Source organism: Rana temporaria, chromosome 12 (genome assembly GCF_905171775.1).
Source record: "Rana temporaria chromosome 12, aRanTem1.1, whole genome shotgun sequence".
NCBI classification, from domain to species: domain Eukaryota; kingdom Metazoa; phylum Chordata; class Amphibia; order Anura; family Ranidae; genus Rana; species Rana temporaria.
Window position 1 is genome coordinate 71627950 of NC_053500.1, and position 236598 is coordinate 71864547.

At 45.1% G+C, this 236598-nt stretch overlaps 2 protein-coding genes across 6 annotated transcripts; one reads left to right on the forward strand and one right to left on the reverse strand.

Moving 5' to 3' along the window:
• Nucleotides 1–56613: 56613 nt before the first annotated feature.
• On the reverse strand, nt 56614–85319 carry LOC120918232. Of its 3 annotated transcripts, none has more exons than XM_040329737.1 (2): nt 85055–85319; nt 56614–59383 (listed from the first exon to the last, which is right to left on the reverse strand). In XM_040329737.1, exon 2 carries the CDS (start codon nt 59380–59382, stop codon nt 56851–56853), a length of 2532 nt encoding a protein of 843 aa, XP_040185671.1. In that variant the 5' UTR covers nt 59383; nt 85055–85319; the 3' UTR covers nt 56614–56850. The 3 variants fall into 3 exon arrangements, with proteins under 3 accessions (XP_040185671.1, XP_040185669.1, XP_040185670.1); XM_040329735.1 differs by having other exon boundaries at nt 85043–85319; XM_040329736.1 differs by lacking the exon at nt 85055–85319 and adding an exon at nt 60049–60396.
• A 26-nt stretch (nt 85320–85345) lies between these two features.
• Nucleotides 85346–235680, forward strand: GHDC (GH3 domain containing). 3 transcript variants are annotated; one of them, XM_040329740.1, is made up of 9 exons: nt 85346–85567; nt 100363–100634; nt 105948–106147; nt 145504–146107; nt 146611–146800; nt 158918–158989; nt 159081–159214; nt 167700–167788; nt 235272–235680. In XM_040329740.1, the coding sequence occupies exons 2-9, from the start codon at nt 100364–100366 to the stop codon at nt 235491–235493; spliced, it is 1782 nt and encodes a 593-aa protein (XP_040185674.1). In that variant the 5' UTR covers nt 85346–85567; nt 100363; the 3' UTR covers nt 235494–235680. The 3 variants fall into 3 exon arrangements, with proteins under 3 accessions (XP_040185674.1, XP_040185673.1, XP_040185672.1); XM_040329739.1 differs by lacking the exon at nt 85346–85567 and adding an exon at nt 95643–95776; XM_040329738.1 differs by lacking the exon at nt 85346–85567 and adding an exon at nt 95765–95853.
• Nucleotides 235681–236598: the final 918 nt, after the last annotated feature.

A 236598-nucleotide genomic window follows, 5' to 3' on the forward strand; every position in this document is an offset into this window, starting at 1 on the left:
AGTAAAATTGCCCCCATCATCCAAGCCGTTCTGGCTGGGGGTTAGTCATCCAGAACAGCTTACTGAGGAGAAACAGGAAGTAAGAAATTCAGACAAAGAAAAAAACATTTAGAAGGGAAATTGAAGGAAAAGGTAAGTGACCCAACAATGCACTAGCTTAAAGATACCAATTTAGAAAATAAAAAACAAACCTTTACAACCCCTTTAAGGTGGAATTCCAGGCTAGATCTAACTGAGCTTAGAATGGCTCCCTCCCCCTTCTAACCACTAGAAGGAATACTTGCCTATTCTCAGGGTGCTCCACTGGTTGTGTAATCTCCCCAGTGACCACCTTCAGGGGAAAGGAGAGGGCAGGCAATGGATGGGCATCTGCTGTTGGCAGTCCATCCTTTCCCCTGAAGCCAGCTGCTGGGAGGTGATCATGTGACCGGAGTGCCCTCACAATGGCTATGTATAAGCATCATACTTATATGCAGGATAGTTAGAATAGGATGTGGTGGGGCTATATTTTAAGCTTGGCTAGATCTAGCCTAGAATTCCACTTTAAATCTAAACTGGTCAGAATTTTTGCTATAAGTGCCACCAGCTTCTTTGTTTTTCCATAAAATAAAAGCTGAATTTGTAGCTTTGGGGAGCATTACTATGATGCAGTTTTTTGTAAAACCACTGGTTCCTTGAGGTTGGCAGGAGGTGCAAACTTTAAGCACGGGGAGATAGAACTCCCATTTACTGCTGAGAAAATCTTTTATGTTTTGGAAAAGGGCTGCTGCTTTAAATGTCCGGTGTATAGTAAGTGTGATAAGGAATTATGTAACTACATTTGTTTTTGTTGTCTCAAAATCTCACACTATATCAGGTTGAGTACACAGCTTACACAACCATTTTTACGTTTTGTGGCTCACGCAACATTAGACAGTAACAGATAACATGCATTAGGAGAAGTATTCTCTTAGGCTTCATTTCCACTGGCGTTTTTACAGCCACTTTTCTGAGCGTTTTTTACAGCTTAAAAACGCCTGTCCATGTTATTCTATGGCATCATGCCCACATAGGCGTTTTTGAGCTGCAAATGGCATAGATGTTTTTGAGCTGTAAAAAAAACGCAGGACCAGAGCGTTCTGAAGCTCCAGAGTAGAGCTGTAAAAACGCCAGATGTTAAAAAACGCGACCGCGGCATTTTTAAAGCTGCAGCTCACAAAAATTTTTTTTTTTTTTTTTTTTACAAAATAAACATGGACAGGCGTTTTTAAGCTGTAAAAAAGGCTAACAACAGTGGCTGTAAAAACGCCAGTGGAAATGAAGCCTTATTGTCTTCAAAGCACACGAGGGAAATCATGAATTCATCTAATATGCTGAAATATAACGAAGGACTGTAGAGCTCTTCTGTCCTCACTGCTACATAGTGGGGAACGTTCTTCTGTCTTTTCTAACAGCATAGGTCTGTGTGTTCCTCTCCTGTATTTATATCATTGTGGTGTGTGACATTCCGTAAGGTCACATTGTGCTTCTTTCTGGAGTAAAGAAGAACTAGGAATGTTCTCACCAGCATGATCTAACATTAGAGGAGGAACAGTATTAAGAGGGATGGAGATCAATGCCATGGATGGTTCCTAGCTATTATTTCTTTCGTAAGAGACAATAAAGACTCTGTAAGGCTATTTACTTTGCACCTAACCACAGTGTTTAAATATTAAAGCCTCGTACACATGATTGAATTTTCCGCAAAGTGTCGGACTTATGTCCCAAGGGCATGTGCCTGGATTTTGTCTTGCATACAAAACGGCACACAATTGTCAGCCAACAAACATGAACATAGTGACTTACTACGTGTTTTTTCAGCTCTTTAGCGCCACCCTTTGGGCACCTTCTGCTAATGTTGTGTTTGTACTTTTGTCTGACGGACTTGTGTACACACACTCGGAAAATCCGACAACAGACCGTTGTCCATGGAAAATTTTAAAGCCTGCCATCCAACATTTGTCAGTGGAAAATCCAACAACAATAGTCTGATGGAGCATACCAACGGTCGGATTTTCCACCAACAGGCTGTCATCACACAAATCCCGTTGGAAAATCCGATCGTGTGTACGAGGCTTAACAGCGGGTTTTCAGATCTTGAAACGGTGATTTTTTTGGACTTCTATAGTTTTACCTGAATCAATAATCACATAATGTTTTCTCAATGGGAACAGCTATGTCGAGGTACTTGAGGACCATGGTGGAGAAATGCTTGTAAATCATTTTATTACATAATAAGGGAAGGTAGAGGACAGGGTACACAGACTTATCTGTCCCCTGAAAAGAATTGTTCATTAGTGGACATGATACACATATATAACGGCAAATCCCCCAACATCTAGTCTGCTGAACAAATAGAAGGAGAGAACTTAATCTCAGTGGGCCATGGCAGGCTACTATTAAGCCATACTATAGTCCTATTTAGATTGTGCTCAGTGTATATTTTATATAACCTACAATTAAGTGTAAATCTAAAGTAATGTAACAATCAATACATCTAAATGCTAAATTTGCATTTACTTAGGAAGGGTTTGGAAACTGCACTACAAACATATACAGGTTTAGGGGAACTCAGAGCTGAACAGGCAAGGCATGTAACCTTGTTGGCTATTACAGATAACTCGGGCTGTACACAGTCTCTGGCTCTCCCTTGGCAGATAATGAGCCAAGGTAACATTGGCTTTGCCTCAGGCATTGTTAATGAACTGAAACAGCCTTTGTCTACAAGTGCAGAGTTTGAACATATATGTTGGACAAAGCTGTTTTCTGGGGCCTAAGGTTTAAACCTGTTATGTTTTCGTAGTGCAGTGAACACTATGTATTCAGTATTGATAGAAGATTATAACAGGCCTACTATAAATTAATGTTTCTTTTGCTTTTTTTTTTATTATCTTTATGGTTGCTGCCAGCAAATATCAGGGAATTAATGCTACACCACATTTGTTCTTTAGTAAATGCTTCTTTTGCACATTGATAAACCTTAAGCCTCATCCATGTGCATGCACTTTCATTGTACTATGAAAAAGCCATGAAGACTCTCCTGAACTATTTTGATAACCTGGAACAACCATGTAGCAAGCTTGGTCAATGAGTCCCATGGGGTGGAAATCAATGCTGATAATTACTGTCCCTCAGGGTTGAAGAAATGTTCCTCCACCCTGTACATTGATGGGTACCTGTCAGCTGATGAGCATCCATAGACTTTCCACCATTTTAGCCTCAGGGCCCTTTCACACTGGTGTGTTTTCGCGGTAAAAATAGCGCTATTAAAACGCTCCCCATGCCCCTCTCCATTGAAATGGATTAAAACGCTGTAAAATCGCGGTGTTTTACCATGATTTTAACGCTCCATTTTTACAGCGGTTTTTAATTCATTTCAATGGAGGGGGCATGGGGAGCGTTTTTATGGGCATTTTAATAGCGCTATTTTTACCGCAAAAACGCACCAGTGTGAAAGGGCCCTAAAACTACTTGCCAAAATCTCAGAATTCATTTTTTTATCCCCAACAAATTATGTGTTTTTAGTGTGTGGGTCATTTTAGGAACCATGGCCTTCATATGACCAGCTACTGGAATGATATTAAAAGCTTTGTATGTTAGATTACCAAGAGATGCTGAGAGATCATGTGTGTGATTTTTTTTTTTTTTTGGGGGGGGGGGGGGGGGTGTGTAGACCGTTTTAAAAGGGTTATTTTTGTTTAGTTTAAAGGCCTTGATATTTCCATATTTGTGGTAGGTCCCTGTTCAGTTATTGAAGATTATGGGCTGCGGTCATTACATTTGATCTGTCATATACGTGCCTTTCTTTCTATACAATGACTATGTATGTATAAACCAGGGATATTTGACCCCAAGCCCCCATGTTTTTCCCCTTATGACTGGTGCATCAATTTGCACCTGTTCTACCAAAAAACAGATGCCGTCACATCATTGTAGACAAAAGGCCTGCTGGAATTCACGTCATTATTTTACAGGGCCAAACACAATAACACAACCCTGTCATTTCCTCATTAGTATTTGTGTTCCTTTGTTCCTGCTACTATGTATATATAATAATTATGGCTGTAGGTTTATGACAGGAGGGGCTTTTACGTGATTACCAGTCAAATCTATTTTTGTTCCTATATTAACCTGTTAGTACCATACTATTTAGGTGTAAAACATTATACAGTTACGTCAGTTTGTACCATTTTTAATAGGAAAAGCCAAAAAATGTTACTAGGCCACATTACACCCCCACCAAGGGCCAGTAATCAGGGAAATCTGGATTGTTCCTGGGGAAGGGGCGGGCTACGTCAACCAGTTCTCATCTCTGTGCTGTCACAAAGTCACAATCCTATCAGATTCCTCACCTTCATAACTCGCGTGTTTTGTTCCTCACGGTTTTTATTGTTGTACAGTGATTTTAAAATAAAAATATAAAAAAAAAAATGGTAAGAAAAAAGAAACAGCACTCAGGACATAGATATAAATATGTACATATATATCTTTTTACAGCTCTCAGTATACGATACAAGATGTTTTTTGAATGTTGGATTTTTATCTAAGGTTACGACAGAGACCGGGAATGCTATATTTACAAAATAAGCAAGATAATATAAGAGTAAAACAATCTCAGCGGACCTTTTAGTTTTATGGGCTACCACTGTTTTGTTAAATGTGGTTAGGTGTGCCTTAATGAAGCAGAAATTCATACCTCCTTGCCAATGCCATGTAAATGTAGAACTATCCCCGAATACATTGTTTTCCCTCTTCAATGGCAATTTCAGTGTGACTGCCACAGTGTTCAAAGATTGTGTACAAAGGGGAGAAGTATTTCTGTTTTACCAGGACACAAAGGCTTATCCAAAAATCAACGCACATTTAAAAACAACCATTTCATACAGGTTACAGACATAGCCACTTGTTAGCTATATGTTGGTCAAAATGTATTGTAGTGATGAAATGTTTTATTATTCTTATTTGTCGTCTTTTTAGTTGGTGGGGAGATGCAAGCTGTGCCTCCTGCCACTACCCTATGGAATAGTTTTCCTTGGGTTAATATTTCTTTACTAACATTTTTCAAGTTTTATTTTTCCTGCTCTGAATGTTTAAAATATATCAGCTTCCTTCTCGTTTTTTTTTCCCCATTATTTGCCTGACCTTTGCTCCTAACGCGTTTATCCCCCCCCCCCCCCCCCACCTTCTCTAGTTGCTCTTTTATTCTGCAGATTAAAATGTGTGTTTTGTGCATCTGTGACTTTTATTTTGGGAATAAATTGTATTTTCCATCATTTCGTTTCGTGAGTTTTTTTTTTTTTGGCTTACTATATTGACTGACTGACTTTTTTTTGGATACTTTGTGGATAGTTTGCAGTCCTAGGTTACTGGTAATTACATTTCCATAATAATGTATTTAAAAATAGTTGAAAAGACACAGTGCTACCTACAAAAACAAGAGACACAAATCAAAAACCTCAATGTACACCATCCTATTCCCACAGTTGATCCAGAGGAAGGCAAAAAAAACAATAAGCACCTTAGCTCCAGAAGGTTTTACCCCCTTCCAGGGGAGGACTGACAACTCATGGGGCCCAGGCAATAGAAGATCTTGGGGCCCCACCCACATACAAGCCACACCTACATAAATCATGGGACACACAGTAAGGCACATAGCAGGGCACGGGGCACATCACAGGGCATGGGGTGCACAGCAGGGCACATCAAAGGGTACACAACAGGGCACAACACAGGGCATGGAGCACACAGGAGGGCACATGGCACATCAGGGGGTACACAGGGCGCATTATTGAGTACAGCACAGGGCACATCGCACAGCATGTGGGATATAGTAGGGAACATCATTGGGAACAGGGCACATTAGCTGGGACACCGTGGATAGGTGGAAAAGACAAGGGGGACACCGTGGGGGGGGGGTGGAGACCGCAGCGGGAGACCGCAGCGGGACACCGCGGGACGGGTGAAAGGCACAGGGGGGACACCGTGGGTAGGTGGAGAAGACACAGCTCCTCCTCCTCCTTTCAGTCCCACCCGCACTATCCCGGTGTGCTGTATATGAAGAGAGGGGATGTGTGGGCAGGAAATATGAAAATCAGCAGCATTCCTGGCTGTGTGTGAATGATGCCTGAGATTCTAGCCTGGACCGTGGGTAAGTGTGTGCACTGCAGACTGAAGTACACTGTAATCACTGAACTGCATTATCTCCATCCCCTCTCTCCCCCATCTGTCTCCCTCCCCCTCTCCTGTTCTTTCAAGACATTCACAATTTACTTTCACTTTCAGTTAGGCAGGTAATATACGGTGCAAATTTCTTTCCTGCATCCACAGATTGCAGGAAAGAAACTTGCATGATTCCCCCATCAACAGACAGTGGTGACAGGGGAATATCCCTCCTGCCCAGCAATTATATTCTCCCGACAAACAGTAATTATCACTAGTGGCTATAGCAAGCACTAGTGATAATCATAAGAGAATCTGCTCATTAATGGTTCAAATGTCAGCCAGTTCCTGCTGAACCAGCTGAGATTTAAACTGTCTATGGCTGGTCTTGTGTCTTAGGCAGCCCATATATTGATCACTTTTTTTCATTCAACTATTAGGTTGAATGAAAAAAAAAAAGAAATGATCCGATTCCCCCATCTACACAGTATAATCCTCCCAGTGTGGACCAGTGCTGGAACAACCAGAGTTGCTGTCCTGTCCCGGCTATTCACAGCGCTGGTCTCTGTCTCCATGGCAGCGGCGGCAGCACATAGGAACCCAGTGCTGGTTACTTTATGGGGATGATGTACAGGAGGGCCAGCACAATTTGTTGTTAGAGATGGGCTGGGCATGTTCAAAATTCCACATGCCAGAGTCTGCCAGGAAGCCCACACTGCACAGCGCTATTCACAGGCAGTGAGACTTTTCCCGGTCCGTAGCTGCACAGATCAGGAAATGTATCACTGCCTGTGATTAGCACTGTGGAGTGTTGGCTTCCTGGTGGGATAGGGCATGTGGAATTTCAAACACACCCGAGCCCATCTCTATTGGTTGTAGACAGTTGAGCTCCCTGCAGGTTTCTTAGCAGCAGTGGAGCCTTCTCCAACATGCTGATCGGGATGCAATCCAGGTGATGCTCCTAGTCAAATCCTAGTGTTAAATATCAGAGATTTTATTGATCAAAGCCCAAACTTTGCAGGCATAGAGCCCACACTTTACAGGCATAGAGCCCACATGGCTGCTGATCATACGGTTGATTATATGTGGTTGTACTCTTGATGCTAATAAATACTGTGTTTATTAGATCTGACTGGGAGCATCACCTGGATCACATCCGGATCAGCATGTCAACAGAGAAGGTTATACAGCATTACTGCTGCTAGGTGACCAGCTGGGGGCTCAGCTCTCTATAACCAATAGTGCCAGTCTTCCCCTGCATGCACCCATAATGTCACCAGCACTAGGTCCTAATAGACTGCCGCCGCTGCCAAGGAGACAGATGCCAGACCAGCGCTGTAAATAGCAGGGACAGGACAGCTGGGGATCCCCACAGTGGCACAACACCAGGGCCCGGTGGCAAGACAACCTTTGCAACCCTGATAGTTCTCCCACTGCTTTGGACCCTTATATTTTTTTGGTGTGCTGGTGACATATATCTCTTATTTTCTGCCACCCTGGGGGGCCCCAGTATAGTAGGAAGGGAGCTCACTGCAGAACATGTGAAAGGGCTGTTGTGGGATCGTAGTAAAGGGCCCCAGGATATATATATATATATATATATATATATATAATTGCATTTTATAGTTGGCCCCCCTACATTTGTCCCTGTCCCCCCATGTGCCCCCCCCCCCAAATATGATAGCTGGAGACGCCACTGTAAAGAATCCAGGCCTTTGTTAAAAAATAAAAACAAATCTACTGAGCTGCCCAGAACCAGCTCTTGAGGGAGCCTATTGCACATTTTCCCAGCTCATATGCCCCGTATACACGATTGGTTTTCCCGTTGGAAAAATTCAGATGAGAGCTTTTGGTCGGGAATCCCGACCGTGTGTATGCTCCATCAGACTTTTTCCAACGGAAAAACTGCTGGAAAATAAAGGTAGAGAACAGGTTCTCTTTTTTTTCCCCGTCAGGAAAAAATCCAATCGGAATTTCATATCGTGTGTACAAATTCCGACACATGCTCGGAAATAAATCGACGCATGCTCGGAAGCATAGAACTTAGTCTTCTCGGCTCGTCGTAGTCTTTTAATGAAAGTCGCCTCTAAGCCGGATCCCTGTTCATAGTGAGGCAACTTTACAGGAAGTCGTCCCAGTGTGAACCAGTTCTAAGACCAACCCCTCCCTCCCACAGAGCTGGTATTTGGTATGAATCATGAGGGGGAACTTTACGCCAAATTTTAAATAAAAAAACGGCATTGGTTCCCCCTCCAAGAGCATACCAGGCCCTTAGGTCTGGTATGGATTTCAATGGGAACCCCCTACCCCGAAAAAATCCATACTAAACCCTTATCCGAGCATTCAGCCTGGCCGGTCAGGAAGGGAGGTGGGGACAAGCGAGCGGCCCCGCTCTTGAACCGTACCAGGCCGCATGCCCTGAACATGGGGGGGTAGGTGCTTTGGAGCAGGGGGGTGCCCTGCAGCCCCCCACCCCAAAGCACCGTCTCCCCATGTTGATGGGGACAAGGGCCTCTTCTCGACAACCCTAGCCGTTTGTTGTCGGGGTCTGCGAGCGGGGGGCTTCTCGGAATCCGGGAGCCCCGTTTAATCAGGGGCCCCCAAGTCCCGGCCCCCCCCACCCTATGTGAATGAGTATGGGGTAAGTAATTTATTAGGCAGCTCCGTGGGGTCTTCTTCCGACTTCTCCGCTCTCTGTTTTTTGCTGCCTTCCGCCGGGCACCTCCGCTATCTTCTTTCAGCTCTTTTACTAGCGACGGCCCCGTCTTCTGCATCGACTTCTCCCCTCTTCTCTTCTTCGATGTTGACTCGACGATCTCTCCTGCTGTAATGCCAGGTGCGCAACGATTTATATAGGCATGGGGCGTGGTCACCGGGTGATATCACAGTGACCCTGCCCCTTATGTTGTCGTCACCTCGATCATGATGGGACTGTAACATCATAAGAGGCTTATATGAATCTTTGCGCACCTTGTGCCCGGCTTTACGGCAGGAGAGGTAGCCAAGTCAACATCGAAGAAGAGAAGAGGGAAGAAGGCGACGCAGAAGACCGGGCCGTCGCTAGTAAAAGAGCTGTAAGAAGATAGCGGAGGTGCCCGGCAGAAGGCAGAAAGAACCGGAGAGCGGGAGAAGAGAGAGGAGAAGTTGGAAGAAGACCCCCGAAGTTGGAAGACCACCCCCGGAGCTGCCTAATAAATTACTTTAAAAACCTGTCTAGTGTTTTTTTTTAAGTGTAAAGAAACCTGCGCTGGGATATCAGAGGTTAGAGGCTGCTGCCTTCCTAGAAGACTGTCCCCTATAGGACAGGATGAATAAAAAATATGAAGTGGATAGGAATAATGGCGCTGCCTAAGTGTATTTCTACACCTATGTGATCCTGATGTGGGTCTACCTAGACCAGTGTGGGTAATGGATGCCCCACTGAGTACAAGTCCCACTGGACTGACTGGGGTCTATGCTGGTGAGAATCCCACAATACCAAAGGGCTGAGGGGGCATGAGCTCAAGGGCTGTCAGCTACACTTAGAGTACTATAAAATTGGTGTAACTGAATGTTGGAAACCAACAAAAATGTACTGGAAATGTGCTGCTAGACAGTGAGGTGCCTGAACTGATATATCTCTATATGTGACGGCTATCATAGTATACAGACACCAATATATAAACACTCGCAGATTGCAACAGATGCTATTAAGAAACAAATAGTGTGAACCCGGTGATGGTTCCAATAATAATCCAGCAAGAGTTATATTAAAAATAAATAAAACAAAGTGGATAGTGACCAAAAAACACAATTACATGGATATCACGTGCAGTGATAGTGCATAGTGTAACAGCAACACCAGTCCACCCTGTGATCAACACAGGAAAATGTTTTTTTGGAAAAAGATGCATATAGCTGACAGCCTGTAAGGAACAATTGTATATGGTGTCCATAAATTTCCACAAGGGGATAGTGTAAGAATATAAAACTCTTGATGAGGCAATTGGAGTCCAGTGAAAGGGTCTGGCTTGTGAAGAAGAGGTGCTCCTATATCACACTCCGACGTGGTCCCGGTGCTCCCCTCAGGGTTCCCCACTCACCAGATAAAGGTCCCCTCTTGGGGTGTCATGCGTGTATTGCCGGGTCTTATAGACATTCCTCTGCTCCAATCTTTCCTCCTTCCTTCAAATGGATTTCAGGCTTCCAATGTTTCCACGACTTTGCTGCCTTAATTCCTCAAAGGGAACAAAACCAGGGGCTCCAATGGTGTGATAAAGTATGACCAGAAGGTGTAGTCAAAAAAATCTATGGTATTTATTTAAAATTCACAATATGACATAACCTGCAGTGAAACTGGCTGCTGCAGCAGGTGTACCTATGCCAGAGTCCACATGTAACTCCGATAACGGAGTATGCAGGGAAAAAACTTTACAAAAATAAAAATAATACAGGCTAAACAAAGAAAGTATAAAACTGATAAAAATAAAAAGGGGTCCATTGTCTGCAAAGGAGCAGCACTAAGGGCTGCTAATAGCCGGCGTTGGGTACCGTCACCTGGCTAGTATGCACGACAGCGTGTGCTGTCTAGGTGTTTGGCTTGCGTTCCAGCCAAACCACCCGACGTTCACCCGGAAGTGACGTAGCACGTGACGCAGCCTGACGCACGTTTCGAATTCTGATTCGTCTTCGGAGGCTTGTCAGTGTCACGTCAGCTTATCGAATTTATGGGAGTCGCCGGGCCGCTACGATCCTCCCACCCCTGGGGGCTAAGCCAATAGTATTACCCTAAAGACGCGCCACTATTGTAGATACAAATGCTAGGTATACCCTGGGACTTATAAATCTGCGGCACGGCGTATCCCATAGAAGGAACTTGACTAAACATAACATAAAAATAATAAAATATGTATTTTAAAACCAACTAACACAGCTGATAACATCTGCTATATGCGAGAGAAATACCCTTGTTTGCAATAGGATCAGGTCTGACCCATAGGGTCATAAGTGGAGATATGTTCAAAATATGAGAGGTGATATTAAAAGATATATAATAGTAATAATAATATAGAGAAGAGGGTCATTTAGGGAAAGTTAGTGTATACCCCTCTAGTTAGTCGTAAAGTCATAAGTGACCATAGTGTACAAAAAACTCCCAGACTAATGTGGAAGAGTGATTGAGTTATACTTAGGTGTTACCAGGGCACTGGCAAAAATCCATATACACTCATGGATTCGATCTCTAAATAATAAGTGACTTGTGTGCACACCTCAAATGTGTGAAAAATATTGAGATATATAAAATGTGTATATACTCCTAGTGGTGGGTAACCACGTAGTAGGAGAACTAAATAAAATATAAGTGTAAGTTATAAGTGTGGCCGGATGAGGCTAAGTGATACCTCTATGCATCCAGCCTGAGAATCAAATGTAGTGTGCTGCTGACATGTGGAGTACATGACAGCCATATTCTGTGTGTGCACAGACCTAAAAAATAATAATAAGGACATAAAGAACCCTACGTAGATAAATCTCTAAATGGCCTGGTACCCCAGAAAGGGGAGTAAGCACTACCGTGAATATGTGAAGGTATGGCCTCTGAGGGCGCGAGCATAATTGTCATGCTACATGTGCAAACATTAATATCTATAAAAGAAGAGGGTGTAGAAACTGTTAATCATAAGAGGGAGGAAGGGAAATGACATATGTAAATGTCCCAGAAGACAGCTGATATCTGTAAAATGGTCCCAAAAGACAGCTGATATCTGTGGAAGATAAGGGAACAACTATCAAATATGGTTGGGGGAAATAACATGTATATGTATAAATGCCCCAGCAGACAGCTGAGGGTTATGGGTTGGCTAGGAAACAATTTAGATCTATGTCTACATTGAGACCATGTGGCACCAATGTCCCCAGTCGGTAAATCCAGCTTGTTTCGTTTTGCGAGACGGCTATTTCTTTATTCCCTCCCCTCCAGTTATCTTTAATGCTGTCTATGCCATAGAATATAAGGCCTGAGGGGTCCTTCTGGTGGAACTGTTCAAAGTGCCTGTACAGATGATGTTTAGAGGACCCTTTCCTAATCAGGTTGATGTGTTCTCTTATCCAGATACGCAGCTCTCTGGTGGTTCTGCCTATATACTGCAAATGGCAAGGGCATTTGATGGCATATGTAACATGGGTGGTATTACATGTGATAAGGTTTCGGATCTTGTATACTTTCTGGTCATTTCTAGATCTAAACTCGGTTTTTCTCCGGGGTTGGGGTTTACTGACTCTGCATGCTAGGCACCTTTGGCACTTAAAAAACCCCTTTAGGTCTGGACATATCTCAACTTGTTTAGGGGGGTTGATGACATTATGTACCAAGTGGTGCCTAAGGGTAAGGGCCTTCCTGTAGATGAATGAAGGTTTATTGGGAAGAATTTTTGATAGTATACAATCCTCCTTCAGGATGGGACAGTATTTTTTAAGGATATGTTCAAATTCCTTGTATTGGGAATTGAACCCTGTAATGAAAGAGCAATGGTTCCGGCCTTGGCCTGCTGGTGTTTTCTGCTTAAGAAGGTCTTTGCGATCTCTTTGTGAAATTTGAGTTTGTAATTTTTCCAGCCTTTCAGGTGCGTACCCCTTTTCTTTAAATCTGCCCACAATGGTTTGGGCTTGCCTGTTGTAATCATCATCCGAGTCACAATTCCTTCTAAGCCTAAGCAGTTGCCCTTTCGGAATATTGGCCTTCCATTTCGGATGGTGGCAGCTGTTCATAGGGATGTATCCATTTCTATCGGACTCCTTAAAGAATGTCCTGGTGTGTAATGCTGTACCACTCTTATAAATTTCTAGGTCCAAGTATTCAATCTTCTTTGTATTGAACTTTCCAGTAAAGTTAAGATTGAACCGGTTATTGTCGAGGTTCCCTAGAAATTCGTGTAAGGCCTCTACTGTTCCATCCCAGAGGATGAGGAGGTCGTCGATATAACGACGGTACATCTTGATCTCCTGATGGTTTCCATTATAGATGTATTCATCCTCCCATACATTCATCAAGAGGTTGGCAACACTGGGGGCATAACGTGCCCCCATTGCCACCCCCTTGGTCTGTACGTAGTACTCATTAGCGTACCAAAAGTGGTTGCACTCCATCGCCATTTTGAGTCCCTCCAGTATAAACTGTATCTGTTCTTGCCTGTATGTGGTCTTCTCATGCAGGGCTGTGGCTACCCCCATGATGCCATCCTCCTGCTTAATGCTTGTATACAGAGAACTAACGTCTATGGTGACTAGTATGAGGTTCTCTGCTCCCTCCACCTCTCTCAATTCCTGTATCAATTGGAGGCTATCTCTGAGGTATGATTTACCTTGTTTGACCAGTGGCTGCAAGAAAGTGTCGAGATACTCTCCGAGTCGTGAAAAAATGGAGTTAATGCCACTAATAATTGGCCTTCCAGGAGGTTTTGTCATGTTTTTGTGGACTTTTGGGGTGTAATATATAACTGGCGTTTTCGTGGAGTTGGAGATAAGGTATTCTGCCTCTTTCCCGCTAAGTATTCCTATGTCTTTCCCTTTTTTTGACCAGATTTACAAGCTTCCTTTGGTATTTGTGTTTAGGGTTGCCATTCAATTTCAGATAAGTATTGGGTACTGATAGGAGGTTCTTCATTTCCTCCTCATAGTCATATTACTCATATTACTATTATATATCTTTTAATATCACCTCTCATATTTTGAACATATCTCCACTTATGACCCTATGGGTCAGACCTGATCCTATTGCAAACAAGGGTATTTCTCTCGCATATAGCAGATGTTATCAGCTGTGTTAGTTGGTTTTAAAATACATATTTTATTATTTTTATGTTATGTTTAGTCAAGTTCCTTCTATGGGATACGCCGTGCCGCAGATTTATAAGTCCCAGGGTATACCTAGCATTTGTATCTACAATAGTGGCGCGTCTTTAGGGTAATACTATTGGCTTAGCCCCCAGGGGTGGGAGGATCGTAGCGGCCCGGCGACTCCCATAAATTCGATGAGCTGACGTGACACTGACAAGCCTCCGAAGACGAATCAGAATTCGAAACGTGCGTCAGGCTGCGTCACGTGCTACGTCACTTCCGGGTGAACGTCGGGTGGTTCGGCTGGAACGCAAGCCAAACACCTAGACAGCACACGCTGTCGTGCATACTAGCCAGGTGACGATACCCAACGCCGGCTATTAGTAGCCCTTAGTGCTGCTCCTTTGCAGACAATGGACCCCTTTTTATTTTTATAAGTTTTATACTTTCTTTGTTTAGCCTGTATTATTTTTATTTTTGTAAAGTTTTTTCCCTGCATACTCCGTTATCGGAGTTACATGTGGACTCTGGCATAGGTACACCTGCTGCAGCAGCCAGTTTCACTGCAGGTTATGTCATATTGTGAATTTTAAATAAATACCATAGATTTTTTTGACTACACCTTCTGGTCATACTTTATCACACCATTGGAGCCCCTGGTTTTGTTCCCTTTGAGGAATTAAGGCAGCAAAGTCGTGGAAACATTGGAAGCCTGAAATACATTTGAAGGAAGGAGGAAAGATTGGAGCAGGGGAATGTCTATAAGACCCGGCAATACACGCATGACACCCCAAGAGGGGACCTTCTGGTGAGTGGGGAACTCTGAGGGGAGCACCGGGACCACGTCGGAGTGTGATATAGGAGCACCTCTTTTTCACAAGCCAGACCCTTTCACTGGACTCCAATTGCCTCATCAAGAGTTTTATATTCTTACACTATCCCCTTTTGGAAATTTATGGACACCATATACAATTGTTCCTTACAGGCTGTCAGCTATATGCATCTTTTTCCAAAAAACATTTTCCTGTGTTGATCACAGGGTGGACTGGTGTTGCTGTTACACTATGCACTATCACTGCACGTGATATCCATGTAATTGTGTTTTTTGATCACTATCCACTTTGTTTTATTTATTTATTTATTTTTAATATAACTCTTGCTGGATTATTATTGGAACCATCACCGGGTTCACACTATTTGTTTCTTAATAGCATCTGTTGCAATCTGCGAGTGTTTATATATTAGTGTCTGTATACTGTGATAGCCGTCACATATAGAGATATATCAGTTCAGGCACCTCACTGTCTAGCAGCACATTTCCAGTACATTTTTGTTGGTTTCCAACATTCAGTTACACCAATTTTATAGTACTCTAAGTGTAGATGACGGCCCTTGAGCTCATGCCCCCTTAGCCCTCTGGCACTGTGGGATTCTCACCAGCATAGACCCCAGTCAGTCCAGTGGGACTTGTACTCAGTGGGGCATCCATTACCCACACTGGTCTAGGTAGACCCACATCAGGATCACATAGGTGTAGAAATACACTTAGGCAGCGCCATTATTCCTATCCACTTCATATTTAGTGTTTTTTTTTTCTTGACACTTTTTCCCCCCAGGTGAATGGGTAGGGGTACGACGTACCCAATACTCATTCACATAGGGTGGGGGGGCCGGGATTAATAAAGGGGCTCCCGGATTCCGATAAGCCCGCAGACCCTGACAATCAACGGCCAGGGTTGTCGGGAAGAGGTCCCCCCCATGTTGAGTGCATGTGGCCTGGTACGGTTCAGGGGGGCGCTTGCTCGTCCCCACCCCCCTTTCCTGACCATCCGGGCTGCAGGCTCGGATAAGGGTCTGTATGGATTTGGGGGGACCCCCACAAAGTTTTTTGGCATAGGGAGTTCCCCTTGAAATCCATACCAGACCTAAGGGACTGGTATGCTCTTGGAGGGGGAACCCATGCCGTTTTTTTATTAAAAATTTGGCCTGGAGTTCCCCCTCCCGGAGGCGACTTCAAGTTGCGTTGTGATTCATGCTCAAGTCGTGTCTAAGTTGCCTCGCAAAGTCGCGCTAAAAGTCGTGTTGCCCCTGTGTGAACCGGCTCTAAAGTGAACAACTACGCCAAGTTTACTATAGGTATCACTTACTGTATGCATTTATGCATGTTAATCAGATTCCCCCCCCCCTTTTTTTTTTCTTAGTTGGCCTTAAAGCGGAGTTCCGGACACAATTTAAATTTCACTTTTTAAATATAAATACCCCTGTAATACACAAGCTTAAAGTGGAGTTCCACCCATAAATATTTTTTTAAAACTACTGATGTAATGTTATGTCATTAGTCCTTTAAGAAAAAAAAAATGTTTTTTAGATGCCTAGTAAGAGCCACATATAGCAAATATCGTTTGTATCCCTTCTTATATAAGTCTCGTGGGCGGCATGTTAATTTCCGCAATTAAGACTCTGCCAATTAGAGTGTATAGGGCGGGCTCCCTTTCAGTTATATTGCGCTCCAGCAAAATGGCCATCGTCAAGCTTGAAGAAGAGACTTGAAAGTCTCGAACGCGTGCACCTCCCGCGCCCGGATGTGACGTCGATAGCAGCACACAGTGGAGACCAGATCCTTACCTGTCAGTTCCGAGGGCGCTTTGGTTCCTGCCGCCGCTGCAGTACGGGCTAGGACAACACTACATGTCTGCATGAGGACACCCCGTCGTCTCCGGGAACCCCGCGGATGAAATCTTTTGACTCTGTCATACCTACACCTACATCTGTTTTGTGAGTAGGTCTTTTATATGTTTTAACAATTCGCCAATATTAAATTCACTTGCTACGCTTAGAAGGCGCTGCATTGTGTCTTTTTCTTGTCCCTCTACAGATTGCTTCATCTGCTAGCTGGCTGCCACCTAAGCAAGGCATCTTTTATTTATATAGTGCTGTGGACATTTTCTGAATTGGACTATTGTATTTTCATAAGAGCACTTTATTTCTGGACACAAACTGAACTTTTTTTTAACTGTTCCTCTTTCTATTTTTTAAGTCCACCTTACACACGCCGGGCACCCGCGATTGCTCGTTACAGAGTGGGGACCGGGAGCTGTGTGTGTGTAAACACACAGCTCCCAGTCCTGTCAGGGGGGGAAATGCTGATCCTCTGTTCATACAACGTATGAACAGAAGATCAGTGTTTCCCCTAGTGAGGCCACCCCCCCCCCACAGTAAGAACACACAAAGGGAACATACTTAACCCCTTCCCCGCCCCCTAGTGTTAACCCCTTCACTGCCAGTGGCATTTTTATAGTATTATTATTATACAGGATTTATATAGCGCCAACAGTTTGTGCAGCGCTTAATCCAATGCATTTGTATAGCACTGATCGCTATAAAAATGCCAATGGTCCCAAAAATGTGTCAAAAGTGTCCGAAGTATCCGCCATAATGTCGCAGTACTGAAAAAAAGTCGCTGATCGCCGTCATTACTAGTAAAAAAAAAATATTAATAAAAAATGCTATAAAATACCCCCTATTTTGTAAACGCTATTACTTTTGCGCAAACCAATCAATAAACGCTTATTGCGATTTTTTTTTACGAAAAATATGTAGAAGAATACGTATCGGCCTAAACTGAGGAAAAAAAATGTTTTTTATATATTTTTGGGGGATATTTATTACAGCAAAAAGTAAAAAATATTAATTTTTTTCAAAATTGTCGCTCTATTTTTGTTTATAGCGCGAAAAATAAAAACCGCAGAGGTGATCAAATACCACCAAAAGAAAGCTCTATTTGTGGGAAAAAAAGGACGCCAATTTTGTTTGGGACCCACGTCGCACGACCGTGCAATTGTCAGTTAAAGCGACGCAGTCCCGAATCACAAAAAGTGCTCTGGTCTTTGGGCAGCAATATGGTCCGGGGGTTAAGTGGTTAAAAAGTGGAGTTTCACACAGAATTATATTTTTTGCACAAAAAAATCCTAAAAAAAAAAAAAAAAATTTTTTTTTATACTTACCCGAAATACCTGTTGCTATGCGGAAGTCCGTAATCTGCCTCTTCCGTAGGGGCAGTTTGTCTTCTTCTTCATCCTCTTCTAGTGAATGGGGCGCGCTGCTTACTGGGAACTGTGTGTAATCCCAGAGAGCAGCCGCCCATTCACAAGTCGGCGCAAGACTCGCGCATGCGCAGTAGGAAACAGGCAGTGAAGGCTTCACTGCCTGTTTCCCTTAGTGTGGATGGCGCCGCGGGACCTGCACCGATCGAGGGATCGGCATCGGGGGGGGGGGGCCCCATCAGCGCAGGACAGGTAAGTGTCCTTATTAAAAGTCGGCGGTGTCAGTGGGCCAGTGGACGGTGTCAGTATTTTTTATTTATTCTTCTGCATTTTTTTTTACAATTTAATTTGTTCTTAATTTTTTATCACAGTCCCTTTGGGGGGGGGGGGGCAGACGGCGAGCGGGCGGGGCTCACAGTGGCAGCATTTGATGGGGCACAGTGATTAATAGTCAGAGTTAATCACTCATGTGCTACATCCATATAACTTGTTAGAGCGATGGGCAGGAAGTCGTGTGAGGGCAAGATGGACCGGACCAACGTCTGGTGTAACTTATGCCCAACGGCCTTAAAAGGGCCAATTTTTTTGTGATTTTTTTTTTTAAAAAGACAGTGTAAAAAAAAAAAGTAAAAAAATTTAAAAGAAATAACAAAACAAAAAATAAAAAAATGTTAGCGCCCTGGCCCTCCTCTAACTCAGGTTACCTGTAAGAAATTTTAAAGTGTAGCCCTATGGAGATTTTCAAGTACCATACTTTGTTGCCATTCCATGAGTGTGCGCAATTCTACAGCATGACATGTTGGGTATCTATTTACTCTGTGTAACATCAACTTTCACATTATACAAAAACATTGTGCTATTGTTACTGATTTGTTATTTTTTTAATCAATGAAAAAGTGTTCTTTTTCTCAAAAAATTGCATTTGAAACACTGCTGCGCAAATACTGTGTGACATAAAATATCTGCCATTTTATTCTCTAGGGTCTCTGCTAAAATATAATGTTTGGGGGGGTTTTAAGTAATTTTCTACCAAAAAAATACTACTTTAAGCTTGTAAACAACAAATGGCAGAAAAAGGCCTGGTCCTTAACTACTAAGTATTAACTACAGCCAGTGATGTTTCCATATTGAATATAGTATACAGCATGGAGTACATGATGCCATTAGTTGTCATGGTAAACAATAAGTTACTAACCATTAAAGGCGCAACTAAACCCATCGTTTTAACAGTCTCCCAAAACAGTCACATTCAAGCCATGGCATGAATAACTGTCACATTTGCATGTGCCCTCAACCAAACTGTCAAACCATCAAATGGCTGGTGTCTCAACTGATCACATGTCCATCACCATGGCAACTGAAGATTAAACAGAGGCTAAGATGGCAGCTTCCTGGCTGTGAAGGAGAGGAGGGTTTAGTTCCTCAATACAGCTCATCTAAAGGGTGCCTGGCAAGGAGTAAAAACACAAAAATGAAAGCTCTGCTTTTACTATCTCTTATGATCCTGTGCGTCTGTGCTTTTCCTATAAAGCACAAAAACAACTTCAACAAACCTAAAAAAGACTTTGTCCACAGTAAGTGCATAATGATGACTATACTTTATCTTTGTGGCAGTAGGCATCAAATCCTAAACTTAAGCCCAGTGTTGCAGTATAAATGGCCAAGGTTGCGTTGGACTTGCATTGTTTGTATTCTTTGCACAAAGGTCTTATTGAGATGTGTTTGTGTTACAGGCAAAAGAGGTGAAATGCAAACTTTTGCCACTTTTTTTCTGCATTGGAACATATGTTTGAGCATTGCGGTGTTCAAATGCAAAAGACTCTACTGGACAACAATGCCTGTCTACAGAAGCCTTAATGATTGGCACACATTGGAAATCTCTGCCAAAAGGTGGTGTGGCCAACAGAATAAGAGTTTAAATGTGGACCGGATCTATGTCTTAGTCCCTGATCACATTGGTACGACTCCAGGCACGACATGCGACCTACAAATCATACCTGAAGTAGTATCTAATGGGTTTCTATGGCAGTGTCTTAATAGATACAATTTCAAGTACAGTGGAACCTTGGTTTAAGAGTAACTTGATTTGAGAGTGTTTTGATTTGCAAGCAACTTTTTTTTTTTTAATGCTGACTCGGTTTGCAAAAGTTGACTCGCAAGACGAGCAGAATTCAAGCTAAATAGGCCTGCAGTACCTCATTTGGCCTGAGGTACGGGGGTGCAGGAGCTGAGAAAAGTCGAACAATGGCCTGCAGTACCTCATTTGGCCTGAGCAGGAAATGAGCCAAAGTGTCCTCGGGCCTTTTCAGTTGTTTTCGGGGCTCTCTGGCGCCCCCCACATCTGGCCACCTTCGGTATTGCATCCCATTGAAGTCAATGCAGAACAAATTATTTTTGTTTCCATTGACTTCAATGGGAAAACTCGCTTTGATATGCGAGTACTTTGGATTACGAGCATACTCCTGGAACAGATTATGCTCGTAATCAGAGGTTCAACTGTAGTGCGATTTGAGAGGTAGTTTGTATATTACTTTTTCAGGACCTCAGCACAATTCCATTGCCATAGACTAGAATGTAAATCGTGCTGCAAATCTTACATGTGTCTATATCAGCACTAAAGCCTTACTAATCTCTAATTGCAAGGATTCATGTGTGGCGAGATCCAAGGAATAAATCTGTCCATCACTGATAGTGTTTTTTATAAGAAAAAAAAAGCTAGAAAAAAAAAATGCTGATGTTTTTTTGTGCTGGCTTGTAGCAGTGTTTTAGTAGCTTATAGGACACACACACACTTGAAAAAAGCTTTTTGGAGCATTTTCGTAGTGTTTAGAAGCATTTAGCATTCTTTTCTGCCAGGAAAACACTCCTAAAAAATCTAAAAAAAAAAATTTCTGCTCCTAAATGCTGAAGCTTGAACAATGTTTCTAGAGTAAAATAGCATGGATGGACACATAGGATAACGCTATCAGCTTCTAGAAGCAGAAAAAAAATAAGTCAATAAATAAATGCTCATAATAGCTTCTAGAGAAAAAAAAAAAAAAAAGCTAGTTTGCATGGAGTCTTATTGGGCTAAACACGTCTGAGAGTAAGGCCTCGTACACAGGATCAGTCCATCCGATGAGAACGGTCTGATGGACCGTTTTCATCGGTTAACCGATGAAGCTGACTGATGGTCCGTGGCGCCTACACACCATCGGTTAAAAAAATTATCGTGTCAGAACGCGGTGACGTGCTGAAAAAATGAAGTTCAATGCTTCCAAGCATGCGTCGACTTGATTCTGAGCATGCGTGGATTTTTAACCGATGGTTGTGCCTACTAACGATCGGTTTTGACCTATCGGTTAGGAATCCATCGGTTAAATTTAAAGCAAGTTGGCTTTTTTTTAACCAATGGTTAAATAACCTATGGGGTCCACACACAATCGGTTTTGACCGATGAAAACGGTCCATCAGACCGTTATCCTCTATTTAACCTATCGTGTGTACGGGGCCTAAGCACTCCAAGTGGGGTTAAAAGTGGACCAACCATGTGAAATTTAGAGTCGGTTCACACTGGGGCGACTTGGGATCCGACTTGAGGTCGCCTCAAGTCGCGCTGTAGAGAAAAACAATGTAAGTGAATGGGAGCGGTGTTAATACACACTACTCAAGTCGCTCCGACTTCAGAAGAGGTTCCTGTACTACTTCAATCCGACTTGTAGGCGATTTGTACCCATTGATTTCAATGGAAGTCGCCTCCAAGTCTGATCACTGTCTTAACTGAAGCGACTTTCCAGGAAGATAACATACATTTCTCAGGCCTCTCCCTCCCCTAGAGCTGATTGTTGTTTGATTGGCCACTGGAAAGTCTCCTGTCCTGGAGACGACTTCAAGTCGTGTTGTAAATCGCCCTGTGGTTCATGCTCAAGTCGTGTCGGAGTCACCTCTGAAAGTCACGCTGGAAGTCGTGTCGCCCTAGTGTGAACCGACTCTAAGTTAGTGGTTTGCTCTACATTACAGTACATGGACTGTGAACAGAGAGGAGCTTGGGACTTTGGAGTGGCATTGCTCCACTGAAGACCGCAAAAAGGGACCACGTCGGCTCTTGGTAGCTTAAAGCTGAAGTTTAAGTATAGATATTTTTGCATAGTTTGGACCAGTGTAAGTATGCATGTACTATATCTGAGGTATCCCTGTGGAAAATGATCACTGCAGTGAATGCCATTAGCTTCCGGTTCCCATGTTGAGTGGCTGCACTGCTGTCCAGTATGCACAGGGGGTTACTCACTCATATGTTCCATTTTCTCTGTGAATACAGTGAATTTTCTAATTGGATGAAGTTGAGATCGTCCCAGTCAGAGAGCTCTTTGCATTATTTGAGAAAAGGCAAAAAGGGGTTGGTTTACTAAAACTGGAGTCCAAAATCTGGTGAAGCTGTGCATAGAAACCAATGCGCTTCCAGTTTCTTTTTTGTCAAAGCGTAAAGGGTAACTCCACTTTCTTGGGGGAAAAAAAAGTAAATAAAAAAATAATGATAAAACGGGTACAATTGCAATAAAAGTCATATTGTAATTGAATGTAAATAAAAATTACCTTTCCTTTTCAATCTGCAGCTGCTGTAATTGTCTGAGAATGCAATATGGCTACCTGGAGGTGTTCTGTACACAGAATGTGTTCTGACCACTCCCCAGAAACATTTCCTGCTTGTCTGATTGGCTCACCAATTTCCCCAGAAGTCTGACTAAGATACAAGTCAGATTTCAGGCATTTCTTGTAACAAAAAAAAGGAATTTTTTTGGTGAGATATTTCCAGTAGGAACACAGGCCCTGCAGGTTTCCTCATTAGTGCTCTGCAGCTGCCACAGCTGAATGGAATTATGAAACCACTGTGAACAGAGGCACAGACAAACGCAAGGAAGGAATCTGCCACAAAGGTTCTTCTAATCCTTGCAATGTATCACCCAGAGGAATGTTTCTACAAAAATGGAGTCAAGCTGAAGTTAGAAGCTGATAAGCTACCATGTACAGCTGCACCAGATTTTGCACTCTGCAGTTTTAGTACATCGACCTCAAAGTGTTTATAGTCCCACCACCTTTGAGAGAGCCCAGTCTCTCTTCCTTTATCCACATCAAAGTGTTTATAGTCCCACCACCTTTGAGAGAGCCCAGTCTCTCTTCCTTTATCCACCTCAAAGTGTTGTCTGAATGGCGCCCGATCTGCCATGGTGATCATGGTTTTAGTTCCCAGTGAGACACTGACAAGCATGCAGCACAGGTGTTCAAAATGTTAAGACTTTTCTGGCCTCATTGTGGTTTCATTTTAGAGAACTCCTATATTTCTGTTATATCAGGTTCACTTTAAAATCCACCTGTAGTACTACAAAATACTACAACATTTGTTTATTTGTTTCCAGTAACCTGTAGTGAAACTATCACCCAGTTTGTTAGTTAGTCCCCAGGGTATCCCTTATTCCAGGCCTTAGAACCAATGAAAGCTGTGTTGTGTGGAAAAACTGGAACCAGGAAGTGTGGCACCAGCACTAGACAAGGAGTGATTTCATTCAATCAACATATGACAAGAGGGCATGGCTATGCCTTTTAGAGCTGTCCGGCTTCTTAGGCAGGTCATAGCCTCCTTTGCATTCTACTCCAAGCTCTGTAAGGATCCTAACTATACTGTTGGAATCTACCCAGGTGCCCGATCAGCAGCTGGCTCAGATTCTCAGTGCATGGTTGAGTGCCGGAGCCAACTGCTCCCGCCCCCCCATGAACCCAGCACTCATGAGCCCCGGAGGGGCAGAGCAGAGAGCAGTGACTGACCACTCTCTGCTCCTATTTGTTTCTTTTAACCCATCTTATCCTAACCTGTCTGGATATACTTTTTCATTACTCCCCAAGCCTGACGCCATTGTATCAATACACTTCACTAATGATGACCAACAGCTGTAAGCAGTTTGGAATTATTGGCTCTATGACATTAGGCTGTATTTGTGCTGTTAACCAGAAGTTCTCATTGTACAGTTAGCTCAGGGGCATAAAGCAATTATTTGCCGGCTTTGCCCACTATCCTGAAATAAAAAAAATAATGCCCTTTATTGTTGAGGGGGGATTTATACTCTGTCCCATCCAGGGGCATCTTTAATGCAGGTAAAAAGGGGCAGCTGCCCTGGGCCCTGTCATTGTTGTGCGACCCAAAGCAGCTGCCTAATACTTTATCCCAGTTTAAATTTCCTTGAAGTTTTAGTCCTGTGCTGAGTTCTAATATCTCAGTGTGAAGTGCTGCTACTAATGCTGCCCAGCTCTGCCCTATTGTTGTGTACAGATGACTTACCTGCAGACCCTGTGTTTACATGTAAATAACCGTAATTCATGTGTAAATAACAGGAGCATTCATATGTAAATAGCTGAGGCCAGCGGCATTCATATGTAAATAAAGGTGGAATTTATATGTATTTTATGCCCCTCTGCAGTGAAGAGATGATGCGCTGTAACCTCTAACAACCAATCAATGAGCAGTATTACTGTATAGTAATCTCTAGAAACCAATCAACAAGAAGAAATTATGTGCTGTAACCTCTAGCAAATAATCAGTGAGCCGTAATGTGTGCTGTAACCTCTAGCAACTAGTCAGTAAGTGGCAACCAATCACAATCACTTCCTGATCTGATAAAGTAAACAGATTTTAAGTCTAGCTGATATGGATTGTATGTCTCAGAGCAGGTGAAGAACAAAATTGCATGCCCCCCCCCCCCCCCCAAGATTTTTTTTGCCCAGGGTCCAATGAACATTAAAGACGGCCCTGGTCCCATCCCAGATTCTGAGTCCTAGTGTGACTTTATCCTTTTACCCGTTGTGGTGCCCCCACTCTCCTTTATGCTAAACTATTTTTAACATGAATTTCTTTATGTCCTAGAAATAGGGAGTTCAATTGTCAATGTGTTCACCGAAGTCTGGGAGTTCCTCAAATTCTGGTATGAGAGTCAGACAAGAACGTCCATTTGGTTGGTTCCTTTCATGTGCCTCCTTCTAGTTATTCTATGCTGTTGCACGTATGTATTATTGTATTAATGAAATGTGAATTCAAATGAGTTCCTGTATAGCAGGGGTCTCCAAACTTTTCATACAAAGGGCCACTTTATCGTCTATCAGACTCTAGGAGGGCCGGATTGTGGCCAAAATGGGCAGAAAATGTCACGAGCCCAGCATCAGTGAGAATAAATATGGCCTCAGGATTGATGGTCTAATGGAGGAGGAGTATTCCCCCTAATAATAGGAGGAATAGTATCCCATCATTGGTATCCGTGGAAGATATAGTGCCCCATTGTTGGTGTCAGTGGGAGGAATAGTGCCTCATATCATTGGAAGGAATTGTGCCCCAAGGGCCGGATTAAGGCTGGCAAAGGGCCACATCTGGCCCTCGGGCCGCAGTTTGGAGACCCCTGCTGTATAGCATATAATGACACACACCATTTTATCTTTTTATCTACATACTCCTAAGATATGGTCCTCATACAAGATACGTTGCTATACATTTATCACTATTTCGGTTATTCAAAGTGCCCAATCTACCAATGCTACCTAATGATACCCAGGGTGGTGTTTGAAAGTTATTCTGAAAATGTATAACCATAAAGGAACTGTGTACTGAGGAAATATGTAGGTGGCCATTACCATCCTCTACTTCTAGAAATGCTCAAGTTTTACTGCCACTGATGTATGTCATAGAGCAGCTGGGAAAACATGTAAATCTGACAAGCCAACTATCAGATTCCTAGTGGAAACAATCGGGCAGCTGTATAGATGCCCAATTGCTTACATGAACACTGGCACATTCGTACACACACACACATCTCCCAGGTATGTTTTCCAGGCTCTGATATCCCATCTGTGGGCCTGGAACCTGCATGGCAGTTGTTGATGGATACAGTGGAGGGAGACCAGCAAACATCCATCCATTGATCTCCCCTGGTTAGTAAAAACCTAGGAACAAGGGTCACTTTCAGTCACTGCCATTGGTAAGGAAGAAGCTAATGTAGCGTGATCTGTGCTCCATTAGTTTCAGTGGTGTTCAAGCGAGACATCAGGGGTATAATGGACCCCGGATGTCTCCATAAAGAGAAGCCAGCAGGGCATGCCATGGGAAGTCAGTCATCCTTTTATCCCCAGCTATAGCCCAGGACACAAAGTGTTACTAAACCCGCAACAGTAAAATCTGTCTGTACAGTATATGCAGCATAATATGCTGGCTATACTCACTGTGGAACTTGAGGGGGTTAAGCCTCTGCATTGTGTAAAAAGGCTGTTTTATCCTGTATGCATAGATCCTCCCCCTCCTGTCTATCTGAGGAAATTCAGCTAACGTAGGCAGAGTAGCCATCCTGCACATGCTCAGTTGTGTCTTTCATGCTGCAGAGAATAATTGTTCTCAGAGATAGCCAGGTCACATGATATTGGCATCACACATGTGGGCATGTATATAGGCTGCAGTGGAAATCTCCTCCTTCCTGAACTCTCAGCACTGGAGAAACTGTGCAGTTTATCACTGACCGTGGTTTTTCAAAAGTGTAGCTCTTTTTTTTGTTTATAGCGCAAAAAATAAAAACCACAGAGGTGATCAAATACCACCAAAAGAAAGCTCCATTACTAGGAAAAAAAAATTTGTTTGGGTGCCACGTTGTATGAAGTGGTTAACATAATATTTTTATATTATATTACATTTTAAATAAATGGCATGCTTAACCAGTGGCTAAGGTTTACCATGGTGTAGATCTGCCAGCGATTCTCTGCACGATAAGAACAATCATAGCAGCAGTTCCGCCGCTTGATCGTTCTTATAGGCGGCGGGAGGTCACCAGTCATCTCTATGACCGTTTGCAACGTTGTGACGTCACGCCCGGGTACCCGTAAGTAAACAAAGCCGCAATCGCGGCTGTCGGGATGAGATTGGTAAAAAAAAAAAAAATCACGATCTCATGCTTTTAAGCCTGAAGAGGACCTGTCACAGTGATTCCTATTACAAGGGATGTTTACATTCCTTGTAATAGGAATAAAAGTGATCCAAAAAAAAAAGTGTAAAAATCAAAAAAAATTAAAGTAAAATAATTTTTTTTTTAAATGCCCCTGTCCCCGGTAGCTTGCGCTCAGAAGCGAACACGCATGCAAGTCCCGCCCACATATTTTTAACTGCGTTCAAACCCCACATGTAAGGTATCGCCGCGTGCATTAGAGTGTGTGCAACAATTCTAGCACTAGAACTCCTCTGTAACTCGAAAATAGTAACTTGTAAAAAAAATGAAAGCGTCGCCTATGGAGATTTTTAAGTACCGAAGTTTGGCGCCATTCCATGAGTGTGCGCAATTTTAAAGCGTGACATGTTAGGTATCAATTTACTCGGCGTAACATCATCTTTCACATTTTACAACAAAATTGTGCAAACTTTACTGTTTTGTTATTTTTTAATTCATAAAACCGTTTTTTCCCCCCCAAAAAAGGCGTTTGAAAAATTATTGCGCAAATACCGTGCGAGAAAAAAAGACCGCCATTGTATTCCCTAGGGTGTCTGCTAAAAAGAGAGAAGTGCCAGAATAGGCCCGGTGGACAAGTGGTTAAAAAGTCGAACAAAAATGCATGACAAAAATTATCTCTTTAAATTCTATAGAACCCTTCACACCATTTTTAAAAGTCCTGCATTTTTGGCGCATGTTTAAAAAGCGCACCAAAACGCAACTCCCCATGGAAATGAATGCAGGATGCATCCAAACCGCACCATGGTTGCATTTTACGTGCGCTTTTTTGAGTCATATGTCCATGTTTCACAAATGCATGATTGGAGTCAGGCAACCAGAAAACACACCAAATATGTATAAAAAATGCATGTGCATTTTTACCCTGTTTTTCAATGGAGCAGTGTGAGAAGGGGAGCTCTCTTGCTGACCTAGACAATTTCACAAGCACTAGTTACACACACATCCAGTGCTGGATAAAGGCATTTCCCAGCAGAAATAAAATCCCTGTAATTGAGTAAATAGGGAGCAACCCACACGTGTTTTAATTTGTTTGCTGGCCATACATTAATCTTCTTCTTTTTTTTTTTTTTTCAACCAGTGGCTTAAATGGTAACAAAAAAAAATGGACCCGATTTCCCCATCCACATACTCATTGTGGATGGGGAAATCAATCCTGCTGTGCTATTGTGTTCTGATCTGTGTTGCTGGTGGCATCATTTGTTTGGGAAATACCTGACAGGTCGATCAGTATGTTGACTTTTATACAACCAGCCTGCCCACACATGATTGAAATTCCGCCAGTCCCTGCTGAACAGGCCAAATTTGTATGGCTGCATAGGGAATAACACTTTCCTCCAAGTTTCATGAATTAACCTTATAGAGCTCCTAAAATTGTATAGTGTGTGGCAACCATAGAACCAAGTCAGTAGCAATGTTCTTTTCTGCAAAGGTGATTGTTTAGTAAGCATATACAGCAATTCATCCTATAAATATATTGTTTTTACAGGTTGTCAGTTTACATTCCAGATATGGAATCATAACCAATTAACAAACCTCTAAGGTGGATCCTGTTCATGGGTAGGTAAGAACTACATATGGTGTGGGGAAAAAGACAACAAAAGAGTACAGTAATGCCTTGTACACACCGTTAGATTTTCTGTCGGAAAAACCGTGGATGGTTTTTCCGACGGAATTCCGCTCAAACTTGGCTTGCATACACACGGTCACACAAAAGTTCTCTGTCAAGAACACGTGACGTACAACACTACGACGAGCCGAGAAAATGCTTCTGAGCATGTTTCGAAATTTTGCGTATCGGTTTTGCACAGATGATCGGAATTGTTGCTTGTTTTGCTGTCCCCAGCACTTTTTTTCTTCCAGTTTGTTAAATTTCCTGGACAAAAGGGCATGTTCCCCTGCTTCTATTTAGCCTGAGGGAACATAGTTACATAGTTAGTCAGGTTGAAAAAAGACACAAGTCCATCCAGTTCAACCACAAAATAAATAAATAAATTAAATAAACAAACAAAATAAAAAACACAATACAATCCCATACACCCAACTCCATACCCACAGTTGATCCAGAGGAAGGCAAAAAACCCCAGCAGAGCATGATCCAATTTGCTACAGCAGGGGAAAAAATTCCTTCCTGATCCCCCGAGAGGCAATCGGATTTACCCTGGATCAACTTTACCTATAAATGTCAGTATTTAGTTATATTCTGTACATTTAGGAAAGACCTTTCTTAAAGCAATCTACTGAGCTGGCCAGAACCACCTCTGGAGGGAGTCTGTTCCACATTTTCACAGCTCTTACTGTGAAGAAACCTTTCCGTATTTGGAGATGAAATCTCTTTTCCTCTAGACGTAAAGAGTGCCCCTTTGTCTTCTGTGTTGACAGTAAAGTGAATAACTCAACACCAAGTTCACTATATGGACCCCTTATATATTTGTACATGTTGATCATATCCTTCTTATTCTCCTCTTCTCAAGAGTGAATAAATTCAGTTCCTCTAATCTTTTCTCATAGCTGAGCTCCTCCATGCCCTTACCAGTTTGGTTGCCCTTCTCTGCACTTTCTCCAGTTCTCCGATATCCTTTTTGAGAACTGGTGCCCAAAACTGAACTGCATATTCCAGATGAGGTCTTACTAATGATTTGTACAGGGGCAAAATTATATCTCTGTCTCTGGAGTCCATACCTCTCTTAATACAAGAAAGGACTTTGCTCGCTTTGGAAACCGCAGCTTGGCATTGCATGCCATTATTGAGCTTATGATCAACTAAAACCCCCAGATCCTTCTCCACTACAGATCCCCCCAGTTGTACTCCCCCTAGCATGTATGACGCATGCATATTCTTAGCCCCCAAGTGCAGAACCCCTTGTTCTTCGCTTGTCCAGGACCGTTTCTAGGTCAGGCCCAAACATCAAATCTTCCGTGAAGAGGATTTCGCAAAGCCTGTTCTTGGAGGCGATGTCCCCTTCTTATGACTTCAGACACAGGACTCTCACGAAGGCCATGGTCCTTGAAGATATTCTCACTGTTTTGGCTGAAGCATCAGCTAGGAAAGCTGCTGCTCTGGTTAGTGTGGGAATGGTTCTCACTAACTCTTTCCTTGGCGTGTCTCTTATCAGTAAGGCCCCTTTCAGACTGGGGCAGGAGCCGCGGTGGCGGTATAACGTCACTAAAAATAGCAGCGCTATACCGCCGTGATTGCCGCGGGAATCAGCTGCTAGCGGTGTGGAATTAACCCCCGCTAGCGGCCGATAAAGGGTTAATACCACCCGCAATGCACCTCTATAGAGGCGCATTGCGGGCAGTATTGCCGCGGTTTCCCATTGTTTTCAATGGGAAGGAGCGGTGAAGGAGCGGTATACATGCCGCTCCTCTCACTGCTCCAAAGATGCTGCTGACAGGAGATTTTTTTGTCTCCCGCCAGCGCATCGCCTCAGTGTGAAAGCACTCGGGCTTTCACATTGAGTCTGCAGTGAAGGAGTTTTTCAGGCGGGATAGCAGCGCTATTTTTAGCGCTGTACCGCCTGAAAAACTCCTCAATGTGAAAGGGGCCTAACTCTTGCATTTGAAATCAGCCAGACCAATAGGGTGTGGGCTGTGCAGGTGGAAGTTATTGTTTGGTTCAAATTCGTTGTCCAAACCCCCCCCCCCCCCGCCCCTACCTGCGGACGCCCATGACCACCAATGTAAAGGGAAATGTACACTGATTACCAATATAAGGGGGACCTTCACACTTGCCAGTAGTGTGAATGAAAGTATTGTACACTAAGCCCCAATGTAATGAGGAGATTTACACTGACCAACAATGTAAGTGAGACATTTAGCCTGCGTTCACATTTCTTTGTGTCGGGAATGTATGCAGAATCACTTTCCTGGAACATGCTACCCTTTAGCAGATACACAGCAGTGCCATTAATTGTTAATGACACCCTCATGCATCAGCTGAGATGTGCGTATTCACATGCACCAAAATTCAGGATGCTCTGGCACCATGTTATTTTGAAGAAGGGTTCCACCTTCAATTTGCTTACCTTTGTAGAACAAGCTGATGTTAGGCTTAATGACTATAGTTGTAGGCAGGACTTTCAAGCACGCTCCTTTACCTCCCCAGTGGGCAGCATTCAGTGGAAGTGATGGCAGATATGACCTCAGGGAACATGATATACATATGAACGCCACCTAGATTTACATATCAATGCCACCGCAAATTTTTAAGTTTTTTTTAGGGATATTTATTATAGCAAAAAGTAAAAAAAAAAAATTTTTTCAAAATTGGCGCAATTTTTTTTTGTTTATAGCGCAAAAATAAAAACCACAGAGGTGATCAAATACCACCAAACGAAAGCTCTATTTGTGGGATTTCAATTTTGTTTGGGTACAACGTTGCACGACCGCGCAATTGTCAGTTAAAGTGACAGTGCCGTATCACAAAAAAATGGCCTGGTCATTAAGGGGGAAAATCTTTCGGGCTGTAAGTGGTTAAACAGCTTATTGAATATGAATGGGCTGAATCACACAGCAAAACACATGAAATTACAGCAGGCTACTGAGCAGCGCACGTGGATTTTTAAGACACATTGAAGTGCCTTTAACAAAAAAAGTAGTACAATGCACGTAACGTGCCACCGCAGCACAATTTAAACCTAACCTTTTAAAAAATGCAATGTGACCCTTGTTAACTTGTGTAAATGCGTTATGACATGCGTTTCCCATTTATTTCAATGGACAACGTATCAGATGGAAAAATACATAGGTGTGATTCGGCCTTGAATGCTCTATAAATACACCCCTTAGAATTTCTAGGTTCTGTTCAGAGACTAAGATGCCTCATGTTTGCTCAAACTGACAGCTAACTACATTTTTCAATTATTGTTTTCTTTTACAGGCCTGCGGCAACTCCCAAAATATTGTAGCAGGACATGCGCTATGAATTTCCATTGTACAGTACAACAGAAACAGATTCATCCTGAGTACATGGGCACATTAAAATACTGGAAAATGAAGGGAATGCATAGTGGTTTTGTGTATTATTCGCCTTCATTATATATTATAGTCACGACTTGGGGAAAAAAAAAAATATATATATATATATATACACATTACATTTTTAGTTAGGTAAACAAAAGATTGCATTCTGATTTTTAGCCTAAAAAAGGTGGAGCTCTTGGCTCAATTTTCACATGTTTTCAATAAGAGCCCTTTCACACCGTGGCATCGGCGGTAAAGTGCCGATATTTTTAGCGGCATTTTATCGTCGTTTTAGCGGTGCTTTTTGGTCGCTAGCGGGGTGCTTTTAACCCCTGCTAGCGCCCGCAAAAGGGTTAAAAGTGCCCGCAAAGCACAGTTTTTTTTATGTCCTGTCAGCGTTCCACTCCAGTGTGAAAGCCCTCAGGCTGTCACATTGGAGTGACAGGAGAGGCGCTTTGCAGGCGCTCTTTTTAGCTCTATAGCGCCTCAGTGCGAAAGGGGTCCTCAGTGGGAAAGGCTAAATCAGGGGTCCTCAAACTTTTTAGACAGGGGGCCGGTTCACTGTCCCTCAGACCATTAGAGGGCCGGACTATAAAAAAAAACTATGAACAATTTCCTAAGCCCCCCTCACGATCATTGCAACCCTCCCCCTTCATCACTATAAGCCCCTAATTGCAAGCCCCCCCTCGCCATCATCATTGTAAGCCCCTCATTACAAGCCCCCCCTCACAATCATTAATTGCAAGCCGCCCCAATCATCATTACATCATCATCATCTGCCCCTCAATGCAACTCCCCCTCACCTTTGCAAGCCCCCCTCACCATCATCAGCCCCTCATTGCAACCCCCCCCTCACCATTGCAAGCCTCCCCACCTTCATCATTACATCATCAGCCCCTCATTGAAAGCCCCCCCCACCATCATCATTTCATCATCATCAGCCCCCCCCACCATTATCATTATTACATCATCATCAGCCCCCCCCCCCCCACCACCATCATCATTACATCAATATCAGCCCCCCTCACCATCGTAAGCCCCTCACAGCACTTTCTTCTTACTGTGCCACTGCTCACTCAACTGCTGTGACGGTCCCGCTGTGTCACAGTGTTGGCAACAGTTCTGGCGCGTTGTGATAAATGTCCTGCCCTCCTCCTCCTAGACCAGCTCGTCTGATAGACAGAACACTGGCTCTATCACACAAGCTAGTCTAGGAGGAGGAGGGCGGGACATTTATCATAGCGCGCCAGAACTGTTAACACTGTCATCTCCGTGACACAGCGGGATCGCTGTGTTACAACCTGCAGTGTAACCGGCGTTGCCTGTCAGGGTCGGGTGGGCCGGTTACAAGTCCTCCGCGGGCCGCATGTGGCCCACGGGCCGTAGTTTGAGGACCCCTGGGCTAAATACTGCTTGAATTTGTGCGTTAATAACTCATGCAGTATTTACTGTATCTCAGAAGCAGGCAAGTCACAAAAAAAAAAATGCATTAATTGGTGCATACATTTTTTTTTTCATTTTGCAGTTTTTATACCCCATTTCATCACAGACTGGATCTTTGGCTGCAGTGGGAAGTGAAACAAAAAGGGGGTCCCCAGATACTACCAATCACATCATCATCGATGCAGGTTCACATCATAGACACCCAAACAATCCCCCAAAAATGTCTCTCGGTCATCAGCTATATAGGAGAAGGGGTAGTGGTGTCATTATTGACCAAATATGGTCAAGGCCATATTTGGTCAATGCCCTTTGGTTATGTGGACAGGGATTCCTGATGATGTCAGTGTTTCCTAGGGACGCAGTGGGTAGAACTAGTGATTCTATATATGATTCTCAGCAACTGCCAATTGTCGGATGGAGCATACGGTTGGATGCCCCCCAACAACCTGTCATCACACAATTCCCGTCGGAAAATCCGATCATGTGTACGAGGCTTAGGAGTTCCCTTCACTGGAACTAAGGAGCCAAGCCCAACCCCTGAAAAACAACCCCACACCATAATCCCCCTCCACCAAATGATTTGGACCAGTGCACAAAGCAAGGTCCATAAAGACATGGGTGAGCGAGTTTGGGGTGGAGGAACATGACTGGCCTTCACATTAAAGTGGAGACTGCAAGTCTTGACAGGCCTTCTCATCCAACATCAATGCCTGACCTCACAGATAAGTTTCTCTAAGGCCTTGTACACACGGTCAGTCAAAACCGATGGAAACGGACTGAAGGTCCGTTTCATCAGTCCAAACCGATGGTGTGTGGGCGCCATCAGTCAGTTATCCTTTGGTCGAAAAATTTAGAACTTGCTTTAAAATTCAACCGATGGACGCCTAACCGATCAGTCAAAACCGACGGTTAGTATGCAAAAGCATCGGTTAAAAACCCGCGCATGCTCAGAATCAAGTCGACGCATGCTTGGAAGCATTGAACTTGATTTTTCTCAGCACGTCGTTGTGTTTTACGTCACTGCGTTGGACTTGATTGGTTTTTGAACTGATGGTGTGTAGGCACATCAGTCCATCAGTCAGCTTCATTGGTTAACCGATGAAACGGACCTTCAGTCCGTTTTCATCAGTTTGGACTGATCGTGTGTACAGGGCCTAAGAATGGTCAAAAATTCCCATAGACACACTCCTAAACCTTGTAGACAGCCTTCCCAGAAGAGTTGAAACTGTTATAGCTGCAAAGGGTGGGCCAACTCAATATTGGTATTTGCAATTTGATTACACATATCCGCACAGGCATTATAGTATTCTGTAGACCATTTCCTGGCGCTTTATTTTTGGGTAGAGATTTGATGACTGTAAGAATTTCACCTCGTGATATAGGTTCATTGACTTGTTCAAGAGTGGTGGTATCGATTTTTTAAATTCAGTAAACCTGACTAAAATTATTTATAATATCAGGTGTGGGCTGCCAGGTATTTTTGTCTTTAAGATTATATAGCGATTTGTAATAATCTGAGAACGAGTCTACGATCTCTTGGGGATTATAGTGTGTTTTATGACTTGCATGATGAATTATTTTCGTTATTTTATTCTTATTTTGCCTTTGGCGTAAATTGATTTGCAGACACCCCCTCCCACTGCCATCCGGTGCTTCTCCGGGCTCTCCCGTGCCATCGGGGGCCCGGAGAAAGAATCGTCCAGTGCCGGATGGGAAGCATAGAGATGACTGACGACCAGATGGTCATCAGTCATCTCTATGACTGTCGGAGGCCCGGGCGTGATGTGATGACGTCACGCCCGGGTACCCGGAAGTAAACAAAGCCGCGATTGCGGCTAGTAAGCATGAGATTGGTGAATTTTTTTTCACGATCTCATGCTTTCCAGCCTGGAGGAGAGATGCAGGGTCCTATTGAACCCGCATCTCTCTATAAAGAGGACCTGTCACACACTATTCCTATTACAAGGGATGTTTACATTCCTTGTAATAGGAATAAAAGTGATAAAAAAAAAAAAAGCGTAAAAAAAAAGTAAAATAATAAAATGTTTTATTTAAACGCCCCTGTCCCCGGTAGCTTGCACTCAGAAGCGAACGCACACGCAAGTCTCGCCCACGTATGTAAACGCCGTTCAAACCACATATGTGAGGTATCGCTGCGCGTGTTAGAGCGTGTGCAACAAGTCTAGCCCTAGACCTCCTCTGTAATGCCTCGTACACACGATCACTTTTTGTCATGAAATAAAATGACATTTTTAAAAACTTCATTTAAAATGATCGTGTGTGGGCTTCACATCGTTTTCCGTCTTCTGAAAAACGACCAAAGAAAAATTCGAACATGCTTTAATTTTTTATGTCATTTTGTTTGTTGTGTTGTAAAAAATGATCGTTTGTGAGCAAAAACAACGTTTTAAACCCGCACATGCCCAGAAGCAAGTTATGAGACGGGAGGTAAAACTACCATTCATAATGGAGTAAGCACATTCATCACGCTGTAACAGACAAAAAAGCACGAATCGTCTTTTACTAACAAGTAACCAGCTAAAAGCAGCCTCAAGGCGAATAGAACTTCCCCTTTAGAGTGCCGTCGCTTTGTTCATCATTTTTCAAAAACGATGGTGTGTGGGCAACATAATTTTTAATGATGAAGTTGGAAAAACGTCATTTTTTTCATGATAAAAAATTTCATTTTTTTTCATGCCGAAAAGTGATCGTGTGTACGGGGCATAAGGCCCAATTCACACCTGAGCGTTTTGTAGCTTGAAGCCTGAAGCTACAAAACGCTGGAGGGGAAAAAATCTATTATTCTCTATGGAGATGGTTCACATCTCCACTACAAAACGCCTGAAGCCAAAAGTTCAAAAACGCCTGAAGCTCAAGCAAGTTCTGGGACTTCTGCTTTAAACATTAGTGACCCTAGACCTGTCCAAAATCGCGGCAAAACCAATACAATTATTGAAAAATAGACAAGTATTAAATATATTGATACAATCTATCAAGGGTTTTGTACAAATAAATGCCTGTACAATAGTGTAAAGAATATACAGTATATAAGATACAATTTGAACTAAGATCTCTATTCTGTTTGCATTTTTGAACAGACCACGATTTGTAGTTTATAAGCGCACAGCGGTCACACAGCTTCATACTTGCTTGGTTGTTGCGATATATAGAAGCACGCTCTGAGTACGGTCACTATTTATACACACACACACAAATGTATTATGTGCATTTTTTTTATTTTTTGGATAATCATAGTTGATTAGTAAACATGGGATTACAAAGCACTAGCAATTTTTTGCAGATAGATGTATGTTGCAATTATGGTAATTGTACTCTGTGATTGTAAAGGATTCATAGGAAGGAGTTGCAATTAAGTATACGATACATTTTATAACATTCTTACATTTCGGGGAAATATTCATCTGCTATAAAGTAGTGATTGCTTAAAGTATGATTAAAGTGATTGGATTATTTTACAAGGTGATCGTTTTACATTCAGTTTAAAATAGAAATTAAAAGCAAAAGATTTTTGTATAGACATAAAAAAACATGGATGACATTCCCTGTGTTCTCAGCTGCATAAGGTTACTTTCCCACTGGAGTGGGGGGTGTTAGCAGTAAAGCACTGGTAGTTTTAGCGGTGCTTTATGGCTGCTAGCAACTGAATAAGGGGATAAAAGCGCCCACAAAGCGCCACTGCTGAATCGCTGCAGGCGCATTGATTTCAATGGCAGGGGCGGTTTAGGAGTGGTGTATACAGCGCTCCCACACCACCCAAAAAATGCTGCTAGTAGGACTTTTTTTTCCCCGTTCTGCAAGCACACCGCCCCGGTGTGAAATTACTCAGGCTTTCACACTGGGGTGGCTTAAGAGGTGCTTTACAGGCACTACACTTAAAGCTAAAACGCCAGAAAAGCGTGTGAAAGGGGTCTAAGCTGGGGGGAGGAGAAGCAGCAGTACACAGATCTTCCCAGTAACAGGCTGTGCAGAGGGGGCGTGGCAGGACAAGTCTGGTCATTGGAGGAGAGCAGGCTGAGTTCCCAACACAGCTAAAATACTGACCATGCTGTGCTGTTCTGCTGAGTGTGGTCAGTTTTAATAGGAAAGCAGAGGGAATGGCAGGAACACCAGTATTTTCACACAAATGAAGCAATACAAAGAGAACAGGATATTTTCTCAGGGTGCACAGGGTGGCTCTCCTGTGCAGAATCACGTGTGTATATATATATATATATATATATAAGTGATTCTGCACACAGATGATTTCCATCGCCACCGGCCGCTTCTGCTGTGTTTATTCACAATCGAAGCAGATCTGTGGGTGCTGGGCACTGGATGTCCGCCGGCACCCCCCGATCATTGGTAATACACACAGAACTGACATAATACATATTGGCCTAAATTTATGAAGAAATTTAATAAAAAAAATTGGGATAAGTTATATAGCAGAAAGTAAAAAAAAAAGTCAGACGGCCTTGTGTACACACAATCAGATAACCCGGCAACACACAATTGTTGGTGGACAATTTTAAAGCACGCTCTCCCACATTTGTCTGCGAAAAATCCGACAACACTTGTCCAATGAAGCATGCAAACAGTCTGATAATCCGATCGTGTGTACGAGGCTTAAGGCCGTCATTTTTCAGCAGCACAAGCTAACCTGCAGATGTAACAGTTAGAAGATTAAGACAAACCATTAACCACTGACAGGTATGCTTACAATGATCAGCTTTTCTTTATTTATATAAAACCTTTATCCCAAAAGGGGGAAAAAAACTGTTGCTGTAGCTGTTTATATAAAGTGCTAGCTGGAGTTTGGCTTCATGTGATGTCCAAAGGTTTCTTTGTTACTCCTTCAACCAGGCACTCTTATTACAGAAGATGTGTTAAGGCTCAGATCATCAGGTAAAAACAGAGGGGAAGAAGCATAAAAAGAGAAAACAGCCACCACATCTAATGAATAATAAGTTGTAATATATTACATTTCCGGATTTATTACCGCTATAGGGACCCATTCACAATATTGGATTGCATTAATACAAAGTGCTGCAATGTGTGTTCCATGCGTTGGTGCAATGCAGGCCCAGCACATTCATCTGCATGTATTGCAGTGCACTACCAGAAACGTACAGGCAACTTGGTGCTGTGCATTCTGGTGCATTAGGCAGCCAATTAGACTGTCTTAGAAGGAGTTGTAAACCCTCAAGGTTTTTCACCCTATAGCATTCTATGCATTAAGGTGAAAACCCGTGCCCCCCCCCCCCCTTTACGCATCTTAACCTGATCGTTCCAGCGACGGGGGACGAGCACACCAGCTCCAGCCACTGTCTCAGGTCATCGTTGGATAGATTGATAGCAGCAGGATCCATTGGCTCCCACTGATGTCAATCAAATCCAGTAACACGGGGCGGGGACGAATCCTGCTGTCTTGTGTCAATGGACGCAGCAGTAGGACTCAGGAGTGCTAGCACAAGTGCCCCCATAGAATTGAGGCTCTTAGGGGGTGCAGTCGAGAAGAGGAGGAGCCAAGAGCGCCACTGGGGGACCCCCGGAAGGAGGATTGGGGCTGCTCTGTGCAAAACCCTTGCACAAAGGAGGTAAATATAACATGTTTGCTATTTAAAAATTACTTTTACAACCTCTTTAAGGCCCCTTTCACATTGAGGAGTTTTTCAGGCGGTACAGCGCTAAAAATAGCGCTGCTATCGCGCCTGAAAAATTCCATCACTGCAGACTCAATGTGAAAGCCCGAGGGCTTTCACACTGAGGCGATGCGCTGGCGGGAGACAAAAAAATCTCCTGTCAGCAGCATCTTTGGAGCGGTGAGAGGAGCGGCATGTATACCGCTCCTTCACCGCTCCTTCCCATTGAAAACAATGGGAAACTGCGGCAATACCGCCCGCAATGCGCCTCCATAGAGGCGCATTGCGGGCGGTATTAACTCTTTATCGGCCGCTAGCGGGGGTTAATACCGCACCGCTAGCGGCTGATACCCGCGGCAATTCCGGCAGTATAGCGCCGCTATTTTTTGCGGCGTTATACCGCCACCGCAGCTCCCGCCCCAGTCTGAAAGGGGCCTAATGCAACACACGTAGCATATCGCATATCAATGCACCAAAATAGTGTGAATGGGTACTAAAAGTTGCTTTTTCTATCTAGGTGAGGTAATATAGTATGTTTTATAGAACAGCTACTTTCCAGAAAAAAACAAATATGGCATTCTTTATTAACCGCTTGCCGACCAGCTGCCGCAGTTTTACGATGGCAGGTCGGCTCTGCTGGGCGAGATGACGTAGATCTACATCATCTCGCCGAGCAGCCAATAGGGGGGCGCCCCCCCACTCGCCCTGACTCCCGCGCACGTGCCCGGCGGGGGCGATCACCGCTGGGCACCCGCGATTGCTTGTTACAGAGCGAGGACCGGGAGCTGTGTGTGTGTAAACACACACAGCTCCCGGTCCTGTCAGGGGGGAAATTACCTATCCTCTGTTCATACAATGTATGAACAGCAATTTGTCATTTCCCTCAGTCAGTTCACCGCCCCCCTTCAGTTAGAACACACCCAGGGAACATACTTAACCCCTTCCTCGCCCCCTAGTGTTAACCCCTTCCCTGCCAGTGGCATTTTTATAGTAATCAATGCATTTTTATAGCACTGAGCGCTATAAAAATGCCAATGGTCGCAAAAATGTGTCAAAAGTGTACGAAGTGTCTGCCATAATGTCGCAGTACCGATAAAAATCGCTGATCGCCGCCATTACTAGTAAATAAAAAATATTAATAAAAATGCCATAAAACTATGCCCTATTTTGTAGACGCTATAACTTTTGCGTAAACCAATCAATAAACACTTATTGCGATCTTTTTTTTACGAAAAATGTCGAAGAATACGTATCAGCCTAAACTGAGGGAAAAAAAAAATTTCTTCAAAATTGTCATTCTATTTTTGTTTATAGCGCAAAAACTAAAAACCGCAGAGGTGATCAAATACCACCAAAGCTCTATTTGTGGGAAAAAAAGGACGGCAATTTTGTTTGGGAGCCACGTCGCACGACCGCGCAATTGTCACTTAAAGTGACGCAGTGCCGAATCGCAAAAGTGCTCTGGTCTTTGACCAGCAATATGGTCCGGGGCTTAAGTGGTTAAAATTTCAACTTATTAGAGTCTGAGCTGACTGATATATATGAAAGATTTAAAAACAATAAGTCACTGATTTCTTAATGAGATAGAAAATAAAATAAATGAGCCTCTAAAATATATAAGTGTGTGTTAATAAATAAAAGTTGAATAAAAGTTGGATTTTGGTCCCCAAACCAAAAAAAAAAGGAGGGGTTTGCGGGCAAGTTGGACTATCGCGGTACGGTAGACAATTATAAGAATGTACGAGTAAAAGTAATTATAAATTTTATTGACACAGAAAGAAACAATAAGTACAAACAAAAATGAAATTAATACAATAAAAAATAGCGACAATCCAGATGTATCACCCCAATAGTCAACCCCTGAGGGGGGAGGTCACACTGGGGATGGGAGTCACTGGGGGATGTCTCGACTAGTTTCGCAGCCATTGCTGCTTCATCAGGAGAGCAATCTGCAATCAATTCACAAACAATCAAAAAATAATAAACAAATGGCAGGCATAGAGATACAGTCAAGCCTGACATGATAATGTAATGTGTGTGGGGAAAAAAAAAAGGGGCGACTAGGATTGAGCTGCGCAGTCCGCGGAGGCAGAAGTTCCAGATGAGATCTCCTGCGGCGACCAAGGGGGGCATATATGTGAATGGACTTAGTATCTAAGAGTATAAAGTAATCAAAAATGGGAGAGTAAAATACCCATAAGGAATTATGCAGCAATTATGTTATTAAAAGAGAGTGCATAATTCTGTGATAGAAACAGTGGTAAATAAAATTGTGAGAGGGGGTAAAATAATGAGAATGGTGAAAGTGCAAGGTGAGATGGTGGAGGGGAGAGGGGGAGGGGGAAAGTAGAGAAAGTTAGGACTAGGTGGGTGATGGGGAGGAAGAGGGGAAAAGTGAAGGAGGGGGAGGGGAGGAAAAAAAAAGGGGGTAGGAAGGGGGCAGGGAGGGATGAAAAAAGGAAAGGGGGGGGGGGGAGGGAGAAAGGACCAGGGTGAATGGGAGGGGAAAAAAAGGGGGGGGGGGGGGTACCTGTATTGGTGAATAACAGAAGTAAGGGGTCCCCGGGAAAGGGACTCAGCCGAGGCTGGTGCAGGGACAACATGGTGGTTAGGAAGAAGCAGGAGCACTGCTAATAGCATGAGTGGAAGGAATAATCGCACTGCAGCTTCAAATTGTGGCCAAAGATAACCTAGATCAGGTGTGGGCAATTATTTTTTCGATGGGGCCACATGAGAAACTAAAAATATTTTGGAGGGCCGGGCCAAAAGGCTAAACTCAATACTGCATAAAATCAATTGTATTTCTTTATAAAAAGGAGTAAATATAATTGTTGGACAACTGGTACGAGTACTTGTTATAGACATGGCACAGGAGGGGGACAGAGGCTGGGGACATGGCACATGGGCAGGCAGCAGGCGTCGCGAGGAGTCCTACTCCAACGAAGAGAGTGGAGACCAGGGTCCACTCCAGGTCCGGGCACCAGCATGGCGGCTGGCCGACTGCTACAGTCAGTCGGGCGGGCAGAGCAGGCAGGCAGGCGCACTGGTCGGTCTCCGTCTGCCTTCACTCAGTCCACTCCGTCACAGTGGGGGTGCGTCTGCAGTGTGTCCACTACATCTGCTGCTGTGTGCTATCCCGCCGGTGCCGCTCTCCACACATTCTACGATATTCCTCAGTTTCCCCGCGCTGCTCTTTTGAATAGGCTGGCAGCAGTGTTGTTAGCGCGAAAATGCGCTTTGATAATTGGCTGCGCGGCTGGTGGTGGTGGGCATGGGCGGTCAGAGAGGGCGAGGCTATGCATAATGTAGGAGGACTAGACGCTGCCTGCGCTGCGGCTCACATTCGGATCTTTTTACGGGCACATTTCCCCTATTACGGACTTTTACGAACAGGGAAAAAGTGCCTTTTATTTACGTACTGTCCGTAATTCTACGGACGGTTGGCAACTAGGGTTGTCCCGATACCACTTTTTTAGGACTGAGTACAAGTACAGATACTTTTTTTTATGTACTCGCCGATACCGAATACTGATACTTTTTTTTAAATGTGTCCCCAAATGCAGCCATGTCCCCCGTATAACAGCCATGTCCCCCGTATAACAGCCATGTCCCCCGTACAGCAGCCATGTCCCCCGTACAGCAGCCATTGTCCCCCGTACAGCAGCCATTGTCCCCCGTACAGCAGCCATTGTCCCCCGTACAGCAGCCATTGTCCCCCGTACCTACTGTTATCACCGCGGCGGGAACATTACAGACAGCGTTCGTTTGAACAGCTGTTTTCCCCGCTGCGCATAGACACTCCCCCTTGGACGGATCTGTCCAATCGCGAGCAAGGGGGAGTGTCTATGTGACTCCCCCTTGCTCGCGATTGGACAGATCCGTCCAAGGGGGAGTGTCTATGCGCGGCGGGGAAAACAGCTGTTCAAACGAACGCTGTCTGTAATGTTCCCCGCCGCTGTGATTAACGTGGCGACGGCGGTTTCGGCGGCGGGGGGGGGGGTTCGGGGAAGTATTCTATTTTAGTATCGGGGGTATTAGCGGGAGTACGAGTACTCCCGCTAATACTCGGTATCGGTCCCGATACCGGTATCGGGACAACCGTATTGGCAACACTGCCCGGGGGCCGGATTAAAAGGTCCGCCGGGCCGTATACGGCCCGCGGGCCGTAGTTTGCCCAGGTCTGACCTAGATGAATGGGGGAAAAGGAGATTATCCCCAGGTTCCACAGGGAACGCGAGCCAATTGAGAGGCCGACGTGTGGTGGAAGAGGTAACAAAGGTAAAAAAGAAGAATAAAATGTACTGTCCACTGGGTGAAGTGGCAGCGATCCCAGGACCCGGTGTCCATCACCTTGGAGCAGGATGAACCTGCTTAAGTATCCCCTACTCAGTGATGTCAGTGCACGGCGACCGTCGCCAGCGCACAGTGTCACCGAGTATGAACGCCCACATGATGCAAGTTTTATTCTTCTTTTTTACCTTTGTTACCTCTTTCACCACACGTCAGCCTCTCAATTGGCTCGCGTTCCCTGTGGAGCCTGGAGATAATCTTCTTTTTCCCCATTCATCTATGTTATCTTTGGCCACAATTTGAAGCTGCAGTGCGATTATTCCTCCCACTCATGCCATTCGCAGTGCTCCTGCTTCTTCCTAACCACTATGTTGTCCCTGCACCAGCCTCGGCTGGGTTCCTTTCCCGGGGACCCCTTACTTCTGTTATTCACCAATACAGGTACCCCCCCTTTTTTCCCCTCCCATTCACCCTGGTCCTTTCTAACTCCCCCCCTCTTTCCCCCCTCTCTTTACTTCCCCCCTCCCTTTACTTCCCCCCCTTCCTCCCTCCCTATCCTCTTTTCTTTCCCCTCCTCCTCCTTCACTTTTGCCCTCTTCCTCCCCATCACCTACCTACTCCTCACTTTCTCTACTTTCCCCCCTCCCCCTCTACCATCTCACCTTGCACTTTAACCATTCTCACTATTTTACCCCCTCTCACAATTTTATTTACCGTTTCTATCACGGAATTATGCACTCTCCTTTAATAACATAATTGCTGCATAATTCATTATGGGTATTTTACTCTCCCATTTTCGATTACTTTATACTCTAAGATACTAAGTCCATTCACATATATGCCCCCCTTGGTCGCCGCAGGAGATCTAATTTGGAAATTCTGCCTCCGCAAACTGCAGGGGTTGTGGGTAAGTAGCTCAATCCTTGTTCCCCCCCCCTTTTTTTTTTCACACACACAGATTACATTATCATGTCAGGTTTGACTGTATCTCTATGCCTGCCATTTGTTTATTATTTTTTGATTGTTTGTGAATTGATCGTAGATTGCTCTCCTGATGAAGCAGCAATGGCTGTGAAACTGGTCGAGACACCCCCCAGTGACTCCCATCCCCAGTGTGACCTCCCCCCTCAGGGGTTGACTATTGGGGTGATACATCTGGATTGTCACTATTTTTAATTGTATTAATTGCATTTTTGTTTGTACTTATTTCTTTCTGTGTCAATAAAATGTATAATTACTTTTACTCGTACATTCTTATAATTGTCTACCGTCCGCAATAGTCTTACCTTGCCCGCAAACCCCTCCTTTTTTGTTTTTTGGTTTGGGGACCAAAATCCAACTTTAATAAGATAGAAGTTAAATGTGTAACTCCACTTTAATCATTAATTAATACAATTATTGAAAATGCTGTTTGATGATGTTCTGTGCAGACTGATTGTGATTAGGAAAGTCTGGATCATTATAATCACCTAATGAAAAAGCTGCAGGATCTACATCCCTTCAGAAGTAGTTAACCCTTGGGGAGCATCTCGCCAAATCTAAAATTTCTATTGCAGGGGGTGCTAAAATGTGGTGTGTATCTTTTAGGCCCCATACACACGGGAGGATTTATCTCGAGGATTTCAGCAGATTTTAATGCGATGGAGTGTACTCACCATAGCATTGAAATCCGCCCCGAAATCCTCTGGCGATGACGTGTCGCGCCGTCGCCGCGATTATGACGCGGCGACGTGCGCGACGCTGTCATATAAGGAATTCCACGCATGCGTTGAATCATTGCGACGCATGCGGGGGATCCCTTCGGACGGATGGATTCGGTGAGTCTGTACAGACCAGCGGATCCATCCGTTGGGATGGATTCCAGCAGATGGATTTGTTCTGCATGTCAGCGAATATCCGATCTGCTGGAATCCATCCCAGGGGAGATATATCCGCGGATAAAGATCCGCTGGCGTGTACACACCATAGGATCTATCCGCTGAAACCCATTTGCTGGGATTTATCTGCGGATGGATTCTATGGTGTGTATGGGGCCTTAGTGTAGACTTCTGGAAAAATCAGTGAGCCAATCACACAAGCAGGAAATTACATTTCTGGGGGCATTCAACAGTGTATAGAATGCCACCAGGTAGCCATATTGCATTGTATAGAAAAAAAAGAGGGGGGGGGGGGAAACGCACTGTATACAAATAACAAACAATAGCAGCCAGCCCAACAAAGGATCAATCTGTGTGTGAATAAACACCTCCTACTCAAACATGTAATGATAGTAGAGAGTCACTGTGGTTCATACAACAAATATACAATATAAATCAAATGGTGTCATTCAATAAAATATATAGTGAACAGTGACACATTTACATATGACGAAAAAGCGCTAGTGCATCATTTTTATATAGTCCATAAAGTGTTTCCAGTGGATGAAGTGACTCTCTAAGGTGAGTAATAATACAACAGTTGTCTGTAGATATTCCACCACCAATAAAAAAAGAGAGGCCGCTTACCAGATATGTTGAACCAACTAGGCATACGCCCAATGAGACAACAGAGCTTGTGGTGTAGCACACCCAGGGGAGGAAAGTATATCAGCATACACAGCTTCCAATGTAGACATATGAGGCGGAAGAGCGTCCAGGGTTGCCAACCATCAGTAAATTTACAAACCGTTTGTAAAATCCTTAATTTTTGCATCTGTCCATAAATGTCCATTACGGACATACAGACTACACGTCCATAATGGACATGTACAGATGCAAAAATTAAGGATTTTACAAACTGTTTGTAAATTTACTGAAAGTTGGCAACCCGGAGACTGTCACATGGGACCGCAGGCCACACCTTGCACAATTACCTTAGTTCCCCCGGATACAACCTTATAGCTTTAGTAAATCACAACACACACAATAAGTTGGCAAAAATTGTCAGCCATATTTTATTGGTTTAAAATATAATCAAATGGATAAACATAATAATTCAATATTCAAATGGAAAACAAATATCCAGCAAAAACCTCTGCCCAGTTTTCAGACCACGGGCCAATAAACCTTTATTGATCCAGAAATACGTGCCCCCCCCCCCCCCCACTGTTGCCGGGGTGGCCCAACCACAATAATATACAGTGACAGGGAGGGAGCCTCTTCACTTGTAGGTCAGCTGCTGCAAAGAGGAAGTAAAGACCCTCAGCAGCCCCTTTTATCACCTCCTTGGGCACCACCACTAGAAACTTCCCTGGTTCCTAATTGGACCACCTGAAATTGAAGCACACATTTAAAGAGACAGTACACCAATCACCTTGAGGCCCCTTTCAGACGACCGGCTGTTTTGCCACAGCTAAAAGCATGTTTATGTTTTGCTGGAATTCAAGGCACAGCGAACAGCTGCATTTGTACAGTGCTTTTAGCTGCGGTTGCGTTTAGCCGCGGCACGATATTGAACGGGCATCCGACTTGGATCCCTGCCAATACCAAGCACTGCGTTTGGTATGAATCTTGGGGGGGAACTCCACGCCAAATTTCAAATAAAAAACCGTCATGGGTTCCCCCTACAGGAGCATACCATGCCCTTGGATCTGCTATGGATTTTAAGGAGACACCCCGTACGCCAAAAAAATGGCGTGAGGTTCCCCCCCAAAATCCATACCAGACCCGTATCCGAGCAGCAGCCCGGCCGGTCAGGAAAGGGGTGGGGGCGAGCGGGCCCCCCCCTCCTTAACTGTGCCAGGACGCATGCCCTCAACATGGGGGGGTAGGTGCTTTGGGGCACCCTGTGGCCCCCCCACCCCAAAGCACCTGTCCCCCATGTTGATGAGGACAGGGCCTCTTCCCGACAACCCTGGCCGTTAATTGTCGGGGTCTGCGGGAGGGGAGCTTTATCGGAATCCGAGAGCCTCCTTTAATAAGGGGGGCCCCCAGATGCCGGCCCCCCACCCTAGGTGAATGAATATGAAAATGAAAAAAGACATACTACACAGGGTTTTTAAAGTAATTAGTCAGCTCTGGGGGCCCCCCTCTCTTCTTTAGCTCTTTTACAGCGGCCCCCCTCCCGGGCTTCTGTCGCCTTCTGCATTCTTCTTCTCTAATGACGTCTCAGTCCCATCATGCTCCGTGCACCCGGAGCATGATGGGACTGTGACGTGAAGAAAGCGCCTCCCGGCGGAAGAGAACCAGACAGCGGTGAAGACCGACACATCCCCCCCCCGCAGAAGGCATCGAAGAAGAAGGCCCCCCCCTCGTAAAAGAGCTAAAGAAGAGAGGGGGGCCCCGGAGCTGACTAATAAATTACTTTAATAACCCTGTGTAGTGTGTTTTTTTACATTTTTTTTCCACCAGGTGAATTGGTAGGGGTACGATGTACCCCATATTCATTCACCTAGGGTGGGGGGCAGGCATCTGGGGGCCCCCTTATTAAAGGAGGCTCCCACCCCTTTCCTGACCGGCTGGGCTGCTGCTCGGATACGGGTCTGGTATGGATTTTGGGGGGAACCCCACACCGTTTTTTCGGCGTACGGGGTATCTCCTTAAATTCCATAGCAGATCCAAGGGCCTGGTATGCTCCTGTAGGGGAAACCCACGCCGTTTTTTTTTTAAATTTGGCGTGGAGTTCCCCCTCAAGATTCATACCAAACGCAGCTGGACGCATTGAGATCTATTTTTTCTATCCGCACAAAACCGCGAGGAACAAAACCGCTGGTAACCGTAGTGTGTGAATGATGTCATAGGAAAGCATTGTGTGCTTCTAGCTGCGGTAAAATCCGCAGCTAAAAGCACCATTCTATCCGTCCGTGTGAAAGGGGCCTGATACATACATAACTACCATTAACCCCTCACATGTCAATAGAGCTGGGTGTCCACCGTCCCAAGAAAGTGGGCTTCAATAGTGCACTCCCTTTTGTACAATATTGTTGCCAGTAGGGTTCAACCAAGGACACAAACTCAAAGGCAATTCATCCAAATAATAAATCGGCTCGCGCATTCGCGGAAGCTTTTTTTTTTTTTCTAACGGCGGACGAGAACGAGCAAATTTCTCATGTACTAATAGCCACACCCTCATTAATGTGAAAACTTCTGAGTTTACCGGCCCCCAGAGGTACTTACCTGACCCCTGAAAGTCCCAGGCTCGGCCCTGACATCCTCTTCGCCGCTTAGCCTGGCCGCTGATTGGCTAGAGCGGATGGACTGAAAGCAGCGCAGCCATTGACTTGCGCCGTTGTCAATCACGTCCAGTGAGGCGGCACGCCGAGGTGCGGGGCCGAGTGAAACAGTGAGCGCTGTGGCCGCTCGCTGTATCACGGGAGCGTGCCCGCAAGGACTACACACAATGCAAGCTCTCTCGCATGCTTGTGTGTAGTACTTGCAGGGAGGACAAGAGACAGCCGCTGTGGGAACCCAGAAGACGAGGATCGAGGCCACTCAGTGCAAAACGAGCTGCACAGTGGAGGTAAGTATAACATGTTTGTGATTTAAAAAAAAAAAATCTATATTTTTGGTTTACAAACACTTTAACGACCGTGAAGTGGCTTTGTTACCCTAAGTGGACCTTATATTATGTCCAGCAGGTTAACAGTCACTGCACACACGTGTGGGCGCCCATCACAGCGATCGTTGATGTTGTGTGTCGCTGTCTGACACACCGATCTCTGTAAATACCATTTGGCGGAGGCTCTTTACCACGTGATCACCTTTTTTAAATCACGGGTGATCACAATGTTAACAAGAAGAGTCGCTGATCGTCTTTTCCCTACTCGCTTATAAAAGACGCGAGAAGAGGACAGCCGATTGGCTGCTTTCATGACAGTGGCGGTCTATGTTGCTGGTTTAGCAGCGCAGCCTCCCCTCTGATAATGCCCAGCACCACTAGGATACTGCCCAGCACCACCAGGGATGCGCATTCACACTGGAATACCAGGTATTCCTCCTAGACCACCATGAAATGAGAATCTGTTCCAAGGCAGCTGCCAATCAATGCCAGGCAGCGCCCACACAAAATCACTGCCACTGTAAGTGCCGCCATGGATACATATCAGTGCTGAATATCAGCGCTGCATGTCAGTGATGCATATCAGTGCCCGATATTGCCCATCAGTGTCATGTATCAATGTCTAGCAGTGCTGCCTATCAGTGCCAACCATAACTACCCACCATTGCAGTTTTTTCGTGACCATTTGTTCTGCTAATCAGTGCCCAATAGTGCCACCCATGATTGCCCATCAGTGCTGCTTATCAATGCTGCATATCAGTGCCACGCATCAGTGCCACCTACTAGTGCCCTTGAGTTATGCTTAACAGTGCCCATCATGAGTGCTTGTAAGTGCAACCTCATTGGCCTCGCCTCATCAGTGCCACCTTATCAGTCCTCGTCATTTATGCCTAATCAGTGCCCGTCGCTGAAGTAGAAAAAAGACTTACTGGTATTTATTAGCATTTTGTTTGGAAATTCATGTTATCATTTTTTTTAAATTTCAATTTAGGAGGTTATTAATCTGAGAAAAAGATTGCGTGAAAAAATACAGAAAGCCTGGCACTGATGAGCCACCTGCCTTTCCAAAAAATCCATTAAAAAGAAAAAGAAGAATGGAAACTTCCAAAGAGGAAGTTGAATCTACACACAAGGTGGTGTTCCTGTGGACAATGTAGCCCAATGCCTACAAAATGAAGAATGTGTATGTTGTAAATCATTAAAATGATTATATTGGTGAGACTTTGTTATGTCCCACTATATATTAATTAACTTTTTGAATGTTTTTGGTATTTTTTTTGAAAAAGTATGCCTTTTTTATTAAAAATAGTATGCCTATTTACACATATACTGTTTGCCTATGCAGGGATGATTTATGTGCGTTGCGATCTTTTGTGACAACTTTGGGCTTGCTTGGAAGAGAGGGAGGCTTCCTGCCCTACTGGGTGCCCCTATTGTCTATTTACAGTAAAAGACATTTAGTTAATAATAAGCAGGGGGACGCTATTTCGGCGGTACATAAGAATAATGAGCAGAGGGGAATGTAAATGAAAAAGACAGACATTCAGTCAATAAGCGAGGCGGGGGGGGGGGGGGGGGGGGGGCCTGGGGGATCGTGTCGGCTACTATTTCGGCAGTTGTAGAAAGAAATGTTTGGACAGCCGCACTCTGGAAAAACCTTCTTGGTTGCCTTTTATTGATAAAAGTATTCAAACACCACACATCACAGCAAAGACAGATAGACAGATAGCTATGAGTAAGCACTGATTGTAGTGCGAAACGTCAGCTGTATGCCCCTGTCTTTGCTGTGATGTATGGTGTTTGAAAACTTTTAGCAATAAAAGGCAACAAAGAAGGTTTTTCCAGAGTGGGTGTCTTTCTACAATTGCTTCATGCATTGCCAGCACCTGGGTTTCTCTGAGAGGATACGGATTCATCCACATACCTTATTGGAGCGGTGACGATCTTCTTACTATTTCGGCAGTAATGTACATTTAACCACTTCACGCCCGGCCTATGGCCGATTTACGTCCGGGAAGTGGTTCTGAAATCCTGACAGGACGTCCTGCAGGATTTCATGGGGCGCGCAGCGCGGCGATCGGTGATGAGGGGCGTCAGTCTGACACCCTGCATCACCGATCTCGGTAAAGAGCCTCCGGCAGAGACTCTTTACCACATGATCAGCCGTGTCCGATCACGGCTGATCACGATGTAAACAGGAAGAGCCGTTGATGGCTCTTCCTCACTCGCGTCTGATAGACGCGAGTATAGGAGAGCCGATCAGCGGCTCACCGGACAGGGGGGGTTCGCGCTGTTTTTCAGCAGATCACCACACTGGACCACCAGGGAAGCCCACCCTGGACCACCAGGGTGGGCCAAACAAAAAAAAACAATGGAAAAAAAAAAAAAAAGATGCCAATCAGTGCCCAAAAATGGGCACTGACTGGCAACCTGGAAAAATCAGTGCTGCCCCAGTGTCCATCAGTGCCACCCCACAGTGCCCATCCATGCCCAGTGCCCACCTATCAGTGCCCATTTGTGCCACCCATAAGTATCCATCAGTGCCACCCATAAGTGCCGCCCATGAGTGCCCATCTGTGCCGCCTATGAGTGCCCATCAGTGCCGCATACCAGCGCCGCCAATCAGTGCCATCTCATCTGTGCCCGTCAGTACTACCTCATCGATGTCCATCAGTGCCATCTCATTGGTGCCCATTAGTGCCGCCATATCAGTGCCCGTAATTGAAAGAGAAAAACTTATTTACAAAAAAATTAACAGAAAAAAATAAAAACGTAATTTTTCTTCAAATTTTTTTTAGTTGTTGCGCAAAAAAAAAAAAAAATTGCAGAGGTGATCAAATACCACCAAAAGAAAGCTCTATTTGTGGGGAAAAAAGGACGTCAATTTTGTTTGGGTACAGTGTAGCATGACCGCGCAATTGCCATTCAAAGTGCGACAGTGCTGAAAGCTGAAAAATGGCTTGGGCGGGAAGGTGCGTGTCTGGTATGGAAGTGGTTAATAGATATTTGGTTAATAAGCGGGGGGGGGGGGGGGGGTTCACGGCAGATATTTTGGCTTAAAGAATAAAGCAAAGAGCAAAGATAAGAGGCAATGAGCACAGGAGCGGAGGGGGATCCATACCTTAATGTTCCGGGAGTCGGGACCGCACGGGCACTGAGCTGCAGTGAGTGCCGACGTCACTTCCTGTACATCGAGTGACGTCGGATCACTATAGTGTGTGCACCTGCCTGGCCATAATACAGTCCATTGCGCCGGACATTGTGGCGCGATGGACATCGCCACAAAGGCATTTTTTGCCTGCCAATGTAGCGCCTCGTCTGCAATCTTGTGATTGCACAGACGTGGCGCTACCCGTACTGCACTGCGCCCGGACACAGTGCACATAAGGACCATTTTTGGATTTTTTTTTCTTAAAAAGGTACACGTTTTAATAAAAAATTTTTGTTTTTTAGATATTTTTTTCATAATTTATTTTTTTTACTGACTGGAGGAGGGGGGGGGGGGGGTTGGCGCCTGGGCACCCCCTATGGACAGGCCGCCACTGTGTTTCTCCTCAGTAAGCCTGCCACCATCATTCAAGCGGTGGAAGGTCTGTCAGAACAGTTTACTGAGGAAGAAAAGGAAGTGAGAAATTCAGACAAAGAAATCGAATCGAAAGAAAAGGTAAGTGAACCAACAATGCACTAGCTTAACCACTTCCTTACTGGGCACATATACCCCTTCCTGACCAGGTGAAATTTCAGCTTGTGGCACTGCGTCACTTTAACTGACAATTGCGCGGTCGTGCGACGTGGCTCCCAAACAAAATTGACGTCCTTTTTTCCCCACAAATAGAGCTTTCTTTTGGTGGTATTTGATCGCCTCTGCGGTTTTTATTTTTTGCGCTATAAACAAAAATAGAGCGACAATTTTGAAAAAAAAAACAATATTTTTTACTTGTTGCTATAATAAATAGCCCATTTTTTAAAAAAAAACATTTTTTTTCTCAGTCTAGCCGATACGTATTCTTCTACATATTTTTGGGAAAAAAAAAATAAAATACAAAATCGCAAGAAGCGTCTGGTTTGCGCAAAAGTTATTGCGCTTACAAAATAGGGGACAGAATTATTATTATTTTTTATTTTACTACTAATGGCGGCGATCAGCATTTTTTTCGTGACTGCGACGTTATGGCGGACACATTTGACACATTTTTGGCGCCATTCACATTTATACAGCGATCAGTGCTATAAATATGCACTAATTACTTTATAAATGTGACTGGCATTGAAGGGGTTAACACTAGGGGGTGAGGAAGGGGTTAAATGCGTACCCTGAATTGTGTTCTAACTGTAGGTGGAGGGGGGTGACCGATCTGTGTCCCTATGTACAAGAGACACAGATCGGTCTCCTCTCTCCCCTGACAGGACGTGGAGCTCTGTGTTTACACACAGAGCTCCACGTCTTGTCCCTGTAGCCGCCGATCGCGAGTCCCTGGCGGACATCACGGCCGCCAGGCACTCGCATCGGCATCTCAGCGATGCGGCGAGCACGCGCGCCCGCGCCGCTGGATGCGCGCGCAGGCCGTGTTTTTACGGCCTGTTAGAGATTGAGAACCACCCCGCGGCCATATAAAGTCGTACGGCCGTCAGGTAGTGGTTAAAGGGACCCATTTAAAAACAAAAAAAATGAACCTCTACAACCCCTTTAACAGGACGGTAAACTTAGCCCTGCTAGTGCCATTTTTGGATGTGTTGAAGGGGCGTGGCGTTTATTACTCCTCCGCAGGTATTCTTTCATTATAATAAGCACATTGACTTTCAGCACAGTCCACTCCTATGTGTCAAACACAATTTTAAAATGTATCTTTTAGAGGACAACCAAAACAATGCAAAAATTGTCCATCATAGTGCGAATTAATGACAACCATCGTTCCTCTAATTTCACATCTCAGTGGCCTGTACTAAAACATGTCAGTACTTCAACATCAGTGACTGTCATCAGTGATACCTGTATGTTTCATTCAGTAACAACCATCTGTCAATCAGTGCCTACTGTTAGTGCTCTTCACAGACGCCTGTCAGGTAATGTGAGTGATGCCAGCAGGGATGGACTGGGACAATAAAGTGGCCCTGGACTTCAGCCAGACCGGCCCACTTTATTTTTCCCAAACACACAAAAAAAAAAAACGTAAGTAAAAACATTCCACTGTAAGTATAAACAGGTTTTTTACAAATTACATCAGTTACTATGTCCAGTAGTGGCAGACAGTACATTGCCCCCCCCCCCCCCCGCCATGCTGCGTATTAAAAAAAAAACAGAATGCTAGTCTGGGGGGGGGGGGGGGGGGGTAATGTACTGTCTGCCACCACTGGACATAGTAACTGATGTAATAATGTGATATGTCCAGTAGTGGGTGGCAGACAGTTCATTTACATCCCCCTCTCCCCCTCCCCCCGCCATGCTGCATATTAAAAAAATCAGAATGACAGTCACAGTTCATAATCTTCATACACATATCACATTATTACATCAGTTACTATGTCCAGTGGTGGCAGACAGTACATTCCCCCCACCCCCCCTCACAGACTAGCATTCTGATTTTTTTTTAATACGCAGCATGGCAGGGGGGGGGGGGGGGGGGGGGAATGTACTGTCTGCCACCACTGGTCATAGTAACTGATGTAATAAGTGTATGAAGATTATGAACTGTGAGTATCTTCATACACATATCACATCAGTAACTGTGACCAGTGGTGGCAGATTTACCCCCCCCCCCCCCCATGATGCATATTAAAAAAAAAATGGCAGTCATCACATCTCATAATCTGCATACATCCGATGCTAACTAAGGCATTAGTTAATAGCCAATAGGAAACTAAGCACTTAAAGGGGCAAAGGATGGTTCTATTTGCAACCCTCAGAGGGTTGTGTTGGGGCAGGTACAGTGTATAGAAAGAAAAAGCAGAAATGAGTAGAGTAAAAAAAAAAAGTCTACACTAAACAGTCTCACTATCCACTCAGCAATTAACATTTTTCCTGCATATAATTTACTTCCTTTGCCTCTTTCTTAACCTTACTTGCTGCCGGAATGGTGCGGTGGTGGTGGCACTGAAGCGTACTGTACTTGTACCACGTTCCTCCTCGGCGGCGCTGGCTCCACCTCGTCTTGCAGCTTGAGGCCTCTCTCCTCGGGCTCGGCTCCTCCCATCCCCTCCCGCATACGGCCGTGAGCGTGACCCCTGAGATACGTCACGCCGCTGGGAGGTGATCAGGGCCGCTCTAAACATAGGAGGAGGCGGAGCCGGAGGGAAGTGGCAGGCCAGCGCAGCTTGATGGACGCGGCCAGGACGCCGGTTATTGGCTGACGGCGCCGCCGACGCCGGGTATCTCGTAAAGCCATGTAAAGAATACTCAATCGAAAATGACAGTGATTGACAGCCGGCCGGCCCAATTATCCGATCGGCCCACCGGGATTCTCCCGGTACTCCCGATGGCCAGTCCATCGCTGGATGCCAGTCATTGTTCATCAGCGACTTCTGTCTTTGACCATTTCTTTCGCCTTTCAATGCACATCTGAGCTGCATAACATTTTTCTCTACTGGTGGGCATCAGTGTAGATTATCGTTGCTCCTGAATTGTACATATCAGCGCCACCTTATCAGTGCCAAATCATCATTGCCCTTTACTAAGGCATAATCATTAACCTTTGTTGAATGCCAAATTAAATTATATCGTCACCTTAAAAAAATGTTTATTTTTTTTGTTTTTTTTTAAGAAGCATTATTCCAATTTAAAAATGTATATTTTTAAATCCTATCCATTAAAGGTGATCAAGTAACATGAAAAAAAAAAAAAAAAAAACTAAGTATGTTGTTAAAGAAATTGATGTAATTTTTTTATTGTGTATAGTCGACCTTGAACGTGTTAATATTCAAACTTTAACAGAGTTAAACAACAAATTAGGTTGTGTGATAATGGTAAATAGTTACCGTTTTTTTTTAAATAGTCATTAACCTCTCAATATTCTTGTCCAAGACTAAATATGAATTATTTTTTTATTTTTGAAATTTAGATAAATTTTTATTTTATAGATCACTTCAAAGAGGAGCCTACAGATCTTTCACTAACATGGTGCATGGTTTTCTAGGGAAAAGTAGGAGAATACAAATACCAGCATGTGTTGTCTGGACAATCAGAAATACTTATCCTGATTCAGAAAATGAATATACTGGATTCAAATGGTCATCGGACTATAATGCCTCGGATATGGCATTTGAATAATTTTTTTTATTTTTATGTAATTTCCTAGTGTAGTCTTTGTTTGGTTTTCATTTAATTGATCTTTATTATAATATGTTATAAATGTGTTTATATATCTTTCTTCATGTAATAAATTCATTTTTTTTTTTTTAAATAAGTCCGATTGGTTTTGTTTTTACATTTTCATTATTTACACCCAGTGTCCCTCCAATAAAATCTTGCCACTACCTAAACTTGACGCAAATGTGTCATTCTATTGGACTTCACAATGTCCAGAGATTAATTGTATTCAAGGTTTAGAGATTATATATATATATATATATATATATATATATGATTTTCAAATAATCATATATTTTTATAAACAACACTATTATCTTTAAAATTAAATGCAATTCCCGTTCTTCACAATACCAGACAAAAAAAAAAAATATATCTCAAAATTCCTATTTCTACATTTGTTATAACCATTGTTCAAAAAAAATACCTATAGAAATGTCAGAATAAAAATGTTTTATTTTATTTTTTACAACTTCCATTTCAAATTTTTTATTTTTTTTTAAATAAACATACAAATACAACAGATAAAGAAAGATATTCTATTTATACAGACTAATTTTATATTCAATAAATTAACCACAAAAAAAGTATTTTTGTTTTCAGTCAAAACGAGATATTTAGAGAGCATTTTGTTTTTTTCTGGACGTGGAAATGCCGCAATGTTTTGTGAAACATTAACCGGTCTCTAATGCCAGCTAAAAAAAAATTAATCCGGCGGCATGGTCAATGACATCTCTGATGATCTCTTTCACAAATGATTGATTAGTTGGTTTATATACTTTGCCTACAACCCAGTCTTTTTTTGTCTTGCTAAAGCCATAACAATAATGCAAAGCACCCTTTTTTTCAGAATTTTTTTGGGGTTTCTGAACAACTGCATGCAAGCGGTTTATGTTGCGATTGTGGTCGAGTGCAGCAAGTTGTGTTCTGGCAACCATGCCGTCCATTGAAAAGTGGTGCCGTTTCGATCTATATTTTAAAACCATACTGTGAAAAACTTCAATCTCACCTCTATGGTAAAAACCAGAAATATGAGGAAGATCCTTTAAAAATCTCTGATCTTGAATGATGTCATTTAAGTTGTGGTGAGCTGTAGATCCTTGTCCAAGCCACTCATATTGCCTCTGTTCATCGGTAGGTATTGGCGGATGAGAACAACGATGGTATAGGCCATTTCCTTGCCATTCATGTACATTTGATGCATGAAAACTCATTGACAGCCATTTTTCTTGAAGCAGATTTGTATTATCCTGACAAGTACTTGATGCCCACCATAAATGATTTTTGGCTAAAGAAACCCAGCCAGAAAGTTCCTTGCTGTCGCTTTTTTTGCTTGCAGCTATAATTTTCCTACCAATTGATTTTGCCATATACCAAACATCAAATTCATGCCTTATTGTTGGATATTTCTCCCTTATTATTTTTCTTATGGAGACATGTCTGTCGGTTGCAATGATTTTTACCTTCACCTGATCCCTTAAAACACGCTCAAAGGCCTCGACAAATGCCAATTTTTCGAGTGAAACGGATGTACGACCAGTTTGCAGTTGTTCCACTTGAAAATCTATAATGCAATCTGTTTCTGCATCCATCAACGTATAGGTGCAGTACTTTGCATTGAAGCCAGGTGAATCACATTGGCTGTCACCAATCAATGCTACAGTATTTACACCAATTTTTTTAATAATTTTGGTTCGTTCTGTTAACCAATGATGTTCAATAGTTGGGAATATGTATTTTTTTTGATTGTTGTAATGTGTAGTTGCAGAAATGCTATACATTTTTAACATTGAAAGAAAATTTTTAATCTTCAAATAGTTTGATCCACTGCAAACTATTGCGGATGAAATCATCAAGTTTCCAGCTGGAATTCGCCCTAATAATGGCTGGCTTTGCCACAATTTGAATTTGTGGTGTTGACTACACTCTGCATGCACAATTAATGCAGAGCCTTTAATATTTTTTTTTAGAGCAATTATACTCCCCGTGCAAGTTTGATCTTGTAAGCAAGGAGATCGCATCAATAATTGATCTAAGCATCCTTCAAAAACCAAAAATGTATTCTGGATTGACACATTGGCGGGTTCCTTCTGTTCGTGAACAGCTAAAAACGATAGGTCCGGTTCAGATAGATCACATTTTAAATGTTCTTCCTCCAATTCTTCACAATACATTTCCTCCTCTTCTTCAGATGGACGATAAGATTGGTCTTTATCCTTTTTTTTTTGGGGTGTAGTGAATGAAATGTCTTCGTTATCAGCCAATGTAACATTTTCCGGTAATGTAGTTTTAATTTGTGATAATCCAAGAACAAAAACATTTGGATCATGATGTATTTTAGGAACATCAAGTTGTTTGAATTTCTCAGATTCTAAATTTGTTTGTAGGTTCACATTTTCTGAAAACGATGATTGCAGAAAATCATCATTATTTTTTTCAATATTCAAAAATTCAAACATACTAGTCTTTAATGTTGGTAAAAGAGTCAATTCAGGTAATTCAACCAATGAACACTGTATAGCAACAGAGACTGTTGGCAAAGGTATGCATACCTGTATTTTCTTTTGTTTTACTATATTTTTAAGGTGACATTGGATACCTCGATGAACGATTTTACATCTGGGTTTCTGCTTGATTTTTTGAGAAAGTGAAGAATTTGAACTGCTAATTGTTATTTCGACTTGATTCGCTAATAGATCAATCATTTCAGTAGGTTCATTATCATTTGAACTTAAAAATACATTGTCAACCAATTCAGAGTCCGCAGATTGATGCATTAGCATTTCACAGTCACTAACTTTTGATACACAATCCCTTGATTCTGTTGATGTTTGATTTGACGCAGAGCTCATATCTAATACATTTTTTGAAGTTTGTGAAGGCATAGCATTTTCTATTTTTCGACGTTTTGAATAGTTGTGTTCAAACTCAACTTGAAACCTTTTTCCTGTTTTTTCTAATAGCAGAGAAGGATAAGCAGTCCTCTTCAGAAGTTTTTTTGTGCCTCTTAGTTCATAATCATTTTCTGAAAAATGTTTTGAACAAACTTTGAATGTCCATAAATTAGATTTATAAATAGTTTCTATCAACGATTCAATTTCTTCGATTGGAATGTTTATTTTTTCAAGCCAGGTTTTGATTCTCTCTCTATTGCGTGGAAAAGCATGCAGTGTGATAGTCGCATTTTTCGTGTTTGTGGAGCACGATTTCACAAAACAACTGGGCATTCTGAAATAATTTAAAGATTGAATGAGTAATTTTGTAATACAAACATATAGTAAAAAGTAATGTACAAGCAAAAATTGACCAAGAGTGGTTCATTAACAATAAAGATCATAAATTTATGGAGAAGCGATAAATAACACAGATTGGTAATTCTAATAGCATTCTGAGGAATGCATTTAGCATAAATATATGAAACATAGTGAAGCATGATCAAGAAATATATGATGAGTGCATGCAGATTGTAGAAATTGGACAGAGATCATTGAATAAAAAAAAAAAAGCATACCAGGGGATGGGGGGCTAGAAATGGGATAAATGTTAATCTGTTTTATCCTTCACAATTCCCTCTCTAACATTTATGCCATTTCTATCCGTCCATCCCCTGGTATGCTCATCCATCCCTCAGTCTGTTATATTCTTCACAATTCCCTCTCTGAGGGATGGATGAGCATACCAGGGGATGGAGGGATAGAATTGGGAGATATGTAAATGTGGTGTGCATAGGGTGTTTTTGTTTGTATTGGACATGGGGGAACAGAATACATACAATGCATGATATTGAATAAGCACAGTAAAAAAATGGATATAAATATATTGACTCTAATATATTTTAATTTAACTAAAAGCATAATTTTTTTTTAATAAGATCTTATTTAGTTCTAGTTTACCTTTGAGTTGGAAAATAATCTTTTTTTAGTTGCTGTGTAGAAGCCGAGGATTACAAAAATCAGTTTCACTTTCCACCAGAGCAATGGGGGAGGAGTGAAGGCGGGGTTGTAAATAGTTTTGCAAATACAATGAATGGAAGGGAGGCAAAGCTACAGTGTCCTAGAGACGCCCAAGAATGTCCTGCCTCCTTTCCTGTGAAAGACAGAGAACATCTACACGCACAGCTGTAGGCAAAGAGGGGGGGCGAGCACGTTCTGGACGTTATGCTTTCCACCATGCAAAACGGCTGAGATGCTGCTGGAAATCAATAAGAGGAGGCACAGGATATGGCATTTTGAAAGCCGAATTACAATACTGGTGGGCAAAATGAAAAAAAGAAGAGGTAAGGAACATCTAAATGCTCTAGCTTAGATTAATCAATTTAGAGAATAAAAAAACAAACCTTTAGTGTTCCTTTATTAACCAGGGGACGCAAGGGGGATGAGTTCCCTGGCTAACACTGACAGGCGTCTCAGCCAATCAGGTTCACCGGTTCTGGTTACCGGTAACCTAACATGAGTGGCTGCATTTGATGGCATGGCACAGTGGCGACAATAGATGCAGCCACTGTGCCCATCAATTATCGCCACTGTGCCCAAATCATTCGATTTATCCCTGAGTGCCCAGCTATTTATGATTTGTGTGACCCAAACTACAAAGACAAGATAAACTACAAAGACAATGTCCCACTGACCACCAAAAAAGGGGACATTCTTCCCACTGACCACCAATATAAAGAGCATTCTTCTCACTGACCACCAATGTAAGGAGCATTCTTGCCACTGACCACCAATGTAAGGAGCATTCTTCCCACTGACCACCAATGTAAGGAGCATTCTTCCCACTGACCACCAATGTAAGGGACATTCTTCTCACTGATCACCAATGTAAGGGACATTCTTCCCACTGACCACCAATGTAAGGGGCATTCTTCCCACTGACCACCAATGTAAGGGACATTCTTCCCACTGACCACCAATGTAAGGGGCATTCTTCCCACTGACCACCAATGTAAGGAACATTCTTCCTACTGACCACCAATGTAAGGGACATTCTTCCCACTGACCACCAATGTAAGGGACATTCTTCCCACTGACCACCAATGTAAGGGACATTCTTCCCACTGACCACCAATGTAAGGGACATTCTTCCCACTGAAGGGGGGGGGGTTGGTCGGCCAATCAAAGTTGTTGAGGGGGGGTCGCCCAATCGATGTTGAGCGGGGGGGTGCGGCCAAAGTTGTTGGGCGGGGGGGGCCCACGATCGCGGGAGGGGGGATGATCGCGGGGGGGGGGGGGGGGGGGCGCGGTCGACGATCGCAGGGGGGTTGTCACTAACCAATGCACAGCCTGTCAGTTCTCCTTGCATGTCTCCCCTCTGAAAGTTTGCTTCTCCTCCCTGTGCGGGAGGAGTTGAAAGTTAACCATGCCGCGGGACTGCGGGAGGATGCAGTCTTTGCGTGAAGTTCCCGCAGAATCCGGGCGGATTGGGAGGTATGACCACCAATGTAAGGAGCATTCTTCCTACTGACCACCAATGTAAGGGACATCCTTCACACTGCCCACCAATGTTAGGAGCATTCTTCCCACTGACCACCAATGTTAGGAGCATTCTTCTTACTGACCACCAATGTAAGGGACATCCTTCCCACTGACCACCAATGTAAGGGACATCCTTCCCACTGACCACCAATGTTAGGAGCATTCTTCCCATTGACCACCAATGTAGGGAGCATTCTTCCCACTGACCACCAATGTTAGGAGCATTCTTCTTACTGACCACCAATGTAAGGGACATCCTTCCCATTGACCACCAATGTAGGGAGCATTCTTCCCACTGACCACCAATGTAAGGAGCATTCTTCATTATAGAGGACACAAAATTGACCCCTATCTTCATGATTAGCAATGATGGGATGTACCCAATATCAACGTCCTCTCCGCTTCTCCTCCTCTTCTTCCTCATGCACTGCTACTGCCGCCGCAGCAGCAGCAATGAAAACTGCGGTGGCAGGAAAAGGAATTGCCTCACACCATGGGGTCAATTCACAAAGCTTTATTTCCAGATTCCGGTCGTTATTTTAACGATTTTGCACGTTATTGAAGCTAGTTCAATTCACTAAACGATTTAACGCTTTGAAAAATCATCAAATAACGTTTCACTACACGGAACCGATATTTTAAGGTGTGGATCGTTATATAACGATCCAATCGTTGTTTTAACAAGTCAAATCGTTAAATATGTACAGAAATGCAATTCACAAAGATTTTTTGGACATTTATCGATCGTTAATTAATCGTTACATATCACCTCCCTCAGGGTGTCGTTATGACATTTCCCTGGCGATATTTCATTGTTAGAGGAAGCTTTTGGCGATTTTTGTAGTGTAGTGACGTTTTTAGTAATTTTGGGCAATATGGAACCATGCTCTATTTTAGGGTTGTCCCGAAACCACTTTTTTAGGACTGAGTACAAGTACCGATCCTTTTTTTTATGTACTCGCCGATACCGAATACCGATACTTTTTTTAAATGTGTCCCCAAATGCAGCCAATATCCCCCACATATTGCAGCCATGTCCCCCACATATTGCAGCCATGTCCCCCACATATTGCAGCCATGTCCCCCACATATTGCAGCCATGTCCCCCACATATTCCAGCCATATCCTCCACATTCCAGCCATGTCCCCCACATAATGCAGCCACGTCCCTCCACATTCCAGCCATGTCCCCCACATTCCAGCCATGTCCCCCACATTCCAGCCATGTCCCCCACATAATGCAGCCATGCCCTCCACATAATGCAGCCATGTCCCCCACATTCCAGCCATGTCCCCCACATTCCAGCCATGTCCCCCACATTCCAGCCATGTCCCCCACATTCCAGCCATGTCCTCCACATTCCAGCCATGTCCTCCACATTCCAGCCATGTCCCCCACATTCCAGCCATGTCCTCCACATTCCAGCCATGTCCTCCACATTCCAGCCGTGTCCCCCACATTCCAGCCGTGTCCTCCACATTCCAGCCGTGTCCCCCACATTCCAGCCGTGTCCCCCACATTCCAGCCGTGTCCCCCACATTCCAGCCGTGTCCTCCACATTCCAGCCGTGTCCTCCACATTCCAGCCGTGTCCTCCACATTCCAGCCATGTCCTCCACATTCCAGCCGTGTCCCCCACATTCCAGCCGTGTCCCCCACATTCCAGCCGTGTCCCCCACATTCCAGCCGTGTCCCCCATACCTTGATGCCGCCGTTAATCAGCGTGCGGGGAACAGCTTTCGTTTGAATAGCTGTATCCCCGCCGCGTATAGACACTCCCCCTTGCGCGGGATTGGACAGATCATCCGTCCAATCCCGCGCAAAGGGGGAGTGTCTATATGCAGCGGGGATACAGCTATTCAAACGAAAGCTGTTCCCCGCACGCTGATTAACGGCGGCGGCTTTGCTGCGACGGGTTGGCGGCGGCGGCGGGGGATAACAAGTATTCTATTTTAGTATCGGGGGTATTTGCGCAAATACTCGGTATCGGTCCCGATACCGATACTGGTATCGGTATTGGGACAACCCTACTCTATTTAAACTTAAAATTATCCAGAGGCGAAGAAGAACACATTAGAATGTTGTTCAGATTTATAAACGTGCATTCCGTTCACGTACTATTTTGGATGACTTTTCTGAAACCCAGGTGATGGCTAAATTCCGATTATAATCTCCCATGATTTATTCTCTGTATGAGGAAATACACATGGCTTTAGAAAAACGCACACAGAGAAGTTATGCACATTACATGCTCAATCTCCACGTGTGTCTTGCTTGTGTGTGTCTCTCTCTCTGCATCTGCTCTTTTCCACATGCAGCTGTTCTCCTCCCCTTCTGCTCCCAGAATGCATCTCTCAAGCGTTATATAACGATCTTAGACGTTATTATTACGATTTGGGACGTTAAAATAACTCTTGAGTAGTTAGCATAACGATTGGATAACGAGTCAGTTGAAAACCATAACGACTATGTTGAATAACGATTATAGCTTTCGTGAATACCATGTTTGCTAGCGTTAAATAAGGAGCGGTAATTTAACAACTGAAGGAAACCAATAACGTTTCTCTTTGTGAATTGACCCCCATGTATGTTTTTATTCGTTAATGCCAAAGTTGTGGCAAAGTCGAAGTTGTACTGATCCCAAATCGCGTGACTTTGAAGTCGTATAAATATGAAAGGGGCCTAACACTTTCTTTTATTCATATTACAAGGAATGTAAACATCCCTTGTAATAGACAGAAGGGGGGGGGGGGGGGGGGGGGGTGGCCTGATATTCGGCAGGCAGAAAGGAGTTACTTTGACAACAAGATTATGATCAAAACTGGAATAATCCAAATATCATTTATGTTTATTCCAATATCAAAAGTTAAATATATAGAATGATAAAAGTGCAGTTTTAATGAACCAATGAAAAAAATGGCATCAGGTTTGAACGTCCAAGACGAAGCTACGCCACTGAGCACGGCGTTGACATCACCATCCTGCGCAGTCAACCAGCCTGGACATATTCACTCACTGGCGGAGAGCCGGGACTGCCTTTCCTCTCCCCTGCACTACAACGCTGAACAAGATGAATCCAAAGTCCCAGTAAGCTATAATATTGAAAAGTAGCCAACATTACTGAGAGTGACACAGGGGAACATCTATGATCGCATGTGCCGCAACAATATCTATATAGGCTCCACACTCCCCCCGCTACCTCCCTTTACACCTGGTCCGGCCTCTTGTGAGTCACACCCATTGACTTATAGAAGGGAATACAATTGTATACCAATCAATTCAATCAGATTCCCTCCCCTATAGGGTTAAATTATTACTCCTTTTGGCGTGGGGTGTGCAATACTTGCAGCTGGACTCGTACATTCGGACTAGTGCATTTTTGTCCATGGCAATCATTTTCCACCTGATGCAATTTTTTTCATTGGTTCATTAAAACTGCACTTTTATCATTCTATATATTTAACTTTTGATATTGGAATAAATATGATATTTGGATTATTACCGTTTTGATCATAATCTTGTTGTCAAAGTAACCCCTTTCTGCCTGCCTAATCTCAGGCCACCCTTTCCCCCCCTTTTTGTCTATGCTACTTGGTTACAGCAACATCACGCCCCATGCCTATATAAAAGTCGTTGCGCAACGCGCACACGGCATTACAGCAGAAGAGGTCGTCGTTGTCGACATCCCTAGAAGAGGAGAGGGAACAAGACGGTGGAGAAGACTGGGCCCCCGCGGTGGACCCCGGCAGAAGAGAGAAGATGGCGAAGAAGACCGCCCCCCCCGCTAATAAAAGAGCTCAAAGAAGAAAGCAAGGGGCCCCGACAGAACAGAACAAGATGGCGGTGAAGACTGTGCCCCCCGCCCGGCAGAAAAGAGAAGCCGGCGAAGAAGACCGGGCCCCCCCGCTAGTAAAAGAGCTTAACAAAAAAAGCGGGGGGGGGGGGGCCCGGCAGAACAAGACGGCAGTGAAGACCAAGCCCCCGCCGGGCAGAAGCAGGAACAGAGAAGTCGGCGAAGAAGACCGGGCCCCCCCCGCTAGCAAAAGAGCTTAAACAAGAAAGCAGAATGCCCCCCGAAAGAGCGGAGAAGTCCCACGGAGCGGACTAATAAATTACCTTAACCTGTGTAGTGTTTTTTTTTTTAATTATCATTTTTCCCCCAGGTGAATGGGTAGGGGTACGATGTACCCCCTACCCATTCACATAGGGTGGGGAACCGGTATCTGGGGCCCCCTTATTAAAGGAGTCTCCCGGATTTTCTGATAAGCCCACCGCAGACCCCGACAACCAACGGCCAGGGTTGTCGGGAAGAGGCTCTTGTCCCCATCAACATGGGGACAACGGTGCTTTGGGGTGGGGGGCGCAGTGCAAAGCACCCACCCCCCCCATGTTGAGGGCATGCGGCCTGGTACGGTTCTGGAGGGGGGCGCTCGCTCGTGCCCACCCCCATTCCTGGCAGGGCGGCGTGCTCGGAAAAGGGTTTGGTATGGATTTTGGGGGAACCCACAGGTCGTTTTTTTGGCGTAGGTGTTCCCCTTTAAATCCATACCAGACCTAAGGGCCTGGTATGCTCCTAAAGGGAAACCCACGCCTGTTTTTTAATTAAAATTTGCCGCAGAGATTCCCTTCATGATCAGAGTAAAAAAAAAGAAAAAAAGGCAGGTTTACAGGTGCGCTTCTTCAACCCACGCAAATACAGCTACGCTATTTGATATTTATCAAGATTTTGCCGGCGTAGTGAAGAGGCGCACCTGACTGGCCACAAATGCTGCATGCGCAGTACACAAATAAACCTCCCGCAAGTTTAAACTTACTTGCAGGCGCAGTGGCTGGTTTATATATATGTTACAGGGACAGTTGTCACTACACTTCCCCACATCACCCCCATAATATGCTCACTTCCAGCTTCTTTTAATTACAATTTGTAGATGCTGTGTGCCATGTCCATAGTGGCGTACTGTGCGCCCCCCTCCTGGGTGCATTCGGTATAATAGTAACTTGGGATTAGCGCTGCGCATTAATATCGTAAATACCGGAACGGCCAATGCTTACGCCGATGCGCCATTAACCACTTAACGACCGCCGCATGTAGATATACGTCGGCAGAATGGCACATGTACGTACCTGCCTTGACGTGGGTCGGGGGTTCGATCGGGACCCCCCCCCCCCGGTACATGCGGCGGTTCCATTGGCTCTGGGAGAGATCCGGGATGAGGGGGCAGCTGTTCGTTTCTGGCCACCCCCTCGCGATCATCTTCCGCCTCTGCCTGTGTAACTGTAAACACAGGCAGAGGAAGTGATGTCATCTCTCCTCGTGTCGGTCTTTTCGTCCGACACAGAGGAGAGAAGACATCCAACAGTGAGTTGCACCAAGCACCTCACTGACACCAGTACATACAGGCACAGTGTCACTTATTGCAGTGATCATTTATTTTCTGATCACTGCATTTAGTGTCATTTGTGACAGAAAAAGGTGTTAGGGACATTAGCCTTAGGCCCCTTTAGGTCCAGGGTAGCCCCCTACCCCCCCAATAAAGGTTTAACCCCTTGATCACCGCCCTAGTTAACCCTTTCACCCCCTATTGCCAGCGTCACTAAGCGATCGTTTTTCTGATCGCTGTATTAGTGTCACTGGTGCCGCTAGGTAGCTAGTTATTTTTTGAGGTTCGCCGCCAGGTTTTTATAGCATTAGGTACCCCCATCATTTTTCTAAATAAAGGTTTTAACCCCCGTTAGCCCCTAGAGTCAACCCTTTCACGGGTGATCACTGTATAAGTGTCACTGGTGACGCAGATTAGCCAGTTACTTATTTAGTTATTTAGGTTCGCCGCCAGATTTTTAGAAAGCGTTACCTAATAAAGGTTTTAACCCCCTGATTGCCCCTAGTTAACCCTTTCACCAGTGATCACCGCATAAGTGTTACGGGTGACGCTGGTTAGTTAGTTTGCTGTTTATAGCATCAGGGCACCCGCCGTATATAACCCAATAAAGGTTTAACCCCCTGATCGCCCGGCGGGTGATATCAATAAAACGTTTGCGTCAGTCAGGGTCTGCGACGCCTCAGGCAGCGTTAGGTTAGTGCCTGTAACACTTACACCCACGCGCAAAGCATACACCCCCTTAGTGGTATAGTATCTGAACGGATCGATACCTGATCAGATAAGATCTATACTAGCGTACCCAGCAGTTTAGGGTACCCAAAAAACGCATTGTTAGCGGAATCAGCCCAGATACCTGCTAGCACCTGCGTTTTGCCCCTCCGCCCAGCCCAGCCAAGTGTAGTATCGATCGATCACTGTCACTTCCAAAACGCAACACACATACTGTAACTGCAGCGTTCGCAGAGACAGGCCTGATCCCTGCGATCGCTAACAGTTTTTTTTTTTTTAAGCGTTTTCTACATTTGCTGACAGATCAGGTGCTTTTTTTACCTGTGTATCATCACTAGTGTACAACTAAATTTAGAGCCCAAAATGGCAAAGCGAATGTACACTAGTGCAGAGGCCTACACGTTTCTGAGCCAGACAGATAGTGAAGAGGAGGTCACGCATCTGTCAGATTCTGGCTCAGAATACAATCCTGTATACGACAGCGGCTCCATGCCAGAGAGCTCTGACGACGAAGTTGTGGTCCCTGCTAAGGCCAGGCGTACCTGACCCCATTCTGATGTTGTTGAGGAGCAAGAACCGCAGGACTCTTGTATGGAGCAGAGAGCCAGTACTAGCGCCGCTATTCCTTCTGGTGAGCTGGCAAGCACCAGCGGCCTAGTACACCCTGGTCGTTCATCCAGCACTGCAGTATCACATGGTGACGTGGCGAGTCCCATAAGTGCAGTTCAAGCTGGCGAGGTGGCAAGCACAAGTAGTGTCCCACTGCCACAGAGAAAAAGACAAAGACAGGCCCATCCTGCAGAATTTGCCTATCCTGATGGGGTCCCCACCACTTCTGCAGAACCCGTACTTCCCCCATTCACTGGCCAACCCGGTATTCAGGTGGATACAGCTGATTTTACGTCACTTGATTTTTATTCGCTGTATTTCACGGAAGATCTCTATAGATCTATTGTGGACCAGAGTAATTTATATTCTGGTACTTACATTGCTGCTAATCCCCGTTCCGTCCTTGCCAGAGAATGGAAACCACTTACGGTTTCCGAATTTAAGACCTTTCTGGGCCTTACCCTCAACATGGGCATACACCAATTTCCGAAAATGCGGATGTATTGGTCCACACCACCATATGCCCATATTCTCTGCTTGCATCGCCAGGAAACGATACGAGGCGATCCTGCGGTTCTTGCATTTCAGTGACAATGCACTTTGTCGTCCGCGTGGAGACCCTGAATTTGACCGGCTCTACAAAATTCAGCCCCTCATAAACCATTTCAACGAACGTTATGCAGCCTTGTTTAATCCCCAGCAAGTTGTGTGCGTTGAAGAGTCCCTGATTACATTTTCTGGCCGCTTGTCTTTCAAGCAGTACCTTCCCAGCAAGCGTGCCAGATACGGGGTCAAGCTCTATAAGCTTTGTGACAGGGCAACAGGCTACACATGGAGCTTTAGGGTTTATGAGGGCAAAGATAGTGAGGTAGAGCCGGAGGGTTGCCCAGATTACATGGGGGGCGCTGGCAAGATCGTGCGGGACTTGGTGTCACCCTTATTCGGAAAGGGGTACCACTTATACGTGGACAATTATTACACCAGCGTGCCACTTTTTAGTCACTTGTTTGATCATCAGATTGGAGCATGTGGCACCGTGCGACCCAATCGCTGGGGCTTTCCCCAGCGGCTTGTAGATTCCCGTCTTAGGCTGGGGGTGAGAGCCTGCTGCAGGTGTAATAATTTGCTCGCTGTGAAGTGGCGGGACAATAAGAATGTTTTCGTTCTTACCACCCTTCACGCAGACACGACAGTACAAATTTGTACGGCGGCTGGTCTTGTGGAGAAACCCCTCCGTGTCCACGAATATAACCAAAATATGGGAGGGGTGGACCTCAACGACCAGTTGATGGCGCTGTATCATATTGCCCGTAAGACGAGACGCTGGTACAAAAAAGTGTCTCTATATTTATTTCAATTGACTTTACTGAATGCTTATGTCTTATACAAAGCTTCAGGACAGAATGGATCCTTCCTTGAATTCCAGGATGAGATCATCTTAGAACTCCTGTATCCAGGCGGTTCTGCACCTCACCATCCCCTACCAAATGCAGTAAGCCGACTGCATGAGAGACATTTTTCATATGTCCTCAGGAGTACCCCTACCCAACGAGCCCCCCAAAGAAGATGTTGAGTCTGTACCAAGCACAGATATAGGCGTGACACTCGTTATTTTTGTCCCCGCTGTCCCGACGATCCTGGTCTTTGTATTGGTGAATGTTTTGAACGCTTCCACACACTAGTGAAGTATTCGCGTAGGGTAAAACATTTCACAGGCTAGGCTCACTTACACAGGGTCTCCCAAGATGCCATCGCATTTTTTTTTTTTTTTTTTTTTTTTTAAGTGTATTTTGTGCGTGTGCTCGAGAGAGGAGCTGGACTGCAGGAGTTGGGAGTAGGCAGGCCTCCCCCAGAGGCAATCTGCCACCTTTCTCCATGCCCCGGGTGGCAATGGCGGGTGTGTGAGGGGGTCCTCCCACACAGCCCGCCCTACCTGCTCCGCTTTGAAGCCCAACGGGGCAGAGGGACTCCCTATAAGGGAGTGAGAGGATTAGCCCGCTCAACCAGCCCCATTAGTCCTTCGCCTCTCTTTAGAGACCGCGTGGTCAATGTGCGTGTTAACCCAATTTAGAGTGCGTGTGTAGGTGTGGTGGTTTTTGTGGGAGGGGGGTGGGCGTACTAAGCACAGGCTTACCTTGCATAGCACACCCACCGGGAGCTGGGCTGAGACCACCAAACTCAATTCACATGAAGCCGAGACCGGGATCCGAACCTCTAGCTGCAGAGGTGAATGGCTTGTCAGCGCAGTGCCAATCGCGTTGAGCCACCGCAGCTCCTAGATGCCATCGCATTTTGAGAGACCCAAACCTGGAACCGAAAAGTTGAACAGTTACAGTTACAAAAAAAAGTGTTAATAAAAAAAAAAAAAAAACACAAAAAAAAATATATAAAAAAAATAAATAGTTGTCGTTTTATTGTTCTCTCCCTCTCTATTCTCTCTATTGTTCTGCTCTTTTTTACTGTATTCTATTCTGCAAAGTTTTATTGTTATGTTTTTTCATGCTTGCTTTTCAGGTATGTGATTTACTTTGCGGTTTTCAGGTACGCCATTCAGCTGTTGCACGGACTTATTTATCTTGACAGCAACAGCATTTGCTCCCATGATATATAAAGCCGTGACTTCAGTGCTGTAGGAAGTGATTTCACCACCACAGTTAAAAAAATATATATATATATATGCCGAAGCATGGGGGCATTAGGAGCGGAGGAGCGATTTTGCTACTAATGGCGCGTACATACGGTCGAAATTCCAACGGAGGCTTGCCCGTGGAAAAGTCCGACCGTGTGTACGCAGCATAACTTTTTTTGCGGGAGGATGCCCCCATGCTTTGGCATATATAAATGGTGCATATATGCTAGGGTTGTCCCGATACCGATACTAGTATCGGTATCGGGACCGATACCGAGTATTTGCGGGAGTACTTGTACTCCCGCAAATACCGCCGATGCCTAAATAGAATCCTGCGCCCCCCCCGCCTATACACCGCATCCCGCCGGCCGCCTGGTTAATACGAGCAGGGAACATTACAGCTTTCATTTGAATAGCTGTAATGTTCCTGTCGCGCCGCGTATAGACACTCCCCCTTGCTCGGGTGATCTGTCCAATACCGAGCAAGGGGGAGTGTCTATACGCAGCGCGGCGCGAATCATTACAGCTATTCAAATGAAAGTGTAATGTTCCCCGCTCGTATTAGCGGCGCGGCAGCATGCAGGTAAAGGGGGGGGGGACATGGCTGCTTATATGGGGGGGACATGGCTGCTTATATGGGGGGGGGGGGACATGGCGGCATCTGTGGGGGGACATGGCGGCATCTGGGGGGGGGACATGGCGGCATCTGGGGGGGGGACATGGCGGCATCTGGGGGGGGGGGACATGGCTGCATATGGGGGGGGGGGACATGGCTGCATATGGGGGGGGGGGGGACATGGCTGCATATGGGGGGGGGGGACATGGCTGCATATGGGGGGGGGGGGACATGGCTGCATATGGGGGGGGGGGGGACATGGCTGCATATGGGGGGGGACATGGCTGCATATATGGGGGGGGACATGGCTGCATATATGGGGACACATTTAAAAAAAAGTATCGGTATTCGGTATCGGCGAGTACTTGAAAAAAAGTATCGGTACTTGTACTCAGTCCTAAAAAAGTGGTATCGGGACAACCCTAATATATGCCCATCATTAGAAGTGGGTGGATGAAGGGAGGTATTCTAATGGTGGGCATGGCATACCCACCGATCAATCTTTTTTTCATTCAGCCAACAGGCTGCATGAAAAAAAAAAAATAATAATAAAAGATTACAATACATGTCCAACAAGAAACATCAACGTACTGGTATGTTGCTGGACTTTTAATGGTTATACCAGAATGATGCCTGCAGGTTTTGGTATAATATCGGTATCATTCTTTTCAGTCAGCGGTCGGCTTTCATGTAAAAGCAGTCCTAGCGGCTAATTAATCTGTAGGGCCTTTGCTTTAAAAAATATATAATGTTTGGGGGTTCAACTTAACTTTCTTGCAAACCCCCCCCCCCCCCCCAAATGACCCCATTTCGGAAAGTAGACACCCAAAGCTATTTGCTGAGATGCATCTCGAGTCCATGGAATATTTTATATTTTGACACAAGTTGCGTTATTTTTTTTTTGCGCAAAGTTGTCACTAAATGATATATTGCTCAAACATGCCATGGGCATATGTGGAATTACACCCAAAAAATACATTCTGCTGCTTCTCCTGAGTACGGGGATACCACATGTGTGAGACTTTTTGGGAAAGGAAAGAGGGGGGGGGGGGGGGGTTTCCTCGCGCTAGGAGAATGAATATAAATGAATTTCAAATGGATAAATTAATAAATAAATAAATAGTGAGTAATTCCAGCAGCAACGCTAAACATGTGATATACACGTAAAAAGAAAAAAGAAGATGAGTTGCGCTAGGAGTCGCAACTTAATGCGAAAATAATATAAATAAATAAATGCATAAATGAATAAATAAATAAAGTGCTATTGCAAAAATTGCAAAAAAAAGGGATGATGCCCAAACAGTCATGGAAAAAACCTTTCGGAGTAAATACAACAATCTGCTATTTGGGACCAAACGCTTAGAAAACTTTGTTAGTTCATTAGAATTGCATACTAATCAATTGTTAGGCAGTCCAAAATGAGAGGGGAAATCAACAGCAGAACCCCAAAACATTTGAATGTCCAAATAGATGGGCAAAAAACAGTTCCAGAGTAATAAAATGATCCAAATATTGAACAGCCTCTGGTCTCTGGTCAGAAGAAACATATATTCCCACCGAGAGGTAAGTAAGGGTGTGCTCTTACCAGATCCACGATCATAAAAAGCGTGTCGATCCACTCAGGTCATGGAGAGAACTCGGTCACAGCTGACAGGCAGAATATCCTCTCCAATGTCCTCTCGGTGGGAATATATGTTTCTTCTGACCAGAGACCAGAGGCTGTTCAATATTTGGATCATTTTATTACTCTGGAACTGTTTTTTGCCCATCTATTTGGACATTCAAATGTTTTGGGGTTCTGCTGTTGATTTCCCCTCTCATTTTGGACTGCCTAACAATTGATTAGTATGCAATTCTAATGGACTAACAAAGTTTTCTAAGAGACTTTTTGGGAGCCTAGCCGCGTACGGGACCCCAAAAACCAATCACCGCCTTCAGGCTTTCTAAGGGTGTACATTTTTGATTTTACTCCTCACTACCTATCACAGTTTCGGAGGCCATGGAATGCCCAGATGGCACAAAACCCCCCCAAATGACCCCATTTTGGAAAGTAGACACCCCAGGCTATTTGCTGAGAGGTATGGAGAGTATTTTGCAGATCTCGCTTTTTGTCACAAAGTTTTGAAAATTAAAAAAAAAAAAAAAAAATTTCTTCCTTCATTTTCAAAAACAAATGAGAGCTGTAAAATACTCAAAATGCCTCTCAGCAAATAGCTTGGGGTGTTTACTTTCCAAAATGGGGTCATTTGCGGGGTTTAGTGCCATTTTGGCATTTTATGGCCTTCAAAACTGTAATAGGTAGTGAGGAGTGAAATCAAAAATTTGCGTCCTTAGAAATGTTTAGAAAAGCACGCAAATGTTGTTTCGGTACAACATTGCATGACCGCGCAATTACCTGTTAAAGAAGCGCAGTGCCAAATTGTAAAAACACCTTGGGTCCTTTAGCTGCATATTGGTCCGGGTCTTAAGTGGTTAAACAAGGCGCAATTGTTTCGTAAATCAGCCCCACAGGGAAGCATGGACACTTACACTGCACAAAAGTATTGTTTTCTCCTATGTGTAGTGAGGGCATGAGGAAGTTCATGTCTGCATTTACCATTCTATACACAAATGGACTATTTAAATGAGGCTAAATGGATCTGGGCCTTCATGCAGGTAAAACCAAGGACGTACTTTAATGGCCCCTCAGTAAAGATGCACACACCGTCATTCAACCTCCAAGCAAATGGGGAGAAACCCATGTAAGTACAGAATAAGTCTGAGCTCTCCGCTCAACCAATGTAACAGAACTTGTCCAATCACCAGCACTGTCACAAATAGGGTGACCACATTTCCAAACTGCCATTCAGGGACACACCCCCTCTCTCACCTTCCCCCAAAAAAGATGAGGGGGGCGGTGGGGGGTGAAATGTAGTCCCAGGGTTGATGGGGAATTTGGCGGCGGGTTATTTGTCAGTTGAACATGCCACTTGACACCAGATGCAGTGCCACTTGCCACCCATAGCCTGCCACCAGCTGCAGTGCTGCTCTCACTCCCTCTGCATGAGCCACGTGCATAGAAGGAAAGGAGTGGCGTCACTATCTGGAGATCACACCAGTCCCTGCTGCTTGCCGCTGGGTACCTGAGAAGGAGAAGGTGCCGAGGTGGGTGGGGACAGCAGTGCTGCACTAGGCGCAGGCCTCCCTCCCGGTCTCACTGTCTGATAGTAAATGGTCACTGGTTGCAAGATGCCAGGCAGCGCTGGCCCTAGCAACCAGTTCCGAAAATGTAGTTATTAGTTAGTAGGAGGTGGCTTTGTCCTCCATTTCATTCCGGGACATTGTATTGTGAGGTGCCCGGGACCCAGGACAGACGACATGTCAATTGCGGGACAGACCCGGGCAATCCGGGACACAAAAGAATGTGGAGTGAGTCACATGCTCCTCCCTACCTCAAAGAACTGAACAGAACAGAGCAGTAGGGGAGGGTAGGAAAGGAGTATATGTGCTGCTGGCAGGAGGGCTACATTCATGCAACTCTTACTTTTCCCTGCATGAACAGGTTTGCTTTAAAGTGATACTAAAGTCTTTTTTCTTTAAAAAAAATGTGTCTTGTCACATTCCGCTCCCTATCACAGATTGCTCCGGAAGTGACGTTTCATCGCCGCCATCTTGCTACACCCCACACCATTGCACATTAATGATAGAGCGTGAAGGGGGCAAGAAGACATCTTGTTACACCCACCGGAGTTTTAGATTTCACAGTAATTTTTAACACAAAACGGAGCTTATGTGCTTAAATACAGGATTTGTAAATCCGACTGACTGTTTACATGTTAAATGTGAAAATCAGAGGTGTTCTGTCACATTAGCAAGCATGCAAGGTCAGAAGGTTTGCTGCTGCTTTAAAAATGTAACATGTAAACAGTCCGTCGGATTTACAAATACTGTAATTAAGCACATAAGCTCCGTTTTGTGTTGAAAATAAACTGTGAAATCTAAAACTCCGGTGGGTGTAACAAGATGTCCGCTTGCCCCCTTCACATTCTATCATTACTGTGCAATGGTGTGGGGTGTAGAAAGATGGCGGCGACGAAACGTCACTTCCGGAGCAATCTGTGATGGGGGACCCGAATGTGACAACACACCGGCACCTCCCCCCGTCGAGTGCCCCCACAGCAAGCAGCTTGCTATGGGGGTACCCGAGCCAAGCCGCAGCTCCATCTGTCCATTCAAACACAGAGCCGTGGTTCAGCCCCACCCCCTCTCTCTCCTAATTGACTTTGAATGACAGACATGGGAGCCAATGGTGACACTGATCTGTCTCAGCCAATCAGAAGGGAGAGACTCCAAGACAGCCAAGGCACTTGTGCACATCGCCGGACAGAGATGGTGCTTGCCACACACAGTTTGCAATCTACATTTGGGGTTAACAATGTATCATCACCCGCAGCAGAACACAAAGGCAGTGCGTTTTAAACACAGAAAACACACATGGAACACGCCTTTCTGGCACCACGTTCTGGTGTAAACCAGCCCTAACAGGACACTGTGCCCGGTGATCTATGACGTCATCAGTGTTCAGGTAGAGCTCCATCTCTCCAGGGCTGCCTACACCTACATTAAAGTGTAGGTCAGGGGTCGACAAATCCTGGGCGCCAGGTCGCCATGGCGACTAGAAATAGGGTCCTGGCGACTTGGCTTGGAAGGGGGGGGCAAAAAAAAAAAAAAAGAAAAAAAAAAAAATTTTTTTGTGAGCTGGCACCATCTGGTGGTGAGCCATTGGTATTACAAGTTATTACCACCAGATGTGTGAGCTGGCGCCATCTGGTGGTGGCCGTTGGTATTACAATTTAAACAGCAATTCTAATGTAATTTTTCACTATTTTCACTGCCATCTTCTTCCCTCTAATTAGAACCCCCAAACATTATATATATTTTTTATCCTAACACCCTAGAGAATAGAATGGCGATCATTGCAATACCTTCTGTCACGCCGTATTTGCGCAGCGGTCTTGCAAGCGCACTTTTTTGGGGACAAAATTACACTTTTTTTAATTAAAAATTGGGGTTACTTACCGGTAACATCCCTTTTCCAGGAGTCTTTCAGGACAGGTACTGTAGAGAGACACAGGCTCCTCCCCTCTTAGGAAACACCGCCTTCCAATTAAGGATTTAAGCCTCATCCTCCCTCAGCTCCTCAGTTTTTCCAGAGTACCTCCGGCCAGCTGGGGAGACACAAGAACACGTCAAACAAATATCACTTTTCATCTTACCTGACGGCCTTGTATGATGAGTTTTTCAGAAATACCCCTAGAAAAAAAGGGTGGGTACCAGTGCTGTCCTGAAAGACTCCTGGAAAAGGGATGTTACCGGTAAGTAACCCCAATTTTCCCTGTTCGTCTTTCAGGACAGGTACTGTAGAGAGGATAAGCGAGCACCTTACCCTAGGGTGGGACCACTGCTTGTAGTACTTTGCGTCCAAAGGCTTGATCCTTGGTCGAAAGCAGGTCCAGTCTGTAGTGTTTCACGAAAGTCGAGAAACTAGACCATGTTGCAGCCTTACAGATCTGCTCCGGGGAAGCACCAGCACACTCTGCCTGTGAAGCTGCTACAGCCCTGGTGGAATGTGCCTTAATACCCTGTGGAGGCTCCACCCCCTTAGATACATATGCTTGAATAATGGCCGATCTTAACCATCTGGCTATCGTGCGCCTAGAGGCTCTGGACCCCTTTTTGGACCCCGAAAATAAAACAAAAAGAGAATCAGTTTTCCTGACCTGCTCTGTGCTATTTAAGTATTGTAGGACACACCTCCTTACATCTAAACTGTGAAATTTGTGTTCCTGTTCCCTCACAGGATTCGAACAAAAAGAAGGCAATGTAATTTCTTGACTTCTATGAAAATTAGAAGATACCTTCGGTAAAAAGGCCGGATCCGTCTTAAAAATAATGCGGTCCGGAAAAATCTGAAAAAAGGGCGCCCTAATTGACAGGGCTTCGAGTTCACTCACTCTTCTAGCGGTGGTGATCGCTACCAAGAACACAGTCTTGAGTGTGATCACCTCTAAAGTACTACTCTCTAGCGGCTCAAACGGTTCCTCTGTAAGAGCCTGTAGAACTAATGAAAGATCCCATACTGGGAAGTTGGGGGCTCTAACTGGTCTTCTTCTACTCAAGGCCTTAAAAAACCTAGAAACCCATGGGTCAGACGCTAACTGTCTTTCTAGGAAAACACTCAAAGCTGAGACCTGACCCTTCAGTGTGCTAATGGCCAGCCCCTTGTCTGCTCCTGCCTGCAGAAATTCCAATACTGCTATCGAGCTATGAACCTTGAAAGAGCTTTCCAAGCACCAGTTGTTAAAACGCTTCCAAACTTTAAGATAGATTGCTTGCGTCTCCTTCTTCCTGCAGCTTAGAAGGGTTGCTATTAGTCGTTCTGAAAAGCCCTTGTCTCTTAGCAGCTCCTCCTCAGAAGCCAGGCTGCTAGGTTCCACCTCTCCACCTGCGGACAGCAGACTGGACCCTGAGTAAGAAGATCTTCCCGGATTGGCAAAATCCAAGGAGGTTCTACTGATAGACTCTTCAGGATGGAAAACCATGGTCTCCTGGGCCAATGGGGTGCAATCAGAATCAGCGTTGTGTTTTCCCTTTGCAGCTTTCTCAAGACTGCTGGAATCAGAACCGGAGGGGGGAAAGCATAACACCTGACGAACTGCCAGGTCTGTGCTAAAGCATCCACCCCTAGTGCTCCGTCCCACCTGTTCAGGGAAAAAAATAGCTGTGTCTTGGTATCTCCCCTTGAGGCGAACAGATCCACCTCTGGTATTCCCCACCTTTGAGTGATCACTTCGTAAACCTCTTGGTTCAGGACCCAATCGCCCTCCCTCAGCTTTTTCCTGCTGAGGAAATCTGCGACTTGATTCTGCTCCCCCCCTCAGATGAATCGCAGAAAGAGACAGAATGTTGGTCTCTGCCCATTTGAGGATGGACTCTGTCAGCTTCCACAAGGACTGGCTCCTGGTGCCCCCCTGCCTGTTGATATAGGCAACTGCGGAGGAATTGTCCGAACGGATTCGGACATGATGACCCTGAAGATCTCTTTGAAAGGCTCTGAGGGCCAGATCTATAGCCTTCAGCTCCCTCCAATTCGAGGATCTCTTTGAGTCCTCTATTTCCCAGGTACCCTGCATCAGAGAAGAATTCAGATGTGCTCCCCATCCTGTGCCACTGGCGTCCGTTGTTACTGTCCTGGATATTGGACAAATCCACTCCAGCCCTTGTAACAGGTTCGCCCCCTTCCTCCACCACCAGAGGGCTCTCTTGACCTGAATCGGTACTGAAATTAGAGCATCCAGGGACCCCGGGTTGCGATCCCAGACACTTAAGATGTAAAGTTGTAAGGGACGAAAATGCAACCCTGCCCACTGTACCGCCGGAAGTGTGGAAGTTAGAAGACCCAAGGCTGACATGGCTTTCCTTATTGTGAGCTGAGAGCTGCCCTGAAGAAGTAGCATTGCCCTGTCTACTTTTTGTATTTTTTCTGCTGGGAGAAAGACCATCTGTCTGGTTGAGTCCAGTTCGTACCCCAGGAAGGTGACCCTTTGAGATGGCACTAGACTGGATTTCTCCAGATTCAAAAGCCATCCCAGGCTTTCCAGGACCTCTCTTGTTACCCGGAGATCCTGGGACAGCTGTTCCGGTGACCCTGCAAACAGTAACAGGTCGTCCAGGTACGCTATCACTGAGATCCCTCTGAGACGAAGGAACGCCAAGACCTCCACCATAACTTTGGTGAAGATGCGGGGGGAAGAGGAGAGCCCGAAGGGAAGGGCTTTGAACTGAAGGTGAAATGTCCCTTCCTTGGACCTTACTGCCAATCTCAGAAACTTCTGATAACCCTCTGCTATAGGGATGTGCAAATAGGCATCCTTCAGATCTATTGATGCCATAAAGCAATTGGGGGGGGAGAAGGGTCCTTACTGAGTAAATTGAATCCATCCGGAATCTTTTGTAAGTGACCGAGAGATTCAGGGGCTTCAGATTCAGTATAAGTCTGAACTTCCCTGATGGTTTGCGAACCACAAAAATGTGGGAATAGAAGCCCCTGCCTGTCTCTTCTGTCGGGACCCGAACCACTACCTCCTGATCCTCCAACTCCTGAAGGGAGGAAAGAAGAGCTAATGATTTCTCCTTGCATTTTGGTAGCTCGGTGATCAAAAGTCTTAACGGAGGAGGCTTTGAGAATTCCAATTTGTATCCTCGCCTTATGATCCCCAGCACAAATTGATTGCTGGTGATCATTTCCCATTGTGGGAGAAAGGCCCCCAATCTTCCTCCCACCTTGACTTCGTCATTGTGATTTTTGGGGCTGTTCAGGAGCACGAAAAATCGCTGCTCCGCGCCCCTTACCTTTCGCCCCCCAAAACTTCCTTTTCCCTTCTGGTTTAGGGGTTTCTACTTTCTTCTGGGACCAGAACTTCTTCTTTGCCTGTCCCCCAAACTTTTTCTTTATGGGAAAGGCTTTCTTTTTGTCGGCTGTTCGGTCAAGAACAGCCTCCAAACCTGGTCCAAACAGCAGGTCTCCTGTGAGGGGAATACCGCACAATTTAACCTTAGATGCGCTATCCCCTTGCCATGTCTTGAGCCATAAGGCTCTCCTTGCCGAATTGGACAAGGCCGCAGAGCGCGCAGACATGCGTATAGACTCTGCTGATGCGTCTGCTAGATACGCTACCCCATTCAGTAGTGTAGGAAAAGAGGCCAAAACAGTTTCTTTGGGTGTCCCCGCTTCAATGTGCGCTTTCAATTGCGTGAGCCAATGTTCCATGTTGCGAGCTACCACTGTAGCTGCCATGGCAGGCTTGAGATTCCCCTGTGAAGAATCCCACGATTTCTTCAGAAGTGAATCCATTCTTCTGTCCATGGGGTCTGAAAGCACCCCCATGTCTTCAAACGCCAAGTCAGTGTGTCTGGACACCTGTGAGAATGCCGCATCTAATTTGGGAATTTTGTTCCAAACTAGGGCTTCTTCCTCAGAAAAGGGAAATCTTCGCTTCAAGGCATTTGAAAAGGGTTTCCTTTCCGGATCCTGCCACTCTTTTTTGATGGTCTGGACCAAGACCTCATGGACCGGGAATACTCTTTTCTTTTGTTCCCCTAAGCCCATGAACATTCTGTCATGGAGCGATAGTGCTTTTTTCTCTTCAGGGATCCCCAACGTAGCGTGGATTGCCCCTAAGAGGTCATCCACTTCTTCAAGGGAAAGTTTATATCGGGAATTCCTTGAGGGTTCCCCCTCCTTCCCTTCCCCTTCAGACTCCCCTTGGGAGTCAGAAGCGGCACTATCTCGCTCTTCCTCAGCGTCCTCTCTGAAGTCCTCTGGGTTCTCTCCACTTACGGAGGGAAGTACCACAGGACTAGGTGGAATAACCTGCTGCACTGGAGAAGGGCTACTCTGTGGCAACTGAAAACCAGCAAACAGATCCTTAAAAGATTGAAAAGTGCTGGTAAGCTCTTTCACTGTAGTTGCTAGCTCAGAACCCTGCTCTGCCTCTTTCTCCCTGATTAACCCCTCAATACAGCGTCTGCACAGTGCTTTGTTCCAGGTCTCTCCTAAAGAAGTTTTACAGGAAGGACACCTCTTCTTGGAGCTATGACCCGATTTTTCTGTGGATTTCTGTAAAACACAGTAAAAAGCAAGAGCAGGTATGAGAGGCTATCAGCGTTTCTTTTAAAAGCAGCAAACCACCAGGAGTGTTTTCCCCCAGCCAACCATCACCAAGGGACACACTACCTCACCCCCCGACCACCAGGAGAATACACCAGTGAAGCTGAAAGAAGGTAAAGGAACACCACCCCAGGGTTCCTACCTTAGAGTGGCTGGTGCTGCTGTCCTCCGGAGGCGCGTGTGAAGCCTCTGCTTCCGACATCTCCGGTCTAGGCTGTGGTCGATGGACACGCTCCGAATGCCGTCCCCACGGCTGAAAAGCGTAGGCCGCACCAGCCTGGCGTGTGGTCCTTATCCCCTGCCGCGTCTGGGCCTAGAAGACGCGTATCCGGCGGAAGTGCCCGCCCCTTCCGGATCTGACGTCACCCGTCATCCGGCCGGTCTCAGCTCCTGACCTAACTGTGTGATTACACAGGGAGCCGACACGCCGCCTGCAGCGCCCCCCTGGACGAAAGGAAAAGGACCCCCTCGGTCGAATACTTCCCCAAGAACGCCGAGGCACGCAGCGCAACAGGTACCTTCGATTTTTAGAGCTCACTAGCTCAATCAGGTAGTTGCAGGACTGAGAAATAGAGAGTCCAGGACCCCCCTCCTCAGAAAACATAGCCCCAGCCTCCCCAGCTGTCTGGCTCTCGGCCCCAGCGGTGTCTCCTGCCGGAGGAAACACCATAAACTGAGGAGCTGAGGGAGGATGAGGCTTAAATCCTTAATTGGAAGGCGGTGTTTCCTAAGAGGGGAGGAGCCTGTGTCTCTCTACAGTACCTGTCCTGAAAGACGAACAGGGAAAAATAAGACAACAGTAAAGTTATCCCCCTTTTTTTTTATATTATGAAAGATAATGTTACGCCGAGTAAATTGATACCCAACATGTCACGCTTCAAAATTACGTCCGCTCGTGGAATGGCGTCAAACTTTTAACCCTTTAAACGTCGCCTATGGAGATTTTTAAAAAACTCTACAGGTTGCATGTTTTGAGTTACAGAGGAGGTCTAGGGCTAGAATTATTGCTCTCGCTCTACCAATCGCGGCGATACCTTACATGTGTGGTTTGAACACCGTTTACATATGCGGGCGCTGCTCACGTATGTGTTCGCTTCTGCACGCAAGCTCGTCGGGACGGGGCGCGTTTTCTGGCTCCTACGTTTTTTAGCTGGCTCCTAGATTCCGAGCAAATTTGTCAACCCCTGGTGTAGGTTACCCAAAAAATAAACACATCCTGTTCCCTTAACCCGTTCACACCGCGCTATAGACAAAAGACGTTTACAGCGCGGCACTCAATCGCTGGGAGGACGTCCTCCTGTTTACTTCCTCCTTGCGCGCCACCGCATTGGGGAAAATCTGTGCCCGCCCAGTCACGTGGTTGCCGATGCGCGTGCCTGGCGGCTGCGATGTCCACAATCGGCATTTACAGAGCCAGTGACGTGGAACTCGGTGTGTAAACACAGAGAGCCACGTCCTGTCAGGGAGAGGAGACCGATGGTGTATACCTTGTACATAGGGACACAGATCGGTCACCTCCCCCAGACAGTCCCCCTACAGTTAGAGGGAACACATTTAACACCTTCCTCGCCCCCTAGTGTTAATCCTTTTCCTGCCAGTCACAGGTATACAGTAACCAGTGCATATTTATAGCACTGTTCGCTGTATAATTGTGAATGGTCTCAAAAATAGTGTCAAAAGTGTCCGATCTGTCCGCCGCAATATCGCAGTCCTGACAAAAATCACAGATTGCCGCCATTGCTAGAAAAAAATAAAAAAAACTTTTGAGCAAACCAATCACTATACACTTATTGCGATTTTTTTTACCAAAAATATGTAGAAGAATACGTATTGGCCTAAACTGAGGAAAACATTTTTTCAAAATTGTGAGTTTTTTTGTTTATAGCGCAAAAAATAAAAACCGCATCATATGACGTCCTCCACTTTGTGCGTGGATATCTGAATGATGGGTACAGCTACACGCATCATTCAGAGATCGCCGTCTTCAGCCGCCGATTCTGTGCACGATAAGAATGATCAAAGCAGCGGTTCTGCTGCTTGATCGTTCTTATAGGCAGCGGGAGGGGACGTCCCTCCCCCCTCCCGCCCGCCATCCGGTGCTTCTCCGGGCTCTCCCGTGCCATCGGGGGCCCGGAGAGCGAATTGGTCGGTGCTGTCTGGAAACCATAGAGATGACTGGTGACCAGATGGTCACCAGCCATCTCTATGACCGTCGGAGGCCCGGGCGCAACGTTATGACGTCACGCCCGGTACCCGGAAGTAAACAAAGCCGCAATCGCGGCTGTCAGCATGTGATCAGTGATTTTTTTTCACCAATTTCATGCTTTCCAGCCTGAAGGAGAGATGTGGGGTCTTATTGACCCCACATCTCGCCACAAAGAGGACCTGTCACACGGATTCCTATTACAAGGGATGTTTACATTCCTTGTTATAGGAATAAAAGTGATCACAAAAAAAAAAAAAAAAAAAAAATCAAAACGCCCCTGTCCCCGTTATCTCGCACGCAAAAGCGAACACGCATGCAAGTCCCGCCCACATATGTAAACGCCGTTCAAACCCCACATGTGAGGTATCGTCACGTGCGTTAGAGCGTGTGCAACAATTCTAGCTCTAGACCTCCTCTGTAACTCGAAAATAGTAACCTGTAAAAAATGTTAAAGCATCACCTATGGCGATTTTTAAGTACCAAAGTTTGGCGCCATTCCATGAGTGTGCGCAATTTTAAAGCGTGACATGTTAGGTATCAATTTACTCGGCGTAACATCATCTTTCACATTATAACAAAAAAAAAAAAAATTGGGCTAACTTTACTGTTGTGTTATTTTTTAATTCATAAAACCGTTTTTTCCCCCCAAAAAAAGGCGTTTGAAAAATTATTGCGCAAATAACGTGCAAGAAAAAAAAGTTGCAATGACCGCCATTTTATTCCCTAGGGTGTCTGCTAAAACAAATATATATATATATATATATATATATATATATATATATATATATATATATATATATATATATATATATATATGTTTGGGGGTTCTGATTAATTTTCTAGCAAAAAAAATTGGATTTTTACATGAAGGAGAGAAGTGCCAAAATAGGCCCGGTGGTTATCTCTCCACCCCAAAATCTCTCATCCATGTCTTTATGAACCTTGCTTTGTGCACTGGACCAAATCATTTGGTGGGGGGATTATGGCGTGGGGTTGTTTTTCAGGGGTTGGACTGATCACCGCGGTCGGTAGAGCGAGAGCAATACTTCTAGCCCTAGACCGCCTCCAACTCAAAACATGCAACCTGTAGAAGTTTTTAAACGTCACCTTTGGAGGTTAACTGTCAAAGTTTGTCGCTAGTGTTGGGTATCAATTTACTTGCCATATTATCTTTCACAATAAATAAAGTTGGGCTAACTTTACTGTTGTCTTATTTAAAAAAAAAAAAAAAAAAGGTTATTTTTCCCCAAAAATAGCGCTTGCAGGACCGCTGCGCAAATTCTGTGAGACAAAATAAGCATTGCAACAAGGGCCAGTTGTTGCAATGCTTTTTTGTCCTACCATTACTTAGTACAACTAAGCCTTACACATTGCCACTATCAGTTACTCATACAACATTATTCACTATGCCAAAAAAAAATATTCGTTTCTTTCAAAGCCAGGCAGCTTCCCGCACCGGAAGTGACGTAATCGAGAAGCTGCATGGGTTGAGACTTTTGTTTTACAACACCGGCCACTGTTGGTATGGGATTACCTTCACACACACCTTCCTTACGCTTCCCGGAAATACGTCATAGGTGCGACGGGAGCGATGGCGGCGAGTAGGAAGACTGTAATGTCGTCTCTGGCCGTGTATGTGGGGGACTCGGAGCCTGACCAGGAGAGTGACGGGAAGACAGTGCCCGAATTAAGGCTGCGATCCTCGGACCCCTTTAGTCCCCGGCTTTACGGGCGGTGCTTGGGCAGCCAGACTGCTGCAGTTTTCCGGCGGACGGGGGCGTTGTCCACATGCAGAGCTGTGTAGAGGAGGAGCTGGCGCGGCTCCAGCCTATGATGTGCTAGTGAGTAGTGTAGCCGCCACTCCTCCTCAGCTGAAGTTTTCATCACATGACCCGCCCCCTCTTCCAGCATCCCGCCCCTCTCCTCCTACCTCTGCTCCCCTCGTCCAATCGCGCTCCTGGAAGCATAGGGGAAAGGACAGAGTACAGCGTTCCCACCTTCCCTCCGCTTCTGCAAGGCATTATGGGAATTGTAGTACAGAGTGAATAGCCACAAGCAGGTGATTTTTTTTATTCTAGCAGCTAACATAAGTAATTTTTCTCCTTCACGGACAGGTGGCACACATGGGCACTGACAGGCGTTACTGATGGCCACGTATGTGGCACTGACAGGCGTCACTGATGGCCACTCATGTGGCACTGACAGGCGGCACTCATGAGGCACTGACAGGCGGCACTCATGAGGCACTGACAGGCGGCACTCATGAGGCACTGACAGGCGGCACTCATGAGGCACTGACAGGCGGCACACATGTGGCACTGACAGGCGGCATACATGTGGCACTGACAGGCGGTACTCATGTGGCACTGACAGGCAGCATTTATAGGCATGCATGTGGCACTGACAGGCGGCACTCATGTGGCACTGACAGGCAGCACTTATAGGCATGCATGTGGCACTGACAGGCGGTACTCATGTGGCACTGACAGGCAGCACTTATAGGCATGCATGTGGCACTGACAGGCGGCACTCATGTGGCACTGACAGGTGGCACTCATGTGGCACTGACAGGCGGCACACATGGGCACTTGTGTGGCCCTGACAGGCGGCACACATGTGGCACTGATGGCCACTCATGTAGCACTGACAGGCGGCACTGATGGCCACTCATGTGGCACTGACAGGCGGCACTGATGGCCACTCATGTGGCACTGACAGGCGGCACTGAAGGCCACTCATGTGGCACTGACAGGCGGCACTCATGTGGCACTGACAGGCGGCACACATGGGCACTTGTGTGGCCCTGACAGGCGGCACACATGTGGCACTGATGGCCACTCATGTGGCACTGACAGGCGGCACTGATGGCCACTCATGTGGCACTGACAGGCGGCACTGATGGCCACTCATGTGGCACTGACAGGCAGCACACATGGAAACTGACAGGCGTCACTGATGGCCACTCATGTGGCACTGACAGGCGGCACTCATGTGGCAATGACAGGCGGCATACATGGGCACTCATGTGGCACTGACAGGCAGCACTCATGTGGCACTGACAGGCAGCACTCATGTGGCACTGACGGGCGGCAAGCATGTGGCACTGACAGACGGCACTGATGGGCACGCATGTGGCACTGACAGGCGGCACACATGGGCACTGACAGGCGTCACTGATGGCCACTCACGTGGCACTGACAGGCGGCACTCACGTGGCACTGACAGGCGGCATACATGGGCACTCATGTGGCACTGACAGGCGGCACTTATGTGACACTGACAGGCGGCACGCATTTGTGGCACTGACAGGCGTCACTGATGGGCACGCATGTGGCACTGACAGGCGTCACTGATGGGCACGCATGTGGCACTGACAGGGGTCACTGATGGGCATGCATGTGGCACTGACAGGTGGCACACATGGGCACTGACAGGCGTCACTGATGTCCACTCATGTGGCACTGACAGGCATCACTGATGGCCACTCGTGTGGCACTGACAGGCGGCACTCGTGTGGCACTGACAGGCGGCACTCGTGTGGCACTGGCAGGCGGCACTCGTGTGGCACTGACAGGCGGCACTCGTGTGGCACTGACAGGCGGCACTCGTGTGGCACTGACAGGCGGCACTCGTGTGGCACTGACAGGCGGCACTCGTGTGGCACTGACAGGCGGCACTCGTGTGGCACTGACGGGCAGCACTCATGCGGCACTGACAGGCAGCACACATGGGCACTCATGTGACACTGACAGGCGGCACTGATGGGCACACATGTGGCACTGACATGTGGCTCTGACAGGCAGCATGTGGCACTGACAGGCAGCACACATGGGCACTGACAGGCGTCACTGATGGCCTCTCGTGTGGCACTGAGAGGCGTCACTGATGGCCTCTCGTGTGGCACTGAGAGGCGTCGCTGATGGCCTCTCGTGTGGCACTGACAGGCGTCACTGATGGCCTCTCGTGTGGCACTGACAGGCGTCGCTGATGGCCTCTCGTGTGGCACTGACAGGCGTCACACATGTTCACTCATGTGGCACTGACAGGCGGGACTCATGTGGCACTGACAGACGGCACTCGTGTGGCACTGACAGGCGGCACTGGTGGCCACTCATGTGGCACTGACAGGCCGCACTCATGTGGCACTGACAGGCGTCACTCATGTGACACTGACAGGCAGTAGCACTGAGAGGTGTCACTGATGGGCACGCATGTGGCACGGACAGGCGTCACTGATGGGCATGCATGTGGCACTGACAGGCGGCACACATGGGCACTGACAGGCGTCACTGATGGCCACTCGTGTGTCACTGACAGGCGGCACACATGGGCACTGACAGGCGGCACACATGGGCACTGACAGGCGGCATTCATGTGGCACTGACAGGCAGCACTCATGTGGCACTGACAGGCGGCACGCATGTGGCACTGACAGGCGGCACTGATGGGCATGCATGTGGCACTGACAGGTGTCACTGATGGGCACGCATGTGTCACTGATGGGCATGCATGTGGCACTGACAGGTGGCACACATGGGCACTGACAGGCGTCACTGATGGCCACTCATGTGGCACTGACAGGCATCACTGATGGCCACTCGTGTGGCACTGACAGGCGGCACTCGTGTGGCACTGACAGGCGGCACTCGTGTGGCACTGACAGGCGGCACACATGGGCACTCATGTGACACTGACAGGCAGCACTGATGGGCACACATGTGGCACTGACAGGCGGCACTCGTGTGGCACTGACAGGCGGCACTCGTGTGGCTCTGACAGGCAGCACTCATGGACACGCATGTGGCACTGACAGGCAGCACACATGGGCACTGACAGGCGTCACTGATGGCCTCTCGTGTGGCACTGACAGGCGTCGCTGATGGCCTCTCGTGTGGCACTGACAGGCGTCGCTGATGGCCTCTCGTGTGGCACTGACAGGAGTCGCTGATGGCCTCTCGTGTGGCACTGAGAGGCGTCGCTGATGGCCTCTCGTGTGGCACTGAGAGGCGTCGCTGATGGCCTCTCGTGTGGCACTGAGAGGCGTCGCTGATGGCCTCTCGTGTGGCACTGACAGGCGTCACTGATGGCCTCTCGTGTGGCACTGACAGGCGTCACTGATGGCCTCTCGTGTGGCACTGACAGGCGTCGCTGATGGCCTCTCGTGTGGCACTGACAGGCGTCACACATGTTCACTCATGTGGCACTGACAGGCGGCACTCATGTGGCACTGACAGACGGCACTCGTGTGGCACTGACAGACAGCACTCATGTGGCACTGACAGGCGGCACTGGTGGCCACTCATGTGGCACTGACAGGCGACACTCATGTGACACTGACAGGCAGTAGCACTGAGAGGTGTCACTGATGGGCACGCATGTGGCACGGACAGACGTCACTGATGGGCATGCATGTGGCACTGACAGGCGTCACTGATGGCCACTCGTGTGGCACTGACAGGCGGCACACATGGGCACTCGTGTGGCACTGACAGGCGTCACACATGTCCACTCATGTGGCACTGACAGGCGTCGCTGATGGCCTACCGTGTGGCACTGACAGGCGTCGCTGATGGCCTACCGTGTGGCACTGACAGGCGTCGCTGATAGCCTCTCGTGTGGCACTGACAGGCGTCACTGATGGCCTCTCGTGTGGCACTGACAGGCGTCACTGATGGCCACTCGTGTGGCACTGACAGGCGGCACTCATGGGCACTCGTGTGGCACTGACAGGCGGCACTGATGGCCACTCGTGTGGCACTGATGGCCACTCGTGTGGCACTGACAGGTGGCACTGATGGCCACTCGTGTGGCACTGACAGGCGTCACTGATGGCCACTCGTGTGGCACTGACAGGCGTCACTGATGGCCACTCGTGTAGCACTGACAGGCGGCACTCGTGTAACACTGACAGGCGGCACTCGTGTGGCACTGATGGGCGGCACTCATGTGGCACTGATGGGCGGCACTCGTGTGGCACTGATGGGCAGCACTCATGTGGCACTGACTTGCAGCACTCATGTGGCACTGACAGGCAGCACACATGGGCACTCATGTGACACTGACAGGCGGCACTGATGGGCACACATGTGGCAAGCATGTGGCTCTGACAGGCAGCACTCATGGGCACGCATGTGGCACTGACAGGCGGCACACATGGGCACTTACAGGCGGCACTGATGGCCTCTCGTGTGGCACTGACAGGCGTCGCTGATGGCCTCTCGTGTGGCACTGACAGGCATCACTGATGGCCTCTCGTGTGGCACTGACAGGCGTCACTGATGGCCTCTCGTGTGGCACTGACAGGCGGCACACATGTCCACTCATAAGGCACTGACAGGCGTCACTGATGGCCTCTCGTGTGGCACTGACAGGCGTCACTGATGGCCTCTCGTGTGGCACTGACAGGCGTCACTGATGGCCTCTCGTGTGGCACTGACAGGCGTCACTGATGGCCTCTCGTGTGGCACTGACAGGCGTCACTGATGGCCTCTCGTGTGGCACTGACAGGCGGCACTCATGTGGCACTGACAGGCGGCACTCATGTGGCACTGACAGGCGGCACTGGTGGCCACTAATGTGGCACTGACAGGCGGCACTCATGTGGCACTGAGAGGCACTTATGTGGTGGCACTGACAGGCAGCACTGATGGGTACTGAGTATATAATCGCAAAATGTAGTACAGGAACTACTTTTTGATGTTTGCTGCTGCTCCCTAGTGGGGATATTGAGAAAGGTCAACTCACTGTGATAAATCCCCAACTCACTAGTCAGCTGATAATCAGCTCAGGACACTGGAAAAAAAGCCAATTCAGCTACTGTTGAGCTCCTAGACTAGGTGAATTGTGGTGAAGGGTCAGAAATATCTTAAACGGGCTTGCCTTGACAACGCGTTTCGCGTGCATGCGCTTTTTCAAAGTAGGGGTGCAACGGATCGTCATTGATCCGTGATCCGCACGGATCAATGACTTCGGATCGGCACACACGTGATCCGTGGCGTGCCGCGGGACTGCAGAGCAAAGCGGTAAAAAAACACATTGAAATTGTCTCCGCTCTGTTTGCACACAGCCCGCCTGCTCCTAACCACGCTGTGATAGACAGAATGCGTGTCCAATGCGCTGATGTGTTTTGTCTATTACAACGTGGGCTTAGGAGGAGGTGGGGCTGTGTACGAGCAGGAGTGGAGACGTTTAAACATACGGGCGGTGAGTTCAGTTCAGTTGGTTTCTAGCAGAGACAATGTGCTGCTGCCGTCCATCTGTTCCCCCCACACTTCTCCCTGCTGGCTCTGATAACCCCCCCCTCCCCCCAGCTGCTGTCAGTCCGTCCGTTCCCCCCCCCTCCCCCCAGCTGCCATCCGTCCGTTCCCCCCCCCCCCCCTCCTCCCCCCAGCTGCCGAGTCTCCTGTCCCTGCTGCAAATAGCACACAGTGAGATGGGTGAGCTGTGCTCTTCCCATCTCAACTGTGAGGACTGTTTTTGGAGCTGACAGGGTTAACAAAAAGAACCTGTCACCTTCAATTGCTATGACACAGGGAATTGTTTTCTCTTGTGTGATAGCAATAAAGTTAAATGTAAAAAAAAATAAGAAATAATAATTCAATGAATAAAAAAATAAGTAATTAAAAAGTAAAGAAGAAGAAAAATAATATTAAAAATAAGAAAATTATACAAAAATTAAAAAAGTAAAAACGACAAGCTACAAAAAAAAAAGTGATAATGTAATAAAAAAAAAAGAAGAAACAAAAAATATTTGAACTAACCGTGCCGCCACCCTGCCATCCAACTGTTATTCTCCGGGGGGGTGGTTTGGTTGGTGGGGAGGGGGTGCATTGCAAAACCTGGCCTTGGGGTGGCAGGGAAAGGAAATCCAGCCCTGCTGGCTGCCCTCTCACTTCTTCCACCCTGGCGAGGCGACAATTTGGGGCACAGTGAGGCGGCAATTTGGGGCACAGTGAGGCAGCAATTTGGGGCACAGTGAGGCAGCAATTTGGGGCACAGGGAGGCAGCAATTTGGGGCACAGGGAGGCGGCAATTTGAGGCACAGTGAGGCGGCAATTTGAGGCACAGGGAGGCAGCAATTTGGGGCACAGTGAGGCGGCAATTTGGGGCACAGTGAGGCGGCAAGTGAGCCACTTCTGGAAAGAGTTACCCAATACATCCAGCCTGTTGCCTTTCCAACCTTGACCTGCGGTGACAACAAAACCCACAGTTGAAGGGAAAATCGTGCAACCCAACTGAACTGAACCAGAACCGTCAATTTAACATAATCCTTCTGAGCCAAATTAATGCTCAGACAACTATAATTTAACACGTAGTGCCCCCTCAATGGGAGCATGGCGCTACACTTTTGATCAGAGTAATTAGGGTAGTTTTTGTTGCCATTATGATTTAAAAAGAGTAAACAGTTGATTGATAATAAATGGCTTTATACAAACACTAACCGTGAGTGAAAGAAAAGTTTTGTTTTATCATTCATATTCTTTGAAGAATGGCCAAGAAATCATAAATTCTGGCAGGGTATGTAAACTTATAAGCACAACTGTATATACAGGAGAGGAGTGTGGAGGGTATGGCAGTGGGTAGTATGTACAAGAGAGGAGTGTGGAGGGTATGAGAGTGGCAGTATGTAGAGGAGAGGAATGTGGAGGGAATGACAGTGGGCGGTATGGGGGGGGGGGGGGGGTGGAGAAATGTATATATGGATGGTATATGGGGGGGTGAGAACTGTATATATGGGGGTGGGGCTGAATATATGGATGGTATATGGGGGATAAGAACTGTATATATGGATGGTGTATAGGGGTTGGAGAGCTGTATATATGTATGGTGTATGGGGGGGTTCTCCCACTTCCCCCCCCCCGCTGCCTTCTGGGACTCACAGAGGTCCCAGGAGACGGTAGGACCAGTCAGAAAGCACAGAACAACTCACACAAGAGCAGTAGGGAACAGTCTGTGAAGCTGCAAGACTTCACTTCCTGTTTTCCTTACTACAGATGCCAGCTCCTGCACCCAAAGTCGATTGACAAATCAGCTAACGGTGCAGACATAGTAGGATCTTTGGACAGGTAAGTGTCCTTATATTAAAAGGCTAGCTGCTGACTTTTATTTATTTTTACAGACTGGCACTCCTCTCCTCTCCTCTCCTGCCAATACACTACTGGTTACTAATGGAAATTGCCTTTAGATCAGTGGTTCTCAACCTGGGGGTCAAATGATGATTTGCCAGGGGTCACCGAATCCTGGGCTGTTCCTGAAACCCACACCGCTCTTCCTGCCTTTTGCGGCCCCCCAGCAGGGCTGTCCATGTACCATAAGTGTTTTAAGGGGTTGTATGAGTGGAAGGTACTCTGTGAGTGCTAAATGTCTTGTCTTGCCACGCAAATAATTTTACTGTTAGGGATCCCCACAACTTGGGAAATAGAGCGAAAATTTTGAAAAAAAAATGAATATTTTTAACTTTTTGCTGTAATAAACATCCCCCAAAAATATATAAAAAAATATTTTTTTAGCTCAGTTTAGGCCGATACGTATTCGTCTACATATTTTTTGTGAAAAAAAAAATCGCAATAAGCGTTTATTGATTTGTTTGCGCAAAAGTTATAGCGTTTACAAAATAGGGCATAGTTTTTTATGGCATTTTTATTAATATTTATTTTTTACTAGTAATGGCGGCGATCGGCGATTTTTATTGGTACTGCGACATTATGGCGGACACATCGGACAATTTTGACACATTTTTGGGACCATTGTCATTTTCACAGCAAAAAATTCTATAAAAATTAATTGTTTACGGTGAAAATTACAATTGCAGTTTGGGAGTTAACCACTAGGGGGCGCTGAAGGGGTTAAGTGTGACCTCATAAGTGTTTCTAACAGTAGGGGGGCGGGGCTGGCCGTGTGACGTCATTGATCGTGTTTCCCTATATCAGGGAACACACGATCAATAAAGCTGCCACTGTCAAGAACGGGGAAGCTGTGTTTACACACAGCTCTCCCCGTTCTTTAGCTCCGGGGATCGATCACGGGACTCCGGCGGCGATCGGGTACGCGGGTCCCGCGGCCGCGGTCACGGAGCTATAAAAATGCATTTATTACTATAAAAATGCCACTGGCAGGGAAGGGGTTAACACTAGGGGGCGAGGAAGGGGTTAATCATGTTCCCTGGGTGTGTTCTAACTGAAGGGGGGGTGGACTGACATGGGGAAATGACAGATCGCTGTTTATACATTATATGTACAGACGATAAGTAATTTCTCCCCCTGACAGGACCGGGAGCTGTGTGTTTACACACACAGCCCGTCGGGCTATTGGCTGAAATGCGAGATGACGTATAGCTACGTGATCTCGCACAGCCGAGCCGCCCTGCCGCCATATAACTACGGCGGCTGGTCGGCTAGTGGTCGGCTAGTGGTTAAGAGACTTCAGACCAGGCACTTATGCCGCGTACACACGATCAGAAATTCCAAAAAGATAACCGTGGATTTTTTCTGACGGATGTTGACTCAAACTTGTGTTGCATACACACGGTCACACAAATCTTGACGGAAATTCCAAATGTCAAATAATAGCAGTGAGATGTTACACATACAATTAGTATAACAATGTCACACACAGTAACAAAAGAAAGTAAACTTTATTCTACACCCCCAACACTTGTAAGCACTTACAGTACATGTGTGGGTAGGTGCAGCATGGTGTGGTGGCAGTAAACTCAGAGTACAGAAATCAGAACTTTATTGAAATGGAAGTTCAGTAATACACAACAAGAGGGAAGGCAACCCATCCGGACGCACTCACAGAATGCACAGCGATGAGACGTGGCAGTACAGCGTATGACTTTACCACACTGATACACTGCTTTTTTTCTACCCAGTCCAGAGCCCATTTACACAGGGGCGACTCATCAGGGGCGACAGCCGCCTGACAAGTCGCGTCCCACTCTGTTCTATAGAACAGTTCTAATAGGAGCGACGCAAGTATGACTTTGGGGTAGGGTGACCAGACATCCCGGTTTCAGGGGACAGTCCCCGGATTGAGGACCCTGTTCCCAGACCAAGTCTGTCCCTGGTTTTGTCCCCGGATTGGATTTGAACAGGGGCTGGGGCAATTTCAGAGACAGTCAGTGCAGAATAAGAAAAAAAAAAATCAGAATTAACACTCTCCCCGCTCCGCCGCTTCTACTAGCTTGGGGGGGTATTTTTTTCCATTACCTGTGCCCCTTTCTGATGATCGTGTGCTGGTCGGAGCGGAGGGAATATTTCTTCAGTTTCGGGCGCATGCCCATTCAGCTCCACTCGCATGTTATTCTGCCTTGGCTCAAGTCCCGGCCAGCAGCCTGCCTGCTTATCTTCTTGCATTCTGGCGGAGTGATCTTCCTCCGCACCCCACTCAGTAGTAGCCTTGAGAGTAAGACTTGACAGGCTGTGAGGCGGGCGGCTGCGGCGATGGGCAGAGAATCACTGATTGCCGCCACTAGTAAAAAAATAAATATGTCCCTGGATTTAATTTAAAAAATCTGGTCACCTTACTTTGGGGGCGACTATTTTGCAAGTCGTCTTCAGGTCACCTTGCTGAGTCGCCCCCAAAGTCATGCCACCCCTGTGTGAATGGGCTATCGGTTCACACTGGGGCAGCTACAAAGTCAGATGACTCTGAAGCCGTCCCATACAGCACGACTTCCAAAACAACTTCTGTATAGAAGTCAATGCAAGCCGCCCTGAAGTCGCCCCCAAGTAGTACAGGAACCCGTTTCTAAGTCGGAGCGACTTGAGTTGCACCTATTAGAACGGTTCTGTTGTACAGAATGGAGCGCGAATTGTCAAGCGGCTAAGTCGCCCCTGTGTGAACCGGTCTCATCAATATTTTGTACATTCCAAAAGTACCATGAGACAAATAACAAGTATGTGTTGTTTTTTTTTTTTTTACCACAAATATTTATCAAATTTGCAGTATTTACTGCAAATTTGATCATTTACTTTGATGAACTGACTCATTATTGCATGCGATGATTAAAAAACAAAAAAACCCACAGATACTGCATACGATAACCGCTAGCAAATTGACCCCAAAGTTGCCTATCGCAACCCTGATCTCTACAGCACCATCAACACAGATCACAAAACGAGCACTAGCAGTGCACTTGCCAGGAACAAAGATGGCTTCCTCTGTTCTGTGTTTCCAGTCAGACATTCTTCCTGGTCAGGTGGTATGCAGGGGGAGTGACAGCTGCACAGGGAAGTGAAGAGTTGTGCCTGAGCTTCGGGGTTAGGTACTGATAATAAAACAACAAAGCCAGGGACTACAAGGCTACCATTTACCTTGGAACTGTATTTATCTACTTTAAATGTATTTTTCATTTCTTCTGTTTTAGAATATTGTATAGTGATGAGCTTATATGTGCAAGTTGGCTGTGTAAATGCAATTTGTAATTCTAAATGAGGCTTTAATGATTGATTTTTATATATATATATATATATATATATATATATATATATATAAATATGGAAATCTGTACTGTCCAAGCATGCATGCTAATTTAATCTAAGAAGGCGACAGGAGAGAGTGCAGGCATTCATGGCATTGGACGTATCCCCTACCAATAGAAATATAAAGGCTGCCATTGCTGATCTTTTTCTATAAAAATGCTAGTTGCCTGGCTGTCTTTACTTACCAGAACAAATCTGCAGATTAGAACGTCAGAGAGAAGTCACAGCTCCTAATCAGCATACAGTGACATAGAGCGTATTGAAGCCAGGCAATGAGCACTTTCAGGGACAGCAATGAGCACTTTCAGGGACAGCAATGACCCTTTCACAATGCACAGGTTTTCAGCAAAGTAGATCAGTCGAGAGAAATGTGGGGCGTTTAAAAGAGTAGGGGCCAGATCCACGTAGATCGGCGTAATTTTATATGGGCGTAGCGTATCGTAGTAACGCTACGCCGCCGCAACTTTGAGAGGCAAGTGCTGAATTCACAAAGCACTTGCCTCTAAAGTTACGGCGGCGTAGCGGAAATCTGTCGGCGTAAGGGCGCGGAATTCAAATGACAAAGATGTGGACGTGTTTTATGCTAATTCTACTTGACCCCACGTAAATTACGTTTTTTTTTTAATGGCACATGCGCCGTCCGTGGGGGTATCCCAGTGCGCATGCTCAAAATCACGTCGCAAATAGTCAATGCTTTCGACGTGAACGTAATTTACGCAAAGCCCTATTCGCGAACGTTTTACGCAAACGATGTACACGACGGAAAATTTGACGCTGGCCCGACGTCCATACTTAACATTGACTGCGCCTCATAAAGCAGGGGTAATGTTATGCCCGGAAAAAGGCTAACGTAAACGGCGTATCTGTACTGCGACGGCCGGGCGAACGTTCGTGAATTGGCATATCTAGCTGATTTACATATTCTAGGCGTAAATCAGCGTACGCGTCCCTAGCGGCCAGTGTAAATATGCAGTTAAGATACGACGGCGTAGGCGACTTACGCTGGTCGTATCTTAGCAAAATTCTGGCGTATCTTTTCTGAATACAGAAAAAAGATACGCCGGAGCATCCTAGAAGTTACGCGGCGTATCAATAGATTTCTTGACGAGAAAAATGGGCATTAAACATTTAGAACCTGCTCTATTGTTTCTCGTCGTTTTTCACGTCGTGTGTACGTGCTCTGCTTGTCGTTTATAGCCGCTCCGTCGCGATCGCTCCCCGGAGCTGAAGAACGGGGAGAGCCGTGTGTAAACACGGCTTCCCCGTGCTTCACTATGGCGGCGCATCGATCGAGTGATCCCTTTTATAAGGGAGACTCAATCGATGATGTCAGTCCTACAGCCACACCCCCCTGAAGTAGTAAACACACACTAAGTGAACACTAAATGTTACAGCGCCCCCTGTGTTTAACTCCCAAACTGCAACTGTCATTTTCACAATAAAGAATGCAATTTAAATGCATTTTTTGCTGTGAAAATGACAATTGTCCCAAAAATGTGTCAAAATTGTCCGAAGTGTCCGCCATAATGTCGCAGTCACGAAAAAAAATCGCTGATCGCCGCCATTAGTAGTAAAAAAAAAAAAAAATGCAATAAAACTATCCCCTATTTTGTAAACGCTATAAATTTTGCGCAAACCAACCGATAAACGATTATTGCGATTTTTTTTTACCAAAAATAGGTAGAAGAATACGTATCGGCCTAAACTGAGGAAAAAAAAAATTTTATATATGTTTTTGGGGGATATTTATTACAGCAAAAAGTAAAAAATATTGAATTTTTTTCAAAATTGTCGCCCTATTTTTGTTTATAGCGCAAAAAATAAAAACCGCAGAGGTGATCAAATACCACCAAAAGAAAGCTCTATTTGTGGGTAAAAAAGGACGGCAATTTTGTTTGGGAGCCACGTCGCACGACCGCGCAATTGTCTGTTAAAGCGACGCAGTCCCGAACTGTAAAAACCCCTTGGGTCTTTAGGCAGCATTTTGGTCCGGGGCTTAAGTGGTTAAGCGGTGCTTTTGAAACCTCTTTTCGGCTGCTAGCAAGATGCTTTTGCACCGCTTTTCAGCTGCTAGCGGGGTGCTTTTAATCCCAAAAAAGGGTTGAAACTCCAGTTTTGCAGCACTTTTCCCAGCCTGCCCCAAAGATGCTGCTTGCAGGACTTTTCGGAACGTCCCACAAGCGCACCGACCCAGAGTGAAAAGACACTGCAATGAATAGGAGGCGCTTTTCAGCCACTTATCAGAGGCCATTTCCAGTGCTAAAGGGGTCTTGGAAAAGCGCCCCAGTGTGAAAGGGGTCTAATCTGAATGGTATGGTGCACTCTCAGTGTTCTAATAAGGGAAGCTGCAGAGTCTTCATCCCTTTAGAAGTAATTAACTCCTAAGGGAATATCTCCCCAAAACTGAAATTCCTATTGCAAGGGCTGCCTAAAATGTGACTTCCATCTTGGAACATACATCTGGGAAAATCAGTCAGCCAATCACTCTAGCAGGAAATGACATTTCTTGGGGTGTTACACATACCAGCAATGTATAGAATACCTCTAGGTTGCCTTATTGCATTGAATATTACAGAAAATGAGATGTGTGGAGGTCTGTGCATCCTTGAGTGCACCAGAGCATAACTACAATAGGTCCCCATTCCCTCTAGCGCAATCTAGCATGTGTCTGCTATATGTGACAATAGAAATAATATTATTCTTTAGGTGCCCATTCAAATTAATGCAACAGGGTACAGTGTGATTTCTGAAAAGGTGTATGTGCTTCTTTTGGTGGTACACGGTGCGCTTTTGGCCCCATGGATATCAAAGGTGTACTCTGCCAGCCCAACCACTGTATGCACTAGTTGTGCAAGTTCCATCTCAGTATAAAGATCCACACTTTGACATCTTTGCTCCCTCATTCTGTACACTGCACTGTGCACTTCCTTGTTCCTCATCTCCTCATTCTGTACACTGCACTGTGCACTTCCTTGTTCCTCATCTTCTCATTCTGTACACTGCACTGTGCACTTCCTTGTTCCTCATCTTCTCATTCTGTACACTGCACTGTACACTTCCTTGTTCCTCATTCTGTACACTGCACTGGGCACTTCCTTGTTCCTCATCTCCTCATTCTGTACACTGCACTGGGCACTTCCTTGTTCCTCATCACCTCATTCTGTACACTGCACTGTGCACTTCCTTGTTCCTCATCTCCTCATTCTGTACACTGCACTGGGCACTTCCTTGTTCCTCATCACCTCATTCTGTACACTGCACTATGCACTTCCTTGTCCCTCATCTCCTCATTCTGTACACTGCACTGTGCATTTCCTTGTTCCTCATCACCTCATTCTGTACACGGCACTGTGCATTTCCTTGTTCCTCATCTCCTTATTCTGTACACTGCACTGGGCACTTCCTTGTTCCTCATCTTCTCATTCTGTACACTGCACTGTGCATTTCCTTGTTCCTCATTCTGTACACTGCACTGTGCATTTCCTTGTTCCTCATCTCCTCATTCTGTACACTGCACTGTACATTTCCTAATTCCACGCCACCTCATTCTGTACATTTCCCCATTGTCTCATTCTGTACATTGTGCTGTACATTTCTGCATTCCACACCACCTCATTCTTTAGGCCTCATGCACACTGGACGTTTTTACAGCCGCTGTTTTTGGCTTCAGGCGTGTTATTTTATGTGTGTACACATAGGCTGCTATTTGCATTTTTTGGAAGCAGCGTTTTCTGTCTGGAAAAAAAACCAGAACTAGTGTTTCTTCAATGCGGAGTTCCACCCATTTAAAAGTCGGCAACTACAAAAAGTGTAGCTGCTGACTTTTAATTATCGGACATTCACCTGTCCCACGGTCCAGTGATGCGGGCGAATGAAGCCCCGCTCCTCTCTGCAGCACCGGCATTGTAACTGTGGGCGCCTGGCTGTGGCTTCACACGCTCTGCGCATGCGCGAGCCGCACTGCGTGCTGTGAATGGCCAGGCAATCTTCTGGGCCCTGCAACGTGGCCCCGGGAGGAAGTGGTAGCTGGATGCCTCACAAAAGAGGGTATTCGCTCCCCTGCCCAAAAAAATGACATGCCAGATGTGGCATGTCAGGGGGTCACCATCACTTAAAGCGGAAGTTAAATTTTTGGGTGGAACTCCGCTTTAAGAGGTGTTTTTCAGCTGTAAAACAACTAATCACCCATGCAGGTAAGTTCAGCAGAAACCAGGGGGTGGGGAGGGTGTAGGGTTTCATTTTTTCTGAAAAAGTGAACTAACCCTTTAAATAATGGGAGCTTCGCAGACAAACATTCTACTTGCACAAAAGTGGTCTCTCTTCTAAAAAAAAATCACTAATGTTTTCTTTTATGCTTATGTTTCTGCAGGATGATTTCTCTGGTTATTTTTACCCTGCTTCTTGGTGCCGGTGTGATCTTCCTTCTTTTCACCCTATGGAAGAGTGGCAGAGTGAGACAGTGGACTGCTGGGCTGGGATGCAGGCGGTTTCTCAATGGCCTATCCAGGAAGAATCAGGGGAAGATGTTACATTATGACACAAGCAATGCCCAGGCTGCACAGGAGTCATTACTTATGGAAATACTGAAAAAACATCAAAATACTGAATATGGTCAGAAACACAACTTCAAAGACCTAATAGGTAAAAAAAAAAAAAAAATTATAATTTTTCTTAACGTCAATTATAAGATTAGAAGTAATTCTGGCAATATTCCCCAACCCCTATGTTGAATACTGTGTTTCCCTGAAAATATGACCTACACTGAAAATAAAACCTAGCGTTATTTTCCAGGAGGGCTGCAATATAAAATCTACTCCGAAAAAAAGCCCTAGTTTACAATGCTTGTAAAATCCTATAATCCACTCTATTACAGTATTATATAATCTACAATATGTGTGTTTCTGTAATATAATTGCAGGGAAGAGAGCTCCGGTGGGTCACAGAAGCTCAGAGTGGCGCTATAACGAAGGTGTTTGGCACAATTATATTACAGAAACACACACATTGTACATTATATAAAACTGTAATATAGTAAGATATAGGATTTTACAAGCATTTTAACTCTTTGCTGTCAGGCAGGGAGAGAGAGGGGGAGAGAAGACGGCACATTACACGGTAAGACCTACACCGAAAATAAACCCTACTGTGTCTTTTGTTGCCAAAATGAATGTAAGACTCTGGCTTTTTTTCGGGGAAACACGGTAGACTTATAAATAACTAGTTCTGGCCAGTAGGTTGGGAAACTGATGGGTATCAGATATCCTTTTTACTGAACTCACTAATGCGTCCTGAGATTTCAACTAAGTCTCCATTCACATCTAGGCGACAAAACGCCCGACGCCGGACGCTTGTGCCACTAGAGGGGGAAATTCCCATTGCTGTCTATGGAGATGGTTCACATCTCATAGACGCCGTACGCCTGTCGCCTGAAAAAAAGTCCCGGACCCTTTTTTTCAGGCGACATTGGCGTTCGCCCATTGACAGCAATGGGAAGAATTTGAAAAAAAAAAAAAAAGATACACTATCCGCGGCAAAATACGCCGCGTACGTGGCGTTGCTTGTCGCGGAGATGTGAATGGAGCCTAAATGTTGGGAACCCGTGAGCCCTAGCCATGCCCTGGTGAAAAGGCTTATTCCAGCATCAGGCAGAAGTGATGTGTTGCCTCCAGTAATACCTTCCCACAGATTATCTATTGCTATAGATGGTCCAACATGGAGGCTTTTATAGACTAGAGTTAGGACAACACTTGGGGCTTGATGAGGCAGTGTGGTCTCCACATATATTTGCCATGTTTTGCCACTTAAATCTAATTTTTCTAATGCAATTAATAGACAGGGTCATTTGTTGCATAGTAAGTCAGTAAGTTGGGGCACTGCTTATATAAATAACCCCATTGACACCAGAGTTTATTTTTCTTCATTCACATTATACCAATGTGTTATGTTTTATCCACTGACACCAATTATTTTGTATTTACCTGACACCAACACTAGGGCATTCTTTCTGCAGCTAACAAATGCCAGAGAATTTTTTTTCCCCCATAAACACTGATGCCAGGCATTTCTACATCACAGGAACGCCCAATGCTATCTGGTACAAAATGCTGCCGGTTGGTCAATGTTTTTTAGAAACAATTGTTGATGGGATAGAAGGATCCAAGAAAGCAGAATCCTTTCTTATTAATATCCTTCATATTAAAAGAGGTATAGACTCCGGAGAGAAGAGACATCATTAGCAAGACCTCATCTGGAAGTTCAGTTCGATTTGGTTTTGGGCACCAGTTCACACAAAAAATATCAGGGAACTGGAGAAAGTCAGAGAAGGGCAACCAAACTGATAAGAGGCATGGAGGAGCTCAGCTATGAGGAAAGATTAGAGGAACTAAATGTATCCTCTTGAGAAGAGGAGATTAAAGCGGAGTTCCAGGCTTTTTTTTTTGTTTATTAAAAGTCAGCAGCTACAAAAAGTCTAGGTGCTGACTTTTAATAAACAGACACTCACCTGTCCCACGGTCCAGCGATGTGGTTGCACGGAGCCCCGCTCCTCTCCCCCTCCTCTCCGCGATGCGTCCTGCTGCACTCACACACAGGCAATCTTCTGGGACCTGTGACGTGTCCCATAAGATTGCAGAGAGGGAGAGGTCGCCTAGGCTGCCCATACTCGGAATCACAAAGAAGGACAGGAAGTCCCACTGAAAACGAAGCACCCACTCCCCCCCCCCAAAAAAATGACATGCCAAATGTGGCATGTAAGGGGGTGAGGAGTGCTTAAAGCAGAAGTTCCACTTTTGGGTGGAACTCCGCTTTAAGGGGAGATATGATCAACATGTATAAGTACATAAGGGGTCCATATAGTGAACTTTGTTTTGAGTTATTCACTTTAAGGTCATTACAGTGAACAACGGGACACTCTTTACGTTTAGAGGAAAAGACTTAACCTACACATACGGAAATGGTTCTTCTCAGTAAGATCTGTAAAAAAAGTGGAATAGACTTGCACAATAACTAGTTATGGCCAGCTCAGTAGATTTTTTTTTGTTTTAAAACAAAGGACTGGATGTGTTCCTAAATATACAGATTATAGCTGTGTATTAAAGTGGAGGTTCACCCTAAAAAAAAATTCTAACATTACATCCAGCATACTAACGACATGTAAAGTATGCTGGTATTTTTCTTTTTTTCTCCGTACATACCGTTTAATTGTTATTTTCGCCCAGGCTTCCGTGTTCTGATTCCCGCGGGACTGGGCGTTCCTATTAAAAGCTTAGCTGATCGACGTCTGGTGAAAATCTTCCCATAGCGCATAAAGCGCGTCACCAGTTTTCCGTAAATAGCCGACATGCGAGTCGGCGCTATACCGCGCCTGCGCCCGCCGTGTAGAGCTGACTGCGCAGGCGCCATATAGAGCCGACTCGCAGGTCGGCTATTTACGGAAAACTGGTGACGCGCTTTATGCGACATGGGAAGATTTTCACCAGACGTCAATCAGCTAAGCTTTTAATAGGAACGCCCAGTACCGCGGGAATCAGAACCCCGAAGCCTGGGCGAAAATAACAATTAAACGGTATGTATGGAGAAAAAAAAAATACCACCATACTTTACATGTCGTTAGTATGCTGGATGTAATGTTAGAATTTTTTTTTAGGGTGAACACCCGCTTTAACATTCATTTATAATTAATAACAATATCAATATTGTTGATCCAGGGAATATCTGATTGCCTCCTGGGGGAGGAATTATTTTTTTTCCCTGCTGGAGCAAATTGGGCAATGCTTTTTTGCATTCCTCTGGATCAACTGTGTTAATAGGGTAATGTAATTGGAGGTTTTCTACTTATTTATTCTATTTTCTTCTATTGGTTGAACTAGATGGACTTGTGTCTTTTTTAAACCTGACTAACTAAGGTCATATTGCCCTGAGATGTGCAGTTTTTGTTAGTGGTAGAGGGGAGGGAGCACAAATGCCATATTCCAGATGTTGGATTGGAATAAATGCTTATAGAGCGCCGAATGCGAGTTGTGAAACTCGCGTCTAAGTACGTAGCATACTAAGGGCCATCGCACGTCATCAATGCACTGTACATCATATTCTATATATGCTGTGCTGCATCTGCATGTTATATCCTGTGGATAGCCATACTCAATGCAGAATGTTGTGTATTTCATAGTCCGGACCAACATACTCTGCTGCATTGTACATTGCATAGTCTAGAGCTAGACTAATCTACATTATAATCCATATGTTATGTAGCACCCTTGTCCTAAACAGGGCTTCTAGTAAATTTAGTGGTGCTAGGTGGTAACTAGCCTGGCTAATTTTGTAGTCTTGATCAAATGGGTTTTCTTCCAAGCTTGATTTTAACTGATTTCTCTCTTCTGTGAATAGGTGGCACTGTTGCCTTTGGCATTAGAATGATAGATTACAGTCAACTCCGGGTATGAGCCAATACGCCTTTCTCAGCCAATCAGCAGGAGTTTCTTTGGCTTCTGAGGCTGCTGGTATAGTTATTTATTTGGAGAGAGTCAGGTGATCGGGTTTTTTTTCCACCTGAGTTGTGGCCTGGGTGGAGCAGCAGCAGAGGTGTAGGCCTGAAGCCTGAGGCCTAGCCACGTGCAAAGAGGCTCGGCCCGATGGGAGCCCGATCATTGCCAGAGGCAAAGGAGAAACCATTGCCAGAGGGACAACCACTTTTGTTGCCGGAGGCAAGTGTTGAAGGGATGGAGTTTTGAAGGAGTACCAGAGCAGATGCTTCACTAGCTGGGGATGGTGAAGTGAGTGGGAAAGCTACAGGTGAGAACTCATCCAAGATGTATAGTGGGTAGCTGTAAGTAAAGCTTGAAGGGGTACAGCAGATAGCTGTAAGTAAATCTTGAAGAGGAGTACAGTGGGTAGCCAAGCTTGAGGATCTACAGTGGGATACTGTGAATGAAGTTGTTGCTATAGGAGACAGCAGTTGCTGCAAAATACAGATTGCTACATTCAGCTTAAAGGCCCATTTTCTGTATTGCTGTCTGCCTAGTTCTATTTCTGGTCCTTCGGGGTCTGCCAAGTTGCTATTGCATTTGCCTAACGGTGTCCTGCGCACCCTAACCCTCTCTCCTCCTGTTCTTGTTAACAGAAATAAAACTCTGTTCATTTAAAAGTGACTGGCGCCCATTTTTCCATCTTGCACTACACCCACCATGCCTATTAACCTGTACCCTGAAGAGGATTGTCAGCTCTCCCTGACTCTGGGGGTCATCACCAGGCCTTTGGAGGTCGGGGAGCCACTACAGTTAATTGGACTGCCACACTCTATATTCTGTACTATATACATAACATAATATGCACTCTATATGCTGCATTGTATGTTCATACACTAGACTGCAAGAATCCATATGTTGGGCTATGCATTATATATTTTACACCACTCCATATTGTAAGCTATGAACCAATACTACTCCAGTGTATAAACTGTGCTGTATGTAATATACTACATACAAATAATCATCAGGTGATTGCTGTATTAATATGAGTAGGATTTTTTTTTTATACTGTGGAATATCAGCCTAAGGAATAGCCATGCTATTGCTCATATATATTTGCGTATATATAAAAAAAAAAAGCAGATGTGAAGCTTCAGTTTAAAACCGTTAAAAACTTAAAAATGTAGAAATAAAGTAAAATCAACATCGTTATCTTTTTTCTTTAAAAAGGCTGTTGATTGAACACTTTAATATTGTCTACTAAGATTGATGTAGTGATTTAGAAGAATATACAGTATAACCCTATCAGAGGCAGCAGTATTAAAAAACATTGTTGCTGTGAATGGGAGCAAAATTATACCCCAGCATTAGTGATCACTGGCTACTTACCTGATATTGTGCTCTTACACTGCTGTTCTGTCTCTCTGGTTGGACAACTGTGTGATGTGTCCCTAAGAGTCTAACACAATGATTGTTTTCTACCCCACAGATGTGCCCTCATTTCAGAAGCTCCATCCCCTTACTCAGTACAGTGACTATAAGGACTATATCCAGCGCACCAAAGAGGGGGAAGAGAACATACTACTACAGGGAAGACCACATGCTCTGATAACCACCTCAGCAGGAACTTTGACAAACCCCTCAATGATCCCAATAAGTACTAAGAGCACAAAAGAACTCTTCCTTCAGGTATCTGAACCTAAAATTGTACACTGAAATCATATTATGTCACTGGCTCTTTCCAGTGACTAGAGCGACAGGCCGTGGAAGGGGCTGGAATGGCTGGCTCAGGTTCTCAGCGGTGCTCTTAGAGGCTGAGCTAGCTGCCACTCAGGCATCTGGATGATTCCAACATTAAAGTTGGGACCCCTCCAGAGTCTGGACTGGCTGAGTGACATCAGCTGACCATAGGCATTAGCTTACTGTTGGCTAATACGGGTCACAGGCGTGCAGAAATAAGTGCACTCCTGTGACTTACAGAAGTAGGGGGAGAATTTACTGAGGATGCAGTTTGTTCAGTATGTATCAGTCAGGTACATGAATTGTACTAATTCATATTCCCATCGCACAAGTTCCTGGATAAGCTCTCAAAGTTTGGGTTCTGCAGCACTCACAGCTGGATACTGGGTCAAGTCACAAAGTAGATATTTGCCAGCACACTATGGATTGACACAAAGTGGCGTCCAAACGGATTATTTATTGCATGATCACAACACAAGGAGAGTGCAACCTTTCAGAGTCATGCAGGACCCCTTCGTCATCACATGTCCGACGAAGGGGTCCTGCATGACTCCTAAACGTTGCACTCTCCTTGTGTTGTGATCATGCAATAAATGATCCGTTTGGACGCTACTTTGTGTCGATCCATAGTGTGCTGGCAAATATCTACTTTGTGACACAGCGGGGGGACGTCGCAGGATCCAGGAGACAAGGTGAGTAACTTTCCCTGGATACTGCGTTGCAGCCCCGAGTGTGGCTCGGGGTTACCGCTCTTGGTATGGAAATTTCCCCCCGAGCCACACTAGGGAATACTGTTAAGAAGGTTAAAGGACTATATAAAAAAAAAAAAGACTGGGTAATGCAATTTCTACATGGCAGGACTGTAAGTGAATGCCTCTTCCACTGAGTTTTTAAAGCAAATAACAGTTTGCTGTTAGAATACCCACACACCACTAACCGTACTACTTGGTCTACTTCACCTAATCCTCATGGGGCTGGTACTCATAGTAACTTGTACATGGTGTTCCAGTAAAGTTATCTCTGTAGTGCTCAATGTGCTGGCCAGAAGTACCAGCACTGTTGTCCAGAAGGACCGGTAAGCAGGAACAGTGCTGCCAATGACTTTTGAAGTTGGGGGGCATTTACTTACCCATGTTAAAAAAGCAGTTGCACAAAAGTCCAGTTATGCATACCCAAGTAGCATTGCTTGAAATCTCTCTGCTTCCACTATAATGGAGGTCAAGGCAAAATGGGCTTTCATTAGCGTAACTTACTTTTACATTATTGTTCTACAACCAATATTCTAGATAAAGCAGGCACTACATTTGAGTGTAAAGAACTGTTACCATTGGCTTTAGTAGCAGCAATGGAATGAAGTGGTGGCACGTTTGCCATTTCAGGCTCAGAGTGTGCACGGAAAATCACTCCAGTGACATCAGCACATCTCAGCCTCCCTCTGTACCCATGCAGGCATGACTGCATCATATACAGTATCCCACAGGATTATATAACCAGATTTTGAAGACAATGGGCCGGATTCAGAAAAACTTACAACGGGCGTATCAGTAGATACGCCGTCTTAAGTCCGAATCCGCGCCGTCGCAACTTTAAGCGTATGCTCAAACTGAGATACGCTTAAATGTTGCTAAGATACGACCGGCGTAAGTCTCCTATGCCGTCGTATCTTAACTGCATATTTACGCTGGCTGCTAGGGGCGTGTGCGCTCAGGGGAGGGCTGGCAGCCTTAGGCCTGGGGGGCAAGTCCAGTCAAGTGGCCCATAGAGCGTGGGAAAGTGATGGATTGAGGAAAACAGTCTTAGATTTTTCATGATCACAAGAGTCCGCACAGAGGCCCCCTTACATCAGAGTCCGCACAGAGGCCCCCCTTACATCAGAGTCCACACAGTGGCCCCCCTTACATCAGTGTCCACACAGTGGCCCCCCTTACATCAGAGTCCGCACAGAGGCCCCCCTTACATCAGAGTCCGCACAGAGGCCCCCCTTACATCAGAGTCCGCACAGAGGCCCCCCTTACATCAGAGTCCGCACAGAGGCCCCCCTTACATCAGAGTCCGCACAGAGGCCCCCCTTACATCAGAGTCCGCACAGAGGCCCCCCTTACATCAGAGTCCGCACAGAGGCCCCCCTTACATCAGAGTCCGCACAGAGGCCCCCCTTACATCAGAGTCCGCACAGAGGCCCCCCTTACATCAGAGTCCGCACAGAGGCCCCCCTTACATCAGAGTCCGCACAGAGGCCCCCCTTACATCAGAGTCCGCACAGAGGCCCCCCTTACATCAGAGTCCGCACAGAGGCCCCCCTTACATCAGAGTCCGCACAGAGGCCCCCCTTACATCAGAGTCCGCACAGAGGCCCCCCCCCTTACATCAGAATCCCACAGAGGCCCCCCCCCCTTACATCAGAATCCCACAGAGGCCCCCCCCCTTACATCAGAGTCCGCACAGAGGCCCCCCTTACATCAGAGTCCGCACAGAGGCCCCCCTTACATCAGAGTCCGCACAGTGGCCCCCCTTACATCAGAGTCCGCACAGAGGCCCCCCTTACATCAGAGTCCGCACAGAGGCCCGCCCCTTACATCAGAGTCCGCACAGAGGCTCCCCCTTACATCAGAGTCCGCACAGAGGCCCCCCCTTACATCAGAGTCCGCACAGAGGCCCCCCCTTACATCAGAGTCCGCACAGAGGCCCCCCCTTACATCAGAGTCCGCACAGAGGCCCCCCCTTACATCAGAGTCCGCACAGAGGCCCCCCCTTACATCAGAGTCCGCACAGAGGCCCCCCTTACATCAGAGTCTGCACAGAGGCCCCCCTTACATCAGAGTCCGCACAAAGGCCCCCCTTACATCAGAGTCTACCAGTGGGAGGTGAGCAGCGGCCGTGAACTGTGTTAACAGAGCTCCGGCCGGTGGCTGTGCATAGTGTCACCAGCCCGGGGGGAGATTTCCACCCTGCCCCCTGCCATCCCTCCCCTGTATACGCTGATTTACGCCTAGAATATGTAAATCCGCTAGATACGCCTATTCACAAACGTACGCCCGGCCGTCGCAGTACAGATACGCCGTTTACGTAAGGCTTTTTCCGGCGAAAAGTTACCCCTGCTATATGAGGCGCAGCCAATGTTAAGTATGGAGGTTGGGACCGCGTCGAATTTTACGTCGTTTGCGTAAGTCGTTCGCGAATAGGGCTGTGTGTAATTTACGTTCACGTCGAAAGCATTGAATTTTTGCGGGTTAATTTGGAGCATGCGCACTGGGATACTTTCACGGACGGCGCATGCGCCGTTCGTAAAAAGCGTAATTTACGTGGGGTCACAATGATTTTGCATAAAACACGCCCACATCTTACAGATTTGAATTAGGCGGGCTTACGCCGGCCAATTTACGCTACGCCGCCGCAACTTACGGAGCAAGTGCTTTGTGAATAATGCACTTGCCTGTCAAAGTTGGGTGGCGTAGCGTAAATAGGATACGTTACGCCCGCACACAAATACACGCTCCCTACCTGAATCTACCCCAATCTCTATAAGAAAAGGATTTTGAAGCATGTCTTGGAGCACAGGTGTGCACAGCCTATAGCATTAGGGTGTGCACCCCAAAGATCAAACACACATGCCATTCTCTGCAGCCTCAGCTGCACTGGACAGTGAATGAATTGGAAGTGCTCTGTGCTGAGCAGCTTCCTGTTCATTCACAACTAAGTCATAGTAAACACAGTTCACCGTGTTCATTTAGAAAAGGAAGGGGCCTGTAAATGTCATACACTCTCACTTCCCCCACTCTCCATCCTGAAACATCCCCTGCAGCAGCTGAGGGGAGAGGAGAGAATAGGAGGGAAGCCAGCAGCACTGCGTGGGGGAGCAACACGGGAGGGAAGCCTGGGCAGTAGGGGAAGTCGGCACTGCAAAGAATGATATGGGTGTGCCCGGGCACACCTGGCACACACCCCTGCGCACGCCTATGTCTTGGAGTTTCTTTATGGAACTGTGTCTTTGTTCTGATGTCTTTTTCAAAACCAGGAGAAAGCACAACTAAGGCTGGGTTCACACTACGGTTTTCCCGTCCGTCAGCCGCATACGATTTATATGAAAAAACGTATGCGGCTGAAACGGACGGGAACGTATGGAACCGCACATATGTACGTTTTCCATTGACATTAATGTTAAAGGAAAACGTATGCGGTTGCCATACTGTTTTAAAAACGACCGCAAAACCGTGGTTGAACACGGTTTTGCGTACGTTTAAAAAACGTTTTGCCAGCAAATCGTACGCACCCGGATGCATCTGAGTGCATACGATTTGCAATGCATTCTCTATCTATACGTTTTCCCGTCCGTGCCCGTACGTTTTCAATACTGAAATCGTATGCGGCTGACGGACGGGAAAACCGTAGTGTGAACCCAGCCTTATCTAAAAAAAGACACCATGTCCATCACTCCTACCCCTCAGGCACTTCCAGGGTACATCAGTATAGTCTGCATTAAAGAGGAGTTCCAGCCATAAAATTAACTTTACATTATTCAGCAGAAATAAACATAACCAACGACATTTGGAAATTATATATTTTTTTTTTACTTTTTCATGCCTGTTGCTATGTGGTCCCTTGTAATCTGCCCCTTCCTCTCCGCAGGGCCTGAAGTCCTTTCCCTTGGCGACTGTGCTCCTGGGAGATGCGTGTCATCATTTCCCAGGAGTCAGTGGGCAGCGCAGAGGGCTAGAATCGGGTTATTTTCAAAACGGGAAGTGACTTGGGCAAGGGTGGCTTATCTTCATTGCCATCACAGCAGAGCGGGCACTTCCGACGCTGCCTGTTGTGAGTGCAACCTGTGAAGTTTCCTGCGCCGCTATGTGCTTTTACTGTGCATGCGCAAAAACGAGCAGTGAATTTTGGGAATACAGCAGCACTGTATCCCGGAAGTTTATGCTTCTGGGCTTCACCTGCCCACAAGTAAGATGGAAGTGCCGGAACAGGATGGATCAAAGGTAACTTTGTAAATAAAATATTAATAAATGCTGCGCTAATGACAAGACTAACCAATGGTAAATATACTTTATCTAATAGTAAGAGATAGATATAAAAAAATAAAAATAAATCATATATGTGGTTGGAACTCCGCTTGTCGGTTTATCAGCACTAAGAAAGGTGAAATCGTATCCCTTTGCATATAAAACAAGCAGTTTCAGAGCTAAATGTTAAAGCCAAAATGTTTTTGTATGAGATATTGGGGTTCTGTTAAATGTATATAGCGCTGACATATTGGGTAGTGCTGTACATAGAACCATTAATATCAGTCTCTTCTGCTAAATGAGCTCACAATCTGATATCTGCACCCAGGGTCACATTTACTGTTAGACACACTGGGCCAGATTCACAAAGAGATACGACGGCGTATCTCCGAGATCCGACGGTCGGATCTATGCGACTGATTCATAAGAATCAGTTCCGCATAGATCTCCCTTAGATCCGACAGGTGTAAGTGACTTACACCGTCGGATCTTAGGCTGCAATCTCCCGCCGGCCGCTAGGTGTCGCCTCGGTTTTTTACGCGTCGGATATGCAAATGAGGAGAACCGCTGATTCAGTAACGAACGCCTGCCCGTCGCTTTTTTTTCACGTCGTTTGCGTTCGGCTTTTTCCGGCGGATAGTTACCCCTGCTATAGCAGGGGTAACTGTGGCGTATCCTATGTTTAGTATGGCCGTCGTTCCCACGCCGAGTTTTAAATTTTAACGTCGTTTGTGCGATTCAAGAATTCTGCCCGACGCAAGTTACGCTCACGCCGAAACCACTGACGTCCTAGCGACGTCAGTGTGAGCAATGCACGCCGGGAAATTTAGCCGGCGGCGCATGCGCATTTAAATCGGCGCGGGGACGCGCCTGATTTAAATACTACACTCCCCCTAGCCGCAGAATTTGAATTCCGCCGGGGGAGTTACGATCCGCCGGTGCAAGTTTCGAGGTAAGTGCTTTGTGAATAATGCACTAGCCTCGCAAAATTGTGCCGGCGGATCGTAAATCAGATAGATTACGCAGATCTAAAGATCCGCTAATCTATCTGAATCTGGCCCAGTGCGTCTGTTTATAGGGAAAGTAACAATTTAGAATCATGTCCACAATTGGGAACTTTGCACATATATAGCTCCTCGCAATGACTACACCTTGAAGTTTTAACTTTTGGGAATCACTTATTTTCTTGGTAGGCTAAAGTTGGCCTAGACTAGCGTCTGTATCAACACTCCAAAAATTTGTAGGAAAAGTCACATTCAATTGCTTGACATATGTTGTTTGAAAGTACTTCATAATTGTTTGCTTTTAACCTTTAGATTTTGGAACAGATGGACTTTACTGGGCAAAAACCACATACTCTGTTAGAAATTTGTTTGTTTGAGAAAAATATTTCCATCCTGCTCCTTCTAATTTTCTCATCTCTGTGGTTAAAAAATGTATGTCGTTTTTACCCAACTAATATTTAGAAAATCAAATGAACATTTCTAAAACAACAAAAAATTATGAACAAAATTCCACTATTGTATAGTCAGCTTTAGAGACGAAGGTCTTATAGTTGATTGGCATTTAGCCTTAAAGTGGAAGTTCATGCCAAAACTAAAATCCCTCTTTCATTTTCGTACATCACGGACACAGAGCGGCATAGTAATAACTATGTGGGTTATAGGCCTACCTTCAGGTGATGGACACTGGCACACCCAAGACAGGAAGTCCTCTCCCCTATATAACCCCTCCCATACCGGGAGTACCTCGTTTTTTTGCCAGTGTCAAAGGTGTTGGTCACAGTTAAAGATGTACTATGAAGAGCTCCGCTGGATTAAGCAAGCTTTATTCCTGATCCATCCAAAGTGCCACTGCGGCCAAAGTGGATGGTACCCGGGCCTCGGTTGAGAAGAGTGAGGTGTTGCCTGTAAATACCTCTCCTAAGAGAGTGGATCCTGGGTTCCAGTACTTTGGTTATGTCCAATACCAAAAGTTACTGCCAGGATGCACTAGAGGTCCAGGGGAGTGGATATCCTAAAGGAACCCAGTCCCTGAAGGTCTATTGACAGGCCCCCCATGATTGGTTAAGATTGGGCTGTCTGTCTTCTTAGCAGCAGTCCTGCGGCGGGAAAGGTAAGTGAAGGTTCCTGATGAAATTGGTTCAGTCAGGAAAACCTTCCCTGTGGCATAGGGTGCCATGTCTGTGTCAGCCTCTAGATGGCAGTAACATACCTGTCTTCATCATGCTGGTCTCTGTATGGGGAGATTTAGATGTGATACGCTGCCCGATCTGTGGGGTTCCTCTGTGTCAGGTAACAGTAAACAGGAACGTTCTGGTGTGCTGCTGACGAGCAGGGGACATCCGCTGGTGGATTCCGCTTGTCGGGCAGTGTTTGTGTCCTGCAGCGAGCTTTGGGCTCTCTCCCTCCTCCCCCTTCCATGCTTGTTCCATATCGGCGGCGCATGTGCAGGAATTTCGAGTTTAGGAAGGAGAGCAAGGGGCGGGCTTGCGCGGCGCCTTGATATGCCCAGCGTTGGCTGGTGGATGGCGCAGGCGCAGCCAGCCCTAGCTCATAAAGCCTGTATGATTACAGGCATTTTGGCTGATGGGGGGAGGGGGGACACAGAAGCATTGGTAAGGCTCACAGGTACAGGTGGGTACAGGCATCCCCTTTGACACATTGTGCTCTGCATCAGACTGATTTTGGGTAGCAGCATTGTACTGGACTATAACTCAGCAGTGGATGCAATTTTGGGTAGAAGTACCTCTGCTTTGTGCTTAGGACAATGCTTTCCAAGAACACTGGGGCTAAGCTTTGTAAGAAGCCAAGGGTTTCTTCATCGGGCTCTGAGGATCCTGGTCAGACCTCTAAAGTACCATGCTCCCCTGATAAGTCATCTGCCCTCAGTTCACCTGCTCCTGTATTTGTTACAGAAGAGGCTATAGGTTCAGTATTGAGACGTTTGGAAGAGAGGTTGACAGCCTTGTTCGCATCTTCCCTCCCTGGTAAGAAGCATAGCAGATCCCCCTCTCCCCCCTTGGGCTCCCTAGTAGCTGAGCAGCATTACCTGGAGGCGGTTGATTTACCCTCAGGGGATCAAGAGGAAGCGCATTCTGATGTGTCTGCCTCTGAGGAGTCCACGGTAGAAGAACCTTTTTCAGACTCGCAATCTGAAAGGTTGATGGTGCAGTCCCTTATGGAAATGGTTCGTGCGGCATTCAAATTGTCCCTAACAGAGCCAGTAGAGAGGCCTGTCTCTTCCTTGGGTTCATTGAAAGCTCCACAGGCTAGTTGTACCTTCCCTGCCCATCCTTTACTAGAGAAGCTTATCTATGAGGATTGGGATCATCCAGATGAGCATTTCCTTACGCCTAAAAAAAATTCTGCTCTTTATGCCATGGAGGAGAAATTCACAAAAAAATGGAGTGTGCCAGCGGTGGATGCAGCTAGCTCCTGTGTGAATAAAAGTCTAACGTGTCCGGTGGACAATGTTAAGATGTTCCAGCAGAAAAGGTTGGAAACTTTATTTAAGTCCTCCTTCTCCGTAGCAGGTGCTGTGACTCAGCCGGCGGTAGCAGCTATTATCGTGTGCCAGGCCCTGAAGGATTAGATGAAGCAGGTTCTTAAAGATATCCCTGCTCAGCAAGCACGGGACTTAGCCGACTTGCCGAGAGCATTATGTTTTGCGGTTGATGCCATTAAGGATTCAATTAATCAGGTCTCACGCCTGACGCTCCTGTTAGTGCATATGCGTAGGCTCTTATGGTTAAAGAAGGTTAAAGGGAACCTGCAAAATGCTTTTGGCTGGGTTTCCCTTTCACGGTGAATGGTTGTTTGGGGATGATTTGGACAAGTATATTCAAAGAATTGCCAGTTAAAAGAAGGGGTAGGCGTCTTTTTAAACTCTCTACCTCTCCGGTTCCTGGAACTTCTGCCTCTGGACAGTCACAACGGCCTCTGCGGTCAGTGCTTGGAGGGAAAACTCAGGGTCAAACCCAGGGCCATTAGAAACCCTGGGTACATAAACCAACTAACAGAGCTCCAAGTCCACCTTATGAAGGGACGCCCCCCACTCGACTGGGTGGGGGGAAGGCTTCAATTGTTCTCAGGGATTTGGCAGGAGGAGGTTCAGGACAGATGGATCCTCTCCACAGTGCCTCTAGGTTACAAGCTGGAGTTGCGAGAGTTCCCTCCACCTCATTTTCTGAGATCAAGTGTCCCAAAAGATGATCGCTATTTTTGTCACTGGACCGGTTATCCCAAGGGGTAATCACAAAGGTTCCGGCAGAGGAGCACAGTTTAGATTTTTATTCAAACCTTTTTATAATACCAAAACCAAACAGGGACTTCAGACCTGTAACGGAATGGCCCGTGATACCCATAGACTTTTGAAGGATGCGGGGTACTCCTGTGCCAGCTTCACCAATGACTCTTGTGTCTAGGGTCATCCTATATGGGCATAGGATGACTGAGAAATTATATCTCGGATTGCATTAGATGGGACAGTAATGATAATTCATGTATTGCAGGATATCTTGAAATATTACAAGTGGTTTATTCTGACCCCCAACAGTTTAATTGAGTGTCTCCTTCAATGTGAAACATAGACTGTTGAGGTGCTTATTAAGTCTACCTGGCTCCTAAGATAATTAGCACAATAGACAATAAACTAAGTTTGGCTTCTGAAGGACCTCTCATTGTGTGATGCTAGTGACACTGTATTGTGTGAAAGTTCTATTGATGATAGATATGTGTTGGCAGTCTGAAAGGTCAGATGTCTGATCTTTCAGGTGTAGTGGATTAGCATGTCAATTATGTTTACTAAAGGAATGTGTTTTATGTAGCAGGTGAGAATAACTCCTATCTATAACTAAATCGCCGAGTCAGAACGTCAGGTTAATGAGTAGTAATTAGCTCATCTGAATGTCATTATCTAACGGAATGTGTATTGAGCACCCATTGTGTCATGTTGTGGGTGGAGTTGAGTCATTGTCCATATATGGCTTCTAACTGTATAAAAACCTGAGAGTTTACCATTAAAGTGTTCATTTGTTTGGAACCAGAGAACAGAGCTTGTGTCTCGTTATTCTGGGGGGGGGGGGAATCCATATGGATTGTGTCTGCTGGATTGTTGGAGTGTTGGATAAGCTGTCTTGGGTTGGTGGAATGGAATATCGTAAACGGTGTTAACCCCTGACTGTTACAATTGTTGGCTAGCAGTGGGATGATTCCATCGCCAGAAGAACAGCTACAAGGACACAGGACAATGGAGACACAGTATGAACGGCTGAAGCTCTCTTCCCTCAAGGACTTACTGGAGAGCCGGGGCAGACTTGCCAGCAACCGTAAGAAAAGGGACATTATCGCAGAACTTGTAGAAATGGATAGAGCTGAAAGGCCCAGCGTAACAGACAGGACACCCAAGATAGAACGTTTTGATCGGGCTGTTAAACGAGGACTGGCACAGTATGGTCCTAACCCTCCACCGGAGATTATAGACCTGGTTATGGCGGCTGTGGATGCAACTTGGCTACATCAAAGAGGTGCTGCAGCAGCAGAAGTCACAGCAGCACCAACTGAAGAGAGAGGAGAGGTACAGATACCAGTCTCCATGGAAGAGGAATTCAGAAGGAGGTTACAAGAGATGCAGATACAGCACAGAGGACCAGTATCAGAGGAGGCCCTGCTGGGATGGTCGGATTTGATTCGTTGCCAACTCTGGAAGGAAGCGCTAGCTCTTGAGCAGCAACACCAGGGAAAGGTCCTCCCCTCCATCCATGTAAGGTACTGGCCGCAGTATGACGTACGAATGCCGTTGTTGGGGGAACAACCGAAGCAGGAGTGGACAGCCGAGTTAAGCAGGCTGAATCCGGGCAGAGATGCGGTTGGACGAAAGCTACAGAGCCCTCCGGTGGTATGTAGCCCAAGAGTGCCCGTGGTCAGCGGATGACAGCCCCACGGAAGGCTTTGACTATGATGGCCTGGGATTGTTGTATTGGAGGATGTCCAGTGACCCTGACTTCGAGGATGATCGGGAGTGGCGCTTGGAGGAAATAATGGAGCACAGAAAGCAAAAATGTAATGTCTCGGAAGGGCACTGGTTACAGGAAGATTTGGAGTTTCTGGCCGTTCAGGAATGGGAGCTGGAGATCGCCTACAGACAGCTGCTAGACTCTGCTCAGCAGCAGGGTGGGGCTCCCGTTGCCTGGGACTATGAGGAAATTTCAGATGACAACTCTGAAATCCTGGCTGATGAATTTTGAAGGATGCAGGGTACTCCTGTGCCAGCTTACCAATGACTCTTGTGTCTAGAGTCATCCTATGTCCAATAGGGGCATAGGATGACTGAGAAATGATATCTCGGATTACATGAGATGGAACAGTAATGATAATTCATGTATTGCAGGCTATCTTGAAATATTATTACAGGTGGTTTATTCTGACCCCAACAGGTTAATTGAGTGTCTCCTTCAATGTGGAACATAGACTGTTGAGGTGCTAATTAAGTCTACCTGGCTCCTAAGATAGTTTATTGTCTATTGTGCTAATTAATCTGAAGGACCTCTCATTGTGTGATGCTAATGACACTGTATTGTGTGAAATTTCTATTGATGATAGATATGTGTTGGCAGTCTGAAAGGTCAGATGTCTGATCTTTCAGGTGTAGTGGATTAGCATGTCCATTATGTTTACTAAAGGAATGTGTTTTATGTAGCAAGTGAGAATAACTTATCGCAGAGTCAGAACGTCTGGGTAATGAGTAGTAATTAGCTCATCTGGATGTCATTATCTAATGGAATGTGTATTGAGCACCCATTGTGTCATGTTGTGGGTGGAGTTGAGTCATTGTCCATATTTTGGCTTCTAACTGTATAAAAACCTGAGAGTTTACCATTAAAGTGTTCATTCGTTTGGAACCAGAGAACAGAGCTTGTGTCTCATTATTCTGGGGGGGGGGGGGAATCCATATGGATTGTGTCCACTGGATTGTTGGAGTGTCGGATAAGCTGTCTTGGGTTTTTGGAATGGAATATCGTAAACGGTGTTAACCCCTGACCGTTACAAGACCTATCCTGTAGCTCAAGGGTCTTAACCAGTTACTAAATATCCGCTCCTTTTGCATGGAATCAATCCGGTCGGTAGTCTCCACCCTACGGGGAGGGGGGGGGGAGCTGCTAGCATTAATCGGCATCAAAGACACATATCTGCACGTACCTATTTTTCCCGCTCACCAGAGACTCTCAAGGTTCGAGGTGGAACAGCATCACTATCAGTTCGTGGCCTTGCCCTTCAGGCTGGCCACGGCACCTTGGGTGTTTACAATTTTTGCTGATATATGCATTTTCCCCAATTCAGCTATTACCTCAGCTCCTTCGCAAGATCAGGATGGAGTGGAAGCTGGTGATTCTTGTAGCCCCGGTGTGGCCCGGTGTGGCCCAGAAGCTTCTGGTACGCAGAGATCATAAGATGATCCTTCCACCTCATCCAGACCTACTCTCACAAGGACCCATATTCCATCCTTCCTTACTAATTCTAAATTTGAACACAATCTGAAAGGTTGATGGTGCAGTCCCTTATGGAAATGGTTCGTGCGGCATTCAAATTGTCCCTAACAGAGCCAGTAGAGAGGCCTGTCTCTTCCTTGGGTTCATTGAAAGCTCCACAGGCTAGTTGTACCTTCCCTGCCCATCCTTTACTAGAGAAGCTTATCTATGAGGATTGGGATCATCCAGATGAGCATTTCCTTACGCCTAAAAAAAAATCTGCTCTTTATGCCATGGAGGAGAAATTCACAAAAAAATGGAGTGTGCCAGCGGTGGATGCAGCTAGCTCCTGTGTGAATAAAAGTCTAACGTGTCCGGTGGACAATGTTAAGATGTTCCAGCAGAAAAGGTTGGAAACTTTATTTAAGTCCTCCTTCTCCGTAGCAGGTGCTGTGACTCAGCCGGCGGTAGCAGCTATTATCGTGTGCCAGGCCCTGAAGGATTAGATGAAGCAGGTTCTTAAAGATATCCCTGCTCAGCAAGCACGGGACTTAGCCGACTTGCCGAGAGCATTATGTTTTGCGGTTGATGCCATTAAGGATTCAATTAATCAGGTCTCACGCCTGACGCTCCTGTTAGTGCATATGCGTAGGCTCTTATGGTTAAAGAAGGTTAAAGGGAACCTGCAAAATGCTTTTGGCTGGGTTTCCCTTTCACGGTGAATGGTTGTTTGGGGATGATTTGGACAAGTATATTCAAAGAATTGCCAGTTAAAAGAAGGGGTAGGCGTCTTTTTAAACTCTCTACCTCTCCGGTTCCTGGAACTTCTGCCTCTGGACAGTCACGACGGCCTCTGCGGTCAGTGCTTGGAGGGAAAACTCAGGGTCAAACCCAGGGCCATTAGAAACCCTGGGTACATAAACCAACTAACAGAGCTCCAAGTCCACCTTATGAAGGGACGCCCCCCACTCGACTGGGTGGGGGGAAGGCTTCAATTGTTCTCAGGGATTTGGCAGGAGGAGGTTCAGGACAGATGGATCCTCTCCACAGTGCCTCTAGGTTACAAGCTGGAGTTGCGAGAGTTCCCTCCACCTCATTTTCTGAGATCAAGTGTCCCAAAAGATGATCGCTATTTTTGTCACTGGACCGGTTATCCCAAGGGGTAATCACAAAGGTTCCGGCAGAGGAGCACAGTTTAGATTTTTATTCAAACCTTTTTATAATACCAAAACCAAACAGGGACTTCAGACCTGTAACGGAATGGCCCGTGATACCCATAGACTTTTGAAGGATGCGGGGTACTCCTGTGCCAGCTTCACCAATGACTCTTGTGTCTAGGGTCATCCTATATGGGCATAGGATGACTGAGAAATTATATCTCGGATTGCATTAGATGGGACAGTAATGATAATTCATGTATTGCAGGATATCTTGAAATATTACAAGTGGTTTATTCTGACCCCCAACAGTTTAATTGAGTGTCTCCTTCAATGTGAAACATAGACTGTTGAGGTGCTTATTAAGTCTACCTGGCTCCTAAGATAATTAGCACAATAGACAATAAACTAAGTTTGGCTTCTGAAGGACCTCTCATTGTGTGATGCTAGTGACACTGTATTGTGTGAAAGTTCTATTGATGATAGATATGTGTTGGCAGTCTGAAAGGTCAGATGTCTGATCTTTCAGGTGTAGTGGATTAGCATGTCAATTATGTTTACTAAAGGAATGTGTTTTATGTAGCAGGTGAGAATAACTCCTATCTATAACTAAATCGCTGAGTCAGAACGTCAGGTTAATGAGTAGTAATTAGCTCATCTGAATGTCATTATCTAACGGAATGTGTATTGAGCACCCATTGTGTCATGTTGTGGGTGGAGTTGAGTCATTGTCCATATATGGCTTCTAACTGTATAAAAACCTGAGAGTTTACCATTAAAGTGTTCATTTGTTTGGAACCAGAGAACAGAGCTTGTGTCTCGTTATTCTGGGGGGGGGGGAATCCATATGGATTGTGTCTGCTGGATTGTTGGAGTGTTGGATAAGCTGTCTTGGGTTGGTGGAATGGAATATCGTAAACGGTGTTAACCCCTGACTGTTACAATTGTTGGCTAGCAGTGGGATGATTCCATCGCCAGAAGAACAGCTACAAGGACACAGGACAATGGAGACACAGTATGAACGGCTGAAGCTCTCTTCCCTCAAGGACTTACTGGAGAGCCGGGGCAGACTTGCCAGCAACCGTAAGAAAAGGGACATTATCGCAGAACTTGTCGAAATGGATAGAGCTGAAAGGCCCAGCGTAACAGACAGGACACCCAAGATAGAAAGTTTTGATCGGGCTGTTAAACGAGGACTGGCACAGTATGGTCCTAACCCTCCACCGGAGATTATAGACCTGGTTATGGCGGCTGTGGATGCAACTTGGCTACATCAAAGAGGTGCTGCAGCAGCAGAAGTCACAGCAGCACCAACTGAAGAGAGAGGAGAGGTACAGATACCAGTCTCCATGGAAGAGGAATTCAGAAGGAGGTTACAAGAGATGCAGATACAGCACAGAGGACCAGTATCAGAGGAGGCCCTGCTGGGATGGTCGGATTTGATTCGTTGCCAACTCTGGAAGGAAGCGCTAGCTCTTGAGCAGCAACACCAGGGAAAGGTCCTCCCCTCCATCCATGTAAGGTACTGGCCGCAGTATGACGTACGAATGCCGTTGTTGGGGGAACAACCGAAGCAGGAGTGGACAGCCGAGTTAAGCAGGCTGAATCCGGGCAGAGATGCGGTTGGACGAAAGCTACAGAGCCCTCCGGTGGTATGTAGCCCAAGAGTGCCCGTGGTCAGCGGATGACAGCCCCACGGAAGGCTTTGACTATGATGGCCTGGGATTGTTGTATTGGAGGATGTCCAGTGACCCTGACTTCGAGGATGATCGGGAGTGGCGCTTGGAGGAAATAATGGAGCACAGAAAGCAAAAATGTAATGTCTCGGAAGGGCACTGGTTACAGGAAGATTTGGAGTTTCTGGCCGTTCAGGAATGGGAGCTGGAGATCGCCTACAGACAGCTGCTAGACTCTGCTCAGCAGCAGGGTGGGGCTCCCGTTGCCTGGGACTATGAGGAAATTTCAGATGACAACTCTGAAATCCTGGCTGATGAATTTTGAAGGATGCAGGGTACTCCTGTGCCAGCTTACCAATGACTCTTGTGTCTAGAGTCATCCTATGTCCAATAGGGGCATAGGATGACTGAGAAATGATATCTCGGATTACATGAGATGGAACAGTAATGATAATTCATGTATTGCAGGCTATCTTGAAATATTATTACAGGTGGTTTATTCTGACCCCAACAGGTTAATTGAGTGTCTCCTTCAATGTGGAACATAGACTGTTGAGGTGCTAATTAAGTCTACCTGGCTCCTAAGATAGTTTATTGTCTATTGTGCTAATTAATCTGAAGGACCTCTCATTGTGTGATGCTAATGACACTGTATTGTGTGAAATTTCTATTGATGATAGATATGTGTTGGCAGTCTGAAAGGTCAGATGTCTGATCTTTCAGGTGTAGTGGATTAGCATGTCCATTATGTTTACTAAAGGAATGTGTTTTATGTAGCAAGTGAGAATAACTTATCGCAGAGTCAGAACGTCTGGGTAATGAGTAGTAATTAGCTCATCTGGATGTCATTATCTAATGGAATGTGTATTGAGCACCCATTGTGTCATGTTGTGGGTGGAGTTGAGTCATTGTCCATATTTTGGCTTCTAACTGTATAAAAACCTGAGAGTTTACCATTAAAGTGTTCATTCGTTTGGAACCAGAGAACAGAGCTTGTGTCTCATTATTCTGGGGGGGGGGGGAATCCATATGGATTGTGTCCGCTGGATTGTTGGAGTGTCGGATAAGCTGTCTTGGGTTTTTGGAATGGAATATCGTAAACGGTGTTAACCCCTGACCGTTACAAGACCTATCCTGTAGCTCAAGGGTCTTAACCAGTTACTAAATATCCGCTCCTTTTGCATGGAATCAATCCGGTCGGTAGTCTCCACCCTACGGGGAGGGGGGGGAGCTGCTAGCATTAATCGGCATCAAAGACACATATCTGCACGTACCTATTTTTCCCGCTCACCAGAGACTCTCAAGGTTCGAGGTGGAACAGCATCACTATCAGTTCGTGGCCTTGCCCTTCAGGCTGGCCACGGCACCTTGGGTGTTTACAATTTTTGCTGATATATGCATTTTCCCCAATTCAGCTATTACCTCAGCTCCTTCGCAAGATCAGGATGGAGTGGAAGCTGGTGATTCTTGTAGCCCCGGTGTGGCCCGGTGTGGCCCAGAAGCTTCTGGTACGCAGAGATCATAAGATGATCCTTCCACCTCATCCAGACCTACTCTCACAAGGACCCATATTCCATCCTTCCTTACTAATTCTAAATTTGAACACAATCTGAAAGGTTGATGGTGCAGTCCCTTATGGAAATGGTTCGTGCGGCATTCAAATTGTCCCTAACAGAGCCAGTAGAGAGGCCTGTCTCTTCCTTGGGTTCATTGAAAGCTCCACAGGCTAGTTGTACCTTCCCTGCCCATCCTTTACTAGAGAAGCTTATCTATGAGGATTGGGATCATCCAGATGAGCATTTCCTTACGCCTAAAAAAAATTCTGCTCTTTATGCCATGGAGGAGAAATTCACAAAAAAATGGAGTGTGCCAGCGGTGGATGCAGCTAGCTCCTGTGTGAATAAAAGTCTAACGTGTCCGGTGGACAATGTTAAGATGTTCCAGCAGAAAAGGTTGGAAACTTTATTTAAGTCCTCCTTCTCCGTAGCAGGTGCTGTGACTCAGCCGGCGGTAGCAGCTATTATCGTGTGCCAGGCCCTGAAGGATTAGATGAAGCAGGTTCTTAAAGATATCCCTGCTCAGCAAGCACGGGACTTAGCCGACTTGCCGAGAGCATTATGTTTTGCGGTTGATGCCATTAAGGATTCAATTAATCAGGTCTCACGCCTGACGCTCCTGTTAGTGCATATGCGTAGGCTCTTATGGTTAAAGAAGGTTAAAGGGAACCTGCAAAATGCTTTTGGCTGGGTTTCCCTTTCACGGTGAATGGTTGTTTGGGGATGATTTGGACAAGTATATTCAAAGAATTGCCAGTTAAAAGAAGGGGTAGGCGTCTTTTTAAACTCTCTACCTCTCCGGTTCCTGGAACTTCTGCCTCTGGACAGTCACGACGGCCTCTGCGGTCAGTGCTTGGAGGGAAAACTCAGGGTCAAACCCAGGGCCATTAGAAACCCTGGGTACATAAACCAACTAACAGAGCTCCAAGTCCACCTTATGAAGGGACGCCCCCCACTCGACTGGGTGGGGGGAAGGCTTCAATTGTTCTCAGGGATTTGGCAGGAGGAGGTTCAGGACAGATGGATCCTCTCCACAGTGCCTCTAGGTTACAAGCTGGAGTTGCGAGAGTTCCCTCCACCTCATTTTCTGAGATCAAGTGTCCCAAAAGATGATCGCTATTTTTGTCACTGGACCGGTTATCCCAAGGGGTAATCACAAAGGTTCCGGCAGAGGAGCACAGTTTAGATTTTTATTCAAACCTTTTTATAATACCAAAACCAAACAGGGACTTCAGACCTGTAACGGAATGGCCCGTGATACCCATAGACTTTTGAAGGATGCGGGGTACTCCTGTGCCAGCTTCACCAATGACTCTTGTGTCTAGGGTCATCCTATATGGGCATAGGATGACTGAGAAATTATATCTCGGATTGCATTAGATGGGACAGTAATGATAATTCATGTATTGCAGGATATCTTGAAATATTACAAGTGGTTTATTCTGACCCCCAACAGTTTAATTGAGTGTCTCCTTCAATGTGAAACATAGACTGTTGAGGTGCTTATTAAGTCTACCTGGCTCCTAAGATAATTAGCACAATAGACAATAAACTAAGTTTGGCTTCTGAAGGACCTCTCATTGTGTGATGCTAGTGACACTGTATTGTGTGAAAGTTCTATTGATGATAGATATGTGTTGGCAGTCTAAAAGGTAAGATGTCTGATCTTTCAGGTGTAGTGGATTAGCATGTCAATTATGTTTACTAAAGGAATGTGTTTTATGTAGCAGGTGAGAATAACTCCTATCTATAACTAAATCGCTGAGTCAGAACGTCAGGTTAATGAGTAGTAATTAGCTCATCTGAATGTCATTATCTAACGGAATGTGTATTGAGCACCCATTGTGTCATGTTGTGGGTGGAGTTGAGTCATTGTCCATATATGGCTTCTAACTGTATAAAAACCTGAGAGTTTACCATTAAAGTGTTCATTTGTTTGGAACCAGAGAACAGAGCTTGTGTCTCGTTATTCTGGGGGGGGGGGGAATCCATATGGATTGTGTCTGCTGGATTGTTGGAGTGTTGGATAAGCTGTCTTGGGTTGGTGGAATGGAATATCGTAAACTGTGTTAACCCCTGACTGTTACAATTGTTGGCTAGCAGTGGGATGATTCCATCGCCAGAAGAACAGCTACAAGGACACAGGACAATGGAGAGACGGTATGAACGGCTGAAGCTCTCTTCCCTCAAGGACTTACTGGAGAGCCGGGGCAGACCTGGCGAGGAACCGCAAGAAAAGGGACATTATCGCAAACTTGTCGAAATGGATAGAGCTGAAAGGCCCAGCGTAACAGACAGGACACCCGAGATAGAAAGTTTTGATCGGGCTGTTAAACGAGGACTGGCACAGTATGGTCCTAACCCTCCACCGGAGATTATAGACCTGGTTATGGCGGCTGTGGATGCAACTTGGCTACATCAAAGAGGTGCTGCAGCAGCAGAAGTCACAGCAGCACCAACTGAAGAGAGAGGAGAGGTACAGATACCAGTCTCCATGGAAGAGGAATTCAGAAGGAGGTTACAAGAGATGCAGATACAGCACAGAGGACCAGTATCAGAGGAGGCCCTGCTGGGATGGTCGGATTTGATTCGTTGCCAACTCTGGAAGGAAGCGCTAGCTCTTGAGCAGCAACACCAGGGAAAGGTCCTCCCCTCCATCCATGTAAGGTACTGGCCGCAGTATGACGTACGAATGCCGTTGTTGGGGGAACAACCGAAGCAGGAGTGGACAGCCGAGTTAAGCAGGCTGAATCCGGGCAGAGATGCGGTTGGACGAAAGCTACAGAGCCCTCCGGTGGTATGTAGCCCAAGAGTGCCCGTGGTCAGCGGATCACAGCCCCACGGAAGGCTTTGACTATGATGGCCTGGGATTGTTGTATTGGAGGATGTCCAGTGACCCTGACTTCGAGGATGATCGGGAGTGGCGCTTGGAGGAAATAATGGAGCACAGAAAGCAAAAATGTAATGTCTCGGAAGGGCACTGGTTACAGGAAGATTTGGAGTTTCTGGCCGTTCAGGAATGGGAGCTGGAGATCGCCTACAGACAGCTGCTAGACTCTGCTCAGCAGCAGGGTGGGGCTCCCGTTGCCTGGGACTATGAGGAAATTTCAGATGACAACTCTGAAATCCTGGCTGATGAATTTTGAAGGATGCAGGGTACTCCTGTGCCAGCTTACCAATGACTCTTGTGTCTAGAGTCATCCTATGTCCAATAGGGGCATAGGATGACTGAGAAATGATATCTCGGATTACATGAGATGGAACAGTAATGATAATTCATGTATTGCAGGCTATCTTGAAATATTATTACAGGTGGTTTATTCTGACCCCAACAGGTTAATTGAGTGTCTCCTTCAATGTGGAACATAGACTGTTGAGGTGCTAATTAAGTCTACCTGGCTCCTAAGATAGTTTATTGTCTATTGTGCTAATTAATCTGAAGGACCTCTCATTGTGTGATGCTAATGACACTGTATTGTGTGAAATTTCTATTGATGATAGATATGTGTTGGCAGTCTGAAAGGTCAGATGTCTGATCTTTCAGGTGTAGTGGATTAGCATGTCCATTATGTTTACTAAAGGAATGTGTTTTATGTAGCAAGTGAGAATAACTTATCGCAGAGTCAGAACGTCTGGGTAATGAGTAGTAATTAGCTCATCTGGATGTCATTATCTAATGGAATGTGTATTGAGCACCCATTGTGTCATGTTGTGGGTGGAGTTGAGTCATTGTCCATATTTTGGCTTCTAACTGTATAAAAACCTGAGAGTTTACCATTAAAGTGTTCATTCGTTTGGAACCAGAGAACAGAGCTTGTGTCTCATTATTCTGGGGGGGGGGGGGGGATCCATATGGATTGTGTCCGCTGGATTGTTGGAGTGTCGGATAAGCTGTCTTGGGTTTTTGGAATGGAATATCGTAAACGGTGTTAACCCCTGACCGTTACAAGACCTATCCTGTAGCTCAAGGGTCTTAACCAGTTACTAAATATCCGCTCCTTTTGCATGGAATCAATCCGGTCGGTAGTCTCCACCCTACGGGGAGGGGGGGGGAGCTGCTAGCATTAATCGGCATCAAAGACACATATCTGCACGTACCTATTTTTCCCGCTCACCAGAGACTCTCAAGGTTCGAGGTGGAACAGCATCACTATCAGTTCGTGGCCTTGCCCTTCAGGCTGGCCACGGCACCTTGGGTGTTTACAATTTTTGCTGATATATGCATTTTCCCCAATTCAGCTATTACCTCAGCTCCTTCGCAAGATCAGGATGGAGTGGAAGCTGGTGATTCTTGTAGCCCCGGTGTGGCCCGGTGTGGCCCAGAAGCTTCTGGTACGCAGAGATCATAAGATGATCCTTCCACCTCATCCAGACCTACTCTCACAAGGACCCATATTCCATCCTTCCTTACTAATTCTAAATTTGACAGTTTGGCTATTAAATCCCACATTTTAAGAAGTCGGCGACACTGGTTCTGTAGTATCGACGCTAATTAATGCTAGGAAGCTGGCTTCCAGAATCATATACTATAGGGTCTGAAAGGCATATGTGTCTTGGTGTGAAGCTAAAGGATGGCATCCTCGTAAGTTTGTCATTGGCAGAGTTCTTGACTTCCTACAATTGGGTGTAGATATAAAGCTGGCGAAAAAATGGGAGAAGACACATGAACTAGGAGATGAAAAGGCTGCTCGCCCCGAGATTGCATGAAAAGAGAAAGTTCCCCATTGGGGCTTTTAGGCAGCAAGAAAATTGAAAATGTTGAATTGTTGTATTAAAAATTAATATTTAATACTGAGAATCTCAGATACCATAAAGAGTAAAACAAGGATTAAAAGGGTGATGACAGTTATACAGGTTAAAAGACATGACATTACTAAATGTAGTAAACTTGAAATGATTACACATAATAATTGCAAATATTGTACAGTGTTGAGCCTCATATGATGAACAGTGTTTTAGCCCTGACGCGTTTCGACCAGTTGGGTCTCTTCAGGGGGACTGAAATTTCTAAAAAATAATGGTTTCATAAAATCAAAATTAGATGAAAGGACATAAGTCAACAATACATCATATTAGATTAACCAGGGTATTGTAATTACCACTGAGGCAAGGAATGAGCATTGTATAGAGCCATGGGTTGGATCGAGGGGTCCAGGCTGCTCCCGTCCTCCCATTAGCGAACAGCCTACCCAAGACAGCTTACAAGGAGCCACAAAGTGAACGCCCCTCAGGACAGTGGGGGAGCAAACCTACAACGAAACACCCAAAGGTAGGTTTGCTCCCCCACTGTCCTGAGGGGAGTTCACTTTGTGAACGAAAAATAAAATAGGATTTTTATAACCGCTTACCTGTAAAATCCTTTTCTTGGAGTACATCCGGGACACAGAGCTCCCGCCCCTCTTTCTCACGATACTTATTGCTTTGCTACAAAACTGAGGTACTCCCGGTATGGGAGGGGTTATATAGGGGAGAGGACTTCCTGTCTTCGGTGTGCCAGTGTCCATGACCTGAAGGTAGGCCTATAACCCACATAGTTAGTTATTACTATGCCGCTCTGTGTCCCATGATGTACTGCAAGAAAAGGATTTTACAGGTAAGTTGTTATAAAAATTCTATTATAGCCACCAACATTCTAACGCTAACTAGAAAAAGGGGGGAGAGAGTAGTGGGACTTTATATGAAACACACAGCTGCAAAATATAAGGTCAAGTGACTGGAAAATAATGTTTATTTATATTGTATAATCTCATATAAAACATTTTAGCCATTTTGGGCACATAACCTATCAATAACATTTAATCTTTTCCAACATAAATTACATAGTAATCCGCAATCCAGTAGACATTCATGTATTATAAATAAAACAAATAGTAGCTACACTTATAAACAGAGCCAAGATAAAATTAAAGCCTAAATGGCCTAGATGATCTTTCTAGGTTCATCTCAAGGTAAGGAAGGTAGGGCAAGAAAAGAAGGGGTTAGCATAATTAATATAATGGATTGTTAAAAAACATAAATTAAACCATAGGGAATTTTGGTCCATGGTGAAATGATAGTAGGAGTTGATGGTTCGATGCGTTTCGCGGCCTTATAGCCGCTCATCAGGAGCATAAACCATGGGAAATATCTAGAAACAGAAAACATAAATTCTAAATAATCTCAAAAAATTAATTGAGAAGTAAGGGTAAAAACAAATGAAAAGGAGCAATAAAGGGGAATATATGGGAAGGAGTATACAAGGTTGCATGTCCAACTTACATCTGCATCTGTGCAGCGGCAGTGCGGCATCGAGAATGGACAATACACCGCGGGGTCTCATCTCCGGGCGCCTTATCAATAAGAGGGATGGAGGCAGTTACCCCTTTGGTTCCTGCTTCATTTAAAGTCCCCCAAAAAAAAACTTTCTCTCATTTAACAAAATTCAACAATAACCTCTCTAGCCCTGTAAAGAAAAATCAGTGTGCATACCTTTTCTGCAGGCGATCCAACCCGATCTCCACCGGCTGAAGCTCTGATCCCACGCTGAGCCATCAGCCACGGCTTTGCTTTGGAGGCAGGTGCAGAAGACACGTCCGACCATGGAAGCCCCAGAGTAAGTCTATGGGTGACGTCACTCCCCATTCATTTCACAGCCGTCGTCGGGCTTGTCCTCTGCAGAGCTTCCGCCGCTGGAGATCGAGTCGGACACTCATTTTTTTCTTTACAGGGATAGAGTGGGAATGTTTGTGGCTATAGGAATTTTAGTTTTAGCATGGGCTTCCATTTTAAAGTGATTATACAGTCTTGTTTTGTTTTTTTTCTATAAAAATAACAAACATGTTATACTTACCTGCCCTGTGCAGTGGCTTTGCACAGAGCAGCCCCGACCAGGGGAAGACTGACCATTCGTGGCACTCTGCACTGCCCGAGGGCCCCATGCCACTAGGGGGCCCCCATCAGGGTTGCCAGCCTCAGTAAAACCAAGATTATAACTCCCCTGCCTCTCCAGTACCTTTTCAGTGTGTGTATTTGTATTCTGTGTGTATGTATACCGTGTGTGTACTGTATGTGTGTCTGAATAAGCTATTGCCTGGGGGCCTCAATCTCCTATTTTTGGGTCCCTCTTCAACGCTCCTGGCCCCTACCTCCTGTTGAGTGCCCCCACAGCAAGCAGCTTGCTATGGAGACACCCGCGCCGAGCCGCAGCTACGCGCGTCCATACAGACATGTAGCCGCAGTTCGAACCTACCCCCCTCTCTCTCCTGATTGGAGATTGGCTAACTTTGACAGCAGCGGGAGCCAATTGCACCGCTGCTGTGTTTCAGCTAATCATGAGGGAGAGTCCCGATTGGCTGAGGCACTTGTGTATATCGCTGGAGAAAGATCAGGCTCAGATAAGTATTAGGGCGCCTGGGGGGCGCTGCTACACACAGGTTTTTTTATCTTCATGCAATAGAATACATGAAGGTAAAAAACCTTCTGACTTTACAATCACTTTAAACTACAGGTGTACCTTTCTTTACTCTGAGACTTGTACAACACGCAGTAACTGGATTTGGTATTTGTTTAGGTTGTTATACAGAGGCCTTTAATTCTGCTGTAAAGTGATACGAAACACACACACTTTTTTTTCATTTACATTATCCCTCCTCTTTATGTACAGTATAAGCATGATGGCACTGTATTTTAATAAATAAAAAAAAATCATAATCGATATACAGCTGTCACATGACCCAGCTCTTTCCCAGCCCATCTGCAGGGAAACATCGGTAGGAGGAGCTTCTAGTCTTCTGGTGGCGTTCACATGTTAAAAAACAAAAAGGCTTTGAAATACAAAGGAAAAATACATAATTAATGTAGCACCTCCCTGACCCCCGCATCAGGGAGGGCTGACATTTCACCTCAGGGTGCTGGTTCTTCTGCATGGTGGGTGTGGACATTTACAGAAAAGATATACGCCAGTCACTTTTAGGATGAGCAAAAGTGAGTTTATTGCTTACAACAGAAAAATGCAGGAGAGATGGTTATTGCACAGGATACCCTAAGGCCTCGTTTCCGCGGACATGTCCGACCGTGTGTAGGGCCTAGCAGACATTTTTCCGGCCTAGCGGACAGGTTTCCAGCGGACAAAAGTTTCTTAGCATGCTAAGAAACTTGTCCGCTGGAAAAAACATGTCCGTCGGACATGTCCAATGGTTAGTACGACTCATCGGACATGTCCGCTGGTAATGACGTATAACCAGTGGCCCGAAATCCCGCACATGCGTCGAATTGATTCGACGCATGCGTGGAAGCATTGTACTTCCGTGTTAGAGAACGTCGGTGTCTTCTACGTCACCGCGTTCTCTGTCCGCGGGGATTTTGGTCTCATTGTGTGTACACACATCAGACCAAAAGCTCCCAGCAAACATGTCCGATAAAAAAGGGTCCGCGGACCGTTTTCATCAGACATGTCTGCTCGTGTGTACAAGGCCTAAGACCGTAGGCAGACAGGATCAACAGACTCCGAAACAGCCAGGTAGACAACAATACAGAACAACGGTCTTAGGCCTGCACCCATTATTCTGTACCTATGTAGCAACAGCTGTCTCCTATAGCAACCAAAAACTCACAACACGGTGCAGGGTTTCCTTTGGATGAGCTCCTCTTGACGCTTTGCTAGCCTCTTCACAGTCCCCGGCTCATGAAGAGTAACCTCTGGTACTTCATCTCAGAACTCCATTCTTTTCCATATGCCTTCAGCCAACAAGAGGCTCTTGCTCTCTGGCAGAACCTCTCTCATACCCCCGGGCAGCAAACACGCTCTCTCTGGCAGAGCCCCCAAGCACATGGCCAGGCTTAACCCAACACAGCTGTTCCATGCACACCCACACCAGACCAAAGTCTGGGTGAGAGGGCCCCGATCACCTGACTTTCTTAAAATATATACTATCTCTCCCAGCATGCTCATGGGCCTGAAATTCCTACTGATTGGCCGAAAGAGATATGCATATTCATAACGAGTCTCGCTTCAGCTTATCATACTAATGCCAAGGGCATAGACAGAAGGTAGGAACCAGGTTTAGGAGAAAACCCACATGATCTCAAACTATAAATCAGCCAGGTTAGTTACCACCTAGCATAGCTAAATTTACCAGTAGCCCCTGTTTAAGACAAGGGTGCTACATTAATATCACATGCTTTTCATACGTCCGGGCATGACGTGGTGCACGTGAAGCACGCACGTCCGAGGGAGGAGCGGCCCACGCCACGGATCTGACCCAGAGGAGGATGGAGGGACCTAGACCCGGCGGCGCTCCAGAGGCAGCGATCGCGCTGCAGCGAGGGAACTCACCGCGGGGCTAGCTCCCCCATTGCGGAAAAGACCAGCATCCGCCGCCTTCCGATAGCCCCGCACTCTCCGGCCCCCCCCGCGCCGCTCCGGGAGTCAGCAGCTAAGCTACAGGACGGGACGGATTGAGCATAAGGAGGTTCCCATGCGCGGCGCTCCCGTCTGTCGCCCACCTCCCCCCCCCTGTTTGGTGGTGAGCCCAGGACATCCCATTGGATGGGGATCCTCCAGGTAATATGGATCCTTTTTTTCTCTTTCCTTCTCTTACCATAAGACTACATCATTGAAACCTTTGCAGCAAGGACCAATGCACTGACAGCAGGGAACAGGTAATGACAAGTTGCATCTCCTATGGCAAATGGCCACTCTGCATTTGTGTTAACTAACTGTATTCCTAGAGGCCCTGCATTTGTAAAGCACTAATTGGAGGAAGAAATCAATAATAAGGCCGATTTGAGGAACCGCTTATGCCCTGTAAAGATTATAGGGGCCTCTGCAGGGTTGTTGTATCGTTCTAGTATCTTCCTTGTTTTTTTTTTTTTTTTCTTTTTTTTTCCTCTCCCCCTCATAGCTATTTACATGTGAACTCAAGCATCCAAAGCTCATAGGACTATGCTTTAAACACTGTGGATAGTGATGTAGGTGGGAGTGTGGAAGAATATTGATACTCCAGAGACACTATTTCTCCCCGCAAACCAAAATTAATCTGGTGACGCCCTAGAGTATGGGTCCGAATCAGGGAATCCCATACAAATTGCATTAACTCTAAATAATAAGGCTGGCTATCAACCCAAAAAACAAGAAACACACGGATACCAAAAGTAAACGGGTTAGTTTCTTAAAAGACTTTTAATTATTTACTTGGCGTAACATCATCTGTTACATTTTACAAAAAAAAAAAAAATTTAGTTAAAAAAGTAAAAAGTAAGTAAAAGACTTTTGCTCCCACCCTTATAAAGGACAGCTAAATCACGGGGAGGCTGAACGGAAACCTCAGCAGAAAAATCCAAGAAGTCTTACCCCCCAGGTTTAACCTGGCTCATAGGGCAGGTTTACTATACCGGCCCAAGGTATCAAAAATCTGAGAAGCGGAGCGCAACCCCAGGGGGATTGCGTGTAATACGCCCCACCATACTCAGGAGGAGCACAAACCCCCCAAAAAACAAAAAAAGAGGGGAAGAAGGGGACGCAAATTTAACCCCCCCCCCTTTTGGGAGGACGGCGGCTTAAAAACCACTAGGTCTTTCTAAGTGGAGAATCCCTTAAGAAAAAGCCCCCAATTGGACGGGGGTGCAACACTTCCTAAAAATAGAGAGAGGCGGACCCACCCCCCCCCAGGTATATCTTGGGGCGTCGGGTTAATCCCCGGAACCCCTAAAAACTCCCGGAAATGCCAGGTGGCAACCTCTGATTAGGGGGAGGAAGGAAAAAAAGGAAAAAGGAAAAGAGAGAAAAAAGGGGGGGAAGAAAATCCTTAACCTTTCCCCCCCTTAGGAAATCACGCCATAGTGAGATACAAAAATCGCGCGGTCCCTGTAAAAAAAAAAAAAAAGGGGGGGGGTTAGGCCCCTCACTTACTGCTCAAACTGGGGAAGCGCATCAGAGCGACAAAGAAACATAAAATGAACAGATCAACAAGGGGGGCTGCTTCGAAAGCCCCAAAGGATATTCCCACTCCCACTACGATTAGACACTACATGACCTCGGGCACAAAGAGCCCAGGCCCGATTAAAAAAACAGAAAAAACGGGGGTAAACAAAAAGGGAGGAGTGGGGGCAGCAAATCCGACATCTGATACTTTAACAGAACTGGATCAGGTAGTTAGCCAAGTAGAAGAACAGAGCTCGGACTCTCACATTCCAACTACGGGAGAAATGGCGGCAATGTTAAAGGGATTGGAGAACGTTATAAAAGAGGAAATCAGTACATTAAGAACGGACTTATTCCACATGCTGGAACGGGTAGAGGAAGCCGAGAAAAAAATAGAAAAACAGGACCAGGATTTAAATGAATTGAGGATTCAGCACCTGACTATGAAACAAAATCAGAGATGGCTGCAATATCGTCTCGAAGACCAAGAGAACCGCAATAGAAGGCAAAATTTAAGATTACGATCTGTCAAGGAGGAGAAGGGTGAAGACCTGAGAAAAATCCTTGGTGACTTGTTCCTCCCCCTCCTCGACAATGGCTCGGAGGGCCCCCTTAAAATAGAACGGGTCCATCGTGTGGGGAAGACGAGGGAGGGAGGAGGGAATTGGCATAGGGACATAATTGTGAGGTTTAGACACTTTGAAGATAAAGAGACAATTTGGTTAAAACTGAGAAGAAAACCTCCCTTATCTTACGACGGCAGGGAGATCCAGATCTTCACGGATCTGGCCTGGGAAACCCTGGCCAGAAGAAGACACCTAAAACCTCTCCTGGAACAGATGCGCCAACTTAATATAAACTATCAATGGGGCTTCCCGGCCTGTTTGATAGGCCATAAAGAGGGAGTGTCAGCGAAATTAATATTCCCCGAAGAACTCTCAGGGTTCTGCCGTAAACTGGACATGCCGGTCATAGAAATACCAGGATGGGTTGAATAGCGGTCAGATAACAGCCCGCCCCTTGGGGCGGTCGTGGGCGGGGCAGCTGGACAGGACGGGGAGAGGGAGGGAGGAAGGGCTGGGGGGCGATCAGAGAAGGGCATAAGGAGGGCAGATCCGTAACCCCTCCCATATAAGAACTAGTCCTGTGTGAACAGGAGGGAGGGGCGTGGGGCGTTACACCTCATCCACAAGAACCGATGGGTAGGGGATACCAAAGATCCCTACGGTTCAGGGGTGATGATCAGGCCTGGGAAGGGATGGGTGAGAGGGGAGGTGGAGGGGAGGGGAGGGGGGTGGGAAGGGCATCATGGCTCCCAGGGACCTTCCGGAAAAGTCCCGTGCATTCAAGGAGGCGACTTAGTTATTGGGAATGACAGAAGTAAAATTTTTATCCTATAATGTAAAGGGATTAAACTCAGTAGGTAAAAGATTAAAGGTCCTAGCAGAGATTGAACAACTTAGAGCGGATGTAGTGTTTATTCAAGAATCGCACTTGACCATGGAAGCTAATATCAAGCTCTACTCCCCGGCGTACCCTACTTGGGTCTACGGTGATTCCATCTCAAAACGCGCAAGGGGAGTAGCGATTGGGTTTACAAGAGGGTTTGGGTTTACCTTGGAGGCAAGGATGAATGACCCAGAAGGGAGATTCTTGTTCCTTAAAATAAGGATTGAAAATATTATTTACACCTTAGCCAACATTTATGCCCCCAACGTGCACCCAACCCAATATTTAAAGAAAATTCTGGGAAAATTGAACAACTTTGCCGAGGGATTTATAATCCTGATGGGCGATTTAAATTTTGTTCTGAACCCAACGGAAGATAGCACGTTCCGTGGGAGGGAGACAAAAAATGTGCATCTACAGAGAATTAAACATAAGCTCCATGAATGCCAACTAGTGGATGCCTGGCGGATTAAACATCCAAATGAGCATGACTACACATTTTTCTCCCCCCCCCACGGAACGTACTCCAGGATCGACTACATCCTAGCGGACCATAGGTTGATCGACGCTATTACTGAGACAGAAATTGGAATTATGACTGTATCGGACCATGCCCCGGTCTCGATGAAAATTATACTAGCTGTACAAAGGAGACAGCGGCCGACGTGGCGCCTGGATGATAGCCTGATCCACGATGAGGGAGGGGGAAGCAGGGTAGAGGCAGAATTAAAACAATTCTTCCTCACAAATGACACAGAGGGGATTACCAGCGCAACCCTGTGGGAGACGCACAAAGCTTTTATCAGAGGGATTCTAATTGCAGAGGGCGCAAAAAAAAAAAAAGAGAGAAAAAGTAATGCTATCACCCTGAGGAAAGAGATAGAGATGCTAGAACGGGAACACAAAGCGCTGAGAGCAAAAGCGACTTATCATAACTTAATTTTAAAAAGAGATGCTCTCAAGGAGATCATGGAACAAGAAGTAAGGTATAAATTAAACTGCATTTCCAAAGAGAGGTATATATGGGGAAACAAACCAAGCAAACTTCTAGCTAAAATGGCCCAAAAAAAGAAAGCCAGGAACTATATTGAGAAAATTAAAGGTAAAGACGGGGAACTGGTTTATGCAACCTCCGAAATCGCGGATACATTCAAAAAATACTACGAGAACCTTTACTCAATAAAACACACAGGTTGGCAGGTAGGGGAAAGGGAGGAGGAGACCCGAGAGTTTCTTGATAATGCAGGACTTCCTAGATTGGAGGAGATGGAAAGCTTGACCATGGATCGACCTATAACTGAGGAAGAAATAAAAAGGGCCATAAATTCCACCACTGGTGGAAAGAGTCCGGGGCCAGACGGGTTTTCCACCTTCTATTATAAAAGATTTAGTAACATCCTGATACCGAGACTCTGTAAATATTTTAATGGATTGGGGTCGGAATTTGAAACTAGTAGTGGAGCTATAGCGGCTGTGGTGGCAATAATCTTGAAGGAAGGCAAGGATAGCTCTCTATGTTCGGGATATAGACCTATCTCTCTGTTAAATACAGACATTAAACTTTTCGCGAAAATTCTGGCGTGCCGCCTGAAAGGGGTCATGCATTTATTGGTGCACCCCGACCAGGTAGGCTTTGTGCCCAACAGAGAGGGTAAAGACAACAGCCTAAGGGCAATTCTCCTGCTTCAGACCATAAGGCAGAACGAGCCCCCAGGTCTATTCCTGTCAGTCGATGCTGAAAAAGCATTCGACAGGGTAGACTGGGGGCTCATGATGGAAACTCTTACCGTCATGGGAATAGGAAATAGGATGTCCCGCTGGATCAAAACATTATATCACCACCCCACCGCGCAAATAAAAATCAATGGCATACTATCGGAATCCTTCGAGATGAAAAACGGGACGAGACAGGGGTGTCCATTGTCGCCCCTCCTCTTTATTCTATCCCTAGAGCCGCTGCTGGCCACTATTCGTAATGACCCGGATATTAACGGAGTGAGAGTAGAAGGGGAGGAACACAAACTATCGGCTTTTGCCGATGACATTTTATTTTACGTAACTAACCCAGTCAAATCTATCCCCAAGCTTTCTAGAGTCATGCAACAATATGGCGCTATCTCCAACTTTAAAATTAACGTAACCAAATCTGAGATCCTGAACATTAATTTAAATAAAAGAGAGGTATATTCAGTTAAGGAAGTATGCGCGTTCTCATGGACTAAAGAACTTAAGTATCTAGGAATAAAACTTGCCAATACAACACAGAAGATGTATAAAATAAACTATATTCCTTTATTAAATGAGATCAAGAATGAATTAAAAAGAACGATCAATAAACCTATATCATGGATAGGACGCATAAACATGTTGAAGATGGTGGTAGTTCCTAAAATTCTCTATAAATTCTTATTAGTCCCAATTGCTCTTCCCCAGCAATATCTGAGAATCCTTAACACTTTGTTATTAAATTACGTTTGGAAAAATAAAAAGCATAGAATATCCCTCTCCATAATAAAACAGGTCAAGCCACTCGGCGGTCTGGCAGCCCCGGACATCAAAAGTTACTACAAGGCGGCGGTCTTATCGCGTGCGGTAGAGTGGGCTAGGGACAGGACAGATAAAAGGTGGGTGCAAATTGAGAAAGCGTTAACTAATAAATATCTGAATAACATTATTTGGATCCCTGCACAACACAGAGCACTAGATCACAAAACACATGACATAACACGGGACACTTTAAGAATGTGGGATAGGATGCAGGCACAATTAGAAGGGAAATTTAACTCCCCCTTAATGAATCTAAAAGAAAACCCCTATTTCCCACCTGGGGAAAAAAAATAGGAGGGAACTGGATAAGGAGAGACACAGTGCACTTGGGGGATATTATTAAAAACGGTGAGATAATGACCTACGAAGATTTGAAAGCCAAAACAGACTTCTGGAATCTTGATAGGTGGCATTACTATCAGTTGATCCACTTTGTACGGCACCTCCCCCGCCCACTACGGACGGAGGCGGAGCTGACTTCACTCGAGAAAATTTGTAAATCTAAGAATTCTAAGGGCACAATCACTAAATTGTACGGGTTATTGGTTAAGTTAGGAACACGGGATGAAGCACCTTTTATAGATAAATGGGAAAGAGAGTTAGGGATCACGAGGGGGATAAATACTGTTCAGAGGATCATGCAATTAACCCACTCATCGGCAATAGATATACGTACAGCTGAAGCAAATTATAAGTGCCTCTCAGGATGGTATATCACCCCGGACAAAGCAAATAAATTTAAAGCAGGTCAGTCCGCAGACTGCTGGAGGGGCTGCCAAGAAAGAGGTACGATGGCCCATTTATGGTGGCTATGCCCCAAGATCCAAACATATTGGGACATAATATTGAGACAAATAAAGATTATCACGGGAGAGGAGATCAAGAAAGACCCATGGGTCGTCCTCTTTCATGGCAGTCAAGAGGGCGTAAAAAAATACAAGCAGTCCCTAATCCCCCACCTTTTAAACGCAGCTAAGAGACTTATACCTAAGAAGTGGCAGGAGACGGAAAGTCCACATATCTGGAGTTGGATAGACGCAGTGGAGGAAACGTATAGATTAGAAGAACTTAAGGATAGTTACTTGGAGAAGAACAGTGAACATAGGGAGAAATGGAGTAAATGGAAAGAATACAAAAAAACATGGAGTTATGCAGAGCGAGTTAGGGTCTGATCGACATTAGATAAATGCAATGGATATCGCAAAAATCCCTATCCCTTGTCATTTTAAAGCGAGACTTATATACCTTCTTTCCTTTCCGGCTATCTTCTACTCTTATTATACCTATTCTTTTCCTTTTCCCTAGTTATTATTAGCCGAACAGCTGACGCCAAGTCTTTTGTGAAGCCTTCTTCTTCTTTTTTCTACTTCTTTTCTTATACCTTTTACTAGGGACAAACGGGAGATTCCTGGGAGCCATGAGGGGAGGGAGGGTGGGCGTTAATTAATAAAAAAAAAAAAAAAAAAAATATGGATAAGTGTAAATATACGTATATGTATGTGTATATATATATATTTGAGTGTCTTTCCTGTTTTGAGACCAATCTAGCCTCGACCAGCCAATACGGGGCGCTGGGGGAAAACAGCTGGGTCGTGATCTGGACGCCCCTATAGGGGGTCGGCATTTATACTGCATGTACACAAATATATACATTTAATGAATACTCAAAAAGAGAAAGATAGCATATAGGATAGATACCACTCATGATGCAAACTCAAACAGAGACGAAAGAAGTATCAAATCATGAGCGTGTCTCTAGAATTTGGTAAAAAGCTGAGGTGGAAAAAGAGAAAAAAAAAAAAAAAAAAATATATCACATGCTTTAAATCGGCATACATGTTTACAGTTACAGTGAGGTGATCCCTCCATCAAGCAACACACATTGGGCCATATTCTGATACATTTCAGGCGGCGGAACGTATGTACTTTACGTTACGCCGCCGCAAGTTTAAGTGGCAAGTGCCGGATTCCCAAACCACTTACCTGTGAACTTGCGGCGGCATCGCGTAAAGTCCACCCGTGTAAGCCATCCTAATTCAAATGATCCAGGCAGGGGGCGTGGATCATTTAAATTAGGCGCGCTCCCGCGCCGATCGTAATGCGCATGCTCCGTCGGGTAAATTACCCGACTTGCATTGCGCTAAATGACGTCTCACGGACGTCATTTGTTTTGACTGTAACGTAAATGGCGTCCAGCGCCATTCACGGACGACTTACGTAAACGACGTTCAATTTTGAAATTTCGACGCGGGATCGACGGCCATACTTAACATTGAGTACGCCACCTAGGGGGCATCTTTATCTTTACGCCGCGTATCGCTTACGGAAACGACGTTAAAACACTACGGCGGGCAAGCGTATGTTCGAGAATCGGCGTGAGTAGTCATTTGCATATTCTACGCTGACCGCCACCTAGCGGTCAGCGTAAATATTGCAGCCTAAGATACAACGGCGCAGGCTGGTGTATCTTAGGCATGTTTAAGTGTATCTCAGTTTGAGAATACACTTAAACATAGGAAAGGGACTTACGTAGGCGTATCTGTTGATACGCCTACGTAACTTGTTTAAGAATATGGCCCATTGTGTTTAGCTGTTTAGTGGACATGCAGGAGGAGGGAGGGGGCTTTCCTTTATCCGGAGTGTATACGCCCACATGTGTGACTCTGTAGTCACACAGGCTGCACAGATGAAAAAAATTAAGAAAATAACAGCTTAGGAGAAAACCAAAACTGGAGTATGCTCAGTAGATGTGGCAATGGCTGGTCCACACAATCTCAGGCAGCAGCAGGGACACAGACAAGGAGCGAGGAACAGTGAACAGCAGGATCAACCAGGCTTTTTGTATGAAGTATGAACAGCATGTACTGACAGTTTTTAATAATGTGGGTTTAATGATACTTTAAATATTGCCTTCTTGTCTGGCCAGCAAAGTAAAATATTCCTATCTCTATGGCAGCCTTCACTAAATGGCGGACCGCGGTCCGGACATGCATCGAGAGATGCCGTGTCCAGACCATCAGCCCACCAGTTTTCAGCGCCTGATCCCCGGTGCTCAGCAGTCTCTAGTTGCTGGGACCGCCTGTGTCCCAGCAACCAATGATGTCACATGTACCACCCACTCCCTGGATCAAGTTGCTCAGCTCAGCTAACGCCCCCTGCTGCTCACCCCTCTGCCAGCTCCCACCCTTGCCAGACCGGTTACTGGACATATGGAGGTGTGCGCTTTACTTCGATGATATTTATAGGTGCACTCTGATGGGCACACATGATGTAAAGGGTCACTCTGATTGGGACACATAATGTAAAGAGGCACTCTGGTGGGCACATATGATGTAGAGGCAGGGGCGGACTGACCATTCGGGCACTGCCCAAGGGCCCTATGACACTAGGGGGCCCCATCAGGGTTGCCAGCCTCAGTAAAACCAAGGACAGCATGTAAAAATCTGTTTGTTTGTTTTTTTTTGTTTTTTTTTTACATCTGTCCCTGAAATATCCCTTACCGACATCCTTTTGCTCTAAAAAATCCCAAGATTATAGCTGCCCCGCCTTTCCAGTACCTTTTCAGTGTGTGTATATGTATTCTGTATGTGTATACTGTGTATGCATACTGTGTGGTCCTATAATCTCCTATTGCCCGGGGGCCCTATGAGTTGTCAGTCCACCCCTGTGTAGAGGGGTCCTCTGATGGGCACATATGGTGTAAAGAGGCACTCTGATGGGCACATATGATGTAAAGAGTCGCTCTAATAGGCACATATGATGTAAAGGGACACATTGGTAGGCACACCTAATGTAAAGGGTAATTTTTTTATTTTATCTGTTCTTTAAAAATAAATAAAAAAGACAACACTCCCTGCATGTAGCAAAGTCTAAACACAGCAGACAACTTAAAGAGGAGCTCCAGGCTCCCCCCAAGATACTACAAGAGAAGGTCAGAGACTACAGACAGGGGGCCAGATTCATGAAGCACTTACACCGTTTTTTTGGTAGATGCACGGCGTAAGTGCAGATTTGCGCCGGCGGATCGCTGTGCCTTACCCAGAGAACCAGATTACGTCTCCAAATAGACTTCATCGCCTCGGTGTAACCTTTCCACGCCGGCGCGGCGTTGGCGCAGATTTACGCTGGTCGGATCTGGCGCGGCCATGGTTTTTGTGTTTTAAATATGCAAATTAGGTTTTTGGGCCGATTCATCAACTTAAGCTTGACCGGCGCAGGCTACTCCCGGTGAGCGGAGCTGAAATTTCCGGTGCAAAGTTACACCTCATAAAAGCAGGGGTAACTTTGCACCAAACTTGCAGAGGTCAGCTGGAGAGCAGCTAAAGCAGCAGCGTTACAAACGAACTGAGCAACAACACTTGCTGGACAACACATCTGTGTGCCAACATGCCAGGGGCAGCCACTCTGTGGCCCATAGAGGCGGTCCCCATGTTGGGAGAGGCCCTCAATAATTACAGCCCTCTCCTCTGGGCTGAAATTGGTCATCTGCCCACCTGAGGATTCCTCATCAGCCATAACTGCCCCACCACAATGCAAACGACCTAGCTTAGAAAAAAAAAAGCTTCAGTACATTTGCACCTGCAGGGCGGAAGTCTGGGCTGATTCATGGACTGGGCTTTGGCAGTGGGTCGGCGTAGCTCAGGGATCACGCCGGGGCGCAGTTCTGAGCATGTGCAGATTGGGGCATTTACCCCTGGATGTCACTGAGCATGTGCGGTCTAAGATGCGCCCCGGCGTGACCCCTGCGCCACGGTCGGCACTTCATTAGCATAGGGTGACTTCCAGTTGGCCTTACCCCGCCTTACGCCGTCTAAAATCCGCCCCGCTGGGGCATCGTAGACAAAAAAAGTTTCTTGAATCACCTAACTGCCTCTCCGCGCTGGACCGGTGTAGTCTAAAAATGATGCACCACGCCGGTGCAAATCTGCACCATTGTTCATGAATCTGGCCCAGTGACATACTACAGGATACAGACATCGGGTAAGTATGATATTTTTTTTTTATTTTAACCACTTACGGACCGCCCATCATTGTTATACATTTGAAGAGGAATGCCGTTATGGTAGAGGCTAGCTACCATAACCCCAGTATCCTCTTCAAGAGTGGGCGGTCCACTTTCAGATAAAAGTGGTCTCTGCAGCAGAATCGCAGCGAGAACACTTTTATTGGTGGTGGAAGAATCGGTATGTTCACTGGGCTGACATAAAGACGAGTTAGGGGAAGATGGCCCCCACCCATCTCCATATAATTGCAGGACAGAAGCGACATCAAAACGCTCTTAAAGGGACATTTTATTTATTTATTTTTAAATGACATAAAAAAATAATCTTTATTGCATTTTAGTGTAAATATGAGATCTGAGGTCTTTTTGACCCCAGATCTCATATTTAAGAGGACCTGTCATGCCTTTTTCTATTACAAGGGATGTTTACATTCCTTGTAGTAGGAATAAAAGTGACCCAAGTTTTTTTTTTTAAACAGTGTCAAAATAAAAAATTGAAAGTAAAATAAATAATAATAAAAGCTCTGCATACATGAGCAGTACCCGAATATGAAAACGGTGTTCAAACCACATGTGAGATATCGGCGTGATCGTTGGAGCAAGAGCAATAATTCTAGCCCCAGACCTCCTCTGTAACTCAAAACATGCAACCCGTGGAATATTTTAAACGTCGCCTATGCAGATTTTTAAGGGTTAAAGTTTTTCGCCATTGCAGGAGCAGACGCAACTTTGAAGCGTGATATGTTGGGTATCAATTTACTCGGCGTAACATTATCTTTCACAATGAAAAAAAAATTGGGCTAACTTTACTGTTGTCTTGTCTTATTTTTTTAATTAAAAATTTTTTTTTTTTCCAAAAAAAGTGCGCTTGTAAGACTGCTGCGCAAATACGGTTTGACCAAAAGTATTTCAACGACCTCCATTTTATTCTATACGGTGTTAGAAAAAAAAATTATGTTTTTCTAGCAAAAAAAATGTTTTTAACTTGTAAACACCAAATCTCAGAAAGAGGCTCGATCTCTAATGGTTAAAGAAAAAATAATAATACCCTTTAGTATCACTTTAACAAATCGCACTATAATAATAATAAAAAAAGTACATGTGCTCCTGGAAGTACAGCATATACACTAGGTGCTAAAGTGTATATTTGATACCTTTTTTTTATTTTTATGGTTTTGCTTATCGCTGCCCCACACATGCATGGTCACTTTATTGTTTAGGTCCATTATGTTTATTAATACAGTCATAATTTGCACATACACTGGTGCATCAGATACTGTCTGTCAGTGTCTGTGTTTAAACATTCACATCTTACTTACTAGTACTCAGGGGCTGGGCTGGGGAATCTGGGAGGGAGAATTCTGACAGAGATTGCCAGAGAGGTGCTGAGATCGCACCTCCATAAACTGTCTGTTTCTGTCAATGACATATTCTCTGTGTGCTGAGATAATTATTGTTCTCCCCTGATCATCTCAGTTTCATAAACCACTAATGGTTTGAGATGAGCTGCGATCATCAGGATCGCAGTTCAACTCAGTTTCATTACCAGACAGAGCTGATTGGAGGAAAGGGACCCCCACACACACACACTGCACAGGAACGAAGGAAGGATACAGAGTTGTGTTATGAATAAACAAGATGTGTACTGAGCTCACAAATGTATCTCTTATGGACCGTTTTTCATCAGACGAACCGATCGTGTGTGGGCCCCATCGGTTTTTTATCCATCGGTGAAAAAACTAGGAACTTGTTTTAAAATGATCTGATGATTAAAAAAACGATAGAAAAAAAACGATCGGTTAAAAATCAATGCATGCTCAGAATCAAGTCGACGCATGCTCGGAAGCATTGAACTTAATTTTTCTCAGCACGTCATCGTGTTTTACGTCACCGCGTTCTGACACGATTGTTTTTTTTAACTGATGGTGTAGGCAAGACTGATGAAAGTCAGCTTCATCGGACATCTGATGGAAAAATCCATCAGACCGTTTTCGTCGGATGAACCGATCATGTGTACAGGGCATTAGAAGTAACACATGCTGATAACAGAGGGATGAAGCAGCAGAGAGAAATGACACTTGGAGCTTTGGAGATAGACAAGTAAACACTACAAATATACAGTATGTGCTTTGTTCAGATTTCATGACTGAGGTTTACAACCACTGTAACTTGCATAAACAAGCACAATAGTTTGTCATTGGTGACTCTTTTTAATGGTGTCATCTCCATAAACATTCTGCAGCCTTCTGTGGGTATCGGGCAGCCTGTCCCCCACCTTTTGTCAAGATCTCAATAATTGCACGTTGCTTTTGCTTACCTCCAATGAAAAAGATTAAGAGCTACTATGAAGGAAGAGTCACGCTACCAACGTGGACATTTAAATGACCTACTGTAAGTTAATCAAAAAGTTATGCCCACTTTTGCACTATTTTCGATACAGCCCTCGTAGTATATAGATGTGGTAGTAACAAATAGTACATTGTATGTAGATATATAGAATGTGTGTATGAAGTGATCACAGGATTGTTCCTTTTCTTGCTCTCCTAGGGAACAGCTGTATATCTGGAAGTAATTCAAAGTAATTTCCCTGAAAGTCTGGAAAAGGTGGCCAAGTTTACATTTTCTCCGAATGACAATCACTTTGAAGCCGGGATTACAATTATTCCTTATCCTTCTGTCTGTTTCTTTAGCCTCCTGGAAAAGATTTACTCATCACCAATTCCTCGTCATACTTCAATGTCTCATTATGAGATTCTCTACACCCAGCTTCTCTTTGCACTGAAGGACGTAGATATACGCATCCTTGAAGCTAATTATTCGTGGTTCCTTCGTCATGTCTTCTCCATGTTAGAGGAACATTGGGAGTCTCTTATTACAGATATTCAGCAAGGACGCCTTAATCCAGAATTCAAGCTACCTCTGAATATCAGAAAGCAGATAGAAAATGGTCTGATCCCTGATGCAGTCCGAGCTGAAGAATTACGCGCCCAAGTCAAAGAGGGTTTTTGTGGCATTGCCAAGAGAGTGTGGCCAAACCTGCAATTGGTTATAACGTGGGAATCTGGAGGCAGTGACTTGGATAGACAGATACTTAAGGACACTATATGCCAGGGGGTACCATTTTACTCCCCCTTGTACTATACAGCAGAAGGTATGGAATGTTTGTATATACCATGGGCAAAACACAAGTTCACCTAAAATCAATTTGACAGTTTAGTGCTAGACTTGAAATTTCAAGATGCTTTGTTCAGTAGACTTTGAGCTTCCATGCAAGAGAGCACATAGACACACATACACATACCCTGGGACCAGATTATTTGGAAACACAATGGGCTGTTTTTTGTTTTTTTTATTAAAATGAAGTATCCCGAGGACCACCAGAAACAATATGCTTTTCATTCGGGAAGCTTGTCCTATCACTACATCTCCACCACTGTTTATCATGTATCTGCAGGCCACCAAAGGCCTCATGTATATGGGCAGTTGAAAACATTTTCTGAATGCTGGAAACTGATGGCTGATAAACGACAGTGAAAAACCTCAGTTTAACATGGCTTAATTATTAACAAAGTGGCTTCAAAATGAAAGCAGGTTGTGTATAGGCACGTAAAGGATTTGGTTGCCCTTTGATCTTGATTGTGTTCTTTTTCTCAGGTCTTTGTGGTGTGAATTTGTGGCCTGCAGAAGATGTACCCCATTACACATTGTGCCCTCGTTCTGCATTCTTTGAATTTATACCTGTGGATACCAGCGATCAGAATCAACCACAAACACTGTGTATTCAAGATGTTTCTGAGGGGAAAGCTTATGAGCTGGTTATAACTAATAGAGATGGACTTTACAGGTGAGTAATGTCAAAGAAAGCCTGTCCCCTTTAGACAATGGCACAATAACCTATGTCTGTGAGATGGTGTATGGCTGGGCTTAAAAAGTTGCGTGACTATGTCAATTCATAAATGAATACTTTTATTAGTGATTGACATTTATTTTTACAAAGCAAATTTTTAGAAAACAATTGCAAAACAAAAAATGTCTATTATCTACTGAAGCTGGGGAGAAGGGGGTACCTCTGTTTTGGGAGGGGCTAGGGGTGAGGGAGCTCTGTACTGAGGGGATGGGAGAAGGAGAGAGCTCTGTACTGGGGGAGGATGGGGGTCATTGGCGTACCTAGGGGGTGCGGCCTGCAACAGGTGCTGCAGCTCTAAGGGTGCCACTTCCGATTAAAGCTAATGTCACAAACAGTTATCAGTTTGGCTGGCAAGTCGCAGTAGTGCTGGCACCTTGCAGTGCACCAGTCCTGAATCACTCCGCTTCTCCTGCTTGCCCCACAGAAAAGCTTGCTTGAGAGATACTGCACCTACTGTTGCTTAGCAACCGTAGCTGCAGTGTCACTGTCAGGGAATCCCTGTGAGACGTCTGGTGCATAGATGTGCGCAAGTGCATAGGTGTGCCCATAGAATGGCTAACAGGCGCACGCATGCGCGCAGGAGCCAGCAATGGCGTGTGCGCATGCGCGCAGGCTTAATTCCTCTTGGCACCAGACAGCCTATTTAAAGGGAGTCTAGCCTCCTAGTCTTTGCTGACTGAGCTCCGTATTCTGTTCCTGTGTTTATACCCACCTCTGACCCGGCTCTGTTACTGACTCTGGCTCTGTTTACGATTTGGTTCCTGTTGACGAACCAGGCTATTCCTGAGACTCTGCTACTGTCTTTGATCCTGGCTGCTGTTAACCTTTGGTTGCCTGCCTGGCTGTCTCCTATTCCTGCTCTGCACACCGCAGCCTACTCCAGTCTGCAGATCCCTGACAAGCTGCTGACCCGGGACCTTCCACATCAGGCACTCATGTCCCTCTTGTCCTTTGGTCTACTCTGACTCATCCTCAGCGGAGCCAGGACAGAAGATATAAGAGAGGCCGACCTTGTCAACTCAGTCTCCTATTAGGTACCTGAAAGTCGCTCATGAATACTTTCCTATAGGTCGGGTGGGAAAATTCTCTCTTCTAGTATAGGGGTTACAGTCGCTGCCACCACCATGTTTCACAGTCGGGATGGTGTATTCAGACCATCCCGACTGTGAAACATGGTGTTGGCAGCATCATGTTGTGGGGATGCTTTTATTCAGCAGGGACATGGAAGCTGGTAGTTTTCCATCACACATAGCGTTTTGCTTTTAGGCCAAAAAGTAAAATTTTGGTCTCATCTGACCAGAGCACCTTCTTCCACATGTTTGCTGTGTCCCTCACATGGCTTCTTGCAAACTGGCAATCAGACTTCTTATGGCTTTCTTTGAACAATGTCTTTCTTCTTGCCACTATTCCATAATGGCCAGATTTGTGGAGTGAATGACTAAGGGCTCTTTCAGACAGGCAAGTTTTTTAGGCGGACCTGAACGGGCGCTCCGTGCTCCTCTATGGAGCTGCGGATGTCAGCGGTGACATGCCCGCTGACATCCGACCCGCTCCGATCCGCCAAAGTGTGACGGAGGAAAAACCTACTTTTCCATCTGTCTGGAGGATCGGATCAGGTGAACACAGACAGACGGTCCGTGTTCATCCGATCCCCCCATAGGGGAGAGCGGAGAAAAGACAGGGCGGTCCCTGCACAGTGTGCGGGGACCGCCCTGTCATCCGCCGGCTCAGCGGGGATCAACGGAGCGATCCCCGCTGAGCAAGCAGAGGTTCACGGGGCGGATCATTACTGATCCGCCCCGTGTGAAAGGGGCCTAATAGTTGTCCTGTGGACAGATTCTCCAACCTCAGCTGTGGATCTCTGCAGCTCCTCCAGAGTAACCATGGGCCTCTTGGCTGCTTCTCTGATTAATGCTCTCTCACAGGAAGACAATTGGTTCCAGTAGATTTTAGTTAGGGGTATCAGAGTAAATGGGGCTGAATACAAATGCACTTGTCACATATTTATTTGTAAAAAAAAAATTGAAAACCATTTATAATTTTCCTTCCACTTCATATTCATATGTGCCGCTTTGTGTTGGTCTATCACATAAAATACATTCACCTTTTTTGTTGTAACATGACAAAATTTGGAAGATTTCAGGGGGTATAAATACCTTTTCCAAGGCACTGTATATATTTTTATATATAATAGTATTATATAGAACTTTTTAATTAATATTGTTAATGAATTTAAATTCATATGAATTTGTCGGCCATTATCATCACCTTTTATTGCAAGAAACGCTCATGAAAAATGCATCCCTTTAAATTCTATGTATGTCTTCACACTGGTCCATTGCTATTCGGTTGTGGTGTTCTTGCTTGCTGCATTTTTGGTCAGTCAGTGAAAAAAAATCACACCAAAAACGCACCTCCCCGTTAAAATGCATTGAAAACACAGCAAGAATGCATCAATAATGCACCTGTGTTATGTTTTTTATTTTTTGAGTCACATGACCTATGAAAAACACACCAGGAGCATAGTAAAATTGTGGCAAAATCTCAGCAAAAATCGTGGAAAAAAAAAACTTGGGTGCCATTATTGGCATCTTTTTCTTTATCGTCAAAATGCCAAAAACACTTATATGTTTTGGGGGCGAATTGCGGTGCATCTCTAGTTCTTCCTGTAGGAAAAGTTGAAAAGTGCTTGACTGTATCTTTGAGTATTGTAGAAATTTGTCAAGAAGCATCAGCTTGAACTTCTAAAGGGCTCTGAATTTGCACATATTTAAAGCCCTGGTGCCCAACACGTGCTCAGCCTTGGTTAAGTCTGGAGAACTGCACACTGAATGCCGGGGGCTTTGGTGGGCTGTAATACTAGAACTGCAGGTCACGGTCCGACAGTAAGCCTAGGAGGCTTGGGCTTGCTAATCTGCTGTAGAGAGCTTACTAGGAACGAACCATTGCAGGACATGGAAACCCAATGCTTCAGCACTGTGTTAAAGCAGAACTTCAGTAATTTTTTTCAACTTTCCATCTATTAAATCTTCTGCCCTTGTTTTAACTTTGGATAGTAAAACATTGTTATACCTTATACAGCCTACTTCCTGTATTGTCTGGCAAAAAGCCTAGGCTGATGACATCATGCATAGCACTCTCTCTAACTCTTGTGAGAGTTTGTCAGGAAGGGAGGGGGGTGAGTCATAAGAGGCCCAATCAGAGCTGCAGAGCTGGAGGTGTGCCTCTGTGTAAATCCAGGAAGTGAACAGGCAGCAGCTTCAGCTGCCCACAGTTAAAATGGTTGCAGCCAGACTTAGTGGAGGGAGATTTCTGCAGCGTATTTGGCAAGTACAGAATCACAGTATATATATAAAAGAATAGGCAAAGTGGTTGGAGGGAAGCTTCAGAATGGCAAAGATGTTTTTATTACAAATTATTTGAGCAGACAGCAGTTCCTCTTTAACATGAGAATGGATTTAGAGTTGAAAATATGTTTATTGGAAATTTTCGACATATCAAACAGATAAAAGACAATAAACATTAGAAGGCACAGTCCGCATACAGTCACAATAATGATTGGAGGGAAGAATCAGCCAAGTGGCTATCGCCTACAGCTAGACTCTCACCAATAAGCATAACAAAAGACATGGCAACAACTGTAAATAAAATGAACCAATAATAAAGGAAATTATGCGTGACCACTAAGGTCTCTGCTTTTTAGCGGAGCTGCGACTGTAAACTACGGTATTGATACAACAAGAAGAAAGAAAAAAATAAGAAATAAAGGGGGGGAGGGGGAGAGAAAAGAAAGAAAAAAAAAAAAAAAGAAACAAGGAGGAGAAGAGGAACAAGAGTGTAGAGAAAGTTGAAATGAGAAGGGGGAAGGAGAGAGAAGGAGGAGAGAGGGAGGGGGTGAATGAGACACAGGTGAGAGGGGATTTGAAGGGGGGAGTGCGTGGGCTGCCGACAGGACAATCTAAAGGGAGGGTGTATCTACGGCGGAAGGTCCCGCATCGGGGCCCCAACCTGTCCCGGGGCATAAAACATTACACTAACGATCATGTTGCGGGAGACAACATGCTCAACAGAGTATCAGACGAAGAGAAGTGGAGCCAGGTGAGCCACAGTTGTTTATATTTCTCGTAGGTATCATTGTCCAGAGCTAACATCTCCTCCATTCTCATAGTGTCATTCATAATTGAGACCCAATGTGACAAGGGAGGAGTGGTGGTCGACTTCCAGTAGGAAGGTATGAGCTGCCTCGCTGATGACATAAAGAAGCGGAGGAGACTCCGCTTCTGCGATGCAATGGAGCCAGGCAAAACGGAGAGGAGAGCAATTTTGGGGGAGGGAACCAACGATTCATTATAAGTCTTATTATAACACTCAAATACCTGAGTCCAGAAGGGGCGGATCCTCTCACATTCCCACCAGACGTGTAGATATGACCCCGTAGCTGCAGAGCATCGCCAGCAGGATGCCGGGGTGGACGGAAATATTTTGTGCAACATGGAGGGGACCCTGTACCACCTTGAGAGAATCTTGTAGTTCTTTTCTTGCGAGTAGCAGGAGATCGTGGACTTATGGGTAAAGTGAAACGAAGTCTGCCAGTCTGAACGTGGGATGTCTTCACCCAGGTCTGCGGACCACATCCTAGTGTAAGACGGGAGCTCGGAGTGTGTGAGTGACTGGAGAAGACTATATATGGCTGATAGAAGGTGTCTAGGGGTCTCAGAGAGAGAACACAGACGTTCAAACTCTGTACTAGGACGGTGTATTTGAGAAGAAGAGTGTAGGTGCTTAGTGAGTGTAGAGAGATGTATAGCAGTTAGCCAATCGTGCGCCCCATCCGGTACCACCGGCGTCCCCAGTGTCGGGTGAACAAACGAGCGTGCCTGAGGCCATGCGGTCCTTCTAAAGGGACCCAACAACGGTACCCCAATACCCTGAGGGAAGGATGGATTATCAAACAGTGAGGTCAGTGGAGAGGGGTCCGAGGATAAAAGGGCGCATAACCCCCTGTTATACCAAATCCTGAGGGAAGCCAGTGTAAGTGGGGATGGAGGAGGCATGCGTGTCAAGTCAGACCTATATCCCCACAATAGGGACCGGAGATCAACGTGGGCCAGGTCCTGTTCTATGGCAACAGAGGCCTTTAAAAACGGACGAGGGAACCATTCCAGTACTCGTGCTACATGGGTGGCCTTGTAATACGTTTCAAAGTCAGGGAGACCGGCTCCACCCTGCAACTTCGAGCGGGTGAGCAAGTTGTACTTCACCCTGGGCAACCCACGACTCCATAAGAATCTAATGGCAAGAGAGCGTAGGGAAGTGAAGAAGGATTTGGGGATTACAATTGGAATAGTTTGAAGAAGATATAGAAGTTTGGGAAGAGTGTCCATTTTAAGTGTGTTGATCCGGCCAAACCACGGCAGAGAGGACCCTCCCCATTCCTCTAAGTCCTTTCGGACGCGTGAGAGCAAGGGTACATAATTGAGGGAAAATAGGTTGGCGAGATTAGACGGGATGATGACCCCAAGATACGAAATCCCCCTTGCTTGCCACTGAAAGGAGAAATTGTTTTTTAACATGGTCATAGTGGCAGGGGGGAGGGAAATGTTGAGGGCCTCGGTCTTGGAAACGTTGAGCTTAAAATTGCTAAATGAGCCAAAACGGCGGAATTCCGCGAAGAGGGACGGTAGGGAAAAGAAGGGGTCCTGTACGTATACCAAAAGATCGTCCGCGTAAAGAGAAAGCTTGTGATGGGCGGAAGGCGTGTGGATCCCATGTATGGAAGAGTTTTGTCTAATGGCACAGGCTAAGTGTTCTATTACGATGACAAAAAGGAGGGGGGATAAGGGGCAGCCCTGCCGGGTGCCATTGGAGATGTCGAAAGATTCTGAAGTAGAGCCATTAACCAAGACCGAGGCCGAGGGATGCGAATAGAGGGACATCACCTTAGAGATAAAGGACGAACCTATCCCCAACTGTTCCAGCGAGAGTCGGAGGAATCCCCAATTAACCCGATCGAATGCTTTTTCAGCATCGAATGAGAGGAGGCAGGCCTTCAGGCCCTTGCGCTGGATAAGGGAGATTAAGTGGATTGTCTTGGTGGTGTTGTCCCTGGCTTCTCGGCCCGGCACAAACCCCACCTGGTCATTATGGATCACGCCGGGGAGTAGAGGGGACAAACGGTTGGCCAAAACCTTAGCGAACAATTTTAGGTCAACATTAAGAAGGGATATCGGCCGGTAGCTACTGCAAAGGGAGGGGTCTTTGCCCGGCTTGGGCAAAATGGAGATATTAGCGGACAATAATGTCTTAGGTGGGGGGAAAGAATCATCCATGGCATTGAATGCTTTAGCCATCAAAGGGGCCAACAACGGGGCAAAGGTTTTATAAAAGCGGGGGGTATACCCATCTGGGCCGGGACACTTGCCTATTTTCAGGTCCTTGATGGCACCTAGAAATTCAAACGAGCCTAAGGGTTTATCCAGTGCAACTACGTCAGAGGCGGCAATGGTGGGCAACGCAGTCTCGACGATATAGTCCCACATGTCGCCCCCCAAAGGAATGGAGCGTGCGGCCGCGTCGGTGGGCGACAGATTATAAAGGTGAGAGTAATATTCCCGGAAGGCAGAGGATATACCCGTCGTATGGAATGATTTGGTGTGGTCAGGGCGTGAAATAAAGGGGATGTTGCATCGCGAAGATCTAGGGTGTAGGACCCGAGCTAGCTGTTTGCCACACTTGTTGGCCAGCGAATAATGAAAATTGCGTGCCCGATCCCGAGCTATGAGCGAGTGTGAATCAAGAAGTTGAAGCAGGTCCCTGCGGGCATTCGAAAGTCGAACAAAAACCGCAGGATCCAGATCCCGTTTGTGGAGGGGCTCGAGCTCCGCTATAGTGGCTAAAAGACGACAGATGTCACCCGATCTCATTTTCTTAAGGCGGGAGCCATGTTGAATGAGAACCCCTCTGACTACGCACTTCAAAGCCTCCCATTGAATGACAGGGGAAGTGGTGTCAGAGAGATGATCAGAGACAAAGTGTTGTATGGCGGCAGAAACCTCCGCCACGCACACGGTGTCCCGCAGCAAATTATCATTCAGCCTCCAACTTGTTCCTCTGCGTAGTGATGGGGGGCGTGCAAGGGTCAAGTAAACGGGCGCATGGTCGGACCAGAGCAGTTGACCCATGGATGCCTGAATGGGAGTATCTAACAGAGATTGGGAGATCAGAAAATGGTCTAGTCTGCTGTATGAGTTATGTGCCGCAGAATAATGGCTGTAGTCCCTTTCCGTGGGGTGCTGGATACGCCAAACATCCACCAAAAGGGAGGAGTGAAAGAGAGCTCTAATGCGTGTAAGTGTAGAGTGTGGTATAGAAGACTTACCCGAGGATGTGTCAGCAGACGGGGACATGACGACATTAAGATCTCCACCAATGATGTAACAGGGACCCCCGAACGAAGACAGTCTGGTGAGAACCGATGAGAGGAACCGAGCCTGACCAGTATTAGGTACGTAGATGTTGGCCACTGTAAAAAGAAAATTGTTTAGTTTTAGTTTGAGAAAAAGGAAACGGCCGTTAACGTCAACAAGGGTGTCCAGGACCTCTGGGTTGAAGGATTTATTAAACGCTATGGATACACCCTTTGATTTGGCCCTGGAGTTAGTACTATGGAACCATTGTGTGTAATATTTGTTACGCATAGCCGGTATGGCATCAGTACGGAAGTGAGTTTCCTGCAACAGTAAAATATTAGAATGTTTTTTGTGGAAATGGTAGAGAATCTGGCTCCTCTTCTCGGGCGTATTAAACCCCCTGCAGTTGAAAGATGCTAACGTTATAGGACAAACAGAGGCCATGTTACATGTAGGTGAGGGGGAATGGGAGAGGGAGGAAGGGCACGTGGAATAGGATTGTTACTTGTCAGCAGCCCACTAGAGCAGAAACACAGCCGGCACAGGACCAGGAAGAGAAGATATTGAGGAAAAGGGGTGAAGGAAAGAATAGAGAAGAGTAGAAAGCGGAGAAAAGAGCAGGGGAGGGTACAGGGTAATAAGATCCAGAAATTAAACAGAGACAATATCGAAGCATTGTCACCATCCGCAGCACCCCTATCACAGAGCAGGAAGGATAGAGAATACACAGAGGCGATGGGTGCGGAGGGCGACCTATGTAACCAAACAAAGGGAAAAAAAAATAATAAAAATGAAAAAGAAAAGGCAATAACAAAAAAGGCCACTAGGTGGCTCCAAAAAGCTGTAAGGAAGGAGGAAAAAAACCTCACAGCAAGGCATATAGCCATAAACCTAACAGCATCCATGGTGACGCTGCAAAAAAGAAAAAACCCCTGGGGGGGGGGGGGGGGGGGAACAGTGGAAGTTCGCCGGGCAGGGTGGATCCCCGGACCCCGGCACCACGGAAAGACAGTCATGAAACAGAATCAAAATGTAACCTATATGACATGAGAAAACAGTGGCATGGGGACTTGCACAGCAAAATAAACATAAAGTAAAGAAAAACATTCTCAAGCACATTCTATAATTAAGTGCATATACAGTATGAGGAGCAATAATTAAATTGCGACGCTGTAGCTGCCAAAAAAAGAAATAAAAATAAAGATAAAAGAAAAATATGCAAAAACAGGCGGACTATCAGAGGTTGTACACAACGAACAGTCTGGAGTGGTCTGCTGAAGACTCCTAAGCTAAGTCACGGTTTCCGACTGACCTGAGAAAAAGAAACCTGAGGGTCAATTAAAGCAAAAGTATCAATAGGCCGGAGCCCAACTGGAGGGAACCCCAGATAACCGACAGTTACTAGGGGGGCGATGGCAGTTCAAATTCTCAGAGGATGTCAGTGAAGGGAGAAGGGGAAAAACAACAGAGTAACTCCGACAGTGTGTAAACCAAGATAGCAACACAGGCACAGGGGGTAAGCCCCTATGAAGGCAAGATGAATAAAGAGGTCGGTGCCTCCAGCACTTGTTCAATCTTCAGAGTCCCGGCGATGCAGAGATTTGGGGTTGCGCCTGCGGCCTTGGGTCTGCCACGGTGAGGCAGAGGGCAAGCCAGGTGTAGATGGTGTGAACGGCCAGTCCGGGAGGGCCACCTGTGGAAGCTCCAGCGTGCTGAGAAAGGTAGGCAGGTCCCCAAGATTATGGAAAATGGCGGTCTTGCCCTCGTAGTGCACTCGCAGGTGAAACGGGAATCTCCATTGGTATTTCATTTGCTTGGATTGCAGGAGTAGGGTGAGCGGCTTCAGAGCTTTTCTCATCAGTAAGGTCTGGCGTGACAGGTCAGGAAGGAGCATCACAGGGGTATTGTTGAATAGAATAGTGTCCTGTGAGCTGGCAGCTCTCTTGATGGATTCCTTAATTTTATAGAAGTGGACCCGGCATAGTGTGTCACGGACAAAAGAGGGGTCCTAGGTCCGAGGGCCCGAGGTCCTATGAACCCGATCCAGCTCAATGGGATCATCCTTGGGATGCTGCAGTAACTGATTGAAAATGGTGGTTACAGCGGCAGGCAGGGCCTTGGCGTCAATAGATTCGGGTATTCCGCGAATGCGAATATTATTGCGGCGATTACGGTTTTCGATGTCGTCTTGCTGATACGCCAACTGCTGCAACATAACAGTATGAGAGTTCAGAATCCTGTCATGAGACTGCACTGCAGTGCTAAGGCCATCAGTGGTGGCATCCAGGTCCTCAAAACGTGCTCCTACGTCCTTTTTAAAATCAGATATCTCCTTCTTATAGGCCCGTTTAATCCTGTTAACACAGTGTTCAAAATCAGCTTTGGTAGGCAGGGACCTAATATAGCTGTGCAGGGAGCGTATCTGAGCCTCCATGTCCCATCCCTCACCTGAGCCCAGGGAGGCATTGGAACGGCTCCTAGTGAGCATAAAGTCAGATTCCCCAGGGAGAGAAAGGGGGCCATGTGCGCTCACCTGGGACTGCAGGGAGGACTCAGAGCGTGCTGGGGACGGAGGAGCCGGCGCCATCTTGGCTTCAGAGCGGCGCTGTGATGCGGCCCGGGATCGGGCGAAATAGTCCTCGAGATCGCCTCCTTTCCGTTCCCCGCCTGAGCCCTTCTGTGCCCGGGGCTTATCTTTCCCCATGTGCCGAGTTTGGGGTGATTCTGGGCTAAATTCTAGCAGCGGTAGTGTCCGTGGAGCCGGGTGTCCAGGGAGCCAGGAGAAAGCACGTCTCACTGCTCCATGCGCCAAGCCACGCCCCCCATGAGAATGGATTTAAATGTTTTGGTTACACCTATGTGCAGAGCTGCATGTCCTGCACAAAGAATTGACAATATTTTCATAATGCTGGTTAGGCTTTAAAAAATACTCATCAACACAATAGAGCAGGGTCAATATGGATGTGTGGATTAATATTTAGGGTTGAAGATATTTTTATTGGTAGAATATACAGAACATTAGAAACACAATTGACACATTGTTTACAGAAAAGCACCATTGAGCGTGCCAAATGGCTCCTACAGCAGCGCTTGCGCCTAGTATTTTGCATATGATCACATGTTCAATATGTGTCAAACAGTAATATAGCATAAGGGAGAGAAACAAGTAGGAAAGAAGATAGAGTGAAGAAGGGATCAGAGGAGGGGGAAACGGGGAAGAGAGAGGGGTCTGCTGAGATAGACAGGGCAGGAGAAGCGTGTACTTGGCGAATGAGGAACAACCAATGGTGGATTAACATTTAGAATTAAAGAGTGTAGTCTCTGGTAAGTCAGGGGCTCCAATATGGTCACTTCTGGCAAGAGACTCATTTAGAGGGAAAATAATAAGTCTCAGGCTTCATTTCCATGGACGTTTTTCCAGCCACTTTTTTTAGCCTGTTTTACAGCTTAAAAACGCCTGTCCATGTTTTTTTTTTTTTAGCTGGAGCTCAAAAACGCAGTGGTAGCGTTTTTGCGCATTTGAGCGTTTTTTAACGTCTAGCGTTTTTACAGCTCTAAGACTGGAGCTTCTGAACGCACTGGTCCTGTTTTTTTTTTGCTCAGCCATCTACAGCTCAAAAACATCATGGTGGGCATGAGGCCATAGACTTACATGGAGAGCCGTTTTTTAACTGCAAAAAAAGCTCAGAAAAGTGGCTGTAAAAACGTCCATGGAAATGAAGCCTTAGTGGCCTTATAAACTATAGAAGGCCTAGCACAGAGGTAGGCAACCATGGCCCTCCATCTGTGGGGAAACTATAAATCCCATCATGCCTGTGATTGTCAGGGTCTTACAATGCGTCATGGGACTTGTAGTTTCAAAACAGCTGGAGGGCCGAGGTTTCCTACCCCTGGCCTAGGGGTATACGTTTGTAAAACCTAGAACTTGTATGGTATAAGTTTTAAAGTAAGATCCAGTTGATAGAATTGTCAGAGGGTAGCAAAATCCCAAAGCGGCTGATAAATACCTTATTCCATGAAGCTTGAGAATATTATACTGGCATGTAGCGCCCTCCTAGGTAGGTGCTAGAGTGAGTGTATTATAGTTTTTGGTTTCTCTGCAAGAGTGTGAGAGAGGAACAGCAGGTACATTTATGTGCTGTGTGCTTAATGGAGAGCTGTGATTGTTAAAGTCTGATCAGTGTGCCCAGATGCTGCTCATGCTGTCTTGAACTTTCACACTGGTCTAGCAGCTATGGAAAGTGCTGGACTGTGGGTGGAAACCATGCAGATGGGAGCATGAATATTCATACAGCCCTGGCCAATTACAAGGAGAGGTGCCCCTAGGCATGATGGGTGCCTGTATTTATATTTGATGAGCACATGAGCTCTGGGTCTTCCTCCATAGAGAGGTCCAGGAGGGGAACAAGCTAAAGTTAGAAGCTGATTGGCTGCCAACCACAGTTGCACCAGATTTCGCACTCTTCAATTTTTGTAAATCAACCCCAATGAGTCACCTGGGTATGATGGGTCTCCCGGATGGATCAAATACATTCTATTGCACCTTTTGGAAATGCATAAAAGGTATGCATAGTTTACAACTAAGAATGTGTTCAGAAGCTTTATTGGGCTTCCATAAGGATAAATATGAATCTCTATGTTTCAGGTACCGGCTTGGGGACATTGTACAAGTCACTGGATTTCATAATCGCAGTCCTATATTGGAACTCCTATACAGGTGAGTTAATCATGGACCTTTTTTTTTTTAGTTAGTCTGCTAATATTGTATCTCTACAACCCTGAATCATGTGAAAAACATTATTTTGCAGGAAAAGCCAGACCCTGAATGTACGTGGAGAGCGAATTTCAGAATCTAGTTTCTATAAGTCTCTTCTTCATACTGTAAACATGTGGCCGGGGGCCTCCCTCCTCAACTACTGCTGTGCAGAGAGTACAATTATGGGTATGTAGTCAGTTTTAACATTGTTTTGGTACTAAAGAAGGATATTTGTTACGTGATGTAGCCTTTGACATCTGTGTAGGTACTGTGAGTAATGTCGTCATGCAGTGCCCCTCTCTTCTTCCATAGTGTATTCCATTGTGTAAGTTGAGAGGTTTCCAAGAAGCTACATTCCAAGATGGTGCCATTGCACTTCCAATGTACAGGAATTGGACCTCTATTTAGGGTTCAGGTCATGACTGTTTTTCTTCAGACGTCACCCCCACCCACTGATTTGCTGTATCTTCTACCTGTTTTTTATCAGTTTGGGGGTACACATGATCTTCTACCCAATACTCCCAGAATGTAATGCTTAGGTCTGATTGGCTAACCGCCATGCCCACACATGTTTACACTGAAGACAGGAGAAGGTCATTAACCCTGTGTAAGATTTGACACAGACCATAAAAGGGCTTGCATATGATGTACATGCAGTGCCGATCCTGACCTCCCTGGGGCCCTAAGAAAAATGACATGTCACATTAAAGTTGGGAAGCGGGGGGGACAAGTCACATTAAAGATTAAAGTTAAGAAGCAGGGGGGGAGGGGGTGTTCTGCTGTCGGAAATTACATCTTACATTAAAGTGAGAGGTGGGGGGTGCAGATTTCTTACCTCTTCTCCCATGCAGCCAGCGAGTTGAGAAGCGGGATGAGGGTCCGAAAATGACTTATCACCAGGCGGGGCCTTTAGTAATTTGGGGGGCCCTCCGCAGCTTTGCAGGGCCCGAAGTGGCTTGCATAGTGAGCCTATAGGGCGGATCGGCCCTGTGTACATGATTAGGCTTGATACACCTGCAGGCAACTTGAGTGGACAGTTCGCGCAGAGATGATAAGTATTTGTGGGTGGATAGATCTGTTCTAAAACTGCTTCAGACCTGTTCTGGAAATATACAATTCATTGCTAAACTGAAGATTTAATTTTAAATTGAAAACTGTACTGGTTCACAAAGCAAATGTCTCTGCTTTGTGTAGGTAATGTGTATACTATACTTTTTAAGGCTCCTCCTTAGCCAGTTTATGTTTAGACTACGGGGGTTGATTAGCAATAAATCAGTGATGTATTATCAGTTGTGGGCAATGTGTGCAGTGCACACAGGCCTCAAAGGATGTGGGGCCCACTGTGCCTTTGCACATTGCACAACAATTATGGGAAAAGTCTGTTCCGTTCCCCTTCCTGTGTCTCAGCTGCAGCTGCACTTGTCACAGGTAGCTGCAGCAGAAACGCTGTTTGTTTATTTTGGGGGTGGGGCGATAAACACTGATGTGAGAGTAGGGGGCAGGGCTGTGATTGCCAATTGTTGGCCTTTAGCACATGCCCCCTCCCCAGCATAAGCAAACGGTGTATATGTTGCAGCTGCATGTGACATGTGCAGCTGCAGGGGAGACACAGAAAGGAGATTGGCTCCTCTGTTCTTCTTCTACCTGGACTCTTCACATTATTCTGTGATTAGTTGTAATTTACCCCACCTACTGGACCAAGTAATAGGAGAAGGGGGAGCCAAAGCTGCATTACCCTGAGCACTTTGAAGAGGCCAGGGAGAAGGAGAACCAATGAAAGCAGAGAAGAGGAGGGCTGTTTGTACTGTGAGACTGAGTGTCACTTACTACTGCACTCTGCACCCTGTGGCATTACTGATCTATAAACTCTGCATCACCTACCGAATATGACAGGGTTCAGGGGTCACTAGTAAGTGGTGCAGAGATCAGGGTAAATTATGCAAAGTTCAGAGGTCAGCAGTAAGTGACGCCGAGGTCAGTAGTAAGTGATTCAATGTTAGTAGCAGATAGTCTGTGACAGAGTTCAGAAGTCAGTAGTAAGTGACACAGAGGTCAGTACTGAGTGATGGAGAGTTCATGGGTCAATAGCAAGTAATACAGAGTTCAGGAGTGAGTAGTGAAGAGTTCAGAGGTCAGGAGTAAGTGACTCAGATTTCAGGGGTCAGTAGTAAGTGACTCAGATTTCAGGGGTCAGTAGTAAGTGACTCAGATTTCAGGGGTCAGTAGTAAGTGACTCAGATTTCAGGGGTCAGTAATAAGTGACTCAGATTTCATGGGTCAGTAGTAAGTGACTGAGATTTCAGGGGTCAGTAGTAAGTGACTCAGATTTCAGGGGTCAGTAGTAAGTGATGCGATTTCAGGGGTCAGTAGTAAGTGACTCAGATTTCAGGGGTCAGTAGTAAGTGACTCAGATTTCAGGGGTCAGTAGTAAGTGATGCGATTTCAGGGGTCAGTAGTAAGTGACTCAGATTTCAGGGGTCAGTAGTAAGTGACTCAGATTTCAGGGGTCAGTAGTAAGTGACTCAGATTTCAGGGGTCAGTAGTAAGTGACTCAGATTTCAGGGGTCAGTAATAAGTGACTCAGATTTCAGGGGTCAGTAGTAAGTGACTGAGATTTCAGGGGTCAGTAGTAAGTGACTCAGATTTCAGGGGTCAGTAATAAGTGACTCAGATTTCAGGGGTCAGTAGTAAGTGACTGAGATTTCAGGGGTCAGTTGTAAGTGACTCAGATTTCAGGGGTCAGTAGTAAGTGATGCGATTTCAGGGGTCAGTAGTAAGTGACTCAGATTTCAGGGGTCAGTAGTAAGTGACTCAGATTTCAGGGGTCAGTAGTAAGTGATGCGATTTCAGGGGTCAGTAGTAAGTGACTCAGATTTCAGGGGTCAGTAGTAAGTGACTCAGATTTCAGGGGTCAGTAGTAAGTGACTCAGATTTCAGGGGTCAGTGGTAAGTGACTCAGATTTCAGGGGTCAGTAGTAAGTGACTTGGATTTCAGGGGTCAGTAGTAAGTAACTCAGATTTCAGGGGTCAGTGGTAAGTGACTCAGATTTCAGGGGTCAGTAGTAAGTGACTCAGATTTCAGGGGTCATTAGTAATTGATGCGATTTCATGGGTCAGTAGTAAGTGACTTAGATTTCAGGGGTCAGTAGTAAGTGACTCAGATTTCAGGGGTCAGTAGTAAGTGACTCAGATTTCAGGGGTCAGTGGTAAGTGACTCAGATTTCAGGGGTCAGTAGTAAGTGACTTAGATTTCAGGGGTCAGTAGTAAGTGATGCGATTTCAGGGGTCAGTAGTAAGTGACTCAGATTTCAGGGGTCAGTAGTAAGTGACTCAGATTTCAGGGGTCAGTGGTAAGTGACTCAGATTTCAGGGGTCAGTGGTAAGTGACTCAGATTTCAGGGGTCAGTAGTAAGTGACTTAGATTTCAGGGGTCAGTAGTAAGTAACTCAGATTTCAGGGGTCAGTGGTAAGTGACTTAGATTTCAGGGGTCAGTGGTAAGTGACTTAGATTTCAGGGGTCAGTAGTAAGTGACTCAGATTTCAGGGGTCATTAGTAATTGATGCGATTTCAGGGGTCAGTAGTAAGTGACTCCGATTTCAGGGGTCAGTGGTAAGTGACTCAGATTTCAGGGGTCAGTAGTAAGTGACTTAGATTTCAGGGGTCAGTAGTAAGTGATGCGATTTCAGGGGTCAGTAGTAAGTGACTGAGATTTCAGGGGTCAGTAGTAAGTGACTCAGATTTCAGGGGTCAGTAGTAAGTGACTCAGATTTCAGGGGTCAGTAGTAAGTGACTCAGATTTCAGGGGTCAGTGGTAAGTGACTTAGATTTCAGGGGTCAGTAGTAAGTGACTTAGATTTCAGGGGTCAGTAGTAAGTAACTCAGATTTCAGGGGTCAGTGGTAAGTGACTTAGATTTCAGGGGTCAGTAGTAAGTGACTCAGATTTCAGGGGTCAGTAGTAAGTGACTCAGATTTCAGGGGTCATTAGTAACTGATGCGATTTCAGGGGTCAGTAGTAAGTGACTCCGATTTCAGGAGTCAGTAGTAGCTGATGCGATTTCAGGGGTCAGTAGTAAGTGACTCAGATTTCAGGAGTCAGTAGTAAGTGACTCAGATTTCAGGGGTCAGTAGTAAGTGACTCAGATTTCAGGGGTCAGTGGTAAGTGATGCGACTTCAGGGGTCAGTAGTAAGTGACTCAGATTTCAGGGGTCAGTAGTAAGTGATGCGATTTCAGGGGTCAGTAGTAAGTGATGCGATTTCAGGGGTCAGTAGTAAGTGACTCAGATTTCAGGGGTCAGTCGTAAGTGATGCGATTTCAGGGGTCAGTCGTAAGTGACTCAGATTTCAGGGGTCAGTAGTAAGTGACTCAGATTTCAGGGGTCAGTAGTAAGTGACTCAGATTTCAGGGGTCAGTCGTAAGTGATGCGATTTCAGGGGTCAGTCGTAAGTGACTCAGATTTCAGGGGTCAGTCGTAAGTGATGCGATTTCAGGGGTCAGTAGTAAGTGACTCAGATTTCGGGGGTCAGTAGTAAGTGACTCAGATTTCAGGGGTCAGTAGTAAGTGACTCAGATTTCAGGGGTCAGCAGTAAGTGAAATGACATTCAGGGGTCAATAGTAAAGAGACAAAGTTCAGGTGTCAATAGTGACTCAGAGCTCAGGGGTCAGTAGGAAATGAGGCAGAGTTCAGAGGTCAGTAATGACTCGGGGATCAGTAATAAATGACACAGATTTCAGGGGTCAATAGTAAGTGACACAGAGTTCAGAAGTCAGTAATCGGGGATCAGTAATAAATGATGAAGAATTTAGGGGTTAGTAGTAGGTGACGCAGAGTTAAAGGGGTGTAAAGCCTGAAGGTTTTATATCTTCATGAATTCTATGCATTAAGATAAAAAGTCTTCTGTGTGCAGCAGCCCCCCTAATACTTACCTAACATCCCTCTCTGTCCAGCGATGTCCACGAGTGTCTCAGCCGTCCGAGATTCTTCTTCCTGATTGGCTGAGACACAGCAGAGGCGCCATTGGCACCCACTGCTGTCAATCAAAGTCAGCTAGCCAATCACGGGAGAGAGGGGGTGGGCCGAGTTGGGGGTCCGTGTCTGAATGAACACAGAAAGCTGCGACTTAGCTCGGGTGCCCTCATAGCATAGCCGCTTGCTGTGGGGGCACTGAACAGGAGGGAGGGGCCAGGAGCGCTGAAGAGGGACCTGAGAAAAGGAGAATCCGGGCTACTCTGTGCAAATCCACTGCAACAGAGCAGGCAAGTATAACAAGTTTATTATTTATTATTGTCTCCTACTACTAACCCTGAACAGATTCCCCAACATCTAATAATGGGCCCTGTCCCTACCAATTTACCTGCATAGCTACTGTGCTGTACTTTCCCTATTCAACACTCTCATTCTATACCAGTGGTTCTCAACCTTTCCATTGCCATGACCCCTTGATAAAATTTCCCAAGTTGTGGGGACCCCCAACAGTAAAATTATTTTTGTAGCGTGAGTTGTCAGCTCCCAATGCAAGACAAGTAATTTGCACCCTTAACCCACGGACATTTAGCGCTCCCTGAGTCCCTTCCACTCATACAGTATTAAAACCCCTTATGGTACATTTTAGGATGTACCACTCTTTCTCTTGGTTCTCCTTTTTTTCCCCTTTATCTCTCTCTATCCCAATTTCTTGTTTTTTTCCCCATCCCTCTCTCTAGCCGTCTTTCTTGTGCTTTCTCGTATTCTCTCTCTCTTTTTATTTGTTCCTCCCCCTCTACTGGCGGGGAGTTGGGATCAGTGGCAGTGCTGGGGGGAGTTTTGATCAGCCAACTTAGGTACTCTGATTAAGGTCATCTGCTGATCCGAGAACTGTAGTGGGGACTTTAAAACGGCAACTATAATCACAAGTGGTGTTACTCAATGTACCTCCGGCTTCACTGTGTCTCCGACTTTGTGCTGTCTCGCAGCAGTGACACCTATGCCGAAATCAGGAGATAGGGTCTCCTCCAGCCCCTCCCACTCCACATTCATCACCAGTTAGCTGACCTCTAGTCTCTGTCCCCCAGCCATGATGTAAACTGAATGGGAAGCTCGAAGAGGCTGAGTGGGCGGCCGCGGGCTTCAGGAACAGCCCAGGATTTTGTGACCCCTGGCAAATTGTCATTCGACCCCCGAGGGGGTCCCGACCCCCAGGTTGAGAACCACTGTTCTATACTATGCAGGTCAAATTTGACTCTGTGTAACCACATCACTTTAAGTCACTCCCAATATGTAAAGCAATTAGAAACATGCCTATTCGTGCTGCAACACGCTGCATGCACCACATTTTATTATTCACAGCCCAGTGGGCCCAACTTATAGTCTTGCACACAAGCCCGCTGCCTTCAGAAAACGCCCCTGCATTGCGAAAAAAAGAAACAAATAATGTAGCTGCTGACATTTAGTGCCGGTTCACACTACAGCGACTTGGGATCCGACTTGTGTCGCCCCAAATCGTGCAACATGAGAAATTCCATTGACGTGAATGAGAGCCACCTTAATGTACACTACTGAAGTCGCTCTGACTTCAGAAAAGGTTCTTGTACTACTTCAAGGCGACTTCTAGGCAACTTGTACCCATTGATTTTAATGGAAGTTGCCTCAAGTCGGATCAGTGTCTTAACCGCTTAAGGACCGCCCACGCCATATATACGGTGGCAGAATGACACGGACAGGCATCATCTCTACGTGGCCCTTTAAATGCCTGCCGCCTTCCCCGTGAGTCGGACCGCGGGTCCCGTGGACTCGATCGTCGCGGGGATCCCTGCGATCGTCTCACGGAGGTATAGAGCGGGGAGATGCTTGTGTAGATGCATCTCCTTGCTCTGCCTAGTGAGAATGACACTGATCTTGGCTCGGTGTACTCGGAACGGAGATCGGTGTCATGTGACACAGAGCCCATCCCCCCTACAGTTAGAAACACAATCCAGGGAACACTTAACCCCTACAGAGTCACCTATTGGTTAACCCCTTCACTGTCAGTGTAATTTTCACAGTAATCCGGGCATTTTTATAGCACTGATCGCTGTGAAAATGACAATGGTCCCAAAAATGTGTCAAAAGTGTCCGATGTGTCTGCCATAATGTCGCAGTCATCAACAAAATCACAGATCGCTGCCAAAAAAAAAAAGAATTAATAAAAATGCCATAAAATTATTCCCTATTTTGTAAGCGCTATAACTTTTGGGCAAACCAATCAATAAATGCTTATTGCGATTTTTTTTTTTTTTGTACCAAAAATATGTAGAAGAATACGTATCGGCCTAAACTGAGAAAAAAAATTGTTTTTTTTATATATTTTTTGGGGGATATTTATTATAGCAAAAAGTAAAAAATATTGAATTTTTTTAAAAATTGTCTCTCTATTTTTGTTTGTAGCGCAAAAAATAAAAACCGCAGAGGTAATCAAATACCACCAAAAGAAAGTTTGTGGAAAAAAAAGGACATCAATTTTGTTTGGGATCCACGTCGCACGACCGCGCAATTGTCAGTTAAAGCGACGCAGTGCCGAATCTCAAAAAGTGGCCTGGTCTTTGACCACCCAAATGGTCCGGGGCTGAAGTGGTTAACTGAAGCAACTTTACAGGAAGAGAAAATAGTTTTCTCAGGCAAACCCCTCCCACAGAGCTGATTATTGTTTGATTGGCCACTGGCAATTGCCTGTCCTGGAGGCAACTTGAAGTCGCGCGTTGTAAGTCGCTCCAAGTCGCGCTAAAGTCGCTTCGCAAAGTCGCGCTGGAAGTCGTGTTTAGGGCTGCAACTAACGATTATTTTCATAATCGATTAGTTGGCTGATTATTGTTTCGATTAATCGGATAATAGCCTTAAAAAAAAAAAGGAAATTAGCATTGTTGTTGGTCAGATTACAAAACACAAATTGCCACAAAAACACATTACATGCTTTTCTGCAGCTTCTCTATTGAAGTATATTGAACCAATAAAAAATAGCACCGTTTTGCGTTAAAAAGTCCTTGCCCTTTCCAAATACACAGCAGCTGAGAAAAAAAATCATGGATGTGAACGTGTCCCATAGGAAAACATGTAAATGAACTGTAGTGTGTTTCTGCAAAAAACAGAGGTGTGACCCAGGCCTGAGATGTTTAGTAACATAATGGGGTTAAAAAAACAAAAATAAGTACAAAAAGAGCAAATAATCGCTACTGTAAGGGGTTCATTTTTTTACTGTGGGTCAGGGAAAGTAATATTTACAGTAGCGATTTGCTTTTTTGTACTATAAAGAGATCATTTTAGTTTTTTTTTTTAACCCCATTATGTTACTGGCCGATTAATCGATTCTGAAAATTGTAATCGATTAATTTCATAATCGATTAGTTGTCGGTTAATCGATTAGTTGTTTCGGCCCTAGACGTGTTGCCCCTGTGTGAACTGGCACTTAATAAACATGCACTCACCAGACCAGGGATCTGGTGCTGTCATCACCCAAGCCAGTCTTTGGGTCACCAACACCTCCATCTTCATCTTTTCAGGTGAAGTTCCCCTTTAAATATTTTGATAATATTGTCACGCAAGGAAGTAGAGGAGGTTATCAATGATATGTAAGCTCATCAAAGAATGTTTGCACTCAGTAGTAAATTATATGTAAGTCTGTGTTCTTATAAATAGTAAAGTGATATTTTCTTTTCAGGTCAATTCTCTGGGGGCTCCGACCCTCACTATAAGGTGTTTGTTGCCCTAAAAGGGGTGAGGGACCTTTCTGAGGAGCAGAGATATAAGGTGAGCATGAGCCAGTGATAACTCTAATTTATAATAATTTGGCTTTACACTTTTTCCTAAATGCTCAAACTGTTACCAGGTTCAGAATTCCTAACTTCTCATGACGTTGTATATTCAGTTACTTCAGTAAAGTGTATTTAGTTATAAAGTACAGTACAAGCTGACCAGGTTTTCACATGATTTTGGCAATTAAAGCCCAACTGGACGACCTTTATGGCTCCAGGGCCAACTACAACCAGACTGAACTGGCAGCCTTTTTGGGGACGGTTAGGTTACCCACGCTGGAAGGGGCAGACGGGGAACGCCTAGAAGCAGATATATCGCTGGAGGAGATACAGGGGGCCATTGGGTCATTGCAGGCGGGTAAGACACCAGGGTCTATGGGCTCCCAGCCGAGTTCTATTCAAACTTTGCAGAAACCGTGGCACCTAAATTGAAGGCCCTTTTGGCTGACCTACCTTCTATTGGCAGTCTTCCTGAGTCCATGGAGGAGGCGATTATTATGCTGATTCCCAAACCCGGTAAGGACACCCAGGATTGCGCTTCTTATAGACCTATTTCGCTTTTAAATGTTGATGCCAAAATCCTAGCGAAAGTTCTGGCATGTCAACTGTTATTGAAGCCCTGATCCATGTGGACCAGACAGGGTTCATGCCGGGTAAGGGAACAGACATAAACCTAAGACGCCTTTTTCTTAATCTCTCACTCCCGCATGACAACCAGGGCACTAGGGTCATCGCTTCCCTGGATGCCAAACAGGCGTTCGACTCTGGAATGGGTCTATCTCTGGGAGGTTCTGAGACGGTATGGTTTTGCAAATTCTATATAAAGCTCTCAGGGCACGTGTTCGTACCAATGATTGGCTATCACAGACATTTCCCCTTCATAGGGGTACACGGCAGGGGTGCCCCCTGTCTCCCTCCTTGTTTGCCTTGGCCTTGGAACCCCTGGCTATTCTGACCAGGGACTCTACTGAGGTCAGGGGATTGAGGGTGGGACGCTTGGAGGAGAAGTTGTCCTTGTATGCGGACGATGCCCTTCTTTACCTCAACGATGCGGGTTCGTCACTTACTGCCGCCCTTAATATTTTTGATACGCATTTTTGGGTATATGGATAAATTAGTCTAAGTCTGTGCTTTTTCCAATCGATGAGCGGGTGACCACCTCAGCCCCTTCCTTCCCACTAAAATGGGTTGAGGAGTTTCGGTATTTGGGAGTGCAGGTGACTAGAAAGGTGACCGACTTTTTTGATAAAAATCTACAACCGCTTTTAACGTTGCTTAAAACATGTTGCTCTTCGTAGTCTGGGCTCCCACTAAATCTGCTAGGCCGCATCAACCTAATTAAAATGATGATTCTCCCCAAATGTAACTATATATTTCGTAACTGTCCAGTCTGGGTGCCAAATTCATTCTTTCAAGAAATAGACAAATGCCTACTCTCCTTTATATGGAATGGGGCCTCTCCCCGTCTGGCTAAAATTACGCTGTACCTTCCTCCTCAGTTGGGTGGCCTGGCGCTGCCTAATTTTAAGGTGTACGTCTGGGCAGTAATGCTGGTATCCGCCTACTGGTGGTTTCCGAGCACTAGAGCCAATGCAGCCACCTGCTTGGAGGCTGCCTTCCTGGGGTCCCTGCTCGATCTCTGGAACTTTATCTATAGGGGGCCGGGGGCGTACCGAGCCCTTCCGGGCCGACGAGGGTCACATGGCGAATCTGGAGAGCTGCAACGCTTTTCCATTCCGGGCCAGTTATCTCCTGGTCAGCCTCTGTGGGGTAACCCTGCACTTTCCCATTTCCGCACTATTCAAGATCCCCAGCTGTGGGCGAGATACAGGGTTAAAACTATTAGCGACATTATGACCATGGGTACTCTCCTGACCTTTGCACAGTTGTCTCAGCGGTTCCAGCTGCCGGGCTGGATGCTGTTCAGATACTTCCAGTTGCGACATGCTGCTGCGGCTTGGTTTCCTCAGAGTCCTATTCTTAAAGTGGACCCTATAGAAGATATATTAATGCCTGGGGAACTGGACAAGCCATTGTCAACGCTGTATGGAGCTCTTCTATGCACTGACATACCCAGGATGGAGAAGCTTTGGGAATATTGGAAGGAGGATATTCCCTCCCTGGATATGGAGGATTGGGAGGATAGTTTAGAGCGGGGACCTAAGATTGTAATTTCATCCCGAGATAGGTTGATCCAGGTTACGTTTTTCCACCGGGTTTACTATACACCTGTAAGGTTGCAGAGGATGTACCCTGATCGGGACCCTATATGTCCTAGATGCAAACTTCACCAGGGGTCCTACATACATATGTTCTGGGCATGCCCCGCCATATTGACATACTGGAGAGCGGTCTTTGATTAAATCAACCTTCGGTTGCAGCTTGACCTGGTCCCTACGCCCTCCCTGGCCCTACTGGGCATTCCTGATGATGACCAGCGCTCTCATCACTCCAAGCTTCTCATTGCTTATCTCCTCTACTGTGCCAAAAAAGAAATTCTAATGAAGTGGGCGTCCCCAGACCAGCCAGCATTGTCCGCATGTGAGGCTATGGTAAGCGCATCCCTACCATTGTATAAAATGACCTATTCCAACAGGGGATGTCATTGGAAGTTTGAAAAGGTGTGGGGCCCTTGGACGTTGACTTGACTTGATAAGTGTTGAAGGGTGGGGTCTGGATGTTAGGTATATCTAATGCTGCTACTACCACGGCTTCTTCTCAGGGAACCTATGATGTGTTAGGTTTACGGACCTTGTGAAACGCTTATTGTCTGCAATGATTCATGTAAGATGTACTGTACTAGCCTATTGTGGTGTTTTGTTTACCTGGTTTGTGACACGCATCTGTCTCTCTGCATATGTTGTCTAATACATATTTTTCAATAAAGCACAACTGTTTAAAAAAAAAAAAAAAAAAGCCCAACTGGACCTTCTGTTTAAAGTGACATAAAGTGGAACTTTTGTCAGAAAATTAAGCCCTGCTAGATCACTTCAGACTGGCCTCTTTTTTGCAGGTATAGCTATGTAAAACATAAAAAATACCTATATAGTGCCGTACTGTTTAAAATCCAGTAATACACTGGCTCACCCTGCTCTGCACATGCTCAGTTGCTCTCTACTTTTATGTGCAAGCAAAAAAATGCTGTTTTTTTGTTATTGTTTTCATTTTATGTGATTGGGTATTCTTTGTAGAGTGAAGCCTTATCCCATTTGTTAAGCTCTAGAGCAACTGCACTTGCAAAGTGCATAGTCTATTTGTCTTTAGTAAATCTATCCTATAGTGACAGTGGTAAGCACATTAATGCCACCTTTTTTCTTGCATTATATGCTGTTTAGTTATTATTATAATACTATAGGATTCATATAGCGCCAACAGTTTGTGCAGTGCTTTACACAATGGAGGGAGCCAGTACAGTTACAAAACAATGAAATACAAGAGGGTTATTAGGGCCCTGCTCATGGCAGCTTGCACTCTTAAAGGGAGGGACAAGTGGTACAAAAGGTAATAACCATGAGAGAGATGAGCTGATGAAAATATTAAGATAACATTTTTAGGAAGAGGTGGGATAGGCTTCCGTGAAGAAATGCAATTTCAAGGATTGCCTAAAGGTAGACAGAGTAGGAGATGGCTGGGCAAATTGGGCTTTCCAGATAATGGGAGAGGCTCTGGAGAAGTCCTGGAGGCAAGTATATGAGGAGGAGACAAGAGAAGCTAGCGTGCAGGAGGTTTTTGGCAGGAGCAGAGAGAACAGTTTGGGTGATAAATTGAGACAAAATTGGTGATGTAGCTTTTGGGAGAGAGGGATGGTGGACACCGAGTGGCTGGTAATGTAGATTAATCTGGCAGCCACATTCATGATAGCCTAAAGGGACCTATGTAGAGGTAGGCCTATGAGAAGAAAGTTGCAATAGCTTGGTGGTTTAACTGGTTAAGAAGGGGTATATTTTGGAAATGTTCTGGAGGTGAAGTCTATAAGATTTGGTTAATGATTGGAATTTGATTAGAGTCCGGTATTACACCTAGCAACCTGGCATAAGGGGAGGGACTGATAATTGTATTATAAATCTTGATAGAAAAGTCTGGAAGAAGAGCAAGGGCACATGGTAAGGGAAGAGGGGGTGGGGGTGGTTAGTATTATGAGCTCTGTTTTAAAAATATTTAGTTTGAGGAAGTGGTGTTACATCCATACTGCTATGTCAGTTAGTAAGGTAGTAATGCAAGAGGAGAATGAAGTGGTGAGGTGCTGAATAGAGAGATAGATTCTTGTGTCATCAGCATAGAGATGGTATTGGAAGCTGTGGGAGGTTACCAAGTGACCAAGAAGGGGTCTGAGGACAGAGCCATGAGGGGCCCCTACAGAAAAAAGAATTGGAAAGTAGGAGACCAAGTTGTAGGCCACACTGAAGGTATAGATACAAGGAGAGACAGAAAAGAGCAAAGTCCAAGAGATTTGTAAAAAGGAGTAGTTAACAATATCAAAGGCAGCAGAAAGGTCAAGTAAAAGTAGTATGGAGTAATGGCGTTTGGTTTTAGCAGTTAGTAAATCATTAGTGAGTTTTAGTTCCTGTGGAGTGTTGCGAGCGAAAGCCAGGCTGTAAGGCAGGGGTGCCCAACCAGTGGCCCGGGGGCCACATGTGAACCGCAGAGCTTTCTGATGTGGCCGGCGACCTCCTGCTCTGGGATGGTGGGTTGGCGAGCCCGGATTGCAGGTTGCTGACCTGCCATCCCAGAGCATCAGTGTTGTGAATGAAGCCAGCGGTAGAGGAAGCAAACAGCTGCATAAGCCAATGCTTCCTGTATAGCATTGGCTCCTCTCCTAGGCGGCGTGATACCAAATGCACTCTGCCTGGGACATGAATGTTAGACTGTTATTAAAGGTAAGTTTATTAAAGGGGTTGTAAAGGTAAAAAAAAAATTCCCCCCAAATAGCTTCCTTTACCTTAGTGCAGTCCTCCTTCACTTACCTCATCCTTCCATTTTGCTTTTAAATGTCCTTATTTCTTCTGAGGAATCCTCACTTCCTGTTCTTCTGTCTGTAACTACACACCGTAATGCAAGGCTTTTCCCCTGGTGTGGAGTGTCGTGCTCGTCCCCTCCCTTGAGGGGGGAGGGGGCGAGCAGGTGAGTCAGGACGCTCTCTAGGTTGCAGATAGAGAAAGGAGCTGTGTGTTGGTGGTAAGGTAAAGGAAGCTATTTAGGAAAAACATTTTTTTACCTTTACAACCCCTTTAAATCACAGTGTATATATGGGCATATCTGTTCTGCAGTGGTTACCAGGCTGTTTTCAAACTGATCCGCAGGTGTAGCACAGTGTACCTGCAGGTTACTGGCATGCATAGACTTCTGGTTTTCCCTTTGGGTTTGGTGCGCTTTCAGAAAGTGCACTACACCTGTAGGATAAAATGGAATTCTATGGCAAAGTGTAGCTAACCCGTAGGAAAGCCACAGGTGCACTGCGCCCGCAGTGTGGGTAGACCACAGACCATCAGTGTAAAAGCAGCCTTAGGCCCCTTTTACATGATCGGTTCGACCCAATCAGACCCACCTTTCACCTCTATTAAGTGGTAGATGTAAACCGTTTACACCCACCTACCTCCAATCCAATCTGCTAAAATGCCGAGTGGACACTGACCTGTCATTCTCTCATTGTGGCCCTTGACTGGTTACTAAGTTGCTTAAGTGGCCCTCGCTCCTTAAAAGGTTGAGCACCACATTGTAGACTAGGCATTCTAGAAGTTTAGAGGTGGGAGCAAGGAGATGGGTCTTAAATTGTTCAGATTGGGGGGGGTCCAGTGTTTTTTTTTTTTTTTAAGTATAGGGGGACCAGTGCATGCTTTACAGGGTAAAGAAAAGTGCCAGTAGAGAGGAAAAGATTGAAGACGTGTGAGAGAATATAGGTCAGAGCTAGAGAGTGGCCTATATTAGTTGCAAGGAAGCAAGGTCCAGGAGACAGGTGGTTAGGTGGGCCTTTTCCATAGTAACAGAGTCAAAAGAGGAAAGAATTACAAATGCTGGTGGACAGGGTGTGTTAGATAGGAGAGACACCTGTACAGTGGAGAAGTCCCCACAAATTACATCAAATTATTGGCAATCCCCTAGGCAGTGAGATAAGGTGGTGGGAGGCAACGTAGAGAGTCAAAGGTAGAGAAGAGCCGTTGACTGGGTAAGAGGATGTTAACAAGAGTGATGAAATAATTTTTTGGGCAGCAAGGAGGCAGATTTTATTTTAGAAGGGCTGATTTGTTTACAGGGAAGTCTTGCAGGAACGTGGCTGCTATGTCTCTTGAGATATCTGGTGTCATCAGTTTGCCAAGGTTGTAAAGGTTGGAGTCTGATTCTGTATGTAGTAAGAGGAACAAGTACACCAACGTGGATGAGAGTGAGGTGTTGGAGACAGAAGTGGCCAGACCAGGGCAGAACAAGGTGAGATAGAGGTGGTCAGTAGCAGAGAAGTGACAAATGTTCCCTATGGGTAATCAGCTGCTGCTTGACTGGATAGGTGGTTGAGGACAGGGAGACTGCAAAACTGATAAGGTTGTAATTGGAGAGAAGAAAGGGGGTGTTAGAGAGGTTGCAAGGAGTGCAGAGATGGGAGAAAACCAGGTCAAGGGTGTTGCCTTCAGAGTAGCTGTGTGTGTCTTTTTTGTTAGCTCAAAAGATGAGGTTAAGTTGAGATACAGCCCGGCTGTTAATATGACACACAAACTTTTTTTTTTTTTTTTTTTTACACAGGTATTGTTTTTTAAATAGTGTGGCCAAGAACAAATATTTCTCTCTTTAGATATTGTTAAAATATTGACAATGTGTAAGAGCCGGTACACACTGGGGCGACTCGTCAGGCGGCTGAGCCGCCTAACGAGTCGTGTCCCATTCAATGCAATGGAACCGTTCTAAAAGGAGTGACGCAAGTCAGACTTAGAAAAAGGTTCTTGCACGACTTCGGGGGCGGCTCGGGGCGACCTGCATTGACTTCTATACAGAAGTCGTTTTGCAGGTCGCCTCTGAAGTCGACTTCAGGATGACTTGCAGAGTCGCCCCCGAAGTCGTGCCGCGGAAGTGTGAACCGGCTCTAAGAGCCGACTTTGGGGGAGACTCGGCAAGGCGATCTCAAGGCGACATGAGAGGCAACTTGCAAAATGACTTCTGTATTGAAGTCAATGCAAGTCGCCCCCAAAGTCGTACAGGAACCTTTTTCTAAGTTGGAGCGACTTGCGTCGCTCCTATTAGAACGGTCCCATTGACTACTGCGGACCGCGACTTGTCAGGCGGCTGAGTCGCCTGACAGGTTACCCCTGTGTGAACCGACTCTAATGCATCATTTTTGCAGTCATTGTTATATAGATGCTCACAGTGCCTCGAAAAAGTATTCATACCACTTGAAATTGTCCACATTTTGTCATGTTGCAACCAAAAATGTAAATGTATTTTATGTGAAAGACCAACACAAAGTGGCACATAATTGTGAAGTGGAAGGAAAATGATAAATGGTTTTCATAATTTTTTTACAAATAAATATCTAAAGTGTGACGTGCATTTGTATTCAACACCCTTTACTCTGATAACCCTAACTAGAATTTAGTGGAACCAACTGACGTCAGAAGTCACCTACTTAGTAAATGGAGTCCATCTGTGTGTAATATAATCTCAGTGGCCCGGATTCAGGTACGACTTGCACGGGCGCAATCGCGATATGCGCCGCGCAAGTACGGATTTGCGCCCAGGCAAATATGCGGATGACCCAGAAAACAAGCTAAGCATGAAATTAGCCATTCTTCAAGGGAGGCAGTTTCTCTGCCCAGGCGCAATTAATGGGCATTTTTGCGCAGGGTGCAACTTGCGCTCTCATTGTTTTCCCTCAGCAAATATGCAAATGAGGAACTAACGCTGATTCAAAAACCTGCGCGTGTGAGGCGCAGTTTGCACAACAAGCGCGCAAGCTGTTTGGCCTGGGCAAACTTGCACATTATAAAAGCAGGGGCAAGTTAGCAACAGATGGCCACAGGTCAGCTGGAGAGCAACTACAGCAGCACCGTTACGGACGAGCTGAGCAAGCAGAGCACCCACACTTTCTGGACCTCACATCTGTGTGCCAACATGCCAGGGGCAGCTATGGTTCTAGCAATACTACAGAGTGAACCGACTCGTAGGAGGGCCCGGGAGAGGATATAACGAGTGCGCAGGAACATCTTTGCCATGGGGGATTCGGAGGTGTATTGCATGTTTAGATTCAGCCCTGAAGTCATCCTGGAATTAGCCACAATCCTGCATGATGACATCACCAGCCAGACACATCGTGGACATGCAGTGGAGCCACTGGTCAAGGTAGTGGCAACCCTGCATTTCCTGGCAAGTGGATATTTTCAGCGCACAGGTGGAATGGTGGCTGGGATGTCCCAATCCTCCATGAGCAGGTGTGTGCACCAGGTTGTCCCCGCAATCCTGAGACGCATGTCCCACCAGTTCATCAAACCCACCCAGGAGGATCTGCGGCAGAAGGCAATCACAGATTTCTACCAAATTGCCAGATTCCCACGCACTGTGGGGGCCATTGATTGTACCCATGTGGCACTACGGCCCCCCCCTGACCTAGAGCATATATACTGTAATAGGAAGCACTGGCATTCCATCAATGTCCAGGTCATAGTGGATGCCCATGGCCTCATATGGCATGTCCGTGCCAAACACCCCGGGTCCTGTCATGACAGCTTCATCTACCGTCAGAGCCCCATCCCCACCGAATTTGAACAGAACATGTATGGGGACAGCTGGCTGATTGGTGAGTGACATGGGTGTCAGGTATGACTGTCCCCCCCCCATGATGCAGACATCACGAGGGGCACATGCATGACTAACATCCTCCTGTCTTTTCCCTTCCAGGTGATGCGGCATATGCACTGGGACCCCATATGATGACCCCATTCCGGAACCCCCAAACCCCAGGAGCGGAAAGATATAACGAAGCACACGCACGTACCCGTGCAGTGGTGGAGCGCCCATTTGGCATCCTTAAGTCCCGTTTCAGATGCCTGGATAAATCCGGGGGGACCCTGTTGTATTCCCCAAACTTTGTATGCAAGATCATCGGTGCATGTTGCATTCTGCACAACTTTGCTGAGAGAAGGGGCCTGCAGATTGACATACGTGATGACCTGACCCCCGAACCACACAATCCCCCCCCCAAGAAACTCTACCCGGTCTACTGAGGGAAGAGCAGTCAGGAGTGGTCTCGTGGAACGTCTCTTTTCACGTTAAACACACACATTAATCATGTCACAAGTAGAATGCACGCGTGCACACCACTGTGGTCCCTAGCACACACACCCCACATGCACCCAAAATTGGATTAGACCCAAGGATACCCCATGGTATTAGGGAGCAGCAACGCCGCGTCAAGGCTCCAATTATGTTGCTGTCCATTCCTACACCTTTCACATGGCAGAGGGTGACACCCCTTTTGCAGCAGGAGTGACACCACCCCCCATTCAACAAACCAGTCACACTGTAGTATACACTCCTTACCGTGTGTAGGGACTATAAAATAAAAACTCAAACTTTGAGTATAAAATAAAAGCTCATAACCTGAGCAAACAAAAAATATTCAAAAATCTAAAAATTATGAGCATAATCAAAGTAAATAGAAAAAGCTCCTTATCTGAGCACCAAGGGATATAAAAAAAACAAAAAAAAAGGCACAGGAAAATATATATATTTTTTAGACATCCTCGTGCCAAGGGTGCCCCGGCTCTGGCTCCTCAGTCGCCGTGGTTGAGCCTGGGGTGGGGATGGAGCATGGGGTGGGAATGGAGGGGGGGGGAGCAGCATCCCCTACTTCATCACTCCTGGCAGGTGGTGCCTGCCTGCCCTCCATGGCGTTGGCCAGGCGGGTGAGCACATTGTTGGTTTGTGCCAACATCCACAGCTGCCGGGTGGTATTGTTCCTCTGGTGCCGCCGGGTAAGTCTCCCCTCCTCCCGCACAGCAGCAGTGTTGGCCTCCACCGCACCTGCCAACCTGCTCACCTCCGCTGTGAGCAAAGCGGTGGCGTCCTGCTGCTCAACCATGCAGGTGACCATGGCTCCACAGTTCGCACTGACTTCCTCCAGGCTCTCTGTATCTCTTTTCCCCCGGTCAGCGTGCAGGGTGAGGGCCTGCTGCACAGAGGAGGAGGAGGATGCCAGGCTGTCCGCCACCCGCCTCAAATCAACCACCATGGCCCCTATATGGCGGGTCTGCCGGGCCTGTTCCTCATGCAGCCCTTCTCGGAGGCTGGAGGGTACACCCCTCGTTTTGCAAAGAGCCTTCCTGGGAGGAGAGGCTGGGGCCCGTACTGAGGGAGACGTAGGGGAGGGGGCCACACTGGTGGTAGGGACACTGGTGGTAGGGACACTGGAGGGAGGGACACTGGAGGGGCGTGCCCTGGAGGGGCTTGCCCTGGAGGGGGATGACGTGATGGTCGGGGGGGTGGTGGGGAGGTCAGGGATGGTGGGATCCTCCTGGAGGAAGACAGAGTCCTCCAGGTGGAGGATAATGGACTCCTCCTCCACTTCCTCCTCCATAGTTGGCCTATGGCCGCTCTCCTCCTCCACCAACATGGCCAGTATCTCCATGGGGGTTGACTGTACAACCTGATGATGTGGGGATGGCGTGGGTCGCCCTGCAGCCGACGACGGCCCAGCTTCATCCTCAACATCTGTGGATGACACAAAAAAACACATGTTGCTGGAGCCACACACTTGTCACATGTTCCCTTCTACCCCCTCATATGTTCACTTCTACCCCCTCCCACACCACCGTTTACACACAGAGCTCCACGTCTTGTCCCTGTAGCCGCCAGGCACTCGCATTGGCACACGGCCAGTTAGAGAATTAGAACCACCCCGCGGCCGTATAAAGTCGTACGGCCGTCGGGTAGTGGTTAAGGCACTGTATATGTGGGAATACAGCTGTTATAATTTAGGTTATGTTTTTTTTTTTTTTTTTTTGTAGGCCATTGAGATTCACTCTTTTGGCTTAGTTCTATGCTTGTCCTGGCAAAGTATATAGATGTTTTCATTGTGGTGGGATAGGAATTGAAAGGAAAATACGAACAAAAAAGGGAAAAAAATGGGAGAATGGAGGTAGTAAAGGGCAATAGGTAATGTTGGGGGAAAGAATAGGTTTGGTGTACAGGTGGCACTATTGCATCTACATTTCTTAGAAGGGTAGTAGAAGAGGTCTGTCTCTGCCTTCTAGACAAATACACGATTGCCAATGAGCTAAGATGCTAAAAAATAATGGTAGGTGTCTTGGAGAATAATGGCCATTTTTCATTTTCTTCCTCATTTTTGGCTGAACTATATTGACTTGTCTTTTTTCAACCTACACTTGCTACCTTCAGGCGATCTCTGAAAACTCATCTTTCGGGGAAACCTATCACGTCTCCAACTAATCTTCCATCAGCTCATCTCCCACAGTTATAACCTTTTGTACCACCTGCCCCGCCCTATTAGAGTGTAAGCTCTTCTGAGCAGGGCCCTCTTAATCCTCTTGTATTTTATTGTATAACTGTATTGTCTCCCTTTTATATTGTAAAGCGCTGCGTAAACTGTTGGCGCTATATAAATCCAATATAATAGTAATAATCTGTTTGCAAGTATATGAATCTGTCCGTCACACCAACGTGTGGTGTGACACCATGCTAGAATTGTTGTAAACCAGTGGTTGTCAACTTGCAAGAAAAAGGAGTCTCTCATGCGGCCCCTAATGTCTCCAAAGGTCCACATATTTTATTTATTATAGGTAATGCTACAGAAAACTGTCACAGACTGAAGACTTCATAAAGGAAATGCTCAGGGATTATTCTACTAGAGTGGTTGGAGACTGAAGTTGCGCTATAGGACACTGTCACAGAATAGGGACATGTTGCATGAGATTTTACTACAATTAAGGGACCCTTTGCTGACCGCTGGGGCCCAAGAGCCGCACTCCAAACACCAAGGGGCCACACAGGTTGGGTACCAGGGTTGTAGACACTCTGTATGGATTCCCCACATACTGTCTTGGTCTACTAAAAAATGTTGTTTTTATTTTGTCTGTTGTACTGGGCAAGCATAACTGTACCTGTAGCACATATCATTGATTGATCCTGTTTTTTAAACTTGCTTGGTCGGGTGCTAAAGATAATAGTTGTAGTAATAGATGGACTTGTGTCTTTTTTCAACCTGACTAACTATGTAATGGTGAGGTTTATTGCAGCTGTTGTGCATATTTACACCACTAGATGACAGTGTAATATAACCTGTAGAAATAATAGAAATTTGTATGCAATAAGGGAGAACTCAGAGCACTTTAGTGACTTAGAAGAAAGGTTTGAGATACCAATTTGCCTGCCAGTCCTTTTCCTATAACATAAATATATATACCTAGATTCAGGTACGGCGGCGCATCTTTCCGGCAGCGTATCGTATCGTATTGACGCTACGCCGCCTTAAGTCAGAGAGGCAAGTACTGTATTCACAAAGTACTTGCCTCCTAACTTACGGCGGCGTATCGTAAATGCGGCCGGCGTAAGCGCGCCTAATTCAAATGAGGATGGGGGGGCGTGTTTTATGTTAATTACTCGTCACCTGACTTGATTGACGTTTTTTACGAACGCCACATGCGCCGTCCGTGTACATATCCCAGTGTGCATTGTTTCAAAGTACGCCGCAAGGACGTATTGGTTTCGACGTGAACGTAAATTACGTCCAGCCCCATTCACGGACGACTTACGCAAACGACGTAAAATTTTCAAATTTCGACGCGGGAACGACGGCCATACTTAACATTGACTACGCCTCCTAGGGGCAGCTTTATCTTTACGCGGCGTATCTCTTACGGAAACTGTGTATTTTTACTGCGACGGGCACACGTACGTTCGTGAATCGGCGTATCTAGTCATTTACATATTCTACGCCGAACTCAACGGAAGCGCCACCTAGCGGCCAGCCTAAAAATTACACTTTAAGATACGACGGCGTAGGAGACTTACGCCGCTCGTATCTTAGCCTAATTAAGGCGTATCTGGTTTCCAGAATACGCTTAAATTAACGCCGGCGTAGATTCAGAGTTACGACGGCGTATCTACTGATACGCCGGCGTAACTCGCTCTGAATCTGCCTAATAGAAAGAAGTCAGCAGAATGTGCCGGAGTGCTGTATAACACCACACCATAAACATAGAGAACTTAATACAATCAGAGAGACTTTTAAAATAAACATTGGCTTCCAGTAATCTTCTATACTCGCTTGCCGCCCAGCCGGCCGCCATATACTACGGGTGAGCAGCGTCTGTAGACAAAACGGCGTACCCGTACATTGCTGCCTATTTCCGGGTTTAAGGCACGCGCATGCACACCACCTGTTCATCTGTGAAGATCTGCAAAAGTTTTGGATTAAAGCTTTCTACAATCACACAAGATGTCATATGGATTGAGTCATTATCTGCTAATTATACTAAGACTGTAAATTATAGCTATATTGCCACAACTGCATCAGTTATCCCTCTTCCACACAGGTGGACTCCATCGCTACGGAGTCCGCCGGCTCAGCAGGAGATCTCTCCGTGGAGCCGGCGGATGACAAGCCCCTCTCTGCTCACTGAGCGGGGAGGGTCTTGTGCAGCACCGCTGTCTCCTATGGGGAGATCTGATGAAAACGGACAGCATGTCCGTTTTCATCAGATCTCGCCCAATCCGATCCGCCATGGACGAATGGTGACGTATTGCCATCTGTCTGATTTTGGCGGATCGGGTCGGATGTCAGCGGACATGTCTTCGCTGACATCCGACGCTCCATAGGACTGCATGGAGTGGCTGTTCAGGTCCGCAGTGAAAACTGACAGGCGGACATGAGATCACACATTTGGTGGTTAGATTTCAGAGTCAGAACACAGCGGGTTAAACTTTTGGTACCAGGCCTACCATGTAAAACAAGGCATTACCCAGAAGTCCTGATAACATTAAAGCATACTTGGATGTTAGGATCGCTTTGGGCATCTAGTTTTTCTTGTTTTACACTCTTGCTTGCTTTAATTAATTCTGTACCGCTTTCCTGTGATCTTCACATATATTGGAAGTCACAGAGAATTTTTAAGTGTGGAAATGTTCCTCCAAAAATCTTATAATGAAAGAGGGGACTTTTAAGTCTACACCTCCATCCTAACCCAAAGCCCCATCTAAATCTAAACAGCCTCCACTGTGCCCCATTCCGAGTCCAAAAACGAGTATCTCCCTACTAACCTAGAGGAGGGATAAAAACACAAACGTTCTATTATTATGGTCCTCCTAGGTAAAATCTACTGCTTTGTGTTTTAAACCAGAGGTATAATGCTGAAATCCTAGAAACTGAAAAGATTGTCTTGGTAATTACCAGCCAAAGTTTTTGAGTGCTTCAGGCCCTTGGCCTAGTTTTTGTTCAATAGCAATGATAGGTTTCAATACATGTCATAGAACATGATTAAAGGACCAGGATTTCCAATAAAATGTACTTCACTTTCAGATGTGGTTTGCCTCTATGCAGTTTTATACTAAGAAATATTTCAATGCAGATAACAATGAATGTCAGTTTGACCTATTTTTAAGCTTACAAATCTCCTAAGCTTAGCAGAGACTTCATTGTATTTTCAAATAGTTATATTGTTATCATTATTGGCCTAATTATGTTTCATATGCAAATTAGTCTGGCAGCATAGCAGTGGCTGTGAGATGTCAGTACTCATAGCCATGAGAGAAGGGTGAATGTGACATCTGCAAGCTTAGCTTGTGATCCTCAAGAAGGGTAGGGCTAATGACACTGCCTAGAGCAGGGGTAGGCAACCTGGGACCCTCCAGCTGTTGCAGAACTACAAGTCCCATCATGTCTCTGGGAGTAATTGTAACTGCCAGTCCTTGCAATACCTCTTGGGAAATGTAGTTCCACAACAGCTGGAGGGCCCCAGGTTGCCTACTCCTGGTCTAGAGTGATCATTTCGTATGTTCCCTGCCATCTCTAAGACTGAGAACCGAGTGATCAAACATCGTTGATCGCTGGAGCGCTGGGCTGTGCTGTGGAGGGGGCTGGACTCCTGTGATCCACTGGAGAAGTACAGCCAAATGAGCTTTGGCTGTACTGCTCCTTTAACCACCAAAGCCCCGGAAGTATTTGCCAACTTCTTGAGCATATTTTTGCGATACGGCACTGCGTCGCTTTAACTGATAATTACACTGTTGTGCGATGACGTACCCAAACCAAACTGATGTTCTTTCCCACAAATAGAGCTTTCTTTTGGTGGTATTTTATCAACTCTGTGATTTAAATTGTTTGCGTTTATAAACAATAAAAGAGCAACAATTTAGAAAAAAAAAACTATATTTTTTTATTTTTTTGCTATAATAAATATCCATAAAAAAAGTTTTTTCATCAGTTTAGGCCAATATGTAGTCTTAAAAAAGGCGTATATTGATTGGTTTGCACAATAGTTATAGCGTCTACAAAATAGGGGATATATTTATGGCATTTTTATTATACATTTTTTTTCTTTTTACTAGTAATGGCGGGGATTAGCGATTTTTAGCAGGACTGTGACACTGCGGCGGACAGATCGGACACTTTTTTGGGGACATTGAAATGTATACAGCAATCAAAGCTAAAAATAGCCACTGATTACTGTATAAATGTCAGGGCAGGGAAGGGGTTATAACCAGGGGGGCGACCAAGGAGTTAAGTTTCCCTAGGGAGGTGTTTCTAACTGTGGGGGGAGTGGACTGATAGAGTAGAGAGAGATCGCTGTTCCTGATCACTAGGAACAGTAGATGTGTCTCTACTTCCCTGACAGAACTGGGATCTGTCTATTTGTTTACATTGACAGATCCCCGTTCTGGCTCTCTGAGGCCGCGTACACACGATCGGTCAAAACCGAAGAGAATGGACCGAAGTTCAGTTTCATCGGTCCAAACCGACCGTGTGTTCATCGGTCTTTGGTCCATCGGACCAAAATTTAAAAACTTGCTTTAAAATCGAACCGATGGACCGCTGACCGATCGGTCCAAACCGATGGTTAGTACACAAAAGCATTGGTTCAAAACCCGCGCATACTCAGAATCAAGTCGACGCATGCTTGGAAGCATTGAATTTCGTTTTTTTCAGCACATCGTGTGTTTTACGTCACCGCGTGCTGACCCGATCGGTTTTTGAACTGATGGTGTGTACGCACATCAGACCATCGGTCTGCTTCAGCGGTGAACCGATGAAAACGGTCCGTCGGACCATTCTCATCGGATGGATCGACCGTGTGTACGCGGCCTGAGGTGCCATTGTGGGTCTCCAACAGACATCGGGTCTGCCGGCCTTGTGCATTGGCTCCAGCGTCACCCCCCTATAGCTAGCACTTACAACTCGCACAGCCATGCCAACCTGCAGCAGTATAGTGATGGGCGCTGGTCGGCAAGCAGTTAAAGAAGTTAATTAATCTTAATTTGAATTTTATTATTACGTTGTGTTCCCCAGGGGCAAAGTGCATGTAGCACGTTGTCTCGTCTTTCTAGGTGCTGTCTAAGGGTGGTTGCGAGGTCAGACAGTGCACCCCCCTCCCTAATTGGGCATCCAACAACCCAGCTAGCAAGGAGACAGCTGCTTGGATAGACGGCACTTTTCTCCATCTCCAACCACTTACACAAGCTCTTTATGAGGAATGCAAAGGGAGGGGATATGTCGGCTATAATGTTCCAGGCAGACGGACTAGTACTTGGAGATGAAGAAGAGTGCTTCTGTGAAAGCAGAGATCTCCTTGCTAGCTGTGTGTTTGGATGGCTGAGGAGGAAGAGGTGCCCTGTGCAACTTAGCAGATGGGTCAAATCACTACATATACTTTGTCCCCTGGGACAAATCGAAGTGAGACTTCTTCTTTAGCAAACAAGGGTGCACTTGTAGTTAATTTGCTTATTCCATGAACAACATTTATAAACTGATGCACTGCTTGCAATTATCTCTCCTTGTGGTATTTGGTATGCACACATGAGGGTCTTCAGCTTTGCTAAAAAAGCCAGAACTACCACCGGGTAAGATTTATTTACATTTTAGAAGCAAGTTTAACCACTTGACCTCTGGAAGATTTACCCCGTCATAAGAAGGCCATGCACTACTTTATTTGACAACAATGCGGTTGTTCTGTTTCAAGCATCGGTTGTACCTGTGACAAGCTTCTTGTAGACCCAGTCTGTAAGGATGTATGCAGCAGGTTGAATGATGACTTTAACAGACAGCTTACTCAATGAATAAAGACTCCAGAGGTGTTTTCCAATGCTTCTTTATGCTTCAAGGTAACAAGGATGTAAACATAGAGGCTTTTCCATAGGTAAATTTCCAATGAAGATACACAGCTCCCACACTCTGCAGACTTTTTAAGCAACTAAGCAAAGATGGGGTTTAGAGCAGGAAATGGTGGGTGGGAGCAACCAAACTAGTCAGAACAGCAGGGGGGTAAGGATCATACCAAATATAACATAACATGTAATAACTGCTAAACAGTAAAAGCTGCGTGACAGCACACTCCCCGCCTGGTATCGTGAGATACCACTATACTCTGTTTTCTTTTACATATTATTAACATTGCATACAGTAACATGCTATCTAGCCTTCTCAAGTCTATAAGCTAGCTATATTAAAGGTCTTAAGTGGCTCCTTCACATAACACTGAATCACAATTTTTGGAAGCAGGCATTATTAGGACTGTCTCTGTGACTGGTCTCAGGAAGGTTTTTGAAGCCCCATCCTTAACGATCCTGACTTCCACACTTCGGACTCTTCCATCATCACTGGTGATGGCCTTTGTAATAAGTCCAACCGGCCACTGAATTCGGTGAACTTGCTGGTCTTTTAGCAGGTTTGACTTATTTAGTCGTCTTCCGACTCGAAGCATGCCTTTGTTGTCGATTATTGGATTCAGTTTGAATAGTGGGCTACTCTTTGAGACTGGTCTATTTCCTCTCAAGCATTTAATCTCTTCTGCAAAGACTTCTTCTTGCACAAGACATATGACGAACAATTCTGCGTTCTCGTACTCTAACGCATTGGGTGACTCCTTGCAAGTGTGCCATCCATGACAAGACGATGTCTGATTGGGCTTGCGGAAAGTCTGAGCAATATGACTCAATCTTGCTATAGTCTTCACCAATCTTTTCCAAGAAGAGAAACGTTCAAAGCGTCTTGCTTCCAAGTTTCTTCTTGAGCAGATGTTGGAACTCAATGTTATCACTTCAGGGTGAGAAGTGAGCTTGCAGTTTATACCTTGGAGTGCTTGATATGGAACTTCGTTTTTAAAATCAAGTCTTTCCTTCACATAATTATGCAATGGACATTTCATCGACCAATAGGCAACATTGGTTTTGTAGGAAGCTACGTCCAAGAGCTTGTGAGATTGGTCTAAACAGACTTCTCCTATTATCACCCATCCAAGATCAAGTTTCTGGGCCTGAGGAGCATCGTCTGGACCGTTACATAACTCCCTTATTTTATGGACTCTAGGAACGTCTCTCCCTAGTAGAATCAAGATCTTAACATCCTTGTTAAGTGGTGGAATGTAGTCAGCAATGTGGCTTAAATGGGGGTGATGACGTGCAGCCTCTGGTGTGGGGATTTCTTCTCTGTTGTTCGGTAGCTGATCACATTCGATTAGCGTTGGAAGAGGAAACTCTATGTCCTCATATTCTGATGCCACTATGAAGCCATGGGCTCTTCTTCCAGAAGTATTGATCTTTCCTGCACATGTCTGCAAGGTATAGGACCAGGCCTCTCCATGAATGTTGAATAGGTCAAAGAATTCTGGACTGGCCAATGAGCGATTGCTCTGATCGTCGAGTATGGCATACATTTTTAAGGAATTTTGTGGGCATCCTTCAGGAAAAACCCTTACAAGACATATCTTGCTATAAGACTTGCTATGAAGCCCTTCTCCACATACCTCTGTACACCTTGTGGTTACGGGGTTGGCATGTTGCTCAGTTCTCTCCCCGCCATCATCTGATGTAGGCTTGGGGTTGCTGCCGGGTGAAGGTTTCCTTTTGAACAGGTCTGAATGAAGAGCGTCCACATGTTTGGCACTGTTGCACAGAGAACATCTGATGGTGATCTTACAGTCTCTTGCTAAATGATCGGAGGATGCACAACACTTGAAACAGATATTATGCTCTTTGAGAAATGACTTGCGTTCTTCAATAGGCTTATCCTTAAATGCACGGCATTTGGAGAGAGAATGTGGCGCATTATGGATAGGACACTGTTGATTGAGATTGCTTGCCTTAATGCCTGTAGCCAAGACGTTGGATGCTACCTCTGTCTTCCTCACGGCAATAGGATACTTTAAATCCTTGAACTTACTGTTGGTGGCAATACCCCTTGAAGTGGTTAAAGGAGTGGTGGTTGTATCTGGATAGAAGAAGCTTGGGTCATTCTTGGATTTTGCAACCTTCCGCACAAACTCTGCAAAATAAGAAAAGGGAGGGAAGGAAACATGATGTTCATACTTATATTTTGATCCTACACTAGTCCACTTTCCCTGAAGATAACTAGGCAACCTTGCTACAATAGGATTCACGCCCTGAGCAGTGTCTAAATAGCTAAGACCTGGTAAACTAGGATCTAGCTTAGCAATTTCAAGTTCATGAAGGAGGTCGCCTAACTCTCTAAGCTTATGATTGTCCTTAACAGAGATCTTAGGAAAGTCGTTTAGTCTCTGGAATAAGGCAGATTCAATGACTTCGGGACTCCCATAGTCTTGATCTAGACGTTCCCAGGCAGCATCAAGGCCTGCGTTAAAGTTATAGATGTAAACAGATTTAAGTCTCTTTACTTGTTCTGAAGATTGTCGCCCCGAATACCTTATTAGTAAATCGAGTTCTGCTAGAGGTTCAACGGGCAAGCTCTTGATTACCGCCTTAAATGTAGATCTCCAACTCCTGTAGTTCTCTGGGCGGTCATCAAATTTATACAGTCCAGTTGTGATCAATTCTTGTAAAGCCATACTCTTGCTGAGCTCCGTAGCGTTGATGCTTTCAGTTTTTATAGCCACCGGGGATACTGATGGTGCACCGACTTGAGCCATGGTTGGTATCTGAAGTTGGCTGGTTGGTGGAGCGAAAGGTGTTGCAGATGGGTTCAATCTAGGTAAGGGTCTGATGTCTAAAGGTCTCTGAGCATTTGAAGTTGAAGAGAACTGTATCACAGGGGTCATAGAGTTCATCCTGTAGTCTTTTGCTGTACCCTTGTAATCTCTATTCGCATAGGGTTGCGGTGGCACGTGAGCCGCGTAGGTTGACTCACTTGATTTTGTGACATGCGGTAGTTGCTGGATGATTATGAGAAAAATCTCCAACTGTAGGTGGGACTGTGATGTCGTGGTTCTGGCTTAAGACGAACTGTAGGGTCCTTTCAATGGGGTCTTGACAAGCAGCCAAGCTGGGACAAGCTGCTCCTTCTTCTTCCAATAGGGCTTGTTCCAAGACGGATAATTCCGCCAATGCTACTTCCTTTTCTTTACTCTTCTGAAGGATTTCTAGCTGAGCTTTGATGGCTGCTTCTCTTTCAGAGCAGGCGGCTTGAACCTGGGCTGCTGCGACCTTCTGGCGAGCTTTGACTATTTGGTCGCTCAGTGTTGACCTTACAGAGCAGGACCGCAGTGACTTAGAAGAGGATTTATGATAGGAGCGGGCAGATCTAGAAGATTTTCCTGAGTGTCTGGAAGAAGCAGATTTACAGGATGTAGTTTCATGTAGCTGTGCTAATCTACCTTCTATCTGTGCCTTTGCTTCAAGATATGTGCTATGCCTCTGCTGGTCAGTAGAAGTAAAGTCCTTTAATTCCACTGCGGCTTCCTCTATGCTGTAATGTGACAATAGGGAATAGAACTTTTCAGAAAGTCTTTTATAATTCTCAAATGCCTTCTTAACCCTTGAGAGAGCAGTGTTCAATTGCTCAGGATTGTTGCTAGTTTGATTAGCGGTTTTTATACAACTTAAAGTCTTATGCCATAATGCAGTCAGGTTACTAGATGTTTCTTCCTTACTTGCTTCATAAACCTCTCTTGCCTTCAGGGATGGATGAGGGCCTCTAGCGGGACGATCAGAATGAAGTAAGGAGTCTGCTTTATCTTGTTTAAATGCAGGTGACTCTGTGGGATCTCTGTCAGACATAATGACAAGTGCTGTAGTTTTGGTGTCTTGTTACAAATCTGCCAGAGCTGAGCTCTGTAGTGACTTCTGATATTAGGCAGATTGAACTAAGGAGCTGGATATTTGTGACATCTAGTGCTGCAACTGGTTCAGACTGGATGGCTCAGCTCACTATCACTTTATACAGGCAGGAATACACAGTTATTTCAGTAGATTCAGGTATTGGATTCACAACCAAAACAGCTTGACAATGATAAATCCTAGGGACTTGATGAAGCTATGATACAGTCTTTGAGCAGTTCAAAAGGTACTTATTGCTCTCCAATAAAGGCAAAAGTCCCTGGCAGTGAACAGTTATGGAGCATTCAGTAGAAGGCTGGCTTCATACACAGAGTAATGCTTATGGTGGCTGCAGGAGTCACACACAGGCCTAACTCTCAGTGCACAGCCTGCAGATGGTATCCTGTGTTAGGATGTTTGTTCTTCACACACACACACGTGGTTACTCACGTTTCTGAAGCTGCAGAGATAGCTGTGTGATGGATTCTTCTGGAAATTTACTGCTCTGTTTCAAGCATCGGTTGTACCTGTGACAAGCTTCTTGTAGACCCAGTCTGTAAGGATGTATGCAGCAGGTTGAATGATGACTTTAACAGACAGCTTACTCAATGAATAAAGACTCCAGAGGTGTTTTCCAATGCTTCTTTATGCTTCAAGGTAACAAGGATATAAACATAGAGGCTTTTCCATAGGTACATTTCCAATGAAGATACACAGCTCCCACACTCTGTAGACTTTTTAAGCAACTAAGCAAAGATGGGGTTTAGAGCAGGAAATGGTGGGTGGGAGCAACCAAACTAGTCAGAACAGCAGGGGGGTAAGGATCATACCAAATAACATAATAACATAACATGTAATAACTGCTAAACAGTAAAAGCTGCGTGACAGCACAGCGGTCGTGCAACACTGTACCCAAATAAACGGTATGTCCCCCCCCCCCCCCACACACACAAATGGAACTTCCTTTTGGTGGTATTTGATCACCACTACGTTGTTTTTTTAATTTTGCGCTATAAACAAAAAACAACCAACAATTTTGGAAAAAAAATAGTTTTACTTTCTGCTCTAAAACATATCCAATAAAAAAACTAAAAATCAAATGTATTCATCTATTTAGGCCAATATGTATTCTGCTACATATTTTTGGTGAGAAAATCCCAATAAGTGTATATTGATTGGTTTGCGCAAAAATTATATCGTCTACAAACTAAGATATATATATATATATATATATATATATATATATATATATATATATTATGGAATTTTTATTATTTTTTACTAGTAATGGCGTCGATCAGCAAATTATAGTGGGACTGCGATATTGCAGCGGACATATCGGACACCAACTGACACTTTTTGGGAAGCAATGACACTACAGTGCAAAAAATCTGTGCTAAATCAGAGCTAAAAATATGCACTGTCAATGTACTGACTGGCTGGGAAGGGGTTTCTGCACAGTATATGCTGGATGAGTGGAGTGTCCATATTCTTGCTATTACAGAAAAGGACTGAATATTTTAAATGGGACTCTCAAGGGTTCTGATCATTGTATTATTTGCAAGTAGAGCAGAGCTCTAAGCTGGCATGTCTGCTCAGTCAGGCTCTACCTGTGCCCCTCCAGAAAGTTATTTTCATATCAAAAAGTTTGAGAAAGGCTGGTTGAGAGAGTTCATTCAAAGGGGGATCATAGACTGTATAGGTAATTATTTACATCAAGGTATATTTTACGTTTTTTTCTAGAAAGAAAAAAGTACGACACTCTGTCACAGGAACAGCAATTGAGGGAAATTACGCCTAAAGAGGACATTATAAAAACTTTACACAATTTCTAATTATTTCCCAATCTATCCAAAAATACAGTAGGAAAGAAAAAAAAATGGGCTAGAGTGGGGCTTTAGCAAAAATGAGGTTATATTAGGGGACCATTTTTGCTATAAATACTTAAAGGAGTTCTTTAAGATAATTTGTTGACATTCGCTACATCCTCCCTTTAAACCCATGTAAATCCTTTTATCTTCAAAGGATTTGGGCTTTTTCTAAAATACGTATACACATTTATGCTGCTCACTTCCTCCCGTCCACTGACATTGCCTACTCTCCTGTGATCAAACAAGAGACTGAAAGATTTGCAGGATGTTGTGGAAGCCAGTCACCAGTGTGTCTTCCCCAGTAAAACAGTAACCTCATTGAATGTTGTATGTTCATCAGGAAATTGGGCTTTATTGGGAAAACGTTTACACAATGATGATGTATACTTTGTGACGACTAGAGACAATTGCAGCCTATCGGCCTTACATGAGGTAGGGACATCACTGGCATGTAGCATACTCGGCTGTTGGTTCAGCCTACACCAGCTTTTTTTCATCTTTCTAACCACAAAGGAACCCTTAAAATCATTTTTAGGTGTTGGGGGACCCATGCAAAACAACTCATTTTGACTTAGTGGGAAAAATGCCCCTTATATTGGTAGTAAGTGGGAAGAATGCTCTCCTTTCATTGGTGGTGAGAATGCCACCCTTACAGACAGCTAAAATGTTTATTGGTGTCATCATGCTGGCTCTGCCAAATGATGTTGGCCCTGGAACTATACAGGCACTATTAAATGGAAGGTCAAAAAGCCAAATCTCATAGAACCCCTAGCAAACCCTGGAGGAACCCTAGTTTAGAATGACTTGTCTACACTATAGCTGCCTGCATTATGGGCACACCAGAGCTAATGGGGTACCTGAAAACCTCAGTTGGCAGCCAGAGCCGCCATCAGGGGGGTACAGGCATTACACTAGTTAGGTGCCCGAATGTAACCAGGGGCCCGCAGGAGGGTGGTAAACCTGAACTTTCAGATTAGCAGCACCCTCCCCCCCTTCTCTGCTCCAGGGGGGCCATGCCTAAAGCTGTGTAAGGGGCCCCAAAATTTGTGATGGCTGCCCTGCTGGAAGCTGGGCAGCTTCCACACCCTTCTTTTATGAAGAATACACAATATTTATTTTTAATGTATAACCTTTACTTTTTTTTGATCACCATGTGAGTTTGATCCTTAGAAAACATTAACATTATTTTAAGAAGCACAGAAATAACACTTTTTTTGGCATTTTTATAAAAAAAAATTTTTACAAGTAATGGCGGCGATCATCATTTTTTATCGGTACTGCTACATTATGGCGGACACTTTTGACACATTTTTGGGACCATTGGCATTTTTAGAGCGATCGGTGCTATAAAAATGCATTGATTACTATAAAAATGCCACTGGCAGGGAAGGGGTTAACACTAGGGGGCGAGGAAGGGGTTAAGTATGTTCCCTGGGTGTGTTCTAACTGAAGGGGGGGTGGACTGACTTGGGGAAATGACTGATCGCTGTTCATACATTGACAGGACCGGTTTACACACACAGCTCCCGGTTCTCGCTCTGTAACGGGGACAAATAATAGGAGTTCAGTGTTACGCTTTACATACATGCTAAACTACACAGAAAAGATCTTTCTACAAACATGAACGTTGGCACTGGGTGAGCAGGGAGGGTTCTGGTCTGCCTCATGGGAAACAGTAGTGATTGGCTTGGAAAATCAATCCCAATTGATTATCTTTCTCGATTTGACCAGAAATGGAAGGATTAGACAAATTTTTCTAATGTTTTTATGCATCCAAAAACCCAATTCCAGGCAGCTGAAAAAAAAAACTAACTTGCAGATGCTCCTCCCAGCACTTAATTTTTGAAATACTTACCTATTTCTTTATCCCAAAGACTTCCACCTCTCCACCACCTTCTATCTATCTCTATGACTAGTCCCCCGAAGTGGCTCCTCTTCACTGCTTCACCAGTTAAAGCTTTTCAACGCCATTACGCAATGTGCAGGACCAGTAATAATGCATCCTACGTGAGGACACTGAAAGCCACCCACATTCTTGGTGCGTCAGAGGAAAGAGGAGAACGGCGTCTGCTAGGGGAGAAAAAAGAAGCTGTTGCTGCTCATATCAGCCACCCTAGGCAAATAAAAAATTAAACTGGGGTGGGGGATTTACCTAGAGTTTTACCTTTTTGTCAAGATATTTTTTATGCGTACAGGGAACACTTTACAGCCATTTCTTCCATTCATAATTTAAAGTGGATCTAAAATAGTGCTGATCTATAAGGATATACGCGCCTCCTGCATGTATCCTTACCTGTCAAATGTCTCCCCTCTGTCTGTTATAAGAACTGAAAAACTGCAGATTCTGTGGGTGGGTCTGTTGTCTTTAGACCACCTTTAGACTCCCCTTGTCAACATGCATTTTGTCCTCTGTATTTCTTACACTAAATTCTGCTATGATCACTAACATCCAGCCAAAATCCAGAAAAGTAACCACATGACTTCAGAAAAGGAGTGGGGGTGGGAAAAAAATGCCTGTCTCCAGGCTAGTGCATGAGATATGTAAATAACTTGTCACTCACAGCAAGGGGGGTGGAACTGACAAAAGTTTTCTTTTGTTTGTCCTTTATTTCACTGAAAAAATAAGAGGATTGATCAGAGCTGGATTAACTCTGCAAGACTGGGCAGAGATGATAGGAAATCTTGTACTCTACATTGTGATGGCAAAAAAAAAAAAAAAAAAAATGAAAAATTCGGGTTTACATCCACTTTAAATACAACTGAAAATCAAATACAGCAAATTCAGTTCTTCTCATTCCTTCAACATGTTATACATTGGCATTGTTTCTGTAGCATGTTATCCGCCCAAAAATCCAAAATGTTTCTTAATATATTTGGCATGTTGGTTTTGGGCTAAGATGTCAGTACAGTATTTTGAACTGACTTTGCTAAGAAATGTGAAGGTTTATAGGAAATGGATGAATTTTTTTCCTGATAATTATAGTTTTAGCCCCAGGTACAGAAATCTGTTGGGCATGTTCTAGTTTCAATCAAGGCCTCACAGGCTTCTGACCTCTCGGGTCACTTCAGTAGAAGCATTCTCCCAGGAGTTCATGAACAAAAGTGTCTGCTGCTTGACCTGGCCTGTCATGTGGCCGGCATCCTCAGGCTAAGCCGTGGATGTTTTTCTTAGCTCTGTGTCCTTATTGTGCTGTTTTATGGAAGCAGCTGGGAGATATTATGGGGCTGCAGCAGATTGTGCTCTTTGCTTGAATTCTTTGAGTTTTGGCTAAAGACTTTTGTGCAAACCTTTCAGCCATTTTAAACCTAATGCTGTTCCTAGAACCATGTTTCACGAAGAGTTTGCTGTTACCTTTTAACCACTTGAGACCCGCGCTATTGACAAAAGACGTCAACAGCGCGGTTCTCAGGTGCCAACTGGACGTCTTTGGACGTCATTTGAAATGCATTACCCGTGCGCACCACTGGGGGGGGCGCGGCTGGTAACCACTGTGCCACCGCATCGCTGGGGAGCCGATGCGTGTACCTGGCGGGCGCGATGTCTGCCGGGTACACGCGATCGTCGGTGACACAGCCGGTAACAGCAGAGACGTGGAGCTCTGTGTGTAATCCACGTGCTGTTAGAGGAGAGGAGACCGATCTGTGTCTCTTGTACATAGAGACACAGCATCGGTCACCTCCCCCAGTCACCCCCTCCCCCCACACAGTTAGAACACACCCAGGCTACACATTTAACCCCTTCCTCACCCCCTAGTATTAACCCCTTCCCTGCCAGTCACATTTATACAGTAATTAGTGCATTTTTAAAGCACTGATCGCTGTATAAATGTGAATAGTCCCAAATTTGTGTCGAAAGTGTCCGATACGTCCGCCGCAATATCGCAGTCCCAATAAAAATCGCAGATCGCCACCATTACTAGTAAAAAAAAAAATAATGAAAAAAAAATCATAATTCTGTTCCCCATTTTGTAGGCGCTATAACTTTTGCACAAACCAGTCGCTTATTGCGATTTATATTTTTTTATTTTTACAAAAATACGTCGAAAAATACGTATCGGCCGTAACTGAGAAAAAAAAGTTTTTTTTAAAAAAAAATTGGGATATTTATTATAGCAACAAGTAAAAACAATATATATTTTTTTTTAAATTGTCGCTCTTTTTTTGTTTATAGCGCAAAAAATAAAAACCGCAGAGGTGATCAAATACCACCAAAATAAAGCTCTATTTGTGGGGAAAAAAGGACATCAATTTTGTTTGGGAGCCACGTCGCACAACCGCACAAATGTCAGTTAAAGCGACGCAGTGCCGGAAGCTGAAATTTCGCCTGGGAACGAAGGGGGTTTATGTGCCCAGTAAGCAAGTGGTTAATAACCCAAAAAACTTCCTTTGGGCACCTTTCTGATTTTGTTTTGGTTTTTGTACTAGCTGATTGACTTCCCTGATTTCTCAGGTAAATATTTACCTTATTTCCATTCTTTATAACATCAAGAGCACTTTGGCTAGGTTCACACATGTGCGGCTGTGGTTTCCAGTACGGAGTCCGGTGCAGTTTTGTTCAGGTGTGAATTTTTACTTGCATCCGCACCTGAACTAGACCCAAAATCGCACAGGATCCTTTTCATAAATGGACTGTGGCCGCCCCCCGGACATGTGTGAACCGGCTCCATTAAAACCCATTCCAATTCACATGTTATGCGAATTGGATGTGGTTAAAACGCATGAAATTTGCATATATGTGAACCAATCTATTAGAATGTGTTTACTTCTACTATGGAGACTCTCATAAATTTAGGACTGCAGATAATACTGGGGTGCTTGAAGCGGAGCTTCACCCTATTTTTAAACATTTGTTTAATCCGATGGCATACTTTAATGCAGTACAAAACTGACCTTTTTTTTTTTTTTTTTTTTTCTGTGACGGTACCTTTGATTATAGCATCTGTCACTCGGCTTCCTTTCCCCTCGTCTGCGGATATTCTGCGGGTAGTGCATCATATCCTTCACCCGCACTGTGTCCTGGGAGCTTTTCTCATTGCTCCCAGGAGTCATTGCTGAGCCTCGCCGCCATCTTGCTACACCCCACACTCCTGCACAGTAATGATGGAGTGAGAAGGGGGCTAGTGGACATCTTGTTACACCCACCGGAGTTTTAGATTTCACAGTTATTTTCAACACAAAACGGAGCTTATATGCTTAAATACAGTATGCGTTTTGTGTTTAAAATAATTGAAGTCTAAAACTCCAGTGGGTGTAACAATATGTCCGCTTGCCCCCTTCTCACTATCATTACTTCCAGAAAAAAGTGGTCTCTGCGGCGGATACGCCGCAAGATCACTTTTAGCAGTGGCGGGAGATGGCCCCCCAACCACTCTCCGGTGCCCTCCGCTGGTTACCAGAGCCGTCGGCAGCGGCTTAGGCGATCGCATCTGTCCCCTACCTGGATATGGAGATGAGTGAGGGGAAGATGGCCCCTATCCGTCTCCATATCACTGCAGGGCAGAAGCGACGTCAAAACGTCACTTCCGCCCAATGCTCTTAAAGTAGGGTGTCCAGACATCCCCTTTTTCCAGGGACAGACCCCAGATTGAGGACACTGTCCCCGGACCAAGTTTGTCCCCGGATTGGATTTGAACAGGAGCTGGGGCAAAGACAGTCGCTCCTACTAGCTTAGGGGGTATATTTTTTTTCCATTATCTGTGCCCCTTTCTGATGATCATGTGCTGGTCGGAGCGGAGGGAATATTTCTTCAGTTTCAGGTGCATGCCCATTCAGCTCCCCTTGCATGTTCTTCTGCCTTGGCTCAAGTCCCGGCCAGCCGCCTGCCTGCTTATCTCCTTGCCTTGTGGAGTGATCTTCCTCTGCTCCCCACCCAGTAGTAGCTGGGGCCCAGAGATAAGACTTGACAGGCTGTGAGGCGGGCGGCGACGGGCAGAGAGTCGCTAATTGCCGCCATTACTAGTAAAAAGAAAAAAATATTTTCATGGATTCCTTTTAAAAAATCTGGCCATTTTTTTTTTTTGAATGACATAAAATATATATATTGTGAGGGGTTAGCCCGGCAGCGGGTGTGTGTGACCCCCTGGAAGGGTTCAGCACACAAAAACACTAGGCACAGCAGACAGTGGTAGGAGGAAAACAAAAAGGTGCAGTTTTATTTGAACTAAATACAAATAAAAATATGACAGAAAACAAAAGAAATACAAAAATAAATCCTGGTCAACTTGACCTGCTTGCTCTAAACGTTGGTGTCCCTAACTAACAACTGGGTACAGCCTTGTGCTGCCCCAGTCCCTGACTCCCTGCTGTTTAAATCGCTTAGCAATAGCCACACAGGCTTGGGTCTCACCGCACAGACATCACGCTCCCCAGACTATGCACACAGATCTGGTTCCAGGTTGGAGCATCTCTCTGCATGCTGGGAGTTTTTGTAGAGGACCTAATGAGCTTACCTAATTCAGCTGGGCCCATCAAGTCCTCCAGCAGGACTCCAAGCACTCCCCCTAGAGGTAATAACTGGCATAAAGCCTGAACCTAGGGGATATATACACTGCAACCTGGATGCAACCAGGGAATTTAACCTGCTGCTGCCACAATATATATATATATATATATATATATATATATATATATATATATATATATATATATATATATACAGAGCTTTTTTTCTCATAAAATAGGTGCAGGAACTCAACCACGACCCCGTTCAGATTTCACAAACGGTAGAAGGGTCTTAAGGGGCATTAAATACCAGGATTGCATTACATACAGAGTACAGAGTTCAGGGGGGGTTACACACAGAGTGCAGAGCTGTCACTTGTAAACACAGAAACCAGACTTCTGTGTTTACAAGTGATTGTGGTGAGCAGGCACCAAAGGGTCTGAGCCAGAGGTGGTGGAACTGAGTTCCCCCGAGTTCCCCCTGAAAAAAAGCCCTATATATATATATATATATATATATATATATATATACACACAGTTGCCATAAAAAGTATGTGAACCCTTTTGGAATGATATGGATTTCTACACAAATTGGTCATAATATGTGATCTGATCTTCATCTAAGTCACAACAATAGACAATCACAGTCTGCTTAAACTAATAACACACAAATAATTAAATGTTACCATGTTTTTATTGAACACACCATGTAAACATTTACAGTGCAGGTGGAAAAAGTATGTGAACCCTTGGATTTAATAACTGGTTGAACCTCCTTTGGCAGCAATAACTTCAACCAAATGTTTCCTGTAGTTGCAGATCAGACGTGCACAACGGTCAGGAGTAATTCTTGACCATTCCTCTTTACAGAACTATTATAGTTCATCAATATTCTTGGGATGTCTGGTGTGAATCGCTTTCTTGAGGTCATGCCACAGCATCTCAATCGGGTTGAGGTCAGGACTCTGACTGGGCCACTCCAGAAGGTGTATTTTCTTCTGTTTAAGCCATTCTGTTGCTGATTTACTTCTATGCTTTGGGTCGTTGTCCTGTTGCAACACCCATCTTCTGTTGAGCTTCAGCTGGTGGACAGCTGGCCTTAAGTTTTCCTGCAAAATGTTTTGATAAACGTGGGAATTCATTTTTCCTTTGATGATAGCAATCCGTCCAGGCCCTGACGCAGCAAAGCAGCCCCAAACCATGATGCCCCCACCACCATACTTCACAGTTGGCATGAGGTTTTGATGTTGGTGTGCTGTGCTTCTTTTTCTCCACACATAGTGTTGTGTGTTTCTTCCAAACAACCCACTTTGGTTTCATCTGTCCACAGAATATTTTGCCAGTACCGCTGTGGAACATCCAGGTCCTCTTGTGTAAACTGTAAACGTGCAGCAATGTTTTTTTTGGACAGCAGTGGATTCCTCTGTGGTATCCTCCCATGAAATCCATTCTTGTTTAGTATACGTATAGTAGATTCGCTAACAGGGATGTTGGCATATGCCAGAGACTTTTGTAAGTCTTTAGCTGACACTCTAGAATTCTTTTTCACCTCATTGAGCAGTCTGCGCTGTGCTCTTGCGGTCATCTTTACAGGACGACCACTCCTAGGGAGAGTAGCAGCAGTGCTGAACTTTCTCCATTTATAAACAATTTGTCTTACCGTGGACTGATGAACAGAAAGGCTTTTGGAGATACTTTTATAACCCTTTCCAGCTTTATGCAAGTCAACAATTCTTAATTGCAGGTCTTCTGAGAGCTCTTTTGCGCGAGGCATCATTCACATCAGGCAATGCTTCTTGTGAAAAGCAAACCCAGAACTGGTGTGTGTTTTTTATAGGGCAGGGCAGCTGTAACCAACGCCTCCAATCTAATCTCATTGATTGGACTCCAGTTGGCTGACACCTCACTCCATTTAGCTCTTGGAGATGTCATTAGCCTAGGGCTTCACATACTTTTTCCACCTGCACTGTGAATGTTTACATGGTGTGTTCAATAAAAACATGGTAACATTTAATTCTTTGTGTGTTATTAGTTTAAGCAGACTGTGATTGTCTATTGTTGTGACTTAGATGAAGATCAGATCACATTTTATGACCAATTTGTGCAGAAATCCATATCATTCCAAAAGGGTTCACATACTTTTTGTGGCAACTGTATATGTGTATAGTGTGTGTGTGATTTTATATATATATATATATATATATATATATATATATATATATATATATATATATATATAAAGACCGCTGCGCAAATACGGTGTGACAAAATGTATTGAAAAACCACCATATTATTCTCTAGGGTGTTAGAAAATAATATGTAATGTTTTAGGGTGCTAAGTAATTTTTTTGCAGAGTCCTTTAGCCATGTCTGTCGCATTTGGAAAACATCCCTAAAGGCCCGTACACATGATCAGATATTCCGACAACAATTGTCCGATGGACATGTTTTTTCAGATAATCCAACCATCTGTACGCTTCATCAGACAATTGTTGTTGGCTGTGCATGCTCTCAAATTGTCCGACATCAAATGTGTTCTGACGGATCATCCGTACACAAATCCGTCGGACTAAAATCCAAAGTACAAACACGCATGCTCCGAACCAATACTAACCATCAGACAACAATAGCAGAAGTTGCCCTAAGGGTGGCGCTAAAGAGCAGATTTGGTGTAAGTTGGCTGAAAAAGTTCTGCCGTCTGTATGCAGAACAAGTTCACGGCCAATGCCCTTCCTTGGATTTGTCCGGTGGAAGTCTGATCGTGTGTATGAGGCTTTCGTTTTATGTCCTGTAGACACAACAGGAAGTGGGAGGGAATCTCTCCAAAATGAGGTAAATGGCCTTTTGTCACTGGAAAAAGTGCTCCCAGTGGAAGATTTTCCATCTATTTCTGTTCTGATAACAACTCATATATTTTGATTATCCCTTACAATGGTCACCAGGACAAATAGAGAAGATCAATATCCCTAGCCTGGGCCTCAATCAGAAATGAAAACTTGCAATGGGTCTAAACCCCCCCCCATAACTCTGACCTAAACAAAAAAAAAAGCTTTGGCTTGCAGGCAGTGTAAATATCTGCATTTGATCTCTTGCAGTCCATGTATCAATGGCGGTGCATTCATAAGGGCGCACGGGCGCCGCCCCCTCTCTTCTGCCACACCTCTATCACCATAGATAGATTTCTGCAATGCATGAATCTATCTATGGTCGGTGCTGCTACCCCCTATTCAGGTGCACGGCCCCTTTTCGGGCGCCAGGAGCCTGCATTACAGCGGCGGGGTATTTTTTGGAAGCACCTGATTAGATCCATAGGTGTCCAAAAAGGTGAACAGCGGGTGCCATGCGAAAGCAAATTAATATTTGCTTTCCTAACACTGAACCGTCTCTCAGCCAATCAGGTGTTCGGATCTGTTACCTGTCACCTGATTGTCTGAAATGACAGGCGCTGTGATTGGACGCCTATCAGGCGTCCAATCATAGCAGAGGACAGGAGAAGACATCGAGGAGCTTGGAGGACACCGCCACCGTGACCTACTGCCCCACTGAGACAGGTAGATGCCGGGCGGGGATGCACACTGGCAGCAATTGATGGGCACAGTAGCGGCAGTTGTTGTACACACTGGCGGCAATTGATGGGCACACTGGCGGCAATTGATGGGCACACTGGCGGCAATTGATGGGCACACTGGCGGCAATTGATGGGCACACTGGCAGCAATTGATGGGTACAGTAGCTGCATTTGATGGCACGGTGGCGGCAATTTACAGATACAATGGCTGCATTTGATGGCACAGTGGCGGCAATTGATGGCACAGTGGCGGCAATTGATGGCACAGTGGCTGAATTTGATGGGCACAGTGGCTGCGCTTGATGGGCACAGTGGCTGCGTTTGGCACAGTGGCGGCAATTGATGGGCACAGTAGCTGTGTTTTGATGGTACAGTGGCTGCAATTGATGATTTTTTTTTTTTCAGTTTGTGGCCCCCAAAAAATTTTGAGCACCAGCTGCCACCGCCATGTATAGTAGCAGATATAAGACTGGGAGAGGGAGAAGAAGCCAATGAAATTATCAAATTCAACCAAAAGAAAGCTCTATTTGTGGGAAAAAAATATGTCAATTTTGTTTGGGTACAGCATCACACGACCGCGCAATTGTCAGTTAAAGTGACGCAGTGCCGCATCGCAAAAAATGGCCTAGTCATTAAGCAGCCAAATCTTCCGGGCTGAATTGGTTAAAATAATGCTTCTTTTTTTAGATGTTTCTTTCATTGCAGATGGCAGGATGTACAGAGCATTGGATCTGCGGTCCTGGAAACCTACCCATGCATGCGCAGTCTGTTCTTTTTTTGGGGCTCAACTTTATTAAGTTTCTGGGGCTGTGCATCCATAGCTCGGTGTCATCAGGACAGAGAGGGGAGAGAAATGAAATGAGCCGCTGAAAAAGCAAGCATTGTTTAAAAAAGGAGCACTGCATAGTAATGTATTGAGGACGGCTAGAACGCTTGGGGATGTTCCTGGCACAAGGTGAACTAACCCTTTAATTCCAGTAAATGACTCAATATTAGGAACATGCATCTTGGCTATAATCTTTCCTTAAGTGTTTTTACTCCTTTTTTTAATAAGTGGTGTTTTAAAATTGCTGCACTGTATTGTGGTTATTATTTTTCTGCTTATCTTGGATCTACACAAGCTTATTAGTTTGAAGGATTACAATGATCTGGGAAGACATCATAGCCGGCTATGCTACGGATGCCAGAGGGTCTTGTATGTTTCTTATTACAGAGAATGCTTTGACCTTGTTTATATACAGGTCATACACTAGTGATGGGTGGTTGTTCATTATTCTCTCCCTGTCATGAGTTGTGGTCATCGTTCTGTTCTGTATATTTATATAATAAAAGGCCTCATGGTGGATAATTAAAAGTAGACTTTTCTGAACTTTATATTAATAATCTTGTCTATAATATTATATTTCTTTGAATATACCTAATGCTACCAGAGTATGAATGGGCACTAATAGGCGGCAATGATGGGCAGCTCTGATGAGGCAACACTGGTGGGCACTAATTAGGAGGCACTAATGAGGCTGCACTGGTGGGCATTAATAGGTGGCACTGATGGGCACTAATAGGCAGCACTGATTGGCATCACTTATGGGAGCTGATTGGCACTGTTAGCACTGTTGGGGCTGCACTGATAATTAGGACACTGATGATCGGTGCCCTGATTATCAGTGCAGACATCCCCTTTCACACTAGGACACAGAGCGCGCCGGGTGTGCGCCACAGCAGGAGTGCAGGGGGGCATGATCACGGGAGGATGTCATATGACGTCCTCCCAGAACTTGATGACTGTAATTTTGCTATAGCGCGGTCAGCAAGTGGTTAAAGTGATACTAAAGGATAACATTTTTGGGGGATAAAATAAAAAATGTTGTACAATGTGTTTACCTGCTCTGCACAACAATATTGCACAGAGTGATCCCTTACCTCCTCCTGGGCACTGTCTGGTCCTCCCTCCTCCAGGTGCCGCCTTGGCAAGCCATGTGCTATGGAGGCACCAGCGGGTTACCAGGAAAAGACATGCATATATGGAAGCAACGCCAGACCAAAAAATAATTGTGACTGATTAAAACCATTTGTCATGGTATAACTCCAATATGCAGCATTTTTAGCGTACCAATTCTTTCAGTTCTAGACGTGTATGTGTGTGTGTGTGTGTGTGTGTGTGTATATATATATATATATATATATATATATATATATAAAATATAATATTTATTTTATATTTTTTTCTCTGAGGCCTCGTACAGACGAGGGGTTATCTGCTGAAAACGGTCCGCCGGACCGTTTCCAGCGGACATTCCTCCTCCGGATTTTGATCCGATGGCTTGTACACACCATCAGATCAAAATCCGCGCGGAAAACATCCGCGGTCACGTGTCGCGCTGTCGCGGCGACGTGCGCGACGCTGGAAGGTAAATACTTCCACGCATGCGTCGAATCATTACGACGCATGCGAGGGATGGGAGCGGACGGACTGATCCGGTGAGTCTGTACAGACCACCGGATCAGTCCGCTGGACTGGATTCCAGCGGATAGATTTTGTAGCATGCTACAAAATTTTTATCCGCTGGGAATCCGTCAGCTGGATTTTTATCCGCCGAAAATTGTCCGCTCGGGCCTACACACGACCGGATCTATCCGCTGGAACTGATCCGCGGATAAATCCCAGCGGATAGATCCGGTCGTCTGTACGAGGCCTGACTGTAATATAATTTTTATATATACAGGGTATGTGTGTGTGTGTATGTATGTATGTATGTATGTATGTGTATATATATATATATATATATATATATATATATATATACACATGTGCATCTCCAGAAATTTGAATATCATCAAAAAGTTAAATTTTTTTCAGTAATTCACCCAGATAGCAAGAAATTGAGCTGCACGTTTGAAAATTACTTGCTAAGCTATTACTAAGCTTCACAAGTTTGTTGCACAATTGCAGCAAGTCCGCATTGCATGACTCCAGATCAACTTTCTTTGCTAACATTCTGCAAGTTCTGGTTCATTTATGTTGTGCAATAGTCATCCCACCACAGGGGTCAAAGTGACTTGCAGAGCTCTTGCTGTAGACTCATCACTGCAACTTTGCTCTTGCTTTGAGACTTTCCACGCAAATTTGCTCCAAATTGGAAAAGTGTCAACTAGAACTTGTGCTTCAAGTGCTCTACAAGTCTACGTCTTGCCAGTGAAAATGTCCAGCAAGTTAACAAGACTTACAATTCAATAGTTTTCCTTGCTACCTGGGTCAATTCAAAAAGTGAAATTCATATATTTTATATAGATGCGTTACACACAGAGTGATCTGTTTCAAGTATTTCTATCTTTTAATTTTGATGATTATGGCTTACAGCTAGTGAAAACCCAAAATTTAGTTGGGCAGATCCACAGACATCTGCGCCGGGCGCAGCGTATCTAAGATACGCCGCCGTAACTTATCTTTTTTAGTTTGAATCCTCAACGAATCTGCGCCGTAAGTTACGGCGGCGTAGTGTATCTCTCGCGGCGTAAGGGCGCGGAATTCAAATGGCTGTGTTGGGGGCATGTTTTATGTTAATATGTCGTGACCCGACGTAAACGACGTTTTTTTATAACTGCGCATGGGGGTATCTCAGTGCGCATGCTCGAAATTAAACTGGAACCCGCCAATGCTTACGACGGTGACGTCATTCTATGCAAATTCCTATTCGCGAACGACTTACGCAAACGACGTAAAAATTTCATAATTGTACGCGGGAAGGACGATTATACTTAACATTGAGTACGCCTCAGTATAGCAGCTTTAACTATACGCTGGAAAAAGCAGAACGCAAACGACGGAAAAAATGCGACGGGCCGACGTACGTTCGTGGATCGCCGTAAATAGCTAATTTGCATACTCGACGCGGATTTCGACGGGAACGCCACCTATCGGCCGCCGAAAAATTGCAACTTAGATCCGACGGTGTACGAAGACGTACGCCTGTCGGATCTAGCCGAGATGCCGTCGTATCTTGTTTTGAGGATTCAAAACAAAGATACGACGTGGGAATTTTGAAATTACGCCGGTGTATCAATAGATACGCCGGCGTAATTTCTTTGTGGATTTGCCCCAGTATTTCCAGAAAATTAGACCATTAATAAAAACATTTTTAATACAGAAATGTTGGCTTACTGAAAAGTATGTCTATGTACAGTATAGTGTGCACTCAATACTTGGTCGTGGTTCCTTTTGCATGAATTACTGCATCAATGCTGTGTGGCATGGAGGCGATCAGCCTCTGGCACTGCTGAGATGTTGCTTTGATGGTGGCCTTCAGCTGGTCTACGTTGTTGGGTCTGGTGTCTCTCATTTTCCTCTTAAAAATACCCCACAGATGGGGTTTAGGTCAGATGAGTTTGCTGGCATGAAGTGCTCTAGAATTTCCTGGTAGAGGGCTGCGCTGACTTTGGACTTGATAAAACACAGTGGACCAACACCAGCAGATGACATGTCTCCCCAAATCATTACTGATTGTGGAAACTTCACACTGGACGTCATGCAACTTGGATTCTGTGCCTCTCTTCCTCCAGACTCTGGGACCTTGATTTCCAAATGAAATTTAACATTTTCCACAATCTGTGATGATTTGGGGAGTCATGTCATCTGCTGGTGTTGGTCCACTGTGTTTGATCAAGTCCAAAGTGAGTGCAGCCCTCTACCAGGAAATTCTAGAGCACTTCATGCTTCCCTCTGCTGACCAGCTTTATGGAAATGCGGATTTCATTTACCAGCAGGACTTTTACATTTACAGTATCTGATATTACACTCAATTTACAAGCCTTTCTCCTCCTGCACATTGCTTCCTCTCTTTCCTTCTCCAGACTAACTAGCACTGATTTGGTAGGCCTGACACTGGCTCAGCCAGGCCTAAAGCAAGTGCCCTTTACAGGCAGGGACCGCGGGCCCCTATGGTGTAGCAAATAGAAAAGTCCCAGTTCTAGCTGTCCCTGTGGCTACTTCTCCCAGTACCACCTCTTCAGGCACTGCCAGCACTCCCGGTTACAGCTGCCTCTCTCTACTGCCCCTGACACCACCATCCTCCAGACTAGCTCTGCATCCAGCCCAGACTGATCCATATAAGTCCTCTCAGGCGTGCCTCCCGGCGGTGTGCTCACTCACCAGCCCTCCTGGCTGCCTCTCTGGAGACTTGCCCGGCAAGTGTTATCCCACTGTCCTTTCTTCCTCCTCCTGTGCCTCCTGTCCAGGACACCTCTGTTGGTTTGTAACAGGGTCTGCACCCGAGCCCAGGCCCAAGTTCACCCCCCTAGACTGGGGAGCTCCCTCAAAGGCCCAGACAGCTTAATACTCCATCTCCGTTCTTCCACCCGATCAACTCCAACCCAGCTGGACTGGCCCTGTGTATTTAACCATTTCAATACAGGGCATTTTCACCCCATTCCTGCCCAGACCAATTTTTAGTTTTCAGCACTGTTGCATTTTTTGAATGACAATTGCGCGGTCATGCAGACGGCCGGGAAGTCCAGGACATCATATGATGCCCGACCAGGATGGGAGATCCCTCCTGCGGACGTCATATTACTATGGGCGGGGTATGAAGTGGTTAAAGGGGTTGTAAAGGTTTGTTTTTTATTTTCTAAATAGGTTCCTTTTAAGCTAGTGCATTGTTGGTTCACTTACCTTTTCCTTCCATTTCCCTTCTAAATGTTATTTTTTTCTTTGTCTGAATTTTTCACTTCCTGTTCCTCCTCAGTAAGCTGTTCAGTAAGCTGTTCCTGCTGACTAACCACCGCTCAGATGATGGTGGCAAGTTTACTGAGAAGAAACAGGAAGTGAGAAATTCAGACAAAGAAAACAAATATTTAGAAGGGAAATCGAAGGAAAGGGTAAGTGAACCAACAATGCACTAGCTTAAAGGAACCTATTCAGAAAATTTAAAACAAACCTTTACAACCCCTTTAAGGAGGCCTGCCCCCTGCCAATCCAAATTGGGGATTGATCAGGGCTCCTTAGTATACCCCAGGTGGCTCCACCTGTCCTCCACACCTCTCTTTCTAGAAAGTCCCAGAAGATCCTAGAAAGAAGTGGGAGGTCCTAGTGATGCCACCTGTGGGTCACCCAGTACTACCATGAGCCACTTCCAGCCCAGATCAAACACACCCAGGCTCGGCTATCACCCGAGCCTGAAGATTTACCTACTCTTGGGAAAAAACCTGCATTAATTCCCTAGCACACTAGAAGTTGCTACATAGAGTATTTTCCCCTGCACCTTTTACAGGTTTTTAAAAGGTGATTAACTCTAATCATTTTTTTTTTATTAAAAAATATGTTTTCATACAAATATTCCACATACTTTTGGATAGGAAATGTGGTTTGAAGTTTTTTAGTATATATTTTTTTTATTTCCAGTATTTTCATTTTGTTGTCCGATTAAAGGGGTTGTAAAGGAATTTTTTTTTTCATAATAGGCATCCTTTACCTGCAGACATTCCTCTTTTCACTTCCTCATTGTTCGTTTTTGCTCAGAAGTTGCTCTATTTCTTCTCTGTTCTTTTCACTTCCTGCTTGTCTGATTGTTACTCACCACCGTGATGGGAGGCTTTACTGCGGTGGTCAGTGACGTGCTCGCCCCCTCCTGGGAACTACATCTATGTGGCAGGACGCTCTCTACGTGTCAGAGACTTCAAGGAGGTGTGAATTACTGGGCGTGCCGCAATTCATACTGGGAAATGTAGTTCTTACATGAACGAGCGATGCAAACCAGGAAGTGAATGAGAGAACAGAAACTAGAATGCCGGAGGTGATATAGAAGAAGGAATTTAATAGGTATTTACTTGTTTTTTTAACAGAATCATTACACTATTCTGTCTGTCTACCTTGCAGACATAAATTATAGGCAAATTTTTTTTTTTCATTTACAACTCCTTTAAGTGGATGTTTGTTAATGATCTCTATTGACTGGCTAGATTTTTGAGGCTCTGATAAATCCGAGTTCACATTACTATTTGCTAACCACCGCACATTGTGTGAAATTCATAAGAAAGCTCAAGCATTCTTTATGTATTCATGCCAAGTTCAATAAAGGCTTTACAATGCAGCAACACTAGTCCATGCAGTCATCCTGTTTTCCTCTTTATGCTACGCTCAGTACATAGGAATGAATCCTGCTAGGATTGTAAAGAACCATAGAGGCAGATTCACGCTAATCTCTGAATATAAAATTTGATTTAATATAGCCACATGGCTAAAACCATAGGTTAGGAAGGATGATAAAAGAATACCAAACAGGCTTTAGGACTGGAAGGTCAATGACAGATCAGATGTTCTCTTTAAGGGCAAACACCTACCGTGTTTCCCCGAAAATAAGCCTGGGTCTTATATTAATTATGCCAACAAAAGACACAGTAGGGCTTATTTTCGGGGTAGGTCTTACCATGTAATGTGCTGTCTTCTCTCCCCTTCTCCCTCCCTGCCTGCCAGGAATTCCCAGTGTGATCTGAGTTAAAATGATTGTAAAAACCTACAATCCACTCTATTACAGTATTATATAATGTACAATGTGTGTGTTCCTGTAATATAATTGTGCCAAATACCTTTGTTATAGCGCCATTCTGCGCTTCTGTGACCCACCGGAGCTCTCTTTCCCGCATTTATATTTCAGCAACACACACATTGTACATCATATACTACTGTAATAGAGTGGATTACAGGATTTTACAAGCATTTTTAACTAGGGCTTATTTTCGGGGTAGGGCTTATATTGCATCCCTCCTGGAAAATAACGCTAGGTCTTATTTTCAGGGTAGGTCTTATTTTTGGGAAAACAGGTACAATATAAACAGGGAATAGAAACACATCACCTGTTTGTTGATTTTTAGAGTCGCATATTATGGAATGATATAAAACAAGCTGTATATAATTATAACCAAAGTGGATATACTGCAGTATAACAACTACATTTGGATAGTGAACAGGGCCGTGACAAGGGGTGGGCAGGAGGAGTGGCTGTGGTATCATGTGGTATCATGTGAGATGGAGGGGCACTACAAGGAGATTGGGGGGATTTGTGTTGGGTGGGGGAATTTGGGGGGCAGCAGGGGGTAAGAATTGTTCTAGGAGTGAAAATGTGGGTGGGGGGTGCTAGGAAAGGTGATTTGGGGGCATTTGTGTTGGGAGGGGGTATGGAGAAAGATGATTTGTGCTAGAATAGGGGATTTGGGCTGTTTGTGTTAGAAGAGATGAGGGGGAGGGGATTTGTGATAGGAGGGGAAATTTTAGTATTGGGGGAGGCGTTTGTGCCAGTAGGGATGAATGGCCGGGGATTTGTGCTGGGGGGGGGGACTTGGAATGGGGGGTGTGTACACAGGGGGGGGGGGTTTGAGGAGTAGGTTTGTGCTTGGAGGAGTGAGTTTATTTTTTGGGGGGGGGTAGTGTGTGCTGCAAGGATTAGAGGTGCCGAAACATGTGAATTTTAGGAGGAGGATTGACCACACTAGGTGCCACCAGATCTTTAAGATTTTGGTTCCTCCTAAATAGGATTTTGGGACAGTCAGAAAGTGTAGGTCCCAAGATCTTATCACATTTGAGAACAGGCCAATGCTTACGTATGATTTTTGTTACCCACCAGAAGTGGGATGAAAAAGTGGACGTCCTCCCAGAATAACTCGACCGCGCTGTAGACGTATTTTGTCTATATCGCGGTCGGCATCTGGTTAAACACTGTTTACATATGCGGGCACAACTTGCATATGCGTTCGCTTCTGCGCACTAACACGGAGGGATGGGGAGCTTTAATTTTTTTTTTCTCATTTATTTTACTTTTAATTTTTACACTCTCTCTTCATTTAAAAAAAAATTGTATCACTTTTATTACTATTACAAGGAATGCAAACATCCCTTGTAATATAAATAATCATGACAGGTCCTCTTTATTGAGAGAACTGTGGTCAAAAAGCCATGGGATTCCACCGCCGGGACCTCTTTTATCAGATGCCAAATTGCCCACAGTAAAAAATTATACCAGGGTTATGGCTAGCTGTTGCCATAACCTCAGTATTAAATGTCAAAGTAATGACGTATATATATATATATATATATATATATATATATGTGTGTGTGTATCAAAAATATGTGTTAATTATTTAAACATTAGTAGCACTAAAAAAAGTTTTAAAATAAATGCACAGTCTGTAAGAACTCTGGGCCAGATTCACAAAGCACTTGCGCCGACTTAACTCGAGATGCGCGGCGTAATTGAAATTTGCGCCGCGCTTATTTTTGCCCCTGATCCTCAAAACGAGTTACGCCTGAAATCTAGTTTTTTCCGTCCTACCTAAAAAAATTACATCGGCGCTTCTTCGAGCGCAAAATACGCTAGACACACCGCTGTTTTGATAGGCAAAGATGCAAATGAGGGAGATAAGGCGATCCACAAAATTAAGTGTGTGCGGCGTAGATTACGCCCTGTGCGCATCTGTTAGTTTCATGGTGTAAAGTTACACTTTATAAAAGGTGCCCTAAATTTACACATGCCGTGTAAATGTCAGCTAAAGCAACACCATTAAGGAAGAGCTGAGCACACACACTTGCAGGACAACAATCTGTATGCCACCATGCCAGGGGCATCCATGCGCATAGCTATACTAGTGACTTTAGTAACCGAGGGTACCCCCTCTTCTGAGTGAACAGCAGTCAGGAGACGCCTCGCAGAATGCATCTTTGCACAGTAAACACACACCTTAATCATGTCACAATGAGAATGCATGAATGCACACCCACTGTGGTCCCTAGCACAGACACATCACATGCACATCTAATTGGATTAGATCCAAGTACCCCCCCAATGGTAATTGGGAGCAGTAACGCCCCGCCACAGCTCCAATTATATCACTGTGTATTCATACACCTTTCACACGGACCTGGGATCACTTCTCCCTGGTCCTGGGGATCCCTAATCCACCAAAACTGAGGGTGACACCCTTATTTAATCAGAAATGCCACCCCCACAATCATACATCATTCACACACATAAATCAAATCATAAGTACAGTATACCAAAAAAAATAATAAAAATAAAAAATCTAAAGTAACCCCAACCAGGGGAGACTCCTGGGGGGGGGGGGTGAAGCAGGGGAAGGAGGAGCCTCCCCTGGTGACTGTCCTCCTGCTGGCCTGCCCTCCAAGGCCACTACTATCCTATTCAGGCACACAGTCATGGCAGCCGTATTGGCCTGGACAGCCCGGGTGTTGTCCTGGACAGCCTGGGTCAGGGCACTCACCTCCTGGGCCACGCCTGTTGTGGCGGTCTGCAGCTCACAAATGCATGTTCTGACCGCCACGGTGTTTGTGGCCACATCAGTGAGTGACTCCTTAATTGAACCCAGGCTGTCCTCCATCTGGGTCATAGTCTGTTTGATGTGAGCCAGATTGCGGGTCTGCCGGGCATTGTCCCTCTGCCCGGCATTGTCCCACCTGGTCTCATGGGTGGCCATCCTGGCTGGAGCTGAGGCTTGTGGCCTGGGAGGAGGGGAGAGAGAGACCCTTGTGGGTGGAGGCCTGTTGGGGGAGGAGTGGGAGGGGCTACCCCTGATGCTGGCCTGACTGCTGCCAGCCTCAGGGGTAGCCTCAGGGGGAACCACATCCGTAGCCAGAAGGATTTCCCTGGCTATGTCCATATCCTCTTCCTCAGCCTCCCCCCCCTCATCCTCCCCCCCCCCTCATCATCCTCATGAGGGGAGGTGTGGCCACTCCCCTCCCCTGGGGAATCCTGCCCTTCTTGGGACTCTTCTGCAGCCTGTTGTCCTGGGGATGGTGCAGCAGACTGGCCTGATGGCCCAGCAACCTCCTGGCCTGATGGCCCAGCAACCTCCTGGCCATCTGTGGAGAACACAAAACATTCACAGGTTGGAGGATCCACACACTTGGCACATCTTCCCTTCCCCCACCCACACATGCTAATCACCAGATAGAAAAAGCCAAAACTTACCTGTCCTCACAGGAGAATCTGATTGATAGCCAGGCAGGCCCACCACCTGCTGTGGGTGGAAACACCGGGCCACTGCCCATTCCTCCTTAGTCAGCCTGACGGCGCAGGGTGGGCCTCCTCCAGTGCCCCTGGCATTGGCACTTATCCTGGCCATCTTGTCACGGACCAGGCTCTTAATATCGTTGATCTTCTTTTGTATCCCACCGGGGGTCCTCGTCTCCCCCCCCCCACCGCATTGATCTGATCCGTAATTTTTTTTAGGATCTCCCTCCTCCTGGCCGGGGTGGTGTTCCGGCTCTCAGGGCCATGCAGATAACGCCCATATCGGGTGATGGCCCGAGCAAGTGTCTGCTTCTCTGTAGTAGAAAAATTCATCTTCCTACGCTTCGGTGCCACCCACCACTCAGCAACAAGAAAAAACAAACACAACAAACAAATACTCACACAACAAACAAACACAAATACTCGCAGGACAAACAAACACAAAAATCAAACCACACAAGCAGACAGCTACTACAAATTCAAAAACAAACACGGAAAAAACAAACAGAAAATACACTCAGAAAAAATACAATCAGAAAAAACAAACAGAAAAAACACTTAGAAAAAAAACACAGCTAATATACTCTACTACTCCTACACAACTTTACTCTAACACTCAGCTCACCAACACACACCAACAAATGACAGAGCAGAAGCAACTTGCTCTAGGAAAGGGGAACACAGGGATTTACTTTTGCAAGGGAAGTGTGTTTGTCTGGGGCTATTTATACACAGGGCGATTCTCAAACTAAGTACGCTTGGCCTTTTACCTATCTCACTGATTGCGCCGAGCCAAGTTCTGAGCATGCCCAGTGAGGTGCAGATTCGTATGCGCAGTACGACCGGCCCTTCATTTGCATGGGGTCACGGCTCATTACAATGGAGCACGCCCACTTCCTTCCCACTTGCAAAAACCCCGCCTTACGCCTCGGGATTTAAGTTACGCTTGCGCAATTTTGTGCGCAAATGCGCTGTGGATACCACACTTACGACACAAAATTAAGGCGCCGTAACTTAAATGACATGAGTTTTGAGTAACTTAATTTGCGCCGCTGTTTGTGAATCTGGCCCTCTGCTTATACAGAGTGTAGGATAGAAAGTAAGTTCACTTCAGCAACAGGAAAACATAAAAATCCTGTGAATGAATGTTCGAAAACTATCTTCCTCCACACAATACTTGTCTGAAAGGAAACTCACTTACCAGATGTAAGCAGATTCAGAGCATATCTTAAAATCACAGATGATATTCAACGGTTGTGTTTCTCCTCTGATCTGAGATATATATAGATATATATATATATATATATATAGGCGGTCAGCAAGTGGTTATAGATACGTTTTTAATTCCTATGCTGTAATTTGAGATTGTTCATTATAATGAGTGGTATACCACCTAGGTGTTTTTATAATAAAGATTTTAATCTGTTTGTTTAAAAAAAAGGTAAACCTGTATGACGCATATACTACTTCTTACTTAATGTTGTGTTTCGACTAAAGACCTTGTGGCCAAAAAGTGAGTTTTCATTCTTTCTTTTTGTTATAGTTCTGCTACCCAGGTATTCCAGACACCGTTTAGGGTCTTAAAGTCACACATTTTTATTGCGGTCTTTGTTCCCCCTGGGGCGGGGCGACACCTAATTAAATCTTAGCATTGTCAAGAGGTGAGGGTATGTCTTCCAATGAGTACAGATGTTTTGGTGACATCTGTCTAAGGCTGGGTTCACACTATACTACACGACTTTCATCCTTCTTTGCTCTGCTAAAATTCTCCTACACTGATACTACATTGGTCCTACATTTATCCTACATCCATCCCACTTTCATGAACAGGATACTACTTTGATCCTACTTTGTCCTGGACTTGAAGTCCGACTTTCAATGAGCAGGGATCAGACTTGGATCCCTGCCAATATCAGGCACTGTGTTTGATATGAATCTTGAGGGGGAACTCTACGCCAAATTTTAACAAAAAAAAACGGCATGGGTTCCCCCTACAGGAGCATACCAGGCCCATGGGTCTGGGCGGATTTAAAGGGGAACCCCCCTACGCCGAAAAAACGGCGGGGGGGTCCCCCCAAAATCCATACCAGACCCATATCCGAGCAGCAGGCCGGTCAGGAAAGGGGGTGGGGACGAGCGAGCGCCCCCCCCCTTCGTTAACCGTGCCAGGCCGCATGCCCTCAACATGGGGAGGTAGGTGCTATGGGGCAGGGGGGCGCACTGCGGCCCCCCCACAGCACTCTGCCCCCATGTTGATGAGGACAGGGCCTCTTCCCGACAACCCTGGTCGTTGGTTGTCGGGGTCTGCGGGCAGGGGGCTTTTCGGAATCTGGGAGCCCCCAGATACCGGCCCCCTACCCTAGGTGAATGAGTATGGGGTACATTGTAAAAAATAAATAAACACACAACACAGGTTTTTAAAATATTTTATTAGTCAGCTCCGGGGCCCCCTCTCTTCTTTAGCTCTTTCACGAGGGGGGGCTTGCTTCTTCCGACGTCTTCTTGGGGGGGGTCCCAGTCTTCACCGCCATCTGGTTCTCTTCCGCCGGGTGGGGGCCGCTTTCTTCTTTAGCTCTTTCACAGCGGCCCCCTCCTGGTCTTCCTCCGATGCCTTCGGCGGGCGGGGGGGTGTTGTTGCCTTCTGTCGCCTTCTGCCTTCTCCTTCTGCCTTCTTCTTCGCTGTTAACACGTCGCTTCCTCTCGCTGTAATGCCGTGTGCGGCGGCTCGCACCGACTTTTATAGGTCTCTTTTGACGTCACAGTCCCATCATGCTCCGGGTGCACGGAGCATGATGGGACTGTGACGTCATAAGAGACCTATATAAGTCAGTGCGAGCCGCCGCACACGGCATTACAGCGGGAGGAAGCGACATGTCAACAGCGAAGAAGAAGGCAGAAGGAAACACCCCCCATACCCCCCCTGCCCGCTGAAGACATCGGAGGAAGACCGGGAGGGGGGCACTGTGAAAGAGCTAAAGAAGAAAGCGGCCCCCACCCGGCGGAAGACAACCAGACGGCAGTGAAGACTGGGACCCCCCCAAGAAGACGTCAGAAAAAGCAAGCCCTTCCTCGTGAAAGAGCTTAAGATGAGAGGGGGGGCCCCGGAGCTGACTAATAAAATATTTTAAAAACCTGTGTAGCGTGTTTATTTATTTTTAACACTTTACTTCCAGGTGAATGGGTAGGGGTACGATGTACCCCATACTCATTCACCTAGGGTGTGGGGCCGGTATCTGGGGGCCCCCTTGTTATAGGGGGCTCCCAGATTCCTGGGGGCCCCCTTGTTATAGGGGGCTCTCAGATTCCGATAAGCCCCCCCGCCCGCAGACCCCGACAACCAACGGCCAGGGTTGTCGGGAAGAGGCCCTGTCCTCATCAACATGGGGGCAGGGTGCTGTGGGGTGGGGGGCCGCAGTGCGCCCCCTGCCCCATAGCACCTACCTCCCCATGTTGAGGGCATGCGGCCTGGCGCGGTTAAGGAGGGGGGGCGCTCGCTCATCCCCACCCCCTTTCCTGACCGGCCGGGCTGCTGCTTGGATACGGGTCTGGTATGGATTTTGGGGGGACTCCCCGACGTTTTTTCGACGTAGGGGGTTCCCCTTTAAATCCGCACCAGACCCATGGGCCTGGTATGCTCCTGTAGGGGGAACCCATGCCTGTTTTTTTGTTAAAATTTGGTGTGGAGTTCCCCCTCAAGATCAGTAGAATACATGCCGCATGCCAAAGTCGGAGCGTGCAAGACTGCGTTCCGACTTTGATCCTACTTCAATGATGTTCAATGGAGTGAAGTGGGATCAAAGTCGGACCAAAGTAGTACAGGGAGCATCTTCAAAGTCGGACCGACATGTGTCGGTCCAGTTAAGACGGCTCCCATAGGGAAACATTGCTTTTCACACGTCATGCGACATGAGCTCCCAATGTCGGAGCGTATGTCGGACTAGTGTGACCTGTTGCCTCTCCAAGGTCAGAGACAAGAAAAAGATAACCTATATGGAGTTTTACCCCTTTCTACCCTGTCTAAAACAAAAAAAAAAGATGTTTTGGCTATACATACACTTTAACCACTTAAGGACCTGAAGGACTAGAGCACTTTTTACAATACGACACTGCATTGCTTTAACTGGTGATTGCGCGGTCATGCAATGCTGTACCCAAATTAAATTGCGATATAATGCTCACACATGACATGGGTATATGTGGAATTACACCCCAAAATACATTCTGCTGCTTCTGAATACGGGGATACCACATGTGTGGGACTTTTTGGGAGCCTAGACATGTAAGGACCCCAAAAACAATCACCGCCTTAAGGTTTTCTAAGGGCGTAAAATGGTAATTTCACTTCCTCTTTTCGGAGGCCCTGAAATGTCAAGATAGCACAACCACAAAATTGTCACTAAATTATATATTGTTCAAATATGGCATGGGTATATTTGAAGTTACACCCCAAAATACATTCTGCGGCTTCTCCTGAGTACAGGGATACTACATGTGTGAAACTTTATGGGAGTCAAGCCGCGTACAGGACCCCGAAAGCCAAGCACCGCATTCATGATTTCTGGTAGCGATTGAAGCAGTCTCATTTCTAGTGATCGGAGGGTAAAAAGTGTGCCTATGTGTACTGTGTCAGTGTAGTGTTGGTGCAACACACGGTTAGATGTTCTCTCTCTGGAACCAAAAAAGATTCCATGAGGGGAGGTGATGTCACTTCCTCTGCCTGTGTTTACATTACATTAGACTTACATGACATTAGTGCCTGTTTCCAAATATATATGGACCTAACAGTATATTCAGGATAAATGCAAAACACCTCCAAAAACATCAAAGTCCACACTGATATAGTATGACGAAACCCTATCAATAGATAATGCACCATTGGTAGGCATGAATTATATTCAGGATAAATGCAAAACGCTTAAAAAAAAAATCACAATTAACATCAGAATCCACACTGATGTACCACAAAAAAAAAAACCTCTTCAAGATCTAAATGCACGTCAGTTAAAGACTGAAGTTAATAGACTCAAATAGATCAGAAGAGTTCCTGGCCAGCAATTTCTGCGTGGGCAAACAACTTGCTTGGTCATGCAGAAGCTGCTGGGCAGTACCACTTCTGATCCAGGATTTATCTTCCCTACACAGATACACACGGGAAATGCAGAGCAGTGTGAGAGATCCCTACATCCATATCACTTGTGTCGATACAAGGATCTGTCAGTTTTTTTTTTTTCATTCAACCCGCTGGTTGAGCAAAAAAAAAAAAAAACCCCAAGGTGTATACCCTACTAAAGTTTTCATGTACGTCTGTATCTCTGGCTCTTTAATGGTAATTGTGTGATTAGTGCTTTTCTGGTTAACAAAAGTAATATGCAGTCTATTTGGTATTTGTTTATTAGAATGTGTCTCTTTGTTCTTTAGGATTATTTGGGGGCTTTGTGATTTGCCATGTTGCATTTGCTTATGCTGATGTTTTGATATACAATTTTCTCATATCATGTAATGTTACTTGGATTCAGCTATTGAGCGGGGGATGGCTTTTCTGGATTAAGACAAATATTTTTCTGTTGTTCTTTGCCATGTTTCCACGACCTTCTTTGCACACAAATGATCCTTGTTTTTTGGAATTCAGATTTCAGGAGCTAAAACAGATGACTGTGTTCTCCTTTCCAAAGTGTAATAGTTAATTGTCTCTGGATTGCTTAGTAGAAGCAGATGGTCACTGTATCATTCTATGGGATTCATATTTCCTTCACTGATCATGTCTGTTTTGTTGGGGTTTTTTTCAGTACACAGTAGCTACACTATTTATTTCTAGTTTGGGATAGAGTGGGGAAGAGGTAAAAATATCAGGTTTTTATTTCTATCTGTGCCCACCTTTCTTTCCTTCGCTTCCTGTCCCTCGGATGCAGGACAAGAAATGCCTCTAATATCACCATGCAGATTTCTTAGGCTGGCCATAACCCCCTTGGATAACCCCCCAAAAATGATCTAACGGAAAAGCAGCTTTCACAATATTGGGCATTTAATATACTAAATGTGAAACAGCTACAGATTCACTTTAAAGCTGGCCCCCTCAGCAGCTTATTCTTGCCTTCCTTTTGGTCCCACAACAGCAGTGAAGATAAGAAGCCCCGTGTAAGCGCCTGGCCGGGTTCACACTGCTCCGATATGGAAGTCGGACGACTTCCGCTCCGACTATGCCTTACGACTTCATGTCTGACTTCCATGTGACTTCAGTAAACGGGATCCGACAATACCAGGCCCTTTGAGTCTGGTATGAATCTTGAGGGGGGACCACACACCAAAATTAAGAAAAAAAACAGCATCCCCCCCTCCAGACCATACTAGACCCTTCAATCTGTCATGGATTTTGAGGGGAACCCCCTCGTCAAAAAAAAGAAAATGATGTGGGATCCCCCCCAAAAGCCATACCAGACCCCTATCCGAGCATGTATGCAGACGGGAGGTCAGTAAAGGGAGGGCACGGGCTAAGGTCCCCTCTCTCCTAGATCATACCAGGCCACATGCCCTCAACATGGGGGGGGTGCTTTGGGGCAGAAAGTTCTTCCTTCAGTTCTTCTCAATCTCTTCGCTGTCTTTTTCCTTTTCCAGTTCTTCCTCCATTTATTTTCCCGATGCTAGCTCCTGCTGTAGTGTTAGCTCTGGAGTGTGCCATTACTTATATAGCCATGGGGCATGGCCATCCGATGTCATCTGGATGCCCCACCCCTTTGACGTCACCACCCTTGGCATAATGAGGTGGTGAAGTTACAAGGGGTGAGGAACCATTAATTTATACACGTCATGCGACATGGGCTCCCAAAGTCAGAGCGTTTGTTGCACCAGTGTGATCCAGGCCTCAAGCTGATTCTAGCTAGAGCTTGCATAGGGCTGATAACATTCATACTGTTCTCATTTGATGGTGCTGGTGTGGCCAATGGACAAGCACCAGCATTGTCGCCCAGGAGGAAGATCAGTGAACAACATGCATCCCTATACCAGAAGGTTAGTGGTATTTCCCAACGGAAGACCGGGGTTGACGTACCTTTCTGTGGCAACAAGGCCCAGAAGTGTAGGAAATTTAAGCAAAAAAAAAGGTACTTCTACCAAAAAAAGTCCAAAGATTAAAGGCAGAGGTGTTGGCTAACAGTAAGGCTATGGGTGTTTAGATAGGGTGAAGCTCCGCTTTAAGCTGTGATGAAGGGGGACATTTAAAACCCCTTAAATGCACTGGATCTTAAGCAGATAATATAAACTGTAAACTATCGGGGTTATTTACGAAAGGAAAATCCACTTTGCACTACAAGTGCAAAGAAAAGTGCACTTGGAAGCACAGTTGCTGTAAATCTGAGGGGTAGATCTGAAATGAACTGTCTGTTTGTAGCTGTTATCCCTCTAGCTCCTCTTTCTCGGCATTGACTTGGTTAATGTAGTGGGAAATTGACACAAGGATTACAATTGGTCAGATGTAAACTACTCTACTGTACTAAGTGCGCTTATCACTCACCCACCATGCTGTTATTGCTCATCATAATACTTTTATCCATTGACAATACAAGCCTAGGTTTGTGAACTTCTACCCTAATACTGTACAGTACATAAAAGCCATCTGCTGCCTTATCAGCTTCCCTGACTAATTAACCAGTTCTCTACATATACAATGCCATTGGCTGTTACCCAGAAAAAAGATCATTATGGGCACTGCCAACTGCCTCCCTAAGGTCACTTGTAGCCAGGCTTTTTTTTTAAACTGCTTCAATTAATTGGCATTTGAATATTATTATAATTTGCTGCTATATAGGAGGTAAACAAAACAAAATGGTGGTCTGAGTAATTTATTTAAAGTAATGGACCAAATGGGGATACTGTTTAAAGGGTAATTTAGCAAAAAGGTCTAATGGCTGCTTTGCACAAAGGCAATTATTTATTACACCTTATTAAAGGGTCTTATATCTATATGAAATTAATTAAACGGTATATCTAGCAAGAAGAGTGGGACCCTTTAATAATAATCTCATATGCAGACCCAGAAACTCAACTGCAGACATTTACCAATGGAGTCCTCGGTCAAATACAAAACTGTAAAGTGGTTCAGCATTTAACAAAAACTGAAAACAAATCATACTTGGGTGGTGTGATCCAATAGCTAGTTCTTCATGTATATATTGTAATGTGTATCGCTGTGTTGGTGGAATTGAGATATATTAGGAAGTTAGGTTTGCTAACCATGGCATCCCAAGTACTGGCAATCTTAGATCAGAACTCGTGCAGAATTGGAGCCTAGCATAATTATGAAAAGCAAAATTGAAAGATTAGAAATTCTTTTTAACCATTTCAGCCCTAGAAGTTTTACCCCCCTTCATGACCAGGCCATTTTTTGCAATACGGCACTGTAATACTTGAACTGACAAGTGCGCGGTCATGCGCCGCTGTACACAAATTCTTTGGGTGCTATTTGATTAACTCTGTGGTTTTTATTTTTTTATAAACAAAAAAAGACTGACAGTTTTGAAAAAAATAACATTATTAACCACTTCAGCCCTGGAAGAATTTACCCCCTTCCTTACCAGAGCCCTTTTTACCAGTGGCTGGTAACGTAGATTAACCACTTAACCCCCGGACCATATTGCTGGTCAAAGAACAAAGCACTTTTTGCGATTCGGCACTGCGTCGCTTTAACTGACAATTGCGCGGTTGTGCAATGTGGCTCCCAAACAAAGTTGGTGTCCTTTTTTTCCCACAAATAGAGCTTTCTTTTGGTGGTATTTGATCACCTCTGCGGTTTTTATTTTTTGCGCTATAAACAAAAATAGAGCGACAATTTTGAAAAAAATACAATATTTTTTGCTATAATAAATGTCCCCCAAAAAATCTATAAAAAAACAACATTTTTCCACAGTTTAGGCCGATACGTTTTCTTCTACATATTTTTGGTTAAAAGAAATAACAATAAGCATATATTGATTGCTTTGCGCAAAAGTTATAGCGTCTACAAAATAGGGGTAGTTACATAGTTACATAGTTAGTCAGGTTGAAAAAAGACACAAGTCCATCCAGTTCAACCACAAAAAATAAAAAAACAAAATAAAAAACACAGTACAATCCTATACACCCAACTCCATACCCACAGTTGATCCAGAGGAAGGCAAAAAACCCCAGCAGAGCATGATCCAATTTGCTACAGCAGGGGAAAAAATTCCTTCCTGATCCCCCGAGAGGCAATCGGATTTACCCTGGATCAACTTTACCTACAAATCTTAGTACTATATTATGTACATTTAGGAAAGAATCCAGGCCTTTCTTAAAGCAATCTACTGAGCTGGCCAGAACTACCTCTGGAGGGAGTCTGTTCCACATTTTCACAGCTCTTACTGTGAAAAAACCTTTCCGTATTTGGAGGTGAAATCTCTTTTCCTCTAGACGTAAAGAGTGCCCCCTTGTCCTCAGTGTTGACCGTAAAGTGAATAACTCAACACCAAGTTCACTGTATGGACCTCTTATATATTTGTACATGTTGATCATATCCCCCCTTATTCTCCTCTTCTCAAGAGTGAATAAATTTAGTTCTTCTAATATTTCCTCATAGCTGAGCTCCTCCATTCCTCTTATCAGTTTGGTTGCCCTTCTCTGCACTTTCTCCAGTTCTCCGATATCCTTTTTGAGAACTGGTGCCCAAAACTGAACTGCATATTCCAGATGAGGTCTTACTAATGATTTGTACAGAGGCAAAATTATATCTCTCTCTCTGGAGTCCATACCTCTCTTAATACAAGAAAGGACTTTGCTCTCTTTGGAAACCGCAGCTTGGCATTGCATGCCATTATTGAGCTTATGATCAAATAAAACCCCCAGATCCTTCTCCAGTACAGATCCCCCCAGTTGTACTCCCCCTAGTATGTATGATGCATGCATATTCTTATTCCCTAAGTGCATAACTTTACATTTATCTACATTAAATCTCATCTGCCACTTAGTCGCCCAATTAGACAGAGCATTGAGGTCGGCTTGTAAATTGGAGACATCCTGCAAGAACGTTATTCCACTGCATAGCTTGGTGTCATCTGCAAAGACAGAAATTTTACTTTTGATCTCAGACCCAATATCATTTATAAATATATTGAAAAGTAAGGGTCCCAGCACTGAACCTTGGGGTACACCACTGATAACCTTGGACCATTCAGAGTAAGAATCATTAACCACGACTCTCTGAATTCTGTCTTTCAGCCAGTTTTCTTTCCATTTACAAACTGATATATCCAATCCTGTAGACCTTACCTTACACATGAGCCGTGTGTGCGGAACTGTATCGAACGCTTTTGCAAAATCCAAATATATCACGTCCACAGCCACGCCTCTGTCCAGGGTTTTACTTACCTCTTCATAAAAGGAAATCAGGTTTGTCTGACAATTTCTGTCTTTCATGAATCCATGTTGTCTGCTGCTTAAATAGTTTGTTTCCAGCAAGAACTCATCCATGTGGTCTTTTATTAAACGTTCCAGTATCTTCCCAACTATAGAAGTTAAACTAACAGGTCTATAGTTACTTGGTAAAGACCTTGTTCCCTTTTTAAATATGGGCACCACATTGGCCCTGCGCCAATCCAGTGGTACTATTCCTGTCTTTAATGAGTCCCTAAATATTAGATACAGTGGCTTTGAAATGACAGAGCTTAACTCACCTAGGATCCGTGGGTGGATGCCATCAGGCCCAGGTGCTTTATCCACCTTTATTCTGTCTAAATATTTCTGGACCATATCACTTTTGAGCCATTGTGGATTTGGAGCTGTGTCACTCCCACCCCCATTTTGGACATGAGCTCCCCCATGCTCCATTGTATACACAGAGCTGAAGAAAGCATTTAATAAATTTGCCTTCTCTTTGTCCCCAGTCACCCACTCTAGATTATTTTGTAAGGGGCCTACATGCTCAGACTTCACCTTTTTACTATTAATATATTTAAAGAATTTTTTGGGGTTTGTCCTACTATCTTTTGCAATCTGTCGTTCGTTTTGAATTTTAACATTTAAACAACACTAATTTATAGGGGTTACCTTATACAGGCAAAATATGGGGACTCTTGTTAAAGCATGCACAGTAATATTATATGAAAATATGTGGGCCTGGTCAAACCTCAGTCATGAGAGCCACAACACCAATATAGATATCAAAAAGATTTATTTTATAAAAAGATTTTCTTTGTAAAAAGACATAGAAAAATCAAAAAAGAAGAAAAAAGAAAAAATTATACATTGAATGCTATAAAATGCATACTAGACAAATTCCAGACTAACAGATAAAATGATACTTCAAGTGCATAAAGATGCAGGTGATCTTCATTTCATCCCACATGTAACGGTTCTACTAGTTTCGCCCAAGAGGGCTTCGTCAGGAACCAATGGGGGGCAGTAGTCTGAACAAACAAAGAGTATATCAATAAACAGAAAAATATATGTAATAATATATACAAATAGTCACATAGATTTATTGTATCAGTACATACAAACGTATCTGATTGACCATATATGTTGATATAATCATAATTTATTATAAGGCATAGAGACAATGTGTTTTGTTTAAGTAGACGGAAGTCGAGTTAATGCAGTGTCTGTGATAGCTGTGGACTTTTAACAGAGATATTTACCTGAAAAAATGGACTGAAAAACCTGAGTAGTTAGCCTTGATTGGCTCAATGTCCCAGATGGAAAATCCCAGATGGAAGGAAGGGGGGATGGGAAAAAGAGGAAATGATCCTCTTGTGCATGCAGGTAGAGTCACCGTGCACCTCACAGAGCCTGGATGCAAGCCTGTAGAGGAGGAGGAGCCGAAGGCAAGCAGGTACTATGGGTACAGAATAAAAATATTAAAAAAAATTAACAAATAAAAAAAGAAAAAAGAAATGTAATCAAAAAAGAGAAGGAGTGTGATGAACAGACATCTATAGAAAGATATATGTAAAACGATTGATGATTATTACCTGGTTCAAATAATGATAGGAATAATGGGAAGATTGATGATAAGGTAGTCTCAAAAGAGATTGATAAGGGTCATCCCAAGAGATTTCTGTCAATACTGTACAGCACAAAATAGGAAGTCATTCACTATGTCATAAGATTATATATTGACAGATTTGAGAGTTAATTATTAAGACTGCAAATGACAGCGGTAATAAAGATAATATTAATATAAGTATAAGCGCCTATATAGGCTGCAGAATATTAAAAGAATCTAGGTTACAAGAGAAATGTAACATTTCTTGTATAGTAATTAAACCTTATAATTGTTACACCTAACGGAATAGTAGAGGTAAAACATGAAGAAAGTGACAATAAGTACTTGTCTGATTTAAACAAATAATGGTAATAGTATTACCTGATTGGAGTTGCAGTAGTAACTGCCGGAAATTAGGCAGATAAATTGCCCAAGAGATCTGTATAATCCAAATACTGGATAGTGAAAAATAGAATAAAAGAAAAGAAAAAAGTCACCCCAGGAGAAAATATTTCCTCAGTGTTGACAAATAGATAAGTAAAATATAATATATTTTCACAAAGTCTGCAAGTGACAACAAAGTATCACATCCAGATTATTGTGGATACTGAATTAAATTTAAAGGAAAAAAGGGGGAGATATAGCATAAAAAATGAAAATAATATAAGAAGATGGTAAATGAAAGCATACCTATGACCTGCTGTTGCCTCAGTATACGGAGGAATGATTCCTCTGGCAGAGCTCACGCTGATGGATCAGCTGTGCGGCTCACTAATATGCTGCCCTCAATCAGAGTGAGATGATATACAGCTGAATAGGGGGCAGCTCCTCACTCTAGAATGGGCGTGGTTGTCACGGCAGATGTCATGGGAATTACCCATGGGAGCCACAGGGACCGCGTCTGCGCAAGAGAAAGGCATCCCTCTAGGAGATGCTAAGTCAAGCGCGCCGGCGCGGAGAAGAGGAAACTCCTGGGGATGTACACCAGCGTCAGAAATGACGCATCAGTGCCTGCCCCATGGGTGCCGTGAAGAGGCGGACACGCACTGTCACTCATGCCTCCGCTTGAGTTCAGCTCAGCAACGCTGAACTGGTGCGCGCCCCCTAGCGCCCAAAGTGACTTACAACTCGAAACGGAATGATAGATGTCTGATAATACAGGCGGACTGCTGAAGTGCAGGGGATCAATGCTGATGGTAGGAAAGCATGCAAAACAGGTTTGGATCCATGTCAGGCAAATAAAAAAAGAAGTAGAGATAGATGTGGGAAAAAGGGGGAAAAAGAAAGAGAGAAAAAGAAAAGGAGAAGAAAAAAGAAAAAAGAAAAGGAAAAAGAAAGAGAAAAACGACAAAAATGAATATTATTAATTAAAATGATTAAATAATAATAATAGAAAATGAAATTTAATAAAGAATATTAAATAAAGTATAATATAAATTATGAAAGGAAAAAGAAAATGAAAAGAATGAAAAAAAAAAAAAAAAAAATTAAATATAGTAATAAATACTACTGAAAAGAATGAAAAGATAAAAGAAAATAATAAAACTAATATTGAACAGAAAAATAATGATAATAGTGATGAAAAATAATAAATAGACAATATAAGGTTATATATGTAAAGGAAAAAGCCCCCAATAGACCCAGAAACAACGAAAACAAAAAACCGATAGGAAGAGTCCACAGGTCACAGCACAAAACCACTCGAAATCCATTACAGTAACAATTGACGATAATATTGTCGCATCAGAGTATGTTCTTCTATATAACCAAAAAAGGATAATATTCTAGAACAAAACAGGTTAATTATAAGGTGTTGTTGCATACCTGCAGTCAAATAAGCTGCACAGTAAAATTCTAAACTTCCAATTGTCGGGTGGTGGAATGACGCAAAAATGGGGCCCGTATAAGTGTAAAACACACAGTTCACGGCACCCATTGCACCACCTCCCTCTATCAACAGGAAATATTAGTGCTCAAGGGACTGGGACAAGACTGCTTGATAGGCCTTGATGGATTCGGGCTGATAAACATTTGGTAAAGCCTAACCATAAAGAGTGGGAGAACAGCTTAGATGGAAAAGCCTCAAATTAACGATGTAGTTACCCCGGCATATCCGACTTGTGGTCACTAGGTTAGATTAAAGAAAGGGTTTATAGCTTATATTCTCATTTAACCCTGGGTGCTGAGTAGCATTGAGTGTATATATCCAACGTGCTTCCGTTTGTAGCAGTCGTTTGTCAGCATCGCCTCCTCTCTCATTGAGAGGAATATGTGCCAAAGCAAAGAAGCCTAACATTGCCTGGTTGTGGTTGTGGAACAAGCCTATATGGCGGCTGATAGGTGTTTCCATAAGTTTTTTCTTTACAGCTAAGACATGGTCTCTCATTCTGCAAAAGAAATTGCGTTTAGTTTTACCTACATAGTAGGCACCGCAATTGCATTTCATTATATAAATAATGCCAATTGTTTGGCAGGTTGCACGAAACTTGGGTGAATATGTTTCGCCATTGGGTAGAGAAACACTTTCACCTGGCAGAATGTATCGACAAAAATTGCATTTACCACATGGGAAAGTTCCTGTCTTTGTTGGTTTAGGCACCATTTGTGTCGCATAATGGCTGGTGACAGCTCTATCCCGAATTGAGGGAGAGCGTTTGAATGTTATCTCCGGTTTTAAATTAATAAATTTCTTAATTTTATCATCGGAGGTAAGGAGGTACCAGTATTTGCTGTAAATATTGCGAATTGTTTGATGCTGACGGTTAAAGCGTGTGATCACCCTAGTAGTGTTGGCTTTTGAGACATTTTTGGATTTATAGATGAGATCATTTCTGTCTAATAGGCTGGCTTTATTGTAGGCACGGCGTAAGCAAGTCTTACTGTAGCCTCTCTCTTTAAGGCGGGCGTAAAGCTGTGCTGCTTCTTTTTTGTAATCTTCTTCGCGGGAGCAATTGCGCCTCAGTCTTAAGTATTGACTGTATGGAATGCTATTGATTAGCGGACTGGGGTGCGAGCTGGAAGCATGCAGTAAGCTGTTGCCTGCTGTAGGTTTCCTGTAGAGTGTGGAACATAGGCTACCTTTACTGTCAATGAAAAGTTCAACATCCAGAAAGGTTATATTTTTTTGGCTATAATTGTATGTAAATTTTAAATTGTAGTTGTTAATTTGTAGCCCTTCCAAAAACATCAGAAGCTCATCACGAGAGCCCCCCAAACCATGAAAACATCATCTATGTAGCGATGCCAAGTTAGCACGCTATCCGATGACGTGTTCCTGGATTCCTCATTAAAGAGGTCACGTTCCCACCCCCCCAGGTACAGGTTAGCGTAGGAGGGGGCACAGCCTGCCCCCATAGCTACGCCCTGTACCTGGAGGTAGTGGGAACGTTTGAACAAAAAAATGTTGTTCGTCAAAATAAACTCAAGCATTTCTATGATGAAATTGTTGTATTTAGAGGTATTTTTGTCACGTTCATTGAGGAAACTCCTAATGACAACTCCTAATGACCTGTGTACCCAGCCCATGTGGGATAGAATTATATAGTGCCTCTATGTCGATGGCAACTAGCCAGGCATTAGGTGGAATAGTGAGGCCATCAACAATCTTTAGTAGTTCGATGGTATCTTTTACGTGAGAAAACAAGCTCTGAACGTGAGGGTATAAGTATTCGTCGATGATCCTACTGATATTTTCAGTAAGGGAACCACAGCCGGATACGATTGGACGTCCTGGAGGGGGTAAAACCCCCTTATGTATTTTGGGCAAGGCATAGAATGTCGGGGTGGTGGGGCTCTCAATGTTAAGAAATTGCAAAGTGGTCTCATCTATAGTGCCCAGGCGGCGTGCGCGGTTCAGAATCTGGCGATATCGCTCAATGCTTTGTGTGATCATCGAGGCTGGGACAGGTCTGTACCAGTCTCGATTTTTCTAAATTTTAAGGCACATCTCCTCGTAACTGTGTCTATCCATTAGTACAATGTTTCCCCCTTTATCGGAGGCTTTAACGACAAGATCGTCGTTGTTACGGATAGTGTTCAAGGCTGTTCTTAAATTTTTATTAAGGTTCGATGTAGTGCCTGACTGCCAGTTCGCTGCCTCTATGGCTTTGGTGACCTGCAGGACAAAGGCCCAAATATTGGGATTGCCCTGCAGGACGGGAAATGATCTAGATTTGGGCTTGTAAGTTTTAGGGGTGACATAGACTGGTTTATTATGTCTTGACTGTATTAAGCCGCCGGGCACCACGCCCGGAAGTTGATACGTCCACCCTTCCTCCTCAGGGTTACTTTCATCCCATAGTTCCATGAGGTCCTGTAGGGCCTGTAACTCCTGCAGGGAAATGTTGTCTAAGGCAGTGTTGTCATTGATAGAGGGATTCGGGGGATTAGCCGCATTGTCGTAAAGTACCTTGTACATTAATCGTCTAGCGAAAAGGTGCAAGTCTTTTACCAGTTCAAATTTGTCCGCCTCGCCATCTGGGCAAAATGAGAGACCAAGTTGGAGAACATTTTCTTGATCTGTGGTTAAAGGATAGGGAGAGAGATTAATGATATTTTTTACTTTTGTTATGTCCCGGTCTACATCATTGTGGGGACCGGGACCAGATCTTTTACTGTCTGCTGGATGCTCTGTGTGCCTGCACTATGTTTCCGATCGACAGCAAATATAGGTGCAGTGCGTAATTCTGATGAAACATTAGATGTTACATGATTAGAGCTATGTGGCATAGGGGTCAAAGGTGGGGCAAGGGTAGATGTTACAACTACCCCTGTAGTAGAAATAGGCAGCGTAAGAGAAGTATTGCTGAGAATGCTCGTGTTGTTACTGGAATTACTGGTACGTGATCTTTGAGCACGGGATCGTTTATCCTTTAAAGGGAACTGGGATCGAGTGACCTCCTGCAAGCTCCTGTCTAGATCGTTTTTTCTCTTCTTGTTATCTGTGTCGGGACGTCTCTCAACTGGAAAGTAAGATGCGGATGACAGAGAGGATGTATCAGACTCGCGTCTAGGACTGTTTTTAGGGGAGCTTTTCTTATCAAAGGATTTCTTTACATTGACATTTTTACGCTGAGGGTTACTGGGCCATCTATATGCCTGAGCATTGTCATATGCCCTTTTATCTCTTTGATATTTATTTTCCTTAGTTTTAATAAGGTTAGTGGCATACTTGGTCAAATGGACTTTAAGTTGATCATCATATGCTGAATAGCCGACATATGAACGTACATTGTGATAAATGTCTTGCCAGTCTTTGATCTCACAGTCAATGTTGCTCATATCTCGGCTATATTGTTCACACAAAATATTCATCATGTTGAATGAACAGTTCTGTAAATTAAGCTCCCACGCTGCCTTAACATTTGCTTCTACTTTGTTAATGTTCGGAAATATTTGTATCCTTAAGCCCCAAGGCACAATTTTGGTACTGATGTATTGTTGAAAGAATTCCTTGTGCCAAAATAGGCGCGTTTTCTTTTCAACTAATTTTTGTAGACCTAGGAAAAAGGAATTAGCATCATCTTCCGATGCCTCATCCTTAATGCTAGATTTCTTCACCTCAGCTATAAATCCCTCCCACTCCTTACCACAGTATTCCACCATTTTGACAGAGAGGTTATCGCTATCCCGTTGATTGGCTAGCCGAACGATATCAATCAAGCAAGATGGTAAAAAAGGGGCCTGTCCCTTTAAACAATAAGAACGATAATATGCAGTGGTAGTGAACTGTTGGTATGACACAGCAAAAAATAATAATAAACAAATTAATATGTTAGTGTTTCATCAATCAGAAAGAACACAACAAAAGAATCAAATTGTCACAATAAATGTGGCACATGAGTGAGGTTAACAGGAGAATCAACTAAAGTATGTTGAAGCTCTGTCTTAAGAGGGGAGCATGGGTGTTTAAATCCACCCTATAATAAGATATAAGTGGATTGACAGAGCATGAACATTAATTACAAAGGATTGACTGTCAATCAACACTAGTGTTCCTTCATTTTTATATTTTTTAAAAGCTACTTTCTTATTGTTTATAGCTTTTTTAACTTTGACCGTGAGCCACATAGGTTTTATTTTTAGCCTTTTAAACTTATTGCCCATGGGAACATACTTTGCAGTGAGGTTCCACACAGTCTTTTTGAAGAATTCCCATTTCTGTTCTGTGTTCATCTGTGCCAATAGTCCCTGCCAGTCCAAGTCCTGGAGAGCAGCCCTCATCCTTGGAAAATTTGCTCTCTTAAAATTTTGTGTTTTAATATTTCCTGTATGTATTTCTTGCTTATAGTTAACATTAAATGAAATCATGTTATGATCACTGCTACCCAGGTGTTCCTTTATCTGAACATTAGTAATAAGCTCTGCATGGTTTGAGGATATCAGGTCCAACAGAGCATCATTCCTAGTTGGGGCCTCAATAAACTGCACCATAAAATTGTCCTGCAATAGGTTTTTAAATGTTTGTCCTTTAACTGTCCCAGAAGTGCCATTAATCCAGTCAATTTCTGGGTAGTTAAAATCCCCCATTATTATCACCGTCCCAGCCCTTGCAGCCCTTTCCATCTGTGCAAGGAGCTGAGTCTCCACCTCCTCATTAACATTGGGTGGTTTATAACAAACTCCAATGATTAATTTTGAACTACGCACATCTGTATGCAGTTCCACCCATAATGCTTCAGCCTCATCACATCCATCAACCAGGTTCTCTTTCACGCTTGCTTTGAGGTCGCTTCTCACATAGAGACAGACCCCTCCACCTTTCCTTTTTACCCTGTCTTTCCGAAAGAGAGCATAGCCAAGAATATTAATAGCTCAGTCATGTGAGGATTGAAGCCAAGTTTCAGCAATACCGATTACATCATAGCTCTCCTCATGCATCAGAGCTTCCAGCTCACCTGTTTTGCTTGGCAGACTTCTGGCATTGGTGAACAAACACTTAAATGTATTGTTACATTTTTCTCTGGTGTTTTTCATATAATTTATAGTAGTACAAATGGCACTATTATTTCCAATGGCTGTTTGCAACATGGGAACTTTCTTGTCACCTGCCATAACCCTCCCCCCATCTATCCCCATTCCACTCTCCATTAATGTCTGACCACTAACTGACCTGTCTGCTCGATGTAATTCTAATTCCCCCTCCCCCTCAATCCTAGTTTAAATACTTCTCCAGCATTCCCATAAACCTCTCCCCCAGCACAGCAGACCCCCTTCCATTCAAGTGCAAACCGTCTTTAGCATATAGGTTGCACCCCAATGAAAAGTCAGCCCAGTGCTCTAGAAACACAAATCCCTCCTTCCTACACCAGGTCTTTAGCCATGCATTCAGCTCTCTAATCTCCCCCTGCCTTTCCTGTGTTGCGCATGGCACAGGCAATATTTCAGAGAATATCACCTTGGAGGTCCTTCCCTTCATCTTGCAGCCTAGTTCTTTAAATTGATTCTTAAGGAGCCTCCACCTTCCATGTATACTGTCATTGGTTCCAACGTGGACCAAGACAGCTGGGTCATGCCTAGCCCCTCCCAGTAATTTATCCACCCGGTCCACCACATGCCGAACCCTGGCACCAGGGAGACAGCAAACCATTCGGTTGAAGCAATCCTGGCGACAAATTATTCTATCAGTCCTTCTGATTATAGAATCCCCTATTACCACCAACTGTCTAGGCCTACCTGCACTCCCCTCCCCACCTCTACTAGATGGGTTGCTCTCCCGGCTGTTAGGGGTAGCAGTAACATCTAGGGCTGCCACCTCTGTGTTTGCCACCTCCACATCATCACCCAACTTGGCAAATTTGTTTTGATGCACAAATACAGGACTGGCCTTCCCTTTCTTCACGCCCCTTCCACTCCCTCTAACTACATTAACCCATCTGCCTATCTGATAATCCTGACTTGCCCCTCCACCCTCCACATCAACCTTACTGACCCCTTTCAAGGTTGTCATTTCTACCCAGTGTTGCAACTTGCTCCTCCAGATCTCTAATACGAGCTTCCAGAAGGGCAACCTGCTCACATCTGTCCAGCGGTATCCATCTTGGAGCTGTTGCACCAATTTTGCATACATGTGACACACTGTGCACTGAGCAAAACCTTCAACCCTGCTAGCACTCATTTCCCAGTTACAATATAATTACTTGTATGAAGATTAAGATGATACTTACAGTGTTAGAAGACTCCTGTCTTAACTCTTGTTTTAAACTCCTGGTTTTTAACTCTTCCACTTGTATTCAAAAATTCCACTTCTGATCAAAAATTCCACACCAGATCCACTCTCAGCAAGGAGCCAGCTCTTGTGGAGTTTTTAGAGACACGTATATACTCACCTGTTAACAATTAAACACTCCCCTGTTAACAATTAAACACTCCCCTTAATTAGCAGAGAGAAAAAAAAAAGCTGTTTAAAAAGTGTCAGAGAAAAGAGACAAACAATTCAACACTTGCAGCAGAAACAGTTAAAAGCAGCTAAAAGCAAATCCTGGTTTTTAACTCTTCCACTTGTATTCAAAAATTCCACTTCTGATCAGAAATTCCACACCAGATCCACTCTCAGCAAGGAGTTTTATGGCATTTTTATTTATTTTAATGTTTTTACTAGTAATGGCGGCGATCTGCGTTTTTTTTTTATTATTGTGACCGTGACATTGCGGCGGACATATCGGACACTTTTGACACATTTTTAGGACCATACAATGATTAGTGCTATAAAACTGCACTGATTACTGTGTAACTGTGACTGGCAGGGAAGGGGTTAACACTAGGGGGTGCTGAAGGGGTTAAATATGTTGCCTTATGTGTGATTCTAACTGTAGGGGGAGGGGATTCACAAGGGGAAGAGACCGATGTGTGTTCCTCTGTACTGGGAACACACATCAATCTCCTCACCGCTGACAGGACATGGATCTGTGTGTTTACACACACAGATCCACGGTCCTGCCGTGATTGCGGGCAATGGCGGGTGCCCGGCAGACATCGCGGCCGCCGGGCACGCGCACCGGGTCCCGAGCATGGGAGATCCCATCTGTGGATGTCTAATGACTTGAAGTGGTTAAACACATTCACAAAAAATCAAATTTCTTTATCAATTTAAGCCAACATGTATTCTGCTACATCCCAATAAGCGTATATTGATTGGATTGCGCAAACATTTTAGCGTCTACAAACAATGGGATGTTTTTATTTATTTTTACTAGTTATGGCGTCTATTAGCGACTTATATCGGGACTGTGACATTGCGGCAGGCAAATCGGACACTAATTGACACTTTTTTGGGGATCATCATTACAATAATCGGTGCTAAAAAATATGCACTGTCACTGTACTAATGACACTGGCAGGGAAGGGGTTAAGGGAGTGCTTTCTAACTGTGTGGAGGGTGCTTTAACTGTGGGAAGGCAGAGATCCGTGTTCCTGTTTAGCAGAAACACAAGATCTCTGTCTTCCACTGTCACAGAATGGTGATCTGCCTTGTTTACATAGGCAGACCATCGTTCTGTCTCTCTCGGGAACGATCGGGGGGGGGGGTCCCACCGGACATCGGTCGCAGGCAGTGCACGTGTGTGCCGCAGACCCGGAAGAGTGAAATCACGTACAGGTACCTTTCTGTGGATGTCAGACAGGCTGCACCCCTCCTTCACCAAGAACTCAGTGACAGCACATTGCTTCTGCTTGGAATCCATTATTAACCTGCAACAATGAAGAATTATTAATATAGAGGAAGAGTTACTCTACCAACATGTGAAATTTGATTGACCTATGTATGTTGATAAAAAAAAAGTTATGCCTACTTTTGCATTACTTTAGGTACAGCCCTCATACTGTAGTAGTGAAAGAGTTAAATGAGAGGGAATAAGGCCTCATGTACACTGCTGCTGGTAAATGGACGTTTAGGAGCAATTGGGAGTTGTTGTTTTTCAGCTGCCCCTGAACTCTCCACTGTTATCTTATCTGTCCATGTACACAGAGCCGATTACAGTAATTTCTAGGCAGTTGAGTTTAGAGGCATCTTTTGGAGTGGTTGTAAAAATGTTCCGTGTACATGAAGCCTAAGTAGAGGATGAAAAGAAATAAACTAAGGCCTCGTACACACGACCGAGGAACTCGTCGTAAATGAAACATAGTTTTCCTCGACGAGTTCCTTGTCAGGCTTGTGGAGAAAATTGACAAGCTTTCTTTGCGTACACACTGTCAAGACCACATCTCGTCGTTCTCAAACGCGTGACGTACAACACATATACGACGGCAGGTGAAGTTTGTTTCCACTGGCACAACCCTTGGGGCTGCTTTTGCTAATCTCATGTTACTGCGTGGTAAGTAAAAGTTTGTTAGGAGACGATTTGCACTTTTCTGTCTGTTACAGCGTGACGAATGTGCTATCTCCATTACAAAGACTACTTTTACTGAAGGTGCGCTCCCGTCTCATACTTTATTCTGAGCATGCGCGGGTTTCTTAGCATACACACAAACGTGTTTCTCGTCGTAAACCAGCCCGAAGAGAAACACGACGAGGAAATTGAGACTCCCGACGAGGAAAAAGAGAACTTGTTCTCTTTTTTTCTCGTCGAGTAACACAACAGTTTTCTCGATGAAAAACGTACACACGACAGTTTTCCTCGGCAAAAAAGCTCTGCCACCAAGTTTCTTGATGGATTCTGTCGAGGAAAACGGTCATGTGTACGAGGCCTAAGGCAGAAAAGAGCTTATGCCTTGTAAACACGATCAGAATTTCCGATGGAAAAAGTCAGATGGAATTTTTTCATCAGATATTCTGACCATGTGTGTGCCCCATCTGAGTTTTTTCCAACGAAAATTTCGACGGACTTAGAAAGAGAACATGTTCTCTTTTTTTTTACAATGAACAAAATTGGAAATTCCGTTCGTCTATATGGAACTCCGACGGAGAAAAAAAACATGCATGCTCAGAATCAAATTGACGCATGCTCGGAAGCATTGAACTTAATTTTTCTTGGCTCGTCGTAGTGTTGTACGTCACCGCGTTTGGACGGTCGGAGTTTGGTGTGACCATGTGTATGCAAGACAATTTGAACGGAATTACGTCCAGAAAAATTTGAAGGAGTTTATCCCGATGGAAATTCCGATCGTGTGTACAGGGCATTAGAGGTAAAAACAGTCAGGTGAGAAAGAGGAGCAATAAGTATGTGGTGAGAGTTTAGAGAAAAGTAAAGCAAGCGAAGTAGACAAGGCAAGAATTTAAAGCTGATGTTTAGCATAGTCAGCTATATTTTCAGATCTAAATGACTGCACTGTAAAAATGAAAAATTGGATGGCACGTCCCTTCCTTTTTGGAGCTCTTACATCCTCATGTTTGAATATATTCACACGTTTCTAATTTTATTTCACATTGTCTTTGTTTACAGTTGGATCAGACTCTGCAGGAACACTTTCCCATCTACAAATCTTTCCGCTTTAAAGGAAGCATTGGCCCAGTGCGTGTTCACTTGACGAGTCCCAAGTCATTTCTGAAGCTGACAGAACTGGTGGCAAATCTTTCTGGCGTCCCACTAGATTGTGTTCAGGTTTCTCGCACATTGAAATCCCAAGAACTGGCTGAATGTATATGGAGACAAGTCTTTTCTTGAGTGCTTCTCTAAACTGGAGAATCACTTGAATGGTGAACTTTTTGAAAAACATTGATGATCTAAACGAACTTCATGTTCTTTTGCCAATTGGCATTGTAACATTTTATACTATACACAGTGGGGTAGATTCAGAAAGGTTAGCAGATCTTTAGATCTGATTTACGATCCGCCGGCGCATGTTTTTGAGGCTAGTGCTAAATTCAGAAAGCACTTACCTCAAAACTTGCGGCGGCGTATCGTAAATCCCCCGGCGGAATTCAAATTCCGTGGCTAGGGGGAGTGTAATATTTAAATCAGGCGCGTCCCCGCGCCGATCCCCGATTTTTCACAGTGCGCATGCTCGAATTTCCGCCGCAAGGACGTCATTGGTTTCGGCGTGAGCGTAACTTGCGTCTGGCCGTATTCTGAATTGACTTACGCAAACAACGTAAAAATTCAAAACTCGGTTTGGGGAACGACGGCCATACTTAACATAGGATACCCCTCACATCGCAGGGGTAACTATACGCCGTAAAAAACCGAACGCAAGCGACTTAAAAAAAAGCGACGGGCGGGCGTTCGTTTCTGAATCGGCGGTTCTCCTCATTTGCATATTCGTCGCGTATACAAACCAAAGCGCCACCTAGCGGCCGGCCGGGAATTGCAGCCTAAGATCCGACGGTGTAAGTCACTTACACCTGTCGGATCTTAGGGGGATCTATGCGGAACCTGATTCTATGAATCAGGCGCATAGATACGACGGCCGGACTCAGAGATACGACGGCGTATCTCTTTTCTGAATCCGGGCCAGTATGTTTATAGACACTTAAAGGAAAGTGTGGTGTATCCTCAGTGAGCATATATTTTAGGTAATTTTAGCAAAATTGATCGTAAAGTAACATTAATGTACATTTTCCTTTTTTTTTACCCTTTTTCCTTGTATTGTTGTTATTGTACTAAATATAGAGCGCTGTAGATTGACATCCCTATTAATCAACTGTGGGCTGGCTGACTCGTTAAGGGCATATTTTTAAAGCAGTTAATGTGACATTATTAATTGTTCCCTGTAGTGATCATGGTGCATGAATTAACATTCGTTTCAGTAAATTTTTGGTGAATGTCACAT

Bases quoted from the DNA above. Each gene is read 5' to 3' on its own strand.
- LOC120918232 (XM_040329737.1), bottom strand. From the start codon at position 59,382: ATGCCCAGTTGTTTTGTGAAATCGTGCTCCACAAACACGAAAAATGCG.
- GHDC (XM_040329738.1), top strand. The intron at 106,148-145,503 runs GTATCTGAACCT...TTGCTCTCCTAG, and splicing joins CAAAAGAACTCTTCCTTCAG to GGAACAGCTGTATATCTGGA. The intron at 158,990-159,080 runs GTGAGTTAATCA...ATTATTTTGCAG, and splicing joins ATATTGGAACTCCTATACAG to GAAAAGCCAGACCCTGAATG.